This window comes from Schistocerca piceifrons, chromosome 4 (genome assembly GCF_021461385.2).
Source record: "Schistocerca piceifrons isolate TAMUIC-IGC-003096 chromosome 4, iqSchPice1.1, whole genome shotgun sequence".
In the NCBI taxonomy this organism is placed as follows: domain Eukaryota; kingdom Metazoa; phylum Arthropoda; class Insecta; order Orthoptera; family Acrididae; genus Schistocerca; species Schistocerca piceifrons.
In genome coordinates, this window is record NC_060141.1 from 756688224 (window position 1) to 756976581 (window position 288358).

General features: G+C 43.5%; 1 pseudogene; it reads left to right on the top strand.

The window, feature by feature from the left end:
- The first annotated feature begins 138088 nt into the window (after positions 1 to 138088).
- LOC124796988 lies at positions 138089 to 138206 on the top strand (annotated as a pseudogene).
- Positions 138207 to 288358: the final 150152 nt, after the last annotated feature.

Below are 288358 nucleotides of genomic sequence, written 5' to 3' on the forward strand. Positions count from 1 at the left end.
AATCTGAATGACACAGAAGAGTGCAAAAAAATTAGGAAATTCAAACAAAATCAGAATCAAATTAATACGCAACACCAAAGAGAAATCCGGGAAGTAGAAGATCAGCTTACACAGGTAATACACGAATTACGTATTTCAGAGGACACTCGCGCCCCGATACAGGAAGAGGGACATAGAAATACGGAACAGCCACAAAATAATAACATAGCACATTTCGGAAATTATGAAAGAAATTGGCAAGGTGCACCGAATTTTGAAATGGAACCGCCGAAACGACGTAACAATGACCGATATGCGACTCGCCGACATGATGACTTTGACTATAAGCTGTTCATTACTACACGTAAATTCAAAACATTTAAGAATTCTGGCAATGACATTCATCCACAAGCGTGGCTCCATCAATTCTCTCATTGTTTTCCTCCCAACTGGTCATTAGAGCACAGATTAGAATTTATGTGTGGCTACTTAGAGAATGAACCAGCTGTAAGAATGCGATCGGTCATTCACGATTGCCACAGTGAAGGAGAGTTTTACCATGCCTTCCTCTCAGCATATTGGTCTCAATCCACACAAGACCGAGTAAAACATGGCATCATAATGATGAAACATTTCAAACAATCTGAATTTTCCGGTCTTGCGAAATATTTTGAAGACATGTTGCACAAGAATCAGTACCTGTCAAACCCATGCAGCCCCTCAGAACTCATCCGCATTTGCTTAATCAAATTGCCTGAACATTTACGACATATTATTTTGGCAGGACGTTGCAAAGACGACATTGAAGCTTTTCAGGGACTGTTACAAGAATTAGAAGTTGACACAGACAGTCGCGGGATGCGAAAACAGGAAAACAATCACCACAGGTCACATCCGTCACAATTCCGTGACGACAGAAACAATAACTGGACATGACAAGTCTATTTTTACAACGCAAATAGTGACCAAAACAGACACCACCCATATGACAACCACTGGCAGAGTAATAATAGTTACAGAGAACGATCGCATTTCCGTAGTAATGACTATCACAGAGACAATCAGAGAAACAGACAATATGGGAACCAAAACAATTACCATCAAGGGAGGCAGAATAACTTCAGACGCAACAGTTCGGCGCACAGTTACGATTCAGGGAGAAATTCTCCACCACGTGACGGACAAGGAAGAAACTACGGAATCTACCAACATGACGACAGATGATATATTCGTAACGACAGACCTGAATTGCATCAGAACTGGCGGGATTCAAACAGGGCAGGGCCTTCTCGTCAGAGTGAATTTTTAGAAGTTAGGTCTCCTAATCCCAATAACGGCGCGCGCCAACAAAGATACAGACAATGACTCGCACAGCAGGCAGCCGCGTGCGCCCGCTGGCTCCGAGAAAAATAACATAAGACGTTAGCCTTGAGAAAAATTTTAGCATTCTTTACCGATGTATACAACATGATAATTGCTTTGAAGTTGAAACTCTGTGCACTAGGAAGAGTAAAGGACTGCACCACGTTTCTCATGTAAAACCGTTTATTGAAAGATAATCTGCTTTCTAACTTTGTCTTTGCCATAAAACTCTTAACTTCACATTTCTAGTATGCATTGTCAGACTTAGAAACTGTTACCATGCAACAATGTTTGAAGTTAAATATCCAATCAAGAACCTAGGGAACATTTTTAAACAGAAATTACGAATGCATTGTTATTGTGAAGAGACGACCCAGTGTTATTGTTTGTGTGCATTCTTGCTTGTTAGTTGCACGATTACGTAACGACTATAAGGCTCACATACTTAGAACATTTACCAGTACTGCTAATGAGATTTTAATGCAACATTTTGGTTTACTTGAAATTTGGTGTATCATGAGGTAAGTACATTGGCTTCTGCAGAACTTTGCTTACAGAGGACGTAACTACGACACTTCCACAGAATTATCTTACAGCAAGACGCACATTTAGCGCTACAGTACACGTATTTGAGTGATCAATTTTGTACTTAAACCATTTATTTTTCAAGATTTTTGAATTACAAAGAAAGTTTTCAGTGATACATTTCATTCCATTGCTGTAATCTGTAACACTTGAGGATATAATTACATTTATCCTCAGGGGGGTACACGCTTACTTTGTGTATCGTGTTTGGCAAGCACAAGGAGCCCTAGCTAATATGGTATTTGCTTACACAACTTTACACATCGGTACCATATTTCTCTAACACATAATTACACAACTATCTGATCATTTAACTGAAAGAGACAAACCTTTTTACTACGGCAGTGACAGATGTTTACGTAATTACACTGTTGTATAACTTCACACTTACAAAATTGTGTTTTGTCTGTACTTTGTGAACTGTTCATATTTTTTCAGACCCATTGTGATATTATAAGAACTTTGAATGATATATTTGGTATGGGATCACGATTTTTAAAGTACGTTTGAGGCAGATGACACTTTTGACATGAGCAGAGAATTTTTTTTTAATTATTGGAGGAAGCTACGACGATTTTGAGAGTTGACTGAGGTGTTATGATGTTATTATTACGATGACTATGTGTATTATGCTGTTGCGGTATGTTTATGATCAATAAGCTGATGCTATATGAGTTATTTGAGTATGCTACATATCTGTTATGATGAAATATTGAAGAAGTGTTGACGAATAAGGTAAGGAATAATGAGTAGTGGTTAGGGACTCTGGTTTGTGAAAAAGGTTGTTGGAAACCAAGAATCGTACTTTAAGAGTTATGAAATGTATGTAAATGCGTGAATGTATTACAATGCCACTGAAAATTTTTTGGACTCTGTTATATTTACAGGATTTTGTTTCTACAGATTTGTAACGCAAATTCTTGACCTGTGAAATATTTTTATATGAGACTGTAACTGTAGCGGAAACTGGTGTCGTAAATATTTCGGTAAGAGAGTTAAGTGATCACCTGCACTTAATGCGTCGTGGGCACCCAGCTGGGTGACAGTCGCCTGGAAAAAAGCCATTAGCATGTGCCCCTTTCAGAGGTACAGGTGGAGAAAAAGAAAGGGAGGCCATTATCCTCGCTATTGACGTTCCTTTGTAGAAAGCATCGCAAAAACGACATGGTCGAACTTGAAAACATATGATTACACTGTGGAGCTCTTAATTTATGATATTTAGTGAAATGCCTAATGAAATGACGAGAAATATTTTTATGTCTATACACCTGATTATGACTACTGTCTCTCTAATTGAGAAATTTTTCTACTAACTTATGAAATGCCTCATGACTACTGAATGATGTTCTTATGCTTTACTTTGTACATAGTTGCTTATTTCATTTGATATCTGGTTTCCAGCTGTGTTGCAGCATTGCTTTTATAAAATAAAATGCATTTGCTAATGTGAACACTTTCTGTCAACAGATCTATTAAATAATAATTTTGTAATCCACATTCTTAAAAAAAGGAGCACTTGGAAAGGAAAGAACAATAAGAAGGGACTAGTAACAGTAACTGGACACATAATTTTCTTTTCAAGTACATGGTAATATTTTTTTTTACAATAAGTTGTTGTGGTGCACCACTTTAATTACATAGTCATTAAGATGTGAATAGACATTTCCCTTATATGCATTGTTGTCTTTAGTGTACTATTTTTTCTGCTTGAGCTTTGTCATGTTTAGATATAAGTTATTTCATTTTTTGCTGCTGGTTGCCAGGCATAATGTTACTGAATTTGACTTTGTATTACGCTGTTAAGCCAGTTTTACTACGCATTTATTTTTCTAGTTTGCTGCTCATTGCCTTATATTAGTTGTAATTTATACTGCTTGTTTGCCTTTTGTATTTTTTATCATTGCTGTTTGTGTTAATTGTTTTGTGCTGCTGCATTGCCTCGTCCCTTAGTTTAGCATCTGAGCTCAGTAGATTTAAGTTAGCTTAAGAGGGGGTAGACTATATAAGAAATTAACTATGATGAATTGGAAGAAATGCATTGAGAAGATATAAGAAAATGGTTTGGCCAAAAAAAAAAAGTACTCTACAGTGGAGAAAAACTATTTTGAAAGAGGATGTGAACAGAATACAGAAAGCCGGCTTAGATAGTACTTTTTTGAATAACGATGAACAAAGGGAGATCTCCATGCAAAATACTGCAGTAAAACAAACCCTGTCCTTTCCTTTTGTGTCATCCCTCTATATGTTTGTGTACCCTTCTGTATTTGTGTTTTTCCTGTCTTTATGTGTTTAGCTGATGAGAGCTATGTTGTAGAATTTTCCTAATACTATGTTATTTACTTTGTAAAGATGTTGAGACATTATTTATTCTGTTTTGTTGCTCATATGTGAAGGTGATGTTTCAAAAGTTGTTCTGATCTTTTACGTATTTACTTATGTCATAATTCCTGTAACACTGATGTACATGTTTATTTCTATTCTTTTGTAAAGCCCCTATTACTACAAATGTTATCTGTATTGTTATGTTTTAATGATGTGTTTTGTACCTTTGTTATTGTGTTCTTATGTTATAAAATTGTACTTGACACCAGTTCATCAAATTAAGTAACTTGTAAGTTCCATTTCACTGGACACATTTCTGTTGGTCATAGTATATGGACAATATGTGAGAAGTAGGGACTGTTAGTGTTTGCAAGTATGTTAATAATTCAGCAAGGGACTGGATAACAGCATTGCTGGTTCTATGGACATATCAAACAAATTTTTTGTGAGTGGACAAGTGGTGGTTTATGGACTTGCTATATTCTCCGCAAGACTCTTCGATGGTGATTGTGCACCTGGACAGTCGCATCAGATGGCTGCTGGCCATCTCTACAAGGACTACAGTGCGTCTGCATCTTTGATGACCCACCAATACCATCATTTGTACAAGGACTACAGTGGGTCTACACCTTTGCTGACTCACCAGTACCATTATTTCTACAAAGAATGCAGTGGGTCTGCACCTCTGGTGGCCCACCAGTACCATACTCTCTACCAAGACTATAGTGGGTCTGCTCTGTGATGACCTACCTACCAATATTCTTCAAAACTTCGACTGACTTTGCTGTAAGTTTGCTCTGTTGTGGCGCATTACCTGTCTGTATGTCGAGAGTCAGCACTGTCTTTCCGTTGGAAGGACAACACTACTTCTTCAAGACTGCATGGAAATCCACTACTTCTGTGTGCATTTTCTTTTACTGCTCAGACTTTGACAAAAACACTACGATTTTACTGTGATGAATGATCAGGACTGTCTTTATGGACTGTGAAAAAATTTTAGCTTTTGACCAACATTGTACCAATAAGTGTGTGCATTTGATATCTTTGTTATTGTAATTATGAAAAATTTTATCAAATCATTATTGGCCACTGCGCAAAACAATTTGTAAAATTTTTTGTGGGGAGCATGGGGGCTATGTAAGTAGGCTGTTTAGGTTCTTATATTGGTAATGCCACATAGCGCTCTGAAAATCACTGACTGTGCTGTGTGCAGTCTGTGGCTAGTTTGCATTGTTGTCTGCCATTGTAGTGTTGGGCAGCTGGATGTGAACAGCGCGTAGCGTTGCACAGTTGGAGGTGAGCCGCCAGCAGTGGTGGATGTGGGGAGAGAGATGGCGGAGTTTTGTAATTTGTCATGAACTGCTATATATATTATGACTATTAAGGTAAATACATTGTTTGTTCTCTATTAAAATCTTTCATTTGCTAATTATGCCTATCAGTAGTTAGTGCCTTCCGCAGTTTGAATTTTTTATTTAGCTGGCAGTAGTGGCGCTCGCTGTATTGCAGTAGTTCCAGTAACGAAGATTTTTGTGAGGTAAGTGATTTGTGAAAGGTATAGGTTAATGTTAGTCAGGGCCATTCTTTCGTAGGGATTTTTTGAAAGTCAGATTGCGTTGCGCTAAAAATATTGTGTGTCCGTTTAAGCACAGTCTTGTATAATTGTTCAAAAGGGGACGTTCCACTATGTAGAGGCAAATGTAGATGTAGATGTGACTAGATGTTATCTTAATCACAGTAGCAAATACCCAAGTCTAAGATCACCCACCATTGATAATCTTCCAGTGTTGTCGGGGACAAATTTCCGCCAAAAAAAAATTGTAAGACTATTTCCTGTTTGCCTGCAGTCCAGCTCTATTGTAGTTACGAAAACATTTTCCGCAGGGGTTCTTAGCAGTTTTAGTTCTTTACAATCGCGATTTCTGTTACAAAAAAATACGATTAATAACTGAAACAGGCAAAAGTAATTTAGGGGATCAGTATTTCAGAGATTATTTTCTCTCTACTAATACAAGATTTCTCATGCTCATGAACTATGGGTCTCGCTATGGCGCGGTGGTTTATGATCCTCAACAACAGAGATAGTCACAGATAGTCAGCGATAATTTCGGTGGGGTATCTGCAAAGAGGCTAGATTAAAATATTGTTATTTAGAAGGGCAGTAGCCTTTTGAATAGTTGCAGGTGCAGTACTCTGGACAATCAGCTGATCTGACCTTGTAATGATAGCCAGTATGACCTTGCTACGTTGGTACTGAAAACAGATGAAAGTAGGGGGAAAGCAGAGTTGTTATATTCCCCATGAACATTTAGCTCACCTACATCGTGTAGTGATGGTGGCATCCTATTGAGTAAAAGATTGCAGAGGTAAAACAGTTTTCCCCCATTATCTCCAGGTAGGGGGATATATCATTCTGTAGGGCGGAATGTGGAATGACCGTTAGCTTAACCAGGTAGGCAGGTTAGAGAACTATAAAAGAGAAATGTGGACCCAGTAACTGGTCTAAATTTATAAGAGTCGAAGGAAATGACAGGGAAACAATAGTGGAGATGTGAGTGACACAAGGTTGTAGCTCATTCAGTCTGTAAATTGAGCAAGCTATAAAGCAAAGCAAAGAGAAATTTAAAAAGGGTATTAAAGTTCAGTAAGAAGAAGTGAAATCTTTATGGTGCATTGATGTCATCGTATTTTTGAGAGAGATGGTAAAGGAGATTAGTTGAGGGGAATTGATGGTGTCTAGCTGAAAAACGGTTGTTATAAGAACCGTCACAAAAGCGAAAGAATGGTAACAGAGTGTAATCGAATTAAACTGACTGATGCTGAGGGAGCTACGCTAGGCAGCGACACACAGAGTAGTAGATTATTCTTGCTATCTGAACAACTAAATTACATATAATAGCCAAAGTAAAGAGAACACAAAAAGCAGGCTTGCAACAGCTAAACAGATGTTCCCTGAAAGAGAGAAATATGGTAACATCTGATATGAATTTATGATTTAGAGATACTTTTCTGAAAATATATGTGTCTCGAGTGTAGCCTTATCTGGAAGTCAAACGTGAGAGATAATCAATACAGATGAGACGTGACTTCGTCCGAGACAACCAGAGCGCGCTGGACAGGGGCACCTGGGTTGATGCTCTGCTCTCTTTCCCAAGGAAGGCTTTTTAAAGATCTGCACTGTAGTTTTGACGACAAAATACAAGCTTAACGAGTATCGGACTTCATTTGTGACAACATTCAGGACTTCCCAAGAGATAGAAGTCAACACGACATGAAACCGAGAGATGGGATGGTAATTTGAGAAGAACCCCAAAGGACCTTTTTGTTTGCATTTTAAACAAATCTGCGTTATTAATGGTTAAAGCTCCAAAATAAAAACTGCGAGTGCCACCCACACGTCATTACGATAAATTGCTTTGCGTATTACTCAACATTCCGTTAGTAATTTGGCGACTGTGCACCACGGAACACCATCACGCTGAAACAACCGCTTAGTTGATTGCTGATTATATTTGTTAAACAGCGTTAGCCCAATCGTGGAAGAAGTTGTAGGAAGTCAATACCACAACTCTAAACATTTATTTAAATTCAAAACAAACGTGAAATCTCATTTCAATGTTGTCTTGAAATACAAAAACGCAGAAACTAACATGAAATACTGGGGTTAATTAGAGGGACATAGACATCATTAGGAAGACTGAAAGAAGAAAAAAGTTCCTCATCTGCACAATTCGCACTTTCAAACTGGAATAATAGATAATTGTGAAGATGGTTCAATGAACCCTCTGCCAGGCACTTAAATGTGATTTGCAGAGTATCGATGTAGGCGTAGATGTAGATGTAACAAGAGAAGGAAACCCATGAACTCCGAGTCCAAAATTCACAAACAGCCAGATAAATGGGAGCTTCTCAGAGTACGGACTCTGATATACAGGGTGAGGCAGTGAAACGGCACGATTTCGATAGTGGTTGTCGGGCGCGGAGGGGGGTTGCGAGAGTGGGGGAAGTGACCTTGGGCGTCTAGAGTGGTGGAAGTTTCAGTAGCCATGGAGCGTTGGTCGAGTGCGCAACGTGCATATGCCGTAAAGGCATATTACGAAAACGCGGATAGTGTGGTTGGTGCTCAACCCGCCTTTCGTCGTGAATTCAACCTGCCGCCACGGGCTCCCGTGCCATCAAGGAAAGCCATTCTCCTTTGGGTTAAAACCTTTGAAGCTACTGCTAGCACAACAAAGAAAAGAGGCGGCAGCACAAAAACAATCCGGACACCCGAGAACATTAATCGTGTGCGCGAAGCGTTGGGACGAAGTCCGCGAAAATCCGCGAGATGGCACATCGCAGAACTTGGTCTCAGCAATCGATCAGTATGACGGATTTTGAAGAGTGACCTTCACTATCATCCATACAAAATTCAGGTAGTGCTAGCCCTTAAACCTAATGACTACAATAACCGTATACGCTTTTGCCAGTCAATGCTTAACGTTATTGAACGAAATGAAGAAAGAGTGCATAACTTATGGATGAGTGATGAAGCCCACTTTCATCTTAGTGGGTACGTAAATAAGCAAAACTTCAGATATTGGTCCTCAGATAACCCGCACGAACTTCATGAAAAACCTCTCCATTCTGAAAAAGTAACAGTCTGGTGCGCAATGTCATCTCGTGGAATCGTGGGGCCCTATTTTCTTGAAGATGAAGATGGCAACACAGTGACGGTAAACTCTGGACGTTATGCTGACATGTTGACCATTTTTGGTCTGCCTGGAATTGATCGACATGATCCAGATGCTGAAACACTCTTCCAGCAAGATGGTGCAACAAGCCATATTGCTAATGTCTCAATGGAATTGCTCAGACTTGCATTTCCGCGACGTCTAATCAGCAGGAATGGCGATTTCCCCTGGCCTGCCCGTTCACCAGATCTGACGGCACCAGACTTTTTTCTTTGGGGCTACCTCAAGTGCAAAGTCTTCCAGGAAAATCCACCAAGAACAAAAGAAGACCTGAAGGAGCGAATTCGACAGGAAATTAACAACATTCCAGTACAGATGCTACGAAACGTCATGGGACAATTTCATCTCAGGCTTAGACAATGTGTGCAAAACCAAGGACGACACCTCACTGACACCATATTTAAAAAATGATTGTTTTTAAGTTAAATCTTTAATTTCCACTCTTGTACTTGAGATCCATGTTCAACTATTATGATTTTACTTGTAAATAAATCTTTGGTGGTTTTACAAAATCGTGCCGTTTCACTGCCTCACCCTGTACATGAAACTAACATCTCAAGCTACAGCAAAAAGCGGTACTTAACATCATGAGCGTGCACCGTTAGCACGGGACGACAGCCAGGAAGTGAACAATCAGAATGTCAGGAAGCGAAAGGTCAGAATTCAAGGTTCTCTGTTCTCAGGCCAAACTCTCTCCGCAGGGGCGGCATCGGACTTGAAGTCAATGTGACGAACGTAAATGAACATCGAAGCACGAAAACAGAAGGGAATGGTGCAAAGGTTTCCTTGATATGCCGTACAAATATGCTAATACAATTTCCAAGATTGGTACCGAGGTTCAGTGGTCTCTTGTAATTGATTGACGAAGTATACACAAGTGTCTACTAGGGGAGGCAATTCACAGCAGCTAAAAATACTTTTCAGAAGGCGCTAATTTTCTGATCTTACATGGGCACAGAAAGTCTGGATCTTTGTCGACGTCCATGCTCAACAGATTATTGATACTTTTCAAGTGGGCACTTGGCGACCAAGGCAACTCTGGGGCTTATCTTTTGGAAACCACTACTTCAGAATAGGCCATGGGAATCACCTCAGAACGCCACCCAGATCTCAAGCAAAATATTTATCTCACATACGACACGACCACAGGTGATCATGGAATCAGCTTGCTTTTGTGAGAACCGTTCAGCCACTACCCAATAGTTGCACCGCTTTAATTTGAGACATAAATGTAACAGAACTGATACAGAATCATGAAGCCATCTGTACTAGCCGTGTTACACAATTTATAAACGATCTAGTAGACAATGTTGAAAGCCTGATAGAGAGTTTTTGTTTGTAGGAATGTTACAATGTGATACGAATGCAGCAGAAGACGTGCTGAGGTTAGATGATTGGTGCAGAGACGCAGAATTGAACCTGAACGAAAATAAATGTGACTTACCGCCCTTAAATAAACCAGGATACCCATTATTGTTCGATTTCAATTCGGCGTAAGATAGCTAGCAGTTATCGTCTGGAAGGCCCTCCTACAGAATGGCCACATAAAATTAACAGTAAAGAAAGCAGCTGAGATTCACCAGAAGAATCTTAAACAGATGTTATTTATCTACGAAAGAAGTAACTCACAAATCAACTGCAAGACAAATTTTTGAGTTTTCCTTATTAGTCTCAGACACTTACCAGATTGATACGTGTCTCGTTTAATGATCCCGTGACGGTACAAGTGTAAAAGCGTTACGGCGATGCCCAGCGATGTCCACTGGCATAGTCCGCAGGAGAACCGTTGCATATCACGGTCAGGTTTGCTCTTGAAAATCCGAGAGCCTCCGTTCCACATAAGGAAGGAAGGTTGTGTTGAACGCCCCGTCGACATCGATGTCATTACAAAAGGAACACAAACTCGTATTGTGTCAAGGATGGGGAAGGAAATCGGAAATGCCGTTTCAGAGGAACCTGGAGCGATTTAGAGAAATCACAGAAAATCTAAATCTGAGAGCAAGACGAGGGTTCGACCCGTCGTCCTCCTCCGTTCGAAGAAGTGTCCAAAACATATCTCCTCCTCCCACATGCTTACTGCGAAATGACTGCGACGAGAAAATCGGCGAAATTAGATGATGATGACTTCTGATGATGATGATGATGTTTGGTTTGTGGCGCCCTCAACTGAGAGGTTATCAGCGCCCGTACAAATACCCAACATTTTCACTGTCCTATCGCGCAATCTTTCTGAATGATTATGAAATGACGGGAACAACACAAACACCCAGTCCCCAGGCGGAGAAAATGCCCTACCTGGCCGAGAATCGAACCCCAAAACCTGAAGACAGCAACGCTAACCATTAGACCACGAGCCGCGGATGAGGAATTTGAACCCCGGAAACATAACAGATAAGGGAAGAAGCGGGAAAGTGGTACGAAACTGTGCTCAGTTGCACACCGTAGGGTGTCTAGACTAGTGTGAATGTACATGTTTTGTAGAATATGAAGCTTTTGAAACGTGTGCACCAAGAGAACGTTAAATGGACTGGTGGACCAGAAAACTATTGAAGACATATTGAATCGATTTGGGAAGAAAATAGAGACTTGGCACAACTACACAAAAAGATGGTATCGGACGTTAGGCATATGGTGTCCTTAACCTGTGGGAACTCGCGCCTTTGAAAGTTACGCGATTGTCGAGCATTTTGCTCACACGCAACACGCAGTCTGAAATGTACCTAAAATATGTAAATTAGTATGTTTTTTGATATTTTTACAACAAAACACTCATATTTTAGTATTTAATACATTTATTTGCAGTACACAACAATGAGTTTATCTATATTGTTGGTAATTGTCTTAGGACAATTACAATCGCCAGTCTTCTGAGGCACTTATATAGAAAATTGAAAAAACAAATAAAACCAGTATTTGTTGTTATTTAACTTTTGTGACTTAGTCTTCGTTATATATCTGAGCTTTGCACGTATCACATAACATTACAGCATGTTCAATACACATAAATTTTTGACAATGGATACAAGTCTTTTTTATCTCCAGATTTTTGCGTCTTGGTCAGACTTGACACATACCGCTGGGTTTTTCAGCGCCTGAAACTTCATTTTCATTGGTAAATCGTTTTATCACTTGCTGCAGAGGATGAGATAGGAGTGCAATGCAAAACCTACGCACAATTTCTGGTTATGCTAGCTCTAATGTCTCCTAGGAATAATCACATTTGCATTCTCTTTATATATTATTTGACTGTTTATGGCAGTAATATTTAAAATCTAAAAAATAATTTGAGTGGCTACCTACATACTGCTCGAACCACGGGATATTCTTCTTTCAGTCGATTCACCACATAGATATCTTCTTTTTTCCGATTATAATAAGTGAGCTCGGATTTTGCGTGTTCCCCAGTTGTTGGATCAATCTGATTATTTTCATGGTGTGTACTTATCACAAGCACAACTATTTCCTTTTTTTGTTGGTATAGAGCCTATAGGAAATCAGAACCTTGTTTTCATTAAAGCCGAAGATACTGCTCGGTGTTGGTCTTATTTTAGTATCTAGGAACAAGGGAGGGATTTCTTTTATATTCTTCCTGAGAGTATCAACTAAAGTTGTTTGTTTGCTCATCAATTCATGAGCCAATGGGATCGAGGTTAAATAACTGTCAGTCGTTATATTTCTACCAGTGTATATATGTTGTGATAAACGATTACGACAGGAGATACTGTGTTATCGAATTTGTATAGACCATTTGGTTGCTTGTCTGGGTAAACTTCTACATTACTTGTGTAAAAAAAAAAATTGAGTCAAAAATTTGAGTCATACACCTTCATTCCACACTTGGACAGTTTATTTGCTATGTACATACGGGATTTACATCGGCTTCGATAGGTTTCTATCATTTGATCAAGTAAATAAATTATACACAACTGCAACCAGTCACTTTTTTCATTAATAATGTTTTATTACATTAACCGGTTTTCGAACCCTTTCACGTTCATCTTCAGATGATTTCGGGATATGTAACTTCCCGGATTCTCCCGAAATCATCTGAAGAAGAACCTGAAAGGGTTCGAAAACCGGTTAATGTAATAAAGCATTATTAATGAAAAAAGTGACTCGTTGCAGTTGTGTATAATTTATTTACATTAATATACAGTCACGGTTCTAAAATATCCGTAATGGATAAGCATAATTTGATCAAGTGTTACATTTTCTCCTACCTGATAATTCGATCGACACTTTGCGACAAACGAATCAAATATTTCACGAATTGGGGCGAGACTGCCATACTTAGACCTCTGGAGCAGGTTTGAATATCGTCAAATCTTACAGGTGTCGTCAGAAAAAGAAATCTAGTACTGCTCATAATGGCTTGAAAAATACCAGAAACTGTGCCGTCTTTGTCCCACATTTCCTGCACATTCTAATGACGCATTTTTTTAAACACCAGTCATGAATGAAATGCCAATAAACGCTTTCAGTTAAATAATATCAGTCGCATTACAAACTCTCTCTTGAAAATCGAGCCTTAATTTTTCTAATGTGAATAATCGTATACCTTACCATGTCAGTCAGCATTTCTTCACTTACAAAAAGAAGAAAACAGTCTACAATATCGTTGGCGTCTTTTGCCACAGCCTTTATCTCTTGTCTACCAATAAAAGAATTATGAGGAAACGCCCCACATTTGAACGTCCTGGGTTGTAACTGCACTTTGTTTGTCTTTGCCTAAGTAAAATAACTGACCTCATGCTTGTATGGAAGAGATTTCCACCTCTACTTCATCTGATAACTGTTCCGTTTCTGTACGACAGCAGCTGTGTTCACTGGCTAGGTTACTTTTTGCTACTATCGGCTCTAACAGATGCTACTGCAACATCTTCCGGCCACGTCAAAATTCTTTCTTCTAGTATATCCATCTGTAAAATACGCGATACTTAGCTATCGTAAATAATAAAAAAACACAATAAACAGAGATAAATGCACATAAAATGACATTTTAAGAAATATGAATAAAAAAATTTATACTTACGTCGACACTCGAACGATGAGCAAAATTACGCAAAGCGATGATCGGTTCAACCAAATGATATCTGCGAACGGCAACCACGTACAGGCGCAATGACAACAGTTTGCGCTGAAGGCATTGTTGACAAAAATGCCGATTGTTTTAAAATTTGTGTCAGCAAAATGTTCATAGCGCTAGTGCTCACTAGTTGAGAAGTGGTTAAGTTGGTAATGTAGAGAAATATTTAGGGTAATAATAGTAGAGGAACATCAAGACCAGACCACAGTAAGCAGGTTTAGCTTGGAGGTCAGTCTTCACACCGAAGGTCCAGACAACAACAACAACAACACCAAAAGGACTTACAAATGCAACAATACCCATACAGGCTGCTAAAAAAGTATTCCACATTTTGAGAGGTGTCAGTATGGATTAAAACAAAAGGAAACATCCAATAAACACGGGCTTTAGAATTCATATCTCAGGAACTATGAATACTACTGTGAAACACATCTCTTCTACTGGAAACTCTTTGTAATCACCAACTAAGTACAGAATGCAATAAACAAATGTAGACAGATTCCTCTGTTACATGGATACAGCATGCAGTAAACCTCTAAATCGTTTTGCGTTTTCTTTTGGTCATCTGAGGACCTTATAAGAAAGTAAACGAGGGCATCATCCGGAAAGAACCTAAGAGTTGTACTCAGACTGTCTCCTAAATGGTTTATATAGACCAGGAACAACAGATGCCCTAGAACACTTCCTTGGGGAACACCAGATATTACTTGTGTTTCACTTGATATCTTGCCGTCAGTTACTACGAACTGTGAAATATCTGACAGGAAATCACGAATCCAGTCGCACAACTTAGGCTGATAGCGCATAGGCACGCAATTTGGTTAGAAGTCTCTTGTGAGGTTACAGTGTCAATAGCCTTCTGGAGATCTAAAAGTACGGAATCCATTTGACATCCCCAGTCAATATCACTCATTACTTCGTGAGAATAAAGGGCTAGTTGTGTTTCGCAGGAACGATATTTTCTGAATCCGAGTTGGATGTTTGTCAATAAATCGTTTCCTTCGGAATAACTCAGAATGTTCGAATACAATATACGTTCCAAAACCCTACTGCAATGGTGTTCCACAGCAGACGACATCTTCCTATTCGCATATTTGACTTTATAATATCATCAACTACGATCGTAGTTGGCAAGATATCACCTTAACTGGACCGTATGTCACTGGAAACGTATTGCGTGGTCAGATGGATCACAATTCCAGCAGGTTGATGGTTGCATCCGGATACTACGTGAGCGAGTGGTCGAAACTTGCATTGTAGCCTCCAACACGGGACCGTGGGGACAGTAATATGTTATGGGAGACCCATAGTAGTATTCGAGGGGGTCGATGGCGGCTGTGACATCCATGAACATTATTTCTGAGCACCTTTACGTTCCTTCATGACTGATGTACTCTCCAACAGCGAAGGCATCTTCCAGCAAGATATCTGTCCTTAACTTATTTCAATAACAGAGTCGTGATCGCATTTATGTTGTTTAACTTCATTTTTAGATAACCAGTTGTGATCTTCTAAAGGTACCTTCACACAGAAAACCAACGCCAACCAACTCGGTTGACAACTGTTTCCAGCCCGAAGTGTGACTTAGTTTTCAGCTGTTGTCAACAGTTGTTTGAAATCGCTAGTGTGAACAACTAGTTGAGGGAAGTTTTGTCTCGAATTTGTAGTCTATGGTCAGTGAGCAAAAACACGGCAGAGTTTTGTGACTTGCGCATGCGCATTTGCCGTGTCGTCTCCTGTGTTTCTTTCGACAATGGCAACCCACCAGTGGTGAACAGATCCAAAATTTCAGCTTTTGTTTGAAATTAGAAAACCTCTGTAGGATCCTCCTGATTCTACATATAAAGACTGATATAAAAGGAAAGATTTGTTGAAAGAAGTTTTGGATAAAATTGGTGTACCGCTTGTGGAGTGTGAAAGGAAATGAACAAATATGAAAACACAGTACAATCGTGGGCATTATAAAATGGTCAAATCTAAAAGTGGGTCTGGGATAACTAAGATCTACGTCCCGAAATGGACATTTTACAAGCGTATGAAGTATTTGGAAAACGTTAAGAAGCAAGGGAGAAAAATATTTACAATCGTAAGTAAAATGTCATTCATTAGCGTAATTGAAGCTGTAAGACATTTCATCTTAAATTTTGTAATTACAACTGCATTTTCACCGGAAATTTATTTCTCTTTTCATATCATTTTGTCGACATCTGATACCAATTAGTTTACAAATTAATGGCTAACATTCTTAATGTCTAAAGCTACAAGAGTTTTGTTCGGAAGTTTTTAATTACATTGGCTTATTTATTTACTCATATTTCTCTTTCCATTTCACTTTACCAACATCCGATACAAAATACATTGCAAGTTCATCCCATATATTGTTTGTAGTTCTTCCTGCGTTGCCACCCTTCCTCTGAAGCCACTTATTTTGCTGAGACATCCTCCAACTGCCATCCGAAACCCTGCCTGTTTCTGGATCTTTCCATCAAAACTGTCACGTGGTGAGTAAACTGTTGCACCTTCTTTATTTCTTCTAAGGAAACTGTGCAAAGACACAGTGGCAGAAGTCAGTAATGTTGCATTTTCAGGACTTAAGTGCATAGTTGTTCTAAGAAACCATAAACTGCGTACAATAGTCCAAAAAAATTCTCCACAATTCTTCCAACGCGAGATATTCGGTAATTAAACATTCTTTCCTGGCTGCCTTTCTCTTGTCAGTCTGCGTATTGGTTTCATCATGAACTCTGAAAGAGCAAAAGCGTCATGTCCCAGCATAACAAATGGCAAATCTTTACAGTCAATATGCATTTCCGCTGCTTTTTTTGTAAAAAAAAAATGAAGACACCGAACGTGTGTTTACAAGAGTTTGGAACTGTTGTCAACATTTTTCAACGGTTGTAAGTTTGCCAAACTCACAACAGTTGCAAGTTTGTCAAACTCACAACAGTTGTATATTTTTGTTTTTTGGAGCTGGTTTTTGATGTAAAGGTACCTTAAGATATCATCTACAGGTCTTACATTACTTGTGGCCGTAGGAACCGTTGGCTTCGAACAGGTCCATCTACTCAGGCGTGGAGAACACTCCTGAAAATGATCTCGTAGAAGATCGAAACTAGTTATCTTAAAGTAATACAAAAAAACCTAAATGTGATCACGACTGTGTGTATTGAAATAAGTTCTAACATTATTCAAGTCGCTGTTTTTCCTGGAACAATGTCCCAAAAAATATCTGTCCTTGTCACAAGCCCCCAGTCATGCTACAGTCATTTGTGTATTGTGGTAGTGAACTCACACTGATGTCTTGCCCGACAAATACACGCAATGTGAACGCGATGTAACACACGCGAGACGCTGTCGGGCTCCAAATTCGGATCCAGAAACCACCGGCCCGTAATGTACGGGAATTATGTGACCTGTTCATACAAAGGACTTGCTGAATCAGTCCCACGTAGAATCTCTCCTGAATCTCATTGTAAATGTGAACTAACTTGGTGTTAAGCGGGTTGTCATGACGTCTTGGTTCATCAGCGTGTCTTTTTTTTCTTCCAGTCTTCTGACAGGTTTGATGCTGTCCGCCACCAATCCCTCTCCTGTGCTAACCTCTTCATTACACAGTAGCACTTGCAACCTACATCCTCAACTATTTGTTGGATGTATTCCAATCTCTGCCTTCCTCTACAGTTTGTGCCCTCTACAGCTCCCTCTAGTACCATGGAAGTCATCCCCTGGTGTCCTAACGGATGTCCTACCCTCCTGTCCCTTCAACTTCTCAGTATTTTCCACATATACTTTAATTCTCCGGTTCTGTGCGGAACCTTCTCATTTCTTACCCGAGCAGTCCACCGAAATTTCGACATTCGTCTGTTCTGGTTTTCCCACAGTCCACGTCTCACTACCATACTGCTGAATCATGCCTAGTCGTCGGATGTGGGGTATCTAGGAAACCTCGGATCGCTAGACAACAATTCAAGCAAATCGTATTAATCAGTTTTATTACGAAATAACAATGACAATACTTAACTTTGACTGGGCATGGATGTGTGTGACGTCCTTAGGTTAGTTAGGTTTAAGTAGTTCTAAGTTCTAGGGGACTGATGACCTCAAAAGTTAAGTCCCTTAGTGCTCAGAGCCATTTGAACGCAAGCAAAGGGTGACATGCAAATAACAAATCAGTATATACAATTCCTAAGTCGCTGGTCTTGAAGTGCCTAATCGTGATGCTCCCATAGAATTGGACCGCGACCAGTCGTCACAGCGCTTATGTGCTCTTCACATAGATGGCGCTGCCGTCGTGGTGTCGTCCTGGACAGGGATCGGTTATCGAGCAATTGGCTGACGTGTTCTTCACAACCCTCTCCGGTCTCTTGGTTCCGGCTGGTGATCCGACGCTTGACTTCACGCTGTAATACGAGTACATACAATGATGTGCTCCAAACGTACATTCTCAGAAATTTCTTCCTCAAACTAAGGCCTATGTTTGATACTAGTAGAATTATCTTGGTCAGCAATGCCCTTTTTGCGAGTGCTAGTCCGCTTTTTATGTCCTTGCTTCGTCCGTCATTGGTTATTTCGCTGCCTCTGTATCAGATTTCCTTAACTTCATCTACTTCATGACCATCAATTTATTTATTTATTTATTTATTTGTCCATATAAATCTCTTTTTCAGTACATATATTGTACACAGGATATTGAACAGAAAACCTTTTTAGCTATTGGTTTTTCAAACGTCAAACATACATTACTTAAATATTTGCAACAAATTGGATCTGTAAAATTAATAATCACAATTTTTTTGAAATACTGTATATTTATAACTTATTTCTACAATTAACGATACAAATTACATTTTTTTCTTGCGTAAGGTACTGTGAGATTGAATAGTAGCAGTTTATCAGAAGGTAGGCTGTCACAGACTTTTTAAAGCTTTGTAATTCAGGAAGAGATTTTATATATCTTGTAAACTGTTGTAAAGTTTTGTTCCTGAATGACATACACCCTTTTGGCATAATGAGGTTTTACAATGATTAACATGTATGTTACTGTCTGACCTGGTACTGTAATCATGGACACTTTTGTTTCGAGGAAAAAGGTTTTCTTTTCTCAGTATGCTTTTTTCATATGCATGACTACTTCCAGTATACAAATGCAGGGAAGGGGTAGTATCTTTAGATCTTTAAAGAAAGGTGTTCATGGTTTTCTACTGCTCACTTGTTTCATTATTCTTAATATTGCCTTTTGTTTCCTGAAAACTGTTATGGTCTGGTGTTCATTTCCCCAGAAAATGATACCGTCCTCCATTATTGAATGAACACAAGAAACGTATGCAGCCATAACTCTTTCTGCACTAGTATTGTTGCAAAGAATTCTTACTACATAGCTCATTTTTGCTATGTTTGAATTTAGGGATGTGATATGAGTGCTACATTTAACATTTTCCTGGATATGACTGCCAAGAAATTTAGTTTCATTGACAGCACTAATATTTTGGTTATCTACACATATTACAGGTTTTGCCGGATTTGTATTTTGATCAGTATATAAGACATCACATCTTTCATTATGACCCATTTGTCCAAAGTACTTTGGACTGCTTCTATATTATGCCTATTGTGACTCAAATTCACTAAACGACAGATTTCTTCAACCAAAAATTGTTTCCCACTGTGATTTAAATGAAGGCCATGGCTGGTGTGCATGGACCTGTCTAACACGCTTACATTTATTAAGTTCACATACAGAAACTTTTTGCATACAGCATCTGTCTCTTTGTTTACTCTTTCTATAAATTTATTAACACATGACCAAGGAGGTAGGTCGTATCTGTGTGGTTGATTTACAAAAGCTACATTTGTGTTGCCTAATTTGGGTAGCACACTTTCGAGAACAGTGATAATTTCACTACCTTTATCTCTGGCAACATCATTTGCACCTGCACAAATTACGACACAGTCTTTTGGGTTAAGGTTTTCATACGATTTTACCACCGTTTTTTCCAGTTCTGCAATGCCTGCTCCTGGACTGACAAAGACTTGGACGCTTGCGTTAGTTTGTGTATCTGCAGATTTTCTGCTATCTGACGTCCACGATTATTGGCAAAAATTAACACTTTTTGTTCTTTTTTGCACACTTGAGGCCAGTCTACTGATTTTTTAATCACATGTCCTTGTTTACGATGCCAAACGCGCGAAAAATTTACAGTGCACTGCTGTTGTTTGTTGTAATTATTATATGGACTCGTATCTTTCTGAATGACATTGTTTGTAGAATCACGTTTGTCATTATAACTATTTGATGCACTTACTTTATTATTTCCAAGTTTTGTGCTGGTTTCCACAGTCGTTCTTCCTTTGATTATGTCACTGGTAGATAAAATTTCTTCCATGTTCAGACGATGCTCTGTTGAGTTTTACGGCTAAGATGTTGCAGCTGCTTCTCCTATAAGGCTACAGTCCTTTAACGTTCACTGATTTCACTGTTTTTTTTGCAGTTAAAATGAGACGAAAACCATCGCAATGTTTGCATATCGATGTCACTAAATTTGCATTTCCCACGGTTTTTTTACTAGATTTTCATCTTGTAATCATTTCGTTTGCGCTTTTTGCTTTAACTTAGCAGTAGCAACATTTTCCAGGTCGAACCATGATACTTTTTTTGCACTGAATACATAAAGACCCTTTCTTTTTTACGTTTTCCACGGAACTCGATTTTCGTGAACCGTTTTTCACTGCCATCTTGCATACAACTAATCCTGATTTCTGCTGCTTCATCTCTCTTCGATTTACTCCGTCCATAATCTGTACTCGTTACATTGTTCATTCCATTCAGCAGATCATGTAATTATTAGTCACTTTCACTCAGGATAGCAATGTCATCAGCTAATCATATCATTGTTATCCTTTCACCTATAATTTTAATTCCACTCCTTAGCTTTTCTTTATTTCCATCATTGCTTTTTCGATGTACAGATTGAAAAGTAGGGGCGAAAGACTGCATGCCTGTCTTATACCCTTTTTAATCTGACAAGGGAACCTCCCCATCGCACCCCCCTCAGATTTAATTATAAGTTGGCACAGTGGATAGACCTTGAAAAACTGAACACAGATCAATCGAGAAAACAGGAAGAAATTGTGTGGAACTATGAAAAAAATAAGCAAAAAATACAAACTGAGTAGTCCACGCGCAAGCTAAGCAACATCAAGGATGGTATGAGCTTAGCAGCGCCGTGGTCTTGTGGTTAACGTGAGCAGCTGCCGAACGAGAGGTCCGTGGTTCAAGTCGTCGGTCGAGTGAAAAGTTTACTTTCTTTATTTTCGCAAAGTTCTGTCTGTTCGTTCATTGACATCTCTGTTCACTGTAATAAGTTTAGTGTCTGTGTTTTGCGACCACACCGCAAAACCGAGCGATTTAGTAGACGAAAGGACGTGCCTCTCCAATGGGAATCGAAAATATTTGATCGCAAGGTCATAGGTCAACCGATTCCTCCACAGGAAAACACGTCTAATATATTCTGTACGACACAGGTGACGACATGTACGTCACATGACAGGAATATGTTGGCGACCCACCTAGCTTGTACACTTGGCGAATGGGTAAAAAGATTCTTCTACCTTGCCCGATTTAGGTTTTCTTGTGAATGTGATAATTACTCCCAAAAAAGTGATGAAAACATAAGAGTTTGTCACATAAACTACAACGAATGAATGCAATAGTTTCACAGTCGCATCGGATGGACGGAGAGATAATAATTGTCTGAAAATAAACTTTTCACACGAGGGAAGACTTGAACCAAGGACCTCTGATTCCGCAGCTGCTCACGCTAACCACGGGAGCACGGCTCTCCTGAGCTCACGCTAGCCTTGATGTTGCACATCTTTCGTATGGACTACTCAGTTTGTATATTTTGCTTATTTTTTTCACAGTTCCACACAATTTCTTCCCGTTTTCTTGACTGATCTGTGTTCAGTTTCTCAAGGCCTATCCACTGTCCCAACTTATAACTACATCTGAGGGGGGTGCGACGTGGAGGTTCCCTTGTGAGCACTTCGTTCTTGGTTGTCCACTCTTATTATTCCCTCTTGGCTCTCGTACATATTCTCTATTACCCGTTTCTCTTATGGCGATAAAAGGACGTGATAGTGCTCCAACATCGGCAGAGCACAGCAAAAGCTGTACACGTGCCGTAGCCGATACATCGGCGGGCTACGAATTGAGCCCTGCGGTACGCTGGAGTATTTTCCGTCATTTCAAAAACTCGCTTTGACTGTGTAGAGCTGCGGTGGCGCCAGTGGGGACTGATCTCACAGTCATTAGTGGCGAGGCGGGCAGCGTCCTCTGTTGTGTGGGGAGGGACCGGCCGCGCCACTGGACCGCAAATCAGCACAGCCATTGAACGACCGCGCAGCTGCCGCGGCCTGCGCCGCTGACAGCCAGTCCGGGTCAGCGGAGTCAGCACCTGCGCTGCAGGCTGGGTCAGCGGAGCTGGGACGAGAGGCGTCTGACCTAGCTGGGTACTTTTTCTATATGTTTACCGTCAGAGACAGCAAAAGACCTGGAAGAACAGTTGAACGGAATGGACAGTGTCTTGAAAGGAGGATATAAGATGAACATCAACAAAAGCAAAACGAGCATAATGGAATGTAGTCGAATTAAATCGGGTGATCCAGAGGGAATTAGATTAGTAAATGAGACACTTAAAGTAGTAAATGAGTTTTGCTATTTGTGGAGCAAAATAACTGATGATGGTCGAAGTAGAGAGGATATAAAATGTAGACTGGCAATGGTAAGGAAAAAGTTTCTGAAGAAGAGAAATTTGTTAACATCGAGTATTTAAGTGTCAGGCAGTCTATTCTGGAAGTATTTGTATGGAGTGTAGCCATGTATGGAAGTGAAACATGGACGATAAATAGTTTAGACAAGAAGAGAATAGAAGCTTTCGAAATGTGGTGCTACAGAAGAATGCTGAAGATTAGATGGTTAGATCATGTAACTAATGAGGAGGTATTGAATAGAATTGGGGGGGGGGGGGGGGAAGAGAAACTTGTGGCACAACTTGACTACAAGAAGAGATCGGTTGGTAGGACATATTCTGAGGCATCAAGGGATCACCAATTTAGTATTGGAGGGCAGTGCGAAGAGCAAAAATCGTAGAGGGACACCAAGAGATGAATACACTAAACGGATTCAGAAGGATGTGGGTTGCAATAGGTATGGGGAGATGAAGGAGCTTGCTCAGAATAGAGTAGCGTGGAGAGCTGCTGTTGTGTACATAGTTCTGCTTAGTCAGCGCGTACAGAACTTTCCCACTAGAGCGTGCCCCGCTAAGCACAACAGCGCAGTCGCATCGCTTGTCCGTCTCCACACTACGAGATGGCGCTGCCATAGAGATTGACCAAATTCTGCTTCCGCCGATCCGCGTATTAATATGTTACACAGCCAATGAGATTGCTGCTAACGTAGAACCTTTTCTCCTCACGGATCACACTCGCGCAGTGATACATGAATGCTCGAGGTATTATAATGATTGTACAGACCTCCGATTAGTCAGTCTGTATGTCTCTGTACCAGTCTGTAGGAGTCTGCATTAGTCGTACCAGTCTATAGTCAAGTTTCATTCTGCGCCTAATAAAATTATCATATTCCTGTACATAGCCATGAAGATAAATGAATAGACACTTTGTCAAGTATCAGAGATATGTGAGAATAAGATTAACTACCAAGGCCAAAGGAACTTCAGATTGTCAATTGTAAACAGCATTCAGAATCAAGTTACGTAATGTCTATGCTTTTTATTATTTTAATAAATGTGTGTGAAAACTAACCAAGTTCTGTTTAAAGTTGGTCACCATCAATCTGATACTCTAAGTGTGCAAGTGGCATTTCTATCGTCTGACCTAGCGGCAGAAGATAAACACGCCACGATAAGACCGCCAGACATATTGCTGACACTCGGTCTCCTTTCATGCCCCTTTTCATGTGTGGAAATAAGAAAAAGTCTCACCCAGGCAGGTCAGGAGAGTAAGGTGTGAGAGGCAGTGGGACAATGCCATTTTTAGCCGAAAACTAACAGAAATGGCTGCAGGTGCGTTGTCGTGGTGGAAGAACCAGTCTTCTGTCCGCCACAAATCGGGTCTTTCTCGACGAACTCTGTTTTGCAGTCTTCATAAAACTTCCATATGAATAGTTTAATTGACTGTCTGATCTGGGGGACAATCTCTGAATGAACTACGCCCTTGGCATCAAAAAATCAAACAGCATTGTTTTGATGTTTGGTTTGATTTGAAGACGTTTTTGGAAGTTGAAGTCTGACGATGATATCTTAAGCCGAAAACCAATTAACTGAATAAATATATGGAATACACTGAGGCGACAGAAGTCGTCGGAGAGCGATATGTACATATACAGACAGTGGAAGTATCGCGTACATAAAGTATGAAAGGGCGGTAGTCAAGTAGTGCATGTGAAAAGGTTTGCGACGTGATTATGGCCGCACGAAACGAATTAAACTTTTAACGCCGACTTGTAGTAGGAGCTGGATACATGTGACATTCTATTTCAGAAATAGTGCGGGAATTCAATATTCCGGGATCCACAGTGTCAACAGTGGGCCTCCAATACCAGATTTCAAACGTTACCTCTCACCATGGGCAACGCAGAAGCCGACGACCTTTATATAACGACCAAGAGCAGCGTTGTTTGTGTAGGGTTGTCAGCGCTAACAGACAAGCAGCACTGCGTGAAATAACCCAGAAATCAATTTGGGATGTCCAGCTAACGTATCCGTTACGTCAGTGCAGCGAAATCTGGTGTTGAAAAACAACTGCTATCACTTAGTAGCGGAAAAGCATCCGGACCAGACGAGATACCCTTAAGATTCTACAGTGATTATGCTAAAGAACTTGCCCCCTTTCTATCAGCAATTTATCGTAGATCGCTGGAAGAACGTAAAGTACCTAGCGACTGGAAGAAAGCGCAGGTCGTTCCCATTTTCAAGAAGGGTCATAAATCAGATGCGAATAATTATAGGCCTATTTCGCTTACGTCAATCTGTTGTAGAATAATGGAACATGTTTTGTGTTCTCGTATTATGACGTTCTTAGATAATACAAATCTCCTTCATCATAACCAACATGGATTCCGCAAACAGATATCATGTGAAACTCAGCTCGCCCTATTTGCCCAAGAAATTCACAGTGCCTTAGACACTGGCGAGCAGATTGATGCCGTATTCCTGGACTTCAGGAAGGCATTTGATACGGTTCCGCACTTACGTTTAGTGAAAAAAATACGAGCTTACGGAATATCGGACCTGGTTTGTGATTGGATTCAGGATTTCCTAGAAGAAAGAACACAACATGTCATTCTTAACGGTTCAAAATCTGCAGATGTAGAGGTAATTTCGGGAGTACCGCAGGGAAGCGTGATAGGACCTTTATTGTTTACAATATACATAAATGACTTAGTTGACAACATCGGTAGCTCCGTGAGGCTATTTGCGGATGACACGGTTGTCTACAAGAAAGTAGCAACATCAGAAGACTCGTACGTACTCCAGGAGGACCTGCAGAGGATTAATGCATGGTGCGACAGCTGGCAGCTTTCCCTAAACGTAGATAAATGTAATATAATGCGCATACATAGGGGCAGAAATCCATTCCAGTACGATTATGCCATAGGTGGTAAATCATTGGAAGCGGTAACGACCGTAAAATACTTAGGAGTTACTATCCGGAGCGATCTGAAGTGGAATGATCACATAAAACAAATAGTGGGAAAAGCAGGCGCCAGGTTGAGATTCATAGGAAGAATTCTAAGAAAATGTGACTCATCGACGAAAGAAGTAGCTTACAAAACGCTTGTTCGTCCGATTCTTGAGTATTGCTCATCAGTATGGGACCCTTACCAGGTTGGATTAATAGAAGATATAGACATGATCCAGCGAAAAGCAGCGCGATTCGTCATGGGGACATTTAGTCAGCGCGAAAGCGTTACGGAGATGCTCAACAAGCTCCAGTGGCGGACACTTCAAGAAAGGCGTTACGCAATACGGAGAGGTTTATTATCGAAATTACGAGAGAGCACATTCCGGGAAGAGATGGGCAACATATTACTACCGCCCACATATATCTCGCGTAATGATCACAACGAAAAGATCCGAGAAATTAGAGCAAATACGGAGACTTACAAGCAGTCGTTCTTCCCACGCACAATTCGTGAATGGAACAGGGAAGGGGGGATCAGATAGTGGTACAATAAGTACCCTCCGCCACACACCGTAAGGTGGCTCGCGGAGTATAGATGTAGATGTAGATGTAGATGTAATGGACTAGGCAGTAGGCGACCGTCGCGTGTGTCATTGCTAACAGCACGAGAAAGCCTGCAACACCTCCTCTAAGGTCGTAACAATATCGTCTCTGAGAGTGGAAGTGTTTGGCATTGCTATGGGTGTAATACCTCCACCCTTGTATACATACCTCCATGTGATGAAGCTTCTAGTTTGTGAGTGGTGCTTGACATTATGTGCAGATATACACACAAAAAGTGCATTATACAGTTTTCACTGCTACAAGATGATAAGCAACCTGCACTGGAACATAATGGCGCGGATTCTTCATCGTAAGTAACCGAAACATCTTCCCTTAATAATAATTATTTGTGTACATCACTTAAAATCACTGTGAGGCACAATTACAGATAAAAAGACGTTGTTGTCTCACGTCCACCACCACCCCAAGGAAATTTCGTCATGTGGGGAAACAAAAGGCTAAATTAATGTAAAACGTGAACTAGCCGTCTGAAGATATCGGTTCGAAACCGGTAACGGCGCTATTTAAATAAATAAATATCATTATAAAAAGTGGGCGGTTGCTTTAATCTTCTGTATATGAGTCAACCTATATTTCGTACACAGCCACGGCTCAAAATGTCAATCTTACTCTTACAAACGATTAGTGGGTATGTAAATGAGTAAAGCTTAGACACTCTCCGACAGGTCTTATTCGTGTTTAGTGTCATTATCAGGCCAACTAGCGTAAGTGCAGGACGTGCAAAGTGTCAAATGTTGAGTGTCGCTGTGAAACAGCGTTAGTGGCATCTGTCAGAGTTTAATAGCGGCCTCATTTTGATCTCCATTCGGCCGGCTGGTCAAACCATGCAGTATCAAGACGTATGGAAGCATACGTAAGTCAGTGGTCCATTATTGGACAGAATGGGAACATGACGACGGGCGTACTAGTCGTTAAGGTCCCCGTTGAGCAAGTCTGATCTCCACAACTGAAGATCGACAAACTTTCACACCCGCGCCTCTTTTCCTAGTCGTGGACTGCCTGCAACATTCTGCGTCATCCCGCACACTAGCAGCAGACTCACTAGGGAATTGCTGTACCATGTGTAGGCTGTCGCCAACTCCACTACACAAACGGCTGTGTAGGCAGTGGTACCCTCACAAGGCAACGAGGACTTCTGATGAAAAGTGTTGCATTGTGTTCAGCAATGAATTACAGTTCTGCACTGCCCAGAATGCCCATCGTAGGCGTGAATGACGACCATCTGGGTAGAGGACCCATCTTGGAAAAGCACAGTGGAGTTCCTTCTAGTGTCATGTTGTGGGGAGACATCGGTTATAATTTCAGTTCAGACTGACGGGAACCTGACAGAACAGTGATACGTGGCTGACTTCCTGCATCCTCATGCGTTAAGCTTCGTATGACAATACCACAGCGACATTTCTCAACAGGACAGCGCATGTCCAAATACGGCACGTGTCTCTATGAACTGCCTGCGTGATGTTGACGTACTTCCGTGGTCAGCAATATCCCTAGCTCCGTCCTCAATAGAACATGCTTGGGAACAACTCGGATGTCCTTGTCACAGTGGTTGCAGGTCAACTTTCCTCAAGAGAGGATAAAGTGGCTTTACTTTGCCCTTCCCAATCGAATCAGTGCATGCAAAAAGTCCAAGACCTGTGGGATGGTCGACTGTCTTATTGATATCGGGGCTAATACTGCCAACTTATTTGCAAATTTGACTCCCATATTCGAGAATGAGATTTTCACTCTGCAGCGGAGAGTGCGCAGATATCAAACTTCCTGGCAGATTAAAATTGTGTCCCGGACCGAGACTCGGACTCGGGACCTTTCCCTTTCGCGCGCCAAGTGCTCTACCATCTGACCTACCCAAACACTACTCACGCGCCGTCCTCACAGTTTTAATTCCACCAGTACCTCGTCTCCTACCTTCCAAACTTCACAGAAGCTCTTCTGCTCTTCTGGCGCAATAAAAGCTGAAAGGATGCGTCGTGCGTCGTGATTGGGTAGCTCAGCTGCTAGAGCACTTGCCCACGAAAGGCAAAGGTCCCGAGTTCGAGTCTCGATCCGGCACATAGTTTTAAATTGCCAGGAAGTTTGACCCTCATATTGTAATCATTAAAATAATGTCAGATATCCTTTGATCCAGACCAGTTTCATTTCCTTTCCTCCTCCCAAGTGCTTCAATTTTATTGTCAGGCAGTGTACGTTTCCGGTGGAGGGTCGCATTACCGCTTGGTACCAGTTCTGCACAACCTTCACCCTTTGAAAGTGATCAATGTGCTCTTGCCAGGTAAGCTCATACTGCAGTCAGCACCACATTACCGTATTGTCACGTTCCACTTCAGAATAGTGCTCGTTGTTTCCTCACAGTGGGAGCACAGAAAGTGACCTCGGAGACTCGCTTCACAAGCAGCTAGGGCAGTATAATGACGTTATCAATAATTTTATTGACGATTACGAGGAGAAATGAATGAAACCCACTAACACACAAAGATGTGGCTCTCCACTCAATGATACACCGCTTCACATGTATTTCCGCAGCCAAATAAAATTTTGGATTTACACGTAATAAAATTTATTGCCTCAAGCAATGGCTGCAGTTCTATCCTGATTGACCACATCTTGCCTAGGGAACAAAAACTGAATATTATATCCCTCCTCTTCGTTCCCGCTGTTACCCCTTCCATTCTTTACAGGAAGTGGTGTACAGTGTCATATCTGGAACAGGTATCACAGACTGTATCAAAAACACTGAAATACTGCAACTACATGATTTCCTACTCTGTGAAGAACACCACAGCCCAGTGTATTTTCAGTAACAAACGTAAGATCCATTTACTAGACAACAAATACTGAGATACACAAAATTACTTGTCTTGACCTTGGAAAGTTTGATGTAGGTGAATCAGGCAGAGACACAGCGACTATGCTGGCTGAACATGAACGCAGTTGGAGGTTGCAGGATTCTAGACTCCGCATTTGCCAAGCACGTACTGAGTCATGGCCACACCCACCAGCCACAGTCCCATGTCCTTCATTTAGTAAATAAAAGTCAAAAAGTCACTGTGTTGGGATCCCTGGAAATCAACAAACATCTAGTGCACAGTGCTGATTTAATCGCAAATGGCTAAACACAGCTTAATACATCCCCTTTTCTAAACTTCATAATCCTGTCAGTTTTCCCTTTCTTCTCACACTATCTGTTCGTTCCTGTTCCTCCATTTTCCTGTCTTTCTTCATATGTATTTATTATATTGTGATTGCCTATGTACTCCATAAACTTTTTCGTTGTTTTTGTAATTGTTAATTATTTCTTTCAATCAGTCTCTGTATCATTTTCCACGTGTATTACCTCTTCAAATAGTCTCGTCAAGTACTACTTTTATTTCATTGAGACTGTGAACGTCAACTGATATAGGGGCACTATTCTTCGATTTTAGTTTTAATGTTTTTCTATGTTTGCTATCTTTATTTACATTTATTTTTCACCTTTTAAACTGCACGACCTCCTCGCTGTCAAATATGACGTTTGCTGTGTTTGCACCTCAGTCTAGATGAGTAACATATTTTCGAATGTTGTTTAAAAACATTGTAGCTTCTTTGAAGACAATATTCATTTGGTCTTATGATCATATCTTAAGCCGAAAGCCAATTAACTGAATAAATATATGGAATACACTGAGGCGACAGAACTCGCCGGAAAGCGATATGCACATTACAGACAGTAAACAAAATACACTACCGGCCATTAAAATTGCTACACCACGAACATGACGTGCTAAAGACGCGAAATTTAACCGACAGGAATAAGATGCTGTGATATGCAAATGATTAGCTTTTCATAGCATTCACACAAGGTTGGCGCCGGTGGCGACACCTACAACGTGCTGACATGAGGAAAGTTTCCAACCGATTTCTCACAAACAAACAGCAGTTGACCAGCGTTGCCTGGTGAAACGTTGTTGTGATGCCTCTTGTAAGGAGGAGAAATGCGCACCATCACGTTTCCGACTTTGACAAAGGTCGGATTATAGCCTATCGCGATCGCGGTTTATCGTATCGCGACATTGCTGCTCGTGTTGGTGGAGATCCAATGACTGTTAGCAGAATATGGAATCGGTGGGTTCAGGAGGGTAATACGGAACACCGTGCTGGATCCCAACGGCCTCGTATCACTAGCAGTTGTGATGACATGCATCTTATCCGCTGTAACAGATCGTGCAGCCACGTCTCGATCTCTGAGTCAACAAATGGGGACGTTTGCAAGTCAGAAACCATCTCCACCAACAGTTCGACGACGTTTGCAGCAGCATGGACTATCAGCTCGGAGACCATGGCTGCGGTTACCCTTGACGCTGCATCACAGACAGGAGCACCTGCGAGGGTGTACTCAACGACGAACCTCGGTGCACGAGTGGCTAAACGTCATTTTTTCGGATGAATCCATGTAATGTTTACAGCATCATGATGGTCGCATCCGTGTTTGGCTACATCGTGGTGAACGCACATTGGAAGAGTGTAGTTATCGCCATACTGGCGTATCACCCGGCGTGATGGTACGGGGTGCCATTGGTTACAAGTCTCGGTCACCTCTTGTTCGCACTGACGGCACGTTGATTAGTGGACGTTACATTTCAGATGTGTTACGACCCGTGGCTCCACCCTTTATTCGATCCCTACTTTTCAGCAGGATAATACACGACCGCATGTTGCAGGTCCTGTACAGGCCTTTCTGGATACAGAAAATGTTCGACTACTGCGCTGGCCACCACATTCTCCAGATCTCTCACCAACTGAAAACGTCTGGTCAATGGTGGCTGAGCAACTGGCTCGTCACAGTACGCCAGTCACTACTCTTGTTGAACTGTTGTATCGTGTTGAAGCTGCATGGGCAGCTGTACCTGTACAGCCATCCAAGCTCTGTTTGACTCAATGCCCAGGCGTATTAAGGCCGTTATTACGGCCAGAGGTGGTTGTTCTGGGTACTGATTTCTCAGAATCTATGCACTCAAATTGTGTGAAAATGTAATCACATGTCAGTTCTAGTATAATATATTTGTCCAATGAATACTCGTTTATCAATTGCAGTTCTTCTTGGTGTAGCAATTTTAATGGCCAGTAATGTATAAAAGGGCAGTGCATTGGCGGATCTGCCTTTTGTACTCAAGTAGTACATGTGAAAAGGTTTGCGACGTGATTATGGCCGCACGAAACGAATTAACAAACTTTTAACGCGAACTGATAGCAGGAGCTGGGCACATGTGACATTCCGTTTCAGAAATAGTTTGGGAATTCAATGCTCCGGGATCCACAGAGCCAACAGTGTGTGTAGAATACCAGATTTCGGACATTACCTCTCACCATGGACAATGCAGAAGCCGACGACCTTTATTTAACGACTGAGAGCAGCGGTGTTTGTGTAGGGTTGTCAGTGCTAACACAAAAGCAACACTGCGTGAAATAACTCAGAAATCAATGTGGGATATCTAGCTAATGTATCTCTTAGGTCAGTGCTGTGAAATCTGGCGTTAATGGGCTAGGCAGTAGACGACCGCGGCGTGTGCCTTTGTTAACAGCCTGCGACGCCTCCACTGCGCTCTTAACAGCATCGACCGTACTACACAGGGTGAGTCACCTAACGTTACCGCTGGATATATTTCGTATACCACATCAAATACTGACGAACCGATTCCACAGACCGAACGTGAGGAGAGGGGCTAGTGTAATTGTTTAATACAAACCATTAAAAAATGCACGGAAGTATGTTTTTTAACACAAACCTACGTTTTTTTAAATGCAACCCCGTTAGTTTTGTTAGCGCTTCTGAACATATAAACAAATACATAATCAGTGCCATTTGTTGCATTGTAAAATATTAATTACATCCGGAGATATTCTAACCTAAAGTTGACGCTTGAGTACCACTCCTCCGCTGTTCGATCGTGTGTATCGGAGAGCACCGAATTACGTAGGGATCCAAAGGGAACGGTGATGGACCTTAGGTACAGAAGAGACTGGAACAGCACATTACGTCCACATCCTAACACCTTTTTATTGGTCTTTTTCACTAACGCACGTGTACATTACCATGAGGGGTGAGGTACACGTACACACGTGGTTTCCGTTTTCAATTACGGAGTGGAATAGAGTGTGTCCCGACATGTCAGGCCTATAGGTGTTCAATGTGGTGGCCATCATTTGCTACACACAATTGCAATCTCTGGCGTAATGAATGTCGTACACGCCGCAGTACATCTGGTGTAATGTCGTCGCAGGCTGCCACAATACGTTGTTTCACATCCTCTGGGGTCGTAGGCACATCACGCTACACATTCTCCTTTAACGTACCCCACAGAAAGAAGTACAGAGGTGTAAGAACAGGAGAACGGGCTGGCCAATTTATGCGTCCTCCACGTCGTATGAACCGCCCGTCGAACATCCTGTCAAGGGTCAGCCTAGTGTTAATTGCGGAATGTGCAGGTGCACCATCATGCTGATACCACATGCGTCGACGCGTTTCCAGTGGGACATTTTCGAGCAACGTTGGCAGATCATTCTGTAGAAACGCGATGTATGTTGCAGTGCTCTCCGATACACACGATCGAACAGCGGAGAAGTGGTACTCAAGCGTCAACTTTAGGTTACAATATCTCCAGATGTAATTACCATTTTACAATGCAACAAACGGCATTGATTACGTATTTTTTTATATGTTCAGCTGTGCTAACAAAACTAACGTGGTTCCATTTAAAAAACGTAGGTTTGTGTTAAAAAGCATACTTCCGTGCACTTCTGTGTGGTTTGTATTAAACAATTACACTAGCCCCTCTCCTCACGTTCGGTCTGTGGAATCGGTTCGTCGGTATTTGATGTGGTATACGAAATGTATCCAGCGGTAACGTTATGTGACTCACCCTGTAGGCGATTGGAAAACCACAGACAGGTCGGATGAGTCCCGATTTCGGTTGGTAAGAGCTGATAGTAGGGTGCAAGTGTGACACAGGACCCACGTTGTCAACAAGGCATTGGGCAAGCTGGTAGATGCGCTATAATGGTGTAGGTTGTGTTTACATGGAACGGACTTAATTCTCTGATCCAACTGATCCCATTATTGGATGGAAATGGTTATGCTCGGACGCTTGGAGACCATTTGCAGCCATTGATGGACTTCACGTTCCCAAACAACGACCGAATTTTTATGGATGACAACGCGCCATATCACCGGCTACCAATTAGGTTAAACAACATTATCGGACAATTTGAGCAAATTATTTGGTCACACAGATTGCTTCCCAGACGTGAATCACATCGAACATTTGTGGGACGTAATCTAGAGGTCTTTTTGTGCAAAAAAACCAGCAACAGCAAGACTTTCGCAAATATGGATGGCTATAGCCGCAGCATGGCTAGATATTTCTGCTGTGGAGTTCCAACAATTTTTTTGAGTTCATGACACGTCGGGTTGCTGCACTACATCGGGCTAAAGGACGTTCGACATGATATTAGGAGGTATGACGTGATTTTGGTCACCTCGGTGTATTTATTATGAAAAGTTGATTGGGTCGATAGTGTACGAATTGCCGAAAGAGGCACACGATAGCGACGAAAATGGGATCAAGATCTCGACTTCAGAGAAAAACAGAACGGCATTGACCTCAAAGAAGAACGGAACAGATATCACATTGACCTTATAGCTGAATGGTTTTACTGGTTCATGTATGCTTAGAGAACTCCGCTGTTCCATATGCTGTTTGCTGAATTGATTTAGAGTAGCTCTAATTGCTGACAGCTGCTTTATTTTGCGCCAAGACCAGTTTCGAATTTTATACAAAAACAACTGTTAGATCCCACCAGAGAATGGTTTCAATTTAAAAGCCGCAACGGGTCCAGCATAAAATAAAGTATTAGAAACTTGCAAACGGCTTGCTCTGTTTGAAGTTTGGCTTACTAGTTCAAAGTGAACCCAACATCACCTGATCTGGTAATAACTATCGCTGTCATAGATTAGTTGTGACCCATATGCTAAATTAAGGAACGTAATCTAGCCTTCGTATCAGGAAAAGAATTTATTTGAGTAGAAACGCTTCTCAATAAGTTAAACACATTGACTGTATAATCTGGCAAGAAACACTACGAGTAGATGAGTTATTGCGTTTAAAACAGGTACGTGGCGGGCTTATTCATTTTAGTTTATAGCTCTACGATAAAGCGAGAAATGGCAGTTATATATCTAATTTAAGAGTCTCACTAACGGCGTCTTTTGTCAGGATGAGAGCATGTAAACCGTCTAAGTGCCTAAAACATGGCCTGTGGCGGTAGCAACGCCTGCGGTGTTCGTGCCAGAAAAATGTGTTTCAGGAAACATTTATACAGGTATGAGGACGATGTGGATGACAACGTTTTTGACGAACATCGTGAGTACGTTCCTTAACGCAAATACCATTCTAAATGGGCCTCTATCAGGCGCAAGAGCATCATCCTGAACGCGAGAGAGCAGCAGTACAGCCTGCCTGCAGGTGCGAGGGACTCTCGTCGCAGGTTCTGTCTGTAAAGTTACATTTTTAAAATTCTCAATTAAGGTGGGTAGATCCCACGGACGGTTTTTCCGAATTGGGAGATCTCAGAATGATGCTACGCAGTTTTACTCAAGCATGTGTCTCGCATGCCCCAAAGATCACGCCACAGGACACAAAGTAGGAACACTGTAAAAGCATAGGACCCTTTTCTGCTCTGTGTATCACTTTCAGATTTCTTCGAATGGTTTTGAACGGACCATAGTGGTTCCAGCCTGCATAAGAGAACAAACACAGCGGTCGCGGTGCGTTCCAAAGGGGTGCGATAAAGTTCGATGCGGATGCAGCCCCATAACGTCCTTTGGAGAAGACTTGAAATTCCAGAGCGTATCAGCAGTGTCGATGGTCGTGAAGAACGATTTCCCGTTGCTCGTCGCACTGCGACTTGTTCTTTTCGACTGCGAAATGTGTAGTAATCGACGCAACAAAGAAGGGAGTGGTCTCATTGATGCCCTTTGTGCCATCCGCTTTGGCCTTTTAGTGCCGATTCTGAGGGCTGTAGTGTCTGGAATGTTTTCCTCGGCCACTGATAAAGAAAGCACGTGATTTCAACGCCGGGCGTCGCGGTTTCTGACCGTCACCGTAGAGGCGTCAAAATAAGTGGTGAAATGTGCATATGAGGGGCTGTGACGACCTTCTGAGTGCCACGTCCACGGTGGCATTGTATCGAAATCTGGAGCCAGTGTGACATCATTAAACCACCTAGAACGTGAATTTCTGAGCTGTGACCCTCTTTCCGTGTCTGTCGACACCTTACTGTATGAAGCGTCGCAGAGGGCGAGGGTGACGTCACAATACGCCATGTTTTTTCACCATTACAGAGCAAGATTTGTGGCCAAGAAACAATTGAACTATTTCTTTAAAGCCAGTACCGCCATTTTACTGTTTTTTATTTACAGTGTTACATTTACACTATCATGATTTAGGCTTCAAAGTGCCATTATCAAGTGTTTAAAGGTTATACAGTGCCTAAGATGGCATACTGTCATATTTAAAATACACTATTAGACACATTGTCTAAGGGACAATACCCTTATTCGGTCTTTACATATTATATGCAGTATTTTCATTGCGTGATTACATCCGGTTACGTCATGGTTTACCGCTTTCAAGTGACAGAAAAAGGTGGAGGGAATTTTGTCACTCTTTCTGTCATGTGCTTGATAACCAATCAGAAATTTCGTTCTATTCGGCCTATATATCTGATTATATGTATGTAGTTTTGTTTTACTGGAATGGATTTGAGTTTTTATGTTGGGCATGGTTCGGTACACAAATCTCACTGCAGTGTTTTTTAATAGTGAATTTAATTTGTGTGATACATTTCTTGTGTATGTTTGTGGAACATATGTGATTTTCCATTTTGTTGATGTTTCTCATATTAGGTTTATCTCAGCTTGAATTTTGGTATGTGTAGGATATTTGTATTTCTAATACATTTTGCTGACTATACTTAGGATTAAAATTGTTCTGTTGTGCCATCTAATTGAAAGTTTCAAGTTTTTTTATATATAGCTGGTTGTTGTAAAGGTAGGTTATGTAATCTTCTAATAATTGTGTGACAATAAGCACACTTGCTTATTTTTGGATGACAAGAACTTCTGTTAATAATATTATCTGAGGTCTTAGGTTTTCTGTAAATGTGATATCCTTTGTTAATGGTTCTTTAATTTTTAGTTTTTTTTATTTTTTTAATCGAGGAAGTTGATAGATTTATCGTGTAAATGTTCTGTTGTGAATTTCATGTTAGGATGAAGTTCGCTTACTGCTAGATGTATCCTTGTATGTCATTGTTTGAACTGTCTGTTATTGGCAGAGTGCCATCTACATATCACAAATAGTATTTAGTTTTCCTAGAACATATGTGTTATTATTGCTGAAGAATTTTAGTTACTCAGCTGTTGAAAAATATGTTAGCTATTGTGCCACCAATGCTGTACCCATCGCTACTCCATCATTTTTGTTACATATTTTGTTATTAAACTTGAAGCAATTTTTGTATAACATTATCTTTAGTAGTTCAGTGATTCCTTGTATCCTTCAAATAAGTAGTTTTCTTTGTTGTAATAAGTTGTTTTCCATTATATCTGTTGTTTCTTATATGGGAATGTTGGTGCAGGTATTTGTGATACCAGAGGATACAGATTTTCAGTTTTCTGGGATATTAATGTTCACTATCAGGCGAAATGGGACTTTGATTTTGTGCAGCTTTGGTTTTCCTTATAATTTAAGGTTTTTGTGAGTTTATCAGTATATATTTACTTTTTTCAAAAAACTCAAAAATATGTTACTGCTATTTACTGCTTTTATGGTTAATGCTCCATATTTGTTGGTGAGTTACAATTAATTCTGGCAGTATATGCTTTGAAAAAATCATATACTTTATTTCTGTAGTCGTTGTTATACATTTCGAGTAGTCTGTTTACTTTGTCTGCTTTCGATTCAGTTGCATTGTTTGAGGTAATCTTTTGGTTTATGTTATTTAGTGTAGCATGTTCTACCTTTATTTTGTGGTCATATTTGGTATAAGCTAAAGTATTCTCTGTTATTTGTGAAGTTGTTATTGCTATTTCATTTTGTCATCTGATGTAGAATTTGTCATATCAGTAACAACATTAATTGTGGCTCAGAGGTTTCTTTACTCTTTTTATGTTGGCTTTTGGTTGTGTATTATATCTTGTGTTCTTATCTAGCAGTTTTTGTTCTTCTGGAGCAAAACTAACATCAATCAGGTTTACAGTTCTTGTATGAAATTGAATAATTGCAGCGTGTCCTTTTTGTTATCTACTTTTAGGGTACTGTGTATATAGCAGATGTTTAGCTTTTTGTTGATTGTTATTCATATTTGTTTGTTGGTGTAATATATGTATTTACCAATATGTATTTAGCTATAAATTTACCTACAAAATTGGTCTAAAATTAGAGGACTGGTATTATTGATAAGACACAAATTGGTGACTTACATGTCTTGATTTGAAACGTTTTTCCATGATAATTAGTCCTTAATTTCTTTTTCCATGCTTACTCTTGCTACATAGTTCATGATTCTTGTCTTGATTTTTGGTGTTGTTATTTCGATGGAAACATATGCTAGGATCACATTTTGTTGAATTTAACTCTTTCGACTAATTGTGTCATCTTTACACGTGGCTTTATACGTCACAGAAAATTCTCCATGAAATTGTATGACAATAGTGTCACCATTTTGTATTCCTCAGGGCCTGCAGCGTAGTAGTTGTCTTGTAAAGACATTTTCTGTATATTATACCAGGATTCTGCTAGTTTCTTAAGTTTTACTCAAGAGTTCTATGACTAGGTTATAGCCTTTTTCGACAATATTGCCACTTTTAATCGACCTGCAGCTATGTAGCGTTATTAGTATATACATTTTTACATTGTATATCTGATTGATTTTGTAATAATGTGTTGAGCAATTACTTTCATATTTCATTGTTGATGTTGTAGCTGTCATATATTTATGCATATTATATGTATAGCATGGATACAGTTGTTTTTGTTTAGATATATTTTTTCTCAACAGTGGATGCTGCTGATGAGCAACTTGACCTAAAATTTTCGATTTCTGCAAGTTTGACAACTTTAGTTGAGAAATGTCAACGATGTTGCGTTGTTACATACTTATCTTATTCATCTATAGAATTGCGTGGTGGTTAGAGATTCTTTGTATAGGTTTGTGTGGGTAGTCTTTGCTCATCATGTCATGTATTACTGCGTCCTAAAATTTCTACACCTTCAATGTCAATGATGAGATTGGAAGTAAACACACGAAACACTTTTATCAAATCAGCCAGATATATTACGTAGAAGTTGCATGTACTAGTAGTGCTATACAATTGTAGATAGCTTCAAAATCACCTAAATGTATGACTCTTGAATAACGCTTTAAAAAATGGCAACATCCTGGTACAACATACATCCTGTGTCTTTACAAGATTCTGTGACTTCCTTTAACAAACTGGCATGTTATTTCTTCTCCACAGTGAGAACTTGATGTCACCAATTTTATGAGTATGTGCACGACTGACGCTGATTTCTTCATCTGTCACAACCTGCAATTCCGTTTTTATTTGATTATATAGTATGTACTCGTTGTCCGGTCACTAACAAGGGTACCACACAGCAATCGGATTTTTGTAATTTTTTTAGCTTATGGTACGTGAAGTCGAGAACTCGAGTGTACCTCTCGCAAAGCAGTTCCATGCCAATCTCAAAAGTTCTCGAGAAAATCGACTTCGAAATTTTAATATCCCAAAGTAAGGACGACGAGTTTCGATGAACAGGGTGGTGCTGTGGCAGATTAGTCACTCACTGTGTGTGAGGGATGGATTTAGTTTCGGGGAGAATCAAATTTTTACGCAAAGGTCCCTGTTCCACAAGCATTTCCGTGAAGCGTAGAAGATAAAAAGCACCGCAGACTGGTAATCGCTATATCGTACTGTATCAATATACGGTACAAAATATTAAACGTACGATGACAAGTCAGACGTTCGCCCCTGGTAGCTGAGGGCTCAGCGCGACGTAATGTCATACCTAACGGCCCGGGTTCGATTCCCGGCTGGGTTGGAGATTTTCTCCGCTTAGGGACTGGGTGTTGTGTTGTCCTTATCATCATCATTTCATCCCCATCGACACGCAGGTCGCCGAAGTGGCGTCAACTCTTAAGATTTGCACCAGACGAACGGTCTACCCGACGGGAGGCCCTAGCCACACGACATTTCAGTTTTGCAAGTCAGACAAAAAACAAAGTAAAATCAAAATTGAAAAAAAAATCGGAAAATGCGCATGCAATTAGCTGTCATAACGGTAATTTATAATGAAGTAAAATAATAATGCCGGCCGGGATGGCCGAGCGGTTCTAGGCACTATAATCTGGAGCCGCGCGACCACTATGGTCGCAGGTTCGAATCCTGCCTCGGGCATGGATGTATGTGATGTCCTTAGGTTAGTAAGGTTTAAGTAGTTCTAAGTTCTAGGGGACTGATGACCTCAGAATTTAAGTCCCATAGTGCTCAGAGCATTGTTGCAGTTAATTGTTCTTTTACTCGCTGACGAAAGATACTAAAAAGAACAGCTTTATTATTCTCTCTCTTTTCTAGTGTCGAAGCTAAAGCACGCTGCAGCGGCCATTTCGCATTGTAATTTGTAAATTTTAAATAATATATGGTAATTTATGCTGATCGTGCATTTTTCTTTCATGTCCTTTGTGAACTTCATTGGGAAGTAAAAATACTATTTGTAAGGTTTTCAGCACGCGGGATAAACAACAAGAGCGATCGAACAATCGACCATTCTTGACAGACATCTTGCGTAGGAATAATTTCATTATAATTTCGTTGCGTTCTGTCATCAACGGACGCTATGAAAGACTTGCACCACAATTATTAAGGAAAAGAAAGTGAATATATTTATTTATGTCCCATTAAGGTGAAAACTAAGAATATTCAGTTAAGTTCAGATATTGGTCGCTTCTCGGGAAGACGAGGATTATAACGTTTAAGAAAGGGAAATACTTTCTTTCATTAAAAGATTTCTTTTAATTAAATTCCAGTACAGTAAAGATATCCTGCAGCAATATTGTAATGTAATAACATGAAAAAAAATCCCCGAGATTATGTTTACGTTTTTTTGTCAGTATGAACGCTCCACATAGACAAAAAAATTTGGTTCAAATGGCTCTGAGCACTATGGGACTTAACAGCTGTGGTCATCAGTCCCCTAGAACTTAGAACTACTTAAACCTAACCAACCTAAGGACATAGATCCATGCCCGAGGCAGGATTCGAACCTGCGACCGTAGCAGTCGCGCGGTTCCGTCCACGTAGACCAGTTTTAACAAATTCTAAAAGCGCCTCGAGCGCTGTTAAATAATCATAACTCAGAAAACTATTTTGCGAAAGTACAGATTCCGGTGCCCCATATTATCATGATTCTTCCTTGTGTCGCTTCGCCAAATAAGTGCTCTATTCACGCTCTTGCCGGGCGTAAATATCAATAAAGTTAGGCGATGAAAATTTCTTACTCTCCTTTCGTCACATTCGTTGTGTACACCATAAGTGTACCTGAGACGGTGTCCAGAATGAGGCGGTAGTGGTACGATATCTCGCTTCGGTCATTATTTTGTTCATTTTTTCCGTTCAGTTGGAATATCTGCATCAGGGCGTGCCATGACGTGCCATACTTCCCGCGTGCAACGAGTGCAGGCCCGCCCTGTCACTCGAATTTGCTCGGTCCTTCTCGGAAGTATCCGGAACAGCGCGACATTTCATGTAGCATATCGCGTGACATTTTTCGGGCAGCACAACACTCTGGCTCCGGCAAAATCGTGGTGTCATCGCTGTTTACCCTTCGATATTTGCGCGTGTTATGAAGTACGTTCACAGATCCGGTGGCTGTGTGCACAAAAAGAGTCAATCTAGCGATCAGTAGCAACAGTCGTGAAAAATAAATGGGAATAAAGAGAGGGAATAGGATTTTCAATTCGGTTAAGGGACAGGTACTGCATACCCACTATGAACGACATTACAATACCACACAGAAGGTGTGGTGTCACCGCCAGACACCACACTTGCTAAGTGGTAGCTTAAATCGGCCGCGGTCCATTTAGTACATGTCGGACCCGCGTGTCGCCACTGTGTGATCGCAGACAGAGCGCCACCACAAGGCAGGTCTCCAGATATGGACGAGCACTCGCCCCAGTTGTACGGACGTGTCGTGATTGAGCAATGAAACTGCAGCTCCGGTATCGAGCTGGAATGGTATGACCTTGCCATTAAAGTCCAAATCTACAAAAAGTTTATTGTCCTGCTGACGACAAGAGCGACTGTTTTGTGCAAGTAGAACAGACACTTGTACAGAATCACTTGCTATTTGACGTGATTTCCGGCGACGTCGACGCACACGTTGTGTGTGATGAACAGTCACTGTTAGAGAAAGTGGCACTGGACGAAGCGGAATTAACGACATGAATGTCCATGGGCGAAGGTCCATGAGCCTGAGTGTCCTTGGTTCGATTCCGGCGCGAAGCAAAGGGCCTGGAATGGTTGTGATTGTCTGATCTGAGCTTTTTCTGGCAAAGACTTTGAACATGTCCATTCCTATTGCAGAAAAAGCAAATAGCTTGGCGTCATGGGCAATGTTCACGCGAATGTCTAGTAGCACACCGCGGGCATGATTTCACTGCATTTGTGTGCTGGCGCGGCACACCTGGTTTAGAGTGCGGCGGCAGCTGCGTCGAAGTGCGCGAGGGCAGGTTAACGGGCCGCGCAGCGCGTCCAGCGGGCCGGTTAATGTTACACACGGCTGGCGAAGTTTCAAAAGATTCCTGAGCACAGTCAAGTGTGTCTTGTCTATCCAATATGTCTATCACTTGTTGAAGGGAGGGATTAACTAGTTTCAAAATTTGCTCCCGTATGCGAACATCAGAAACGTTCTGTGCAATTGCATCACGTACCATTGTGTCTGAATAAGAAAGGCCACAGTCACAGTCAAAGGCACAGTCCCTAGTAAGTCCTTGCAATGTTGCTACCCACTCCCTATTAGTTTGACCGGCCGTACGTTTTGTACGAAAGAAAGTATACCGTTTTGCAACTTCATTAACTGTTTCTTTGAAATAGGCATCTAAAGCAGACAAAATTTCTTCGTAGGACAGAGCTGCTACTTCGCGTCGGGGAAACAATTTCACTATCACACGGTAGGTGGACACACCGACACAAGAAAGCAAAAACGGCTGCCGCTCATTACCTTGAATTCTGTAGGCGGCTGGGTGAAAGCCAAACTGTCGGAACCATTCTGGCCACGATTCTTGCGCTGGATCATAGTGCCTAAAAGGCGGTGCAACTGCGAGTTGTGGCTGCGGTAGCGGTGAAGCGGCGGCTGCCGCATCGGTTTCAATGGCACGTTGACCCTGGACGAGCTATCCAAGGGCATCCAATAACGCCTGCGTCTGCTGATTCTGCAAGCGATAAAATTCGGACAGTACATCTGGCGAAGCCATGACACAAGTAAATGTAAGCAATCAGAAAGAACACTTCTCTCGTCCCCAATCTGTTGTGGCGTAACAAGCTAGTTACGCCACACTGAGAATGGAGCAGAAAGGCACGCCTACACACACGCCGACTGGCGTCAAGTCTGGAACAGGATACGTTATGACTGCTATCAAGAAAATACGTAGCTTTGGAATATACTTAACTTTATTCTTTGTTGGTTTACAATGTTCTTCTTGATACATTTATACGATAACTCTAAAACTAGGTAAGGCTAATGGCGCCTTGCTAGGTCGTAGCCATGGACTTAGCAGAAGGCTATTCTAACTGTCTCTCGGCAAATGAGAGGAACGCTTTGTCCGTATTGTCGCTAGCAATGTCGTCCGTACAACTGGGGCGAGTGCTCGTCCGTATCTCGAGACCTGCCTTGTGGTGGCGCTCGGTCTGCGATCACACAATGGCGACACGCGGGTCCGACATGTACTAAATGGACCGCGGCCGATTTAAGCTACCACCTAGCAAGTGTGGTGTCTGGCGGTGACACCACATTCCTCCCCCGCAAATCGGCGAACGGTCGTGTTATAAGGCTTCCGCCCGCCGTGGGGAGGACCCCATGTTGACGTATGCGATGAGGTGGGGAGCCTAACAACAGGCGAGGCTGTGCCACCCGCACCCAGCCATTCGGTCCGAGGGGAGCTAGGAAACGCCTGAAAACCTAGTCCAGGGTGCACGTCAACATGTGGTGTATGCGCCCGTAAAGAGACAGGAGGGGCCGAAGGGTCGACCTCCATTGCGTCGGGGTACCCGACGCGCGATGACGGCATGTGGTTCGGGGCGGGCAAGAGTTCCATGGCGGAGGACGGCTGGTCACGGGAAGCGATCGGCGGCGCGTGACCCAGGGAGGCGCTTGGCGGCTGCAGCGAAGCGTCGAATGCGGGCGGCGCCGGCTGGAGGACCGGCGGCGTCGGCGGCGGCGGAGGCTGCGGCGGCGCGTCGCCATGGGGCAAAATGGAAGGCATCGTCGGTAACACCTGGGGATGAGGCGAGCCAGTCGATGGGTCCCCAGGGCACTGACCGGACGGCACCGTCGCTGAAAGCAGACGGGGAGCGGCAGAATCCGTGCGACGACAGAGGCGCAGCTGATTGAGATGCCGACGCACCTCACCAGAGGCCCCCAAAACCAAATACATCGCGCGGCCGAGGCAGCGAAGAATGCGCCCTGCGAGCCAACGCCGTGAACCTCGATAGTTGCGAAAGAATACGACGTCGCCTGGAGCAAAAGCAGGAGTCTGCCGCTGCACAGGAACCTGATGCGGCGGATGCAGCAAAGACATCAAGGTTCGGTGAGGACGACCGTGGAGAAGGATTTTAAGTTTTAGTTGACAATGAAAGAGGAAAAAATTTGAACTCAAGAAGCACTTTCTGCTAAATTTGCAGGCAGGAAGTCGTGAAGAAATTGGTGGTACAAATAGTGAAATTTCTCAAGTCGCAAGCATTATCCCATTGTCAAATTGCAACAGTTTTCTACGGAATGGAACGAAGAGTACGGAGACTTCACATACTGGTGCGAAGTACGTTGGTTAAGTCATGAGGAATGCCTAGAAATATTTTTCGATTTAAAAGTCGCTCTTGTTGAATTTATGAAGGAAAAAAGGTCCAGTGACAAAAATTAGAACATCTGTAAAGGATTGCACTATTCGCATTTTAAGATATTGCTCATGACTACTGATTCGACGAGTATTCATATAAAAAGAACATCACATTATAGAATGGACACATCTAAGAACAAAGTCCAGCTCCCTAATCTCACTGGTGCTGAAGAAAGCACGAGCTCTCACGAATTCGTTGTGGCACGAAAGAATTACAAGAATAGTTTTATAAAGATTTTTAGAGAGCTGTCAGTCTTACATCTGTTTTCGGGCATCTCAATTGAAAGCACCCTGTGCACGTGGAGATGTAACTGACTGGCCTGCAAGGTTATTTCAGTCTTTATAGAAAGATATTTTCACTCTACAGCGGAGTGTGCGGTGATATGAAACTTCATGGCAGATTAAAACTGTGTGCCGGACCGAGACTCGAACTCCGGACCTTTGCATTTCGCGGGCAAGCGCTCTACGAACTGAGCTACCCAAGCACGACGCACGCCCCCTCCTCACAGCTTTACTTCCGCCAGTACCTTGCCTCCTACCTTCCAAACTTTACAGAAGCTCTCCTGCGAACCTTGCAGAACTAGCACGCCTGAAAGAAAGGATATTGCGGAGACATGGCTAGCCACAGCCTGGGGGATGTTTCTAGAATGAGATTTTCACTCTACAGCGGAGTGTGTGCTGATATGAATCTTCCTGGCAGATTAAAGTTTGGAAGGTAGGAGACGATGTACTGTCAGAAGTAAAGCTGTGAGGACGGGGCATGTCGTGCTTGGGTAGCTCAGATGGTAGAGCACTTGCTCGCGAAAGGCAAAGGTCCCGTGTTCGAGTCTCGGTCCGGCCCACAGTTTTAATCTGCCAGGAAGTTTCAATTTCAGTCTTTTTTACGTTAAAACTGTCCACTACGGTAGAGTTTCCAATTCTCCATAATGACATTGAAAAAGTGCTACAATGTTCGACATATTTATGTGAAATACCTTCTTCCGATTACGAAACAATGTAAGTCACGATTATGTGGCAACTTGGGTCTGAAACAATTTGTAATTTTCTGCGACAGTTTGTGCCTGATAAAAGTATGTGTTCAGTGCACCAAAAATAATTAAATAGTACTGAAAATATGTTTTGTTTGTGATCTGTGTTGTTAAGAAATGTGAAATATGAAACCAAGTCACATGCAGTGTGACTGTTCTCCCATTTAAATGCAGTGTCTTGCGAGTTTTCCCGTCTGCCCCCCTCCTTCCCCCTTTTCAGATAGCGTAGCGTGGCGGGGAGGTGGGGGGAGGTGATACGCATCGAGGCAGCGTGCTTCATTACTCGTGCCAAGGTATAGCCCGCAAGATTGGCCACCACTGACCTACATCATTAAATATACAATTCACCAAATGCATGCTAACAAACACATATAAGTATCATTGTTATGAAAAACACACACTGTCTTGTTCCTTATTATTCAGGGTGGCCAGACAGTCGAGTAAGATTGTACTGAGGACTAATTGTTAAGAAAGAAATTCGATACGTTGAGCCCTTTCGAAGCCACTTAGCACTGAAGTTAGCCAATCAGGTAGCTGTGAGCGCATATGCAAGAAGCCTGCGAGAAACAATTCCTGTCAGTTGTTCTCATAGCGTAGATGATAGCGCACAAGATTGCTCAGTCTTTGCCTTGCGTTCGATCTTTAGTACAAGGTGCATTCAAGTTCTAAGGCCTCCGATTTTTTTTCTCCGGACTGGAAAGAGATAGAAACATGCGCATTGTTTTAAAATGAGGCTGCGTTCATTGTCAATACGCCCCCGAGATGGCAGCACCGTACGGCAGATGGAATTTTACCACCACTGGCGAGAATGAGAACTGTTTTAAATACTTAAAATGGCGACGTTTTCCTTACTTGAACAGCGGGCAATCATTCGTTTTCTGAATTTGCGTCGTGTGAAACCAATTTAAATTCATCGGCAGTTGAAGGAGACATGTGGTGATGGAGTTATGGATGTGTCGAAAGTGCGTTCGTGGGTGCGACAGTTTAATGAAGGCAGAACATCGTGTGACAACAAACCGAAACAACCTCGGGCTCGCACAAGCCGGTCTGACGACATGATCGAGAAAGTGGAGAGAATTGTTTTGGGGGATCGCCGAATGACTGTTGAACAGATCGCCTCCAGAGTTGGCATTTCTGTGGGTTCTCTGCACACAATCCTGCATGACGACCTGAAAATGCGAAAAGTGTTATCCAGGTGGGTGCCACGAATGCTGACGGACGACCACATGGCTGCCCGTGTGGCATGTTGCCAAGCAATGTTGACGGGCAACGACAGCATGAATGGGAGTTTCTTTTCGTCGGTTGTGACAATGGATGAGACATGGACGCCATTTTTCAATCCAGAAACAAAGCGCCAGTCAGCTCAATGGAAGCACACAGATTCACCACCACCAAAAAAATTTCGGGTAACTGCCAGTGCTGAAAAAATGATGGTGTCCATGTTCTGGGACAGCGAGTGCGTAATCCTTACTCATTGCGTTCCAAAGGGCACTACGGTAACAGGTGCATCCTACGAAAATGTTTTGAAGAACAAATTTCTTCCTGCACTGCAACAAAAACGTCTGGGAAGGGCTGCACGTGTGCTGTTTCACCAAGACAACGCACCTGCACATCGAGCTAACGTTTCGCAACAGTTTCTTCGTGATAACAACTTTGAAGTGATTCCTCATGCTCCCTACTCACCTGACCTGGCTCCCAGTGACTTCCGGCTTTTTCCAACAATGAAAGACATTCTCCGTGGCCGCACATTCACCAGCCGTGCTGCTATTGCCTCATCGATTTTCCAGTGGGCAAAACAGACTCCTAAAGAAGCCTTCGACGCTGCCATGGAATCATGGCGTCAGCGTTGTGAAAAATGTGTACGTCTGCAGGGCGATTACGTCTAGAAGTAACGTCAGTTTCATCGATTTCGGGTGAGTAGTTAATTAGAAAAAAAATCGGAGGCCTTAGAACTTGAATGCAACTCGTATAGTCACATGTGTAATATTTGTATGGCTCTTTTGTTCGATTTTAGGAAACCAAACGAGGAACACCTTTGGTGACACCGTCTCTGGTGGGCCACTTTAGTTTTGTGTGCACAACTGCCTGATTGACTTACTTCAGTGCTAAATAACTCGGAAGCGGTACAAAGTATCGAATTTTTTTCTTGAAAATCCGTACAGACTTTTTAGGCTCTTTCTGAGCACCCTGTGTATTGCACACAAAAATTAATTTTCATTACAAACATATGATTAAAAAGTTATGATTAAAAAAAGATTTTTAACCACGATTTTATAATTAAGAAAATTATAAATAAAATTTTTATCTTTCTTTTTGTACTTTACGCATCACGTAGAAGCTCATACAGCATGCACATTTGTTTACAAATCTGTTTCGGCCAGTATTCGAACGCCAGTCCCCTACGCGTCAGGCGCACTCTTAGCATATCAGCACGCTGCTTCTAGGAAGAATGCTGAACTTAGTTTATAACTTCAAAGTCAACTTTCTCGAGAATTTTTGAGAGTTGCATCGAACTGCTTTGCGAGAGGTATGTTTGAGTTGTGAACTTCACGTTCTATAAATATAAAAATTACGAGGTCCAGTTGCCTTGTGGTGCCCTTGTAAGACACAGCCTCTCCCATTTATACACTGCATGCGGCCGACTGCTGTCATATACTGGCGTACTAGGTCCGTCTGTGTACAGAGTGGGAACATTAACTGTTTACAACGTATCTCAATGGTTTAGGGGAAGTCGAGAAGAACAGTTTGGTATGGGACACTCGTGGTCTTTCAAATCGGCATACAACCTCAATCTGGCCTGCGGAAGTCACCCACCAAGTTAAAGCGCATGCGTGCAGCGTGAGATTTCCAATATCTTCTCGTTCCCTTACGCCGCAGGCTTAGTCGGCTGTTTGGCTAATATTATGAATTTAAACTTTCTCGTGAGCGTAATGAAACGGGAAAGACTTTTGTAAACGTTATGCGGTGACTAATTACGTTTAGAATTCGACGTAACCCCTAACGTCCCAGGTGCAGTCTCACACCGCTAGCGATTTGTTTTTACCCTGTTGCTAATGCGTAGGGATGGGGTAGGAAATAACAGCTTTTTTCTAGTTGTTCTTTCCTGAAGCTGCGGTGATTTGTTTTGTCATTAGCCACTGGAATGTAACGTGGACTTATTACTCTTTCTTTCGTGCTAGTGGTCTCTGATACCTTATCTTACGGATTTTGTTCGTGTTATGGCCCTGATCTTGAGGATATGTTTTAAAATCTGTTGAGGACAGTTTATGAAGTGATGCTAGATCAGATAGTGATAACGAAACTGAAAGTGAACATAATTCAGAATAGGGACAGTGCGGAAGTGCAGAAGAATTTGTTTTGCCGAAGTGATGGAGACGGATGTGTACAGACTGAAATTTTAGTGAAAGGTTGTGCTGGAAATATATAAGGTCGCAACAAATATCGCTTGTCGTACAAGTTCTCTATCGAACAATCATCTTAGAATTTCCTTTCCGAATGAAAATGCGCTCCGTAAATGTTTCGACGAGTTCTTCGCCTCAAAACCATGCAATGACTATAGTCGCGGAATTGAAAATTTACCCCATCGTTGGCAGCCTGTTGTAAATAGTGAAGGAGAATCTATTATTAATAACGAAAGTCTCTATTATGTGTATCTGTTGTGTATGTTAAACTTTTGGACAAATGCTACGAACTTACCCACCAACCTAATAGAATGCAAGAGTCGGGAACTCGATAGCACATTCAGTACAGGTCGCAATACTAACCAATATGGTGCAGAACGATTTTACAAGGTAGGAAAATGAGTAAAATACTGGGTCCCAAAGGAGAAACCGGTACTGGGAGAAGATCTGTGGAAGATGTTTACCAGACGTCGACGACAGTGTCAGGAAAAAGGGTAACACTGGAAAGTGCAACATTTGCTGGGCGTGTGATCAGGACGAATACGGGCAGAACGACCAGAGGCAGGTGGCAGGACAAGAGGAAGGGCAGGAAGCGAACGGGTCATTGACCTCCGGATATATTGATCATCATATACGGGAGACATGTACACAGCTACCAGAGATCAACGAGAGACGAGGATACAGGGAAAGTCGACAGTGCAGCAACTAGTAGAAGAGGGTACTGAAGATTTCAAAAGAAAAGTTGTAGAGTGCACCGTAACGGATTAAGAAATCCTCGGAGGAGAAGAGGAAAATTCAATCTCGTGGAATTAGTCACGAAAGAAGGGCGAGAAAAAGAGTGCGGTCCATCCGAATGTTTCTGCAAATCGGTGTGGCTGTTTTCCCGCCTGTTGCGCCAGGCCAGACCACGTATCGACCGGGCTTCCAGTAATCCAGTTTCGCAGTTGATCCAGGTACGGCTTCTTTCCTCGTCCGGCAGGGCGAAATTAAATGTCCGAGCAGCGGTGACTTCATTCGGTGGTGTTTCGGCGGCTGTCTGCTCATCTGCAGCCACGTGACCAATACTGCAGCGCGTCTGTTGTAATCTCTCTGGTGTAATCTCAGAAAATACTCTTTATGACCAAATTATCCCATTTCCGTTACAGGGGATTTCTTACCAAAAATTTAATGCGTATTCACAAGATTACTTCTACATGAATGAACATAGAAACTTGAGGTGACTTTTAAATTACGTATAGGACCAGAAAGTCATGGTTTTCAATGCAGACTCTCTATTTTACACATATGGACACGCAAACATGAAGACTTTCTGTTTTCTTTTACAATGAAGTTGATGGTCAACGTCTTCATTTTCCTTTCATAACTGTTCAGCGTGCCTTCCGACGGTCGAATGACAAACATCCAGACGATAGTCAAACACGTCCAATACTTATGAGAGCTTGTCTAGATTTTTGAATTCAATGTTCATGCTATAAGGCTATAAGGTATGCTTATCAGCCTCGCTTTTTGAAAGGAACCTTCTACAAACATCTACAAGATAAAGAGACAGAGAGACACGAAGAAAGAGAGAGAGAGAAAGAAAGAGAAAGACTCACGTACTGCAATGATCAAAAGACCTCTGATGCAGTAGAGCAGTTCACAATATTTAAAGCCCCTTACGCTGAGGCTTATATTTAGCTGCCAGTGTGCTGCTGTAAAATAAAATTTTCAGCATGTTCTGTCGAAAAAACATCTCCAGGATGTCTAGATATTCGATTCCTGTAACTGTCTTTTCCGCAAGAAAGAATGAACACTAAATATTTTCTTGGTTAATGGGAAACTTATGGAGATGGTGCTCGGCTATGGTATGTGGCTGCAATGATCCGTGTATTCTTTACTAGTGGCTTCTCATTTTTGCACTTTTGTAGAACATAACCTGGTCGCTGAACACTTAACGTGTTAAGAAATTTTTACCTTCCATATCGATGCACAGAATCAGTTTAAAAATTTCTAGACATTGTTTCCTTTTTTAATAATACCATTTTGGGTGTTAAAAGCAAGTAAAATATCTATGTTCTGACCGACTTTCCAGCGTTCTTCTTCACGCATTATAAAATGTTAAAAGCAAGTAAAATATCAGTGTTCTAACGACTTTCCAGCGCTCTTCTTCACGGGGTCTAACTGTTGCATTCTGTTTCTCGTTTTTTTTTCTTTTTTTCCTTAGTGTTACTCCCGTCCTAACGAAGGAAAGGACTGGAAGCAGATAGAAGAGCTCTTCAGCCAAAGGTTCCACAGTTGGAAAGATGTTATGAAACACATAAAAACACTTAGTTGGGAATACTTAGTACATTTAAAAAACACATTGGTGGGCGGTACTGATGAGTTTTTAAAACTTATTGGGTGATTACGTATTACAATTAATATATAATCACTAATGATATGATATCACATGCGATTATGAAGTACTTACACTATAATTTTTTTTTAGTGCAGTCTAGTAAATCATTCTATAAAAATAAGCGTTTTTCACTAATTTAGCCTCAGTAATTAGTCTTTTTCAAAGTAAGGTAACCGTACTCAGTATGGCCTGTGACTCAATATGGCCTAGTGCCTTTTCTGTGGTAAGTATTACAGGAATCCGACAGATGGCACTTCATGCGCATTTGGAAAACTACGTTAACTATCTCTGCTTCTCACAGAGAGCGCAGTAACTATCAGTCATATAACAGGTGAGCTTTTGTTGTGGCTTCGATCCCGATACCGCATTCAATTACTTTTAAATGAAGAATATCAAAATGTTAAACTTGTTTTAGAGACAATTTCGTTTCATCAACATCAGTGGTCAGTGTGAGTAGATTTAAAAATGGTGAACTTTCTTATTGGGGCAGCAAATGGGTACACTAAATATAACTGTTTTCTTTGTTTTTGGGACAGTCATGCGAAAAATGGACACTTGAGCAGAATGAACCTTACTATACTTAAAGATAACATCGTTCATGAACCGTTCGTAAGTCGGGAAAAAATCGTTCTTCTCCCACTACATATTAGAATTGGACTTATAAAACAGTTTGTTAAAGCTTTAGACAGGAATGACAACTGCTTCAAATATATTTGTCAGCCGGCCGGTGTGGCCGTGCAGTTCTGGGCGCTTCAGTCTGGAACCGCGTGACCGCTACGGTCGCAGGTTCGAATCCTACCTCGGGCATGGATGTGTGTGATGTCCTTAGGTTAGTTGGGTTTAAGTAGTTCTAAGTTCTAGGGCACTGATGACCACAGATGTTAAGTCCCATAGTGCTCAGAGCCATTTGAATAATTTGAACAGATAGTTGTTGTTTGTCACATTCACGAAGAGCTTGCAGTAGCTGGATTTTCTACGCTTTCATGTGTAAACGTCGACGCACACACACTAGACGGACATCGGAGGCATGTTGAGTTGTCGAGCTGCACGGCAAACGGATTTCTGCGTACTCCTTGTGAAACTCTGGCGGATGCGTTCGACGTCTGTGTCAGACACTCAGGGACGGCCCGGCGATTTTCCTTTACACAATCAACCTGTTTCTTGGAACTGTTCATGCCATCGTCTAGTGCTCCGTGCCGTAGGAGGAACCAGACGATACCTAGTACGAAGGTCACGCTGAACGGTTCTTACTGACCCGCACTGCGCTAAACGTATAATACAAAACAGTTTCTGTTGTTCCGACACCATTTTTACTAGAACTGAAGTGGGCCCACACTCCCTCTACCTAGTGGGAACCATGTAAAACTTTTCTTTCCAAAAGTACGTTATTCGCGCACATATCTTAGGTAACGTAAAATGGTTCAAATGGCTCTGAGCACTAAGGTACATAACTTCTGAGGCCATCAGTCCCCTAGAACTTAGAACTACTTAAACCTAACTAACCTAACAACATCATACACATCCATCCCCGAGGCAGCATTCGAACCTGCGATCGTAGCGGTCGCGCGGTTCCATATTGTAGCGCCTAGAACCGCTCGGCCACTCCCGCCGGCTGAGATAACGTAAGTTATGATTTTTTAAAAGTGGGATGATTCTTTTTGATACCCCCTGTATACTGGTGCTATGTAATAGAGATGAGTAAAGGTAGTGCTGCTCCGAATAGTTCTAGTCTTACGTGGCATGGCTTAGTTCCCAGATGAAGTGCCACCCAAAGGTGGCTAGATTTCTGTTGGGAAAAGAATTTGTTGCAAAATGAGAAGCCGAGGACTTGTGTGGATTGCAATGAGCCGACTAGTGTGAGGCTAACTGAAAAAAGCGCTGACTCAGAATTCCCACGTCAGGTGTATTTCACAAAATGCCGGAAAAGATGTAGTATAAGGAGAAAAATATGTAGTTCGTAAACTGCAGAGCCATTTGAACCATTTTTTCCTGGTCTCAGTATGGAAAAGTTAAAGTCGGGAATTCTTGATTGCCCACAGATACGTATTCTTATAAACAACGATGACTTCACAAACCACATGACCCAAGTTGAACTGGATGCATGTATCAGTTGTCAAAATTTTTTTGCGGAACCACAAAGCTGAAGAATATTCCGACATAGTAGACAAAGCGCTCATAATTTCCAAAATCTAGGAGCTAATATGAGTGTCAAATTCCATTTTTTGCACAGTCATGTAGATAAATTTCCTGATGACTTGGGCAATTACAGTGCATAACAAGGGGAATGGTTCCACCAGGACATCAAGTGTATGGAGGCAAGATACCAAGACCGTTGGGATCGCCATATGTTGGCAGACTGCTGCTAGAACTTGCAGAGAGTCTGTTCAAACCAAAAACACCGAATAAAATGCCATGCGAAAAGTTTTTTTTTAAAACTTTGAACATAGCTGTTAAGGTTCAGTGACCGTATCAGAATTATATTGGAACAAATAAGCCCTCGGGTTTTTGACTTAAGATTTGTGACTGAGGGCTTATTTGTTCCAATATAACGCTTTTTTAGTTAGTATTGATATTTTTTGTTATAATGATTAATTTTATTCTTCTTTGTACCAGTCAGAGCACTTTGCTTGTTTTAAATAATCTGATTCGGCGTTAATCCCTCAGAGTGGTTGGTGGGTCACGTCGTCCATAAACAGCCCTTTTCAATCTATCCCGAGCATGTTCAATAGGGTTTGTGTGGAGAACATGCTGGCCACTCCAGTCCAGTGATGTCGTTATTCTGAAGGAAGTCATTCACAAGATGTGCAAGATGGGGGCGCGAATTGTCGTCCATGAAGACGAATGCCTCGCCAATATGCTGCCGATATGGTTGCACTATCGGTCGGAGGACGGCATTCACTTATCGTACAGCCGGTGGAGGTTCGAGTCCTCCCTCGTGCATGGGTGTGTGTTTTTGTCCTTTGGATAATTTAGGTTAAGTAGTGTGTAAGCTTAGGGACTGATGACCTTTGCAGTTAAGTCGCATAAGATTTCACACGCATTTGAATATTTATTTCGGAGGATGGTATTCACGTATCATACAGATTTTGCATTGCCTTCCATGACCAACAGCGGCGCACGTCGGCCCCACATAATGCTACCCCAAAACAGCAGGGAACCTCCTTCTTGCTGCACTCGCTCGACGGTGTGTCTAAGTCGTTGTGCCTGACTGGGTTGCCTCCAAACACGTCTCTGACGATTGTCAGGTTGAAGGCGTATGTGACACTCATAGGTGAAGAGAACGTGATGCCAATCCTCAACGGTCCATTCGGCATGTTGTTGGGCACATCTGCATCGGGCTGCATGGTGTCGTGGCTGCGAAGATGGACCTCGCCATGGACATCGTAAGTGAAGTTGTGCATCATGCAGCCTATTGCGCACAGTTTGTCGTAACACGACGTCCTGTGGCTCACGAAGAGCTTTACAATATGGTGGTGGTGGTGTTGTCAGGATACGTCCGAGCCATAATCCGCAGGTAGCGGTCATCCACTGCAGTAGTAGCCCTTGGGGGGCCCGAGCGAGGCATGAGATCAACAGTTCCTGTCTCTATGTATCTCCTCCATGCCCGCAGCTCGTGGTCGTGCGGTAGCGTTCTCGCTTCCCACGCCCGGGTTCCCGGGTTCGATTCCCGGCGGGGTCAGGGATTTTCTCTGCCTCGTGATAGCTGGGTGTTGTGTGATGTCCTTAGGTTAGTTAGGTTTAAGTAGTTCTAAGTTCTAGGGGACTGATGACCATAGATGTTAAGTCCCATAGTGCTCAGAGCCATTTGAACCATTTTTTATCTCCTCCATGTGCGAACATCATTGCTTTGGTTCACTCCGAGGTGCCAGGACACTTCCCCTGTTGAGAGCCCTTCCTGTCACAAAGTAACAATGTGGATGTGATCGAACCGCCGTGTTCACCGTCTAGGCATGGTTGAACTACAGACAACACGAGCTGTATACCTCCTTCCTGGTGGAATGACTGGAAAGGATCGGCTGTCGGGCCCCCACCATCTAATAGGCGCTGCTCATGCATGGTTGTTTAAATCTTTGCGTGGGTTTAGTGACATCACTGAACAGTCAGAGGGACTGTGTCTGTGATACAATATCCACAGTCAACGTCTGTCTTTAGGAGTTCTGGGAACTGGGTTCATGTAAAACTTTTTTTGTTGCCTGTATTATACCAGCTGCACTTGACCAGGAGTTCAAGTGGTGTTGGTTGGAGACATGGGAGAGTTGATGGGTGAGGTGAGTAGGTGGGTCCATTACAGCATCGTCAGCGGTACGTGTTGGCTGGTGGATTGGTTACAGGATGTAAAATTGGGTTGTAACAACAGAAGCTTGAGGCACACCTGCAGTGGGGTGAATTTTGTGGGAGCAGGTGTGGTTGTGAAGGTGGGTCAGGAAGTATGCTTAAGGCGAATAAAGTTAATTGGGGATGCATAGATTTGTAGCTTGAGACATCACCAAACTCTTTGCAATTGTCAGTTGATAGGAAATAAGGTGGGTAAAATAAAGCATCAGTGTTATAGTTGGGATAACAGCTACATTAGGTATTGTGCAAGGGTGGGTGGGTTGCAAGGTGGTAGGTGGGTTGTAAGGTGCTGATGGATCCTTGGATAAGAATGGTTTCCTGAGTTTCACTGGTAAGTGACGTAAAGAAAATAGGCGTATCAGATTTCAGGATAAGCAAGACTCTGGATATTTTCCACAGCATTGAGCAAAGACCTTTGTAGAGTATCGTGTCCTAGGTCATGCCAAAGGTTTTGCGGCAGTCTCAAGAGCATTCCTTGAGGTAGCAGTAGGTAACCACTGCCTCTGCTGCCACAGCCCTGCAGCTGCAGCCCCTGCCAACCCTGCCCATTGCCATAGCTGGGAGCAGATTCTTCAGTCCACTGTGTGCAAGCAGCTGTTGCCAGAGACGGCATCTACAGCCTGCCATGTGGCGCAGGAGTCCAGTGCTATCAATGCAGGCAAAAGGTATACGTACTCCAGTGGGCCACAGAACAAAGCAAGATAAACGACATCTTCCCGAACAAAGACGACCACATGTCGTTTGTCTAAAGACGCGATGCAGCCACCTATGTGACATGCTCCACACTGCCATCAGTGGCCCCCGCAAGCGCTAACGGCTCTGTGTGAGGAAACTTTAAACAATTTGTCATGCATATGGGTACTACAAACAATTCAGGCACGTGAAATAACATTACAGAAAAGAGTCATTCGTGCTATCTGTTCACATGTCAGATAACTTACAATCATTTTATGTTCTGCAGCAACAAACAATTATTGAAGAAGGCATTATTTTTTCGTGTATAATGGAAGGGATGAACACTATGGAATAGAGGGGATCAGCATCAATCTAGTCATTTATCACCAGAAGTAGGAGGGTACAACACCCACTACATTCCACTTTTCGTGAAGGAACAGAGTGAGTTGAATCTTTAACTACTGTTCAACAAAGATTGTATCACATTAGTCTTACTCGCGCCACTCAACGAAGTACAAGATCTCTTCAGCTGTGTGTTTGTCACAGAAGTTATCATTCCTTATCAGTGTATAGTAGACATTAAAGTGTTATGATAAACGTATGTTATGCATGATGTAACTCCAGAGGGAGGGAATTTGAAATATATTATGTAAATCAACTGTGCTATCAATTCTGTAGTATTATTCCAGTGTCTGGAGTCAATACCAAGAAGGTACTGGCAAGAGAGAAATGATCGTAGAACATAAACGCATACACTCGTAAGGCTACATGGCTCTGAACTTAAAAACGCTATAAAGATTAAGCCATATGGTTTCCAATGTATTAATCTTGTGGAATGCAACGCTCTTAGTACTCTACTGCAGGACATATATGTCCAACATCAGACATACAACCACACCGAAATACTCTACCACATTATCTATGGTGACAAACTTTAAGATGATAAAACTACTTCCTTCGCACACTATTAAGGGTCCTAGAAAGTGGCCGAGCTGTTCCTCTCTAGAAAGGTATTGTTGGTGTCCACCTCTCGAACTGCTTGAAAAACCAACTAAAATTAAGTCTGGAGACTCCTGTTCTATCTCTTAGGAAACAGATGGATATTACACATATTTTTCTTAAATCGAAAACATATGTACCCTTGATCACATTTTCTCATTAGGAAACAGACAGGAAAACAACATGAATATTTTCGTTAGTCGATACATTTAGTTACCACTCACGCCCTACTGCAAGAAAACGCACACGAAGAAACACTTCTTACGAGTGAAAAACATCACGATCAGTAGCTGAATGACATCTAATAGTCTTTTTGCTGTTTTACGATCAGTAGCTGAAGGAGATGTAATAGTCTTTTTGCTGTTTTACAATACCATCACCACGGCCCAGGTAGCCTTCCTATTCAACACACGAGTCATTGTCTGATGTTAAGTAGTTTTGCTCATGTGTAGGAAAATCCAGGAATTTCGTCTTGACACCACGTCAATAGAGCACCCCATCCTCACACTTTTAAGGCAGATATGTATGACATCAGTCCACTATCATACAGAGCGTGGTAGGCAGTGGCTTACGTCTGGAGACTTTTTCTTAATACTTACGGAATAACATTTCCACTGAGATCTTTATTCGACTGCGTGTGTGAGAACACTATCCTGGACTGGAATACATAAGTTTCGCCTGCTTCAGTGTATCGCTTTTGTATGGTACTTATTTGTCATCTCTTGAAGTATGTGTTACCAGCACTGAATTCAGATACAGCATAATTTTAAGCTTTTCTCGATCAGATTTCATGGTATTTTTTCCCTAACTTTATGTATTTTCAATCAATTTACGTAATTTTGCTAAGTTTTCGCGGTGTTACATATTTCGTCGTCCTTCCCTCAATTTTATATATTTCCAGGGCAGTGTTGTCCTATGAGCAGTCGAATATGGATACTACCAAATTATATTTCGGCTCTCACAAGCAACGCAGTCGAATATGGATACTACCAAATTATATTTCGGCTCTCACAAGCAACGTTATTCCATAAGTATTATGGAGAAGAATTAATGTGTTTAACAGACTTAAGCCATTCCCTAGCCTATAGGATAGTGAACTTATGCCACACATACCTGCCTTAAAAGTGTGAGGAGAGTAAACTCTAGAGATGTGATGTTATGATGAAATTCGTGTATTACCTTACACGTGAGCAAAACTACCTAACATCAGACCATGACTTCCATGTTCAAGAGGAAGGCTACCAGGACCATGGTGGTGATACTGTAAACAGAAATAAGACCGTTACATGTCCCTTGGCTATTGATTGAGGTTTTTGCTCCCATGTAAGAAATCACTGTTTCTTCACGTGCATTTTCATGCAGCAGATGAGAGTCTTAACTCAGTATACCAACTAACAAAGTTATTCATGTTGTGTTGCCACTCTCTGTTTCATTGTGAGGCATGGTCCCATCCATCAAAACTGCTACTATTACTGATAAGCACAACTGGCATGGGAAATGTGATTGAGGGTACGAACGTTTCCGTTTAAAAAAAAGACGTACAAATTCCGTCAGTTTCCTAAGAGACAGAACAACAGTCTCCTGACTTTATTCTAGTTGACTGCTAAGCAGTTTGAGTGACGGACATACACCGATGATACCTTTTAAGGGAGTAACAGCTCAGTTACTTCCCAGGACACCTGAATAGTGTAGAAGGAAGTGGTTTTATCACCTTAAATTTTGTCGCTGTAGTGATTGGGGTAGAGAACTTCAGGTTAGTTTTGTGTCTGATGTTGGACGTATATGTCCTGCAGTAGAGATAATACTGGATTGCACATGACTAATACTTCAGAAACCATATGGCTTTAGCGTTTTTAAGTACAGAATCATGTAGCCTTAAGAATGCATGTGTTATGTTCTATCATCAGTTTTCTCCTGCCTGTACCTTCTTGGTACTGACTCCAGACACTATAATAATATTCTGGAAATGATAGCACAGTTGATTTACGTAAAATGTTTGAACATCCATCTGCATTTCTATCGTGTATAAACCACATGTTTCTTCTTAATTATCTGTTATATAACCGCAACACACTCATGTCTAATATACACCGATAAGGAGTGCTTACTTCTTCGACGTGTGCACATCTGGAGAGATGTTGTGCACTCAAATGGGAGGCGTGAGTAATACTGGAGCGGAACAGTCGTCACTGAACAGCAGCTACGAACTCACCTCACTCTGTTCTTTCACGAGATGTGGAATGTAGAGGGTATAGTACCCTCCTATCTCTGGTCAGTTGTAAATTAAATCAGCGACAGTGCTGCAGTGTCGGTTGGTCAAGGACAATGACGGGAGGTCCTTCAGTCTCCAACTTTATCCTATTAGTGTGAGAATACCGTGTGTCTCCCATCCACATAAGGCACGATGGCCAGGTGTAACCGTATATTCCGCAGTGCGTTCGATATGCTAGTGTGCAGGTGTAACAAAGAGCACCAGTACGAAGGTGAAGACCGCAAGAGTAGAGAAGGCAGTGAGATGACGTCAGACAATAACTTGCTGATGAGGACTGCGCCACGACAGGAGTGGCAAGAAGAGAATATAAGCTCCACTCCCGCCAGCCTTAGTTGCACAGTACTATACCGGAACTAAGATAGCAGTTATCATTGATCCATATCAACTGCTTTCATGGACCTTGTATACAGCAAAGGACTGACATTTTGCCTGTCGTCCATCGCTTCCGGCACGTTCTTGTAACACAAAGATAAGTATTGTCTGTCTTCTTTATTGCAAATAAAAACTATTAATGTGATTTGCTTGAATTGTTGCATAGCTATTCGAGAAAGCAGCACCCTTTAGGCACCCTACAAGCGAAGAGTATTTAGGACCTCACAGCTTGAAATATGTAGATAACTTAAATGCATCAGTATAGGACGCTGTCTGGTACACTTCGATGTATATGACCGAATGGACGTACTGCACAGACATCTATCTGCATTTGCAGTCTATTACATGGTTCTCACAAAGTAGTGGATGGGTGGTTTAGCGATTATTCAGAAATTAGGAAGCATTCTGCTGGCTCATTGGCTAACGTTTAAATTATGGAAAAACTGGGAATATTGCTAAAATTGATCGTGCTTTCAACTGCAGTTTTTATTACAGTACTGCGATCCATATTGATGGTGTCTTTTCCATCGCATCCACCCACTAGTTCACTCTTTATTGCTTCATAATAACTGATGGAGAGAGCCTTGGTTTGTTTGTGGTTTTAGGGCGCAAAACTTCTATGGTCATTAGCGCAGAGAGCCTTGGTGCAACAATGTATATCTGCTACTTGTCACAATGGAACATGCGATTAAGTACAGAGATGATCACCTTTAGACAGTTGTTTGGAGTCGTTACTCAATGCTGTAGATTCGTCCTATTTCCATATGCTACGATGCTCAGCACGTCCTTTTTTTACCAATAAGATAACAGTGCCTCTCTTTTTCTTTCTATTGCCCTGCGTGTATAGTAAGCAGAACATTCTGCGGATGATCAGTAACAGAAATGTGATACGAGTAGGTAGAGGTCTTGGCCACTTCGAGATGAAACACCTGGATATCTGTTACCTCCCGCTGTAACACAAGAATCATCTATTGTGAGAGACAGTTACTGGATATGGTCTTCTTGCTAGCATGGGTGACAATGCTTTACACCCACATGTAGGTCCATAAAAGCGAGTTGTGGGGCAAATATGCTCCATGTCAGCACGCTGATGGTATACATTTTTGGATATATCTGAAGTGTGACATTGTAAAATATTATAGGGTGATGTTAGAAAGTTCTATTACAAGGAGTGGTACGGCACATTAAAGTCTGGAAGAAGATATTTTGTATTTTTTTTAACTACTCTGGATGTTACAAAATATAGAAGAGCAATGTTCTTCAACATAATGAATGACTTTCTAGCTGCTGATCTGTAACGGTATTTCATACATATTAAATGAATGCATTGCCCTTTGTTGTTGTTGTTGTGGTCTTCAGTCTTGAGACTGGTTTGATGCAGCTCTCCATGCCAATCTATCCTGTGCAAGCTCCTTCATCTCCCAGTACCTACTGCAACCTACATCCTTCTGAAACTGCTTAGTGTATTCATCTCTTGGTCTCCCTCTACGATTTTTACCCTCCACACTGCCCTCCAATGCTAAATTTGTGATCCCTTGATGCCTCAGGACATGTCCTACCAACCGATCCCTTCTTCTAGTCAAGTTGTGCCACCAACTCCTCTTCCCCCCAATCCTATTCAATACCTCCTCATTAGTTACGTGATCTACCCACCTAATCTTCAACATTTTTCTGTAGCACCACATTTCAAAAGCTTCTATTCTCTTCTTGTCCAAACTATTTATTGTCCATGTTTCACTTCCATACATGGCTACACTCCATACAAATACTTTCAGAAACGACTTCCTCACACTTAAATCTATACTCGATGATAACAAATTTCTCTTCTTCAGAAACGCTTCTGTGGCCATTACCAGTCTGCATTTTATATCCTCTCTACTTCGACCATCATCAGATATTTTGCTCCTCAAATAACAATACTCCTTTACTACTTTGTCTCATTTCCTAATCTAATTCCCTCAGCATCACCCTACTTCATTTGACTACATTCCATTATCCTCGTTTTTCTTTTGTTGATGTTCATCTTATATCCTCCTTTCGAGACACTGTCCATTCCGTTCAACTGCTCTTCCAAGTTCTTTGCTGTCTCTGACAGAATTACAATGTCATCAGCGAACCTCAAAGTTTTTATTTCTTTCTCCCTGGATTTTAATACCTACTCCAGATTTTTCTTTTGTTTCCTTTACTGCTTGCTCAATATACAGATTGAATAACATCGGGGAGCTGCTACAACCCTGTCTCACTCCCTTCCCAACCATTGATTCCCTTTCATGCCCCTCAACTCTTATAACTGCCATCTGGTTTCTGTACAAAATAGCCTTTCGCTCCCTGTATTTTATCCCTGCCACCTTTTGAATTTGTAAGAGAGTATTCCAGTCAACATTGTCAAAAGCTCTCTCTAAGTCTACAAATGCTAGAAACGTAGGTTAGCCATTCCTTAATCTGTCCTCTAAGATAAGTCGTAAGGTCAGTATTGCCTCATGTGTTCCAACATTTCTACAGAATGCAAACTGATCTTCCCCGAGGTCGGCTTCTACCAGTTTTTCCATTCGTCTGTAAGTAATTCGCGTTAGTATTTTGCAGCTGTGGCTTATTAAACTGATAGTTCGGTAATTTTCACATCTGTCAACACCTACTTTCTTTGCTCACCAGATGGTAGAGTTTTGTCAGGACTGGCTCTCCCAAAGCCGTCAGTAGTTCTAATGGAATGTTGTCTACTCCTGGGGCCTTGTTTCGACTCAGGTCTTTCAGTGATCTGTCAAACTCTTCACGCAGTATCGTATCTCCCATTTCATCTTCATCTACATCCTCTTCCATTTCCATAATATTGTCCTCAAGTACATCGCCCTTCTATAGACCCTCTATATACTCCTTCCAACTTTCTACTTTCCCTTCTTTGCTTAGAACTGGGTTTCCATCTGAGCTCTTGATATTCATACAAGAGGCTCTCTATTCTCCAAAGGTCTCTTTAATTTTCCTGTAGGCTGTATCTATCTTACCCCTAGTGAGATAAGCCTCTACATCCTTACATTTGTCATCTAGCCATGCCTGCTTAGCCATTTTGCACTTCCTGTCTATCTCATTTTTGAGACGTTTGTATTCCTTTTTGCCTGCTTCATTTACTGCATTTTTATATTTTCTCCTTTCATCAATTCAGTATTTCTTCTGTTACCCAAGGGTTTCTACTCGCCCTCGTCTTTTTACCTACTTGACCCTCTGCTGCCTTCACTACTTCGTCCCTCAGAGCTACCCATTCTTCTTCTACTGTATTTCTTTCCCCCATACCTCTCAATTGTTCCCTTAAGCTCTCCCTGAAACTCTGTACAACCTCTGGTTTAGTTTATCCAGGTCCCATCTCCTTAAAATCCCACCTTTTTCCAGTTTCTTCAGTTTTAAATTACAGTTCATAACCAATAGATTGTGGTCAGAGTCCACATCTGCCCCTGGAAATGTCCTACAATTTAAAAACTGGTTCCTAAATCTCTGTCTTACCATTATATAATCCATCTGATACCTTTTAGTATCTCCAGGATTCTTCCATGTATACGACCTTCTTTTATGATTCTTGAACCAAGTGTTAGCTATGATTAAGTTACGCTCTGTGCAAAATTCTACCAGGCGGCTTCCTCTTTCATTTCTAAGCCCCAATCCATATTCACCTACTATGTTTCCTTCTCTCCTTTTTCCTTCTGTCGAATTCCAGTCACCCATGACTATTAAATTTTCATCTCCCTTCACTACCTGAATAATTTCTTTTATCTCATCATACATTTCTTCAATTTCTTCGTCATCTGCAGAGCTAGTTGGCATATAAACTTAGACTACTGAAGTAGGCATTGGCTTCGTGTCTATCTTGGCCACTATAATACGTTCATTATGCTGTTTGTAGAAGCTTACCCGCACGCCTATTTTTTTATTCATTATTAAACCTACTCCTGCATTACCCCTATTTGATTTTGTATTTATAACCCTGTATTCACCTGACCAGAAGTCTTGTTTCTCCTGCCACCGAGCTTCACTAATTCCCACTATATCTAACTTTAACCTATCCATTTCACTTTTTAAATTTTCTAACCTACCTGCCCAATTAAGGGATCTGACATTCCACACTCCGATCCGTAGAATGCCAGTTTTCGTTATCCTGATAACGATGTCCTCTTGAGTAGTCCCCGCCCGGAGATCCGAATGGGGGACTATTTTACCTCCGGAATATTTTACCCAAGAGGACGCTATCATCATTTAACCATACAGTAAAGCTGCATGCCCTCGGGAAAAATTATGGCTGTAGTTTCCCCTTGCTTTCAGCCGTTCGCAGTGCCACAACAGCAAGGCGATTTTGGTTAGTGTTACAAGGCCAGAACAGTCAATCATCCAGACTGTTGCCCCTGAAACTACTGAAAAGGCTGCTGCCCCTCTTCAGGAACCACACGTTTGTCTGGCCTCTCTACAGATACCCCTCCGTTGTGGTTGCACCTACGGTACGGCTATCTGTATCGTTGAGTACGCAAGCCTCCGCACCAACAGCAAGGTCCATGCCCTTTTGTATCACAATTTGTAATTTGGATAGGAGGATGCTCTCAGACTATACCGATTTTGCTCAGAAAACTCATAGAAATCAGCTGTATCTATTTTCATCGAGTTGTGATTGTTTTTAGTATTATCATCACAACTGTGTATTTAAAAATATATATTACTGCAAGTCCTGTGTTATTTCATACTTCATAACTCCGTATTATAAAGTAGCCATCACTTGAGTAATAGCTCATTGTGGAACCTAGAAATGATATTGTTTCTGCCAACATGCTTCTAGTATGCATGGAACAGGCTGCTCTGCGATGGCGAAATTGCATGCAAAACTACAACACAAGAATCTGCTGCTACAGTGAATGATGGTCTGCTGGGTGTTGTCTTCTTGTTCTACCTCATATACAGGTCGCTGGAGGAAAGGTATGGAGGAAATATATCAGATGTCAGCACGCAGATGCTATCTGTTTTCAGTGTATCATTGGTATCTTATAGGGCTCTCTACTACATGACGTTATGAGCTTCTATTACAAGGCATCTTACATGACTTGCTTTTTATGTTTCGTAAATGCTAGCGCAATATATCATTGCATCGGTCAATGGGACCTGCCACAGTGTACGAAACGACAACGTCCTCTTCAATTATAACTTGTTGCTGCCGAAATTAAAATGATTGTGTTATTTCCTGACTTGTGAAGAGATAGCATGAAAGGCTATGCTGTATTGTTATTCCACGTGTCTAAAAACGTTTGTAATACCCATATGCCTGACAATTTGTTACAGACACTGATTATAACACCAGGGACACTCCCAAACAATGTAATTTTGTCTAAAAAACTGAAAAATCAGTTAACATAGATGATTACTTAAACTGTATGTTTGTTTTCTTTGGAGTTTAAAGTTCTCACTTTCTTTTTCCCTCGATGAGAGTTTCGAAATAACGACGACAGTCTGCAGTCATCAGTAGTTTTTACAGCAGTATAGTGGAAGATTTTGGATTTTACACAGGGTGACATAAATAGGAGATGTGAGATGAATTAATGCATCTCTTGGATGTATCGCAATAGAGCTCCAAACTTTGCAGTTTGCTCATCTGTAATCGGCAGCGGTGCTGTAATTATTGTCATATCGTTGATGTCACAAAATAATGGGAGGGAGGGGGAGAGGGGGAGAGAGAGAGAGAGAGAGAGAGAGAGAGAGAGAGAGAGAGAGAGAGAGAGATTTCAACTGTATCCCGATATCGAATGAAGAAACTACACTGATTGTGCTCATAAAACTAAAAGAAAACTGACTGCCACTATATTAGTGAAAAAAGGCTTTTATCATTATTGCGGTTGTGTGTTTTTAATAGATGATCTCTTATAAGAGATGCATTGATGTTAAATACGTTCGTTACAGTGAAATGTTTTCTCAGAATGGCTATTTCTTTCAGAGGCCACTTATGATGGTACGGAGCGTGTCTCATAGGCGGCCTCAGTTAGGGGAGACGTCATTTATCTTGCTTTGTTCTGTGGCCTGCTGGAGCCATGGCATATTGTGTACATGTAGCTTATACCTGCATCGATAGCGCTTGACTCTCGAACCACATGTTTGGCCAAAGATGTTGTCTCTGGATACGACTCCTTGCCTGCAGTGGAGTGAAGACTGTGCTGCCAGCTACGGCAGGGGCTGCAAAGGTAGGGCTTGTGGCAGCAGACGTGGCGGCAGCGAACTGTTTCCCAATCAGCAGACTTTTTAAAAAACCGTTCTGAAGAGTTTTACAGAATTTCGTAGTTGTTCCAGGAGGGGAAGTCTTCCTGAGAAATATGTTTAATGGCTTGCAGGAAGCATCCTGTTCCTGAGTCTTTTGTTTATGTGAGACTGATTTCCGCAGATCAATTACTGCCAGTGTTGGATGCGGTGGAGAAGAGGAGAATGGAGGGAGTGGATGGGAACGGGTTGGTGACCCCCGACTGGGGAATACCCGTGACATCTTCTGGGAGTAACAAATTGATCAATTAATTAAGTCACATAGTCAATTTGATGTCAATTTTACATCAAAACTGTGCTCAATACGGCTTTTCCCTATTACTTCCGACGTGAGGGTGTGTAACTGCGAACGGCAATGCTGGCAGACACAGTGGCCAGTAATTGTTGGGAAAGTTGCTGGTGGTGTCCAACATTACTGGCCGAGATATCTATCTATCGCTCATGGGTATAGCGGCAAACCGATCCCAAGTCGCAGGTGGAAATATCATAGACCACAACGCACCTAGATTATGAGGGTCTCCTCACTTGTAATCGCCGAATAATGCCAATACGGAATGGAACTCCAGGTACTATCGTGGCCAGCAGGTCGCAAACGGGAATGTTCTACTTGTCTAAGGCTATGCCAGGCCATCTTCACAGAAGTGATACAGAAATCTGAACACTGAATGTATAATCACCTGCGACCTAGTAGTTGTCAAACGTGCAGGATTTGGACGTTCCGCCACAGCTAAACCTGTGGTAACTAGTCGAGGCACTTGCAGGAAAATGCTTTTGAAAATTTAAGCACCAAGCACTCCCCCTCCCTGCTCCTCCATAATTTCTCTATGGAGGTCAATCTTAACTAGGGGAAGGAGTTAAGGAAAATGGGAAGGACCAGGTCCAAAAATCAACTGGTTATTTCATGCAAACAACAATTTATTCATAGGTCAAGATTTAACTCAAAATCAAAGAAATAAATATCGCAATTTAAATCTTAAGTTGTAACGCCGGAAATGCATATCCTCCTATTTCCATCTATTGTACTACAATTTTTTTTCCTTATTTTGTTACCTGAAGATATGACATTTCTGTGTCTTTATATATTGTAATTGTTTTACTATTTATGCATTTATGTCCATGTATAATTGGTTTGTTTTGTAAATATTATTTGTATTTTTACACTGGGTCTGGCCTAGGGAAAACTATGCTATCGAACGACTACATTGATAGGTCGTGTGGAGAACCAAAGTGTTTAGGATCTTTGGTAGTGTTAACTCTGCCGCATGGAGCGCGGGCAGAGAGGGTCTGGCTGGAGTAGGGCGGTGGAGCAGGTGTGTTGTGTGACGCTCCCGCGAGTTGCCGCGCTTTCGGAGTTTGGCAGCATGTAATTGCGCTCGACTTGCTATGATAGTTTCTGACACAGTGTTGCGGACTGGAAGCATAAGCTGGCGCACATGAAGAGCCCGTTTTGCCTGGTGACCGTGTCAAGAAGAAGGCGCGCCGACATCCAGCTTCTGCAACACCGACGGCCGACAATGAGTGACTGTCGCCACCTCCCCGATCGACGACTGCAAACCTTCAATCAGGCAACAAGGAAGACTGGAAGCACGTAAGGTTTTAGAACTGTATGGCAGACCTCAGCTTTTCAAACTGTTAAATTTTTCTCACTAAAATACAGCAACTTAGCATGAACCTTTGTTGCTCATTGTCCCAATTGCATTACCAAGCAGGATCCCTTCCTTTTCTGGAATGAACCCGAGTGTCGTTGAAATTCATATGCCAGCATTAAAGTAATATCATTCCATTTCACTGCTTTAATTTCAAAGTTCAGTGAAAGTATTCATAGCTGGCTACAATATTTGGATTACACAAGCACAAATTAAGAGTGCGAGTTTTGTTACCATATTTTAGCTTCCCTGTGACTGCAGCTCAGCTTGGTACGTACTAAATTTTACTATTGTTAATCGTTCAGAATCATTTAATTCGAGTTCAAAGTCTAATCTCTTATTTCTAAATTGCGTAGATTCAAGTAGCTATTGAAATGATTATGAGGTAGCCCAAGACTAACCTTATTTTAATGAATTTCGTAGTACTTCAGTAACAAAGTTCACCATTAATTTCAGTCACTAAATTAACTTTCATTTTTCCGATTTTATTAATTCTTTTGCTAAATTAAGTCAGAGTGTATCGAAATTTATTACTTCTGACAAACATTCAGTTTTCACACGACATGTCTCAACCTTCAGCTTCCACGCTTTTAGTGCTAATTATATGTGCATTAATCTTTCATTTCCAGTTATTATAGTAGTCCATAGGACTGGCGACCTTAATTTTCCCCAAATCTCAAATATCTAATTAACGCCAATTAATTGTTAATGTAACGACCGCACATTTACTTTCTTTATTAATTTTACCCTTTTCTCAAAATTAATTTCCACCAATTTCATTTGCATTTTTCCTTTCCTCCCTCTTTACCGACAAATTAACTTCGGTGACGATTGCTTTTCCCAAATTCCCATTACATCTACATCTACATCTACATCTACATTGATACTCCGCAAGCCACCCAGCGGTGTGTGGCGGAGGGCACTTTACGTGCCACTGTCATTACCTCCCTTTCCTGTTCCAGTCGCGTATGGTTCGCGGGAAGAACGACTGTCTGAAAGCCTCCGTGCGCGCTCTAATCTCTCTAATTTTACATTCGTGATCTCCTCGGGAAGTATAAGTAGGGGGAAGCAATATATTCGATACCTCATCCAGAAACGCACCCTCTCGAAACCTGGCGAGCAAGCTACACCGCGATGCAGAGCGCCTCTCTTGCAGAGTCTGCCACTTGAGTTTATTAAACATCTCCGTAACGCTATCACGGTTACCAAATAACCCAGTGACGAAACGCGCCGCTCTTCTTTGGATCTTCTCTATCTCCTCCGTCAACCCGACCTGGTACGGATCCCACACTAATGAGCAATACTCAAGTATAGGTCGAACGAGTGTTTTGTAAGCCACCTCCTTTGTTGATGGACTACATTTTCTAAGCACTCTCCCAATGAATCTCAACCTGGTACCCGCCTTACCAACAATTAATTTTATATGATCATTCCACTTCAAATCGTTCCGTACGCATACTCCCAGATATTTTACAGAAATAACTGCTACCAGTGTTTGTTCCGCTATCATATAATCATACAATAAAGGATCCTTCTTTCTATGTATTCGCAATACATTACATTTGTCTATGTTAAGGGTCAATTGCCACTCCCTGCACCAAGTGCCTATCCGCTGCAGATCTTCCTGTATTTCGCTACAATTTTCTAATGCAGCAACTTCTCTGTATACTACAGCATCATCCGCGAAAAGCCGCATGGAACTTCCGACACTATCTACTAAGTCATTTATATATATTGTGAAAAGCAATGGTCCCATAACACTCCCCTGTGGCACGCCAGAGGTTACTTTAACGTCTGTAGACGTCTCTCCATTGATAACAACATGCTGTGTTCTGTTTGCTAAAAACTCTTCAATCCAGCCACACAGCTGGTCTGATATTCCGTAGGCTCTTACTTTGTTTATCAGGCGACAGTGCGGAACTGTATCGAACGGCTTCCGGAAGTCAAGAAAAATAGCATCTACCTGGGAGCCTGTATCTAATATTTTCTGGGTCTCATGAACAAATAAGGCGAGTTGGGTCTCACACGATCGCTGTTTCCGGAATCCATATTGATTCCTACATAGTAGATTCTGGGTTTCCAGAAATGACATGATACGCGAGCAAAAAACATGTTCTAAAATTCTACAAGAGATCGACGTAAGAGATATAGGTCTATAGTTTTGCGCATCTGCTCGACGACCCTTCTTGAAGACTGGGACTATCTGTGCTCTTTTCCAATCATTTGGAACCCTCCGTTCCTCTAGAGACTTGCGGTACACGGCTGTTAGAAGGGGAGCAAGTTCTTTCGCGTACTCTGTGTAGAATCGAATTGGTATCCCGTCAGGTCCAGTGGACTTTCCTCTATTGAGTGATTCCAGTTGCTTTTCTATTCCTTGGACACTTATTTCGATGTCAGCCATTTTTTCGTTTGTGCGAGGATTTAGAGAAGGAACTGCAGTGCGGTCTTCCTCTGTGAAACAGCTTTGGAAAAAGGTGTTTAGTATTTCAGCTTTACGCGTGTCATCCTCTGTTTCAATGCCATCATCATCCCGTAGTGTCTGGATATGCTGTTTCGAGCCACTTACTGATTTAACGTAAGACCAGAACTTCCTAGGATTTTCTGTCAAGTCGGTACATAGAATTTTACTTTCGAATTCAATGAACGCTTCACGCATAGCCCTCCTTACGCTAACTTTGACATCGTTTAGCTTCTGTTTGTCTGAGAGGTTTTGGCTGCGTTTAAACTTGGAGTGGAGCTCTCTTTGCTTTCGCAGTAGTTTCCTAACTTTGTTGTTGTACCACGGTGGGTTTTTCCCGTCCCTCACAGTTTTACTCGGCACGTACCTGTCTAAAACGCATTTTACGATTGCCTTGAACTTTTTCCATAAACACTCAACATTGTCAGTGTCGGAACAGAAATTTTCGTTTTGATCTGTTAGATAGTCTGAAATCTGCCTTCTATTACTCTTGCTAAACAGATAAACCTTCCTCCCTTTTTTTATATTCCTATTAACTTCCATATTCAGGGATGCTGCAACGGCCTTATGATCACTGATTCCCTGTTCTGTACATACAGATTCGAAAAGTTCGGGTCTGTTTGTTATCAGTAGGTCCAATATGTTATCTCCACGAGTCGGTTCTCTGTTTAATTGCTCGAGGTAATTTTCGGATAGTGCACTCAGTATAATGTCACTCGATGCTCTGTCCCTACCACCCGTCCTAAACATCTGAGTGTCCCAGTCTATATCTGGTAAATTGAAATCTCCACCTAAGACTATAACATGCTGAGAAAATTTATGTGAAATGTATTCCAAATTGTCTCTCAGTTGTTCTGCCACTAATGCTGCTGAGTCGGGAGGTCGGTAAAAGGAGCCAATTATTAACCTAGTTCGGTTGTTTAGTGTAACCTCCACCCATAATAATTCACTTCTAGTTCACTTCTAGTTCACTACAGGATAAACTACTACTAACAACGATGAACACTCCACCACCGGTTGCATGCAATCTATCCTTTCTAAACACCATCTGTACCTTTGTAAAAATTTCGGCAGAATTTATCTCTGGCTTAAGCCAGCTTTCTGTACCTATAACGATTTCAGCTTCGGTGCTTTCTATCAGCGCTTGAAGTTCCGGTACTTTACCAACGCAGCTTCGACAGTTGACAATTACAATACCGATTGCTGCTTGGTCCCCGCATGTCCTGATTTTGCACCGCACCCGTTGAGGCTGTTGCCCTTTCTGTACTTGCCCAAGGCCATCTAACCTAAAAAACCGCCCAGCCCACGCCACACAACCCCTGCTACCCGTGTAGCCGCTTGTTGCGTGTAGTGGACTCCTGACCTATCCAGCGGAACCCGAAACCCCACCACCCTATGGCGCAAGTCGAGGAATCTGCAGCCCACACGGTCGCAGAACCGTCTCAGCCTCTGACTCAGACCCTCCACTCGGCTCTGTACCAAAGGTCCGCAGTCAGTCCTGTCGACGATGCTGCAGATGGTGAGCTCTGCTTTCATCCCGCTAGCGAGACTGGCAGTCTTCACCAAATCAGATAGCCGCCGGAAGCCAGAGAGGATTTCCTCCGATCCATAGCGACACACATCATTGGTGCCGACATGAGCGACCACCTGCAGATGGGTGCACCCTGTACCCTTCATGGCATCCGGAAGGACCCTTTCCACATCTGGAATGACTCCCCCCGGTATGCACACGGAGTGCACATTGGTTTTCTTCCCCTCTCTTGCTGCCATTTCCCTAAGGGGCCCCATTACGCGCCTGACGTTGGAGCTCCCAACTACCAGTAAGCCCACCCTCTGCGACTGCCCGGATCTTGCAGACTGAGGGGCAACCTCTGGAACAGGACAAGCAGCCATGTCAGGCCGAAGATCAGTATCAGCCTGAGACAGAGCCTGAAACCGGTTCGTCAGACAAACTGGAGAGGCTTTCCGTTCAGCCCTCCGGAATGTCTTTCGCCCCCTGCCACACCTTGAAACGACCTCCCACTCTACCACAGGTGAGGGATCAGCCTCAATGCGGGCAGTATCCCGGGCAACCACAGTCGTAGTCCGATCAGGGGATGCGTGGGACGAGCTGGCCGTCCCCGACAAACCCCCATCCCGACCCCCACAGTGATGCCCATTGGCAACAGCCTCAAGCTGTGTGACCGAAGCCAACACTGCCTGAAGCTGGGAGCGAAGGTATGCCAACTCAGCCTGCATCCGAACACAGCAGTTGCAGTCCCTATCCATGCTAAAAACTGTTTTGCAAAGAACGTCTGAACTAATCTACAGAGAGCGCAAACAAATCGACAAAATTTAAACGGTTATTAAAATACAAGATTGCCTAGTAAATGCAGTAATGCTGCTACTTGCGCACTGCTGACACTGCTCGGCGGCGGAAGGAGACTAAGCGAAATTACACTATTCAGGTACTAAAACACGATGCTACACTCTCAAATACTATATTACGCCAGAAATTTATGAATTAAACAATGCAAGAACCAAAAACACGCTAAGAAATTAAGAATTACACTATGTAACAAATGAGTGAGCTAGGAGTATACGACTTGCTGCTCAGCTGCTTATCCAACGGCGGCAGGGAGCACACTGACTGCGACCAACCGACACTGGCCGTTCAAAACAAAACAGTAGACAAACGACTACGCGAATTTACACTATTCAGGTACTAAAACGCGATGCTACAACTCTCAAATACTATAATACGCCAGAAATTTATGAATTAAACAATGCAAGTACCAAAAACACGCAAAGAAATTAAGAATTAAACTATGTAACAAATGAGTGAGCTGGGAGTATACGACTTGCTGCTGCAGCTGCTTATCCAACGGCGGCAGGGAGCACACGGTTTAATTTTTCACTGTCATTAAGGTCGATAAGTGAGGGGGAGGTTACAAAGTCTACATTTTAAAACAAAAATATCATACTTTTAATAATAATAGTAAAAGAGCCAGCTATGCAAAAGTTCAGGTGAAATTTGCAATTTAAATGTTAAGGCCACAGTTTGTAGATATATGACTACAAGTTTACTCTTTTCGCACAACTGTAGTCAAACGAAGCCATACGTAATGCTCATCTTGTGTAATATGTCGGCGCTGCATGGATGCAAGAGGTGCGCTGAGATGGTAATTTTTAAACCAACAGTCAATGGCGTAACTGGCAGATCGGTACAGGGTGAAGCGGACGAACCAGGTTGCAAGCAACGTGAAGCGTCAGACCATACGAGCCGATGAGTTGCGGTGTCACTAACCAACGACCAGATGGCAACGAAGTTGCCCCTTGCCACCGCCAGAGGCCCGCACTAGCTGGCGGACGCGGCGAAAGCAGACCCCACCAATCGACTGACACGCCCCACACACCATCCGCCCAACAGCCAATTTCCTGTGTCAGACGGGTGCGGCTTTCACAGACTATCTTGGCTCAAACAGACACGTAGGAACCCGATGTCACAAAAGAAATTGGCTCTAACCGTGCGGTTTCAGGCCAACTGCTTTGCGATCCAGAGACACACCACACAGCCAGCACCCCCTCCTAGGCCGACTTCGACCAAAGATGTTTACTGAATAAGTAGTAAATCGATAGCAAACTCGAGCCAGTGGCGACAGACAAAACCCAAACGAAGTGAAATATGGCGCTACGGCTCACCATACAAGAACTAATTTACATTAACGCCTGTGATTTGCTGCATACAGTCTTACTAACAAAGACAGCATTATTTAGTAGAAATACACTCCATACTTGTACTAGTTATAACGATGTGAGCATATGTTGGATGTTAAGATTATACCAAGATTATACCAAGAATGTTATCTATGACAAGTCACACATCAGGTAACATTGGAGACTAACATTTTAAGAGTAACTGTTGGAGAGTACATCAGCAGAAAGATATTTTATAAAGTTGATTGTTTTAGGAGAAAAACGTTCTTGGCCAGCCGGTGTGGACGAGCGGTTCTAGGCGCAATCTGGAGCCGCGTGACCGCTATGGTCGCAGGTTCGAATCCTGCCTCGGGCATGGATGTGTGTGATGTCCTTAGGTTAGTTAGGTTTAAGTAGTTCTAAGTTCTAGGGGACTGATGACCTCAGCAGTTAAGTCCCATAGTGCTCAGAGCCATTTGAACCATTTTTTTTTAAAAACGTTCTTATAGAAATCTGCAGGAACTTGGGTCATGTTTGCACATCGCGATGAGACTCATTAAAAACAAGGTGTTCTGACAACGTGTGTAGTGTTAAATTACGGTCGATGTGGCTCTGAGCACTATGGGACTTAATATCTGAGGTCATCAGACATCACACACAACCATGCCCAAGGCTGGATTCGAACCTGCGACCGTAGCTGCTCGGTCACAACGACCGGCCCTACGATCGATGTATCACAGGACAGACTCATACTTTGTTCTCTACAGATAAGATGCAAGAGCTGTCATCAAACGTTGTGTTTTATGAGGTTGCTGACGAACATCGCGGCAGTGACTCTACTCTCAGTATAATACTTTTTTTATAAAGCATTTTAGGTCGTTATTGTCTTCTTATTACGTAGAGTATCAAGATATTGCATCCTACGATTACCGAATAATTCACTAAAACTACAGTCTTTCTCAAAATGTACACATCCAAGGAAAAATATAAGATTTTATCGAATTTTAATCAGAAAACACGTCATTGTCAGTACAATCTGAGCTAGTGTTACCTTCAGCAGACAATCTGTGGAACGATCTCGGTAGTTTTAACAGATCTTCTCAACAAACAGTGTCTCGTATTTACATCAGGACTGCATAATTTGATCTATATTACTACCAACTAGTGACTCTAGAACAGATGCATAGCTGTTTTTTGCATTCTCAGTTTTACTCTCACTAGAATTTTCCATACCGATTTGCTTACGACAAATAGTCATCTGAATGTACAACATAGAATACCACAAAGATATAGACCACAATGTTAATGTCATTACCTCTTTGGAATTTTGTGTAACCTTCTATCAGCCCAGTGCAGGAAGGGGGCAGTGGACGTGCTTCCGTTCAGTCATATCTACATTAATTCTCCGTACGGTAGTGAGTTTTTCTTATGTCTGTGCATCTACCTTCGCAATTATATAAGCACGTCACTTCGCATTTATTGCGTAGCTCAACCCCCGCAAAACATATTTTCACCTTCAATGACTAAAACTATAGAAATACAACTCTGTAACCGATTACTCGATCTGAATGTCAGAAATATGAGTGGCTCTTCACACGTCATCCATATCTCGACATGTCTTATTATTTGCCACCTCTCTCTCTCAGGCATCACCTTTTGTACGTGTATGGTAGACACAAAATAATGATTATTCGTACCGATGACAGAAAACAACGTCTGAGCAAAAATACAAGCACTTTGGTCATAAAGTGTCTGCTCGACATACTACATCCTTTAGAGGACTACTTAGCCACCAGTTAGGCCTCTCCTTTGCATTATTACAATTACCCTCACTGGATTACCCCCACCCCCTTCCGCTTATTCTTAACACACTGGTAAAAACCTCGGGGAAAGGTGGCGCTTGATTCAGTAGCGTGTAGCAGACCCCCAGCTTTGACAAGTCTGACGAACAGACGATCATCCCGGAGTTTCTGCATTGGGAGACGGCGGGAAAAATCTCTTTGTACGGCATACTAATTTACATACGAGGAATATCCAGCAGTGCTTGGAAAAAAATTGATTTATGAGTAATAATTTCACAAATATTTTTACAACCGTTCGATGAGCTTTCGGGATTGCAGCCGGATCACGTTGACTCCTTGCCACGATATTTCGGCTGACAATCGACCAGCCATCTTCAGGTGAGTGTACGTCACTGGAGACTGCAAGTTCTACCCGGCGTCAGCTTTACAGAAAAAAATTGGTGCGAAAACGCATGCGCATTGGCAGCCGTCACAGGAGCGTCCGCTATCGAAATCCACGCCCTCTGGAAATACTATTTTATCTGTGACGCGCAGGCGCATGCGTAAAGGTGAAAACTACATGTCCGCCCTCTGTCGGAAAGCGCGCCAGATGCGTCATTATGAACAGACTGTCTTCTCTCACAAGAAATTAGAGATATCACCGGGTCCCAAGCCTAGTCCAGTTGAAAACCGCCGTCACGATTCATATTTTCTGCTCAACGTATCTCCTCGATTCTTTAATTACTAAATCCCAGAAAGTTTTCGCTGGGGCCAAGATTTTCGTGGCATAAAAATCCATAGCGTGTCCTGTGATAATACAATGCTCAGTGGCGGCCGACTAACTGGGCTGCGAAAGGCGAATGGGGCGCTCGTGTTCAACTCACCTTTCATGTACTGTGCGTGTCGTCTGACCGACGTAAGCTTTGCCAGATTGGCAAGGAATTTTGTAAATCTCGGCCTTCCACAGACCCAGATCGTCCTTTACCAAACCGAGAAGGGCACTAATCTTTGCCAGTGGCTGGAAGATTACTATAACTTGATGTTTCCTTTACTTTAGATGAGAGGTTGACGACGTATGGAAGGAACGCCCTGGACTTCAGCAGCTCCTTATTTTCTCTATGCTGTGAGTAGTCGGTCACGTTTCTTCCTTCTTAGTGCTGTTCTAATCTGATGTGGAGATTAACCGTTACCACTGAATTCCGACTTTAGATTTTCCAGCTCCTTTGTAAGTCTGTCTCCATCAGAAACAACATGAGCCTGGTGCACCAGCGTTCTAAGGACGCCGGTAGTTTGTGAAGGGTGATGTCAACTCAACGCTTGCACGCAATGGTTCATATGTGTGGGCTTACAGTAGACATATCGCGGCAAGAAGTCAAGGTGATCCGGCTGTAATCCCAAAACCTCATCGAACTTTCGGCATGCCGGGAAAACTTCAAGAACCACATTTTTGCAACCAATGGACTATGACGGGAGGAGCTCGCAGGATGGCAGTTGGAATAGTCTGTTTGAATTGAATGACCTCCTATTGTTTATTAGACATATATTATAGATTTATATGTAAAATCACAAGCTTAGGGGTGAACAAAGCTACAGATAACCAACTCATAAATTCTGCAAAATGTTCAGACTTGCAACTATGAGGAGCTTCTACGACTCCTTGCGTACAGGCCACTGTGTTACCAGGCTGGTGGCTTGTGTTTGACATAGTGTACGACTGCTTGTTTCTCATCAATAACAGACAGCATTTACAATGTGCTCCACTGTTCTTTGCGCCACTTACATCCATGTTCGGTCAGCAAAAAGATAACTTGCAGAATAGCCCCAGTTTGTCAACTGGAGATAGTAAGAATACTCGGAAATTGACGTAAACTGTCTCGCGAATGAATACTGAGGAATGTTTATTAATTATGTAGTGTCTACATATCATTTTAATTATCTACTACATGGAGATTCGTAACACTGATTCCAACAAAGTTGACGTAAATATTACTCAGAAGGGCTGTATTAAAACATGAGAAACATATTTCCCTCAATCCAGAACATTGTTCTTCACAATACTGTCGGATAAGGATATCGCCTAATTGAGATGTAACTAAATATCAGATTCGCCGCGATCCTGCTCCACCCACCAGGCCGTATCTCATTGCTACTGGAGTTTATAGTTCATGCCTATATCTGCTGAATCATCAACGGCCGACTACCGCTCTATCTATCATCCTCCCGCCATAGTCCACCGGATGTAAAAATATTTGCGAAATTATTGCTTATAAATTAGATTTCTTTTTCCGTGCACTGGTTGATATTCCTTGTAAGAAATTAGTCTGATGTAGAAGCGTATTTTTTTTCCCTCCTCAGTGCAAAAGGTATGGGATGATCATCTGTCCAGACATGTTATAACCCTAGGTCTGCTGCATGCTACTGAATCAAGCCTTGGGGACATGGTTGTTATTTAGGGTTTCTAAAATCGTCAAAAGCGTCATGTCAGGTTTCCAAGAGTTTTTACTAATGAGTTAAAAATGTGGGCAGGGGGATGGAGATAGATCTAGTGAGAGCAATTCTGATAATGCAAAAAAGAGGCCTAATTGGTGGTTGTTCAGATGTCTAAAGGATGTAATCTGGCGAGCAGAAGCCATTAGGTAATTGAAAGCATAGTGACATTATATGACGGAAGTGTTTGCCCTTTTACTCAGATGCTTTCTGTTATCGCCACCCTGTGTCTACCATATGCATACAAAAGGTGATACTTGAGAGAGAGCTAGGTAAATGCAAAGACATGTGAGACCTAACACAGCATTCTGGGGAGTTAAAGTGCATGCTGGCGTAAGCTGTCACTGGCACAGAAGATCTATAGTAAGCGCTGTCAATAGTGCGCCTCTCATGAGAGTGGTCAGAGCCACACCGACAAGCAGCTAGCTACCAACGCCCTCTCGACAGCATGTATTTATGCCGCCGCCGCTAAACGGAGGACTGGACTGACTCACTCATCCAGTTTGGCATCTGTCATTTACCCGAAGAGCGTGTAGTTTATCATAGACTACGACAGTACATAGCGACCAGGTAAGTGACCATAGCAGGACTACCAGTGCGACTAACGTTTGTCATAGCAAGATTACCGATATTGTCTGCAAGAGGGCTATTACCGATGAGCTTATACCACAACACATTGACTCTATTCAAGTTAAGTAGCAACTTCGTGTTCATGTTCATGTAAATAAAGAACCGTATTAATCCACGAGAGTATTTGTGTTGTAGAGTATCATCTCTCTTGCTTGCTCACGGTACAACTCTACAGGGGCGAAGAGGATGGGATACTACAGTCGCGAACAAGGACAATTCAGTGGCGATCGAAATTGATCAACTTGGCCCAAGATTTTATGTGCTTCTCTTGTATTTTAACTTGTAGCGGTGACTGTGTTCAAGTGTTTCTGTTTACTAACTTGTTGTTGTTTTCTTGCGTGTATTCCAGGAGGGGAGCTGCAGAACTAATCAAATTTTTACTTACAGAGGGTTTGCTTGGTTTTTGATCTAGCGTATTTGTGTAAGCCATGAATTGCCCGCCCCTCCACCCCTTCCCTCGCGCCTCAGCCGCAAACGGTGAATGTGATGGATATAACACAGGTTTTTCAGGTTCTGAACCAACAAATTGCTACCTTACTGACGACGGTACAACAACTACTGGCTGCACAAGCTGCGTCCGACGCACAACCACAACCAACCAACCAACCAACCAGCCGAACAACTACCGCCGACTAGTATAACAACGTTCCCGCAATTCAAGGAAACAGAGGAGTTATGGCGGGAATACTTGACTCAGATCCAAGCACATTGTCAAGTTCAATCGTGTTCAAGTTACTGTAAAGTTATGATACTTACTTTCGGTTGCGAGGTCCCGAGTGCTAAGGTTAATACAAAAACTATTCCCAACCGCGTCTCCTGACGAACTCGTCTATGACCAAGTTATTGTTGCATTAGCTCAATGCCATGACCAGCAAGTCCATGTAGCTGCAGCTAGATATCAGTTCCTTCGTTTGCAGAAAAAGCAGGAACAGACGTGCCGTCAGTGGTACACAGAATCAACGGGCAGGACTAGGAAGTGTAAATTTAAGTGTAGTTTTGGCAACTTTTACATTGTTTTAATGATATGTGATGCAATAACATTCAGTGTCCCAGATATTAGACTACGGGAACAGATCTTAAAGTACTTTGATCCATCACTTCCCCAAGTATTGCAAATTTTAGAGCAATACGATTCGGGCGCCATAGCGGCCCATAATATTAATCAGGCCCCGATGCAATCATGCATGGGATAAGTAATCAGGGCACATGGCAAACTCTTAGCCTACCAGGCAGAAGTGACATCCGTCTAAAAGTGTGCAGGTAAAACACAGTAAATTAGTTCTAGAAACGATTCGTATTGTAGTTCTAAATTGTCGTAGCTGTGTTGGGAAAGAACCAGAGCTCCAAGTCCTAATAGAAAGCACTGAAGCTCAAATAGTTGTAGGTACAGAGAGCTGGCTAAAGCCGGAAATAAGTTCAGCCAAAATTTTTTCAAACTATCTACCAGTATTCAGTAAGGATAGATTACATACAATTGGTGGTGGAGTATTTATTTATGCCAGAGGTAATTTGCCTTGTAGTGAAATTGAAGTAGATTGTTCGTGTGAAATAGTATGGGTAGAGGTTATACACGACAATTGGTCTAAACCGACCCCCCCGCCTTAAATTGTTTGCAGGTGATGCTGTCATTTACCGTCTTGTTAAGTCATCAGATGATCAAAACGACTTGCAAAAAGATTTAGATAAGATATCTGTATGTCGCGAAAAGTGGCAATTGACCCTGGATAAGGAAAAGTGTGAAGTTATTCACATGAGTACTAAAAGAAATCAGCTAAATTTCGATTACGCGATAAGTCACACGAATCTGAAGGCTGTAAATTCAACTAAATACTTTGGGATTACAATTACATATATCCTAAATTGGAATGATCACATAGATAATATTGTGGGTAGATCAAACCAAAGACTGCGATTCATTGGCAGAACAATTAGAAGGTGCAACAGGTCTACTAAAGAGACTGCTTACACCAAGCTTGTCCGCCCTATTCTGGAGTATTGCTGTGGGGCGTGGGATCCGCTATCAGGTGGGACTGACGGATGACATCGAAAAAGTACAAAGAAGGGCAGCTCGTTTTGTATTATCGCGAAATAGGGAAGATAGTGTCACAGACATGATACGTGAATTGGAGTGGCAATCATTAAAACAAAGGCGTTTTTCGTAGCGACGGGATCTTCTCTTGAAATTTCAATCACCAATTTTCTCCTCCGATTGCTATGACATTCTGTTGGCACCCACCTACATAGGGAGGAATGATCATCACGATAAAATAAGAGAAATCAGGGCTCGAACAGAATAATTTAAGTGCTCGTTTTTCCCGCGTGCCACTCGAGAGTGGAACGGTCGAGAGACAGCTTGAAGGTGTTTCATTGAACCCTTTACCAGGCACTTTATAGTGAATAGCAGAGTAATCACGTAGATATAGATGTAGATGTAGGCAACAGGGCACATGCTGAACCCAGGTGACCGAAATGCTAACCATTTCTGCAGAACACACTAATGTACGTGTTCAGTGAATGTGAAAGTCCGATCTCTAGTCGTTGAAGGTGCTCTGTTCTTTTTTTTTTCTTTTTTTAGTTTCTTTTTTTTCTGAACGTGAGCGTATGTAGCAGACTTCACGGCCGAACCCATAGTAATCACATACAGTTTTTACAGATAGTCGTGTTTCTGAGGTTGTTTTCTCCAATATGTAGTCCTTAACCCAGCAAGCCACCAAGGTGGTTGCTGAATTGACAATCTGCAGTTTACGAACTATATACTTCTCCTTATACTACATCTTTTCCGGCATTTTGTGAAATACACCTGAAATGGGAATTCTGAGTCAGCGCTTTTTTCAGCTAGCCTCCCACTAGTCGGCTCATTGCAATCCATGCAAGTCCTCGGCTTCTAATTTTGCAACAAATGCTCTTCCCAACAGAAATCTAAGCAACTTTTGGTGGCACTTAATCTGGGAATTAAGTCATGCCACGTATGACTTGAACTATTCGAAGCACTGCTTCCTTTAATACGCTAGCACCAGTATGCAGGGGGTATCAAAAAGAATCATCCTACTTTTAAAAAATCATAACTTACGTTATCTGAGATATGAGCGCGAACAACGTACTGTTGGAAAGTAAACTCTCGAGTTTTACATGGGTCTCGTTAGGTAGCGGCACTGTGTGCCCACTTCAGTTCTAGTAAAAACGGTGCCGCGACAACAGAAAATGTTTTATATTATACGTTTTGCGCAGTGCGGGTCAGTAATAAGTGTTCAGCGTGACTTTCGTACTAGGTATCGTCTGGTTCCTCCTACAGCACGAAGCAGTGGACGATGGCATGAACAATTCCGAGAAACAGGTTGTTTGTGTAAAGGCAAATCGCCGGGTTGTCCCTGAGTGTCTGACACAGACGTCGAATGCATCCGCCATAGTTTCACAAGGAGTACGAAGAGATCCGTTCGCCGTGCAGCTCGACAACTCAACATGCATCCGATGTCCGCCTAGTGTGTGTGCATCGATGTTTACACATGAAACTATTCAGAATTCAGCTACTGCAAGCTCTTCGTGAATGTGACAAACAACAACTTTCTGTAATTTCGTACTTGGCAAGATGGACGATGACAAATTTCTTCCACGCTTTGTGTTTAGTGACGAGGCAACATTCCATTTAAATGGAAAGGTGAATCGTCATAGTGTGAGAGTATGTCTGGTACGTAACGACCACATGAAGTTGTACAACATGAGAGTGATTCTCCAAAATTTAATGTGTTTTGTGCAATTTCATAGGAAAAGGTGTATAGTCCATTTTTCTTGCCGAGAACACTGTTACAGGAAGAAAATATATCAATATGCTTGAGCACTTTCTTTTCCTACAGTTTGAGACTGATTCGCACCTCATTGTTTCCAATAGCAGAAACAATAAATATCATAGAACAAAACCTGAAGGACAACAGTCAGCTACCAGATGAACACATCAAAGAAATACACAACTTGCTGGAACTGATAACTGAACAGAACTACTTCCATTTCAGTAATGAATACTATTTACAGGAAGATGTTTTATCAGTGGGATCCCCAGTATCGGGTGCCCTAGCAAACATTTTCATAAACCATGTTGAAAACTTAATTTTCAAAAATATTATCAAAAAGAATTACAACATACATTATTGGGTCAGATACATGGATGGAATCCTTTGTTTAATAGATGAACCTCAGGCAAAAATTGACCAATTGCATACAGATATAAACACAATACACAGAAAGATAACATTCACAATGGAAAAAGAACAGAACAACCAAATAAACCTTTTAGATATAACCATTTAAAAAGAAAACAGTCAGCATAGCTTTGAAATCTACCATAAACCTACAACAACTGACACAATCCTACATCAGACGTCTAATCACCCACACTCACAGAAACAAACGGCACTCAGATACATGCTTCCTAGACTCAACACAGTACTACTCAGCACAGAAAATTACCAGAAAGAACTAGACATCATCACATAAATAGCAACAAACAATGGGTACAATAGGGAACTGGTCACCAAACTGAACAAAAAAATTAAGAAACAGTGAACACAGAACATAAACACCCACAAACAACAGTACAACAAAACACTACACAAACAGGCACAAGCAGTGACAGAACAATAACGACACAAAGAATACAGGAAAACAAGATGGTACACAATGACATACAAGTACAAACTCACACATAAAATAACAAACATCTTCAAAAGACAAGGGATAAACGTAGCATTCAAAACAGACAATTCAATCCAAAGGCACATTCCAAAAATAACAAAAAACACAGACATCTACCAAAAAGCAGGAATATGCCAACTACAGTGCAACACATGCGATGGAAGGTATATAGGACAAACCAGCAGAACATTTGACACCCGATGCAAAAAACATATCGGAGCATGGAAATAGGGAACGAGCCGCTCACCTTTTGCAGAACATTTGAGAGAAAACAACCACAAACCTACTACAAGAGAGATTGATATGAAAATAATTAAAATAAATAATGAAAGACATCTCCTAACATTACAGGAAAATTATCATACATACACAACAAAGGCTGAAAAGAAACAACTACTAAACGACTAAGCATGTACGACTAACAACTCACTGTTTACACTGATTGATCATATAATAGACAGAAATCTCTACAAATGATTACACATCTGATTCCTCTCATAAGTATATACAGGAAAATATAATAATTATTATTTTTAAGAATAAATAAATGAATAAAAAATATTAACAAAAATAAAATAAATAATTTTTATTTTATTACTAAAAAATAAGAAATTTCTCTCCCTCTCTAATACACACACACACACACACACACACACACACACACACACACACACAAATACAGAACAGTTGAATGCAGAAAACTGAGAATGTTGATAACACACTGTATTAAAAAGATGGCAGTTACAGTGATGTGTAACGTAAACAGTGAACTGGAAGTGAACTGTAAGATGTCCACCTGGTTGCCAGATGAGAAAAAGCAATTTGCTTAGATGTAGTGAATTAGAAGTTACCTGTAAGTACCTTTCCATTTCATAAAAAGCGTTAAGGAACTGTTTTTAAATCTATAACCTAGATGTGAAACCATAACCTATGTATAAAAAGGACATATGTAATATTTCAGGACACCCGCTAAAGATGCCTTTTAAAAAAGGCGAAACGCGTCTGGGTGCATAAATAAAAATGAAAATTTCGATGTGCATCATGCAAAAAAGGCATTCTCTTTGAAACAACTGCAGTTTTCGTGTTCTTTAATTTTCTTTTTCTTTTTTCGATTTATTTTGATAGTGTTCTCTCTTCGTTGACGTCTTTTAAAGTTTCTTTCTGCCCGATTCATTCTTCTCACAAGTCTCCCACCCCCATACCCCAGCAGCTTCAAGCCAATTTCTTTCCAATTTACTTTGAGTCCAACTTTAGCTTCTATAGGGAAGTGTACTCAGCTCAAAGGATTTGTTCATATGTTTGCTAATTAATTTTTTTAATTTCCCTTGAGCCACGAATGCCAATTTTGCAAATACACTTCCATTAAGCATCTACTGTCCTCTGTGTTTATACTATCGGCTAACAAAATTGTTTCACCTAATCGATTCTCACCACATCACTCTTTACATTGGTTTTAATTTCTTCCACGTTTTTCCGTTCTCTCATTACTTTCGTTTTCCGTGTGTTCACTTTTAATTTCCATAGCAACAGGTGTAAAGCCTTTAACGTCTAATCTCCACTCTCTTGTCGCAAAACCCGTGCTACTGCTTACACTTAGTGGCATTTACAATTCTAGAACTTACAGTGTACGTATTTTCGACTTGCAGCATTGTTGAAAATACCTTTTTCGCTTATCATTCATTTAAAGTCAAAAAGGGCCGACAAGTTTTCATGGCTTTAATGTCGAAATCTGGATGAAGAATCAAAATGAAATGACTATCACAGCAGTACACGCAAGTAACGAAGGTACTGACTTTACACCATAACGCCGGATTTGTAACGCACGCAACAAAACCGTTAGTATCAAGGATTCTCGACCACATCAGAAGTACAGATTAATAATCAACGATTTTACACAATTTGATTCAATGCATTTAAGGACTGATTCAAAGGAAAGCTTATTGCATCGCGAATGCATTAATACAGTGAAAATTAATTCAATTGATTCTCGCAGTTAATTATTGCGATGTATATGTAAAAACCACATCAAATGGGTAACGTGTTGTGTATAGTAATGGAAGAATATAACCGTAGTTAATAACTTAAAATCGTTTCGGTATAATAACGAAACATTGTACTGTGACAAAATTTGACGTAGTCATTTGTATGCTTACGTAAAATAAAACCAGATCCACAGAATATAACGAATCATATTCTACGGTTTCACCCAGAGCTCTGAGTTGCTTGTTTGCTATCGTTTATGTTGATTGGCTGGTTGATTTTGAGAGAGGGGACGAACAGTGAGATTATTGAATTAAGGAAGGAAGTCGGCCGTGTCCTTTCAAAGGAGCCATCCCGGCATTTCCCTGAAGCGATTTAGGTAAATCGCGGAAAACCTAAATCAGGATGGCCGGACGCTTGTCTGAACCGTCGTCCTCGCGAATGCGAGTACAGATCATTTTTGTACAGATTTCAGTTGGTATTCATCATCGGACACGTCCGAAGGCTTTATAATCTGACTGCAGTATGAGAGAGGTTGAAATAACAGATAGTGAAGCCATAAACAAACATGCTATGCGATATTGTACTCTGTGGTTACATTGTATCAGAACCAGGCGGTAAATTCAATTGATAATTTCACTAAAGTCTGAAGTCATCTTATCATCACCACAGGAATCAGTAAAATTTATTAATAATACATCGTAAATTGTTTTTACTTGAAAATCGGTTTAGTACCATAAGCTTACGAGGTAGCGTTAAGGTGTGTCCATTGCTTTTTTTCATTTCTTCTTTTTGTCTTTATTTATATGCAAATGGAATTTTATCAGTCATTCTGAAAGCTGTTAATGGCGATTGCGTATTGTATAGCTGATGAGAAAGTACAGTGGGGAAAGAGCTTTGTCTTTATTTGACATAATTTTTTTAATGATATTAATAATGGGACAATTGAAGCTAGTATGCAAAGAAGAGAAGTATGAGGTGTTCCCAAATTGAAAAGGAGACGTCAGTTACACGTGTAGAAATTGTAATAACAATATTGTAATTTCAGTTCATGTGGAACAGTACAAGTATACTTAATTGCCACTGACATTGATGAACCGATCCCATGGCGTAGGAAGGGAGAGGACGACTTCGTTTGCTGATGAATACAGTTCTCAACGGTGTCCCGCACTTGCTTGTCACAGGTGAACCTCTGACCTTTCGCAGATTGCTTTAAGGGGCTGAAGACGTGTGAGTCACATGAGGAGTTATCCGACCTGTAAAGAAGTAGAAGGTGTGCGGGACGTATGAACGAACATTAAAGTGCTATAGAACATAAAAAAATTATTGAAAATGTAATGATTTTTATAAACACACTAAGTAACTTCTTCCATTTACGTATGAAAAATTGTACCCTCCATATGACTAGCCAAGGCCGCGCGGCAACGAGCAGTACATTAATTGAAGTTCTCGATGACGCGCTCACAAACATCTGGTGGGACGCCATTTATAACGCTTTTAATTTCAACCTTCAATTGGTGTATTGTTTGTGATTTGTTCACGTACACTTTTGATTTCACAGATGTCCACAAAGAGAGTTCCAAAACGTAAGAGGGCATGATCTGGTAGGCCATTCCTGGTTGCCACGCAAAGAGATGATTTTTCGATGAAACTTTTCATTTCACGGGAGCTGTGACATCTCGCACGATCTTGCTGAAACCAAAAATCTTCATAGTTCTAGCAATAAGAGGAAAAAACCCATCAGAAAGCATGTTTCGGTAACGGTCGCCGTTCACAGTGACGACACCTCCCTCATCATTTTCACAAAAGTACGAGCCGATCACTCCTACTGCCCAGAACAAACACCGCACATTCGTGCGTTGTGGACGCATCTCATCTTCTACAGTCGCGCGCAGGTTTTCGTTACCCCAAATTCTGCAAAATGGTTCAAATGCCTCTGAGCACTATGGGACTTAACATCTGATGTCATCAGTCCTCTAGAACTTAGAACGACTTAAACCTAACTAACCTAAGGAAATCACACACATCCATGCCCGAGGCAGGATTCGAACTTGCGACCGTAGTGGTCACTCGGTTCCAGACTGAAGCGCTTAGAAGCTCTCGACCACTGCGGCCAGCCCAAATTCTGCAAAATCTGCTTATTGACGTACCCACTAAGTGGAAGTGCGCCTCATCTGAGAAAATTATTCCTTTTGTGAAGTTCTTCTCCGTTTATCGAGCCGAAACCCACTGAACAAATCGACGTGTCTTTCCATAATTTGCAGGATTCAGCTCTTGTATAAGTTTTGTACACATGCATTTTCAGATCTTTTGAAAGGATTGCATGCATTAAATTTGGTGAGAAATTCAATTGCTGTGCTCGTCGGCGAACCAGTATTCTGGGTCTTACGGTCACACTGTCACGCATGACAGCAATGTTTTCTTATGTTCGAATAGAACTCGGTCGTCCTGTTTTCTTATCATTTGAAACAGAACCCGTGGGCCCATACTTCCAGATCAGCTTGTTGGAGCAGCATTACGTCCGAGTATCACCGGCAATTCGCGAACGGTTGCCGTAGGAGTTCCAGTACTTTTGCAATAACGTTTAACACTTGGATACGTTGCTCAGTCGTCATCTGCTCCATGACGAAAATAAAGATCAAACAACAATGCTCACCACACACAAGGTATCATTCTATTAATGGCAAGGATCGCAGATAAGAAACATTAAAACCCCTCGGCTGCCAATCGCCATATGGCAAAATGGCGCAAAATCCAGGTTCTTCCTTACTTCCCGGAGACCTGTTGTATTGCAGCGCCTCCCATCTAAGTTTCTGACGGGGATCGACGTTTCTTTTGCCAACATGTGAAATAGCGTTGTCTTAGACAAGCACTGTTCCATTCGAGATCTTGCCCGTGAGCTTGTTCTTAATGACTTGTCTGAGCCTCAGCAACGCGTTGCAATAATGCTCAGCGTCAACTGTTGCCGATGAGCAGAGATCCTTCTTCGTCGAAAAAGAAAACTGGGCATCACTTTGCCGGTGCCCGGGGCAGAATGGGCTATTTTTGGACGAGGGGAGCAGTGATACCGCTATCCACGTTCATCCTTTTGGAGGAAAGGTCCAAGTGGTGACACCACGTTTCATCACATGTCGCAGGCTCAGCACTAAAACACGTTCCGTGCTTCACGAATCTCGACAGATGGTCGAAACACCGATACTCACTGTCTTCTGTTTCTCTGAAAGATGCTTCCGCACCCACTGTGGACCAACTTTGCCACAGCTATGTCACGTGTGGTGATCTGACGATTCGTCCATATGAGCTCCTCCACATCCGAAACTTTAGGTGACAACATGCGACTGACCAGGGCGCAAAAATCTCCCTGACGATTCAACGTCACGCTGACGCCAGCGGAGTATTGTGCGCTGTGCGAGACATTGCTCTCTGTACACCTCTTTCGTCCTGCGACAGACCTGTAAAGCACGCTTCCCCCATGCGAAACAAAAAAAAAATTGATAACCACTCTTTATCCTGATCGAGAGAAATCTATCATGTAGCGAACTGCGGAATCAACTCTCCAGAAGTGAGGAAACTGCTGCGAAGTTATTAACTCCACTTGTGCAACTGGGAATATCAACACTCCATCTCTCAGCAAACACTGGGATTACATGCAACGCGGTAACAGCGAAGGTCTCAGGTACAACTGAGCATACCTTATATATGTAAAAATGACTCTACTAAAGGCTAGGAGGTGGGAGAAGGGAACGAATGACATCTTAGTCAGGAGTGATGGATGCAACCATATTATACCCCGGTGTCAAATTGAGACGTTCACGGCTTGCAGCTTTTCAGACACGTGAAGTAACCACGTCGGAGTATGGGAAACTAATATGGACAGACTGCTGTCAGATTTGCACTGCAGACAGCGTAGTGAGCCGAACAAAATCTGTCACCCTCCGACTAATGTAGTACCGGCGACACGGAGACCGAACGACTGTCAATTACTACCCTCTACAATTTCCTCTAGTGACGTGGAAATTAGTGGTTTCCACATCTTCTTTCTTCGTCTATTCTGCCGATACCTTCTCATTCGTTATCCGTCCACATAATTTCCAATGTTCTTTTGTAAAACTATATCTCATACGGAATTTTCTACTATAACGGCATTCCCTCAGTCATGATTCACTCTCATACAATGCTGTACTCAAAAACTACATTATCGGAAATTTTTGGCTCAACTTAACATCATAACTAGGGATCACAAAGTAGACAAAATTTTGCTATATATACAACAAATTAACCTGAGGGTCGGAGCAAGGAGAACATATGAAGCAAACAAGTGGTGGTAAAAAGGGCAATCCTGGCCAAGAGAAGTCTACTGGTATCAAACATAGGCCTTAGTTTGAGGAAGAAAGTTCTGAGAATGTACATTTGAAGCACCGCACTGTATGACAGTGATACATGGAGTGTGGGAAAAACGGAACAGGAGAGAATAGAAGCATTTGAGATCTGGTGCTACAGAAGAATGTTAAAAATTTGGTGGACTCATTAGGTAAGGAATGTGGAGGTTGACCACAGAATAGGCGAGGAAAGGAACATGTGGAAACCACTGACAAGAAGTGGCACTGGATGACAGGACTGAGCTGTGCGTGGTTCACGTTCCCGCCATTATGTATTTTACACCCTGTTTTTAACGTACCCCCACGTCACTACGTTAGTTTGAATTACTACTGTCACTGAGTTGCTGCTTTGCTTGATCGTGAGCGGCGCTAGCATCGCGTATCGATATATCCCCTCTCGTAGTATCTTTGCTCGACTGCTATTACTTCCCGGTCGTTGTCTGTCATAAACCAGTTCGTCGGGAGTTCGGTCGCTAGTTCGGGTCTGCCAGTCAGTTGGAACGTGTCTGGAGTGCAGTCCGGACCTGCCAGTTGGGAGTTGCAATGCGGCACCAGTGCAGTCGGGCTGGAGCAGCAGTGTGGTCTGCGTCGGCATGGCTCGCCCGACCATTGCCGCCACGCATCACTTGAGCCGAGCCACGATCTGGCGGTTCCTGTGCAGTGTCAGAGCATGAGTGGAGCTGTCCAATCGCTACGAGCTTCGTGGTTCACCGACCCAGGACGTCAAAGTTGAGTAGTGGTTTCAGCTACCCAAGCCACATCCATACATATTGTCGTGGTTCGTTTCGGTGGTTCGCTGCTGGGGAGCTTCTCCTGTGATGCCAAGTGTTTCTATTGCTGAAATTTAGCCGCTATGCGGTGCAATTAACTATATTGGTTGACTACAATTCAAGTGCACCAGCAGAACTTTCTGTCTCGAAGCCGTTAGTGTTCCGGTTACCTGTCCTGGCCACTAACGTAGTTTCAGGCAGCGTCCTTTCCTCACCTGTTGTCATTCTCCAACATGGTGTGTAATTTTGACAGCTAATCTATATCTACATCTACATCTACATTGATACTCCGCAAGCCACCCAACGGTGTGTGGCGGAGGGCACTTTACGTGCCACTGTCATTACCTCCCTTTCCTGTTCCAGTCGCGTATGGTTCGCGGGAAGAACGACTGTCTGAAAGCCTCCGTGCGCGCTCTAATCTCTCTAATTTTACATTCGTGATCTCCTCGGGAAGTATAAGTAGGGGGAAGCAATATATTCGATACCTCATCCAGAAACGCACCCTCTCGAAACCTGGCGAGCAAGCTACACCGCGATGCAGAGCGCCTCTCTTGCAGAGTCTGCCACTTGAGTTTATTAAACATCTCCGTAACGCTATCACGGTTACCAAATAACCCAGTGACGAAACGCGCCGCTCTTCTTTGGATCTTCTCTATCTCCTCCGTCAACCCGACCTGGTACGGATCCCACACTGATGAGCAACACTCAAGTATAGGTCGAACGAGTGTTTTGTAAGCCACCTCCTTTGTTGATGGACTACATTTTCTAAGCACTCTCCCAATGAATCTCAACCTGGTACCCGCCTTACCAACAATTAGTTTTATATGATCATTCCACTTCAAATCGTTCCGTACGCATACTCCCAGATATTTTACAGAAGTAACTGCTACCAGTGTTTGTTCCGCTATCATATAATCATACAATAAAGGATCCTTCTTTCTATGTATTCGCAATATATTACATTTGTCTATGTTAAGGGTCAGTTGCCACTCCCTGCACCAAGTGCCTATCCGCTGCAGATCTTCCTGTATTTCGCTACAATTTTCTAATGCAGCAACTTCTCTGTATACTACAGCATCATCCGCGAAAAGCCGCATGGAACTTCCGACACTATATATTGTGAAAAGCAATGGTCCCATAACACTCCCCTGTGGCACGCCAGAGGTTACTTTAACGTCTGTAGACGTCTCTCCATTGATAACAACATGCTGTGTTCTGTTTGCTAAAAACTCTTCAATCCAGCCACACAGCTGGTCTGATATTCCGTAGGCTCTTACTTTGTTTATCAGGCGACAGTGCGGAACTGTATCGAACGCCTTCCGGAAGTCAAGAAAAATAGCATCTACCTGGGAGCCTGTATCTAATATTTTCTGGGTCTCTAATATTTTGGATTTTGTGGATTATCACGTTCGTAACTTTTTGTGTTTGAGTTCTCATGTACTGATTGATGGCAAGCAAGTCGTTGTGTCAGTCGGTCTGCGGTTGTCCCCTGATTGGGTTCCGATGGATAAATTGTAGTTGGGCTCACCACCTGTCTCACCTAAGTGATACAGGGCGGACTGACCTCCCTGGAGGCTTCTGAGTACCATTGTCTTTATTGTCTTTCCCACCGGTGCTTAATTGTTTTCAGATATCTAAAATTTAAGGCTTATGGCTATATTTTTATTTTATTTTGGAAAATTAATTGTGGGAATTTAGCCTTGCAACTTTATTCTTAAAAATATCTTTCAAGCTTAAACACTGCGGCATTCTGCCTGTAAAAGATTATGGTAATATATTTAATTGTGGCCTTCAGCCCTTTGTATTGCATCTTGCATATGTTTGCTCTATTTCCTTTGCCTTGAAGCTTTCCACCTAGCTGTGATATATGATTTTTTAATTATTTTATTTGCTATTATAACAGCATTTTTATCTTGTTGATTTTTAAGTTTTCTTGTTTGGAATGCTTCAGCCGTGAAAGAGTTGCATTTGGTAAAGGTTCGGCTATGTGCCGCTTTGGTTGTAAATGTGTTACTAAATTACAATAAATTAAAAGGTGAAACGAACCTCTACCTTACTTGGACCTTTCCACAATGCTAAATACCTGTTCTGCCCAGCGGGTTTAGTCTGTTAAGACATTGTGGAACGAACTCTATGATACTACAGAGAGCTACGGAGGGTAAAAACTCTAGAGGAAGACAGAGAATGAGATACATTCAGAAATAGTTGAGGACATAGGTTGCAAGTGCTACAATGAAATGGAAAGGTTGCACAGGAGCGGTATTAGTGACGAGCTGCATCAAACTAGTCTGAAGAGTGATGACTCAAAAGAAAAAAAAATTAAGGAACAGACACAGCAGCTACCTAAAGCCGTAGGAAATGAAAAACAAAATGTACTCGCATTTGCAAATGCGATTAGTCTTCAGCTGCACAGTTGATTAGTGTCACTGAAATTCTGTGCCGGGCCGCATTTCATGCTGTTCGCGAGCTCCTGTAACTAAATCCGCTTTCTGAGCATGTTTCATACACAGAACCAAACTCTGGTATGTCGCTTAGTGTCTACATCCTGCACTCGCACACTTGCTGTGATTCCGGCACAGGGAGTCACTTCCTTCATTACTGTCGCGGCCTTAACTGGGCATTAAATACTGTTTACAATCTGTCCCTTTGAGTATTTTGTTTGATGTCAGCTTCGTCCGCTTTTTTCATGTCCATGGTGTCCAGGATGAATCCTGATACAGGTACGGTCACTCTTGCGTTCCAAAGTCCACCCATAATGTGCGCTCAATTCCCCGTAAATTCGAGACTGTGAAAGGTGGCTACACTGAGCCACAGCGCCAGAGATTGCGCCAAAGAGTTTTATTCCGCCGCCTCCACTGGCAGTGCTTGTCGAGATGTGGCAGTACTGAGTGCTTGTTGAGAAGTAGTAGGAGTCAGTCGTTGTTGAGATGTCGTCGTAGTGAGTGGTTGTGCAGATCTTGCTGAGAGGATATTGATAGCTGTACTATTTGAGGCCATGTTTTATGCAGTTGTTTGATGGGCTAGACAGCAGATGTTGTTCGAATGGAGATATTGTAATGATCAGAGTGCTTTTCGTCAATATATATGAAGGTAAAAAAATTCCCATTTTTTATTATTTCAATGTCTTAAATAATGCGTCATTACAGGTTCAGTCAACAAAGCATCTGGCTCGTGTTCTTGTATTAGAGTGTAATTCTGGTTTTCTTGCGCAATTATAGTATTTCTATTTTTTTAATTACTTCAGTATAATTGGTATTTAAAATTTCTCCTCTTATTGAAGAAGAACCGTGCCAGATGTGTACGTTGAATCACACTTCCACACGCAGAACAGTTACACTTGTGCTTTGGTTTCGTACCTTTTATAGTTGCTGGGGACATAATTAATTAATTGTGTTAACGGAAATTTTCTTTCATTCTTTGTTGCGATTCTATGCAGTCAGATTGCGTACTAAAACTAGTCAGGGCCAACCGTTTACGACACTTCGTAATCGAACAGACAACTACTAAAAATTAAAAGTATTTGCATTTCATATTTATATAATTAAGCCCCTATGCACGTGGCGACCGCTGCTTCGGATCGTCCCTTGGAATTCTTCTGATTGTAAAAATAGTAGACAGTAGTATTGTTGTAGTAATTAGTAGTTTAGTAATTGTAGTCTATATTGCATGTGTAGATTTGGTAATTGTCATTCTTCTAATGGTATTTTTTTTTTTTTTGCAGAATTTAATTTTTGTTGTCTTGTCTACGAGTTTGACAATTTAGTGCAATTATTTCAATTGTTCATTGATCGTGTTTGAGGGAAGCATTTCGTGTGAATGGTATTGTTGGTCATAAAGTGTCATTGTGTGTAATTTTCGTATAGTGACGAGTTTTGTACATTTTGTTAATGATTACGCGATCAATGAAAAAGGCAAAAATGATGAATAGTGAGAATGACGAAATTGTTAACATGGCGAACTCGCCAACACAGGAGAACGGTATGATGAATGATGAAGTTGAAAACAATTTAATAAGTCGGGAAGATAGTCCGGGACCATTTCAAAATTTTTCTCAATCAGAAAATTCACAGAATACGAGATTAACGACAGAAGATTCTGGAATAGTATCGAACACAGATAGCTTTACAGCTATGACGAAGGAAGCCGGTTTTGTGGGAAATGTTAGGGGCGAAAGGAATTTTGAACCAGTTCATATGGAGCAGTTGATGGGTGCAATATTAAATTTGGGATCACGGTTAGACACACTGGGATCACAAATGGGAACAATGGAAACACGGTTAGACTCACAAATAGGAACAATTAGAACTGAGATGGGAACAATGGAAACACGGTTAGACTCACTGGGATCACAGTTAGGATCTGAATTAAAAACAGTGGGATCACAAATAGGAACAATTAAAACAGAGATGGAAACAATGGAAACACGGTTAGATTCACGAATAGGGACATGTTTCAAAAACATGAAAGATGAATTAAAGAAAGAAATTAGAGAAGAAGTACAACCGAGTTTGAATTCTCACAATAATAGATTAGTTGCAGTAGAGATTAGACAAAGGGAACAGGATAGAGAACAGGAAGAAAGAGATCGCGTGATAGTACAGAAATTTTCAGAGTTAAATTTACAACGTGCAAACGATAAGGAAGAAATATTTGAGAGAATCGAGGAATCCGTACCAAATGACAGATTAAATAACCTAACACAACAGTGTGAACAGTTAACTGCGAAATATGTTAATACTGAAACCCGAGTCGTGACACTTACGGAAGACGTAAATAAACAGAAAGAACAATTACGTGACTTATCGGAAAGAGTTGAGGACATTTCAGATAAATTGACAAGTCTTAGCTTAAATGGGGACAGAGATTCGGATGATACAGCTCCATTACCATTTGCAGAAACTGAAGAGTACCAGAACATAAATAAACATGTTGAAAATCAGGGAAAATTTAATGAACGCGTTAAAAGGGAAGTTGAGGCATTACGAAAGCAAGTCAAACAAATTGAAGGCGAAATCGTAGGAAAAGACAGCAGAAAAAATTTAGAATCACAGATAGCAGACGGCTTTGAAGAAAATAATTTGTTTCATTTACGGGGTGCAACAAGAGAGCGCCAGGCGCGCGAACTTGACAATAATCGACATTGGGACTGGGACAGACGCGGTAGGTCTTTGTCGCCACGAGGCGAAAACTTTGACTATAAACACTTCTTAACTGTTCGGAAAATTAAGATCTTTCGCAATTCTAAGAACGACATACATCCATGTTCATGGTTAGATCAATTGATGTACGCACTTCCACCAAACTGGGCACTAAGTCACAAACTGGAAATTATGTGCGGCTGTTAAGGTCCTCAGGGGATTCACTACACTAAGTGAATATGTGCCGTAGCGTGCATAGGGCCCCGAGCTGTAGTGGTGCTATTTCCCTTTTGGTTTTCTGCACCGCTGCCTACTCTTTTACTATTCTTTGCATCTGTCAAAACAACTCTTCGACTATCAATCTATCTAGAGAATCGATAAAGAATAACCGGATATGGCTATTTTACTTAAAAGTGATTTCGGAAATTACCATTTGGACTTACTGTATCTTCAGGAGCATTCATTCGTAGTTTAAACGAAATTTTACCTGTTTATCTTCGTGACAATATTACTTCATATGTTGCTGATATTCTTATTGCTAAACATTCTTGGAGTGAGCATAACAAAGTTTTGGATTCATTATTACGTATTTTTGCAAGAGTTGGCATTACAGTGAACTTGGAAAAATCTGAATTTGGTGGTTCTCAGGTGAAATTTCTTGGTCACATTATTTCTACAGAAGGTATTCTTCCTGATCCAGAGAAACTAGACGATATTCGTAATTATGCGGTTCCTACCACAAAACGTGATGTTCGTAGTTTCCTTGGTGTCTGTAATTTTCTTAGACGCTTTGTTAGATTGGACAATTTGGCCACACCTCGTTTATGTGAACTATCTGGAAAGAATTCTAATTGGTGTTGGGATGAGGAAGCTCAGTCAGAATTTGAACAACTTCGTGATGCTTTTGTTGCTGCTCCACTTCTTTCACATCTGGATTTATCTAAAGATTTTTGTTTGGCGACGGACTCATCATACAAAGGCCTAGGTGCACATTTATTTCAAGAGATAGAAGAAAACGGCGTTGTAGTACAGAAGACTATTGCATTTGGAAGTCGTGTTCTCTCTAAATCAGAAAAGAATTATTCGATTACGGAATTTGAAGTTTTGGTTGTTGTTTGGGCTTTCACAAAATTTCGGACATTTTTATTTGGCAGACATACTAAGGTTTACACCGATCATCGAGCTCTGGAATTTCATATGTCGGCAAAATTAACTCATGGCAGATTGTCACGATGGGCGTTGTATCTACAGGAATTTGATTTTAGTATTGTTTACATACAGGGTTCTTCAAATATTATTGCTGATGCTTTATCACGTGCACCTATGGGTTTGAAACAAAGTGCTGAGGAGGACTGCAAAGAAAACAAGTATTGTTTGATGTATATTCAAGGTGTTCCGTTTGAGAATTATATTTCGTCTTCGCTCCAGGACATCGCTAAGGAGCAAAATAAGGATCCAATCTGGAAGGACATTAAGGAGAAGTGGAGGAGAAAGGAAAGCGTAGCGATTAGACATTACTTACTTCGCAATGATATTCTTTTTAAATGAAAATCGTTTGACAACTCTTTTTGGTTAGTTTGTATTCCTGATGAGTGGGTTAATAAATTGATTTGGTACACACATTTCAGTTATGCGCACTTTGGTCCCAGAAAATGCTTTCATAAATTACGAGAAAATTGCTACTTCAGTAATATGGAAAAACGTATTCGACTGTTCTTGCCAAATGCAAATTATGTCAAAAGACTAAGCCGCCAACTATTTCTCACAGAGCACCGTTGTTTCCTATCATTCCAGCGAAATTAAAGGAGATGGTTGCAGTCGATTTGTTCGGTCCAGTGGTTCGTTCTACTAATGGTTTTGCGTACATTTTCGTAGCAGTGAAATTGACATCAAAATACGTGTGTTTTACACCTTTACGCAGAGCAACAGCTCGTTCAGTATCTAATGCTTTCATCAAACATTTTCTTAAAGAAGTGGGTCATATTGATAATGTTATATCAGATAATGGATCACAGTTTCAGTCTAAAATTTGGCTTCATACTCTAAGGTGTCGTAAGATTAAACCAATTTTCATTTCACTTTTTCACCCTGACTCTAACGCTTCAGAGAGATGGATGAAGGAAATCAATAAATTGTGTCGACTTTATTGTCATCAGAATCACAGAACTTGGGATCAGTATCTTCATATTTTTCAAAACATTCTGAATGAACTCCCTAATGATTCAACTCCTTTACCGCCTCTATTGATATTAAAAAATAAAGTACCGTCAAATCGCTTTTCTGAAATCGTTCCTTTTCCGCCTACAGGGAAACTGCGGAGTTCTGAAGTTGTGAATCTGGCTCTACAAAATATTGCATCTGCGGCTCCTAGAAGAGAGAAATCAGCTAAACGTCCTGGTCGTTTAAAAACCTTGTCAGTTGGTCAAAAGGTGTTAATTCTCATCGTTTGTCTCATACAGGGAAAGGCTTGTGTCGCAAATTTTTTCTGCTTTATAACGGTCCATATACACTCCTGGAAATGGAAAAAAAGAACACATTGACACCGGTGTGTCAGACCCACCATACTTGCTCCGGACACTGCGAGAGGGCTGTACAAGCAATGATCACACGCACGGCACAGCGGACACACCAGGAACCGCGGTGTTGGCCGTCGAATGGCGCTAGCTGCGCAGCATTTGTGCACCGCCGCCGTCAGTGTCAGCCAGTTTGCCGTGGCATACGGAGCTCCATCGCAGTCTTTAACACTGGTAGCATGCCGCGACAGCGTGGACGTGAACCGTATGTGCAGTTGACGGACTTTGAGCGAGGGCGTATAGTGGGCATGCGGGAGGCCGGGTGGACGTACCGCCGAATTGCTCAACACGTGGGGCGTGAGGTCTCCACAGTACATCGATGTTGTCCCCAGTGGTCGGCGGAAGGTGCACGTGCCCGTCGACCTGGGACCGGACCGCAGCGACGCATGGATGCACGCCAAGACCGTAGGATCCTACGCAGTGCCGTAGGGGACCGCACCGCCACTTCCCAGCAAATTAGGGACACTGTTGCTCCTGGGGTATCGGCGAGGACCATTCGCAACCGTCTCCATGAAGCTGGGCTACGGTCCCGCACACCGTTAGGCCGTCTTCCGCTCACGCCCCAACATCGTGCAGCCCGCCTCCAGTGGTGTCGCGACAGGCGTGAATGGAGGGACGAATGGACACGTGTCGTCTTCAGCGATGAGAGTCGCTTCTGCCTTGGTGCCAATGACGGTCGTATGCGTGTTTGGCGCCGTGCAGGTGAGCGCCACAATCAGGACTGCATACGACCGAGGCACACAGGGCCAACACCCGGCATCATGGTGTGGGGAGCGATCTCCTACACTGGCCGTACACTACTGGTGATCGTCGAGGGGACACTGAATAGTGCACGGTACATCCAAACCGTCATCGAACCCATCGTTCTACCATTCCTAGACCGGCAAGGGAACTTGCTGTTCCAACAGGACAATGCACGTCCGCATGTATCCCGTGCCACCCAACGTGCTCTAGAAGGTGTAAGTCAACTACCCTGGCCAGCAAGATCTCCGGATCTGTCCCCCATTGAGCATGTTTGGGACTGAAGCGTCGTCTCACGCGGTCTGCACGTCCAGCACGAACGCTGGTCCAACAGAGGCGCCAGGTGGAAATGGCATGGCAAGCCGTTCCACAGGACTACATCCAGCATCTCTACGATCGTCTCCATGGGAGAATAGCAGCCTGCATTGCTGCGAAAGGTGGATATACACTGTACTAGTGCCGACATTGTGCATGCTCTGTTGCCTGTGTCTATGTGCCTGTGGTTCCGTCAGTGTGATCATGTGATGTATCTGACCCCAGGAATGTGTCAATAAAGTTTCCCCTTCCTGGGACAATGAATTCACGGTGTTCTTATTTCAATTTCCAGGAGTGTAGAATTCGACAGTGTTATCATGAATAATTTTGCGAAGTAGAAACTCTTAAATCTCTGCGCTCTAAGGGAATACATCATATATCTAACATTAAAATTTTTGTGGAATGACATACTTTTGAGAAACTAACAGTTACATGTAAACATACGGAGAATGCAAGGATACCGCGCCGTGTTCCGGCGGCGGCACATACTCAAAGCAACAGTCAAGTCTGCGCGCCGAACAAGGCAGTCGTTGACCGCAAATAATTACTTCCTACGTCACGCGCCTACAGCTGATCGAGCACTCAGTGCGAATGCACTGACAGCCGTAAACAAATACACAGTCTAATTTCTCCGATTAAATTCAGTACAAGGCTATAGTGACTTGATGAATTATGTTATTAACGTTCAGTATTTTTCAGGATACGGTTGTATAAAATATTTAAGAACTTCAGGTAAATTCTGTGTGTGTCCGACGTTAAGAGGACTTGCTATCGACAAATTTACAGGAAGAATGTAATTTTGAAGAAGAAAGTAATAAACTAAAAAGGTAACTATTAATTGAGTTCATTTTTCAGGTAACATATTTCCACTTGGTACGTACTTTAGACGTAATTTGCTGCTCGCGATTACGTGATTTATACTTTGTGTTAACTGATTTTGACAATGATTGATTAATGAACAGGGTTGTTACTTATGTATATTATCCATCGCTTGGCTGCTATGCTTTTTCACTGATGTCACTTTTTTTATTATGTGCCTGCTGTGCTTATTTATTTAAATTATAATTGTCACATGATTAACTGTGCTGATATGGTCATGTATGTAGGTTACACTTTGTGATTTATCTGCTTGCGCCTTCATGTTCACTTATTAAGATTACATATGAACATTTATTTGCTTATGCTGATATGATGCTAATGACCTGTTTATTATGTAAGATAAATATTTGCTGCTTTGCGTATGGATTGCATATTTACACGTTTCTGTTTTGTTATAACTACTCTTTAATTTGTTATATAGAAATGCTGATATATGGTGTACGAACATGGAGTTTAGGTCACACTAAGGTATTAATTACAGATTGTTTGCTTGGTAGAGCTTCGTGGTAGGAATTGTGCTGCATCCAATTATTGACATTATGTTCTCTACTGGTATATTTACTCGCTATTGCATGTTTTGCTTAAGCTCAGTGTCTTATATTTTAAGATAAGAAAACTGCTATAATTCGACGAACGACATTAGTACAAGAAACTTCACAAAAGTCATATGAGCTGAAGGTTTTATGGAAGCTGTATAAATTTGTGCTAATAGAAAGGAAGCTAACGACATGACATACCAACACTAGGTTTAGACCATTGACAGTTATTACACTGCATTTTTCGTGAGCAGTTGAAATAGGAAGTGACACTTGTCACAAGAAATACTCCACATGTATGTTTCTGATTTGCCATGATTCTTGAAGTGGTGTACACACTGTGAAATATTACGATTTATTCACTCAAAGTCTTATGTGATCTTTCATACTACATACTCGTACTTACTTACTGAGAGTTATTCAAACTGAAGGCTGTTAGAAGTCATGTATGCATTTCTTTTGTTTAATGATGGACAAATTATATATTATATATTATAGGTTTACTGATATTTGTGTATTTGTAATAGTTAATATGACAATTATCTGATATCATTTGTGTGTTTATTATAATTTGTATGTTTAGTGAAAGAGCATTGATCATAATTTTGTAAAAGTAATTGTGTGTGCATTCAAACTGTTGTTCATACCTGCACTTGTTCTACATTGATGTGTGCCACTTAGAAATGTTTAATTTCTGCTGATGAACTGTGTGATTAGTGATAGTGAATTATATGGACTGTTACTTGCACTTTTTCTACATGATTGGTGCCACTAGGACATGTTTAATTTCTGCTGATTAACTCTGATGAACAGTGTGATTAGTGATAGTGAATATTATAGACTGCTGTCTGCACCTGCTCAACATTGCTGGGTGCCACTAGTGGAACTGCTTCTACTGAAATGAAGTCACTTGTGGGGTCTGCACCTACTCAACATTGCTGGGTGCCACTAATGGAACTGTTTCTGCTGAATGATGTCACTTGTTGCTGTCTGCACCTGTTCAACATTGCTGGGTGCCACTGATGGAACTGCTTCTACTGAAATGTCACTTGTTGGTCTCTACACCTGTTCAACAATGCTGGGTGCCACTGATGGACTGCTTCTACTGAATTGATGTCACTTGTTGCTGTCTGCACCTGCTCAACATTACTGGGTGCCACTGTTGGAACTGCTCAACCAATGATGAGATGTCACTTGCTGGTGTCTGCACCTGTTCAACATTGCTGGGTGCCACTAATGGAACTGCTTCTGCTGAAAGATGTCACTTGTTGGTGTCTGCACCTGTTCAACATTGCTGGGTGCCACTGATAGAACTGCTTCTACTAAAATGATGTCACTTGTTGGTATTTGCACCTGTTGACCATTGCTGGGTGCTACTGCTGGAACTATCAACTAGTTGTTTTTTTTTGAATCATTGAAAGCATTTTATGTGAACATTTGTATAAACTGATTTTTTGTGTATTGTGTAAACTATTATGTAAAGTCACATGTATGAAAGAATTTGTATTGCTTACTGTATTTTATATATTAGGTTATTGAAAGGTCAGTGCAAAGCCAAAATTTTATCTAATTATGTGATATTTACGTAATAATATTATCTTTTACTTTTGTCTGTATTTTTGTGGACGAATTTGGTGGTATTTTCACCACCAATGCTGGCAAAAATACCATCAAATTCTGGCCCGTGGAGGAAGGGCATATGAAAGGTGGCTACACTGAGCCACAGCGCCAGAGATTGCGCCAAAGAGTTTTATTCCGCCGCCTCCACTGGCAGTGCTTGTCGAGATGTGGCAGTAGTGAGTGCTTGTTGAGAAGTAGGAGTCAGTCGTTGTTGAGATGTCGTCGTAGTGAGTGGTTGTGCAGATCTTGCTGAGAGGATATTGATAGCTGTACTATTTGAGGCCATGTTTCATGCAGTTGTTTGATGGGCTAGACAGCAGATGTTGTTCGAATATTGTAATGATCAGAGTGCTTTTCGTCAATATATATGAAGGTAAAAAATTCCCTTTTTTTATTATTTCAGTGTCTTAAATAATGCGTCATTACAGGTTCAGTCAACAAAGCATCTGGCTCGTGTTCTTGTATTAGAGTGTAATTCTGGTTTTCTTGCGCAATTATAGTATTTCTATTTTTTTTATTACTTCAGTATAATTGGTATTTAAAATTTCTTGTCTTATTGAAGAAGAGCCATGCCAGATGTGTACGTTGAATCACACTTCCACACACAGAACAGTTACACTTGTGCTTTGATTTCGTACGTTTTATAGTTGCTGGGGACTTAATTAATTGTGTTAACGGAAATTTTCTTTCATTCTTTGTTGCTATTCTATGCAGCCAGATTGTGTACTAAAACTAGTCAGGGCCAACCGTTTACGACACTTCGTAATCGGACAGACAACTGCTAAAAAAAATTAAAAAGTATTTACATTGCTTTCATTAATATATAACTAAGCCCCCATGCAACTGGTTAGGGGATATGTTTGCTATAACTACGGGTCACGTTGACATAGTATGTATTGACACTGAGTTTCATGTCTTATTTGTAAAATTCATGAACCCCCTCCAAGCAGACAGATTGTTACTTAAAAATGGCAGACTGGTTCCTTACCGCCATAGGGACAGATCAGTTAGTGCTGTCCTCCTCGGCAGTGCTGATGTTGAGTATACCAATGTGCGGGTTTTCAACTTGCCGACGCAAGTAGATGATCAGTATCGTAAGGCTGTGCTCCTTACATTTGGCATTCGGGAGGACGACGGTTCAATCTCGTCTCCGGCCATCCTGATTTAGGTTTTCCGTGATTTCCCTAAATCGCTTCAGGCAAATGCCGGGATGGTTCCTTTGAAAGGGCACGGCCGATTTCCTTCCCCATCCTTCCCTCACCCGAGCTTGTGCTCCGTCTCTAATGACCTCGTTGTCGACGGGACGTTAAACACTAATCTCCTCCTCCTCCTCACATTTGGTGATGTTACGGGCATAGGCTGAGAACGCTGGTCGAGCCAACACCGCCTTCAATGTACAATACATTAAACGGAACATCCCATCACATATTCACATTGGTTGCTGTGGGGTCCCTGTTACTTGTAGTGTTCCAGTGGGGACATGCTTCTTATGTAACGAGAATGCTCATAACCGTCTCAGTTATCCAAAGCGGGTTTTTCTTCTTAAAATTTCTCCTTAACAGCGTTAAACTGAAGCTAGCAGATCTCTTTCCGCCAGGTGATGAAGTCTAGTGGCAATTCACAGCCTGATTTATCTGCGTGCAGTTTTCCCCCATCAAGACTGAAGACAGATTCTGTGCCAATTGCTCCCCGTGCCGAAGCTCAGGTGATGAACACAAGTGACGTCATACACAGGCTGCAGATGTTTCTGAAGTGTTACTTCCTTCAGCGTCAAATGTCTCTCTTGGCGATACAAGTTGCATAGTAGCCTTCCATCCTCCTCAGTTTACTTTCCCTGCTCCAGCACTGGCCGATTCAGATATTAAGGTTGATCCCTTTGCTCTTTTGGCTGCTGAGGCGATTTCACCTCGCATTTGGTGAACACAGGATGTCCTTCCGAGTCGAGCAGCCTAGCGCAAGAAATCATGGCGGAAGGATTCTGCAGAGGAGAGGACTAGTACACCTCCCTCGGTCGTTTCTACAGTCTCGGTAATGGACTGATGGTAGGAATGTGGCATAGATGGACTTTATTTCTGTTATGTACATAGTTCCGCGTATTCAGCGTGTACAGAACTTTCCCACTAGAGCGCGCCCCGCTAAGCACAACAGCGCAGGCGCAGCGCTCGTCCATCTCCCCACTATGAGATGGCGCTGCCTTAGAGACGGACCAAATTCTGCTTCCTCCGATCCGCATATTAATATGTAACGCAGCCAATGAGATTGCTGCTAACATAAAACCTTTTCTCCTTGCAGATCACACTCGCGCAGTGATACCTGAACGTGTGAGGTATTATAACAAGTGTACAGACCTCCAATTACTCAGTCAGCATTTGTCTGCACCAGTCTGTACCAGTCTGTACCAGTCTATATTAATCTGTATTAGTCTATAGTCAAGTTTCAGTCTGCACCTAAGAAGATTATCATATTCCTGTACATCGCCATGAAGATAAATGTATAGACACTTTGTCAAGTGCCGGCCGCGGTGGTCTCGTGGTTCTAGGCGTGCAGTCCAGAACCGCGCGACTGCTACGGTTGCAGGTTCGAATCCTGCCTTGGGCATGGATGTGTGTGATGTCCTTAGGTTAGTTAGGTTTGAGTAGTTCTAAGTTCTAGGGGACTGATGACCACAGCTGTTAAGTCCCATAGGGCTCAGAGCCATTTGAACCATTTTTTTAACTTTGTCAAGTATCAGAGATATGTGAGAATAAGATTAATGTACCAAGACCAAAGGAACTTCAGATCGTCAATTGTAAATAGCATCCAGAATCAAGTTACATAATGTTTATGCTTGTTATTATTTTAATAAATGTGTGTGAAAATTAATCAAGTTCTGTTTAAAATTGGTCACCGTCAGTCTGCTACTCTAAGCATGCAAGTGGCATTTCTATCTTCTGACCTAACGGCAGTAGATAAACACGCCACGATAAGACCACGAGACATATTGCTGAAACTCGCCTACTTCGTTAGAGCAACAAGTCAAATAATCTGATGGTGTGTGTACCGAAGGTCTTATAGTACGCACACCACAACTTCCGTCTCACTTTGCTAGATTATTCAGGCATACACCCTTGCTGCTTTGAACGTCGATCTCATTGACTCTGAGTTACACCAAGGTGCTCTCCATAAAGTTATTTATGATTCTAGTGCAGTTATTATATTCTTGCAAGAAGTATTGTTTCCCAACCTTTCTCTCCTCAAGTTTCAGACCTTTTTTAAGGTAGCGCCTGAAGAATCGTTGGATACTGCTGTAATCATGAAGTATTTCCGTCACTGACAATGGGGTTCTCCATTCCGGCTGCGGAATTGGTTGCCGTCTTTTTAATCTTACCTTGGTTGTGTTTTATGCGCCATACGGCATGGCTCAAACAGTGGCTCTCTCGAAAGTTTACAGATACGAGCACCCTTATCTTTTCTGCAAGGTTGTAACTCCAACTGCTTATTGTGTCACATTGATCAAAGCCCTCATTTTAATTTTAGTTGTGATCGCCATGAATTTGGTTCCTACAGTACGCTTCAGGGATGTTTGAGAACATAAATCTCCGACTTTGGTGATTTTCACGGTTTTTATTGTAGCCTCTGGTAGCAGGCTTGACAGTTTTTGTTTGTCTGATTTTTGTGTCATCAGATTCTTGCGGTCGACGTAATTCCTGCGTCTTTTAGTGACTCCGATTATCAACCCCGCTGGACAGCCTAGGAAATATTGTTGTGCCCAGCGGTTGCTCAAAGTTTTTGCATCTTGCTGAAGGGTCCGTTGATACTGCGATGAGTGCTGAGCAGGAGTATTGCCACCGCACGGTGACAGTACTCCTATGAGCATTCAAAGCCGCGAATCCGATAATCGCTGATACGTTAGAGTCTGCTGCAAATGCGAGAGACTTTTGGAACACGTACGAGGTTTATTATTATGTCCTTCGTGAATTATTTGCGTGGTGTTACCGCCAGACACCACACTTGCTAGGTGGTAGCCTTTAAATCGGCCGCGGTCCGGTAGTATACGTCAGACCCGCGTGTCGGCACTATCACTGATTGCTGACCGAGCGCCGCCACACGGCAGGTCTAGAGAGACGTCCTAGCACTCGCCCAGTTGTACAGCCGACTTTGCTAGTGATGGTTCACTGACAATTACGCTCTCATTAGCCGAGACGATAGTTAGCATAGCCTTCAGCTACGTCATTTGCTACGACCTAGCAAGGCGCCATTGTCAATTCCTATTTATCTTGTGATGCATGTACAGTCAGACCGATGTTCACCAATTATGGATTAAAGTTAAGTATTCCTGAAGCTACGTACTTTTCTTGATAGTATAATTACTTTACCTGTTCCAGACCTCACGCTAGCCTGCGTGAGCTTAAACACGTGTCTTTCGGCTTCCTCCAAACCCCGTGAATTGACTCCTGCCAATTCACAACAATTTGCACAATCAGGTGATGGCCCTCTGAGGATCGGTGGCGTTAGGCAAACCAAGGCTTTGTTGTTGCTGATTAAGAAGCAACAGATGGAAGGGTTGAGGGTGAAGTCTAAGTCTCTCGTTACAAGAAATTGACATCCAAGTATCATTTGATTCGGTATCGCACTCGTCGCCGCCGCTCTCTTGTTACCTCTCTCGCCGCACTTGACTGCTGTCAGTTGACTGCTCAAAGTGAGTTGACTCAAATTTTACATCAGTACTATGCACAGTTGTATGCGGCAGATGACACCGCGGGCTCCCTATCCGACGCTATTTTTGCAACCCTCACTGAGATGATTAAGCCTGAAAAGAATATTGAGCTTTTAGCGAATTTTCATGAGGATGAGGCGTTTGATTTTATTACTACTTTCCCCTCCCATAAATCCGCTGGTCCAGACGGCCTTCGGAAAGAATTTTGTTTACATTTTTGGCATCTCTTAGTTCTATTCTTACTTGCATTTTAAACGAGATTTTGTTGGGAAGATTCAAGGTGGAGAAAATTGTTCTCATTCCAAAGCAGAATGGACGTTTACCAGTGGCTGATTTCGTCCCCTCACACTACACAGTTTTGACTGCAGAACTGTTGCAAGGCCTGTCGACAGGGGATTGCCCTTATCATTAATGTTTCCTTCCAGGTTTTACGATTTTGTTTCCGATGGCAGATTGTTCATTGTGTTTGTGCCATCTTAGATTCTTCTTAGGCATTTCATGCCATTAGTCACGCGTATCTAGATCGCCTGTTGGAGATTTTTGCCTTTACCGTACCTGCACATGTCATGCTTTCTAACTCATCATTGCAGAGTCAGTGGTGGTCAATGGGGAGTGCCTCAGGGAATAGCTCTATTTGTCTTTTGTCCTGTCTCTTGTTCCGGAAATCTGTTACTGATAAAATTTCTGGATCATGAACGACTCTCGCTTACTATTTTACAGAAACTACGGATATTCGATATCTATATTTGAGAGGTTCCATGCCCTCTTTTGCATGTCGCCTCTCATTTTCATCAATGTTATTAATGTACACTGTCATTTCACGGTAGTAACAGGCCGAATAAGGTTATTGTTTGAGAGTATTTGTACTGAGAGCTCAGAAAAATACTTTTCACTTGATTCCTATACATGTTGGGTTAGTTCCCCGGGTGGCCTGCGCGAGGCAAGCATCGGAGGACGCGGCACACGGCATTCCCGGTTGGAGGCTGCACTTCCCAGAATTCTGAGTGGTTCGTATGATAGGCTTAATCGTCTGGTGGAACGACTGACATCGGTCGAATTTCGCCTACCGTACGCAGGGTGAAATGACCTGTGAGACATTGAGTGTCGCCGCAGTTTATGTGTTTGCCGTTCCGGCGTGTCCGGAACGAAGATTCCTGGCACCGACTGATTGCATTGTCCTCTTGATTCTGAGAATACTTGTGGACTGTGCCCTACTGGGTGCGACTCTCTGGCGCCAGATGGCCAGTGGTCTAGGCAGGTTGTTTCCGTAGTTGGTCAAACGGCAAGTTCAGTGCCCTCAGCTAAATAGCAGAGGCATGATTGGTCAACTTAAACTGAGGCTAGTTGACGTCATAAAGCCCTGCCCGAAGTTGGAGGGAACAGTCGCTATTGTGGCGAATGATGCTCTGAGGCAGTGTGGGGGAATTTTGGAATCAGAACTGAAAGCTGATTCGTCGTTTTCGAGGAGAGTAAGGAGTAGAGCAATGTTGGCTTCGCTCTTGGGTTGCCCGAGCAGCAGATTCAGGATCTGACCTTCCTCAGAGTCGGTCTTCCGACTTGATCGCTCGTTTTCGGAAGAACTTGGACTTCTCGGACAGCCTTCGCGGCCAGGGCCTGACACAGAGTTGCTGCACGGCAGAATCAGCGCCTACATAATCAGGACGCTGCCTACCGACGACGTGCTGCGGATTTCAGTACTGGTACAGTATTTTGCGGCTCTGGCATTGTAGGACTTTATCAATTTTATATGGAATCGCTCAGCAGCACGCGCGCTCGCTTTGTTGAAAGTCCACCTTGCTTGTTTCTCCATGTGATCGCATTTGAGCTCTCACTACTAACTGCGATACTGCTATATATTCAGGAGCTTAATATTCGATTCATTAGGACCTACAGTCATTATCGTCAATCTATTGCACCACAGAGAGCAGGAGCCCCTTGTTCTCGAGCGAACTCTTATTCTCATAATATTTCAGTATACCCTACCCTTTAACCTACTGTTTGTGTCGATAATCATGTGCATTTATGTTCTGATGTATAATAAATCTCATTGTAATATTTAATCCGCATATCAGTTTGTATATATAGGCATAATCCCATTTTCAGTTGTTTATTACGATAAAGTTCTCTTTTTTTGAGTAGATTACGATTTTTATTAAATTTTTGTGATTGTGCACTCCTTATTTCACCAAATAGCAGGGTCCACCACCATTTTGTTCTGTTACCGTTGTGTGCATAATTAATTAGCTGGTAGATAAGGAGGGTGGCAAGTGCATGTCTCGTTCTCATGCAAAATTCGTCTGAATTAAAGAGGTACAAACTCTTCTCCACCCCGGCACCTTGCATATTTTGTGTAGGGCATCTCATATCGCAGTGATCTTTCTCTTTCCCAAAGTGGTAGCGAAAAAAAAAACTGCAGCAACTGTCTGACCGATTTATGTGAAAAGGTCATATTTAAACTACGTTAGGAGATTTTGGCGCATCCGCGCACTGAAAGAGGCGTGTCTCTCTCTGAGGAACCAGCCGCAGCCGGCCGAAGTGGCCGTGCGGTTAAAGGCGCTGCAGTCTGGAACCGCAAGACCGCTACGGTCGCAGGTTCGAATCCTGCCTCGGGCATGGATGTTTGTGATGTCCTTAGGTTAGTTAGGTTTAACTAGTTCTAAGTTCTAGGGGACTAATGACCTCAGCAGTTGAGTCCCATAGTGCTCAGAGCCATTTGAACCATTTGAATTGAAAGTTGGCCTAACTGTGACACTAAGTATTCTCTACAAAATACAAAAATTATTTCCTTCAAACAGCATCCTATTCACCCCCTTGCAACCCTTTAAGTAAATGTGTCATTGTTCTTCCGACGTTGTTATCATAATTTAAGAAACACGACTAAAGAAGGTGTTTGGGAACAAAAGAAGTATATCTCTAAACCATAATTTTTTTGTTCACTCTTACAGTTTCATTGTTTTATTACCATTTTTATTATTTGCATCTTATAACTGACATAAAATAATGTAAGTGAAATAAAGTACTTCCAAATGCCATAAAAGCAACAAATTACATTTATGTGGAAAGAGAATCATAGAAGGCTTTGTAATATTTAGGAATGATGCTGCTGTTAACCAAATTGTTTAAATCTTGAATTTTGTTTCCTGAGAGGGTCAGTTTTGTAGTATAAGCAGGTTTCATATCCAAATCACTCCCATCTACATTCCCCGTTAAATGCCTATTTCTCCCTTTGAACTGGGTTTGTCCCCACACGGACTCTTTGTAACTGTTCTTAAACTGAAACACATCACTTCCCTTTTCACATTGAAATAATTTAAATCGGGCGCTTTGAAAATACTCCCGTCAACGTCCTTGTCCATGTAAAGAGCCATCTCATCATGCAAAACTTTAATGTCATTGAAATTCCTTTAAGATGTAGCGGACTTCCCTTCTTCTTGCATTTCTGATGTCAGATATATACTCATCGGTTACACAAATCGACTCTGACTTCTAAGCACTCTTAACTGCTCTTTCAATGATGTTGTGAACTTCGTCTCCCTCGTTCTGGGTGTGACCACGATCAAATACTTGCGCGTAATGGACCGAATATCCAGCCTTTGTACTGCACATCTGAGGTCATTAGTCCCCTAGAACGTAGAACTACTCAAACCTAACTAACCTAAGGACATCACATACATCCATGGCCGAGGCAGCATTGGAACCTGCGACCGTAGCGGTCGCGCAGTATCAGACTGAAGCGCCTAGAACCGCTCAGCTTTCCGGATCAGTCTTACGGTGTTTTCCATGCTGTCCCCTTTTGTCCACAGGTGCCATCCCAGTCCCAGTCCTTTTCGCTTCGATAACAGTATGGATTTGCCTTTCAGTCATTCCCAAAGTGTGCCGGCCGCGTTGGTCTAGCGGTTCTAGGCATTCAGTCCGGAACCGCGCGACTGATACGGTCGCGGGTTCGAATCCTGCCTCGGGCATGGATGTGTGTGATGTCCTTAGGTTAATTAGGTTTAAGTAGTTCTAAGTTCTAGGGGACTGATGACCACAGATGTTAAGTCCCATAGTGCCCAGAGCCATTTGAACCATTCCCAAAGTGTTTATCATAAATGTTTTGCACACAGGAATCTTATGCTCATCTTTCACCAAGTAGAAAACGCAATTCGGCTTTCTAGGTTCTTGGGCAGCAATGCGACGATATTTGAGAACGAGCGTTTCAGTGCAAGTTTATAAAATCCCATTGTTTTGTAACGATCCCAGTGCCCAGTAATTCGTCAACAGTTGACATCTATAGTCTTCTGTTACTTTCTTTGTACAGGAGAGGATACATTTATCAGTACACGGAGCACCCATTTTTCGAGCCTTGACAATTTTACCCGAATTTCCCACTGTTTTCAATGTTTTGGCATTTACTCTGTCCCAGTTGCTATAATTTCGGATTCTTTTTTGGTCTCTTTAATGGGAGATTTTTCCTCTTGAATTAGACTATTCATCGCTGCTTGATAGATGATAATTGTCACTTGAGCCAGAGGACAAATTTGAATTGCTATCGAAAGTGCTGCTCGGCAAAGGGGATGATATTGGTATCCTTTTCAGAAGTGATTTTGTCGCGCTTGCCCTTACAGCTACATACTCATTAGAAGCCTCCGGCAATTGTGTTACCTTGCATTTATGTTTTGATGGTGATGCCTGTGGCTCCACCTTGCTCACTTGCTTGTCTGTTATTTCACAGTGTGGGTTTGATAGTTGTTACTGTAGACTTCTCTCCCGTGCTGGTAGTTCACTTATCATGGAACAGTTTATTTCCCTTGTCCCTTCGTTATCCTCCGCTAGCCCTTGAAGAACAAGTCGCATAATCTTCTTTGCTCGGTCACTCACTTTTACCCCTATAAAACGGAAATGAAACTGACCTAAGTGTATTAAAAAGCCGTTCACATCAACAAAGATGAGAAGAACCGTTATAACAAAACAGTTATTTAAAAGTTGAGGAAACAATGACGCTATGAACCCTCACCAAACTGAAACACGCAACTGACAATTACGGCAATGTTCTTTCCAACCCAAGTCACAACAATCGATATTTCCACAAAGACGCAACTACCCTCTAGTGGCACAATGTATAACTACAGTTCTGACGATCTTTCACTGCATGCATTACCTTTTTCTGAGATGACAGGTGCAATAATCTCGATTTGGTGAATTTTGCAGTTGTGTCATTGTTCTTGCGAAACAGCGAAATGGTCACAGCACAATTTTTGGTTGCTTGCGCGGACTCGGTGGCCTGCTCCATTCCCATTTAACTGTTACTACCGCGTGTCCGTTGGAAGGTTGTATGGACCAACATCAGTCTCCCAATCCACGCGATGGAAGTGGCCTCCTCTAGTTACAGAGTCATTAATAACTTATTTTCTTACTATTAAACGTCTACACAAAATTTGATTTAGTGACACTGATAAATGTGTTCGATGTTCCTTGGACACCCTTCTGTATAGGTTTTCCTGCGGTGGTCACCTGTCGAACTATCTCTGGTTGTTGAATCAACTCGCTTTCTTCACAAGGATTTCCGTCGCTGCCCACACCAACGACATTAGCCTGTAGCCGGATTCTTCCTCCTTTCCGAAGTCTAACACTAGTTCCATGATGACGTTAATTGCTCATTTCGTACATTCTGTATTTGCTGGTGTGGGAGAGGATGACTTTCTGACGTTTCAGCAGTATGTGGTTATGTATGCTGAGACGCCTCACAATTATTGGACAGTTGTGCTAACATATCAAATTTCACGTTTTCCAGGCAGGTAGAGGTGGTTATCGGATGTGGCCCTCATCTCATAGACACGTTGAGTCGTCCTAACGAGGTGTATGACCCTTACCATTTCTCGTTTCTGTCTTTGATAAGCTGTTTCGCCGATTGCACTCTCTGTTAAAAGTTTGGAAAATACAATTTTAGGCACTTGTTTTGCCTTTTTAGCTGTTTGTTGTTGCAGTTTCGATAAGAAAGAAAAAAATGGTCGGGGTGAAAAATGTAGAATAGACGAATCTATCGCCTTTCCTCGATTTCAGTCTGACATACAAAGAAATTGTGACCAGAATAGAAAAGGCCAAAACTACATTTAATCGGAAAAGGAACTTACTCACCAGCAACAACATCAGACTGGAAATAAGGAAACTTATCATGAAGGGTTTTGTTTGGAGTGTGGCCCTATACGCATGTGAAACTTGGACAACTGGAAGAGAAGAGAGAAGACGGCTAGAGGCCCTGGAGATGTGGTGCTATAGAAGGATGATGAAGATCAGCTGGAGAGACAATGTAACAAATGAAGAGGTGCTTAGTACAGGAAGCCAGATCTCTGTGGGGCACATCCAAACAATAAGAGACAAACTTGTAGGGCACATCCTACGACACAACAACATCATTGGAACAATAGCAGAAGGAGCTATTGAGGGAAGGAATCGGCGGGGGCGACCATGGATGTCAGACATGCAACAGATCATGAATGACGTTGGATGTAACACATACGTGGAAATGAAGAGGAAGGCGGACAGAACAGAGGAATGGCACTCTTCTACAAACCAACCTCAATATTGAACACTAAAAGAAAGAAAGAAAGAAAGAAAGAAAGATAAAAAGAAAATAACCAAAGTGGTAAAAGGCAACCGCTCGCGTAAAGCGGGAAATTCGGGTTCTAATCCTGTTCTGGAACGGATTTCCATTGTCACAAATCAACTGTGCAGCTCAATTCTAATCGTATTCCCAAATGCGAATTCATTTCTTTCACATATTTGTCAACTCATAGGATTCGCAATACGCAGTGACGTTATTACAGTCCCCGAAAATTAAGTAATCAGTGTGAAGTTATACGTCAAAGGAGATTCAAATATAAAAACGAAAGTTTTTATATACCACCTGCCGCAGGAGCTAGAGTGGCAGAACGCTTCAGAGAATACTTCCAGAATACTGCTCCTTCATTCTCTCATCGCATTTTGCAAATAGTGGGAGGCTCAAACTTATCTACGGCAGACTTGGAAAGCGCGTTGTTAAAACCGGTTCCAGCAAAATGTATCTTACGTGATTATTCTAAACTCCTTTCTTTGCATATTACATTGAACAGTTGCTTAAGAACCGACTGGCGACAGCAGCTTCTCCGTAAGAAACAAACCCCAAATTCTCGATTCAGTTAGAGTGAAGGAGGGAATCAGGGAACACATAGCTGTTATAGTTTCAGTGACTTCTGGTGTTAAAGGAAATGTTGGTAATGATAGGAAGATAGTTTTGCTTAGCAAAATATATCTGTTTTGTCTGTAGAAAGGTCACAACGCCACAAAGTTGGGGCGATAACTAACGAATTACAGATTACCAGGGCAATCGGCATCAAAATTTGCTTCTGGGACTGAAAATATGGAATAAAAATCACTACGATTCAAGTCTACTGTACAATATGTTAAAGATAGACTCTGTAGAAGTTGGTTGTGAGAGATGTGAAAATTGAGCAATGGCTTAATACAAGTTTCTACGAAAGGAAGAAAAGATTTACATGAAGTCAAAGCCTTGTTGACAAATAGAAAATGAATGAAGCGAAATAAACATAAGGATAGCACTGCGAGTAACGCTCGATGAAATCGAAAGTTATTTCTCATGTCAGTCTAATGGAAAGTATGGAGATATCTTGGTTAATTATTACGATTATTCCTGAAGGACTGGTAGCTGATTTTTTAACATAAATGAATGTACCGAATTACACAAAACTTGTGACTACGCTATAGGCAGTTAGTCACTGAAAAAGGTGATAACTGTGAGTTTTATATGGACATACGTTTGGAGCGACTGCAAATGGAACGAATCTGAAACATAGTTTCACGAGGAGCGGATGCCAGAAAGATTCATTGGAAGATTTCTCGTTCGGCCAAAGTTTGAGGTTCCATTGCTTCAGATGAGGCCTGAGTCAGCCAGTTGGGATATCTGAACTCGCAGAAGATGCGCCATAATGAATCAGAAAGTCCCCATCAGCAGTATGAGGAGCCGTCGTATACTTTCAGTATTGGCGCACAGTGTCCGGGCTGACCATCGTAACGCGTTTCTTTCACCAAACTAACCGGAGTGTCAAAAAATGTGGGCTCTGAGCACTATGTGACTTAACTTCTGAGGTCATCAGTCCCTTACAACTTAGAACTACTTATACCTAACTAACCTAAGGACATCACACACATCCATGCCCGAGGCAGGATTCGAACCTGCGACCGTAGCGGTCGCGCGGTTCCAGACTGTAGCGCCTAGAACCGCTCTGCCACTAGGGGCAGCTAACGGGCGTCTCCAGGAACTATTTAATCGTTATGTGGTTCAGCTCACAGAAGACGAACAATTGGACGGATATTTTCAGCAAGTTGGAACAACAACTCACACCACTTGGCACCCTCGTGCAGTGTGCATGAGGTGTTCGGCGAGGAGACAGATAGCAGAGGCGGTGCAGTCTAATGGCCACATCTATCACCTCTTCGCCCTTCCTGTTCTCCTTACCTGCGGAGCAGAGTGAAGGATCAGTTGCACTCAAATAGTATTCACATACCGGAAGAAGTACAGCAGAAAACTGAAAACGCTGGTGCTGCTCCCTCTCAGACAGAGACTCTGTGTTCGATAAATCGAACACAGCGCTGAGTTGACGACAACGGTGACCATTTCCAGCACCTTCTGCGATGTTCATTAACAAGGCATCCGGGGCCAATAGCGTTCGCTTTCGTTTAGTTTATCTATTACTTTTTTTCTTTATATTTCCTGATGCTAGCAACTTGTGGTTCCTCACAAAACGTTTTAACAGTTCAGCTGTAAATTCATAGCCGCGGTGGCCGTGCGGTTCTAGGCGCTCCCGTCCGGAGCCGCGCTGCTGCTACGGTCGCAGGATCGAATCCTGGCTCGGGCATGGGTGTGTGTGATGTCCTTAGGTTAGTTAGGTTTAAGTAGTTCTAAGTTGACTGATGACCACAGCACTTGAGTCCCATAGTGCTCAGAGTCATTTTTTTGTAAATTCATATTTCATGTACTTTTGTCATGTGTAACAGCCCAAATGAGACGAGGTTCTCAGTAGCGGATATTTTTTCATTCTACATGATTTAGGCCGGACAATTAATAAGAAAAGAGACACTGATGTTGAAAAAAATGGAAACTTGTAGTGGAAGCAGAGACGAGAGATTGTTATGAGGGATCGACAGTTGACAGAATGTTAGTACATCATGATCAACGGAATAAGTAATACAACTAAAAAGAATACAGTGAGGTGCAACGAATAATGTTGTTAATAGACATCGATCTTTGAAGTTAAGGATAACGAATAATTATAGAAAACATATAGCTATCTTTGCTGATTAATAATTGATGTAAAAGGTTGACTCTCTCTCTCTCTCTCTCTCTCTCTCTCTCTCTCTCTCTCTCTCTCTCTCTCTCTCTTACTGTCTCACTGGTGTAACAATACAGGGTGGTCCATTGATAGTGACCGGGCCAAATATCTCACGAAATAAGCGTCCAACGAAAAAACTACAAAGAACGAAACTTGCCTAGCTTGAAGGGGGAAACCAGATGGCGCTATGGTTCGCCCGCGTAGATGGCGCTGTCCTAGGCCAAATGGATATCAACTGCATTTTGTAAATAGGAACCCTCATTTTTATTACATATTCGTGTAGTGCGTAAAGATATACAAATGTTATAGTTGGACCACTTTCTTCGATTTCTGATAGATGGCGCTGTAGTAGTCACAAACATATGGCTCACAATTTTAGACGAACAGTTGGTAACAGGTAGGTTTTATAAATTAAAATACAGAACGTAGTTATGTTTGAACATTTTATTTCGGTTGTTCCAATGTGATACATGTACCTTTGTGAACTAATCATTTCTGAGAACCCATGCTGTTACAGCGTGATAGGCCGGCCGCGGTGGTCTAGCGGTTCTAGGCGCTCAGTCCGGAACCGCGCGACTGCTACGGTCGCAGGTTCAAATCCTGCCTCGGGCATGGATGTGTGTGATGCCCTTAGGTTAGTTAGGTTTAACTAGTTCTAAGTTCTAGGGAACTAATGACCTCAGAAGTTGAGTCCCATAGTGCTCAGAGCCATTTGAACCATTTTTGAAAAGCCTGATTACCTGTAAATACCACATTAATGCAATAAGTGTTCAAAATGATGTCCGTCAACCTCAATGCATTTGGCAATATGTGTAACGACATTCCTCTCAACAGCGAGTAGTTCGCCTTTCATAATGTTCGCACATGCATTCACAATATGCCGACGCAAGTTGTCAGGTGTTGTTGGTGGATGATGATAGCAAATATCATTCAACTTTCTCCACAGAAAGAAATCCGAGGACATCATATCCGGTGAACGTGCAGGCCATGGTATGGTCTTTCGACAACCAAGCCATCTGTCATGAAATATGCTACTCAATACCGAGCTATGTGCTGAACATCCATCATGTAGGAAGTACATCGCCATTCTGTCATGCAGTGAAACATCTTGTAGTAACATCGGTAGGACATTACGTAGGAAATCAGCATACATTGCACCATTTAGATTGCTATCGATAAATTGGGGGCCAATTATCCTTCCTCCCATAAAGCCACGCCATACATTAACCCACTGAGGTCGCTGATGTTCCACTTGTCGTGGAATAGTAAATAGTTGGAAACATGGAATATTGTCAATGTTTCGTTGCCTATACCGAGAGCCAGAGGCAGTAGGTTAGCCAAGAGGTAAGAGGATTCCACATGTATTGGAATGTGTCGTCGCGCAGGGGAAATGGCCAGGTTACACACAACAGGCGAGAGAGAATTGCTTAGCATGCGGGTTTGTGTAAGATGGAGACTTTCGTAGAGTGTAAGTCAGAGGTATAGCGTCAGCTGTTCTGCATTTCACAAGTTCGCGTAGGTCACAAGAACACACAAGGGGCGAGTAGGACAGATAAGTCAGCAGTATAAGTGGAACGAATGCGTTCATTACAAACGAGCATGACGTCAGGACGTCGCTCGTGCTCGTGCTTCCTTTAAACACGCCAGCTTTGATAGCAACAAGGCACTCGCAGTTAGACTTGCAGTTAGATGTCTACTGGGTCGTTGCGTAGCGCTCATGTTGCAGTAAGGGCGGTCCATACAGCAGCAGAGGTGAGGGGACAGTACCAGCTCTGGTGCTCAGGATTAGCAGACATCGCGGCACACTCGCTCGCCGCCAATGCTGACCACATCAGTGAGCCGTCGTTGAGATCGTGCGGGGTCTAGGCCCTGTGCATCCGCCGTCACAACCGGGTGAGCGGACGACGCTGGGGGTCTGCAGCCCATTCCGCCCGTCCACCGCGGACGAGCCACCAGGAGGAACAGGGAAGAAGACGGGGTGGGATAGAGTACACTCCGCACTACAAGAACGCTTCTCGTGCCGGCAGCGCCAGGACTCCAACCCGGAACCTCCAAAGTGCAGCGGCCTGCTGTCCGCCGCCGAGCCGGCCGGCCAGCCGAGCGCCGCCAGCCACGCGCGGCCAAAGTAAGGGCGACGATGCGCTAGCAAGACTGGTGCGGCCCAGAGCTGGTGTCACTGCTACGAGTCAGCAAAGACTCGGGGAAGGTCACCAAACTCAGCCAGCCTGTGTTACGCAGGCCACATTGTACTCAGCAGGAATAAAGGTGTTGTGAATTAATAATGTTTCTTTGGCGTTTCTGACGCGTCCACAGTCATTTCCTAGCATCCTGACAACTGGAGAGGTCACCGCTTGGCTTCCAGTCCACCGTAGGCCACTGGGACCACTGGGTTGCCTATAGATTTGGTGTCAGAAGTCCTCACGCCCACCGCCTACGGATTTGGTATTAGAAGTGTTTGAACTGTCCACTACAGTACTGGCCTGCAGATCTGGTATCTGGAGTCGTCGACACTGCCACTGCCGGATTGACACCACAGAGTTGCGGTAATAACTGTCGACTCTACGCAGCCTTGTGGTAAGTGCATGCCAGCCGGGGTGGCCGAGCGGTTCTAGGCGCTACAGTCTGGAACCGCGCGACCGCTATGGTCGCAGGTTCGAATCTTGCCTCGGGCATGGATGTGTGTGATGTCCTTAGGTTAGTTAGGTTTAAGTAGTTTGCGAGATGCCGGGGCTAGTAGCGTATTTAACACTAAATTCTTCAAGAATCTTCATATATAAATGATGCTCTAAGCCCCCCCTATTCTAACTGCGACTTTTGCTATTGCACATGGATTAAAAAGAATTGCAAACTGACTGTAATCGACCCTGCAAGTGGAGTAGAAAAGAGTTTGGCACCTGCAATAATTTAATTTGATAAATAAGTTAAATAAAGGAAAGTTTCATTAACGTAGTGAGAAATGAAAGGGTTGCTCTACCGATTAGCAGAATGAAAGTTCTGTCCAAAATAAAAATATGATTTATTATTACTAAACTCAAAATAATAAACAAAACACATGAAACATTTACAATACATCAAATTGGCTCAAATTGGATACTCAAATAAATGCTGTGAAGGTGAAGTTGTCCCTAAACTAGATTGTGACATTTATGACGAAGTGGTATGTGGAGCCAATTCCTTGCAACTCAAATCTTAAGAGAAACATACAGCCAACCCAACATTAATTGCTGCTACAGTAGTGAGAACTCAGACAATGAACATCCAAGACAGAACAAATTCAGAAAAGACAAACAGGCGCGCTCTGCTGAGAACTGATTATCACCTAGCAAAATTGCCTGCTTTGCCGGTGCTGCAGACGTACATTACCAAGCTGTCTTCTTAACTGCAAGGACACGATATGGCGTAATGGAGGCGATGGCTGATTGCTTCGACATCCCGTCGTGGTGATGATTATGTCATGAGTATAGCCAGAAACAGATTATCCTGGTCTGGTTGTTCCAGACTAAAAACTTCCTAGCAATACAAATGCGCCTCTGAGGGAGGCGAAGAAAGCTCGCCACACAATCACTGACACAGTCAACTTTAACCAAAACTGCTCAAGACAGACAATATAGGCCTGTTGTACGCAGAACGCTCAATTGCCAACTGTACTCGGAAAGTTACGTTGAAGTCGAAACTTCAGCCACTTCGTCAAACAGTTACAATTAAATAAAAGTATATTAGACAGCCAACGGAAGGCAGGCTGTCCAGAGCAGCGAGAGCTCAGTCTTGTAACCTACTCCGATCAAAAGGCGAGGGCCGACTCCCACAAGAGCACCCATACAAACCGAACACAGAACATTCCCGTCCCCACGACAGTAGCCGTGGTTAAACGTTTCAATCAGCAACTCGAAAACCGGCGGAAAATTCCCCTCTATTGCCGAAGCACTACCATTGCACCAATGGAGATTCTTGGCGAAAATTTCTGCACCGATTTTGCTCAATCACGGAGCTGTGCCCAGAGCTAGCCAATCACACTTACGATTTGCAAAAAACGCGGGAATTTGCCCGCCAAGACTGCTTGGGAACACAAGTCATTCCCACTCCTCGCTGGTAGCCCGCCAGAAAGTGTTTTCGCTAAGTTTCTGCTAAGTAACGGAATCTCTAGCCCAGCCACTCCTTCAGGCCCCTGCGGGCGTGTCTCCGCCGCTATTATGACAATGTTGGCGTCTGGAAAGCATCCACTCGACTCCCTCACACCCGTCGGCTTAACACTTTCAAGATCAGCGGAGCCCACCTGACACTGGACCAACCAGGTGATGAGAGGCGCTGCGTGGGAAGTCCGCGTTTGAAGGAATAGCAACATTTCACCACATGCAATTAGAGAGGAAAATCAAATTACTCAAAGTAAGGTAGAAATATGAGAGGGTGCTTCTGCCACCCCTCAAGTTCTAAGTTCTAGGGGACTTATAACCATAGAAGTTAAGTCCCATAGTGCTCAGAGCTATTTGAACCATTTTTTTGGTAAGTGTACGAGGCGATTTTTGTTAATAACTATGGAAGCACGTTCTTTGTTGGGAGTGCACATTGTGAGACCTGTGGAAACAGCAGATTTATATTGGAACGTCCCCTTTTGAAAAATTGTACAATACTGTGCTTAAACTGACACACAATATTTTTAGCGCAACGCAATCTGACTTTCAAAAATCCCTACAAAAAAATAGCCCTGACTAAAATTAACCTATGCGTTTCACAAATCGCTTACCTCACAAAAATCTTGGTTACTCGAACTACTGCAATACAGCGAGCGCCACTACTGCCAGCTAAATAAAAGATTCAAACTACGGAAGGCACTAACTACTGATAGGCATAGTTTGCAAATGAAAGATTTTAATAGAGAACAAACAATGTATTTACCTTAATAGTGTTGAAAACTCATAATATACATAGCAATTCATGACATCCAGGCTTACAAATTTCAAAACTCCGCCATCTCTCTCCCCACATCCACCACTGCTGGCGGCTCACCCCTAACTGCGCAACTCTACGCGCTGTTAACATCCAGCTGCCCAACACTACAATGGCAGACAACAATGCAAACTAGCCACAGACTGCACACATCACAGCCAGTGATTTTTCACACAGAGCGCTACGTGGCGTTACCAATAAGAAAACATAAACAGCCTACTTACAATATGAGTTTAAGGGAAACAGTTGGGAAACGTACTTGGTACCAGTCAGATGTACTGTGTGTAATTTAATGGGGCATGGGGAGCCATTCACGAAGTTTGTACCAGTAGAATGTTCAATTTGTAGACGGTTTGATCACGCAGCGCACAATTGTGGAGAGTGTCGCTCGGCAATAAGAAGGCAGAAGGATTAATTTTGTGTAGTTGTGCCTTGTGAGTCTTGTTTGTCTTCTTGTGTGTAGTGCTCAACTGTGACAAAGGAGTTGAGTAGCTAGTGTTCTGAGGAGTAAATTCAGTATAGAGTAAGTCGTTGGTAATTTGCACAAATCATGCCGGAAACAAGATCTGTTAGTACTGAAGTGCGTATAGCTGCTCTGACGGAGCAACTCTCAAAATTGTTAGAAGAGGATGCGCAGGACAAGTTACGCCATGTAGAATTAGTGACGCAAATGGAGACCTTGCGTTCTGCGCAAGAGTCGCAAACGGGTTCAAGTCAGTAGCAATGTCCAACCTTGCAATATATCCTTCAGTAGCTAACCAGATCACGCCTTTCCCGGGTAAAACAGCAGAGGATGTCACAGCGTTCATTAACGATGTGTTGGCAACGGCTGCAATGAGCAATTGGTCGGACGTAACTACGTTACATATGGCAAATTTGCAACTTTCAGGGGAATCCAAGACGTTCGTGATGTACCATGAGACTCTTAGTAAGGCGAGCACGTCTGAAAAATTGGCAGATGGGTTACGACAAAGATATCGTAAGCAGAATAGTGCAAGATTTTTTAGGGAGAAGTTAGCTAATTTGACACGGAAGGTCAATGAGACAGTGGAGTCTTTTTCAGATAGGATACGGAAAATTAATTCGCAGACCTACGAATTATCGGGTAATCCTGATGCAGAATTTTCTCGTAGGGTTAGGCTGGAAAATCCTGGGGATTTAGCTGCAGCGTATTGCAACACATCTGCAGGAGATAGACATTGCAACAATGGTTCGCAATGATAAACGCATCTTTGCGTCGGAGAGAAATTGTTACCGTTGTGGGAGGAAAGGTCACGTGAAGGCTTAATGCAGACAGCCGCAGTGCTATGCTTGTAAACGCTACGGTCACAAGGTGAGTGAGTGTCTTAGTAAGCAGAATGGTAACTGGAGTAAGCAGGAAAAAGCGTTAAACGGGAACGGAAGTGTTTCGTCCATCGGAAGACATTCCTGGTAAGCAGAAGTACGGTGAAAACTAGTACAGAGACGGATTGTAAGGAATAACAGATGTAAGTTTTTGATTGATACAGGGGCACATGTATCTGTTGCTAGTCTAGACCTCGTGGGTAGGAGAAGACTAGGTACTCCTAGGTATACATTACGCGGAGTAGGGAATAATGAGTTGCAATCATTGGAACTGTAGAGTTCGGAGAGCAAATGGAAGTGTTGCCAACTGTGGGACAAGGGTATTCTGTGATTCTCAGACTGGACTTCCTCGATAAACACCATTCCAAAATTAGTATTTCACAGCGTACAGTTGAAATTAGTGGAAACTTGTTTTCGATGGGGACAACAGCTGTAAATGTTTCTACGTCGCGAGGTGCATCCGTTGCTAAGATGTCACCAATTGAACCGCATACAAGGGCATTAAAGATGATTACGCATGTCAAAGTGCCTTCGGTGCGGGGAAGTTAGTTTGGTTGTTAGTAGGTACCGATGTACCACAGCAGAGACTGTGTGTGGTGGAGCCACTGCAGAGCAATGAAGCATTGGATGAAACGCATTGTTTTATTAGGAGGAGCGTTGCGCGCGCAACGGATATAAATGGGGAACTGATGATTCCAGTCAGTGTAGATAATTTTGGGGCAGATGAAGTGGATCTCCCAAAGGGTTTAGTGGTAGCAAGTTTGGAAATACTCGACGATGAGGATATAGGTGAATCCCAAGGTGATTATAATGTCAAGCAAACCGTCAAGGCATCTGTTCTACGTGATAAGATTCGTCATTTGGAGAATGGTGATCGGAAAGCTATGGAAGCTTTGTTATTAGAGTATTTACATTTGTTTGATTCAGAAGGCCCATTACCAGCAACTCCTATTACACAGCACCGTATACCGACTGGCGACAGTCCGCCGGTCTATAGAAAACAATACAGGATAGCGAAACACCTACAACCACTAGTGGAAGAATTTATTAATCAACAGTTAAGGGACGGTATTATAGAGAACAGTGAAAGCCCGTGGTCTGCCAACATAGTGGTAGTTCCTAAGAAGTCATTGGACGGTACTAAAAAGTATAGATTTTGTTGTGACTATCGTTTTTTGAACGCACGAACTGTAACAGATGCGTATCCAATACCGAACATCACGGAAACATTGGACAACCTAGGTCGGTGTAAATATTTTTCGATACTAGAACTTAGGAGTGGGTACCATCAGATAGAAGTAAGTCCCGAGGATAGACCGAAGACGGCCCTTACAACAAGCCTTTGTCACTTTCAATATCGCAGAATGCCATTTGGGTTGAAAAACGCTCCTGCTACTTTCCAGCGTCTGCTAGATGGTGTGCTTCGGGGACTGAAACCGAAGATTGCTATAGTATACATCGATGATATTGTTACTTTTTCGCGTAATGGAACGACTGAACGAAGTATTTAGTAGGCTAACTTATTATATGCATAATTGTTGCAACTGATTGCCGGGAATTTATATATATATATATATATATATATATATATATATATATATATATATATATATATATATATTTGAATTACAAAAAACAAATACTAAAAAAAAAGTTGCATGGCGCGAGATTCGATCCGGCGACCTTCGGATTACGAACCCGAGCGCTTACCGCTGCGTCACGACGCGGTAGAAAATTATTAATCGTAGAGAGTATTTCACGGCAACGGTTTCTTTTAACTGTCGATTTTCTCGACAATGGCTGAGAAGTGCATCTTGGTGCTTTGCCACATTACACCTTTAGCCATGAGCTCTTATTATGCGCAGTATGAATCGAATCTGAATTTCACAATTGGCGGCCTCCCCTTGTAAGAGCGGCAAATCTTACGCTTAATGTCTAGAAATGTCAGTTTGCTCAGACGCAAGTGACTTATCTTGGACATATTATCAGTCAGGAAGGGGTAAGAACAGATCCTCGTCTAACGTCGGCTGTGCGTGGTTTTCTAGTACCACAGACCACTAAACAAGTTCAGCAATGTGTCGGTTTATGTAATTACTACAGACGATATGTAAAGGGATTCGCGGAAATTGCAAACCCATTAACGACATTGTTAAAGAAAGCTGTTAAGTTTGAATGGACAGCACAGTGTGAGGGGGCATTCGAGAAGCTCGAACAGATACTAACATCAGACCCAGTGTTGATACTTCCTGATTTCGAACAAGAGTTCATACTATCTTGTGATGCTAGTAATATTGCTGTAGGTTGTATTCTTTCTCAGGGGGTTAATGGATGGGAACATCCAGTGGCTTATGCTTCCAGGCAACTGAATAACGCAGAGAAGAATTATTCAACTACAGAGAAAAAAATGTTAGCAGTGATTTACGGTATCTCGAATTTTCGCTGTTATTTATATGGGCGTAAGTTCAAGGTGATTACAGATCACGCAACATTGAAGTGGTTGTTGGGGTTGAAAGATCCTTCGAGTCGTTTAACGAGATGGGCACAAACTACGAGGTAATTCACAAACCAGGGATAAAACATACTAATGCAGATGCGCTCAGTAGAAAAACAGCAGCTGTACAAGTTGTGGGCGTAAGTGAGAATCAGTGGATAAAGGCGCAAGCCTCTGACAGAGAGTGTCAATTGTTTTGAACGCAACCGCAGTTTGAAATGCAGGATGGGTTGCTTTGCAGGAAGACGAAGTGCGGACTACGCATCGTAGTACCGGAGTCGCTGAAGGAAGAAGTGTTGAAACAAGCGTACGACCGTGTATTGTCGGGTCATGGTGGTAAAAGGACGACTGATAGACGGGTAGCTGAAAGGTTTTGGTGGAAGACACGTTGCAGTGATGCAGAGCAGTATGTGCAAAATTGTATACCGTGTGCGCAGAGAGCAGATTTAAGTCATCAGAAAATTCAGTTACAGAGACTACCTGAAGTGGATCGTCCGTTCGCATTCATCAGATTAGATGTAATCGGGGCATTTAACAAGACTCAAGCGGGTAATTGATACGTATTAACAATATTAGATCATTTTTCCCGATACCTGGTAATGGTAGCTATTCCAGATCAGAAGGCAAGCACTGTTGCGCAAGCCTTAGTAAATAACTGGTTGCTGAAGTATGGTGTGCCTGATACTATAATTACAGATCAGGGTAGTAACTTTATGTCGGAGCTGATGAAGCAGTTATGCCGTTTATTGAAAGTTAAGAAATTGCGGACAAGCCCATTTCATCCTCAGTCGAATGGACGAACAGAACGGGTTCATAGGACGTTAGTTAAGATGATTAGTCATTACGTAAATTCAGAACACACGGATTGGGACGTGTATTTAAATTTGTTGACAAGCGCATATAACGCGAATGTTCATACAGGTTGGTTCAAATGGCTCTGAGCACTATGCGACTTAACTTCTGAGATCATCAGTCGCCTATAACTTAGAACTAATTAAACCTAACCTAAGGACATCACACACATCCATGCCCGAGGCAGGATTCGAACCTGCGACCGTAGCGTTCACGCGGTTCCAGACTGAAGCGCCTTTAACCGCACGGCCTCACCGGCTGGCAGTTCATACAGGAACGGGGCTCCCTCCGTATGAGGTAATTTATGGTCGGAAAATGCCATCACCATTTGATGTGCTCAAACCTCAGGTACGTTCACAGGATGAGTCAGTGAAGAATTTCGCCAAGAAACAGAGAGATTTGGCAAAGGGTACGGCGTGCTAATACTAAAGCTTTGGAGAAACAAGAGAGTATTGGGCAAAGAACAGGTAAACTGCCGCAATACAGAATTGGTCAATGGCTATTGTTGGCTAATCTTTATGTTCCGAAGGGTAAAACGAAGAAGTTTTTGACGAAATATTCTGGACTGTATCAGCTAAATGAAATAGTGTCTCCAGTGAACGTAAAGTTACAGTTACCAACCAAGTCGTCAGCAGTTCATGTGAGTAGGATTAAGCCATTTAAGGGCGCAGTGGATGCGTTATCGCAGATTCCTCCAGCAGTAACAAAGGGTGTGAGGGTACCGAAACTAAAAGAACAGCAGAGGAACGTTCCTTACGCACTTAGGTCTAGGGATAAGTAGATTAAGTGTCCTTGGGGAGGAATATGTATTTTTTGTTATTAGGTAATAGGGTATGTATAGTTTTTAATTGTCGTATGTGTGTTTTAGACGTGGTAAGGAAGGAAGCGATTGACATGGCTCCCTTTTCCTTCAGGTGCCGCACCAGGATGTGGCCCGGGAAACTTCTCGTCAGTCTGGTACTGCTACACTGTTGCAGAGGAGAGGTGGTGCAGGTGCAACCAATACACAAGGGAATTTTGTTCGCAAGACAATTAGATGTGGTATTGTCAAGATGCACGTGGACAATTGTGTTCACGTATACTATATGGGGAGTGAGGAATGATGTACGGACACTACAGGATGGGTTTACGGCGTTACAGCCGGCCACGGAGAAGGAGGGGTTGTTTCAAGACATACGAAACGAGTATCAGGAATTGAAGCTCTCATACGAAAAGCTGAGAAGGCAGCTGCAACAAGTAACGGAAGTGGTCATGTCGTGCCTCCGGCGAAGAGGAATTTACCGTTATTCTATCACATGTCTAAAGTAGAGTAATTAAGGATCAGGCGAGTATACACGTAGAAGTGCAAATATCAGTGATGGGTATCAATTCACAGTACCAGTGGTATACAGTACACTCGTATCAAATTAAATGGGATGCACTTGGGAAGTGGGTGCAAGTGCAAACTCGGGAAGTATTGTTAGTGTCAAGACGGAGGAGTGCTCATGTGGTAATGTCTACGGAAGATTTGACAGACTGTTTCAGGGGAAGTGTGTTTATTTGTCCAGCAAAGGTGGTGGCAACCCACAATAATTCGTATGAGATGCAGTTGTTCTTGGGGAATACGGGAGCCTTAGAATGCGAAAAGAAGGATTACTTCCGAGACCGAAACTTCAGAAAGTTGGGGAACATTGGATTTACTCTGTGTTCGAACTAGAGACCATAGTTGCCACTTGTTACAGAAATGGTATTTAGACAGATATATCAAAGCTTCAATTGCAGGGCAGTGGGTTATTTATTAATGGCACTGGATGTGAATAGTGGGGAAGCATTTTCACCTACCAGATATTTTCACGGGTACAACAATGATTAACGTGACACAGCCTATCTTGTATTATCCAGAGGAACCGCCACACATATTGCCTCGCCAGAACCTAAAGTTTATTAACGATTCCTTTGATCCCACTTAAACAGTATTAAGTGTACATAGATCATTAGCAGATAAGAAATGTTGACAGTGTTGAAGGAGTAGTTGTAAGATACCTGTAGAGTATAAGGAGGTACGGCATGCACAACCAGGAATCAAGAATTGTAAAATTCAGGACGAATTTTCTTAAAGGAGGGGGATGTGTAGTATCGCGGAATAGTAAAGAGTTGAAACGTGGAATATTGTCGAAGTTTCGTTGCCTATACCGAGAGCCAGAGGCAGTAGGTTAGCCAAGAGGTAAGAGGATTGCACATGTATTGGAATGTGTCGTCACGTAGGGGCAATGGCCTGGTTACGCACAACAGGCGAGAGAGAATTGCATAACATGCGGGTTTGTGTTAGATGGAGACTTTCGTAGAGTGTAAGACAGAGGTATAGCGTCAGCTGTTCTGCATTTCACAAGTTCGCGTAGGTCACAAGAAATGGGTTCAAATGGCTCTGAGCACTATGGGACTTAACATCTTAGGTCATCAGTCCCCTAGAACTTAGAACTACTTAAACCTAACTAACCTAAGGACATCACACACATCCATGCCCGAGGCAGGATACGAACCTGCGACAGTAGCAGTCCCGCGGTTCCGGACTGCAGCGCCTAGAAACGCACGGCCACCACGGCCGGCAGGTCACAAGAACACACAAGGGGCGAGTACGACAGATAAGTCAGCAGTATAAGTGGAACGAATGCGTTCATTACAAACGAACATGACGTCAGGACGGCGCTCGTGCTTCCTTTAAATACGCCAGCTTTGATAGCAAAAAGGTACTCGCAGTTAGACTTGCAGTTAGATGTGTACTGGGTCACTGCGTAGCGCTCAGCTCGGTGATCGACATGTTAATCTTTATTAAGGAAATGTTCCTGTAAGGGTGGCCCATACAGCTGCAGAGGTGAGGGGACAGTACCAGCTCTGGTGCTCTCTGCTGCCGCTGTCAATCATCAACCCAGGATTAGCAGACATCGCGGCAGACTCGCTCTCCACCAATGCTGACCACATCAGTGAGCCGTCGTCGAGATCGTGCGGGGCCTAGGCCCTGTGCATCCGCCGTCACAACCGGGTGAGCCGACGACGCTGGAGACTACAGCCCGTTCCGCCCGTCCACCGCAGACGAGCCACTCTGAGGAGCAGGGAAGAAGACGGGGTGGGATAGAGTACACTCCGCACTACGAGAACGCTTCTCGTGCCGACAGCGCCAGGGCTCCAACCCGGAACCCCCAACGTGCAGCGGCCTGCTGTCCGCCGCCGAGCCGGCCGGCCAGCCGAGCGCCGCCAGCCACGCGCGGCAAAAGTAAGGGCGACGATGCGCTAGCAAGACTGGTGCGGCCCAGAGCTGGTGTCACTGCTACGAGTCAGCAAAGACTCGGGGAAGGTCACCAAGCTCAGCCAGCCTGTGTTACGCAGGCCACATTGTACTCAGCAGGAATAAAGGTGTTGTGAATTAATAATGTTTCTTTGGCGTTTCTGACGCGTCCACAGTCATTTCCTAGCATCCTGACAACTGGAGAGGTCACCGCTCGGCTTCCAGTCCACCGTAGGCCACTGGGACCACTGGGGCGCCTACAATATTGTGCCGGTTTACGTTACCGCTGTACTTCGTCGCCAAATAGAACGTGTGCAAAAAATCTGTCATCATTCCGTGATTTCTCTTGTGGCCAGTGGCAGAACTGTACACGACGTTCAAAGTCATCACCGTACACTTATTGGCGCATATAAATATGGTACGGGTGAAATCAATGTTGATGTAGCATTTTCAACACCGACGTTTTCGAAATTCCCGATTCTCGCGCAATTTGTCTGCTACTGATGTGCGGATTAGCCGCGACAGCAGCTAAAACACCTACTTGGGCATCATCATTTATTGCAGGTCGTGGATGACGTTTAACATATGGCTGAACAGTTCCTGTTTCCTTAAATAACGTAACTATCCGTAAAATTGGATGATGTCGTCCAGAATACGGAGAAGCATACATAGCACACGCCAGTTGGTCATTTTGATCACAATATCCACACATCAACACGATATCGACCTTTTCCACAATTTGTAAACGGTCAATTTTAACACGGGTAATGTATGACGAGGCAAATACCGTCCGCACTGGTGTATTGTTACGTGATACCACGTACTTATACGTTTGTGACTATTACAGCACCATCTATCACTAAGCGAAAAAAGTGGTCCAACTAAAACATTCATATTTTTATGTACTACACGAGTATGTAATAAAAAATGAGTGTTTCTATTTTAGAAAATCGCAGTTGATATCCGTCTGATCTATGGAAGCGCCATCTAGCAGGCCAACCATAGCGCCATCTGGTATCCCCCTTCAAGCTAGAAGAGTTTCGTTCTTTGTAGTTTTTTTCGTTTGATGCTTATTTCGTGAGATATTTGGCCCGGTCACTATCAATGGGCCACCCTGTAAAATAAATAAAGTGCATAGCTATCCGTACTATTAATTTTTAGGGAAAATATAAAAGAAAGAATTGTCTGTGTAATCAAAAACAATCCTTCCTTGTAGTCTGTATTATGCATCAGCAGTGTGGAAGGTATTAATTTGTTTAAGAACGTGAATATAAATGAAGCTAAACAATTCTTTCACAAAAAAAAACGACATCCACTTGGTACCTGTCATAAAGATAAAATCAGTCAGATGAAAACCGTATTAAATAGCGGCAGTGCACAGTGTTCTTTTCTTTTGCAAATCACGTCTTTCGGTTTTATTAGCAAATAACATTTTTAGCAAATAAATAAAAGCATATAAGCCGTGGTAAAATTTGCTGTTTTGAAGAGCGCGCCGCAGCGCGTAGTGTGAAGCAGTCGCCCTCCGTTTCTGGTGGTGGCGCCGCTGTGGCAATCGCAGCTTTGGTGTCTTCCTGTGGTGTGAAAGGTAGTCTGTTCACTTGCATTCAAGGGGCGCTATGAGCTCGATAGGCGGCGAGTCTGGTCAGTTGGTCAATGGGTCAGTCGGAGTGAGTCTGGGTCAGTCACTCGTCACCAGTTGCTGGTCTGTTTCTTGTTCGCATTTGTGCAAGAGTGTCTGTCGTCCGGAGAGTTAGTATGTGTTAGGCCGCCAGTCTGCCCTCGTTTGTTCAGGCAATGGTCATTGGCGGTTGGATCGATCGGTTGGTCGGTCGCGCACTGAGACACAAAATGACTTTTCCGTCTTGAGCGCCGGCGCATGTGAGTTCGCTACGTCAGTCCAGTGGGCCGCGCCGTATAGCGAGGGGTAGTGGCTTCGCGGCCGACACGCGAACAACAGGAGTCAACCCACGACATCGGTCTGGCCTGTTCGAGCTGCGACGCCGTGAGACGGGAGATCGGCGCGCCTTCCTGTGTCCGTCGAAGCAGCTGGCAGCAGACTTTTCAGGAGAGCGTTTTCATCTACATCTACATCTACATCTACATCTACATTTATACTCCGCAAGCCACCCAACGGTGTGTGGCGGAGGGCACTTTACGTGCCACTGTCATTACCTCCCTTTGCTGTTCCAGTCGCGTATGGTTCGCAGGAAGAACGACTGTCTGAAAGTCTCCGTGCGCGCTCGAATATTTCTAATTTTACATTCGTGATCTCCTCGGGAGGTATAAGTAGGGGGAAGCAATATATTCGATACCTCATCCAGAAACGCACCCTCTCAAAACCTGGCGAGCAAGCTACACCGCCGGCCGTGGTGGCCGTGCGGTTCTAGGCGCTCCAGTCCGGAGCCGCGCTGCTGCTACGGTCGCAGGTTCGAATCCTGCCTCGGGTATGGATGTGTGTGATGTCCTTAGGTTAGTTAGGGTTAAGTAGTTCTAAGTTTAGGGGACTGATGACCATAGCTGTTAAGTCCCATAGTGCTTAGAGCCACTTGAACCATTTGAAGCAACACCGCGATTCAGAGCGCCTCTCTTGCAGAGTCTGCCACTTGAGTTTGCTAAACATCTCCGTAACGGTATCACGGTTACCAAATAACCCTGTGAAGAATCGCGCCGCTCTTCTTTGGATCTTCTCTATCTCCTCCGTCAACACGATCTGGTACCGATCCAACACTGATGAGCAATACTCAAGTATAGGTCGAACGAGTGTTTTGTAAGCAACCTCCTTTGTTGATGGACTACATTTTCTAAGGACTCTCCCGAATCTCAACCTGGTACCCGCCTTACCAACAATTAATTTTATGTGATCATTCCACTTCAAATCGTTCCGTAGGCATACTCCCAGTGTTTGTTCCGCTATCATATAATCATACAATAAAGGATCCTTCTTTCTATGTATTCGCAATACATTACATTTATCTATGTTAAGGGTCAGTTGCCACTCCCTGCACCAAGTGCCTATCCGCTGCAGATCTTCCTGCATTTCGCTACAATTTTCTAAATGCTGCAACTACTCTGTATACTACAGCAACATCCGCGAAAAGCCGCATGGAACTTCCGACACTATCTACTAGGTCATTTATATATACCGTGAAAAGCAGTGGTCCCAAAACACTCCCCTGTGACACGCCAGAGGTTACCTTAACGTCTGTAGACGTCTCTCCATTGATAACAACATGCTGTGTTTGCTAAAAACTCTTCAATCCAGCCACACAGCTGGTCTGATATTCCGTAGGCTCTTACTTCGTTTATCAGGCGACAGTGCGGAACTGTATCGAACGCCTTCCGGAAGTCAAGAAAAATAGCATCTACCTGGGAGCCTGTATCTAATATTTTCTGGGTCTCATGAACAAATAAAGCGAGTTGGGTCTCACACGATCGCTGTTTCCGGAATCCATGTTGATTCCTACATAGTAGATTCTGGGTTTCCAAAAACGACATGTTACTCGATCAAAAAACATGTTCTAAAATTCTACAACAGATCGACGTCAGAGATATAGGTCTATAGTTTTGCGCATCTGCTCGACGACCCTTCTTGAAGACTGGGACTACCTGTGCTCTTTTCCAATCATTTGGAACCTTCCGATCCTCTAGGGACTTGTGGTACACGGCTGTTAGAAGGGGGGCAAGTTCTTTCGCGAACTCTGTGTAGAATCGAATTGGTATCCCGTCAGGTCCAGTGGACTTTCCTCTGTTGAGTGATTTCAGTTGCTTTTCTATTCCTTGGACACTTATTTCGATGTCAGCCATTTTTTTGTTTGTGCGAGGATTTAGAGAAGGAACTGCAGTGCGGTCTTCCTCTGTGAAACAGCCTTGGAGAAAGGTGTTTAGTATTTCAGCTTTACGCGTGTCATCCTCTGTTTCAATGCCATCGTCATCCCGGAGTGTCTGGATATGCTGTTTCGAGCCACTTACTGATTTAACGTAAGACCAGAACTTCCTGGGATTTTCTGTCAAGTCTGTACATAGAATTTTACTTTCGAATTCACTGAACGCTTCACGCATAGCCCTCCTTACGCTAACTTTGACATCGTTTAGCTACTGTCTGTCTGAGAGGTTTTGGCTGCGTTTAAACTTGGAGTGAAGCTCTCTTTGCTTTCGCAGTAGTTTCCTAACTTTGTTGTTGAACCTCGGTGGGTTTTTCCCGTCCCTCACAGTTTTACTCGGCACGTACCTGTCTAAAACGCATTTTACGATTGCCTTGAACTTTTTCCATAAACACTCAACATTGTCAGTGTCGGAACAGAAATTTTCGTTTCGATCTGTTAGGTAGTCTGAAATCTGCCTTATTACTCTTGCTAAACAGATAAACCTTCCTCCATTTTTTTTATATTCCTATTAACTTCCATATTCAGGGATGCTGTAACGGCCTTATGATCACTGATTCCCTGTTCTGGACTTACAGAGTCGAAAAGTTCGGGTCTGTTTGTTATCAGTAGGTCCAAGATGTTATCTCCACGAGTCAGTTCTCTGTTTAATTGCTCGAGGTAATTTTCGGATAGTGCACTCAGTATAATGTCACTCGATGTGTCCCCACCACCTGCCCTAAACATCTGAGTGTCCCAGTCTATATCTGGTAAATTGAAATCTTCACCAAAGACTATAACACGCTGAGAAAAATTGTGTAAAATGTATTCCAAATTTTCTCTCAGTTGTTCTGCCACTAATGCTGCTGAGTCGGGAGGTCGGTAAAAGGAACTAACTATTAACCTAACTCGGTTGTTGAGTGTAACCTCCACCCACAATAATTCACAGGAACTATCCTACTTCACTACAGGATAAACTACTACTAACAGCGACAAACACGCCACCACCGGTTGCATGCAATCTATCCTTTCTAAACACCGTCTGTGCCTTTGTAAAAATTGCGGCAGAATTTATCTCTGGCTTCAGCCAGCTTTCTGTACCTATAACGATTTCAGTTCCAGTGCTTTCTAACAGCGCTTGAAGTTCTGGTACTTTACCAATGCAGCTTCGACAGTTTACAATTACAATACCGATTGCTCCTTGGTCCTCGCATGTCCTGACTTTGCCCCGCACCCTTTGAAGCTGTTGCCCTTTCTGTACTTGCCCGAGGCCATCTAACCTAAAAAACCGCGCAGTCCACACCACACAACCCTTGCTGCCCGTGTAGCCGCTTGCTGCGTGTAGTGGACTCCTGACCTATCCAGCGCAACCCGAATCCCCACCACCCTATGGCGCAAGTCGAGGAATCTGCAGCCCACACGGTCGCAGAACCGTCTCAGCCTCTGATTCAGACCCTCCACTCGGCTCTGTACCAAAGGTCCGCAGTCAGTCCTGTCGACGATGCTGCAGATGGTGAGCTCTGCTTTCATCCCGCTAGCGAGACTGGCAGTCTTCACCAAATCAGATAGCCGCCGGAAGCCAGAGAGGATTTCCTCCGATCCATAGCGACACACATCATTGGTGCCGACATAAGCGACCACCTACAGATGGGTGCACCCTGTACCCTTCGTGGCATCCGCAAGGACCCTTTACACATCTGGAAGGACTCCCCCCGGTATGCACACGGAGTGCACATTGGTTTTCTTCCCCTCTCTTGCTGCCATATCCCTAAGGGGCCCCATTACGTGCCTGACGTTGGAGCTCCCAACTACCAGTAAGCCCACCCTCTGAGACCGCCCGGATCTTGCAGACTGAAGGGCAACCTCTGGAACAGGACAAGCATCCATGTCCGGCCGAAGATCAGTATCTGCCTGAGACAGAGCCTGAAACCGGTTCGTCAGACAAACTGGCCTTCCGTTCAGCCTTCCGGAATGTCTTTCGCCCCTGCCACACCTTGAGACAACCTCCCACTCTACCACAGGTGAGGGATCAGCCTCAATGTGGGCAGTATCCCGGGCAGCCACAGTCTTAGTTCGATCGGGGGATGCGTGGAGCGAGCTGGCCGTCCCCGACAAACCTCCATCTAGACCCCCTCAGTGATGCCCATTGGCAACAGCCTCAAGCTGGGAGCGAAGGGATGCCATTCAGCCTGCATCCGAACACAGCAGTTGCAGTCCCTGTCCATGCTAAAAACTGTTGTGCAAAGAACGTCTGAACTAATCTACAGAGAGCACGAACAAATAGACACAAAATTTAAACGGTTATTAAAATACAAGATTGCCTAGTAAATGCAGTAATGCTGCTACTTGCGCACTGCTGAGACACTGCTCGGCGGCGGAAGGAGGCTACGCGATTTTACACTATTCAGGAACTAAAACGCGATGCTACACTGTCAGATACTATAATACGCCCGAAATTTATGAATTAAACAATGCAAGTACCAATAACACGCAAAGGGGGTGCTGCGCCAGGTCTTCGCCAGACATCGCAGTTTATTAGAAGTTAAGTGATTCGTGATATGTTGTTTCATTTACTTGTTACATTCTACTTGTTTTCTTGGTCAGTCTCTCGTCCCCAGCTTCCTCGCCTATCTCTCGTCCGCATTTGTTAGGCAGTTAGTGTCTGTCTGGCGGTCTGCTGTACGTTAATAGCTGCCTCTGTCATGTTTGTCGGATTCGGTGTCAGCGAATTTATTGCTTTAAGTGTAAAGGCCGAATTCCTGAAATATATTTTTATCTTGCCTTTCATCTTGAGAGGTGGTATTTGTGTAATGTAGAGCATGTTTGGCTAACCTTGTATATATTATGTAAGATTGCATTTCATGGATTTTTATTTAAATGGTCATTTTAGTATATAAAGTTGCCACCCTTCCACCGTAGGAGATTTATTTTATTTTTTTTTTTTTAAAAAATCAAGTTGCACCTTCGGTGGGAATTTATTTATACGGGGCGTCTAGTTTATGAGCTTGTGTGAGTTGTTAAAATTTTTAGTTTAAAGTAATTTGGTGTGTTGCAGATTTGTAGTCTTTCAGAGGTTGTTGTGAGCGGTCGTGACTATGGCTGTGTCAAAATGGAGCGGCAAGGCTCTCAGCCCGAAAGCTCATAATGCCAAAAATTTGTTCTTTCTGCCTCCGTATAAATTGTAACTTGATATTTAGAGGGTGCTTTCTGATTGTAATTTTAAATCTGTTTCTAAAAAAAAAAAAAGAAAAAAGCGCTTTTAGGAATAACATTTCCGTTTGTTGAAAGAAATTTGATTTCTTTTTATCAGTTACCCACTGGGAACTACTTCCACGCTCACATAGTGTGATTAAATGTGTCAATGTTTTTGATGAATCGCTAGTAAATAAAGTAAATTCTTAAGAAAAGTTTTGAAAGTAAATTCGCGGTTAAGCATAATTATTTATCCACATTGAAAATTGGTGGTAAGGGGTCCATTTCAATCACTTCACTGCAAAAGAAGGATGGAAAACAATTTTTTTAAAATTGGTGTTCATGCTGCTGGCCGTAGCTGCACACGAAACGAATAGGAGAGATTCATAAATTGGTTTTAACATTCAAGGGTGCACCCAGTAGGTGAAAATCGCGTCTGTTGTATTTTAAATCTTTTACTGGCCAGTTATGTTTTTGGCACCTTTTTTTAAAACGGTTACTATACTAGTGTGTTCGGTAAAGAGAACCTATTCTCCTTGTCCTATATTAGACAGAATGTCGCCTGCATGTACGAGAAACAGCAGTAGTACGTGTAGCGTGACAGTATGTGGACCGAGTGGCTTCCGGGCGCCGTTGCGTTCAAAGTCTTCAGGTGTGACGTTCCTGCTAAATGCCCTAATAACTCGGTACCTGCTGGAAGCCAGAACGAGGCCTGTGGACGCAGACGTTTCGCCGAGTCCAAAGCGACGCCGCGAGTTTCTGCCTGTGCTGCTTTCCGGCGCCCGCCTATTGCGGGCGAGGTTTTGTGGTGTTCGCTCCACAGCGCAGTCGGGCGGCGACTTTCGCCGGGGCTCTCAGTCCAGTGGCGGCACCGGCGTGGGCGGCAAATTAGCCGACACGCGTAGCGGGAAGTGCGTAGGTGCGTGGCAGCGCAGCGCGGGTATTGTACGCCGCTTGCGTGGGCGGTCCGGGCACGCGGCAACTCCGCTTCTGCCCGTAGGGGCGGACTGCAGCTCAGAACAGCGAAGCCAGCGAGGCAGACAATACACAGACAGACTGTGGCGCGACATCTAGCACTGCCGTATTGTCATTCTGCAGTTGTTCTGAAAGCGAGTAAGTTCGCACTTGGTTTTCTAAGCTACAAACATTTCCATTATGGTGGAGTAAAAGAAGACTGGGTCTAAAGTACATGCGTTATAGGGAAAGCAGCAGACATTCTTGTTAGCTTCGATGTGGCATCGTTATTTACTAACGTCCCAGTATCAGATACAATGGCGATCATAAGAGAGAATGTTGCTCCAGATGTTTGTGTCTTCGTTCGAGCTATTTCAAATACAATGGTGGATTCTATGAACAGACTGACGGCCTTGCTATGGGCTCACCCATTTCGCCAAGTTGCAGCTGACGTTTTTATGGAGTAACAAGCGTTAAGTAGTGCTCCTTTGAAGCCTTCTTGGCAACGGCCTAGCCGCAGTGGATACACCGGTTCCCGTGAGATCACCGAAGTTAAGCGCTGTCGGGCGTGGTCGGCACTTGGATGGGTGACCATCCAGGCCTCCATGCGCTGTTGCAATTTTTCGGGGTGTACTCAGCCTCGTGATGCCAATTGAGAAGCTACTCGACCAAATAGTAGCGACTTCCGTCAAGAATACCATCATAACGGCCGGGAGAGCGGTGTGCTGACCCCACGCCCCTCCTATCCGCATCATCCACCGAGGATGACGCGGCTGTCGGATGCTCCCGGTAGGCCACTCGTGGCTTCAAGACGGAGAGCTTTGAAGCCTTCTTGCTGGATCCGCTATGTAGACGATACATTTGTTATATGGCCAAACGGCGAAGAAGAACTTCATGCGTTCCACAATTTCTTAAATGGAATTCACCCCAAAATCAAATTCACCTTGGAGGTTGAGAGTGAGTTTGTTTGGTCTCCCCTTCCTAGATGAGTGGCGTACAGAACACTTGATAACACTCTAGGTCACAGAGTGCACAGAAAGCCGACTAATGCAAACAGGTATTTAGATGCCACTTCGCACCACCAACCAGCCCAGAAGCAAGCGGAACTCAACACTCTGTCTTCACGTGCCTCCAGCTGTGACGACAGCTTGGAATCGGAGTTGAATTTTTTAAAGAGGACATTGAAGGCAAATGGTTATGATAGTTATTCAATCGACAGGGCTTTTGGCGGAATATTTATACCGCTAATAAGAATGACGAGAAACCGCCTTCTCACTCCGTAAGGTTACCATTCGTTCTGGGGTCACTGAACGCACAAGCAGAATTTTACAGAAAAATGGTATTCAGAAATCTTTCTTTAGTTAATTAAAAATAACGAGAAACGGATGCACCTGATTACTTCCACAATGCAGGCGTCTATCAAGTGCCATGTGGCTGCGGCAAAATGTATACAGGGTGTTACAAAAAGGTACGGCCAAACTTTCAGGAAACATTCCTCACACACAAAGTAAGAAAATACGTTATGTGGACATGTGTCCGGAAACGCTTACTTTCCATGTTAGAGCTCATTTTATTACTTCTCTTCAAATCACATTAATCATGGAATGGAAACACACAGCAACGGAACGTACCAGCGTGACTTCAAACACTTTGTTACAGATAATGTTCAAAATGTCCTCTGTTAGCGAGGACACATGCATCCACCCTCCGTCGCATGAAATCCCTGATGCGCTGATGCAGCCCTGGAGAATGGCGCATTGTATCACAGCCGTTCACAATACGAGCACCAAGAATCTCTTCATTTGGCTGGTTCAAATGGCTCTGAGCACTACGGGACTTAACATCTGTGGTCATCAGTCCCCTAGAACTTAGAACTACTTAAACCTAACTAACCTAAGGACATCACACACACCCATGCCCGAGGCAGGATTCGAACCTGCGACCGTAGTTGTCGCGCGGTTCCAGACTGAAGCGCTTAGAACCGCTCGGCCACAACGGCCGGCAACCATTAATCCTACTCCAGAATAAGTGTGGAATAGTGCCTTTCTATCAATGACGATGGACCGCCAGTGGTATCCACGGGAGATGAGCTACCGACGCCCCTTCTCCTGCATCAGAGCTGGAATATTAGCCTATGATTATGGCCCACCAATGGTAGCCATATGAATTTTAACCAATACCATCACTTCTCCAGCACTAACGCCAGAAATCTCGCCCTTTATAAGTGGACGTGTCACTCGTCTCTGACAGTCTAGTCTACCAGTAGTGGACACCAAAAGATACTGAGGAAGATCCCAGCAGAGGGGTCTGTGGTGATTCATGTGGAAAGGTTTCTGACGTGATCATAACCGCACGACGGGATTTAACAGGCTTTGAAGCGAAATGGTAGTTCGAGCTAGTTACCGGGTTCGATTCCCGACGGGGTCAGGGATTTTCTCTGCCTCGTGATGACTGGGTGTTGTGTGATGTCCTTAGGTTAGTTAGGTTTAAGTAGTTCTGAGTTCTAGGGGACTGATGACCATGGATGTTAAGTCCCATGGTGCTCAGAGCCAAGTTCGAGCTAGACGCGTGGGACATTCCGTTTCGCAAGCCGTTAGGGAATTCAGTATTCCGAGATTCACGGTGCCAAGAGTACGCCGAGAATACCAAATTTCAGGCATTACCTCTTACCGCGGGCAAAGCAGTGATCGACGGCCTTCACTTGACAACCGAGGGCGGTGGGGTTTGTGTGCAGAAATAACCGCAGAAATCAATGTGAGACGTACGACGAACGTATCCATTAGGACATTCAGGCTAAATTTGTCATTAATGGGCTGTGGCAGAAGACGATTGACTCGAGTGCCTTTATTAAGAGCACGAAATGGGCAGCAGCGCTTCTCCTAGTTTTGTGACCATATGGGTTGGATTCTAGACGACTCGAGAACTGTGGCCTGATCAGAAGGGTTCCGGTTTCAGTTGGTAACAGCTGATGATAGGGCTCGTGAGTGGCGTAGACCCTACGCAGCCGTGAACCAAAGTTGTCAACAGGGCACTGTGCGAGCTAGTGCTGACCCCATAATGGTGCTGACTTTGTTTACATGGAAAGGAGTAAGTCCTCTGGTCCAGCAGGACCGATCTTCGACTGTGTAATAGGATGACCGGAGCAGGTGACGTGGTCGGGGTTGTAGGGCGTGGCTGGGTAGAAGAAGATGGCTGTTTTTAGCAATCTTCGTCTTTATTGTTGGTTCTTCCGATACATTTTCCGGTAGCTCAGCCCCACCGCTCGTGTCATGGTGGAGACGTACTGATGTGTGCAGCACAGGGAACGTCACGCCGTGCTCGGTCAGTGGCTGCGCAGGCGGTAGGAGGTTAGCAGCACAATGCCCGGACTTTCTCGCCTCCTGCAGACGCTGCGGCTCGGGAGTCGCCGGTGCAGCAGAGGGCAACGCCCTCCGCCGGCCAGTCCTCGGGGACAGCGTCACTAATGACGACGACATAACAGCGACTGAACGTCCAATCGGTCGAACCGAATGCCGATGCCCACCTCCGATGCCCTTAAATAGTGCAGGCCGCTGCTGAATCCTCCAGTTACGCGGCACCGTGTTTATTAGAAGGTTCTCGATTAGTTGGCTAACGCAACCGCGCCACACGCGGCCCTCGCCTGCTTAATTCTGCTAATGCTGCGTTCTGGCTGTTGATGGCTGCCACGCACGTACACACACACCGACGCTCGTTGCAAGACTGTGTCACCTGCATAACGCGCCGGCCAGCCTTCGTCCGCCGTGAGGCTGGCGCACCGCGCACTGAAACACACTAAATCACAATTTCGCACGATGTTTCCTAAAAGTAATCCTTTGTCCTCTACAACTGGAAATGGCTATATCCCGCTACTTGGAGACAATTTGCAGCCATTCATGCACTTCACGTGCCCAAACAACGATGTCACTGGGCCACCGTTATTCAGTACTGGTTTGCAGAATTTTCTGGATAATTCGAGAGAATGATTTCTTCACGTAGACCACCCGGCATGAATTCCGTCGAACATGTACAGGACATATTCGAGAGGTCAGTTCGTACACAAAATGCTGCACCGGCAACACTTTTGCAATTATGGGCTGCTATACACGGAGCATGTTTCAATATTTCTGCAGGGGACTCCCACCATCTTGTGGACTCCATGCCACGTTGAACTGGTGCACTTCGCTTGGCGAAAGGAGGTCCGAGGCGATATTAGGAGGCATCCAATGACTTTTTGCACCTGAGTGAAATTAGAAAAACTAAACGCAAAACCAAGAAGAAATGGATTACAGGAGATGTTTTTCAACTTACAGGAAAATAGAAGACTGTGTGAAAACGCTAATCATAAACACGGAACAGCTGAATACAGGAGGAAGAGCGTGGTCGATAGAGAAGCTATTAATGTAAAAGAAAGTTTTCTTGAGGAAATGTTCAGAGAAGTGGAAGACAATACGTGAAATGCAAAAACTCATATACTATACAAAACGGCAAACAAAATTTTAACAAACACAAAACAACTGTCTCGGGTACAGTCGAACGCCAAGAGGAAAAAATACTTTTTGGCGTAGACGTGGTGAACAGATGGAAAGAACATATTGAGGAATTGTTTAACCGAATAGCTTTACCAAAGAATGTCCTAGAAAAAAAAAGCACAGGAAAATGACAAAGGAGACGACATTGTGCAAGATTCCTTTGAAGAAAACCCTTTAAGATCTACTGGAGAGAAAAGCAGTGCAGAGTTAATTAAGAATGTTACTGTAACTGATTGGAACAACTATAACATAGCAAAAATACAAACTGATTTTCAGAAATGCATCGTGGTTCCCATACCGAAGAAGGCGGCTGCCACAAAACCCAAATATCGTATGTATCAAAAATTCTCAAAAAAATATTTCTCAGGAAAACTGAAGAGAAATTGAAGGATAGCAGAATGATTAGTTTGGACTCAGAAGGGGGTTAGCGACAAGAGATGCGATTCTGGGACTCAGGCTTCTTATCGATAAGAAATTACAGAAAAATAAACCAACCCATATTACCTGTGTAGATCTGGAAAGGGTATTTTATAATGAGCTATTCACAATGCTTAAGAAAGCTGATCTAAAATACAGATTATTTTGGTGATACGAGCTTCTGTTAGAAGAGGCAGTGATTAGGAATTTCCTACAGAAATGCCTATACTTTCATGGATGCAGATAGTTATTACTTTTAAACTTTAGCTTCCACATCTGTATCTACATACGTACTCCAAAAGCCATTATATGGTGCATGGCGGATTAGATTAGATTAGTACTTGTTCCCTAGATCATAAATACGACACTTCGTATTGATGTGGAACGTGTCAGGTTAATAAAATGTGTCTATACAAGATATTACATTACACAAAATATTACATGATACTTTTTTTTTGTGGGGTGTGGGGAAATTTTCCAATTACTAAATCCAAAAATTCATCTAATGAGTAAAAGGAGTTGCCATTCAGAAAGTCTTTTAATTTCCTTTTAAATGCTATATGGCTATCTGTCAGACTTTTGATGCTATTAGGTAAGTGACAGCATAATTTACCCTTTCTGAGCTAAAGTTAGATGTAACCTTGACTAGTGAAGTTTATCCTTTCTCCTAGTGTTGTAGCTATGTACACTGCTATTACTTCTGAATTCATTCGGATTCCTAATAACAAATTTCATAAGTGAATATATGAGGCTACAGTGAAGATCCCTAGCTCTTTAAATAAGTGTCTGCAGGATGATCTTGGATGAGCTCCAGCAATTATTCTGATTACACGCTTTTGTGCAATGAACCCTCTTTTACTCAATGATGAGTTACCCCAGAATATGATGTCATACGACAGCAGAGAATGAAAGTAGCCGTGGTAAGCTAACTTACTGAGATGTATATTGCAAAATCGGTGGGTATATAGTAACACTATTACTCATTTTCTTTCGCATAAGACTCGCACAATGCTCCTACGAGCACTAATTGCTAGTATCTTGTCTTCGTTGTCCCCACTCGAAATATCCACTGGTTGCAGCACAATCGTTCTACAGTCAACCACAAATGCTGATTCTCTAAATCTCCCCCTAGTGCTCCGTGAAAAGAACGCCGTCTACCCTCCATAGATTCCCCATTTGAATGTACAAAGAACATTCGTAATACTCGTGCGTTGTTCTAAACTACCGGTAATTTACAGTAAAGGCCGTTAGTACTGATAGCAAAAAGTGCAAATTCCAATTGTGTGAACCACTCTTCATATCCTTTCTTATAAGTAGAGTCAAATGAACACGAGACAGATGGAAAACAAGTAAGTAAATTGTTTATTTCAAAATTAATCGCCATAACTTTAATATATTTATCCCTCTGTGAAAGAAGGCGGTTGTCTGCTGAACCATGACTGACACCAGGCGCCCCCGTCTTCGACCAGCGCAAATCGACGACTGCGGACTTCTTTCTTCAGGACTCCAAAAATGTGGAAATGGCGTTGGGAGAGGTAAGGACTGTGTTGGAGACGTGTCAGCGCTTCCCCCGATACTTCCGCAGCGTACAGCCTTGGTCACAAGTGGGCCGTGAAGGAAGACTTCCGTGGCGTCGATTTGCTTTGGAGGAAGAAGTAGCGTCCTGCGTACAATGATGGTTCCACAGGCAACGGCAAATATTTTACCGTGAAGGCAATGACCGTTTGTCCCACAGAGGGATAATAAATTAACGGTTATGGTGATTACTACCCCCCCCCCCCCCCCCATGAACCATGGACCTTGCCGTTGGTGGGGAGGCTTGTGTGCCTCAGCGATACAGATAGCCGTACCGTAGGTGCAACCACAACGGAGGGGTATCTGTTGACAGGCCAGACAAACATGTGGTTCCTGAAGAGGGGCAGCAGCCTTTTCAGTAGTTGCAAGGGCAACAGTCTGGATGATTAACTGATCTGGCCTTGTAACAATAACCAAAACGGCCTTGCTGTGCTGGTACTGCGAACGGCTGAAAGCAAGGGGAAACTACAGCCGTAATTTTTCCCGAGGGCATGCAGCTTTACTGTACGATTCAATGATGGCGTCCTCTTGGGTAAAAATTCCGGAGGTAAAATAGTCCCCCATTCGGATCTCCGGGCGGGGACTACTCAAGAGGATGTCGTTATCAGGAGAAAGAAAACTGGCGTTCTACGGATCGCAGCGTGGATTGTCAGATCCCTTAATCGGGCAGGTAGGTTAGAAAATTTAAATAGGGAAATGGATAGGTTGAAGTTAGATATAGTGGGAATTAGTGAAGTTCGGTGGCAGGAGGAACAAGACTTTTGGTCAGGTGAATACAGGGTTATAAACACAAAATCAAATAGGGGTAATGCAGGAATAGGTTTAATAATGAATAGGAAAATAGGAATGCGGTAAGCTACTACAAACAGCATAGTGAACGTATTATTGTGGCCAAGATAGATAGAAGCCCACACCTACTACAGTAGTACAAGTTTATATGCCAACTAGCTCTGCAGATGACGAAGAAATTGAAGAAATGTATGATGAAATAAAAGAAATTATTCAGATTTTGAAGGGAGACGAAAATTTAATAGTCATGGGTGACTGGAATTCGAGTGTAGGAAAAGGGAGAGAAGGAAACATAGTAGGTGAATATGGATTGGGGCTAAGAAATCAAAGAGGAAGCCGCCTGGTAGAATTTTGCACAGAGCACAGCATAATCATAGCTAACACTTGGTTTAAGAATCATGAAAGAAGGTTGTATACATGGAAGAACCCTGGAGATACTAAAAGGTATCAGATTATATAATGGTAAGACAGATTTAGGAACCAGGTTTTAAATTTTAAGACATTTCCAGGGGCAGATGTGGACTCTGACCACAATCTATTGGTTATGACCTGTAGATTAAAACTGAAGAAACTGCAAAAAGGTGGGAATTTAAGGAGATGGGACCTGGATAAACTGAAAGAACCAGAGGTTGTACAGAGTTTCAGGGAGAGCATAAGGGAACACCTGACAGGAATGGGGGAAAGAAATACAGTAGAAGAAGAATGGGTAGCTGTAAGGGATGAAGTAGCGAAGGCAGCAGAGGATCAAGTAGGTAAAAAGACGAGGGCTAGTAGAAATCCTTGGGTAACAGAAGAAATATTGAATTTAATTGATGAAAGGAGAAAATATAAAAATGCAGTAAATGAAGCAGGCAAAAAGGAATACAAACGTCTCAAAAATGAGATCGACAGGAAGTGCAAAATGGCTAAGCAGGGATGGCTAGAGGACAAATGTAAGGATGTAGAGGCCTATCTCACTAGGGGTAAGATAGATACTGCCTACAGGAAAATTAGAGAGACCTTTGGAGATAAGAGAACGACTTGTATGAATATCAAGAGCTCAGATGGAAACCCAGTTCTAAGCAAAGAAGGGAAAGCAGAAAGGTGGAAGGAGTATATAGAGGGTCTATACAAGGGCGATGTACTTGAGGACAATACTATGGAAATGGAAGAGGATGTAGATGAAGACGAAATGGGAGATATGATACTGCGTGAAGAGTTTGACAGAGCATTGAAACACCTGAGTCGAAACAAGGCCCCCGGTGTAGACAACATTCCACTGGAACTACTGACGGTCTTGGGAGAGCCAGTCACGACAAAACTCTACCATCTGGTGAGCAAGATGTATGAAACAGGCGAAATGCCCTCAGACTTCAAGAAGGATATAATAATTCCAATCCCAAAGAAAGCAGGTGTTGACAGATGTGAAAATTACCGAACTATCAGTTTAATAAGTCACAGCTGCAAAATACTAACACGAATTCTTTACAGACGAATGGAAAAACTAGTAGAAGCCGAACTCGGGGAAGATCAGTTTGGATTCCGTAGAAACACTGGAACACGTGAGGCAATACTGACCTTACGACTTATCTTAGAAGAAAGATTAAGGAAAGGCAAACCTACGTTTCTAGCATTTGTAGACTTAGAGAAAGCTTTTGACAATGTTGACTGTAATACTCTCTTTCAAATTCTTAAGGTGGCAGGGGTAAAATACAGGGAGCGAAAGGCTATTTACAATTTGTACAGAAACCAGATGGCAGTTATAAGAGTCGAGGGACATGAAAGGGAAGCAGTGGTTGGGATGGGAGTAAGACAGGGTTGTAGCCTCTCCCCGACGTTGTTCAATCTGTATATTGAGCAAGCAGTAAAGGAAACAAAAGAAAAATTTGGAGTAGGTATTAAAATTCATGGAGAAGAAATAAAAACTTTGAGGTTCGCCGATGACATTGTAATTCTGTCAGAGACAGCAAAGGACTTGCAAGAGCAGTTGAATGGAATGGACAGTGTCTTAAAAGGAGGATATAAGATGAACATCAACAAAAGCAAAACAAGGATAATGGAATGTAATCTAATTAAGTCGGGTTATGCTGAGGGAATTAGATTAGGAAATGAGACACTTAAAGTAGTAAAGGAGTATTGCTATTTGGGGAGCAAAATAACTGATGATGGTCGAAGTAGAGAGGATATAAAATGTAGATTGGCAATGGCAACGAAAGCGTTTCTGAAGAAGAGAAATTTGTTAACATCGAGTATAGATTTAAGTGTCAGGAAGTCATTTCTGAAAGTATTTGTATGGAGTGTAGCCATGTATGGAAGTGAAACATGGACGATAAATAGTTTGGACAAGAAGAGAATAGAAGCTTTCGAAATGTGGTGCTACAGAAGAATGCTGAAGATTAGATGGGTAGATCACATAACTAATGAGGAAGTATTGAATAGGATTGGGGAGAAGAGAAGTTTGTGGCACAACTTGACCAGAAGAAGGGATCGGTTGGTAGGACATGTTCTGAGGCATCAAGGGATCACCAATTTAGTATTGGAGGGCAGCGTGGAGGGTAAAAATCGTAGAGGGAGACCAAGAGATGAATACACTAAGCAGATTCAGAAGGATGTAGGTTGCAGTAGGTACTGGGAGATGAAAAAGCTTGCACAGGATAGAGTAGCATGGAGAGCTGCATCAAACCAGTCTCAGGACTGAAGACCACAACAACAACAATATGGTGATTACATTTTAAAATGAAAAGTTTACTTCTTTTTTCGATCTGTCTCGTTTTCATTTGACTCCACCTTTAAATACAGCTAGTAATTATGCAAACTTTGGATCTATATTATGAGCAGATGGTAAACGGATTCATTATAAAGACCGTTTAGCTTGGTTGTATCTTAAGTCTTAATTTATAGTCAGGCATCAACTTCGACTAGCTGCCAGGGTTAGGTCATAAGGTACCTGATATGTGACTCGAAATTTTCGTATTTCTACGTCTGTATCCATACTCCGCAAGCCACCCGACGGTGTGCGTCGGAGGGTACCTTGAGTACCTCTATCGGTTCTCCCTTCTATTCCAGTCTAGTATTGTTCGTGGAAAGAAAGACTCTCGGTGTGGGCTCTAATATCTCTGATTTTTTCCTCATGGTCTCTTAGCGAGGTATACTGCTTGACTCCTCGGTGAAGGTATGTTCTCGAAACTTCAACAAAAGCCCGTACCGAGCTACTGAGCGTCTCTCTTGCAGAGTCTTCCACTGGAGTTTATCCATCATCTCCATAACGCTTTCGCGATTACTAAGTGATCCTGTGACGAAGCGCGCTGCTCTCCGTTGGATCTTCTCTATCTCTTCTATCAACCCTATCTGATACGGATCCCACACGGGTGAGCAGTATTCAAGCAGTGGGCGAACAAGTTTACTGTAACCTACTTCCTTTGTTTTCAGACTGCATTTCCTTAGGATTCTTCCAATGAATCTCAGTTGGCATCTGCTTTACCGACGATTGATTTTATGTGGTCATTCGATTTTAGATCACTCCTAATGCTTACTCCCATGTGACACAAAGTTTATTTCAAATTCAAATGAAAGCGAACCATATTGTACATACAATTCACGTAAAAGTAACCTGTTATTATTACGTTTCTCTCTGAACTCTTTCTTCTCAGAGTCTTGTGAATTATTCGCATCCATTTATCTTTTTTGTAGTACCGGCGAATTATGCGAATGAGGCGGAAATCGGTAGATATGATATACATGCAAACACATGATTACTGTTGTAACTGCGACGGAAACGGTCGCGGGGTTGAAGCGACGGAAAGCGCGGCGGGACCCGCGGAGTAGCCCGCGAACAACAACACAACGGGAGAGGACGGACACGACCAACGAAGGACATAACGAACAAAAACAAGATCGAAACAACGGAGTCACAAGGAAACCTAACAAACACGTCCACTCGTACACAGATCAAGAAAGTAAGTAAGCTGTCTAACGCGAGGCGATGTTTCCAGAGACGTGCGCAAGATTAAGCTGGCTGGCTGAGCAAGAGGCAGGCGCTTCAGTATATCAGGAGCGCCGCTATTGGCCGCTGGAACCACGTGTTCCACTGTGGCGCCCTCACACTAAAAGCGGGCCAGGAGGTGCGCGCCGCCACAGCTTACGGCGCGATGGTGCGGAGACCTCCAGGGCTCTTCGACGTCCATGACGTCTGGCGGGGATTCAAATTCTGCGGCGCGCGGTACGAGAATTACCGTTTCAGAAGAACTGAGTGATTTACTCAAGAGAAACAGCTTCACAAGTTGATGAAATCAATAACGCGTTGGTCCACCTCTGGTCCTTATCACAGGTTGTGTCCACCTGAGGGATATCATGCCAAATCCGGTCCAATTGGCGCGTTAGATCGTCAAAATCACGAGCTGGTTGGGGGACCCTGCCCATAACGCCCCAAACGTTGTCAGTTGGGGAGACATCCGGCGACCTTGTTGGCGGAGGTAGGGTTTGACAAGCACGAAAACAAGCGGTAGAAACTTTCGCCGGGTGCGGTTGGGCATTCTCTTGCTGAAGCGTAAGCCCAAGATGGTTTGCCGTGCAGGGCAATGAAACGGGCCACAGAATATCGTCGGCGTAACGCTGTGATGTAGATGTATCACAGATGACAACCAAAGGGTCATCATCATCATCATCATCATCATCATCATCATCATCATCCTCCTCCTCATCATCCTCCTCATCATCCTCATCATCCTCATCATCATCATCTAAGACTGATTATGCCTTTCAGCGTTCAGTCTGGAGCATAGCCCCCCTTATACAGTTCCTCCATGATCCCCTATTCAGTGCTAACATTGGTGCCTCTTCTGATGTTAAACCTATTACTTCAAAATCATTCTTAACCGAATCCAGGTACCTTCTCCTCGGTCTGCCCCGACTCCTCCTACGCTCTACTGCTGAATCCATGAGTCTCTTGGGTAACCTTGCTTCTCCCATGCGTGTAACATGACCCCACCATCTAAGCCTGTTCGCCCTGACTGCTACATCTATAGAGTTCATTCCCAGTTTTTCTTTGATTTCCTCATTGTGGACACCCTCCTGCCATTGTTCCCATCTACTAGTACCTGCAATCATCCTAGCTACTTTCATATCCGTAACCTCAACCTTGTTGATAAGGTAACCTGAATCCACCCAGCTTTCGCTCCCATACAACAAAGTTGGTCGAAAGATCGAACGGTGCACAGATAACTTAGTCTTGGTACTGACTTCCTTCTTGCAGAAGAGAGTAGATCGTAGCTGAGCGCTCACTGCATTAGCTTTGCTACACCTCGCTTCCAGTTCTTTCACTATGTTGCCATCCTATGAGAATATGCATCCTAAGTACTTGAAACCGTCCACCTGTTCTAACTTTGTTCCTCCTATTTGGCACTCAATCCGTTTATATTTCTTTCCCACTGACATTACTTTCGTTTTGGAGATGCTAATCTTCATACCATAGTCCTTACATTTCTGATCTAGCTCTGAAATATTACTTTGCAAACTTTCAATCGAATCTGCCATCACAACTAAGTCATCCGCATATGCAAGACTGCTTATTTTGTGTTTGCATATCTTAATCTCACCCAGCCAGTCTATTGTTTTCAACATATGATCCATAAATAATATGAACAACAGTGGAGACAGGTTGCAGCCTTGTCTTATCCCTGAAACTACTCTGAACCATGAACTCAATTTACCGTCAACTCTAACTGCTGCCTGACTATCCATGTAAAGACCTTTAATCGTTTGCAAAAGTTTGCCTCCTATTCCATAATCTTGTAGAACAGACAATAACTTCCTCCTAGGATCCCGGTCATATGCCTTTTCTAGATCTATAAAGCATAGATACAATTCCCTGTTCCACTCATAACACTTCTCCATTATTTGCCGTAAGCTAAAGATCTGGTCCTGACAACCTCTAAGAGGCCTAAACCCATACTGATTTTCATCCAATTGGTCCTCAACTAATACTCGCACTTTCCTTTCAACAATACCTGAGACGATTTTACCCACAACGCTGATTAAAGAGATACCTCTGTAGTTGTTACAATCTTTTCTGTTTCCATGTTTAAAGATTGGTGTGATTACTGCTACGAAAACAAATGGCACCCATCATTCCTTGTTGTCGACCCGTATAGAGGACGACATACAAGTCTGTAGTCCACTGGTCTCCAGGGCGTCTCCAGACGCATCTTCGGGGTAGTATTTAATTGACTGGGGTAGAATTGTCTTCAGTGATGAGTGCTATTTCAGAATGATACTCGTCGAGCAGCGAAGACCCCTGAAAGTGGTGGGATACCAACCTATCTGTCGCTCGCCGTACGGCCCGACAAAGACTGACGGTCTGGGGTGCCATTTGTTTTCATAGCAGGACCTTTCTGGTTGTTATCCGCCATACCGTTGCACCACAGCGGTACGTCGACGATGTTTTACACCCAGTTTTGTTATCCTTCATGGCCAGCCATTCTGGTCTTACATTTTAGCAAAATAATTCCCGCCCGCACGTGGCGAGAATTTCTACTGCTTGTCATCCTTTTTGCCAAACCCTAGCTTCATCGGTCAGATTGCCAGATCTCTCCGCAACTGAGATCATCTGGACCATATGGACAGGGGCCTCACTAGCTCGGGATTTTAACGATATTACCCGCCAACTATATTACCCAACAACTATCAGTTAATACAAAGCAGAATGACTGCTTGCATAAGAGACAGAGGCATGGCCAATGTTGTCGGAATCCTTGCTCATTGCCAAGGTGGAAGTACCTTATTACATTTAACTTCAGTATATGTTCTAAGATTCTGTAACTTACGGGTGTTAATGAGACACTGAAACACCACAACATGACACGTACTGTAACCCAGTAAATACCGTTGCGCAAGTCCGATTCTCTATCACTTGAAAATTCTTGTTCAAAAACGCGGTCAGATAGCTATTTATTGTTACAGGTTCGTTTGTTCCTGTAGTTTTTCATAATCAAATACGCGATCAGATAGCTTATCCAAATATTAGTTCAAAGTTTTTTATGAAACCATCTGTTGTGGGCTTAAATGACAGTGAAACTTGACACTCATACAACACACACACACAGTGTTTTGCAGGTTAGATTCCGATTACTGATTGCTCAGGTTGCTTATCGAGTCCATTTTTACAGACGAACATAGGCAATATTAGTTGCATTTACGTTACATATGGCGATCTCTGCTGCTAGACGACACCATTGGAAATTATAAAAACGCAGCCATATCAACATTACACACACAGTGGTTACAGCTGCGCTGCCTTGTTACTTTCTTTTGTAACAGTAATTGTGTATTATTTTCTATGTATGTTAATTATAAGCATTGCATGTGACATATTTCACGACTCATTGTCGAGGACTAAGAGTTACGCACATCATTTTTTTTCCCTCCATTTGACGTGACTGATGGTAAATGGCAGGCAATTTATACTGAGTTAGCAGATCTGTGTTTTGTAAATGATTTTGTAACGAGATAGATTCGTTGGTGTTAAGTTATTTTATGTCATACTTTTCTGATTATTACTAACGATGACTCACAACACGTGATCCGCTAATCACATTAGGGACCTCAGGGAACTTCCAAATGCAGACACCACTAATGACGAGATTATCTCTCCAGAACATTCCCAGCCTTCAGGGACTGAAGCGGAAAATTTTCGCACACACATAATGAGACTCAGGTTTCTACTGCCTCATTACAATGGTCAAACAATGTAACGGATGACTTCAGCGGCAATGCAGAAAGCACTGCCTGACTAACAAATAGTGAAGTATCACAGCACAGTGAGACATCACGACAAATCTTTTCAACGATAGTAAATTCAGGTTCCGTAAGTCACTCTGAGGAACAAACAGCACATCAGACGGCTCCACGTAGCAGCAATGTTCAGTTTGATACGAATGACTCATTGCAAACACTGTTAGAAGCCATATTTAACAAATTCCAACAAGGTATACAAAAGTCGCAACAAGTCATGGTTACAAAATTTCAAGAAGAGACACAAACCATGATAATCGAGTCCAAACAGGGCACACGAACAATGATAGAAGGCTAGAAAACTCAAATCGCGCAGTTTAATACGTCGCAAACAGAAAATAAAACAATTCTAAATGGACCAAAACACTGCATGAACAATTGATCCCTAAAGTGCGAACTTAAGAAACTAAAATTAAACCGTTGAGATTGTGCAAACTCAACGGACAGAAAGAATCTCAAGGATTGAGACAGGTTTCCAAAAGCTCAAACAGGATGTGTTAACGGCCGTTAAAGCAGCAATACTTAGCAATTTGATCGCGGATCTCAAACAGCACTGCGATCAAAATGCCTGTAAAATTACAGAAACTGTCACCAAAACAGATTCTGTAGAAGAAACTGTTCATTCTCTTGTAGAGCAGTTTGGAACTATTTCTCAGAAAACTGAGGACCCAACAACAACAGTTACAGACTTTTCCAACGACGCAGGCGCAAGCTCTGACGTCACTTCCCCTGTACACTTCTCTCAAACGGAAGGGTATTTAAAAATGAAACGTGTACAGGAAGGGCAAGTGCTCATCAACGTGAAAGTAAAAAAGGTAGATTAAATTCTTTAGAACGAAAAATTCTTAACGCTGAAAAACTACGATCGCAAACAGATTGTGATTTTACGCAGCAATCGGATTGCATCAGCAGTCAGATACCCGTCGATCGTGTGGGCCACAATATTAGAGGACAGCCTCATTCAGAACACATTTGCACTAGTGCCCATAAATCTGAATATTAGGAGAGACAACTACCAGAACAATCGATGAGATTCTGTCCCCACAATTTTGAACCAAGAAAGGACGATAGGATCGATTACAAACACTTCCTTCAGGTACGAAAATTTAAAACATTTCTTAATGCTAGTAAAGAAATACACCCAAAGGCCTAGTTTGATCAATTCCCTTAGTCTTTATCCCCTGAATGGCCGATTGCGAACAAGTTGTAATTCATGTGGTCTTATTTGCAAAATGAGCCGGCTTCTACAATGCGTTCAATAACGCAACAATGCCGATCATTGGCAGAATTTCAGAACGCCTTTTTGACGGCATACTGGTCTCCCACAACACATTCACGCGTAAAAACTAACATATTAAACCAGAAACCGTTCGAAAGATCGGAATTTACCACCTCAACATTGTACTTTGAGGGCATGGTGCCTAGAAGCCAGGAGTTAGACAATCAGCGCAGTCCAGCAGAACCTATCGGTACTTGCATAACAATACTGCCCTCTTACGTAAAACATGTCATTGTAGCTAGCAGATGCAAAGACGATATTGTCGAGTTCACAGGATTTTTGCAAGATGGTGACGACAATCACCTCAACAGGCAGGGATCTAATAATAACAACAGTAGAAATAATAGGCAAACGCAAGCTTCTGTGAACCAGTATGGTAATAATGGACACTCAAATCACCATTATAATTACGAAAGTCATGCACACCAACATCACTATTAGCAACACTCTCAAAGAACCCACAATCTGCGCAGAACAATCAGCCTATGCAAGGTTTTAACAGTAGTCCTAACAGAATGAGATTTTCACTCTGCAGCGAAGTGTGCGCTGATATGAAACTTCCTGGCAGATAAAACTGTGTGCCGGACCGAGACTCGAACTCGGGACCTTTGCCTTACGCAGGCAAGTGCTCTAGTAACTGAGCTATCCAAGCACGCGAAAGGCAAAGGTTCCGAGTTCGAGTCTCAGTCCAACAAGCAGTTTTAATCTGCCAGGAAGTTTCAGTAGTCCTAACAACTGCAACAATTACGACAAACAAAACCATTAACAAACGCATTGTGATCAAGGTAGTGTGCCCAATCAACAATTCAATGGTAGCTCTGGTAGTTTCCAAAGAAGGAATGGAAATTTCCAGAATGGACACTTTAATGGCAAGAAAAATTTTAGAAACAAGGGAAATAGAAGAAACAATTGTTATAGCAGCGACAGTTTCCAGGGAAACAAAGTTCACCGGAACATGCATTATAATAATGAAAATCAGTATAGTTTTGACAATGGAGGTAACCATCCACTAGGTAGCTACAACAATCAATGTGATTTTCCATCTCATAGTCATGGCAACTCAAATCAAGATCGGGCAATGTCTACTCAGAGTAACAGTCATAATAATTCTGCTCCCAATTTTCGCAAAAGACAACTGCAACCACCAGCAAGAGATTGGCAACCCAACGATGACGTAAAGCACAAAAATCAGCGTGAATTTGTTGAAATAAGATCACGAGATCCTCGAAACAATTCCCGTGATAAAGCAATGTGACTAGAACAACCAGTAGCAAAAGCACATTATAGTAGAAACGACAATGACACTACAACACTAAACTTAGTACACTTAGATGATTCAAAGGATTTCCTATTAAGGGAAAAGGAAGATAATAGGAACACTTTTTTCAGTCCAATTACATCAATTTCATTTGGGATACCAAGTTTTCAGCAGTTTTACATTCAGGGCTGTCCTGTTTCCTTTGTAAGTCGTGTCAAATGGTTCAAATGGCTCTGAGCACTATGGGACTCAACTGCTGAGGTCATTAGTCCCCTAGAACTTAGAACTAGTTAAACCTAACTAACCTAAGGACATCACAAACATCCATGCCCGAGGCAGGATTCGAACCTGCGACCGTAGCGGCCTTGCGGTTCCAGACTGCAGCGCCTTTAACCGCACGGCCACTTCGGCCTGTAAGTCGTGTCATGTTTAGTCAATGTTGTAAAATCACAGACTGTCCAGTTCTTCCCTTGCAAAAGACACGAATTATGGGTGCCATTGCCGGGAAGAGTGTGGATGTGAGGCAACAAGCGAACATCGATTTTAAGTGTCAGGGTCATAGTCTCTCAGCAAACTTCGTGATTGTGCCACACGTGTCCACTCAAATAATCTTAGGATGAGACTTCTTGAGTGCACATAAAGCGGTATCAAACTTCAACGAAGGAGAAGTAGAACTAAAAATAGAGGGTAAACTTATTTTTCTACAAATGGAGGAATGGATCTTTCCTGGAGAGGAAGATGATAATTTTCTATGTTTTCTCAGCCAACAAAATCCGCACACCTCACTGATTAGCATCTGTGACGAATTAAATTTAGAATATGATTCATGGCAGAACACTAATAAGATCATAGATATAGATAGTATACTCCATGACAAAGCAGAAAGCATACAACAGTTCCCAAAGGATGACAAACAAGACCTTGAAAACATATTGCATAATCATGCTGAAGCCTTCACCTATCGTCCTGGCACCACTAAAGGTTTTAATTATAAGTTCCAGGTCACACCCCACCATAAATTTAGACTGTCAACATATATCATTCCTGCACACTATAGAGAAAAGGTTAAAGCTGAAATTCAAATTGTTACAACACAGAATCATTGAGCCACCAGTAAGCTCTTATAATAGTCCGTTACACATTGTTAAGAAGAGAGATGGCTCGATCCGTTTGGTCTTGGATTCGAGACAAATTAATACCATTCTAGCACCAGAAACTGACAGGCCTCAAACTATTGAGGAACTCCTCCAAAATTTCTATCGAGTACAGGTCCTGCCCTCAGTTGACCTCTCATCAAGTTTTTCGCAAATTGAACTTCATCCAGAATACCGACAATATATGGCATTCTTGTGTTTCAGTTGCTTTTATCAATTCTGCAAGCTACCCTTTGTACTCAACATTTCTACAGCAGCGTTTATTCGTGGCTAAATACTATTCTACCTGATTACTTGAAAAAACGTATCATAGCTTATGTCCATAACATTCTCATAGCAGAAAAAAATTGGCAACAACATAATACAATCCTAAACTCTCTGATACGAGTCTTTCTTTATGCAGGCATTACTGTAAACCTAAAGAAATCCGCATTTGGAAAATCTAAGGTAAAATTTTTAGGCCATGTCATTTCAATGGCAGGTGTAGAACGGGATCCTGACAAATTTGAATGCATGAAGTAGATGTATTCACCGAATAATAAGTGAGAAGTTCGCAGTTTCCTCACATTAATCAACTTTTATCGTATATTTCTGAACTTAATAATTTTTACAATGCCAAGATTGTATGCTCTCACAGGGAAAAACGAACTGTGGGAATGGGATGAGCAGGCTGAAAAAGGAATTCCAATGCTTGAAGAAAGCACTGCTTGAAGCTAAAATATTAGGTCATTCAGAGTCATCCAAAGATATTTTCTTGTCCATAGACTCTTCCAACGTTGAGCTTGAGGCTCATCTTTTGCAATAGGTGGAGGAAAATGGTTTTATTGCACAAAGGAGCATAGCCTTCGGTAGTCGCGTTCTGACAAAGTAAGAACGGAACTACTCAACCATAGAACTGGAGCTATTAGCCATTGTATGGACTTTTACGAAATTTCGTTTTTTCCTTTATGTTAAAAACATGGTCTACGCAGATCATCATGCATTGCAATTTTCAATGTCTTCAAAATTGACACAAGAGTGCCTAATACGCTAGGCTCAGCATCTTCAAGAATTTCAAATGACCATTATCGACATCCCTGGTGAGGAGAATATTGTTGCAGATGCACTGTCTCGTGTACCAATTGGACTATCTAGAAGTAACCAGGAAGTTTACCATGACAATAATTTCCATCTTCTTTACATAAAGAAATTCATGTTTGAGAATTTCGTTTCGTCCTCATTACAGAACAGTGGGAAAGAGCAGGATAAGGATCCAGTATGGAATGACATTAAGGAGGAGTGGCAAGACGAAGCTAACACAGAAATTAGGCATTATTACCTGGTCAGGAACAATAGCTCTGGTAACAATTCTTTTGGGTGGTATGTATACCAGATGAGCTAGAGAACAAACTCATCTGGTACATTCACCTTAGTTATGCACATTATGGTGCATGCAAGTGCTTTCATAAACTTTGCGCAACATGCTATTTTAATAATATGGCGAAGACAATTAAAAATGTCCTCAGCAGATGTAAGCTTTGTCGGAAAGCAAAGCCACCCACTGTGTCACTTCAAGCCCCATTGTTTCGTATTAACTGGTAAAACTGAGGGATTTAGCAGCAGTTGATTTATTAGGACCTCTTGTGAGGTCAGAAAATGGGTGTGCTTGCATTTTTGTTGCAGTTAAATTGACCTCAAAAGACATTTATCTCACTCCCTTGAGAAAAGCTACTGCATGGATAGTTGCTGCAGCTTTCTTAAAAAATTTCCTAAAAGAAGTAGGCCACGTTGATAAGGTTACTATATCCGACAATAGCTCCTAGTTCCATTCACGTACTTGGGTATGCATGCTACATTGACAGAAAATAAAACCTGTTTTTATTTTCCTATACTGACCAGCATCTAATCCGGTAGAACATAGTATGAAAGAGATCAATAAATTGTGTAGACTGTACTGCCACAGTAAACACAGAACATGGGATACACATATTAAGATATTTCAGGACGTAATAAACGAGTTACCACAAGACCCTACGTCATTGCCTCTCATCCTAGTTCTCAAAAATGAACAATCACCGGATAGAATCATGGAAATGATACCCTTTCCGGCAACAAGGAAGTTAAGGCACAGAGATGTTGTAAATTTTGCACTCCACAAAATAAGAGAGATGGCAGAGTGAAGAATTGGATCTTTGTCTAGAAGGATCAGAGTAATAAAATTTACCATCAATCAGAAGGTATTTGTTAAGAGCCACCGTCTCTCTAATGAAGGTAAGAGTCTTAGTAAGAAATTTTTCCTGATATTCAATGGCCCATATTACATACATCGCATTGAGCACGACAATGCGGTCTTACTGGAAACTTAACGTACTCACCAGAGAAAAGGCCTACATCATGTTTCACACATAAAGCCATTCACTGAATAAGCTATGTATTTTCAAGCGCATTTTTCTATGTATATTTTCTATATTATGTTTTAGTTTTAAGACGTATTTTCTTCAATATGTTAACAACAATTGTCACCTCAAGGTAAGAAACTACGATGTCACAACAAGATTTCGAGAGACAGCGAGGCGAGAGTGAGCATTTTACTTTTTTTCCTTTAGCTTGACGCAGCTGGCCATAAGGTAGGACAAGACCAAAGGTATTAGCGGGAGTTCGTCACCCAGCTTAGGACGCTGTTACCAGTTCACCTTTTTTCGTGTGTAACTCCAACCGAGGGGTCGTAAATACGTCACAGCCCTCGCTGAAGCGTTCCTTTTAAGAGAGAAACAGATTCACTACCTTGTGAAAGTAAGTGGTTGCTGTTGTCTCCATGGGAAAAATTCCTCTGTCTTTCCACTTTTAAATAATAAACGATACTCACTGTTGTATCATTAGCTTCATAAAAGAAGCCAGCGCTTACTAAGTGATGAAATGATTATTCTCACAGATTACGACGGGACATGTTACATATAGAAACTTCCTCTTATTAAAGCATAATTTTAGTTTTCAGAATACTCCAGAAGTTGATGCATAATACCACATATCAATTGTATGAGCTGTCAGTAGGAACAGATGCGCAAAGCACAATTAAAACAAGATGGTACCACACCCAGAGAAGGATTACTGTTAAGTAATACAAGAGGATTCAAAGGAATTCCTCCATATTAAAATAAATGAAGGTAAGATGCCTTGAGGGTCCATTGTGGACCCCTCCAATTCTAAATATTTTGTTAGAATGTCTGTGGAAGACACTTCAATTATTATATTATTAATAAATTGACATTGTTACGATTATTCTAGGTTTAGCAAATTTTTCTAAAGAGTCAAACGATTGTCTCAGAAAAATAGTTCAAGGCATAGCTCGAAAAAAAAGGTGTAAATGCTAACAATGCAAATTATGGAGAAAGGTAAAACTAAAACTACGGAACAAGGAAACAATCAGATTTGTCTCATACAGTTCTTCACTGTCACAAGTAAACATAGACAAATACAGCGCTGTAAACTTTATAATGCATATATGTATGCCATTAATGAAATCTTTTCAGATAATAATGGAAATCAAATAAGATCGAAAAGGATCATAAATGGAAGTAAATCATAAAATGAAAGCAAGCGAACCACAAAGGGTTAACTAAAAAAACAAAAATATTTCATGTAATAATAATAATAATAATAATAATCTCTTGCAGGTGTCAGAGGAAACTGAACTTGGCAGCCACTCCAGAAAGAAGAAAACATGTTAATTGTTAGCTTAGATTGTTCCTTTAGAAACCAAATTGACAACAATAAACGTGCCAGGACCCACTGCAGTGTAAACCATGAATGTGAAAATAAGAATTTTACGTAACATTTATACTACCGTTAGTATAAGGACAAATCAATTTATTTTTCAGATAGAAAGACAAGACAGTACTTATATTGAACAGTATTCCATAGTGAAAACAACAATGAAAAAGCTAACTACCCCAATCCCCATTACTACAATCCACATCCTGTAGAAAGACGGATCCGATTTATGTGTAGTATAAGCCGCTGTGTGTTTTGTGGTAGCTAGGGCGATGGTAGCGTAGTACCTCCATTTCCCAGCAAAAGTGCACTTCTGATCATAAAAAATATTGTTAAGATTTTTATTCAATATGCGCAAAATACTGCATGCGCAGACGAATAATTTTTTTAGCATTCTTGCTTATAGCTGTCTCAAGCAGCATATCCTACGTCCATATACACACAAATCACTTGCTATGTAATGTAACATTTTTTGTGCCATTTTGTGTATGACAAAAAACATTTATTAGTCAATATACATTTTTTGTGTAATTTTTGTGTATAAAACTGTATAATGCAGCACACTTTGTTAGATGTTTATAAGGAACCACTGCCTGTGCAGAATTGCTTAATATTTTATATGTTCACTTTAATAAACTTCATGAGTAGATATCTTAATTAGTAATTAAACAGTTCTCATAATGCCACATGCATGAGTTCTATCTACAATAATGTTAGATTCTTGTTAATATATTTGTGCCTCTTATGAAACAATTTACAACCTCTTATTCATGTAAACTGCATGTGCATTCAATTACTTCACTATCTTCACTTATGTACAGGAATATGTAAAAAAATTTGGAAAGTTGTTACAATAAGTATTTTCTGTCCATAGAGTACCAAGCAACTGGGATCTGACAGGGCACAAACAAATTACAAAATGCACACTGCAACAATGATGTGACTTCCAATGATGGTAGCAACTAAGAGAAGTCTGTCATAATGAAGGATGTCTGCAGTAAATACCTGTTCTGGAGTGGCAATCAGCGACTAATGCTGAGCCTTCCCTTCGAGCGCCATAATTACGCAGTGCTGTCTCAGTGAAAGGACGCTGACAATACAAGCCTCAGTGTAACCAAAAATGCAGTTTCTCCAATGAAGTGTGTCTGTGAGAGAGACACTGGACACACAGATGCATGATTCTACTACACTCTACGTTTCTACATTGAGGTGTTAGTGATATAGAAAGAAAAACCCACTACGTAAAAAAATATTTCTCAATTAACACTACTCTTTTTGCAAGTATCGATAGTGACAATCTGGGGCGAAACATGGGAGCGCGATCTAAGCATTGTTATGAGACGAGGTCTGTCTGCAAGAGTGGAAGGGTAGTGTAGCCTGATTTAATTTATACAGCCAGGAGGGATATAAATGGTTTAACTACGCTTGAAGATGGAATACAAGGTAAAATTCGCAAGTATAGAGCAAAAGTATTTGCAGGGTTAGGCTCGTGATTGTTAGTCCGTGTTTGCAACAGTCCCATGTTTTGCTTGTCAATGAAAGAAGCCTCCTTATCCTCCAAATAATAATTATTATTATCCACATCTAAGTAATATTCCGTGGTTACTAAATTTTAATGTAACTTTGAAATGGAAATAATTTCTTAAACTGGCACTCAGCCATTATTGACAGAAATGTCATTCGTCATTGTCATTATTAATACTTGTTCATAATTAATGCAATCCATTCTCAGAAGTTATTTTGTAGTTAACAGTATCCAATCGGACTCCTTTTTATTAAATTCATTCTTTGTAACAATAAGCTTTAGCCGCTGCTGCTACGAATTGCTGTAAACCACATGGAAAAAGGCAGTCATCTAAAGAGGTGAGTGCAAAACTTAGGGCCAAAACAGAGGCACTGACACACCACAACATGTGATGTACGCAAGTCCGATTCTGTATCACTTCAAAATTCTTGTTCAAAAACGCACTCAGATAGCTTAGGTATTCACTGTTGGAGGTTCATTTGTTCCTGTAGTTTTTCATATCCAAATACGCAGTCAGACGCTTATCCAAACGTTAGTTTTAAGTTTTTCATGTAACTATCTGTTGAGGGCTTAAATGACACTGAAACTGACAATGATACAACATTCACACAGTGTTATGCAGGTTAGATTCCGTTTACCTATATCGTAGGTGGCTTATCGAGTTCTTTTTCACAGACGAACTTAGGCAATATTAGTTGCATTCACGTTACAAGACAAAACGCAGACAAACGAATGAGACAAGCCTGCAGCTATCTTCACGAATAACATTGACCACGTAGCGAAACTATTTTTAAGTGTTCCAAATAGCCATCCCCGTGTCTACTTTTAACTTTATCCATGTATGCTTTTTCTCTCATTTACCCCGGAAAGCTGTAGAATTACTTCATTCGAAACTTCCAAAAATACTTCTCGTATTCTCTGCTACATACGTAACGCGAAAGGCCAGTGTCGTGACAAACATCAGGTGACGGCGATCCAGCCAATCACGAACTGCTGACCGCGGCAAGAGGATGTGGAATGGACGCCCACACTCCCGCTACACAGAGCTTGCAGAATCTGTGTGTGCCAGAGGCGCAATGTCCTAACTTTGAACTCACTTGCACTCGATATATTTTGTGTACTTTCTGGCTAATTAGAAGCTGGAACCTGCTCACTTATGTCGATCTTATTGTTACACCATCTGGTCGTAAGTACTATGTATTGCGCAAGAGACCAGTAGAAGTCACGAATGGACACCAATATTAAAGAAAGCGGGAAATTATGCTGTCGGTAGAGAAGCAGTTACATGAGATACCAGTGAATTTGAATGTGGATGTCGCATGAGTAACAAAGCTATCAGGGACATTTCAACTCACGTCATGTCGACTCTAGTGCCATGGCAGCTGTGCTACTTTCCTCGGTTGACGAATCATGGAGCAAATAGCCAGATCGGGGTCGTTCCACACACTGTCGATTGGTTTTAAATCTGGTGACGCTGGTGGCTAGAGGAGTACGGTAAACGCATCCTGGTGCTTCTTCAAACGACTGACTTACATTGGGAGATGTGTGATACACTGCAGTGTCCTGCTGGTAGATATCGCGCAGAAATTAAACGAGTTGCATGTCGGGGTGGACCTGGTTCCCAAGAACAGATGCATACAAGCGTTGGTGCACTGTGCTTTCCAGAATGACGAAATCGGCCAGGGAATGCCAAGGCCTCGACCTTTACGACAATTATTGCAGGGCCATACACGCCAACGGCCATCTGTCCATTGGAGCATAAAACTTGATTCATCTGAAAACACCACTTGTTGCAACTCAACAGACGGTCAGTTGTGGCACTGGCGTACAAATCAGACCATTTGTCGCTGAAGAACAGCAGTCAGAATTGGTCCAAGAACCACGTATTTGTAGCGGAGGCCGACACGCGGCAAAAGTTTCCAGAAATTCGTTGAGGAAACGCCGTTGGTAGCTCCTTGGTTCATCTGGGTGGTCAGTTACTCCACAGCTGCACGTCTATTCACCCACACACATCTCCTCTGTCATCTATGGCCGCTGGTGCACCACAGTTGGAACAGAGCCGTTTTTGGATGGAGACATTTTGCCATATAGAGCGCAGCGAACATTAACAACTGTGGCACGCGAAGGGTTTACCAACTTAGCCGTTCCAGAAATTCTTCCACCCTTATCCCGAAAGCGAATTCTCATGCCCTTTAGGACATCAGATGAATCGCTTCGTTTCCGGCTTACGAGAGCGACTACACTGTTTTCCACATCCTCCGCCTCCCCCCCCCCCCAAAACGCTCTATACGCTCTCCACTTCTAACACTACCACCCTCGAGGTAGCTGGAACAATGGTGATGGTCACATTAATGTAGATGGACCGTTTTTTTTCTGTGATCAGTGCTGGCACTTGAGGTGGTATAAAGAGCGAGATTACTGGACACTGGACGACTGGAAACGATTGATATGGAGAGATGATCCGCGGTGTGCCCTATGGAAGGGTTTAGGTACTGTTAAAGCCTAGAAAACTTTACCAATCATCAAGTATAGTCCCAACAGTGAAGTTTTGAGAAGCCTTTGTTATAATCTGGGGGTGTTTTTCGTGTAGTCCCAGTATTGTGCTTAACGAAACGATAAATGCGGAAAGAAATGGACACATTTTGCAGAGTCGTGTACTGTGTATAGTAAAGGAACTGTTTGGTGATAAAGCAGCAACTGTGGAGCAGTAATTTGTGGACAACGAAGTTCCCCATATGGACTGGCGTGCACAGATTCCAGACCTGAACCAATTGGAAAACCTCTGTGATCAGTTAAAAAGTAGATTTCGGTCTAGATCCCAGTGTCCAACCTCACTACCTCCTCTATTTTCGGCTCTTGACGAAGCATGGGCTGCCATTCAGATACCACACCGATAGTGTCCCTAGCGGAGTTCATGCTGTTATATAGGCGAAGGCTGACACACCACTAATAGATGCGCGGACACTTTTGCTCAGACATTAAGTTCAGGGTTTATACATTCACAAACATATCTGCAATAAAAGACTAAAGACGTAGTTCATTCTTTTCCCGTTTAATTCACTGTGCTTCATAAATGATTTAAGTACTGTCTTTTGCGTTATGTGGAAATCAGTACCAGCTCTGCAGGCTCCGGTTCACATATATGCTCCATGCCGGTACTCGGACAGATTCTACCATCAAAAGCATCTCATAACACTGTCATAGGCGCATTGGCCATATACCCTTTTCCATCGTCCTGCAAGAAATAACCGTGTCTTCTCACTAGTTGTTAGTCATCTGGTGGAAGAAGAGCCGTACAAGGATTCATGAAGCACTACTTGCACGCTGTCTTTTCACATTGCTACGTCTCCCAGAAAATAAAGAGCACAACATACAGAAGAGCTCCAAGCTGACTATGACTCAGGCATGATACAGTTGAAATCAGACTCTCCAGATGGCACGCTATAGAGAGGTTATGTTATGTTTCCGCCTTACATCCCAACTAGATATCTGTTCGGCAAAAGTGAATACAAGCACACACACATCGGTCAGTTAGTCAGCACCTCAGGATAATACCTAGGTAAAGGCACCTTGGTACAAAACTGTGTCTAAATTAGTTTCACAATTAGTCGAAAATCGCGGTCAGAAAGAACCAAACTATACGTCATGAAAGTAATGCCAGTCATTGTTCACTGGACCTAGGACGAACCCAACGTTTGAAGGGAGCCCAGGGCAAATAGACATTGATCTATATTGCCTTGCGACAATAGTTATAATCAAGTGAAGTCTTGTTGGTTTCTTAGCTGATACGGGGGAGGGTACCAAACAGCTAGGTCATCATTCCCATTGCATTATGGAAGGACGGGGAATGAAGTCGGCCGTGCCCTTTCACAGGAAGTATCCTGGCATATAACTGAAGCGATTTAGGGAAATCTGCGAAAATCTGACTCAGGATGGCCGGACGCGGGTTTAAACCGTAGTCCTCCCGAACGCGAATATAGTGTGCTAATCACTGGGCCGACTCGCTTCGTAAAGCGGCTGCTTTAATCAAATCACTGTAAATTGTTGCTAACCTGTATTGTCACATAATCTTGCTATGCTGTCAGCTAACCCTATTTGGTTGCTGCGTATTGTGCTACGTGCAGACAGGTCACGTCATAACGACAACTACTCGACTGTAGAGGGGTTATCTTCCTGCAACATTTATATGTTTCACGCCAAGTGAATTTGGTGAATACAGCGGACTTCATCTACATGTTTTTGACTTTCGCAACTCCAGCACCGAATGTCCTCCGAGTGCATGCACCCTAACAAGTCTAACCATGTGTTACACACGGTCCAGTCACGTTAACGTGACCACCGTCCATGTTCGACGTCAACATCAAATAACTACACACAGGGGGCGGTTGGCAGCACTGTCAATGGAGGATATATAAAGTGTGCCAGTGGTATGCCGAAAACAGTTCATTCGTTGTTGTAATGAATCAATGGAATGATTTATCATCGGTTCTCGGATCAAGATGAAAGCATTTGTGAAATGGCTAAATTGGTTAAGCGTTGGCGTGCCGCCGCGGGTAAAGTACACCGTGCATGGCAAAATGGCGGAATCCAAAGTCAGCACCAAGGGTGCGCCAAGGCAGTAGATGACAACGGCGAACAACGGCTGCGGAGATGTGAATGGGCGAATAGACGCGCAACTGTTGAGCAGTTGACGTCCAAGATGAATCAAAGGATCCTCAACGACCGCTTAGCGAACAATGCTCTTTATGGGCCACTGCACCAGGCACTTTTTTCATCGGCGACGAAGGCTAGAATTTGAACGCCGGTATCAGTACTGTAAGAGTCCAGACTAGAAGAAGGATCGCTGTGGTCTTGCGGATGTTTTCGTGGGGTCCCCTGGGTGGTCTCGTCATACTGGAAGGCATAATGGATCAACGCAAGTACGCATCTATTCTTGGGGACCATGTCCACCACTATTCCTTCCTCCGCACGATGGCATGTTCCAGCATAAAAATGCAAAGTGTCACACAGCTCGCAGTGTACGTGTGTGGATCGAAGAGAACCAGGCTGGGCGTAAGAAGGGCAATGAGAGAAGCGTTCAATGACTTTCGAAGTAAGACGTTGTGATTCGATCTGAGTAAAAACCCTAAGAGATTTTGATCGTATGTAAAACCAGTAAGCGGGTCAAAATCATCTACCTACATCTACACCTACATCTATATCCATATTCCGCAAGCCACCTGACGGTGTGTGGCGGAGGGTACCTTGAGTACCTCTATCGGTTCTTCCTTCTATTCCAGTCTCGTATTGTTCGTGGAAAGAAGGATTGCCGGTATGCTTCTGTGTGGGCTCTAATCTCTCCGATTTTATCCTCATGGTCTCTTCGCGAGATATAGGTAGGAGGGAGCAATATACTGTGACTCTTTGGTGAAGGTATGTTCTCGAAACTTCAACAAAAGCCCGTACCGAGCTACTGAGCGTCTCTCCTGCAGAGTCTTCCACTTGAGTTTATCTATCATCTCCGTAACGCTTTCGCGATTACTAAATGATCCTGTTACGAAGCGCTCTGCTCTCCGTTGGATCTTCTCTATCTCTTCTATTAACCCTATCTGTTACGGATCCCACACTGCTGAGCAGCATTCAAGCAGTGGGCGAACAAGCGTACTGTAACCTACTTGCTTTGTTTTCGGATTGCATTTCCTTAGGATTCTTCCAATGAATCTCAGTCTGGCATCTACTTTACCAACGATCAACTTTATATGATCATTCCATCTTAAATCACTCCTAATGCGTACTCCCAGATAATTTATGGAATTAACTGCTTCCAGTTGATGACCTGCTATATTGTAGCTAAATGATAAGGGATCTATCTTTCTATGTATTCGCAGCACATTACACTTGTCTACATTGAAATTCAGTTGCCATTCCCTGCACCATGCGTCAATTCGCTGCAGATCCTCCTGCATTTCAGTACAATTTTCCAATGTTACAACCTCTCGATATACCACAGCATCATCCGCAAAAAGCCTCAGTGAACTTCCGATGTCATCCACAAGGTCATTTATGTATATTGTGAATAGCAACGGTCCTACGACACTCCCCTGCGGCACACCTGAAATCACTCTTACTTCGGAAGACTTCTCTCCATTGAGAGTGACATGCTGCGTTCTGTTATCTAGGAACTCTTCAATCCAATCACACAATTGGTCTGATAGTCCATATGCTCTTACTTTGTTCATTAAACGACTGTGGGGAACTGTATCGAAAGCCTTGCGGAAGTCAAGAAACACGGCATCTACCTGTGAACCCGTGTCTATGGCCCTGTGAGTCTCGTGGACAAATAGCGCGAGCTGGGTTTCACACGACCGTCTTTTTGAAACATGCTGATTCCTACATAGTAGATTTCTAGTCTCCAGAAAAGCCATTATAGTCGAACGTAATAAGTGTTCTAAAATTCTACAACTGATCGACGTTAGAGATATAGGTCTATAGTTCTGCACATCTGTTCGACGTCCCTTCTTGAAAACGGGGATGACCTGTGTCCTTTTCCAATCCTTTGGAACGCTACGCTCTTCTAGAGACCTACGGTACACCGCTGCAAGAAGGGGGGCAAGTTCCTTTGCGTACTCTGTGTAAAATCGAACTGGTATCCCATCAGGTCCAACGACCTTTCCTCTTTTGAGCGATTTTAATTGTTTCTCTATCCCTCTGTCGTCTATTTCGATATTTACCATTTTGTCATCTGTGCGACAATCTAGAGAAGGAACTACAGTGCAGTCTTCCTCTGTGAAACAGCTTTGGAAAAAGACATTTAGCATTTCGGCCTTTAGTCTGTCATCCTCTGTTTCAGTACCATTTTGGTCACAGAGTGTCTGGACATTTTGTTTTGATCCACCTTCTGCTTTGACATAAGACCAAAATTTCTTAGGATTTTCTGCAAAGTCAGTACATAGAACTTTACTTTCGAATTCATGGAACGCCTCTCGCATAGCCCTCCTCACACTACATTTCGCTTCGCGTAATTTTTGTTTGTCTGCAAGGCTTTGGCTAGATTTATGTTTGATGTGAAGTTCCCTTTGCTTCCGCAGCAGTTTTCTAACTCGGTTGTTGTGCCAGGGTGGCTGTTTTCCATCTCTTACGACCTTGCTTGGCACATACTCATCTAACGCATATTGTACGATGGTTTTGAACTTTGTCCACTGATCCACAACACTATCTGTACTTGAGACAAAACTTTTGTGTTGAGCCGTCAAGTACTCTGTAATCTGCTTTTTGTCACTTTTGCTAAACAGAAAAATATTCCTACCTTTTTTAATATTTCTTTTTACGGCTGAAATCATCGACGCAGTAACTGCTTTATGATCGTTGATTCCCTGTTCTGCGTTAACTGTTTCAAATAGTTCGGGTCTGTTTGTCACCAGAAGGTCTAATATGTTATCGCCACGAGTCGGTTCTCTGTTTAACTGCTCAAGGTAGTTTTCAGATAATGCACTTAAAAAATTTCAATGGATTCTTTGTCCCTGCCACCCGTTATAAACGTTTGAGTCTCCCAGTTTATATCCGGCAAATTAAAATCTCCACCCAAAACTATAACATGGTGGGGAAATCTGCTCGAAATATTTTCCAAATTATCCGTCAGGTGCTCAGCCACAACAGCTGCTGAGCCAGAGGGCCTATAGAGACATCCAGTTACCATGTCAGCCTGCTTTAACCGTGACCTTTACCCAAATTATTTCACATTTCGGATCTCCGTCAATTTCCTTCGATACAATTGCACTCCTAATCGCTATAAACACGCCTCCCCCTTCACTGTCCAGCCTGTCTCTGCGGTATACATTCCAATCGGAGTTTAGGATTTCATTACTATTTACGTCTGGTTTCAGCCAACTTTCTGTCCCTAGTACTATATGGGCATTGTGACCGTTTATTAATGAGAGCAATTCTGGGACCTTTCTATAGACGCTCCTGCAGTTTACTATTAGCATTGTTATTCCCTGTTGCATTTTGCCTACTCCTACCTTGCCGCGTGTCAGGAGGCGTCTTATCGGGCCTAGGGAGGGAATTCTCTAACCTAAAAAATCCATATGTGCACTCCACACGTACTCCGCTACCCTCGTAGCCGCTTCCTGCGTGTAGTGCACGCCTGACCTATGCTCTCAGCGACCACACCGGTACCGAAACGGAAGATTACAGAGAGAAGGCCGAAATACTGAAATCAGCCTTCCATAGTTGATTGACCACAGAAGATCGTAACACTGTCCCTCCTATCTATCGTCGTATTGTAAGTAGGCTGTTTAGGTTTTTTTATTGGTAACGCCACCTTTGTATAAAAATCACTGGCTGTGCTGTGTGCAGTCTGTGGCTAGTTTGCATTGTTGTCTGCCATTGTAGTGTTGGGAAGCGGCAGCTGGATGTGAACAGCGCATAGCGTTGCGCAGTTGGAGGTGAGCCACCAGCAGTGATGGATGTGGAGAGAGAAATGGCGGAGTTTTGATATTTGTAAGAATGGTTGTTATGAACTCCTATATATATTATGACTTTTGATGATATTAAGGTAAATACTTTGTTTGTTCTCTATTAATATCTTTCATTTGCTAACTATCGCTATCAGTAGTTAGTGCCTTCCGTAGTTTGAATCTTATCTTTAGCTGGCAGTAGTGGTGCTTGCTGTATTGCAGTAGTTCGAGTAACCAAGATTTTTGTGAGGTAAGTGATTTGTGAAAGGTATAGGTTAATGTTAGTCAGGGCCATTCTTTTGTAGGTATTTTCGAAAGTCAGATTGCGTTGCGCTAAAAATATTGTATGACGTTTCATATGGCGACCCTGCCAGGATACCACACTGGAATCTTCTGATTTTTTCTTGTAGTTTGTGTAATTAGTATAGCTTTTGTTTATTGCTAGTGCATAATTGTAGAGAAAATCTCCTTTGTAGTTGCAGTCTTTTATTGTTGTACAGTAAAACAGTTGTGGCATGCTATTTTCAGTCTTATGTTAATGTGTTCTCTTATTTTGCTCTTCAAATTGTGCTTTTCTGTGTTATCGTGTGAAATATTGTGACAATAATGGCGTGTGAAAAACGTAATACTAGGCTCCAAAGTAAACTGAGAAATGACAGTGAAAACGAAAGCAGTGTGTTAGCGCCACCGAGTAATGAATTAACTGATGTTCAAAGTAGTAATTTGGTAATTGTGCATAGTGAAATGGAGTGGGCTGCAAACAATGGTGTAGACAGTGAAACAATTAGTGAACACGGAAGGCACTAACTACTGATAGGGATAGTTAGCAAATGAAAGATATTAATAGAGAACAAACAATGTATTTACCTTAATATCATCAAAAGTCACAATATATATAGGAGTTCATAACATCCATTCTTACAAATATCAAAACTCCGCCATTTCTCTCCACATCCATCACTGCTGGCGGCTCACCTCCAACTGCACAATGCTACGCGCTGTTCACATCCAGCTGCCGCTGCCCAACACTACAATGGCAGACAACAATGCAAACTAGCCACAGACTGCACACAGCACAGCCAGTGATTTTTATACAAAGGTGGCGTTACCAATAAAAAAACCTAAACAGCCTACTTACAGTATGAACATCGAAATGACAAATATTGACACAACTGATCGCGGTACTGAAAAGCAGCTACAATCGCTTAGTAGTGGAATGGCTTCAGGACCTGAAGAGATACGTAGAAGATTCTGTAAAAGAACCCACTCCCCTTCTAGGAGTAATTTATCGTTGATCGCTTGAGCAACGAAATGAACCTAACGACTGGAAAAATCTCGGGTCATTCACGTTTTTAAGAAAGGCCGTAAGACAGATCCAGACAATTTTAAGCCTGTATCGTTGACGTCAATCTGTTGCAGAATTATGGAACATGTTTTATGCCCAAGAATTATGACGTTTTTCGAAAATCAACATCTCCTCTACAAAAATCAACATGGATTCCGCCAACAGAGAACCTGTGAAACTTAACTGGTTCTGTTCCTCCATGAGATCCACAGCGCAGTGGACAACGGCGCTCAGGTTGACGCCGTGTTCCTTGATTTGAGTAAGACATTCGACACCGTCCCGCACTGCCGTTTAATGAAAAAAAAAAAAAAATACGAGCTTACGGAGTATCGGAGCAGACCTGCGATTGGATTCAAGACTTTCTTGCAGATAAAGCTCAACACGTCAATCTTAACGGAACCATGTAGACAGATGTAAAGATAATAACCGGAGTACCAAAGGGAAGTGTGCTAGGACCGTTGCTCTTTAAAACATATACAAATGATCTAGTAGAAAGCGTCGGATGCCCTTTAAGACTATTGGTGCAGTTGTCTATACCAAAGTAGCAACCCCAGATGATGGTAAGAATTTGCAAAACAACCTGCAGAGAATTGATGAATGGTGCAGACCCTCGCAGTTGACCCTGAACGTAAATAAATGTAACATATTGCGCATACATAGGAAAAGAAATCCACTATTGTACAGCTACACTATTGATGAGAAACAGCTGGAGACAGCGTCTGCCGTAAGATATCTAGGAGTAATCATCCAAGTGGACCTTAAGTGGAGTGACCATTTAAAACAGTGGGAAAAGCAGACACCACACTCAGATCCATCGGAAGAATCTTAAAGAAATGTAACGGAGGAAGTGGCTTGTAAGGCGCTTGTTCGACCGATTCTCGAGTATTGTTCATCTATCTGGGATCCATATCACGTAGTACTGATAGAGGAGATAGAGAAGATCCTACGAAGAGCGCCACGTTTCGCCACGGGATCGTTTAGCTGGCGAGAGAGCGTTACGGAGACGCTAAACAAACTACACTGGCAGACTTACAAGAGAGACGCTGTGCATCACGGAGAGATTTACTATTGAAGTTTAGGGACAACAGTTTTCAGGAGGAGTCAGATAACATATTACTTCCCCCCCACATACATCTCACGTATTGACCACTAGGAGAAAATTCGAGAAATTAGAGCCAATACAGAGACTTACCGACAATCATTCTTTCCACGCGCTATTCGCGAGTGGAACAGGGTTGGAAGGATCAGATAGTGGTACCGAACGCACCCTCCGCCACACACAATTAGGTGGCTTGCGGAGTGTGATGAAGATGTAGATGATCGTCATTGCATGTTAACTGAGGAGGACTGAAAATTTGTAAGTCAGTCTGGTGATTCGACCTATTTTGTCCGCAGCTCGTGGTCGTGCGGTAGCGTTCTCGCTTCCCACGCCCGGGTTCCCGGGTTCGATTCCCGGCGGGGTCAGGGATTTTCTCTGCCTCGTGATGACTGGGTGTTGTGTGGTGTCCTTAGGTTAGTTACGTTTAAGTAGTTCTAAGTTCTAGGGGACTGATGACCATAGATGTTAAGTCCCATAGTGCTCAGAGCCATTTGAACCACTAGAGCCATCGACCTATTTTGCTGCCATTCAGGATCAGCAGTCCAGGAGTGTTTCCCAACAGGATAACGCTCGCCACATACCCCTGTTGTAGCGCAACATGCCCTGGAGTCTACCGACATGTTGCCTTGGCCTGCTCGAATCAGCAAATCTGTCTCCGGTCGACTACATAAGGGGCATCACTCGAAGGACAACTCCAGAGTCGTCCAGAAACAGCTTAACAGACCCTGTATTGATCAATCAAACGCAACAGAGACGGAACTCCATCCCACAAACTAACATCCGACTCCTGTACAACACAATGCATGCACGTTTGCATACTTGCATTCAACATTATGGCAGCTACACCGGTTATTAATGTACCACCATTTCACATCTGCAATGTCTTATCTTATACTTACATTAACCTGTGATCTTACGTTAATCACATATGTTACCTACACAAATGTAATCCCCAAATTCCATTACTCTACGTTAACTATTTTTTCGTGATGTGATTTTTTCCGTCAGTCTTTCTACTGTACTACAAATGCACAACAAGCAAAATTTTGTTATTTGCTATCCTTAGTGAACTTCCAATATTAATATCTAGGAGTGTATATTTTTGCGAAGCTACGAATATCGGCAATCATTTATGGAGTGGCAGAGCTCGTAAACTCTGCAACACGTAACTAAATAATTTTTCTTTTGACCATTCTGGGAAATTTTGTCCGGAAAACAATGCTCGTTGGAATAAAAGAAATTGTGTCTTCTAATCCACGCATCACATACAGTAGCATTTCAAGAGTTATACCGCCGGTCCTAAAAAAAAAATAAAAAAATTGTATCTAGTGAGTGCCATATCCGCCTCGAACTTAACTGAACGCATACTGGCTAGCTGCCGATGTCAAAGATGGCGTTAGCAGCCCTCGTCACGGGAGAGGCGTGTGTGAACAGTTTTCGTTGGATCAGATATATTCAGACGACGTATCCACTGGAGAAGCCTGTAATGTTAGCAGTGGTATGAAGGTCAGCTACCGTAAGTGAATTTATTTTCCAAGTTGGGAACAGTAACTGACAGTGAAGATGACGTGCTGTATCATTTTTTCCTAGAATGTAATGAAAGCATGCCTGAAGAAGTATCAAAGCATGTACATAGGATTTCTCAACCGGGATAAAGCATTTGGCAGTGTAAAATGGTGCAAGATGTTAAAAATCCTGTGAAAAAAAATAGGGTAAAATACATTATGTACAAGAACCAAGAAGGAGCATTGAGAGTGGAAGACCAAGAACGAAGTGTACGTATTAAGAACGATATAATGTCGTGTGACGAGGGCCTCCCGTCGGGTAGACAGTTCGCCTGATGCAAGTCTTTCGATCTGACACCACTTCGGCGACTTGCGCGTCGATGGGGATGAAATGATGATTAGGACAACACAATACCCAGTCCCTCAGCGTAGAAAATCTCCGACCCAGCCAGGAATCGAACCCGGGCCCTTAGGTTTGACATTCTGTCACGCTCATCACTCAACTACCGAGGACGGACATTAAAAACGATGTAAGACAGGGATTTACTCTATCGCCTATGCTGTCCTTTCTACACGTTGAAGAAGCAATGACGGAAATAAAATAAAGGTGCAAGAGTGAGATCAAAATTCAAGGTGAAAGGATATCGATTAACATTCTCTGATGACATTGCTATCCATAGTGGAAGTGAAGAAGAATTACAGGATCTATTTAATGGAGTGAATAGTCTAATGAACACGGAACACGGACCGGGGGTAAGCCAAAGAAGGACGACAGTAATGAGAGGTAGCAGAAATGGACAGCGAGAAACTTACCGTAGTTGGGTATCACGGCGTAGATGAAGTTTTCTAATTTTGGTACCTAGGTAGCAAAATAACCCATGAAGGACGGAGCAAGAAGGACGTAGAAAGACTATCACTGGCAAAATGTGCATTCCTCGTGATGAGAAGTCTACTAGTATCGAACAAATTTCAGGAGGAAATTTATGAGAACGTACGTTGGAGGACAGCCTTGTATGACAGTTAGGCATGGACTGCGGGAAAACGGGAACAGACGGGAACAGAAGCATCTGAAACGCGGTGCTACAGACGAATGTTAAAAACTGAATGGACTGATGAATCAGGAGAGTCTGCGCAGAATATTGCGACAAATGAAATATACGGAAACTGTGACAAGTGGAAGGAGAGGATGATAGGACATCTGTTAACAAATCAGGAATTACTTTCACGGTACGGGAGGAAGCTGTAGCAAATAATTGATGACGTAGGTTGCAAGTGCTACACAGAGATGAAGAGGTTGGCACACGAGAGGAATTCGTGGCGGGGCGCACAAACCAGTCAGAAGACTGATGACACTTCGTTGATCTAGTGGACGCAGCAGATCTGGACCTGTCTGGCTTATAATGCTCTGATCAGATGCATGAAAGTCAGTGATCAAAAGTGCCACTGGTAAAGAGCAAAGCTAAGCGAAGGCAGCAGCTAATTGCTATTTTCTAGTGGATCAAGCGCTTAAAAAATTGGACATTCGCATTGCTGCCGCTGCAGCCGCTCCTTACGCAGCAAAATAATACACTACTGGCCATAAAAATTGCTACACCACGAAGATGACGTGCTACAGACGCGAAATTTAACCGACGGGAAGAAGATGCTGTGATATGCAAATGATTAGCTTTTCAGAGCATTCACACATTGTTGGCGCCGGTGGCGACACCTACAACGTGCTGACATGAGGAAAGTTTCCAACCGATTTCTCATACACAAACAGCAGTTGACCGCCGTTGCAGCGTGAAACGTTATTGTGATGGCTCGTGTAAGGAGGAAAAATGCGTACCATCACGTTTCCGACTTTGATAAAGGTCGGATTGTAGCCTATCGTGATTGCGGTTTATCGTATCGCCACATTGCTGCTCGCGTTGGACGAGATCCAATGACTGTTAGCAGAATATGGAATCTGTGGGTTCAGGAGGGCAATACGGAACGCCCTGCCGGATCCCAACGGCCTCGTATCACTAGCAGTCGAGAAAACAGGCATCTTATCCGCATGGCTGTAACGGATCGTGCAGCCACGTCTCTATCCCTGAGTCAACAGATGGGGATGTTTGCAAGACAACAACCATCTGCAAGAACAGTTCGACGACATTTGCAGCAGCATGGACTATCAGCTGGGAGACCTTGGCTGCGGTTACCCTTGCCGCTGCGCCTGCGATGATGTACTCAATGACGAACCTGGGTGCACGAATGCTAAAACGCCATTTTTTCGGATGGATCCATTTTCTGCTTACAGCATCATGATGGTCGCATCCGTCTTTGGCAACATCGCGGTTAACGCACATTGGAATCGTGTACTCGACATCCCCATACTGGCGTATCACCCGGCGTGATGGTATGGGGTGCCATTCGTTACACGTCTCGGTCACCTCTTGTTCACATTCAAGGCACTTAACAGTGGACGTTACAGTTCAGATGTGTAACGACCCGTGGCTCTACCCTTTATTCGATCCCTGCGAAACCCTACATTTCAGCAGGATAATGCACGACCGCATGTTGCAGGTCCTGTACGGGCCTTTCTGGATACAGAAAATGTTCGACTACTGCCCTGGCCAGCACAATCTTCAGATCTCTCACCAATTGAAAACGTCCAGTGAATTGTGGCCGAGCAACTGGCTCGTCACAATACGCCTGTCACTACTCTCGATGAACTGTGGTATCGTGTTGAAGCTGCATGGGCAGCTGTCCTGTACACGCCATCCAAGCTCTGTTTGACTCAACGTCCAGGTGTATCAAGGCCGTTATTACGGCCGGAGGTGGTTGTTTTGGGTACTGTCAGTTCTAGTATAATATATTTGTCCAATGAATACCCGTTTATCATTTGCATTTCTTCTTGGTGTAGTAATTTTAATGGCCAGTAGTGTAGTTACCTTAACCAGCGCGCATCTCCTCGTAGACTGCAGGGGTTGATAGCGTAAGTGAAGGAAGGGGAGGAGGGGGTTGGAGCAAGTAGCACAGCCCCGCGAGCACAGAGAACGAGTAGGTCGGCTGCAAGCAGGGCTGTGAGCCGGGCCGCCTCCCAGGCACCTTCAAGTTAATTAAGCGGATAAAGGCCACCGCTGTCGTAATTAAGACCGCGGGAACACGCCGCAACTACCAGCTCCACCCACACCGCCCTCCCAAAGTCGGCTGCCGCGATCCACAAAGTGGGGTCCCCCTTCTGTGAAACTCTCGACAGGTCGAAAGAAGCTCGCTTGTAACGAATACTAGGGCCGGTGGTAAAATATACTCTCACAGTAAACGCGGATTTGACCTCCATAAGGTACACAGCGGGTGGTAGTAAATGAAACTGCCCAGAAACACAGTGTATTTTAGCAACAAAAGCCTGTGATCAGTGTCCCTAGCACAACTGGACGCAGCCTGTTTGTCTCACGTCTTCTAAAGGTGTCCGACAGCTGTTGTTTCGCTTGGTTTCTTCTCAGTGTGCGCCTGCTTAGCTCAGTGATAACGTGTTTGCCTACCATTCAGCGGGATCGGGTTCCATTCCCGCTGGTGTTGTTCTCAGTTCGTGGACTGTGTGTTGCTCTGTCCTCAGGGTTATCTCATCATCGCCGGCACGCAAGTCGCCCATTGTGGTGTCGCCAGAAGTAAGACTTGCAACCCGGCTGCCGAATTTCCCCGGATGGGGCCTCCTGGCCATCAATGCCACATGATCATTTCATTTGTTCTCCGTCGGTCGCCAGCTCTAACGCTTATGCCACAAACAGTGCATAACAATGCGACAGTGGGTAGGCTTAAATGTAAGCATAATGTTCTTGTTGTTGTGGTCTTCAGTCCTGAGACCGGTTTGATGCAGCTCTCCGTGCTAGTCTATCCTGTGCAAGCTTCTTCATCTCCCAGTACTGCATCCTACATCCTTCTGAATCTGCTTAGTGTATTCATCTCTTGGTCTCCCTCTACGATTTTTACCCTCCACGCTGCCCTCCAATACTAAATTGGTGATCCCTTGATGCCTCATAACCTGTCCTGCCAACCGATCCATTCTTCTAGTCATGTTGTGCCACAAACTTCTCTTCTCCCCAATTCTGTTCAATATCTTCTCATTAGTTATGTGATCTATCCATCTAATCTTCAGCATTCTTCTGTAGTACCACATTTAGGAAGCTTCTATTCTCTTCTTGTCCAGTCTATTTATCGTCCATGTTTCACTTCCATACATGGTTACATTCCATACAAATACTTACAGAAACGACTTCCTGACACTTGAATCTATACTCGACGTTAACAAATTTCTCTTTCTCAGAAACATTTTCCTTGCCACTGCCAGTCTACATTTTATATCCTCTTTACTTCGACCATCATCAGCTATTTTGCTCTCCACATAGCAAAACCCCTTTACTACTTTAAGTGTCTCATTTCCTAATCTAATTCCCTCAGCATCACCCGTCTTAATTCGACTACATTCCATTATCCTCGTTTTGCTTTTGTTGATGTTCATAAAATACCCTCCTTTCATGACACTGTCCATTCCGTTCAACTGCTCTTCCAAGTCGTTTGCTGTCTCTGACAGAATTACAATGTCATCGGCGAACCTCAAAGTTTTTTTTTTCTTCTCCGTGGATTTTAATATCTACTCCGATCTTTTCTTTTGTTTCCTTTACTGCTTGCTCAATATACAGATTGAATAACATCGGGGAGAGGCTGCAACCCTGTCTTACTCCCTTCCCAACCACTGCTTCCCTTTCATGCCCCTCGACTCTTATAACTGCCATCTGGTTTCTGTACAAATTGTAAATAGCCTTTCGCTCCCTGTATTTTACCCTGCCACCTTTACCGTTTGAAGAGTATTCCAGTCAACATTGTCAAAAGCTTTCTCTAAGTCTACAAATGCTAGAAACGTAGGTTTGCCTTTCCCTAAACTATCTTCTAAGATAGGTCGTGGGGTCAGTATTGCCCCACGTTTTCCAATATTTCTACGAAATCCAAGCTGATCTTCCCCGATGTCGGCTTCTACCAGTTTTTCAATTCGTCTGTAAACAATTCGCGTTATTATTTTGCAGCCGTGACTAAGCATAATAAGAATCGTAAAATGTTAGGTTTCCAATTAATTTTTTGTCATTAATCGCAAAACTAGTAAAACGATTTCTATAGCCAGATTATTGTTAATATTCATCATGAGATTCCCGGTCATTAATCATTTGTTCTAGAGCACCGCAAAACTCACAAAATGCCTCACACGATCTTAAAATCATCACGAGAGCACACAAATATGTTTTCCGAGGCCACTTTTGTTAATTGTATCTTTATGCGGAGTTGCACTTCACACACTAGCTCGGCAGTTTCCACCTGAAAAACCGATCGTAGACTGCCTTGGCTTTATACACAATCGAAAAGTGAGTTATCCGAGGCAAGTTTTCAACAAACTGTTCATCTTTACATGAGATCAGATTTTTGTAAATTTTTGGTAAGGTCCTATGGGACCAAACTTCTGAGGTCATCGGTCCCTAAGCTGACGCACTACTTAATGTAACTAACTTACACCAAGGACAACACACACACCCGTGCCCGAGAGAGGACTCTAAACTCCGAAGGGGAGAGCCATCCTCAGATTTTTTATAAACGGATTCGTGCCTTAGCTCTTCGGTAACCGATCGCAGACAAGTATTGAGCCATCTTAGCTGTTTGTCGGCCGCTCTTCCAGGACGCGCGTGTGATTGGTCCATCCTTTTCATAAATAAGAATCATGACAGTAATTAAAATTTGGAAACAGCGTTTTCTGATAAACCGAATGATACTGTAACTATCATTAACAAGTTCCCAATGCCGGTAACGTCGTCAGCACTTATTATCTGTATTTACTGTTCAAATATTATTATACAGGTGCAGCTGTCGATACTTGTGCACCCAGCGTTGTTGGTGAAGCACCACTGTTTTTCTCTGCTCCAGTACGATTCGTTTCTTGTTCGACCGGCCTTTCTCACGCTGTGTGATCATCTGGCGCTCGTTCGATGAGTTTGTCTTGTGATCCTACCTACTTGCTAGCCTCCCGTACCAAAATCTTCCTGTACTCTGCATTAAAATATAGCAACGAAATGTAACAAACGTGTGCAATAATGTGGCATGAGCGCCACAGCTTGCCTCTGAACGGCTGGAAAATACTAAGTATTTTCATAAAGTTCACACGGCTGTAGCTCACAAAGCTTGTCTCTTCGTAGGATCTATGGCAGTAGGAGAGTCTCTTGCTGAAAATTTTGATACATAATTAATGAAACTAGTACACTCATTGATTTTTCACAATATGTTTCTGAAGATCAATAAGTCGTTTTTATTTCTTGCAGATTCATTTTTAATGTTATGCATTTCTGTGAGACTGTGAAACCTCTTTAGTTACCTCAAGCGCACAAATTTTAGCTTCTGGCACTAACATAGAGTCAGTTGCCTCCAATGATTGTTTCATATTGAACCCAGGAGATACTCATAGCAATTCACCAATTCCACACCCACTTGCTGCCCCGTCATTAAATCAAATTAGAGTCCAACACACTTAATGTCATTGTGCTGAGACCAAGAAACGCCGCTTCCAGCAGGTGCGCCCTTATCAAATGGCAGATTTTTTTTTTTTTTTACATTTTGTGATTTTCCACTTAAGCATAATGACAACAGTTTATTGTCACATAGATGCACTTATATGTGCCTAACTGCTTCCAAAACTACAAATACCGGGGAGTGATGGTGAGTATAAACTTCACCATGTACAAGTACCTAAAATGTTCAAATGTGTGTGAAATCGTATGGGACTTAACTGCTAAGGTCATCAGTCCCTAAGCTTACACACTACTTGACCCAAATTATTCTCTGGACAAACACACACAACCATGCCCGAGGGAGGACTCGAACCTCCGCCAAGACCAGCCGCACAGTCTATGACTGCAGCGCCCTAGACCGCTCGGCTAATCCCACGCGGCTGTACAAGTACTACTCTGTATAGTGTTAAGGGAATAGGTGCAGACAGTGTGATCTTTGGTACCCTGCTACGTAGCCAATTCAGTGTCTTAGCTGTTTCTTCTGCGTCGAACAGCTTTCCCCTCAAACATGCCACATATTTTACAACCTTATGTTTTCTGCATGATATGACTGCGCCACTAAGTGGACTACGCCTGTCAGTGAAGACTATGCGTCTTGCGTCGATGTCTACACACTTCAATACCTGACCTGGAGAAAATAAGCATTTAATGACTGCTCAGGCAACACGCACCTGGAGCTACAAACCAACCTAAAACAACACTACTCCTAAAAGCTATAATGATTAGCCTGTAAATGAAGTCATCATTATAGTTATTAGGAGTAGTATTAGTCTGTAAATGAAGTAACCCCCCCCCCCATGAATCATGGACCTTGCCGTCGATGGGGAGGCTTGCTTGCCTCAGTGATACAGATAGCCGTACCGCAGATGTAACCACAACGGAGGGGTGTCTGTTGAGAGGCCAGATCAACGTGTGGTTCCTGAAGAAGGGTAGCGGTCTTTCCGGTAGTTGTAGGGGCAACAGTCTGGATGATTGACTGATCTGGCCTTGTAACACTAACCAAAACGGCCTTGCTGTGCTGGTACTGCGAACGGCTGAAAGCAAGGGGAAACAACAGCCGTAATTTTTCTCGAGGGCATGCATCATTACTATACGGTTAAATGAGGATAGCGTCCCCTTGGATAAAATATTCCGGAGATAAAATAGTTCCTCACTCGGATCTCCGGGTGGAAACTACTCAGGAGGACGTCGTTATCAGGAGAAACTAAACTGGCGTTCTACGGATCGGAGCTTCGAATGTCAGGTCCCTTAATCGGGCAGGTAAGTTAAAAAATTTAAAAAGACAAATGGATAGGTTAAAGTTAGATACAGCCGGAATTGGTGAATTTCGGTGGCAGAAGGAACAAGACTTCTGGTCAGGAGAATACGGGGTTATAAATACAGCATAAAGAAGGGGTAATGCAACAGTAGGTTGGATAAAAAATATAGAAGCGCGGGTAAGCTACTACGAACAGCATAGTGAACGCATTGTTGTAGCCAAGATAAACACGAAGCCCACGCCCACCACATCACAAGTTTATATGCCAACTAGTCCGCAGATGAAGAGATTGAAGAAATGTGTGAAGCGATAAAAGAAATTATTCAGAAAGTTAAGGGAGACGAAAATTTAATAGTCGTGGGGGACTGGAATCCGATAGTAGGAAAGGAAAGAGAATGAAATGTAGTAGGTGAATATGGAATGGGGGGTAAGGAGTGAAAGAAGAAGCCGCCTGGTAGAAATTTTGCACAGAGTAGAAGTTAGTCGTTGCTAACGTTTGGTTTAAGAATCGTGAAAGAAGGATGTATACGTGGAAGAGGCCTGGAGACACGCGAAGGTTTCAGACAGATTATATAATGGTAAGACAGACACTTAGGAACCAGGTTTTAATTTGTAAGACATTTCCAGGGACAGATGTGAACTCTGACCACAAGCTATTGGCTACTCAAGAAACTGCAAAAAGGTGGGAATTTAAGGAGGTAGACCTGGATGAAATAAAATGAAGAATCAGACGTTGTACAGAGTTTCAGCGAGAGCATTATGAACGATTGACAAGAACGGGGGAAAGAAATGCAGTAGAAGAAGAATGGGTAGCTTTGAGAGATGAAATAGTGAAAGCAGCAGAGGATCAAGTAGGTAAAAAGACGAGGGCTAGTAGAAATCGTTGGGTAACAGAAGAGATATTGAATTTAACTGATAAAAAGAGAAAATATAAAAATGCAGTAAATGAAGCAGGAAAAAGTAATACAAACGTCCCAAAAATGAGATCGACAAGGAGTGTAAAATGACTAAGCAGGGGTGGCTAGAGGACAAATACACTCCTGGAAATGGAAAAAAGAACACATTGACACCGGTGTGTCAGACCCACCATACTTGCTCCGGACACTGCGAGAGGGCTGTACAAGCAATGATCACACGCACGGCACAGCGGACACACCAGGAACCGCGGTGTTGGCCGTCGAATGGCGCTAGCTGCGCAGCATTTGTGCACCGCCGCCGTCAGTGTCAGCCAGTTTGCCGTGGCATACGGAGCTCCATCGCAGTCTTTAACACTGGTAGCATGCCGCGACAGCGTGGACGTGAACCGTATGTGCAGTTGACGGACTTTGAGCGAGGGCGTATGGTGGGCATGCGGGAGGCCGGGTGGACGTACCGCCGAATTGCTCAACACGTGGGGCGTGAGGTCTCCACAGTACATCGATGTTGTCGCCAGTGGTCGGCGGAAGGTGCACGTGCCCGTCGACCTGGGACCGGACCGCAGCGACGCACGGATGCACGCCAAGACCGTAGGATCCTACGCAGTGCCGTAGGGGACCGCACCGCCACTTCCCAGCAAATTAGGGGCACTGTTGCTCCTGGGGTATCGGCGAGGACCATTCGCAACCGTCTCCATGAAGCTGGGCTACGGTCCCGCACACAGTTAGGCCGTCTTCCGCTCACGCCCCAACATCGTGCAGCCCGCCTCCAGTGGTGTCGCGACAGGCGTGGATGGAGGGACCAATGGAGACGTGTCGTCTTCAGCGATGAGAGTCGCTTGTGCCTTGGTGCCAATGATGGTCGTATGCGTGTTTGGCGCCGTGCAGGTGAGCGCCACAATCAGGACTGCATACGACCGAGGCACACAGGGCCAACACCCGGCATCATGGTGTGGGGAGCGATCTCTTACACTGGCCGCACACCACTGGTGATCGTCGAGGGGACACTGAATAGTGCACGGTACATCCAAACCGTCATCGAACCCATCGTTCTACCATTCCTAGACCGGCAAGGGAACTTGCTGTTCCAACAGGACAATGCACGTCCGCATGTATCCCGTGCCACCCAACGTGCTCTAGAAGGTGTAAGTCAACTACCCTGGCCAGCAAGATCTCCTGATCTGTCCCCCATTGAGCATGTTTGGGACTGGATGAAGCGTCGTCTCACGCGGTCTGCACGTCCAGCACGAACGCTGGTCCAACTGAGGCGCCAGGTGGAAATGGCATGGCAAGCCGTTCCACAGGACTACATCCAGCATCTCTACGATCGTCTCCATGGGAGAATAGCAGCCTGCATTGCTGCGAAAGGTGGATATACACTGTACTAGTGCCGACATTGTGCATGCTCTGTTGCCTGTGTCTATGTGCCTGTGGTTCTGTCAGTGTGATCATGTGATGTATCTGACCCCAGGAATGTGTCAATAAAGTTTCCCCTCCCTGGGACAATGAATTCACGGTGTTCTTATTTCAATTTCCAGGAGTGTATAAGGATGTAGAGGCGTATATCACTAGGGGTAAGATAGATACTCCCTACAGGAAAATTAAAGAGACCTTTGGAGAAAAGAGAACCACCTCTATGGATATCTAGAGCTCAGATTGAAAACCAGTTCTAAGCAAAGAAGGGAAAGCAGAAAGGTGAAAGGAGTACATAGAGGGTCTATACAAGGGTGACGAGGGCAGTATTATGGAAATGGAAGAGGACGTAGATGAAGATGAAATGGGAGATATGACACTGAGTGAAGAGTTTGACATAGCACTGACAGGCCAAGTCGACTCAAGGCCCCGAGAGCAGACAACATTCTAGTAGAACTACTGATAGCCTTGGGAGGGCCAGCCTTGACACAAGTCTAAAATCTGGTGAGCAAGATGCATGAGACAGGCGAAATACCCTCAGACTTCAAGAAGAATATAATAATTCCAATCCCAAAGAAAGTAGGTGTTGACAGATGTGAAAATTGATGTGTCGGCAGCTGGGCCAACACCTTGTAGTTCGAGATGGCTGAAATTGCACGCTAGACTAACGCAGACGGGCGTGAAGTACTGGAACAGGCTACGTAACTAATGCTATGAAGAAAAGTACGTAGCTGGATTAATACTTATCTTCAATCAATCATTGTGGTACATCGCTCTTGACTATACACAGGAGACTTTAATTACAATCACTGTAAGGCTAATGGCGCCTTGCCAGTTCGCAGCCACAAACCCAGCTGAAGGCCATTCTGTCTCTCGGCTAATGAGAGAGAAAGGCTTCGTACATCTAGTCGCTAGCTAGGTCGTCCGTACAACTGGGGCGAGTGCTTGTTCGTATCACGAGACCTGCCTTGTGGTGGCGCTAGGTCTGCGATTACACAGTGGCGACACGCGGGTCCGACATGTACTAAATGGACCGCGGCCGATTTAATCTACCACCTAGCAAGTGTGGTGTCTGGCGGTGACACCACATTCCTCCCCCGCAAATCGGCGAACGGTCGTGAGATAAGGCTTCCGCCCGCCGTGGGGAGGACCCCATGTTGACGTATGCGATGAGGTGGGGAGCCTAACAACAGGCGAGGCTGTGCCACCTGCACCCGGCCATTCGGTCCGAGGGGAGCTAGGAAACGCCTGAAAACCTAGTCCAGGGTGCACGTCAACATGCGGTGTATGCGCCCGTAAAGAAACAGGAGGGGCCGAAGGGTCGACCTCCATTGCGTCGGGGTAGCCGACGCGCGATGACGTCATGTGGTCCGGAGCGGGCGGGAGTTCCATGGCGGAGGACAGCTGGTCACGGGAAGCGATCGGCGGCGCGTGACCCTGGGAGGCGCATGGCGGCTGCAGCGAAGCGTCGAATGCGGGCGGCGGCGGCGGCGGCTGCTGCGGCGGCGCGCCGCCATGGGGCAAAATGGAAGGCATCGTCGGCAGCACCTGGGGATGAGGCGAGCCAGTAGATGGGTCCGCAGGGCGCTGACCGGACGGCACCGTCGCTGAAAGCAGACGGGGAGCGGCAGAACCCGTGCGACGACAGAGGCGCAGCTGATTGAGATGCCGACGCACCTCACCAGAGGCCCCCAAAACCAAATACATCGCGCGGCCGAGGCAGCGAAGAATGCGCCCTGCGAGCCAACGCCGTGAACCGCGATAGTTGCGATAGAATACAACGTCGCCTGGAGCAAAAGCAGGAGTCTGCTGCTGCAAAGGAACCTGATGCGGCGGATGCAGCAAAGACATCAAGGTGCGATGAAGCGGAGCTGAAAGAGAAGAGGCATTGCGCACATTCACTCACATCTTGTGATTCTAAATTGTTCAATGTTCTTGCGACCTACGACGCAATGCGTGAGGAACATTGCGCGCTCTGAAAAAGTTCGGTTGCGCGTTTACTTTCAGTTCCAAATGTGCTTCACAGTTTTTAGCGCAACCTAAGCCCGGTGCAAAAATGTCTGCAAATTCGTCACATAAGCGAGAAACACTGTCCGAAGGCACAGTTTGAGTCACTGATAGGACCTGATTTACAATAGACATGTTAAACAACTGAAATAAATCTAAGCCAAACAAGTTCACTGCAGTAGAAGAACGAAGAACGTAAAATGACACAAGTTTTGATTGTCCCTTGTATGTGGCAAGAAGAGTGCACTGTCCTAACACAGGAATTGTCTGTCCAGAATAACTTTTTAACAGAACATTTGCGGCACGCAACGGAGGGGCGCCCAGTTGTTTGTACGTGTCGTGATTGAGCAATGAAACTGCAGCTCCGATATCGAGCTTGAATGGTATCACTTTGCCTTCAAAGTCTAAGTCCACAAAAAGTTTATTGTCCTGCTGACTACAAGAGCGACTGTTTTGTGCAATAGGAATAGACACTGGTACAGAATCACTTGCTAATTGACGTGATTTCCGGCGACGTCGACGCACAGTTTTTGTGGGACGAACACAGTCACTGTTAGAGAAAGTGTCACTGGACGAATCGGAATTAACTACATGAATGTCCATGGGCGAAGGTCCACGAGCCTGAGTGTCCTTGGGTCGATTCCGGCGCGAAGCAAAGGGCCTGGAATGATTGTGATTGTCGGATCGGAGCTTTTTCTGGCAAACACTTTGAACATGTCCTTTCCTATGACAGAAAAAGCAAATAGCTTGGCGTGACGGGCAATGTTCACGCGAATGTCTAGTAGCACACCGCGGGCATGATTTCACTGCATTTGTGGGCTGGCGCGGCACACCTGGTTTAAAGCGCGGCGGCAGCTGCGTTTGATTGCGCGAGGGCAGTTGACCGGGCCGCGCAGCCCGCCCGGCGGGCCGGTTTATGTTACACACTGCTGGCGAAGTTTCAAAAGATTCCTGAGCACAGTCAAGTGTGTCTTGTCTATCCAAAATGTCTATCACTTGTTGAAGGGAGGGATTAACGAGTTTCAAAATTTGCTCCCGGATGCGAACATCAGAAACGTTCTGTGTAATTGCATCACGTACCATTGTATCTGAATAAGAAAGACCACAGTCACAGTCAAAAGAACACTCCCTAGTAAGTCCTTGCAATGTTGCTACCCACTCCCTATTAGTTTGACTGGCCGTACGTTTTGTACGAAAAAACGTATACCGTTTTGCAACCACATTAACTGTTTCTTTGAAATAGGCATCTAAAGCAGACAAAATTTCCTCGTAGGACAGAGTTGCTACGTCGCGTCGGGGAAACAATTTCACGATCACACGGTAGGTGGACACACCGACACAAGAAAGCAAAAACGGCTGCCGCTCATTACCTTGAATTCTGTAGGCGGCGAGGTGGAAGGCAAACTGGCGGGACCATTCCTGCCAAGTCTCGTGGTTCAGGTCGTAGTGCCTAAAAGGCGGTGCAACTGCGAGTTGTGGCTGCGGTAGCGGTGAAGCGGCGGCGGCCGCATCGGTTTCAATGGCACGTTGACCCTGGACGAGCTGTCCAAGGGCATCCAATAACGCCTGCGTCTGCTGATTCTGCAAGCGATAAAATTCGGACAGTACATCTGGAGAATGTGGCGAAGCCATGACACAAGTAAATTAGGGCAAAGTAAAACACAAGATCCTTTGTAGACTCGTCGCCATGTGATGTGTCGGCAGCTGGGCCAACACCTTGTAGTTCGAGATGGCTGAAAATGCACGCTAGACTAACGCAGACGGGCGTGAAGTACTGGAACAGGCCACGTAACTAATGCTATGAAGAAAAGTACGTAGCTGGATTAATACTTATCTTCAATCAATCATTGTGGTACATCGCTCTTGACTATACACAGGAGACTTTAATTACAATCACTGTAAGGCTAATGGCGCCTTGCCAGTTCGCAGCCACTAACCCAGCTGAAGGCCATTCTGTCTCTCGGCTAATGAGAGAGAAAGGCTTCGTACATCTAGTCGCTAGCTAGGTCGTCCGTACAACTGGGGCGAGTGCTTGTTCGTATCACGAGACCTGCCTCGTGGTGGCGCTAGGTCTGCGATTACACAGTGGCGACACGTGGGTCCGACATGTACTAAATGGACCGCGGCCGATTTAATCTACCACCTAGCAAGTGTGGTGTCTGGCGGTGACACCACAAAAATCACCGAACTATCAGTTTAATAAGTCACGGCTGCAAAATACTAACGCGAATTCTTTACAAACGAATGGAAAAACTGGTAGAAGCCGACCTCGGGGAAGATCAGTTTGGATTCCGTAGAAATGTTGGAAGACGTGAGGCAATACTGACCCTACGACTTAGAAAATAGATTAAGGACAGGCAAACCTACGTTTCTCGCATTTTTAGATTTAGAGAAAGATTTTGACAATGTTGACTGGAATACTCTCTTTCAAATTCTGAAGGTGCCAGGGGTAAAATACAGGGAGCGAAAGTCTATTTACAATTTGTACAAAAACCAGATGGCAGTTATAAGAGTCGAGCGACATGAAAGGGAAGCAGTGGTTGGGAAGGGAGTGAGACAGCGTTGTAGCCTATCCCGACTGTATTCAATATGCAGATTGAGCAAGCAGTAAAGTAAACAAAAGAAAAATTCGGAGTAAGAAGTAAAATCCATAGAGAAGGAATGCCGATGACATTGTAATTCTGTCAGAGTCAGCAAAAGACCTGGAAGATCAGATGAACGGAATGGACAGAGTCTTGAAAGGAGAATATAAGATGAACATCAACAAAAGCAAAGGGCTAATCCATAGCGTTTATTTTACGAAAGTGTACAGCGAAACGTACTCTTTCTGGTCGCTCTGGAACTTTGCTGTTTTTTGTCACAGCAGTAACTCGCCTGCGAAAGTTGCCAAAGATTCGGAGTGCCGACAAGTAAACTCAAGATAAGGTGTTAAACCATCTGCTGGTTTTGTACATTTTCCCTACGTTGAAGCAATACTGTTCTTAGCTGAGAAGGAAGGCAGATAAACTCTCAGACACCACGGCACAATCCTGAGCGGGAGTCGTGCCCTGGCATAGGGTAGAGGGAAGACAGGCGGTTTAAGGTCAGTCTGCCATTTTCGAGCGGTGAGGAGCAAATGCAGGAGGACGAATTCCCAGTGAAGGCAGGCTGATGACTTCATCAGCGCCAAACACTGTCACAGGCCGTCTACGAGATATGTGGATTCTGGGACTCGACAGGGTGCTTGCAACAGGAGAATCATGAAGTTCAGATTAAAGCTATTTCTTCGCAATCAAATCAACCTATACACTGAAGGCTAATTAGAAACATTAGAAAAAGCCATGGAGGCAATTGGTTGCACAAGAGAAGTCAGTGTCTGTAGCCACGGGGGCAGGTGTTAAACAGAAGTGGCAGATACTAACAACACGTTAAGTACAAACTCCAGAGCAACACTCCAAGCGAGAAAAACAGACATTTCAGAGTATACAGAGGCTGTCGAAACGCGACACGGAGTCGGCGCCCCAGCGATCTGACTGACAACTCCCTCTGAATATAAAAACGTGGAAAAAGAATCGTGGCAGCGCACCACTTCTCTCTTCCTGTAGTCGAGCCACCAATCTACAGGCACTTCACAAGCTTCGGCCAATCTGGCGAGTCTTTCTGCACCGCCAGGGCGCATCTGGCCTGCCACATTTAGATTCCTCCCCTACTCCTACTCGGTTGGTAGGGATGGTTCTGGATTATACATTAACAAACTCCAAGTTTGTTATCAACAGTATTCAGCTTAAAGCTAAACGTCCCTGCCACTCCTATTATGGTCACCAACGACAGTGTTTTTGTCACTTGACCCCGCTCTTCGCCCTACTGTGTGTGGGGACCGCTTAGTAGCACCCTAACCTGTGTAATCCCACTGACACTGCCGTTCTCAGGAGCAAGTATCACGCTAGCTGCCTCTGCTAAGACGTGCCTTTTCGTGGCCTTCTACAGTTACGCCTAGCGACAGCGTCTAGGCGGTGGATGGACTTACCAGTTCATTCTCTGAAGTGGAGCTCCTCGCCTGGGACGGCTACACAGCGCGTCTGCAATTTGCACGGCTCTCTAGTTACTATTTATCTCCGGTAGCCTAAACGCCAAAACTTTTGCCTGCTGTCTGCATTGTGTCTCTGATTTCCTATCTTGGAGTGCCCTTGATGGCTTCAGGTAACCTGAAGCGCAACAACGTACAACTTATTATGTCTTCACTATATGACACGTGGCCTATCCAATCCTCTGCTCATAGACACGGGGAAAAACGCTGGCTCTCCAGAAAATGACAGTGTGACCCACTCAGGAAGAGGAATTCTTAAAGTTTAAACCGGGCGTTATTCCCAGACGTCATGACGACAATTCACACGGCCTGAGGAAAACGACATTTGGTTAGAGATATCTTGCTAAAAGCTTTCTGTGAAGAATTACGTTTCTTACAACAGAAAAAAGCGTGTCCCATGTTCCCCTTTGAGAGGGTGGTTGCGAGTGCCGGTCTGTTTACCTGAAACTGCAAAACAGCCCCGGGCTCAACATTTTTCTGGCAGCATATTCCTCTTAGAAGAGCTCCTATCTCGTGCAGCCAGCTTGTAGGTTTCCAACACTTCAGAACCTCCACCATACTATATAGGAAGTGCAAAGAAAGAAACAGTGAAATGAAAGCAGCTAATGGCGATGCTAATCCAATCTGCATTTACAGAGCCGTATAACTGAGCGACTTCTTGATCAAGGGAATTTGCGTGTCATCCTCAATAATATGACAGTGGAGATTTTCAGAGTAAAATGACCATGTTACAATGAGACATGAGAGACATGACCACATGGTATTCAATGATGTTGTCACATTGAATGTTTGAGGAAGAACTGCCGTGGCTATTAATGAAGCAAACATTCTGATCTATGACTTATGAACTTTTCTGGATACAGTGGTGGAATGGAATGAGAGAAAGTTCTCAATACCTTTAAAATATCAGTTGATAATTATGGTATGCAGTGCGCGAAGTACCTTGGCGATTCAAAAGGGTTTGCCAGTGGGTTGGAACATATATACCTTTGAGAAGATGTAGTGTGTTGGTCATGTGAAAAAGAAGCTGGGCAGACATTTACATAAACTGATAAGAGATATTGCGAGACAAAACTAACTGATGGCAAACCTAAACGTAGTTGTAACCGTCTCACCATGGACAAAGTGGACAAGCTGCAGCTCTTATGATTTAGCCATAGGAATGGACGTGAAACAGGGGCCATACTTCCATAAGGCTTCTACAGACGGCTATCCACAGCATGGATTTTGTTGTAGACTTGTGGTGTTGATACAGTGTGTTAGAAGTATAAAGGCAGATATCTTTACTGGTGAATGAGGCCCGTGTATCAATATTTACTTGTTCAAATAACTTACGGGAACGGAACGGGATGACGTCGCCGACAACCGCCGGTATTTCGACAGGAGCACACGTTGCTATTTTCAAGCCAAAACTGCAGCAAGTATGCGCCGTGCAGGCGAATTTAAATCATCGGTTCGGATAGTGTTGGGACAGTATTATTAAGGAAGCTGTTTAAATTAAATTAGCAAGTAACCTTATGAATAGAGATGGTGTTTTTACTAAAAAAAACGGGGAATCCTGCTCTCTTACTTGTCAAGAAACAAAGGAACAGAGTTTATGCTAGCAAACCAGTTGATTACTAACTTCACTGTCTATAACTTCTGACGTCGGTCACCTTTTGTATGTGACGGCTCTAGTGTTTAGAGCTTACGTATGTGTGTGCGTTATTTTACAGAGTTTCTCTGAAAATCTATTTTTTAAATTTTTAAATTCGCTTCACAGCCCTTAATTGCTGCAGTTTTGCCTTGAAAATAGCAACGTGTGCTCCTGTCGAAACATCGGCGGTTGTCGAAGACGTCGCCTGGCTGAATTCGCGTAAGTTATTTGAAGATTGTATACGACGGGATAAACTAAGGTCTCAGTGTTTACTTGTTGTTGTTGTTGTGGTCTTCAGTACAGAGTCTGGTTTGATGCAACTCTCCGTCCTACTCTATCCTGTGCAAGCCTCTTCATCTCCGAGTAACTACTGCAACCCACATCCTTTTGAATCTGCTTATTGTATTCATCTCTTGGTCTCCCTCTACGGTTTTTATCCCCTCCCCCCCCGGCTTCCCACCAGTAGTAAATCGATCCCTTCTACTAGTCAAGTTGTGCCATAAATTCCTCTTCTTTCCAATTCTATTCAGTACCTCCTCATTAGTTACGTGATCTGTCCATCTAATCTTCAGCATTCTTCTGTAGCAACACATTTCGAAAGCTTCTATTCTCTTCTTGTCTAAACTATGTATGGTCCATGTTTCACTTCCGTGCATGGCTACACTCCATACAAATACTTTCAGAAAAGATTTCCTGACGCTTAGATCTATATTCGATGTTAAATCTCTCTTTTTCCGAAACGCTTTCTTTGCCTTTCCCTCTCTATTTCGACCATCATCAGTTATTTTGCTCCCCAAATAGCAAAACTCATCTACTACTTTAAGTGTATCATTTCCTAATCTAATTCCCTCAGCATCATTGATTTGATTCGACTACAGAACTTCCAACGTAGTAGGGAAGCTAGAAAATTTGGAAAGGGATATGCTAAGGCTCAGTTTAGACATAGTGGGGGTCAATGAGGTGAAATGGAAAGAAGACAAGTATTTCTGGTCAGGTGAGTATAGGGTAACATGAACAGCAACAGAAAATGGTCTAACGGGAGTATGGTTCGCTGTGAATAGGAAGGCAGGGCAAAGAATGTGTTACTGTGAACAGTTTACTGATAGGGTAGTTGTTGTCATAATCGACAGGCAAACCAACGCCGACAACAACAGCTCAGGTATACATGCTGACGTCGCCAACAGAAGATGATAAGATAGTGGGAGTATATGGGTTACTGATTAGGTGATTCATCAAGTAAATGGAGATGAAAATCTGATTGTCGTGGCTGCCTGGAATGCATTGTAGAGGAATTAGAAAGGATTACGGAAGAACAAGTGCTCGGTAGCGAGAATGGGAGAGGAGAAAGATTAACTGGGTTCTGAAATGAATATCAGCTAGTAATGGCGAATACTCTGTCCAAGATACACAAGAAAAGGAAATATACTTGGAAACGGCCTGGAGGTAAGGAAGATTACAGATAAACGTCATCAGGGACATTTCCGAACTCAGATACTGAGTAGTAAGGCATACCTACGAGCAGATATAGACTCCGATCACATTTTACTAACGGTAAAGAGTAGGTTGAACCTTAAGACACTAGTTAGGAATAACCAATGTACAACGAAGAGGGATATGGAAGTACTAGGGAAGAAAAACGTACACATGGGCCGCTCGGGGTAGCCGTGCGGTCTCAGTCGCCTTGTCAAGGCCCGCGCGGTTGCCCCCATCGGAGGTTCGAGTCCTCCCTCGGGCATGGGTGCGTGTGTTGTCCTTGGCGTAAGTTAGTTTATCTTAGATTACGTAGTGCATAAGTTCAGGGACCAATGTCCTCAGCGATTTGGTCCCATAAGACCTCACCACAAAAAAATGGCTCTGAGCACTATGGGACTCAACTTCTGAGGTCATCAGTCCCCTAGAACTTAGAACTAGTTAAACCTAACTAACCTAAGGACATCACACACATCCATGCCAGAGGCAGGATTCGAACCTGCGACCGTAGCGGTCTCGCGGTTCCAGATTGCAGTGCCTAGAACCGCACGGCCACTTCGGCCGGCACCTTACCACAAATTTCCAAAAAACATACACATGTTCTCTGAGGCTATAGATACTGCACTATTGAATACCTCAGTAGTCAGTTCAGCTAAAGATGAATGTACATATCTAAAAAGAAAAATATAAGTACCAGGAAGGCTACTGCCAAGAAAACATGGGTAACAAAAGAAATACTTAAGTTGATCGACGAATGGAGGATGTACAGAAATGTTGAGGGACGTTCAGGAATACAGAAATACAAGTCTCTCAGGAATTAAATGTATAGAAACTGCGAAGAAGCTAAGGCAAAATGACTGTGTGGAAAGTATGAACAAATCGAAAAGATATGATTGTCGGAAGGACTGACTGAGCATGTAGAAAAGTCAAAACAACCTTCGGCGAAATTAAAAGTAGTGTAGGTAATATTAAGAGTGCAATGGAAATTCCACTGTCGAACGCTGTGGAGAGAGCGGTTGGGGGGAAGGGTACACTGAAGGCCTCTATGAGGGTAAGAGGTTGTCTGATGTGGCAGAAGAAGAAAGAAAAGTCTACAGGAGCAGACAGAGGCTCCAGCATTAGAATTAGAATTTAAAAGAGCTTTGATCGACTTAAGACCAAATAAGGCAGAAGGGATAGATAACATTAAACAGTAACTTCTACAATCATTGGGGGAAGTGGGACATAACGCCTATTCACGTTGGTGTATAGAATACATGAGACTGGCGATATACCATCAGACTTTCAGAAAAACTGCATCCACAGAATCCCGAGCATAGCAAAAGACAAGTGCGAGAATTATCACGCTATTCGCTTAATAGCCCATTCATCCAAGGAGCCGACAAGAATAATATGCACACCAATGGAAAAGAAAATTAACAATCTGTTCGAAGATATTTCGGGATTGAAACCGCTCGTGGTAAACATCACGATGTTTCAACTGGACACCTGCCACTCATATTCAGGTGAGCCATCGAAGACGTTCTCCGCTCCGCCCTATACTGCGCTTTCAGCTAGTGCCGCGCATTCGTCAGTCACGGTGACAGATGGACCACACCACCCAGCGGCAGCGCCGTCGGTGGTGGAATGCGAAGGTCAGCTGTCTTCGGCGTTGCGACTAACCACAGTCATCGGAGTATTCTGGTGTCTTAGTCTGAAGCAAATCCAGGAGATAAAGGGATTCCACGCATTATCCAGCTGGTAGCCGCTGCACGCTTCGTTAGTTTTTCCTTGATGCGTATTTCAATGGACTGTTTTATAATGGAGTCGCAAATGGATGTTTCTGTTGCCAAAATTAATGTTTTGTCCTGCTTCATTGAATGTCCATTGGAGACACGATGTTGCAGAGTCGCTAGGTTGCAAAGGCGAGTGCAACGTTTATGTTCTGTGCAGCGTTCTTCCCACTGTCGGTGTTGTTTATCCTATAGAGGTCATACCACACTGACAAGGCATTTTGTAAATTCCCGCCTTTCGCAATAACAAATTATCATTCACTGATACCAACAGGCCTGAAATCTTAGATGGTAGGTGGAAAATCACTTTCACTTCTCTCTCTCCTGTATCATGGAATTGGGTTGTTGGAATGGCTTCAGTCAACTTTGGTTGGATATACAAGGATGCAAGTTCTCGGCAGATATCAAAATTTGATCCTCTGGAGCCCAACAGCGATTATGACAGGGAATAACTGCAAGACGTTGCCGTTTCAACTTCAGGGAGAAGAATTTGGACGATGCGATGCTGTCTGTACTGCATAAAGGAGTCAGTTTTGCACCTACACCTACCTCTGATAAAATTTGGTAGTGGTGTCGAAAACCAGTATGACGCGTTCGTATGGATACTGCTGAAGAAACAAGAAGAGAAACTTGCTGTGCTCTTTTGAAAGCTCCTCCGCTCCTCATATGAAGAAAGAGTTGCACTACGAAATCTTTGATCTCTGAGAGGATCCAGACAAAGTGGTGCTGAAGGCTGATAAAAGTAACTCAGTTGTTTTGTTACTTTCGTACTTTGTATTTGGAGAAGACGTATAGCCTCCTTAGTGATACTATGTACAGAAAGATTGATCGCGACCCTACAGCACATGTGCAACGGAAGACGTGTACACTCCTGGATTCTTCCTCCAGAGACCACCAGGCGGTTAAGACCAGATGGCAGCATACCAGGATGACTGTATAGCCTTCCGAAGCTGCACAAAGACGGTCGTCCTCTAAGGCCTATAGTTCCAACGCAGCGTCCGCCGCTAACCGACCGCTTTCCATGAAGAGGGGCCGGGGCTGTTTCTCAGCTAAGTAACGTAGCTTGACATGGTACCACGGTACATGCCTTATTCTGCCATGTATTAGTTTTTTATGCTTCTGAAGAAGGCTAGATTACCTGAAACCTGGGTAAAGACCAGCGACTTTTCGCAACTGAGGCGGATCTTCGACGTATTAAAGACACTAGTGTTTAAATTAACTGCACAGTTGCAGCTATTGATCGTATTCCACATTATTTTTCAGAGGAACAGACAAGCGTGAATCTTGAATGTGGCACCGAATACAAATTTCGTACCTGTTGCTTTCAAGTAATGTATTCTCGTAACAGCGCCTTTTATGCAAGGCTTAACAACCAATTGAAATACTAACCCACCACACAGTTCTAATCTCTGCTTCTACAGCATTTGTTTCACAACGAGGAGTGTACCATTGCAACAAATAGCAAAAACATTATTTTTACAGATATCTTGAGAGGCACCCACGTGCCTTGCTCATACTGTGGCATCAAGCAGTCAGGCCTGCAAGATGAGTGGTCTGCCAAGCGAGTGGATTCATTCTTATTTAGCGAGTAATATGAACTCTCGTACTCTCAATTAAGTTACAAATTATCCTCCTGTATGAATAATACGCAACGGAAACGCAAACCTGACTATCAGTAATTTACAGGACTCTGACTGTTCACTACGCACTGGCAATACCACATTTTCTTTTTTTATTTAACGGCTTTTATCAACACGTGGCCACCGCACTGAATATGAGTGGCGCACACATTATAAATTCTGGATATCATGACAACATACAATTCGAAGGAAAAGGCCACCAATCTTTTTCTTTTCACTATCTTATTTATTCCGATAAATTCTATAACCTAAACACACAAATTCTATAACCTACAACAATTACACATGAGAAATTCCGCCCAGTGGGCATGGCTTTAAGTTGGTGATTACCTTATGGTCTCGTAATTATTTAACGCTACAGTGCACTTTCTGGATAGGATGGTGGATCTTGTAATATATCTCACACTTCGACCCTCACAATCATCATCACGAAATTTTCCTCCAGACCGAGCGGTACAGAAGGAACATGCATAACCCGCTACCTCTGAAACTACCTTGCTACTCTCCCATGCAAACCACACATACCCAAATTACATGACATACGACACACTACTACATGGAATACAACACAATAAATAGTCACAACACTATCACTTTCAGCTTTCCCACTTCAATCCCAGTTTCACACGACACTGCCCCACTTCGTAATTCTTCTTTCCTATTATGAACTCTGGAGATATATGCACGTCTTCCTGTGCAATGCAAGCCAAGTGGCGTTGCTGGATAGACGGCTGACTCACCTTGCTTCTCTCTCAGAGTATTATAGTTTGAATCAAGCGTCACACGGAAACATAACATGAAAAGTAATATTAAGAGCATATTCATCTCACACGCGAGTCCTCAACTGATACCATGGACGAGTACTTCTCTTTATCCTTTGTCTCATCTACAGATTGAGACTCACACAGTACTCACCACGTGGAAGTACTCGTCTCTAATTTCAAGTCCTGCACACGCCATTCCTTAAATACTTCAACTTATAGTACACACGCTAGTAATTCAGCTTAACTTAAGCACACAAAAGTATTTCAACTTATTGCTACACGTGGTTTCATTGTGACCGTTGGTCACTTCTGAAGATTACTACGATCCCATTAATATTACCTGCCTGACATTTAATTCTCCTCACAAAAGTTCCTGAAATAGAGAAATTATTGTTTCAAACTACTCTTAAGTATTTCACAGGCATACCATGTCTCCACTCTTTTGCCTTTACGGAGCACAACTAAGACAGGTCTTAACAGCACAAGATCCACCGGCAGAGTGCTGAAACATGGCCGTTCTTCAGGTCCTCTCGCACCTCTGTCGAAGTGGGGGAGCACCTTGCTACCGTATTGGTCAGCCACATTTCAGGCGCTCAAAGCTCAGGTAAATTTCATCTCTATGGTCCCACCAAAGGTGGCCAAAGGATCGTCTCAAAGATGATCATATATTCACATTCACTATGTGTGGTTAGCAGACGACCACACATTCATTCATTTCACAGATCTCACCAAACTGGATGTAGGGATTTATTTTGAGGGAGTGGACATGTGATCAATTAAATAAATAAATTGTCATTCTTTCCCACACTGGTATCCAGCTTCGCTGTATTAATTGAAATTGAGTTATTATTAGAAAAAATATGTTGTTCAGACAAGAATAATGAAGTATGTTGCACCTATTTTCAATGTCGGGCGGTACTGTACCCTTTCAATCTTACAGAAGAAAATACGTGTATTTAGCACAACAAGATAGCACACTCAATTTCGTTTCTATATTCTTAATGCTACGTTCGGAACAGACAGGGTACAATCAGAACCAGACAATTACCTTGGACGAGCCACCAAATCGGTACAACTATTAACACTGTACACAACGGTGTTAACATCCTACCAGCGCACAGCACGAGCTCGCTAGAAGGACAGATATGGAGCAGTGAATGGGGCTCGTCGTTTAATATCAATTCGAGCAGCGCAGGGATACAAGAACTCTGTCCCTTCCGCGACCAGCGATAGTGGGCGCAAACAAACACCGACAGCCCTCGGCAGCAACCACGTCTGCTTCACGCCTCTAGCCAAACACCAGGAAGCTATCAGGAAGGCGCCACGAAAGTTGACCAATAGAGCCGCGCTGCCAAACCAAACGCCCTGGTACTCGGTGCCCATTGCTCGATACCGACTGGCTCTCCCGCAAGCCGTCGCACCCTCTCTTTAGGCCGCCGCCAACCAACCGTAACGTTTGCCTGCAAACTGGAAGCCGAGTCGCATAGTAACCCTGGGTTCGGTGTGGGGCGGCGGTGGGGTGAGTGGACTGCTGTAGCTTGTTGTGAGGTTGTGAACCACTAAGGACTATGGCGGGGACGAAGACTCTCCGTCATTTCTAGGTTCCCAGTTCAATACCCACGATACAAAACGGACAAAAAAGGTATTAGCATACGTGCCTATCAACAGTGATTATGCATGTTTCAGTTTTGGTGCAGACTTTATTTTTTAGATTATGAAGATAAAAAAATAATCAGTTTTGCGAATTGTTACTGGAATTTCTCTCTCTCTCTCTCTCTCTCTCTCTCTCTCTCTTATTCTCTGTCTCCCTCTCTCTCTTTATCTCTGTCTCGCGAACAGAACTCGACTGTCTTTTCTGAATGGTGTTAATAGAGTTCCATTTTGCTGCATCTAGGAATCCTGCACACTCGGTTTGCTAGACAATTAATCAAACAACTCGTATTAATGAAGTTTATTACTATAAAACAAGATGCAATTGAAACGCCCTGCAAAACCTGCAAGACAGAACAGGTAGTTTAAATTGTGGAAATGGGCCAAAATAAGCGACTGTCAGTTACATTCGATCATACGACTTTATTTATTTGACGAAACTTTATAAGAGTCAAAAAAATTAAAAAAAGTCACACACACACACACACACACACACACACACACACACACACACACACACACACAGCATTAATTTACCGGCTAAATACGCCATAGAATCTCATGCCTTAAGGGGAAGACCACTTTAATTTAAAATCGGCTGAAAGCCCATAACATATGGCTTAAACCAAAATCAGAGCCGGCCTGTGTGGCCGAGCGTTTCTAGGCGCTACAGCCTGGAACCGCGTGACCGCTACAGTCGCAGGTTCGAATCCTGCCTCGGGTGTGGATGTCCTTAGGTTAGTTAGGTTTAAGTAGTTCTAAGTTCTAGGGGACTGATGACCTCAGAAGTTAAGTCCCATAGTGCCCAGAGCCATTTGAACTATTTTTGAACCAAAATCAGAAATTTAAAAGGCAGAAGGCCTTATCTTAAATCAGTTCTTTCAGTTAGGCTGAAGGCCCAAACGATCTCACACCTTAAGAGAACAACAACATTAATTTAAAAATCGGCTGAAGGCCCATCACTTAAGACTCAAACCTAAATAAATTTTAAAAGGTCAAAGGCAGGATCTTAAAACAATTCTTTAATTAGACTGAAGGGCCCAACAATCTGACACCTTAATATCAAAACAACATTAATTTAAAAATCGGCTGAAAGCCCACCACTTTATACTCAAACCAAAATAAATTTTTAAAAGGCCAAGGCCTTACCTTAAAGCAGTTCTTTAAATTACGCTGAAGGCCCAAACAATCTTACGCCTTAAGGGCGAAACAACCTTCATTAAAAAAAATCGGCTGGAAGCCATCTAAATACAAACAACAAGAACAAACAGGAACAGGCAGTACACCCAGCGGCTCTCAGAAGTTTCCAACGGTCGGCATTGAATTCAACCACGCTCGCTTAAGTGAGACAGGCAGTCGGCCCAACCATTCTCGATTCCACGACAATCCAACCGACAGACAGACAGTCAACGGACCCTCCAACAAGATAACTTCCGCTCCACCCGACCAGCACACAGTAGGTAGTTCAATCGAACATCGTGGTAGGTATTGGCGCCCACAATCAATTATACATTGAGCTGTCAAACTACACGCCGTGCTGGACAGCGACAACACGATGAGGAAAATACACTGCCTGAACTTACGCCGACGGCCAGGGCGGGTAACCGGAACGTTAACGGCCACAAGGCAGAAGATTCCGCTGTGCACTTCAGTTCAAAATAAACAAGTACAGTTAAACTCCACCGGAGAGTGACTAAAATTTGCCAACTTGAAAACACACGTTGTTGATCGCGGGAATGTCCCAACAGCCGACAACGAAATCCAAACGACACAATGTGAACAGTCGTGACTTGCTGGTAGATTAAGTCAAAACTCAACTTTCGTGTTCAGGATCGGTGAGCCACGAACCTCGTAGCAATGGGAACAGCAACACACACTCCGACCAACTGGTCACACACGGCACAGCCGAAAACTATAAGCGCGAGGCCAAAGATAGTACAAGGGTGCGAATATAGAAACACGCTGCTGCTGCCACTCACGGAGAGAGAGAGGATAACAGCATAACTGCGGGATACTAAACACAGAATAGCAATCGAGGTTTAATCCAACGCATAGCACGAGTCAGCCACGGCTCAGCAGTTACTTATCTTTGACAGATGTGTCGCAAGCAAAGGGCAACATACAAAGTAATCAGTCTTCATCAGAATAGACAAACTAGTCTGTGCAACGTAGAGCTAGCCAACGAAGTGGCTAACATTGAAGCTGCTATCAAAGTGGGCTGCCACCAGTCGGGCGCGGAGCTTATGTCGTCTTCACGTAGGAGCCGCTGCTGTCACGTTGTCGTTCTGGAGGCAGGTCGGTCAGCGTGCGATTGGCTGACCTCTTCTCTGTCTTCCCGACCGGCGTGCCGGAGCTGACCTTACGTCGTAACAGATTGGAATAGATACGAAAACATCCTCAGTATCTACTAATGTGAGGCAAACTGATATATCATGTGGATAGCGCCGTTGTTAACTTTATTACTTACTTGCAAGTAGTTGGTTGGTTTGCTGGTTGATTTGGTGTGATAGGAACAATCAGCGAGGTTCTCAGTCCCATTGGACTAGGGAAGGATGGAGAAGGAAGTCGGCCATACCCTTTCAATCTAACCATCCTGGCATATGCCTGAAGCGTTTTAGGGAAATGACTGAGAAGCTGAATCAGGATCGCCGAATGCGGGTTGGAACCGTCGTCATCCCGAATGCGTGTCCAGTATGGGAACAACTGCGTCACCTCGCTCGGTTTGCAAGTAGACCACAGAGTTATTATCTGTTAACATGCATTTATAAATGCAACTGCTTCTGTTAATAACTACATCTACATCTAAATCCACATGGATACTCTGCAAATCACATTTAAGTGCCTGGCAGAGGGTTCATCGAACCACCTTCACAATTCTCTATTATTCCAATCTCGTAGAGCTCTAATTTCTCTTATTTTATCGTGGTGATCGTTTCTTCCTATCTAGGTCGGTGTCAACAAAATATTTTCGCATTCGGAAGAGAAAGTTCGTGATTGGAATTTCGTGAGAACGCCTTTCTTTTAATGATTTCCACACTCTCGCCCATATTTCGCAATGATACAAAGCGTGCTGCCTTTCTTTGAACTTTCTCGATGTACTCCATCAGTCCTATCTGGTAAGGATCCTACACCGCGTTGCAGTACTCTAAAAGAGGACGGACAAGCGTAGTGTAGGCAGTCTCCTTAGTAGGTCTGTTACATTCTCTAAGTGTTCTATCAATAAAACGCAGCCTTTGGTTAGCCTTCCCCACAACATTTTCTAGGTGTTCTTTCCAATTTAAATTGTTCGTGATCGTAATACCTAGGTACTTAGTTGAATTTACGGCTTTTAGATTGGACTGATTTATCGTGTAACCGAAGTTTAACCAGTTCCTTTTAGCACGCATGTGGATGACCTCACACTTTTCGTTAATTAGTGTTAACTGCCACTTTTCGCACCATTCAGATATTTTTTCTAAATCGTTTTGCAGTTTGTTTCGATCTTCTGCTGACTTCATTAGTCGATAAACGACAGTGTCATAGGTAAAAAATTGAAGACGGCTGCTCGGATTGTCTCCCAAATCGTTTACATAGATAAGGAACAGCAAAGGGCCTATAACACTACCTTGGGAAAGGCCTGAGATCACTTCTGTTTTAATCGATGACTTTCCGTCAATTACTACGAACTGTGACCTATCTGACAGGAAATCGCAAATCCAGTCACATAACTGAGACGATGTTCCACAAGCACGCAATTTCACTACGAGCCGCTTGTGTGGTACAGTGTCAAAAGCCTTCCGTAAATCCAGGAATACGGAATCGATCTGAAATCCCTTGTCAATAGCACTCAGTACTTCATGTGAATAAAGAGCTAGTTGTGTTTCACAGGAACGATGTTTTCTAAACCCATGTTGACTGTGTGTCAATAGACCGTTTCCTTCGAGATAATTCATGATGTTCGAACACAATATATGTTCTAAAATCCTGCTGCATATCGACGTTTACGATATTGGCCTGTAATTTAGTGGATTACTCCTACTACCTTTCTTGAATATTGGTGTGACATGTGCAACTTTACAGTCCTGGGTCCTTATTTTACCTTACAGCTGGTGACGATTTTTGGCAATGTGTTCCACAGTGGGGAGATGTCGCTGATGTATTTATATTTCCTTATGTCACATATGTCATACCTTATCTCTTATATGAAGCAGAGAAATTATAGTATTACTGCAGTTTTGGAAATATAAGTTCCGGCACATAGTATCTGTAAACAATATTGTAAGGGTTTAGGAATTACACCGCTTCCAGTTCTAATTACACTACCTCGCAACAAAAGGAAATCTCCCAGAAAACACGGTCGGATGTCAGTGTAACACCGTCGGCGCGTATAGAGAGCGTTGCAGTGTGAATCGTCTGTGACAAATAGAACGCCCACCGGTGTGCTACAGTCTTGTTCGTCTTTAGTCTTGTCACCGGGCCTGGCTGAGTGTATACAGGGCGTGAACAGTGTCAGTTGTTGAGTGATCACTGTGGAGGACGTGGAGGTCGACATCGTGAAGGCAACATCCTCAGTACTGCGATCGACCACTGCTGAACACCACGAGGCAGGATGGATGGCCGCGTTGTGCACCAGGTACGCCGTAACACATTCACATTAGCGAATGCCGTCCGACAACAAGTAATTGACTCACAAAAGCTCGAAATTTAGCACGGACTTCAGTGCGAGATGCTTGCAATAGCTCCAGCAACGAAACTTGGACTCAAAACGTGTCCGAAACCCAAAGAGTTTGTCGTCGTATGTAAAACATGCTAGCGGCAAGACAAAGTTAACGCCCGCTTTGCGCGATAGCAACGAAAATACTGTCGATGAAAGTACTGCTAAAGCAGAGTTATTAAATACGGCCTTCCGAAATTCCTTCACCAAAGAAGACGAAGTAAATATTCCAGAAATTCCAATCAAGAATAGCTGCCAACATGAGTAACTTAGAAGCAGATATCCTCGGAGCAGTGAAGCAACTTGAATCAATAAAAGCAAGTCTTCTGGTCCAGTTTGTATACCAATTAGGTTCCTCTGAGATATGTTAATGCAGTAACTCCACACTTAACGATCATATTCAACCACTCGCTCGACGGAAGATCCGTACACAAAGACTGGAACGAACACAGGTCACATCAATATCCAAACAAGGTAGTACGAGTGATACACTAAATTAAAGGCCCATATCATTACACACATCATACTGCAGGATTTTGGAACATATACTGCGTTCGAACATTATGAATTATCTCCAAGATCTCTATTGACACACAGTTAACAAAGATGTAGAAAACATCGTACTTGTCAAACCTAACTACACTACTGCCCATTAAAGTTCCTACACCACGAAGATGACGTGCTACAGACGCGGAATTTAACCGACACGAAGAAGAAGCTGTGATATGCAAATGATTAGCTTTTCAGAGCATTCACACTAGGTTGGTGCCGGTGGCGACATCTACAACGTGCTGACATGAGGAAAGTTTCCAACCGATTTCTCGTACACAAACAGCAGCTGACCGGCGTTGCCTGGTGAAATGTTGTTGTGGTGCTTCGTGTAAGGAGGAGAAATGCGTACCATCACGTTTCCGACTTTGATAAACGCCGGATTGTAGGCTATCGCGGTTATGGTTTGTCGTATCACAACATTGCTGCTCGCGATCCAATGACTGTTAGCATATGGAATCGGTGGGTTCAGGACGGTAATACGCAACGCCCTGCCGGATCCCAACGGCCTCGTATCACTAGCAGTCGAGATGACAGGCATCTTATCCGCATGGCTCTAACGGATCGTGCAGCCACTTCTCGATCCCTGAGTCAACAGATGGGGACGTTTGGAAGACAACAACCATCTGCACGAACAGTTCGACGACGTTTGCAGCAGCATGGACTATCAGATCGGAGACTATGGCTGCGGTTACCCTTGACGCTGCGTCACAGACAGGAGATCCTGCGATGGTGTACTCAACGAATCCAGGTTCTTTTTACAGCATCATGATGTTTGCATCAGTGTTTGGCGACATCGCAGTGAACGCACATTAGAAGCGTGTATCCGTCATCGCCATACTGCCGTATCACCCGGGGTGATGGTATGGGGTGCCATTGGTTACACTTCTCGGTCACCTCTTATTCGCATTGACTGCACTTTGGACGTCAGATGTGTTACGACCCGCGCCTCTACCCTTCATTCTATCCCTGCGAAACCCCAGAATTCAGCAGGATAATGCACGACCGCGTGGGTTGCAGGCCCTGTACAGGCCTTTCTGAATACAGAAAATGTTCGACTGCTGCCCTGGCCAGCACATTCTCCAGATCTTCACCAACTGAAACCGTCTGGTCAAAGGTGGCCGAGCAACTGGCTCGTCACAATACGCCAGTCACTACTCTTGATGAACTGTGGTATCGTGTTGCAGCTGCATGGGCAGCTGTACCCGTACACGCCATCGAAGCTCTGTTTGACTCAATGCCCAGGCGTATCAAGACCGTTATTATGGCCACAGGTGGTTGTTCTGGGTACTGATAGGATCTATGCACCGAAATTGCGTGAAAATGTAATCACATGTCAGTTCTAGTATAATATATTTATCCATTGAATACCCGTTTATCATCTGCATTTTTTCTTGGCGTAGCAATTTTAATGGCCAGTAGTGTAGCTCTTCACGCACAGGAAGTGTTGAGTGCTATTGACAAGGGATTTCAAATTGATTCCGTATTTCTAGATTTCCAAGATGCATTCGACACTATACCACAAAAGCAGCTTGTAGCGAAATTGCGTGCTTATGAAATATCGCCTCGATTATGTGGCTGGATTTGTGATTTACTGTCAGAGAGGTCACAGTTCTTATTTAAAGATGGAAAGTCATCGAGTAAAACGGAAGTTACTTCTGGCATTCCCCAAGGTAGTGTTATTGGCCCTCTGTTGTTCCCTATCTATATAAACGATTTGGGAGACAATCTGAGAAGTCATCTTAGGTTGTTTGCAGATGATTCTGTCGTTTATCGACTCGTTAAGTCATCACAAAATCAACAGAAATTGCAAAACGATTTAGAAAAGATATCTGTTTGGTACGAAAATTGGCAATTGGCCCTAAATAACGAAAAGTGTGAGGTCATCCACATGAGTGCTAAAATCAATTCATTAAACTTCGGTTGCACGATAAATGAATCATTCTAAAGGTCGTAAATTCAACTAAATACCTAGGAATTGCAATTACGAATAACTTAAATGGGAAAGAACACATAGCAACCGTTGCGGCGAAGGGAATCAGAGACACCGTTTTGTTGACAGAACACTCAGAAGATGCAACAGATCTACTAAAGAGACTGACTATACTATGTTTGTCCATTCTGTTGTGGACTACCTACTGCAGCGTGATGTGGGATCCTTACCAGGCAGCATTAAGGGAGTACATCGACGAAGTTCAAAGAAGAGCAGCGTGTACACACATCAAAATAAGTTTTACATCACCCCATTTCCGAGAGTTCCGGAACCTGTACAGAAAATTGGATTAGAGATCAACATAAACATCATTAACTCCCTTTTTATTGCTCATGAAATCCACACATTGCATGCTGTACCACCATACAGCGAGAGATTCAAAGATGGTGGTCCAGACTGCCGTACACACCGGTACATCTCATGCCCAGCAGCATGTCCTCCTGCAGTGATGCATGCCTGTATTCGTAGCATACAATCCAAAAGTTCATCAAGGCGCTGTAGGTCCAGAATGTCCCACTCCTCAACGGCGATTCGGCGTAGATCCCTCAGAGTTGTTGGTGGGCCGCGTCTTTCATCAACAGCCCTTTTCAATCTATCCCAGGCATGTTCGATAGTGTTCATGTCTCCAGAACATGCTGGCCGCTCTAGTCGAGCGATGTCGTTGGCCTGAAGGAAGTCATTCACAAGATGTGCACGCTGGGGGCGCGGATTGTCGTCCAAGAAGACGAATGCCTAGCCAATATGCTGCCGATATGGTTGCACTATCGGTCGGAGGATGGCATTCACGTATCGTACAGCCGTTACGCCCCCTTCCTCGACCACCAGCGGCTTACGTCGGTCACAAATAATGCACCCCAATACAGCAGGGAACCTCCACCTAGCTGCACTCGCTGGACTGTGTTATAAGGCCTTATCGGGGGTTGCCTCCAAACACGTCTCCGACGATTGTCTGCTTGAAGACATACGCGACAATGTGAAAATGTGATGCAAATCCTGAGCAGTAGATTCGGCATGTTGCTGGGCCCATCTGTACCGCGCTGCATGGTGTCGTGGTCTCCATGGACGTCGAGAATGAAGTTGCGCATCATGCAGCCTATTGCGCACAGTTTGAGTCGTAACGCGACGTCCTGTGGCTGCACGAAAAGCATTATTCAACATGGTGGCGTTGATGTCATGGTTCCTCCGAGCCATAATCCGTAGCCAGCCGTCATCCACAGCAGTAGTAGACCTTGGGCGGCCTGGGCGAGGCATGTCACAGACAGTTCCTGTCTCTCTGTATTTCCGCCATGTCCGAACAACATCGCTTTGGTTCAGTCCGAGAAGCCTAGACAGTTCCCTTGTTGAGAGCCCTTCCTGGGACAAAGTAACAATTCGGACGCGATCGCATTGACCGTCTAGGTATGGTTAAACTACAGACAACAAGAGCCGTGTATCTCCTGAAACTGATCGGCTGTCGGATCCCCTCCGTCTAATAGGCGCTGCTCATGCATGGTTGTTTACGTCTTTGGGCAGGTTTAGTGACATCTCTGAACAGTCAAAGGGACTGTGTCTGTGATACAGTATTCACAGCAACGTCTATCTTCAAGAGTTCTGGGAACTGGGGTGATGCAAAACTTCTTTTTATGTGTGTACTGTCGAGAAACAAGGGAGAGAGTGTCACGGGCATGATACAGGATTTGGGGTGTAAATCATTTAAAGGAAGGCTTTTTTTGTTGCAGCGGGATGTTCTCACGAAATTTCAGTCACAAACTTTTTTTTCCGAATGCGAAAATATTTTGTTGACGCCGACATATATAGGAAGGAACGAATATCATAATAAATTAAGGGAAATCAGAGCTAGCACAAAAGTTAAAGGTGTTCGCTTTTTCAGCGGGGTGTCCGAGAGTGGAATAATAGAGAATTAGCGTAAAGTTGGTTCGACGATCCGTCTGCCAGGCACTTTTATTTGCAGAGTAACTTTGGAGATGTAGGTGTAGACGGACTCCCTGCAACATTGGGTGCCATCCATCGCCATTGGTGGGGGACCGGTAGCAGCCGTACTATATGGAACTGCCCACCCATGAGTACGCCGCCGTTAACAGCACGACGGAAACGGCTGCCTTTGAAGTGGCGCCAAAGCACGGGCTGCTGCTTAGTTACGCGCAGTCAGGTGAATGACTCTGCACTGACGTGGATGACCGTCGTCGATGAGTATGTTGGCGACCTGTGTGGGGTCCCAGTCTTGCAATATTTTGCAGAGGCACAACGGCGTTACTCCTGACATCGTCTTGTGGAGAGACATCAGGTATGACTTGAGGTCATGACTCGTAATGACTAAGGGAATTCTGACAGTGCAGCGGTATGTCGGAGGCAACGTCAGTCCTGATGAGTTTCCGGTCAAGTGACAATATCGTGATGTCATTTCCTGACCGCACAACGCTCGATCACGGATGGCACGCGTCTCGGTAGATTGCCTGAGTGATAGTGAGAAACTCACATGTCCAGCAAGTACGCATGAACTGCCCCTTTTAGAACATGTGTCGGAGTCCGTCCCAGTGCCAGCATCGAGGATATCAAGGGACCAGTTATAAAAGATGTGGGTTATTTTTTTCTCAGGATAGGGTATAATAGGACTGTTGTTATTGTTAATAATATTGGAAATATACTGATACGATAAAAAATATCTTTTCCGGCGTAACGACAGGCGGCGGCACGAAGCTCAAGAACAATACAGCAGAGAGGGCTGCGAGACGACGTCAGCCAATAGCAGCCTGACTAGGACGTCACGACGATAGGCGCGGCATCTGCACGAAGAGAATAAAAGCGACGCGGCGCCTAGCCTCGACACACTAGAAGACGGTCTAGCAGACGGGCACTGGGAGAGCCGTGACTTACGAACTTGTGTGATTAGCTTGCATGGAAATTGTATCTATCGAAGGACATCAATTATTTGCTTGCCGCCAATTGATTGCGACCCACCTTGTACAAACGCAATTTAAGGGGAGGTTTACTATCATTTGGTTCAAAAAATCGATTTTTTTAAATTGCGTTTTTGGATCTATAAAAATGTTTAGACTCCACCACGAAAAAGTTTTTCCGAATACGGAACGAAAATGTTTACTATTCGCGGTTGAACAAAAAATACACCTGCCTGAAATCAGCCTTTTTCACGCACCAGTTTGTTTCTTTCGGAGGACGACTTACTGTACCGGTACTAGGGAGGAAACACTAAAATTCAAATGAAATTTTGAACGCGTGTGTTTGGAAGTTAGCTCCCAAGCATTTGCATTCTGGTGCGACGACTGTTGAGATTGCGACTTTTCTGGCAGTGAGCAGCTTCAACGAAGGGTATAAAGCAATTGTGAAGACCATGACAACGGTGGACGTCACCCTGGGACGCAGTTCGCCAAGCATTTGGACGACCGCCCGATTCAAGCGGCCGAAAACCGCTTGTCACCGGCCGTACGAGCGGCTCTGGAGCAACGCAGGATGGCCCAGATCGAGCAGAACGCTCTCTATGAGGAAGAGGAAGGACTACCTTATGGACCCGGAATAGCAGATTGAACGTAAGTTGCATAATATTGCATTTATATGTAGACAAAACCTCAAACGCGTTTTTCTCGAAATGACTTTTTTCGATCGCGCCGTATTGTAACATCAAATCTGAACCGGTTGGCGTGATTCTTTGTTTACAGCGAAGCTAACTAAATTGTCTAGGAGTTTTACCACTTTAATTCCGATGCATCAACTACAAATACACTCCTGGAAATTGAAATAAGAACACCGTGAATTCATTGTCCCAGGAAGGGGAAACTTTATTGACACATTCCTGGGGTCAGATACATCACATGATCACACTGACAGAACCACAGGCACATAGACACAGGCAACAGAGCATGCACAATGTCGGCACTAGTACAGTGTATATCCACCTTTCGCAGCAGTGCAGGCTGCTATTCTCCCATGGAGACGATCGTAGAGATGCTGGATGTAGTCCTGTAGAACGGCTTGCCATGCCATTTCCACCTGGCGCCTCAGTTGGACCAGCGTTCGTGCTGGACGTGCAGACCGCGTGAGACGACGCTTCATCCAGTCCCAAACATGCTCAATGGGGGACAGATCCGGAGATCTTGCTGGCCAGGGTAGTTGACTTACACCTTCTAGAGCACGTTGGGTGGCACGGGATACATGCGGACGTGCATTGTCCTGTTGGAACAGCAAGTTCCCTTGCCGGTCTAGGAATGGTAGAACGATGGGTTCGATGACGGTTTGGATGTACCGTGCACTTGTCAGTGTCCCATTGACGATCACCAGTGGTGTACGGCCAGTGTAGGAGATCGCTCCCCACGCCATAATGCCGGGTGTTGGCCCTGTGTGCCTCGGTCGTATGCAGTCGTGATTGTGGCGCTCACCTGCACGGCGCCAAACACGCATACGACCATCATTGGCACCAAGGCAGAAGCGACTCTCATCGCTGAAGACGACACGTCTCCATTCGTCCCTCCATTCACGCCTGTCGCGACACCACTGGAGGCGGGCTGCACGATGTTGGGGCGTGAGCGGAAGACGGCCTAACGGTGTGCGGGACCGTAGCCCAGCTTCATGGAGACGGTTGCGAATGGTCCTCGCCGATACCCCAGGAGCAACAGTGTCCCTAATTTGCTGGGAAGTGGCGGTGCGGTCCCCTATGGCACTGCGTAGGATCCTACGGTCTTGGCGTGCATCCGTGCGTCGCTGCGGTCCGGTCCCAGGTCGACGGGCACGTGCACCTTCCGCCGACCGCTGGCGACAACATCGATGTACTGTGGAGACCTCACGCCCCACGTGTTGAGCAATTCGGCGGTACGTCCACCCGGCCTCCCGCATGCCCACTATACGCCCTCGCTCAAAGTCCGTCAACTGCACATACGGTTCACGTCCACGCTGTCAGGCATGCTACCAGTGTTAAAGACTGCGATGGAGCTCCGTATGCCACGGCAAACTGGCTGACACTGACGGCGGCGGTGCACAAATGCTGCGCAGCTAGCGCCATTCGACGGCCAACACCGCGGTTCCTGGTGTGTCCGCTGTGCCGTGCGTGTGATCATTGCTTGTACAGCCCTCTCGCAGTGTCCGGAGCAAGTATGGTGGGTCTGACACACCGGTGTCAATGTGTTCTTTTTTCCATTTCCAGGAGTGTATTTTTCTTTGTCCGACGAAGACGAAAAATCGATGGAGAAAACCTTATTTTTTTCAAATGGCCTCCATTTTGTTTCCTATAGTCCAAATAATTTAAGCGAGGTACAACTCCTAAAGAATCTTATATTCTTCGCTAACGTCAACTCAGTTTTGATTTCAGACGAGCCGGCTCACCTGTGACATACCGCGCGTGAAGGTCTACACCGAAATTTAGTTTCGTTCTGACGGCACATCTGCATTTGCTCCTCGACATTTCCGGTCGATTAAATTCCAGTTTGTAGAGGAAATATCAATAAACACTTTGACCAAATTTGACATTGTTATCTATAACACATACCAAGAAAAAAAATCCTGAAGGAACATGTTTTTTTCGGGCCAAAGGTAGTAAACCTCCCCTTCAGCATTGTCAATTAAATTACTGTAATATACTCCATTAATATAATTTGCTTGTATGTTGTCTAGCTATCTGAGAAAACAGCTTCCTAGGCACCTTATATTACACAAGTGGGCAGTATCCCACAATATAACTATCGGCCATCGATATATCGGAAAGACTATCGATATATCGAAGAAAAGGTACCGGCCTATAAAAATATTGGCTACACTTTATAAATATACTGCAGGTTTTAGATCTGTATATTTAAGTATTGATTTGTTGTTAGATATTCTGTACATCGATGAGCTAGTTGCCTGCTTATCTCCTTAGAGCAAGAATCGGAAGAAAAATGATGCACGTTCACGATTGGCGATAACCTCTTTGGTGGCAGTGGTAGCTGCACGTAAGTGGCACAGTAACAGGTGTCCAATGGGTCCGTCGTTCGGTTTCCTGACATACCGGATTTGTCTGCAACACTTCACGCCGACTTCCCTCTTTTTTTCATTTCTGCAACCGTCGGCTACCTAGCAGCTGTAGTGTCCAAATCGGGTGGTGAAGTTAGACATTGTAATTTTTGTTAGGATCTCCTAGCGCCGATTACGTGAGCATATACACAGACGTCTCCGTCCACCGCAAAAACCCAATCTTCTCATTTAGATTATGGTCATCTTTTTCAGCAAGTGTTTTCGAAAAATGTCAATATGAAGAAGTAGCACACTAGTTGCGCTGAAACCACGTTATTCCAGTCACACAACCCACCCACCTCCCACCCACCCAGTGCAATCGGACCCCTTTGTGCCATCTACATTTGCTTCACACAGTCAAAGAGTAAGACTTGACGTGATGGGAGATCAAAAAGTAGAGTGACTCCTTCACACAGTGAAAGTAAAATTATGTTTTACTACAATTTCAAAAGAACGACTTCAAATACTTGCCGAAAAATTCTGGAAAAATATAGTATAAAATAAAAATATTAGCTCTCGATATAGCCATTCCGATATCGATACATCGTGGCAAAACAAAACATCGATCTATATCGACAATTTTTGTAAAAAATATTGATATATAGATAGTTTGTTAACAGCCCTAGCATATAAATCTTTTGTGACACCCGCTCCAAGAGAATCGGTAGATTATATGCACGCAGATCAGATGGAGAATACAACGCAACACTGTTGCATCATGCTGCCAAGTACCGACAGTACCACATGGAAATGTATGCTGTTATCTGTGTGAAATAAAAGACACTATTGTAAATATATGTTTATATGGAAGTACATATCATCACTAATTGCACAATTACTTAATAGTTAATCCAAACGCCGCCATTATCGTTTAAACCTTGGCTCCTTTTTGGCATGCTTTTCACGAGATCTTCTGCATATTCGCTTGATAACGATCTCCATAGCGTCCTGATTTTATATGACAGCTGCTTCAAAGTATATATTGGCTTTCCTTTAAGCTTCATCTTAATATACAACCCAACATTTCCGATCGGATTTGCATCCGGAAACATTGCAGGCCACTCCATCGTGCACACCCCATTGTCTTGTTTCCACTCTGTACAGAGACGGCTGCGATATTTCGCATCATTATCCTCTTCAAGGGCCCAATTTGCCTCGTTCGAACCAAATCGCTTGTTAACGGGTTTCAGAAACCATTTTCGATCAATATTCCGCACTTCTTACAGCTTTTAAATTGGCCTTAAATAAGTGAAAATAGCCAAAACTGCAACCGAGAAAACAAAACATTAATCTCTCACACGGTTTATCTACACAGTGTGCAAAAGCGCGTTGGGTACAGATTCGAGACCACTACCAGAGATGTCGCTGCGAACGCTACATTTAAAATTATGGTGTACACTTTCTTGTGGAATTGACTGTACTTTGTGAATCTGACTTGACTTTTTTATCACTGAAATAGTATCACATTCCATCCCAACCCGTGAGATTTCATTTAGTTTACTCCCCCCCCCCCCCCCCCACCCCTGGTTGTTGGCCTTTTGTATCAGGCACTGCACTTCTTTTGAAACTCTTCAAATCAGAAGTATATGCGACACAAAGGGAGTCACCATTTTACACCTTGTGTGTAAAGGTGTACGCTAGATTGCGATCTGTGTCTTTAAGGACAGCTGCGTCATGTTCTGTAGATATTTGTCTCGCAGATATTAAGGATTTCATCGGTTAGCTGATGCCAGATATCGGGCCATTTGTGAAATGGTATTCTTTTACTTCCTGTTTTCCGAATTGTTCTCGAAACTGTCAAGTCGAAGTATGAGGCATATTCAGAACTGATATAACGAATGGGTGTGTCTGACACTGCATTCAAGTTCACTATAAAAGGAGGTACCAGAGTTCCTTTTGTTGTCCTAAATGGCTTAAGGCCAATGACGGGGCGGTCTCTTTGAAGAAGTGACTACGATATCCCTCGCCCCTCTCACGCTTGTTCAGCGTCTTCCCTAATGACCTCGTATTCGTCGGTACATTAAACTCCAACCTTCCTTGCTGCTGCGACTGCGGTCTTTGTGTGTTACGTAGAGCAGGGCTGAAATGATGTCTTTAAGCTGCGAACTTTCTCAAGGGACTTCAGTCTGGTCACAATAAAAAGTAAAAAGCAACAGACACTATGGGTCTCATTAGCGTTCTCTGTTATTTTCAAATCGCATGCATATTCGATCCAAGAACTCACCTTTTGCCACACAGACAATGGGGTAACTGGTATAATGCAGCTGTGCGATACCTGTTCGCATACGTGCGACAGCGAAGGAATAAAAAATAAATTGGGCAATGGAAGGAAGAGTATTGTTCATTACGCTTTAAAGTTCCATCAGCAGCGAGGTCAATAAAGATGTAGTACAAGCTGTGGTTGTGGAAGGAAAACGCTTGTGCCCTATCGCTGATTCCGTCCTGGAGTTAGTCTTGAAAAATTTAGGGAGATCACGGAAAGCCTAAGTGTGGATGGCTGAACTGTATTTGAACCAATGTCCACCCAAATACGGTTCCGGCGCCACCTCAGAGATCCTGTACCAAACAGAAGGATAGAAAGTCGGGTGAATTGGGAGGAGGCGAAGAAGGAGGGATGAATATCGTGAAATCAGGCATGGGGTGATTCGAAGTGGTCTCTATTGAGCAGCAGTTGCATAAGGCCTACCTAGCGCTGCTAAAGGAACGATTGTTTCTGTTTTCGGATACTAGGTTGAGTTAAGTTATGCCAACGCAATAAAAAATGTAAAGAGATCTTTTGCGTTTGTTGCTTGTCATGAAACAACGTTGATCGACAATTTGATGATGAAAGTGGAATCGCATTATTCTTGCAACCAATGCGGCTTTGGACTGTGTGATTTTCATGTTTTGAACTCTATCATTGAAATGAAAATTGAAATATGTAGTTTTTATTTCACTGTAAAGTAATATTGATCCCAACAAGCGAATAAACAAACTAAGCAGTGAAAAATGGTGAACGCTGATAGGCTGAGGGCTAAAGTTGAACCTATCTCTGGGCAGCAGTTGCCTGCAGGATGCAGACAGCTGGTACCCACCTGTAGGATATTGTGAGGAATCATGCATGTAGGGACATAACATGTGTTTGACATGTTCGAGTTAGTTGCTTTTAGTTTTGCTGTGTACGTGTAAAACACGTTATCGATTGCAGACTTGTAGCTCCGTCTTCAGAGATAAACATAACATTCCAGTTAATCGACCATGGACTCATGGAACACAAAGCAAATACAGAAAGCGGAAATTACACTCATATTTAACCTCTTTTATAGGTTTAATTTTCTTCCTTTCTTGGTGGTTTCAAGATCACTTGCTCGTGAATCCGCTTAAGAGAGATCAGTTTTTGTATTTAATCTGATATGAATGCTTAAAGTTTACTAAACACAATGGTACGTAAAAGACCGGAATTGGACATTTGGAAGTTGTTTGAAAACCAGTTTTATGATCTCGCTGCGTGCAGACACGCCCATTTCTTCCATTTTTTTTTTCTGCTACTTTTACGCATCAAATATTGCCATTATTGGCAATTTTTTTCCGAATTGGCAGCTGTGTGATAGGACACGACTTGCGATTGACTTCTGTTTCTCTTGTATACACTCAGCAACGTTGAAAGTAGCGCACCCAGAGGGCAGAAAAGTACAAACGCCAAACTTTCCAAGTAGGTACAGTGAGTTCCGAGTTCTGATGGTGCCAATGCGCATGTCCATAGACCCTGCAGCGGCGCTGCAATCAGGCAGTGGACCGTAGCTAAACGGCGGATGGTGGGCGAGGCATACACGATCACATTCCGATTCGAGGAGGACGTCAGAAGGAGCAGAGTGCCAAGAAGAAGTGTTAGACGACATTTCTCACAGTTAAGCCAGTTTGGGACGGCTCTAATCATCGGCATGAAAACCACAGGCTGCTCGACACACCGTGTGGCTCACGAGGTCGGTCCTCCGTAGTGTTCAGACCGACGATGTTGAGAGCAATGGAAGCGAGGTGGTGCCCACGGGGGTGGAGCAACCAGGATGACGACGAGGAGAGAGGATCGAAAAATCGTGCGACAGGCGATCAGGGAGCCTACGTAACTTGTTCTACGCTACAAGCAGACGTACGGGTGCCAGTTGTTCCACAAACCATTTTCAGATGCCTTACAATCCAAACGCAATTGTCGTGTACTGCCGTTAACACCGAGACATCGGCTGCTATTTCTGCAGTGGTGAGTGGAGTGCCACAGATTGTCACAGCGTTGAGTTTAGCGATGAATAACGATTAGTTTTGGGGACGTATGATAATTGCGCACGTCTGTGCAGGCAGCCTTGTGAACGGTACAGATCCATCCACACTGTCGTACGACACACCGCCAGCACAGTCAGAGTAATGGTCCGGGGGACCATACCCTACGATAGCCGGTCCACTCTTATTGCTGTACGTGGAAACTTAACTGGCCAGCTTTCCTACATGGTCTACAAGAGACACTTTTTGCTGTGGATTGGCAAGAGAGCCAACCCGGTATGCTAGAGGAAGCCGAAAGGCACGCGTTTTAGCTCACGCAGGCTGGCGTGAGGTCTGGAACAAGTCAAGGAAATTAGACTAGCAAAAAACGTACGTAGCTGCTGGAATACTTAACTTTAATCCATAAATAGTGAACATCGCTCTTGACGGTACATGTTTTACAGCATCAATAGTAACTGGTAATGGTGTCTTGCTAGGTCGTAGCAAATGACGTAGCTGAAGGCTATGCTAACTATCGTCTCGGCAAATGAGAGCGTATTTTGTCAGTGAACCATCGCTAGCAAAGTCGGCTGTACAACTGGAGCGAGTGCTAGGAAGTCTCTCTAGACCTGCCGTGTGGCGGCGCTCGGCCTACAATGCAAGAAGATCACATATTCGTAATCGCGGCATCGATTCCGAACCAAGTATAGTGCTGACGAGCAAGTTGTTTCGTCCTCACAATACCCCAATGTCCTTGGTGGAGAAGCTGTAAGACAGAGGACTGTAACCAACGTGGAACCACGACCTTGGACTGATCGTTATCAGAACGCAACAGCAAAACACCACGTCGTACAAAATGTCTCTCCTTGTGAGCAAAAAATCGCGAACCAACGGATCCCCGATCCGTGACTTTGACAAGGGCCATTGAGTAGCAACGAAACGCAGAACGGTAGCAAGGACAGGGTCGGCAGCTGTGGCTGTCGCTACACGACGAAAATCAATCGGAAACGATTCGACCACGTCATCGGTTTCCGAATCAATGAAAATGCAAGCACGTTCGGAGGAATCGAATGCTCTATCCCCAGCAACAGGCAAACGGGACAACGCATCGGCGTTTCCGTGCTTAGCAGTGGACCGATACAAGATATCGTAGCGGTACTGCGAGAGGAAAATAGACCAGCGAATGAATTTCTGCGCTGTACGTGGAGGTACTGGCTTGTTCGGATGAAAAAGCGATGTCAAAGGTTTGTGGTCTGTGATGATGGTAAAGTGACGACCATACAAGAAATCATGAAACTTAGTAACACCAAAGACGAGAGCCAAAGCTTCTTTCTCGATCTGTGAATAATTTCTTTGCGCAGACGAGAGCAATTTGGACGGAAAAGCAATCTTTGTGCGCAAGCACAGCACCGATCCAGAAATCCGATGCATCCACCATCAACAAAAGGGGCTTCCCGAGATCGAATGGCGTAAGGCAAGTATTGGAAATCAACGCCGATTTCGACTGGCGACAAGGCGCGTTCGCATTCCGTCGTCCAGACGAACGGAACACCTTTACGGCGTAAGCGATGAAGCGGAGCTGAAATGGAAGAGGCGTGTGGGATATAACGGTTATAATAATTTTTCCAAGCACACTCTGTAGCTGCTTCAAATACTGCGGCGAAGGCAAGTCTTGTATGGCACGGAGGTGCTCTGGACTGGGATGTATGCCTTGCGCATTGAGTACATGTCTCAGATAGGGTAAGTGACGAGCAAAAAACACACATTTGTCCTTCCGCAAGTGAAGACCATTTTGTCGCAAGACCTGAAATAATGTTCTGAGATTGGCTAAATGTTCTTCTTCCGTCTTTCCGGAGATCACAATATCGTCCAGATAGTTTGCTGCAGTAAGGACCGACGCACAAACAGTTTGTTTGCTGAAACAATGCAGGGGCGGATGCACACCCGAATGGCAGTCGTTTGAATCGATACAAACCAAGATACGTGTTAACCACCAAAACGCACTGAGATTCTTCGTCCACCGGTATTTGCAAGTACGCATCTGCTAGGTCCAACTTAGAAAAATATTTACCCGGGCACGGTTTGTCAAAAAGATCTTCCGGGCGGGGTAAAGGTAAAGTTGCAGTCACTAGTTGTGGATTCACTGTTGCCTTGAAGTCCACACAAAGTCTCAATTTTCCGGAAGGTTTTGGCAAAATTACTAAGGGTGATGCCCAGAGAGAAGCCTGCACACGTTCAATCACACCTTGTGATTCCTAATCGTGTAATGTTTTTGCGACCTCATCACGCAATGCGTGGGGAACATTGCACGCTCTGAAAAAATTAGGTTGCGCGTTTACTTTCAGTTCCAAATGTGCTTTATAGTTCTTAGCGCAACCGAGGCCCGATGCAAAAATGTCTGCATATTCTTCACATAGACGAGAAACTGGCTGAAGACACAGTCTGGTTCACTGATAGGAACTGATTTACTATAGACAAGTTAAACAACTGAAATAAATCGAAACCAAACAAGTTCACTGCAGCAGAAGAATGAAGGATGTAAAATGACAAGTTTTGTTCGTCCCTTGTATGTTGCAAGAATGCTGCACTGTCCTAACACAGGGATCACGTGACCTAAATAGGTACGCAACTTAACATTTGCGGCACGCAACAGAGGTGTGCCCAGCAGTTTGTAAGTGTCTTGATTGATCAGTGAAACTGAAGCCCCGGTATCGAGCCGGAACGGTATCACTTTGCCATTAATGTCCAAGTCTAGAAAAAGTTTATTGTCCTGCTGACGACAAGAGCGACTGTCTCGTGCAACGTGGACTGACACTGGTACAAAATCACTTGCGACTTGACGGGAGTGCTGGCGATGTCGACGCACACTAGTTGTGGGACAAGCACAGTCACTGTTAGAGAGAGTGGCACTGGGCGGAGTGGAATGAACTGCATGAATTTCCATCGGTGACGGTTCACGAGCCTGAGTATCCTTGGTTCGATTCCGATTCCGGCGCGAAGCAAAGCGCCTGGAATGGTTTGGAGTTTCCAACTGGAGCTTTTTCTGGCAAACACTCTGAACATGTCCTTTTTTATTACAGTAAAAGCAAATAGCTTGGCATGACGGGCAATTCTCACGCGAATGGATAGTAGCACACCGTGGGCATTATTTTAGCACTGCATTTGCTTGCTGGCGCGGCACACGTGGCAGAGAGCTTGGTGGAAGCAGTGCAGACGGGCGCGAGGGCTGTTTACTGTTCCGTGCAGCTCGCCCGGCGGGCCGGTTAACCTCACACATGGGTGGCGAAGTTTCAAATGATTCCTGAGCAAAGTCAAGTGTGTCCTGCCGATCCAATATGTCCATCACTTGTTGAAGGGAGGGCTTGACTAGTTTCAAAATCTGTTCCCGTATACGAACATCAGAAACGTTCTGTGCAATTGCATCAAGTACCATAGTATCTGAATAAGGGAGTCCACATTGACACAAGGTGCAAGGTTGCAACCCACTCGCGATTAGCCTGACCTGCCGTACGTTTTGTACGAAAGAAGGTATACCGTTTGGCAACTACATTGACTGATTCTTTGAAATAGGCATCTAATGCAGACAAAATTTCGTCGTAGGATAGAGTTGCTACGTCACGTCGGGGAAATAATTTGACTATCACACGGTACGTGGCGACCCCGACGGAAGATAATAAAAAAAGGCTGCCGCTCGTTACCTTGAATTCTGTAGGAGGCGAGAGGGAATCCAAATTGGCGTGACCACCCCGTCCAGCTTTCCAGTGCAGCATCAAAAGGACGAAAAGTTAATGCAACTCCGTGTTGTGGCTGCGTTAGCAGTGGAGAGCGGCTGCCGCATCGTTTTGCATTGCATGTTGACCCTGGATGAGCTGTCCAAGGGCATCCAGTAAGGCCTGCATCTGCTGATTCTGTAAGCGATAAAATTCTGACAGTACATCTGGAGGTGGTGGCGAAGCCATTAGACAAGTAAATCAGGGCAGTATAGTTACGAACGCGGTGTGGCCTCGTCGCCAAATGTTGTGAATTGGCAAGAGAGCCAACCCGGTATACTAGAGGAAGCCGAAAGGCACGCGTTTTAATTCACGGAGGCTGGCGTGAGGTCTGGAACAGGTCAAGGAAATTAGACTAGCAAAATACATACGTAGCTGCTGCAATACTTAACTTTAATCCATAAATGGTGAACATCGCTCTTGACGGTACATGATTCACAGTATCAATAGTAACTGGTAATAGCGCCTTGCTAGGTCGTAGCAAATGACGTAGCTGAAGGCTATGCTAAACTATCGTCTCGGCAAATGAGAACGTAAGTAGGCAGTGAACCATAGCTAGCAAAGTCGGCTGTACAACTGGGGCGAGTGCTAGGAAGTCTCTCTAGACCTGCCGTGTGGCGGCGCTCGGTCTGGAATCACTGATAGTGGCGACACGCAGGTCCGACGTATACTAACGGACCGCGGCCGATTTAAAGGCTACCACCTAGCAAGTGTGGTGTCTGGCGGTGGCACCACACTTTTCTAGCAAGATAATGGTCGTTCGTATACAGCTCGAGTTCTTAAAATATTCTATGTCATGTTCCGACTCTCCCAAGGTCAGACTGCTCCCTGGACTTTTACATTATAGGGCATGTGTGTGATCAGCTGAGGCGCCGGATGCCACCGTGTCACGCTGTACATGATCTGGAGGCGTCTGTTCGAGATTTACGGGCCAATCTGCCTCGGCAGAACGTCAGACGTCTAATAAACTCGACATCGCACCGTGTCACAACCTGTATTGCAAGAAAAGGTGACCCAATGCGTTATTATGTTGAACTGTATTTGTCTGCTTGTGCACACTGTATTTGTTTATTTGTCTAGATTTTGGTTCAAATGGCTCCAAGCACTATTGGAGGCCACCAGTACCCTAGACTTAAACCTAACCAAGCTAAGGACATCACACACATCCATGCCCGAAGCAGGATTCGAACCTGCGACCGCAGCAGCAGCGCGGTTCCGGTCTGAAGCGCCTAGATTTTGGGAACAAGTGAATGTCTCATGTGCATCATTATGACTAATACGTTTCATTTCGGTCCGTCTCTACGCTTTCTGGGCGGTAATTTCAGTGTCCCTGAGAATTTTTTTTTCGAGGGTGTTTTTCTTTCAAACATTTCTATAGTTGATCCCTAGGCTTTGTCGAAAGTAGCTACGCCTCAGGAAGTGTATTTTTGTACCGGAAAATGTAAGTTTTTCGGCAGTCGATTTATTCCTTCCCGAAGTAGAGAGCGTATGAACGCCGAGTACCTCAACAATGAGACAGTATGGTTAAATGGATTCGTCAACAGCCTCAACACAGAGGCTCAAACATTTTGAGACTCAGAGAGACACATCATAGGGAATTGACCCCAAGATTAGGTAACTGAATGTGTTTCCATAATTAGTGACATGAGTAGGCTTCTGAGGAACATAGCTTTGTGTGTATTGTGTGGAAAAGGTGGTGTAGTAGTTATAGAAGATGTAATCCGCCTTCCGTGACTTCCTGTACCTTCAAATTTATATCCTATGATTTTGAGAGTTACCCTTTGCGTGATAATTCTGTTAGCGTTTCATTCCCTATTGTTTTGTTGTCTTTGATTTGATATCTTAAATATGTTAAATTCATTCCTAAGGTCACCTCATTTTACAGCTTTGAGAAATCTCATTTCTATTACACGAATTTTACTCTCTCATTGTTATTGTGAGACAAATGACTCACCTTTAGAAGTTATGTAAGAGTAGTAATGATCCTATATAATTCGAATCGTCTCTCTCATCGTGATTTGTTTTTGATTTACGTACTTGATGTTCTACAAGTGTAACAATTCTGCTAATTCCTTCTCTGTTGTTTATTTATTTATTTATTTATTTACGCGTCAAGTTCCGTAGGACCAAACTGAGGAGCTAATATCCAAGGTCATGGAACGTGTCAGTACATGAACTTACAACATAAAAGTAACACATAAAAATAAATGTTCATGGACCTGAAAAAAGTCTGTCCATAAGTTTAAGTAAACGCTATCAGCAATACAATAAGAATCAGCTTAATTTTTCAAGGAACTCCTCGACAGAATAAGAGTGACCCATGAGGAAACTCTTCAGTTTCGATTTGAAAGACCATAGATTACTGCTAAGATTTTTGAATTCGAGTGGCAGCTTATTGAAAATGGGTACAGCAGTATACTGCACACCTTTTTGTACAAGAGTTAAGGAAGTCCGATCCAAATGCAGGTTTGATTTCTGCCGAGTATTAACCGAGTGAAAGCTGCTTATTCTTGGGAATAAGCAAGTTACAAGAAACGACAATAAGGAGTATACATATTGAGAGGCCAATGTCAAAATACCCAGACTCGTGAACATAGGTCGACAGGAGGTTCGTGAACTCACACCACCTGTTGCCCGAACCCCCCGTTTCTGAGCCAAGAATATCCTTCTAGAATGGGAAGAGTTACCCCATAACATAATACCATACGACTTAAGTGGATGAAAGTGAGCAAAGTAGGCTAATTTAGGTGTCGAAGTATCACTCACATTTGATACCGTTCGATTGTAAAAATGGCAGTATTAAGTCCTTGAACAAGATCCTCAACGTGGGTTTTCCACGACAGCTTACTATCAATTTGAACACCTAGAAATTTGAACTGTTCAGTTTCACTAATCATACGCACGTTCTGTGAGATTAAAACGTCAGGTTTTGTTGAATTGTGTGTTAGAAACTGTAAAAACTGAGTAGTACTGTGATTTAATGTTAGTTTATTTTCTACAAGCCATGAACTGAGGTCATGTACTGCACTATTTGAAACTGAGTCAATGTTGCACACAACATCCTTTACTACCAAGCCAGTGTGATCAGCAAACAGAAATATTTTAGAGTTACCCATAATACTAGAGGGAATGTCATTTATATAAATAAGGAACACTGATCCCTGGGGCACCCCCCACTTGACAGTACCCCACTCACATCCCATATCACAGCCGTTATCAACATGGTGAATAATGACCTTTTGCTGCCTATTGCTTAAGTAAGGGGTGAACCAGTTGTGAACTACTCCCCTTATTCCGTTATCTGAATCTGTATTATATTCACAAAATACTTCACATCCTATGTACAAAGCTATGCTGGAAAGTAATGCCTCCATATTTTTTATGTGAAAACTGTTAAGGCTTTTTAAATGAAACAAACGTTATTAACATTAAAAATACATCTGCATTCTTCATTTTTATATATTTGCAGACCTCCGCCGCTATAGGGCTCAGAACTGTATCGTGTAAAATTGAGGTGTGTGAAGTAACTATGTCGGTGCGTGAGAAACATCGCGCTGTAATCGAGTTTAAAATTCTAAGAGTTCGGCCACATATGTAGCACCCTCTCCTTCAGCATGACAATACCAGACCACACGCGAGCATTGCGATATCTGCAACAAACCGACGCCTTGGATTCACGGCCGGCCGAAGTGGCAGCGCGGTTCTGGCGCTGCAGTCTGGAACCGCGAGACCGTTACGGTCGCAGGTTCGAATCCTGCCTCGGGCATGGATGTGTGTGATGTCCTTAGGTTAGTTAGGTTTAAGTAGTTCTAAGTTCTAGGGGACTAATGACCTCAGCAGTTGAGTCCCATAGGGCTCAGAGCCATTTGAACCATTTGAACCTTGGATTCACTGTCATCAGTCATCCTGCTTACAGTCCGGACTTGGCCCCAGCCGTTTCTCATTTGTTTCCTGCAAGCAGAAGTGGGGTAGTCGCGCCGTCAACAAAATCAAATATTCTATACTGACGGCATCAACAAACAGGTCAGTCTTTGGGCTAAATATATTTGTCGACAGGGTGACTATGTTGAAAAATAAATTCGTATACTTGAAGAATGAAGATGTATAATGCTAGTAACATTTGTTTTATTTCAAAAAGCCTTGAGAGTTGTGACATGAAGAATTCAGAGGAATTAGTTTTCAGCATTCCCTCGTTAACTTCTTCTCATTCTTTATATCAGTTGAATTCTTTTATTTATGGTGTCTTTTCCCTTAAAAGTCATTTTTTTATTTGTCAACAGTAATTACTTCAACAGAAGCCAGAAAATTAAAGGAAACTGCATGCAGTGGACATTTGGAGTTGAGCACCGCACAGAGGGCCATTGCTGACAGCGGATAGTATGTAGTGGGCTCCTATGACTCACGATTTTGCATCTTTTCAAATTTTGCAAACAGTCGAATGCATGGAAGGCGGTGTGCGGTTGTGACGGTACAAACCCCCGTTACTAGATTAACAGGTCTAGTATGCCAGGATTGCTTTGTGGAGGGCGAGCGCCCGACATGGCGCGCCATTCTCGGAAGCGCGTGGCGCGCCCGAGCGAGATTTGCAACGTGTTGGTGGGATGCCTCCGACGCCAGACGGCCACGTGACCCGCAGCTTGGGGCATTGTTTGGTTCTTCGCGCATTACGCGAAAAGCATGTAACTTACGGTGAAGCGCGATGCGGCAGTGTATTGTGGTCAGCAATATGCACCTTGTGAAAGATCGATCTTCCTTTTAGGTCACGAAATCCTAAAGTTATAGTAACTTGAAAATTGTTTAATATCACACTGAAAAATTAATAAAAATTGCAAATAACTTAACAGATGTGAGAGGGCTCATTAAAAACGTCTCGTCATAGCGTATCGAGTGCCGTAGTCATATGTTAAGATTCATAAATAATTCAGCTCGTAAAAAGAAATAAACAAAGTATGATACGAAATTGTTTATAAAATTCAATAGAAAATACATGACGTTAAGAACGGCACTATATAATATTTTGGGTGGCATCACACGTATTTTGAACTAGTTCAGTTATACTATACACTTAATCTGCAATTTTTTTCATTGTTTGCAAATTGTTATTAACATTTATCGTCCATAATTAATTAATTATTATTATTATAGATATGAAGATTTTGAGCAGCGTAATGTGTAGATCGCTATAGATTACGTCTCAAAACAATGCTATATACAGTTCTACGTCAAAATTTTGCAGCACAGATGTAAACAAACAAATTTGGACTTAGTAGCGAAATTTTGCAAAAAACTAAAACTTGATTTACGGGCGATAGAATAATCACAGAAATTAATGTAAGCTAGTAATTCAGATGTACTTTTTTGCACGGTTCCGATGGTACTTATTTCTGTGAGGGATGTATGTGGCAAAATTTTTAACCTTAACTGGTAAGAATGGTACTTGCATAGCCAGGGGGTTTGACATCTGAGCCTATATAAGCGAGCGGCCATTTGACCGGTGGGGGAGGGTCAGTGGTTCGGCAGTCGGTGAGCTTGTGTTTGGCAGAGTTGGTTCGTGCTGATTTATATCGATAAACAGTATTGTTTAATAGTGCAATTGGGCAACCATATATTTGGTGAACTGGAAGTGCTACGATTATTTGTGTGAGCACGAATTACGAGTTATACATCGGCGTAAGTGAACATGTGACGATCTGTGATCTCGCACCAAAACTGCTAGAACAAAGACGACAGTGGGACTTGGGGTTATGTTCGAGTTGATTGAGTAATTCTAGATATAGCAGCCTACATTACTGCTATTGGGGGCTCAGAGTCAAATTATTATTAAAGTAAAGCTATAAACTGTCTCACCAGTGCTAATTTCATTGTGTGAAAGAAAAGGACGACGCCAATAAATAGTGACGATAAATAAAACTTAATTGAACTGTGTCGTGAAAAATGATTTCGCTATAATAATCACCTATTTTTGTTCCCTAGCATAAACTGTACTCATGACTGAGTGAATATTAATTCACAAACTATAACTAATGTGTGGGTGTGAAACAGTGTACTAGTGCACCAAGTGTGGAAATCATCCCCTGAGACTTACGTAAGAGCCAAAATTCGTACTAACATTTTTAACGAACATTTGTATATGCACATTCGTGTGAACTCCTCAACCGCAATTATTCTGCGCTCCGTCGCAAGGTGTTAATTCACAGTGTGTAGAGCGTGCCGTTCAAACCTAATGTGATGCTGTGATATTTTGGGGTGTTTGTTGTACCACGAGTTGGACCCACAGCATTCTCGGTGACGTGGCGCACCCTTCCTTCTACATCTTCATGCAGAATATGCTGTGGACACTCTCTTCTTCCAAGATGAGAACAGCCGTGTTACAGATCGACATGCATATGCTCCTGGTTTGAGGAACACTGTCGTACGCTATCCTACCTCAAATGTTCTGCTAAATTTTCCGATCTTATGCCCAAAGACAATGTCTGAGTCAAATTGGAACAGTGAGTGAAGCGCACCAATCAGGAGCCTCGGAATATGGTTGCTGTAGAGTCCACGGGATCATATCGACAGTGAGTAGCTTCAGCTGGGTACGACACATGTGAAGAAATAAGTGAACTCTCTTCCTTGCGAAAATGACACCATAATCAAGGCTAGTGGGTTTTCGCGTGAGGTTTCGTGGAGATTACTTATTTGTCCAAGGTGTTTATTTACCTAATCTCATAGATGACGCGCAGTTATTAAAATATACAGGGCGGTCAGAAACAGTCTGAAAAGCTTGTAAGAGTGATGCAGGATGGGCTGTACTGCGAAATAACTGTTAGGGAAAAATTCGATACGTTGTACCATATCCGCTTTAATTAGCAGAGAAATTAGCCAGTCAGGTCATTGTGTGGGCAAATTCAAGCAGCCTGCCAAGGACTGAGTTGTAAAACGTGTTCCTCGTTTATTTTCATGAAGCTGAACAAAATAGCGATACAGAAATTGGGTACTGGACGGTAGAAAGTATCGAACTCTGTACTGTCCAAAGATACTAACACGAATGCCATACAGAGGAATGGGAAAACCGGTAGAAGTCGACCTCGAGGAAGATCATTTTGGATACCGCAGAAATGTAGGAACACGATAGACAATACTAACCCTACGACTTATCTTAGAAGATAGGTTAAGTAAAATGTGTGAGTACTTAAGGGACCAAACTGCTGAGGTCATCGGTCCCTAGACTAACACACTACTTTAACTTATGCTAAGAAAAGCACACACGCCCATGCTCGAGGGAGGACTCGAACCTCTGGCGAGGATAGGTTAAGAAAAGGCAAACCTACGTTTATAGCATTTGTGGACTTGGAAAGAGATTTTGACATTGTTGACTGGAAGACTGTCTTCGTAATTTTGAGGGTAGCATGGATGAAACACAGCGAGTGAAGGGCTATTTACATCTTGTACTGAAACCTGACGGCAGTGATAAGACTCGTAGGGCATGAAAGGGATGCAGTGGTTGAGAAGGAAGTGAGACACGGTTGTACCTTATTCCCTATGTCATTCTATCTGTATGTTGAGCAAGTAATAAAAGAAACACAAGAAAAAATTGAAATTCAGGGAGAATAAATAAAAACTTTGAGGTTGCCGATGACTTTATAGTTGTCAGAGACAGTAAAGGAAGAGCAGCTGAACGGAATGGACAATGTCTTGGTAGGAAGATGTAAGATGAACATCAACAAAAGCCAAATACGGATAGTAGAATGTAGTCGAATTAAATCAAATGATGCTGAGGGAAATAGATTAGGAAACAAGAAACTTAAAGTAGTATACAGGGTTTGCTATTTGGGAAACAAAATGACTGATTATCGTCTAAGTAGGGAGGATGCAGAATGGAGACTGACAATGGCAAGAAAAGCGTTTCTCAAAAAGAGAAATTTGTTAACATCCAGAATAGATTTAAGTGTCAGTTGGAGTGTACCATGTGTGGAAGTGAAACATAGAAAACAGAGTTTAGAATAGAAGCTATCGAAATGTAGTGCTACAGAAGAATGCTGAACATCGGGTGGATAGATAACGTGACTAATGAATGAGTACTGAACAGAATAGGGGAGGAAAGAAATTTGTGACACAACCTGACTAGATGAAGGTATCGTTAGTAGGACACATTCTGAGACATCAAGGAGTCACCAGTTTGGTATTGGGGGGTGTTGTGTCTAGACAAGACAGCCTAGACACAATGAGAGGAAGCCGAAAGGCACACGTTTAAACTCACGCAGGCTGGCGTGAGGTCTGGAAAATGACAAGGAATTATAGTAGCCAAAAATAGTACATAGCTTCTGGAATACTTAACTTTAATTCATAATTGTAGAACATCGCTCTTGATGATACAGGCTTTATAAGATAACCAGCAAAAGATAAATGGCGCCTTGCTAGGTCGTAGCAATTGACGTAGCTGAAGGCTATGCTAACTATAGTCTCGGCAAATGACAGCGTAATTGTCAGTGAACCATGGCTAGCAACGTCGGCTGTACAACTGGGGCGAGTGCTAGTAAGTCTCTCTAGACCTGCCGAGTGGTGGCGCTCGGTCTGCTATCACTGACAGTGGCGACACGCGGGTCCGACGTATACTAACGGACCGCGGCTGATTTAAAGGCTACCACCTAGCAAGTGTGGTGTCTGGCGGTGACACCACATTCCTCCCCCGCAAATCGGCGAACGGTTGTGTTATAAGGCTTCTGCCCGCCGTGGGGAGGACCCCATGTTGACGTATGCGACGAGGTGGGGAGCCTAACAACAGGCGAGGCTGTGCCACCGCACCCGGCCATTCGGTCCGAGGGGAGCTAGGAAACGCCTGAAAACCTAGTCCAGGGTGCACGCCAACATGCGGTGTATGCGCCCGTAAAGAGACAGGAGGGGCCGAAGGGTCGACCTCCATCGCGTCCGGGTACCCGACGGGCGAAGACGACAGCTGGTCTGGAGCGGGCAAGAGTTCCATGTCGGAGGACAGCTGGTCACGGGAAGCGATCGGCGGCGCGTGACCCAGGGAGGCGCTTGGCGGCTGCAGCGACGCGTCCTCTGCGGGCGTCGCCGGCGGGAGCACAGGCGGCGGCGGCGGCGGCGGCAGCGCCATGAGGCAAAATGGAAGGCAGCGTCGGTAACACCTGGGGATGAGGCGAGCCAGTAGATGGGCCCCAGGGCGCCGACCGGACGGCACCTTCGCTGAAAGCAGACGGGGAGCGGCAGAACCCATGCGACGACAGAGGCGCAGCTGATTGAGATGCCGACGCACCTCACCAGAGGCCCCCAAAACCAGATACATAGCGCGGCCGAGGCAGCGAAGAATGCCCCTGCGAGCCAACGCCGTGAACCTCGATAGTATACAACGTCGCCTGGAACAAAAGCAGGTGGCTGCCGCTGCACAGGAACCTGATGCAGCGGATGTAGCAAAGACATCAAGGTTCGATGACGACGACCGTGGAGCAACTCAGCCGGCGAGCGACCATCTCGGGGCTGAGAGCGATATGAAGACAAGAAGAGCAATAACGCGTCCTCCCGAGAATGCGACTCTTTCAACTTCAACATCTGTGACTTGAAAGTCCGGACCAATCGTTCAGCGGCACCGTTGGACTGAGGCGAAAACGGCGCGGATGGCAGATGTTAAATACCATTGGCCTTGCAGAATGACTGAAATTCTGCGGACATGAGTTGTGGGCCATTGTCGGAAACAATAGTCTGTGGAAGACCTTCAATACAAAAGATAGCAGATAATGCTTGGATGGTGGCAGATGACGTCGTGGAAGACATCTTGACAACAAAAGGAAAATTACTGAACGAATCTACCACAACCAACCATCGAGCATTCCAAAATGGACCAGCAAAATCTATGTGCAAGCGTTGCCAAGGGGAAGTGGCTTTTGGCCATGCAAAGAATTTCCGCGGTGGTGCGGATTGTTGTTCGGCACACGCCATGCAAGAAGAGCACATATTCGTAATCGCAGCATCGATTCCGAACCAAGTACAGTGCTGACGGGCAAGTTGTTTCGTTCGCACTATACCCCAATGTCGTTGGTGGAGAAGCCGTAAGACAGAGGACTGTAACGAATGTGGGACCACGACCCTGGACTGATCATTATCAGAACGCAACAGCAAAACACCACGTCGAACGAAAAGTCTCTCCTCGAGAGCAAAAAATCGGCGAACCAACGGATGCTCGATACGTGACTTTGACAAGGGCCATTGCGTAGCAACAAAAGGCAAAACGGTAGCAAGGTCAGGGTCAGCAGCTGTGGCTGTAGCTACACGACGAAAATCAATCGGAAACGATTCGACCACATCATCGGTTTCCGCATCAATGAACATGCAAGCAAGTTCGGAAGAATCAAATGCTCTATCCTCAGCAACAGGCAAACGAGACAACGCATTGGCGTTTCCATGCTTAGCAGTGGACCGATACAAGATATCGTAGCGGTACTGCGAGAGGAAAATAGACCAGTGAATGAATTTCTGCGCTGTACGTGGAGGTACAGGCTTGTTCGGATGAAAAAGCGATATCAAAGGTTTGCGGTCTGTGATGATGGTAAAGTGACGACCATACAAGAAATCATGAAACTTAGCAACACCAAAGACGACAGTCAAAGCTTCTTTCTCGATCTGGGAATAATTTCTTTGCGCAGACGAGAGCAATTTGGACGTAAAGGCAATAGGGCGATCATGTGGACCATCTTTGTGCGCAAGCACAGCACCAATCCCGAAATCCGATGCATCTACCATCAACAAAAGTGGTTTCTGGGGATCGAATGGCGTAAGGCAAGTATTAGAAAGCAACGCCGATTTCAACTGACGAAAGGCGAGTTCGTATTCCGTCGTCCAGACGAACGGAACACCTTTACGGCGTAAGCGATGAAGCGGAGCTGAAATGGAAGAGTCATGGGGGATATATTTATGATAATAATTTATTTTACCCGGCACACTCTGTAGCTGCGTCAAATTCTGCGGCGAAGGCAAGTCTTGTATGACACGAAGGTGCTCTGGAGTCGGATGTATGCCTTGGGCATTGATTACATGTCCAAAATATGGTATGTCACGAGCAAAAAACACACATTTGTCCTTCCGCAAGCGAAGACCATTTTGGCGCAAGACCTGAAATAATGTTCTGAGATTGGCTACATGTTCTTCTGTCTGTCCGGAGACCACAATATCGTCCAGATAGTTTGCTGCAGTAGGGACCGACGCGCAAATAGTTTGCAGCTATTGCTGAAACAATGCAGGGGCGGATGCACACCCGAATGGCAGTCTGTTGAAGCGATACAAACCGAGATGCGTGTTAACCACCAAAACGCGCTTGGATTTGTCGTCCACTGGTATTTGCAAGTACGCATCTGCTAGGTCCAACTTCGAAAAATGTTTACCGGGGCACAGTTTGTCAAAAAGATCTTCCGGGTGGGGTAAAGGAAAAGTTGCAATCACTAGTTGTGGATTCACTGTAGCTTTGAATTCCACACAAAGTCTCAATTTTCCGGAAGGTTTTGGCAAAATGACTAAGGGTGATGCCCAGAGAGATGCCTGCACACGTTCAATCAGACCTTGTGATTCCAAATCGTGTAATGTTCTGGCGACCTCATCACGCAATGCATGGGGAACATTGCGCGCTCTGAAAAATTTCGGTGGCGCGTTTACTTTCAGTTCCAAATGTGCTTCATAGTTCTTAGCGCAACCAAGGCCCGGTGCAAAAATGTCTGCAAATTCTTCACATAGACGAGAAACACTGCCTGAAGGCACAGTCTGATTCACTGATAGGACCTGATGTACTATAGACAAGTTAAACAACTGAAATAAATCTGAACCAAACAAGTTCACTGCAGAAGAAGAACGAAAAACGTAAAATGACACAAGTTTTGTTTGTCCCTTGTATGTTGCAAGAAGGCTGCACTGTCCTAACACAGGGATATGCTGACCGGAATAGCTACTGAGCTTAACATTTGCAGCACACAACGGAGGTGTGCCCAGTTGTTTGTACGTGTCTCTATTGATCAATGAAACTGCTGCTCCGGTATCGAGCTGGAATGGTATGACGTGGCCATGAATGTCCAAATCTACAAAAAGTTTGTCCTGCTGACGACAAGAGCGACTGTCTCGTGCAATTTGAACAGACACTGGTACAGAATCACTTGCTAATTGACGTGATTTCCGGCGACGTCGACGCACACTTTTTGTGGGACGAACACTGTCACTGTTAGAGTGGCACTAGGCGGAGTGGAATTAACTACATGAATGTCCATGGGCGAAGGTTCACGAGCCTGAGTATTCTTGGTTCGATTCCGGCGTGAAGCAAAGGGCCTGGAATGGTCGCGTGTGTCCGTTCTGAGCTTTTTCTGGCAAACACTCTGAACATGTCCTTTTTTATTACAGAAAAAGCAAATAGCCTGGCGTGACGGGCAATTCTCACGCGAATGTCTAGTAGCATACTGCGGGCATGACTTCACTGCATTTGCATGCTTGCGCGGCACACGTGGCTGCGCGGACGTGCGCGAGGGCTGTTTACCGTTCCGTGCAGCTCACTCGGCGGGCCGGTTAATGTGACACACGGCTAACGAAGTTTCAAATGATTCCTGAGCAAAGTCAAGTGTGTCCTGCCTATCCAATATGTCCAACACTTGTTGAAGGGACGGATTGACTAGTTTCAAAATTTGCTCCCGTATACGAACATCAGAAACGTTCTGTGCAATTGCATCACGCACCATAGTATCTGAATAAGGGAGTCCACATTCACACTCAAAAGCACAATCCCTTGTAAGGCCTTGCAAAGTTGCAACCCACTCCCGATTAGTCTGACCGGCCGTACGTTTTGTACGAAAGAACGTATACCATTTTGCAACTACATTGACTGATTCCTTGAAATATGCATCTCATGCAGACAAAATTTCGTCGTAGGACAGAGTTGCTACGTCGCGTCAGGGAAACAATTTCACTATCACACGGTACGTCTGCACCCCTACACACGCCAGTAAGTGAGGCTGCCGCTCGTTACCTTGAATTCTGTAGGCGGCGAGATGTAATCCAAATTGGCGTGACCACTTCGTCCAGCTTTCCATTGCCGCATCAAATTGACGACAAGGTGGTGCAACTGCGTGTTGTGGCTGCGTTAGCGGTGGAGCGGCGGCGGCCGCATCGTTTTGCATTGCACATTGACCCTGGACGAGCTGTCCAAGGGCATCCAATAAGGCCTGCGTCTGCTGATTCTGCAAGCGATAAAATTCGGACAGTACATCTGGAGATTGTGGCGAAGCCATGACACAAGTAATCTAAGCAAGTATAATGAACAAGACCCTGTTTTTACTCGTCGCCAAAAATGTTGTGTCTAGACAAGACAGCCTAGACACAATGAGAGGAAGCCGAAAGGCACACGTTTAAACTCACGCAGGCTGGCGTGAGGTCTGGAAAATGACAAGGAATTATAGTAGCCAAAAATAGTACATAGCTTCTGGAATACTTAACTTTAATTCATAATTGTAGAACATCGCTCTTGATGATACAGGCTTTATAAGATAACCAGCAAAAGATAAATGGCGCCTTGCTAGGTCGTAGCAATTGACGTAGCTGAAGGCTATGCTAACTATAGTCTCGGCAAATGAGAGCGTAATTGTCAGTGAACCATGGCTAGCAACGTCGGCTGTACAACTGGGGCGAGTGCTAGTAAGTCTCTCTAGACCTGCCGAGTGGTGGCGCTCGGTCTGCTATCACTGACAGTGGCGACACGCGGGTCCGACGTATACTAACGGACCGCGGCTGATTTAAAGGCTACCACCTAGCAAGTGTGGTGTCTGGCGGTGATACCACAGGGGGAAGTGTAGGTTAAAAATTGTAGGGGGACGCGAAGATATAAATTAAGTAAGCACTTTCAAAAGGATGCATTTGCAGTAGTTATACGGAGACAAAAAGGCTTGCACAGGGTACTGTAGCATGGAGAGTTGCAACGAACCAGTCTTCGGACTGAAGACCACAACAACAAGACATGACTTCGTAACCAGAATCTACTAACTTCCATTGGCCTTAGCTTCCCTGCTGCTCTGTCTTTGTGTAATTCATCCAATATTAGGTGACGAAATACCTGTTAAAGGAGCAGGTGGGTGATCTGTTAGCGAACAGTGACAGTTAATACATCTCCTAAGGCCTCTTATTTCATCATTTTCTAGTCAGCGAATAATAGACAATTTACAGGTTCATCAGGATAATCTTTCTTATATATAGGCATATAATTAGTTTTCCTTTCATGTAATGGATTTCGTTAAGGAAGATCTACTGTTGGTCTGATCTTACCGATACGACAAACAGGACAGATTTTGTGACTGTTAATCATCTCTCTATAGACGTCAGTTCAGCCTAAGATAATATTCACAGAAAGGAGCTATATATGGGGAATTCAGCGTACAAGGGAGTCTAGTCACAATAAGAGAGATCTGGGAGGAACGGACATGAAGTTTTTGGTGAATAATTAATTATTTTTTATTATTTTGAGCTTTTCCTTATTAGAGGCTTATCTCCAACATAATAATTTACTTGGAAATTACAATACAAACAATAAACGCTCTTAAACTATATTCTCAAAATATTTCTCCAGGTGTTTCGATCTTGTGTGTCCTCTTCCTCTGCGCCCATTCTCCTCATTGTGTGCTGTACATTCTGGAGCCAGGTGGTCAGAGGTCGTCTTCTTCTTCTCCCCTCTGGTTCCCACTCCAGTATCAGTTTTGTTATTCTGGCTTCCTCCATTCGTCGTACGTGCCAGTACCACTGTAGTTTCTTCCCATCCATTACGTCATATATTCTTTCTTTTATTTCCATTCTCCTTATTACTTCGGTGTTTCTTATCTTTTCTTTCCTGGAGATTCCTGCCGATCTTCTCCAAAAGTCCATCTCTAGAGCTTGTAATTTTTTAATGTGCTTCATGTTAATTGTCCAGGTCTCCTTTCCATACAGAACCACACTCTCTAATATGGATTTGTATATTAATTTTTTAGTTCTGCTCATTACATTCCTGCTCCATAAGACTGAGTTAAGCATCCCAATGACCCTCCGTCCGCTACTAATTCTTTTATTGATTTCTGACTCCGATTTTCCCTCGATTTCTAAAATGGATCCCAAATAACAGAAAGTGTCTTTTTGATTTTCTTTCCTTCAATGTATAGCTCATCTGAATCATTAGTCAAGCACTCTGTTTTTTGGTAATTAATCTTCAAACCCCAAGTTTTGTATGCTGCTGCTAGTTGATTGCACATATAGTTAGCATCCTCCCCATCTTGTGCTACGACTACTTGATCATCAGCAAATAATAAATGATGTAGGTAAACTCCATCTCTTATTTCTAATCCCATACTATTACATTTACGAGACCATATTCTAAGGATAATATCTATATATATTTTAAATAATGATGGTGACATGGGACACCCCTGTAAAAGGCCTTTGCTTGTTCTAAATTTCTGTGAAAGTTTATTACCAACTTTCACTTGGGAAATGTTATCTTTATACATCTGTTGTATTATTTTAATAAAGGAAGGGTTTATGTTTGCCATATCTAGTGCTCTCCAAAGTAATTTTCTTGGAACAGTATCATACGCTTTTTCTAGATCTATGAAAATTAATCCTATATTTTTTTTATTTTTCCCTATGTTTCTCCAAAATCTGTCGTAATGTGAAAATATGGTCTACACATGATCTGCCAGGCGTGAATCCACACTGTTCTTCTTGGGTTCTAAAATTTTTTTCCAGTTTGTTTTTAATTACTTTCGCAAAAATTCTCATTAATGTGTTTGTAACACAAATTCCTCGATAGTTTGAACAAATTTTGCCATCCCCTTTCTTAAATATTGTATTAACGTAACCTAGCTTCATCTCCTTGGGTACTGAATCTCCATGTATCATTTTGTTGAAGAGCTGTGTTATCAGTTTCACAATTTTGTCACCACCATATTTCAGACACTCCAGATTGATATTGTCTGGTCCTGGTGATTTACCATTCTTTCCTGTTCTCAAAGCCTGAAGTACTTCACTTTCTAAAATCTGGATCTCATCATCTTCATGTCCTTTATCTTCCCCTGTTCCTTCTTCTAGATATTCTTCTCTGTCCTCATTTAATAATTTTTGGAAATACTCTTTCCATTCCTTTTGTGTTATCAGTTGGAGATTAGTTTTGGTCTTTGTATCCTGTCGAAGCCCTTTCAATACTGACCATGCTTCTTTTGCTCTCCCAAATCCTAATTTGCTATTCACCTTGGCACATGTTCTTTCCCATGCTTCATTTTTTGCCAACCTTATTTTTTTCATCGCTTCATTCTTCTTTTCCTTGTATAATTAATTACTGGATAAATTTTACACCATTTTGAAATGTATGAATGACAGAAGACATTTTTACACTGTTTTCTCATAGTGAATACGGGAAATTTAAATTATATTAAATGCTACCTTGAAGTGAAAAGTAAAATTTGGGACTTGATCCTCTTGTGGACTGTATTCTAATTTACAGGTTTTATTAAGGAAACAGTACTGCAAACAGATTTGTTGAAGATATAATTTTATTCACTGTGTCCGCATGTATCTAATATTTCCTAAAAGGAAGTTATGAAGTTGAAATTCAAAGAAGAAGTATTCATGTTCGTCTGCTTGCTATTGCAAAGCTCAGAAGGCTATTGGGGTAATCGACATGGTAGGTTCTCGAAGAAATTGTGAATCACAGGTGGAACACAAGCAGTAAATCCTCTGTGTCGGTTCCCTTCACTTTTGCTACTGGTCGATGTTTGGTATCAAGACGGCTCTGCTGGATGGCACAAAAGTAAGTCATGCGACAGCCGAATTTCTTTCGTAAGACAACTTCGTCAAACTGCACACCATGGTTCAGAGCCTGTTTAAACATCAATATAAAAGGAGATTCTGTTTTATAAAGCAACCAGCTCATAATTCTCCAATTGATCCCATAACCAGCAACGTTTATTTAAAAAAAATTATTATTGTTATTACTTAAGTCTCCAAGTTTCCTGTGGATAAGTCTGAGAATGACTTTTCAATGTCCTCATATCTCGGGGACGTTTTACTTGCTCTTCTACGTCCATCCAATCATTTTTTGTGTAATGTGCGATAATTTCCTACTGGCTTTCTGCACAAACTCAGAATCGCCATCCTTAGGTAAATAATAACGTTCTGATGCCACGAATTTGTGAGCAACAGCTAGGATCTTCACATAACTTCTTGAGAGACAATGATAGTTTAGTGTCGCCGTTTCGGCCGGTACAACACTCTGAATATAAGATTATTTCATTACATGTAAAACCTACACAAAATTAAAGATCTCAGTCCAGTCCTCAGTTTCAGCTAACGCCTTTACCATTTGAGGAATCAACTCTTTTTTGAGACCTCTTAATCGGATCCCACTGAACAGATTCCGAAGATACACATTTTGCCGACTACATTGACAAAATTTCCAAAAGATTTAAAATATATTTTCCGCCTCTATTTCTTTGAGTTGATTGTGGCGTTGCAACGTTCAGTGGGAAGGGGAAGGGGGGGTGGGGGTGGGGTCGTTGGCGGGGTCCTTCCGTCTAGCATACTCCTCCTCGCATTTCCGCTACCTTTGCCTAATGCTCCTCTTTCGGGATGTCGTGAACGTCATTTTCCTTTGGGCTCTGCTGCAGCTTCTTGCAGACGTCGCTGTGAGATGCTGCAGAAGCACCATCGTCGTCAACAGCTATTTCCTCTCCTGCGTTAAAGGAACAATATACTAACATGAACGTGAAAGTGACAAAGTGTGATATGATACGATTAGGCTCAAGAGCCAACCCTACTTTTTAACCCGTCAATTAAGTCCCACTTATCAAATTTAAAAATTAATTATTAGCTTATCTGAGCTAGAATGCTGATTTTTCTATGCGTTGTCTCCCTTATCCGTAGACGACAATTCACTGATAATCATCAGTCTGCTTCAATCAGACCTCACACAGGGACCAAACAAACCTTGCGAACTGTGACAATGGACATGTTCCAATCGTGCTCATAACAAAAGACTGCTTCCCTCCATACTCAAAGGAGTTACCAGTCCTGTAAAAGCTATTTACAACATCTTGACATGAATCTTTTATGCTGCTTCATAAGCAATAAGTTAAAAGTGGACTACTTCGAAAATGGCCAAAACTGGTCTTCCTCCCTTGTGCTGTGAACGCCCCGTACGCAGGAATGAAGAAGTCGCAGATTGTTAATAAACAGATCATCAGAATGTTAGCACCTTAACAGGACTCACTTCTATACTCATTTGACGACTTGTTAATATGCTCCTTTTGTATTCACTTATCGAGCTTGACTCGAAATTTGACATTCACGTGGCGTGCTTGTCCCTCTGCAACAGCGAAAACACTGCTGGGCTCCGTAAAACAAAGACTATTGTGAATCCAGATCGCTGTTAGCAATAACTTGGCTCATGTTGCTTCTTCATTCAGTCGCCTTATAGCTTTCGCACTGACTCAGATTCGCTCTTCCATTTCGTATCTCATAATTAGGAAACACTTCTTGAAACGTATGAGTACAGTGTTGTGGCATCACCACTGCTAGACTGCGATGTTGCTCCTCCTTTCCAAACACTCTTCTCGATATTAATTCCCTAATCAATCCATCATAATTACTACATTCAATCAATTGATTAAGTCTAGTAATAGTTTACTAGTTCCTTCATCAGCGGCTACAAGTAACACTCTCCACTACCTCGTGAGTGTTTAAAGAACCGAACGACCCTGCATAAAACAGCTTGTTGGAAGTTCAAAGTGCTCCCATTTTCAACAACTGGATGAGTATACAGGGTGAGTCCCTAACTATTGCCACCAAGAATAACTCCGAAAGTATGACAGGAGCTGAAAAGTTTGTCGAACAAAACTTGCATGGGACAATGGGGGCCATAATATGACGTTGGTTTTTTGTTGCTAGGTGGGGTCGCGTCACAGAGGTTAACTTTGTTTTTTCAAATGGTGTAGTATAGTTTCGTACTTATTTTCTGATAGCGGCTGTCCAGACGGATCCAATGATGTGGAGGAGGAGGAGATTAGTGTTTAACGTCCCGTCGACAACGAGGTCATTAGAGACGGAGCGCAAGCTCGGTTGAGGGAAGGATGGGGAATGAAATCGGCCGTGCCCTTTCAAAGGAACCATCCCGGCATTTGCCTGAAGCGATTAGGGAAATCACGGAAAACCTAAATCAGGATGGCCGGAGACGGGATTGAACCGTCGCCCTCCAATGATGTGTAACATTTAGATCTTGGAAGGTCAACGAACGTCACAAAGGTGGCATGAACGTCCATTTACAGAAGGTGTTCGAAGTGATAACCATTGGTATCAATGCAGTGCTGCGATCTTCTTATGATGGATTGAGTGTGTATTCCTTATCACCTCGGCACTTAACGAAGCACATGCTCTGACAATTCTGTCTCGCATATCTTCAGGTGTAGTTGGAACATCTTTATAAACAATGTCTTTTACGAATCCCAACAAGGAAAAATCGAGAGGCGTCAAGACTAGCGAACGAGCCGGCCACGACATCTCTTCCACGTCCAATCCAACGATTTGGGAATTGTCTCTGCAACTCGTTTCTAGCCATCAACGAAAACTGTGACGGACACTTATCGTGCTGATACTACATTTTGTTCCTTGTTCCTAAAGGTATTTTTTCCAATAATAGACCTATTGTTTCTTCCAAGAATGTGATGTGCTTCCTACCATTAAGATTTCCTTCGATGAAATAGGGGCCCATAATTCTGTCCTCCAGAATCCCACACCATACAATTACCGAACACGGTCTTTGAGTTGCAACGTGCCGCAATAAACATGGATTTTCAGTTGCCCAACAATACATCTTATGCAAATTAACATTCCATGGTGCGGGAATGTAGCCTCGTCAGTAAATAAAATCAAATTAATAAATGTGTCATCCCTCTGAATCGGAATTTGAACCCATCGACAGAATTAAATGCGACGCATACAATCCGTACCAGTTAATTCTTGGTGGAGACTGATATGGTAAGGATGATATTTATGGCGATGCAGAACACTGGCTCATGCAGATTCCCTTGCGATTTGACGCGAACTAACACCAGGATGCCGAACCACATTGGCAAAAGTACCAATTTCCGTTTCCTCGTTAGTAGCTTTCCTTTGCCGGATATGATCCCGATACGTTAAAGATCCACTTGTTCTCAATTTATCGTATACGTATTTAAATGTACAACGTGTAGGGTGAGTACACTGAGGATATTTTTCAACGTATAAGTTTCTAGTACTCACTGAATTTCGTTCGCATTCTCCGTAAATGAGAAGCATATCGACTTGTTCTTCGAAGGAATACTTCATTCACATTCGCTTGATTCGACAATACTGGTCTTACTATTCCTGTTAGTGTTGTATTGTGAAACCGTCGAATGGTGTTTACATATCAATGGCACGTTAGAGTGATACGCCTTATCGGTAAATATTTACTATTTGCACGATATACGAGAGAGAATTGTCAGAGCATGTGCTTCGATAAGTACCAAAGTGATAAGGAATACCACTCAATCCATGATAGAAAGATTGCAGCACTGCATTGATACCAATGGTCATCACTTCGAACACCTTCTGTAAATGGACGTTCATGCCACCTTTTTTACCTTCGTTGACGTTGAAATACCTTACTGTTATACATCATTGGATTCGTCTCTATAGCCGCTATCAGAAAATAAGTACCAAAATATAGCATCACATTTAAAGAAAACAAAGTTGACCATATCTCCCCACCTAGCAACAAAAAACCAACGTCATATTATGGCCCCCATTGTCCCATGCAAGATTTGTCCCACAAACGTTTCAGCTAGTATCATAATTTCAGATTCTCACCCTGTATAGTCTTGCTAGTTATCACTCATCACAGTGTTTATGACGTCGCATCTCCTGACCTATTTATTGTACTACGATATTATATTCCACGGACATCGAGTCACATTTGTAAATACTGTCTGCAAAATGTATTGTAAATAGAATTATTAGTACAGAAGTAATAAATCAAAAAGGCACATTTGATGTCGAAGTTTTACTGCACGAACAGCGTAATGTACTAAGCGATAAAGTTTTTCCGTTCATTATGCTGCGGGCGGTGTCAGCGTGACAGTATCTCGATAAGGTTTGAAAATACGTATAAAATTTGTTGCAAGCCACTAACTGCTTCACATTCTCAAATACTCGATGATGGTTGGTAATTTGCGAACCGTGAATTACTCTACCTCGAGACGTACTAACCGTTTCTACCTTTAATACGTCACCTACTTTATTAAACCTTTAATGCAAGGTTGTTCCTCTTAACGAGTAGTTATAAATTTTTCAGTTCGCTCAAAAATTATACTTATTATACTTATAGTACAATTCTGTTCTCAACCCCAAATATTTGTTTTACTTCCTTCATCCTTACGCGTTTCGGAATTACTCTATTTTCTAAGGAAAAAAAATGGCATAATGCCTAATGGCGAAGGATGAAAGAAATAAAACGAGTACTTGTGGTCAAAACGAGAATTTAATTTTGAATTCAGAATATAGCTGCTACGTCTCAAAGCTTTTTTGCAATGTACATACAATACTTACATGAAACAGGTACGAAAAATTAAATTTTTGCTATCCCTTGAAGACTTACATAGGCAACCTGATAGTGGGACTGTGTGACTGTTTTCGCAGTTTAGATACACAAACGATACAGACAATAAAAGCTTTTGCTGACAACAACTAATTACGATCACAGGATATGTTGTTTATTGTTCTAGTTATTCTTTCTGCAAAACATTCAAGCTACATTTGGTTCAGAAAAATCACGAATTCCACGAGACGTGATGAAATTCTTCGTATAATCTTGAGATAATCCAAGTTGTATCGAAACATGCACCTCGGCCCATCTTCATGTCACTGCTTTACAACTGTTGTGATTTAAATATTACTCCCAGCGCACGAACATGACGAACAACAATGACAATTCACAAAACAAAAACGTCAGCCGGCAAAGATTATATTTATTGCTGTATCCAGTTTAAGCAACGGCTGATGTGTGGCTATCAATATTATGTGGCTCAACACGCGGCCACTGTAAAGAATAAACCGAAAATGGTAAATAATATCAAAAAATTATTTGATTTTTTTCTGTTCCGCCATTTACAAAAAACCATTTGCTTTACAGGGACTTATGTGAACCTTTGTCCATTAATAACGAGTTCTAAAATTTTTGTTACATCTGAGTACAGATTGAGCCGCGGTAATATTTGCTGTTTTGAAAAGCGCTCCGCAGCGCGTAGTGTGAAGCAGTCGCCCTCCGTTTCTGGCGATGGCGCCGCTGTGGCAATCGCCGCTTTGGTGTCTCCCTCTGGTGGAAAAGGGAAAAGGTTGCCTCTTCACGTGCATTTTAAGGGGCGCTATAAGCTCGCCAAGGGGAGTCTGCCAGTGTCGGCGAGCCTAGTAGGTCGGTCAGTCGGAGTGAGGCTAGGTCAGTCGCGCCGCACCAGTTGCTGGTCTGGCTCTCGTTTGCATTTGTGCGGCAGTTAGTGTCTGTCGGTCGTCGGAGTGCTAGTATGGCTCTCGTTTGGATCAAACCTTAAAGCCCGAAAATGAGAGTCTTGCCACTCCGCCAGGAACAGAACTCAGCTAGTGGTCGCCCGGTCGGGGCTGAGTTCCTGCATCTGAGTCTGCGCGTTAGGCCGGTAGTCTGCTCGAGTTGCTCGGGCAACGATCATTGGCGATTGGATTGTTCGTTGGTCGGTCGCACACTGGGACACCAGATGACTTGCCCGTCTTGAGCGTCGGCGCATGTGAGGTCGCCACGTGAGTCCAGTGGACCGCGGCGTATAGCGAGCCGTAGTGGGTTCGCGGTCGACACGAGAGCAACGGGAGTCAAACCACGACATCGGGCTAGCCAGCGCAAGCTGAGACGCCGTGAGACGGGAGATCGGCGCGCCTTCCTCCGTCTGTTGAAGCGGCTGCCAGCGTACGGTTCGGGAGAGCGTTGGGGGTGCTGCGCCAGGTCTTCGCCAGAAATCGCTGTTATTAGAAGCTGAGTGATTAGTGGTATGTTGTTTCAGTTAATTGTTAAATTCTACTTGTGTTGTTGGTCAGTCCCTCGCCCCAGCTTGCTCGTTTGTCCTGCGTCCGCATTTGTTAGGCAGTTAGTGTCGGTCTGTCTGTCTGTCGGTCGGTCTGCCATACGTCCATAGCTGCCTCTGTCATGTTTGTCGGATTCGGTGTTAACGAATTTATAGAATTAAGGTAAAGGCCGAATTCCTGAAATATGTTTTTATCTTGCCTATCATCTTGCGAGGCGGTATATGTGTAATGCAGAGCATGTTGTACACTTTATGTAAGTCTGAATTTCATGGGTTTTATTTAGTCAGTTTTATAAAGTTGCCACCCTTCCACCGTAAGAGCCCTTTTAAAAACAAATTGCACTTTTAGTGGAAAATAATTTCTTAGTGTGAGTGTTTGTACCATTTCCATCCCTCTTACAGGGTGCATAGTTAATGTGTTTGTGTGAGTTGTTAAAACTTTTAGTTTAAGGTAATCTGGTGTGTTGCAGATTTGCACAAGTGTAGTCTTTCAAAGGTCGTTGTGAGCGGTCGTGACTACGGCCGTGTTGAAAGGGAGCGAAAGCTTCTCAGCCCGAAGGCTCGTACTGTAACAAAAATAAATAAATAAAAAATAAATAAATTATTCTGCCTCTGAATAATTGTTAATTGATATTTCGATGGTGCTTTTCTGCTTATAATTTTAAATCTGTTTTGAAAAATCTTTTAGAAATATAATTTACATTGGTTAAATTGTATCTTGATATTGCGAGGGTGCTTTTCTGCTTATAAATTTTAAATCTGTTTTTGAAAAGGCTTTTATGAATAAAATTTCCATTGGTTGAAATTTAATTTGTTTCCATCAATTACTCCTTGGCAACTACTTCCACGCTCTCATAGTGTATTAATGTTCTTGATGAATAGCTAGTAAATAAAGTAAATTCTTTAAGAAAAGATTTTGAAAGTAATAAATTTACGGTTCACAGATTTCTCGAAATTTGCAGTCCCAAAACTGGGCGTTTAAAAATAACATGTTCCTTATTTTTACAGGAGATAATTCTCATAGAAACTAGAATAAGGAATTGTATTAACGTATCTATGTCTACATAGACACTTCGCAACCCATCGAGTGGTGCGCGAAGGTGGGTACCTTCTGCCACTACTAGGCACTTCTTTTTCCTGTTCTACTCGCAAAAAAAGAGGGTAAAAAGACTTTCTATATGCCTCCTTGTAAGTCCTAATTTCTCTTACCGTCTCTTACTCAATTTGTAAGTTGGCGGCAATGTAATCGTTCTGCAGGCATCTGCCGCTACTTTAAATTTCTCGATAGCTCGTAACGTCTCGTGTATAACAACTGAGCATCCAGGTGTGTGGTTTATGCCTTGAGCAACTCTTACTTTTCGCAAAATCGTTTCAGGGTCATCTCCTACTCCTTACAACACTCGACATCCATATTCAGCCAGCGAACTATGTGACGGCTACAGCAATCAGCTGCCATTTTTACAAATGATGCCGTGTCTGCAACTCGCTCGAACAACTCGTTGACATTTTTTAAACTTTATGTGGCGCTGAGGATATTAAGCGTACAGCACACGGCTTGCAGATTAACGCGATGTACAGCATTTCCAACGTGAAATAACAGCACTCCGTTTCATTGTTTACATTATCAACACTCCGCAGAACCACTCATCTGGTTCTAATGCTAATATAATTATACTCGGAGGACTAAATGAACTGAAATTGGTGATGTAAGGTGCCCCTTATTTGCAGACAAGAGCGCATTTTTCTTTTATTTACAGTTTTGCTATTCCAGATGCGTGAAGTGAATGTATCAGTGCTGCAGTAACTATGGAGTACGGAGCAAGTGGGAGGTTCCCAAGTTGACTAGCAGAGGCGGTTGGCCATCGGGAGCTTTCAGAGCCAGTGGGATGAGATGTCGTCGCAGAAATTGCTCGTGATGTAAGCAAAGAGATATGTGAGGAAATTACATTTATTCTGAGGCGAATCAAGTAACTATAATTAATAAATATTTGCTAACAAAAGTTAGCCTTTTGCCACTGAGATATTAGACTATGTTTCATTAATTTTAAGATGCTAGGAAACGTAGATATTAATGAATAAATTAATAATTTTGGAAAAACAGAAGATGTATGATCTTGTACGAACCATACCGATTGTGTGCTCAGGTTACAAACTGTGCGCATAGTAGGTACTCGTCGATTTCATGCCTTCCGATCTATATATTGTAGACCACGCTCTCGTACCGTTAATAGTTAGCATATTATCTGTTGTGTCTAGACAAGACAGCCTAGACACAATGAGAGGAAGCCGAAAGGCACTCGCTAAGTTAAAGCAGGGTGCGTGAGGTCTGAAACAGGATACGTAATGAATGCTATAAAGAAAAGTACGTAGCTTCTGGAATACTTAACTTTAATCCATCCTTTTGGTACATCTGGAGATTGTGGCGATACAAGTGAGACTCTTTAGATACATGCAATGTTACTAATGGCACCTTGCTAGGTCGTAGCCATTGACCTAGCTGAAGGCTATTCTAACCATCTGCTCGGCAAAGGAGCGAGGCTTCGTCAGTGTAGTCGCTAGCTACGTCGTCCGTACAACTGGGCGAGTGTTAGTCCGTATCTCGAGACCTGCCTTGTGGTGGCGCTCGGTCTGTGATCACACAGTGGCGACACGCGGGTCCGACATGTACTAATGGACCGCGGCCTATTTAAAGCTACCACCTAGCAAGTGTGGTGTCTGGCGGTGACACCACATTATCAATGTGAACAAGTTCAGTTTACGGTGTTTCTTAAATATATGCGCCATAATGGCATCTCGTGTACAAATTATTTGCGTAGAAAACTTCTTCCCGATTCATTACGTAAAACATAGATAATAGTGTTGCACTTTCAGAATCCGACGGAGCTGCTACGGCTCTGCAAGGGGACATAAAACTAGGAGAACATCTCCAGATAATAGGTAGGAAGAATTCCTATGCGGCGGCTCTCTCAGTCAACTGAAGGACGGACTGGCGTAATTATCGGAAACTCGTGTTGAAACCTGGCCAGTTATACTGTACGCCCCTAATACCACCACCTGCTAACTCACCGGCTAAACTGAGACGTTTCTGGAGGTTTAGTACGAGTGGAGAGTTTTGACAGTGAAGTACTTTCAGCTGCAAGTGTTGCTATCGTTGAAATCATTAGCCGATAAGGGAGAGAACTGTACTACCTACAGATGTTGATCCTTATTATTTATTACTTCTCGTGGTTCAATAGTTAAGCTCCACAAGATTACACATAGTTGATACGTGAATGAGGGAAAACACACAGTCATTGATCCAGGGGATTACTGGCACAACACATCCAAACCTCACTTGTGGGGGCTGTAAGGAAGAACAAATGAGGGAAAAGAATCACTTCCAATAAGCGGAGTCACAAGCCTTATACCATTCCAGCGCTACCGTAAGGAACAGCGTCGATCTACAAATTAGTGGTGAAAAACGTGTTAATCATGCATGCAGATGGAGCCAATACCACCCAATCGGCAGTTGCTTTAACAGTTCTTTCAAAATCAGTCCATGCACATGAACAACTGATATGTAGACCATTCACGAACCGAAGGGGAAGAACTTAGTAAATTTGCTGAAGGTAAAATTGAAAAAAAAAATTTCCCTCCAGACTGCTCTCTCAGAAGGAACAATATTTAACTGTATATGGTATCTCCCTTCGCAAAGCAGCACATGCCCTCTGAATTGCCGAAACCGCGTGTAAAATCAGCGTCATCTCCCATCAGAAACTGATTTCCTCCTACAGCAACTGCAGATGACTTCTGACACCAGCGTAATCAGGTCAGCTTCCATCACAGTCATAACACCAGAGATGAATGCCGCTTCTGCTTCCTTCCGAATCTGCTACTAGAATGCGTTTTTGGACGAAACGTCTGTTTTCCTTCCGCGAGTAACACCTTTCACTTTTCTTTTGAGCTCCACTTCGTCTCTGAGTAAGGAAACACGTAAGCTAGTTTGTTAGTCAACCATGTACAGACAGCAACTGGTCCACCAATCAGACGAGAGGCTATTTTCAATTCATATCCCCTCTATATTAAATTTCGGAGACTCGCTGATAGGCCAGAGAGACACCATCTTCTTGTCATCCCCACCTAACAAAATGAAGTGGAAAGTTTCCACCAAAGACTAGAGAAACAAAGAGACAAGGATCGGGAGAGACTTTTCTCCCTCGTGCCAACTCGTCGGAGAATATGAAACCTTTAGGGAAAATATCCTATTGTTAAACTTCTCCTTCCAGTCTACGACCTGAGACGAGTACGAGTGTCTACCGTGAAGAGTTATCACCTGGACCCGACATCTGTAGGTGCCAGAAGTGCCCATTATTAGACAACAGGGAGGTGCGAAACTGCAGCTTGGCGTCTTGGATCTCTTATCCATGGCAGTAATCTGCGGTTGGAAGCTCGGGTAGCGAAGTTCTGATTTTCTGCAGTAATTTTTGCTATATGCTAATCTCTTGCTCACTCCCACCCTATTACAAGCGGCAGAAATTAAGAAATAAGAAGAGGTAAACATTGATTTTAATGAAACGACCCAGCCAGCAATTGGTCGGCGCAGTTTCACCGGCATAACCTCGAAACGTTGTTGGGTCGAATGGCTTTTATAGGGGGCAACTATCTGTGACAACAACATCACAGTATAAGATCTAAACCCATAAGCAATAATAGATGTGTAATTAATACGACCTGGAGCACTCCAGTGACCGTACTCGACACAAAGAAAGCGGCCCATGTCTCAACAAGTATTTGTTTCCAGACAATCTGAATAGCCTGTTCAGATTTCTTGTAGATTATACTATCCTTTATTATCTAGTCAAGTCCTCTCAAGACCAAAATGAATTGCAAGATGTTTCAGGCAAGGCACCTATATCGTACAAAAAGTGGGAATTGACCCTGAATAATAAAAAGTATGATGGCGTCCGCATGAATGCTAATAAAATTTGGTAACATTAATGGTACAAGATTCATCACAAATTTTAATATTGTCGATTTATTTAAACACGAAAGGATTACAGTAACGAACAACTTAAATTGGTATGATCAACTACAAAATGCTGTGGGGAAGATGAACCAATTACTCCATTTAATTAGCAGAACTATTACGAGGTGCCATAAATGTACTATGCTGGTCGGTCGTCTTCTGGAGTGTTGCTGCTCAGTAAACGGCCTTTACCAGACAGGGTAGAAGTAGGCCACCGAAAAAGTTCAAAGAAGGACAGCTCATTTCGTATCATCGCCTATGTTGCAGGAGATTTACTTATATATGATAAGCGACTTGGGGTGGCTGTCATTCAAGCAAAGGCGTTTTTCGTTCCGGCGAAATATTTTGACGAAATGTGCATCACCAAATATCTCTTCGAACGCCAAATTATTTCGTTGACTCCCACCTACACAGGAAGAAATGACCGTCGTAATAAAATAAGAGAAATCGGAGGTCAGAGGGAAAGGCTGACCCGTAAATTTCTTACGTGTGCAATTCGGGAATGGCACAGTCGAGAAATAGACTGAAAATAGTTCTATGAACTCCCTACTCAAGTTTTAATTTCAGAGAAATCATGTAGATATAGATTCACATCCTGATATTGTGTACTGAAATACATACAGATCGATTATTTCTTTTCAGTTAGTTTGACTACTCTTCCCGTTTTACGTTAAACATTGGTCTTTCCATTCACTCAAAACAGGGCATTACTTCGCTATCTCGCTGCAATATTAATCACTCTTTGCTGGCGTAAGCTGTATAGGCTGTTGTTCTTGTGTCAAGGGAACATAGTTCTGCTAGTGTAGCATGTATATTGCCTCATCATAATTTTGTTAACCACAGGGACTTATTCAAAGAGACTACAGTACGCACATAACGAGCATACTAGAGCGGAATTAAAGTATACATTCACTCGCCCCCACACACCCTCTACATGGATGTGTCGTACATGTGGAACGTAAGGAACAGCTTAGCGCAGGAATGGCAAAAGTAGAGTTAAGTAATATCACATAGTTCCAAAGATAACAAAGATATACCTACTCGAATGCACAAGCTTCCTGGCTGACGACAAGATCGTCTCAAAAACTTCCGTTATCTGGCATACAGGAGGAGTCATAAAGCTTTATCGCCAGTACAGTCTAATGCCGATTCTGCATCAAATATGATCTCTGACCGTTGGATTACCTGCATGAGAGGACCAGGGAAAACGCGTGATGTCATCATGCCGCTGGCCGAGTGATTCTAGGCGCTACAGTCAGGAACCGCGTAACCGCTACGGTCGCAGGTTCGAATCCTGCCTCGGGCATGGATGTGTGTGATGTCCTTAGGTTAGTTCGGTTTAAGTAGTTCTAAGTACTAAGGTACTGATGACCTCAGAAGTTAAGTCCCATAGTGCTCGGAGCCATTTGAACGATTTTTGGATCATCATGCCGCACCCGTCTCCTAAGGCCTCCCCCCATTATGCATTTATTTATTTATTTATTTATTGCATACGTAAAATCTTCCCTCTTGTCTGTCTGAATCAAATAGTACAGTACATCCCAGAACACTGAAAATTTTTACGTAATATTGTACATTTTTGTAACTCTAATAATGTAATATTAAGACACTAATTTATGCAGTAAAACTCTATAGTAAATATATATATATATATATATATATATTTTATATAGTTAAATATGGTACTGCGATACGTTTTCGCTGGCGGCCATGTTTTTCGTGTTATTCAAAAAAATATACAAAAGCGACCGTGAAACGAACCGAAACCACCACGCTAATCGTTCCCCAGTCAGAATTTCTAGTATGTTGTTCGTGGCACTCCTCGCCCCCCCCCCCCACCCCTTCTACTGTACAAAAATATCCGACCACACGAACTACTCCCGATATTCGACCTTTTTTTGGTCTGTATTGATTGGACTGTTACGCTACCAGCATAGTCAGCTGTTTCGTTAACATTACCAATCTAAAGGTGTCCGTGTCGGCAATGAAAGAAAAAACGACTTTTGTGAACGTTACGCTAAAACAGATTATGTTGACAATTCCATGCAAACTTAACGCTTACAAGCACAGTAGTTTCGTAGTCAAAAGTCCCGAAGAATAAAACGACGCTATTGTTTATTTTAGGATGTTAAAGTACAAAAAATTGTTAGGAAAATTGACACAAACGTCAATTTTACAATTTCTAAGTGGTCAACTATGCCGGTGGCGTAATAGGGCCAGTCAGTGGAAACCAAGAAAGGTCGAATGTGGGAAACAATTCATGCAGTCGCAAATTTTTCTACAGTGCTAGGTGGGAGTGCCATGGACAACGTACTGGAAATCCCGACCAATGAGGGCTCAACGTGGGAATGTGAGGTGGATTTTAGGTCACTTCTGTACCTTTTTATTGAATAACTTGAATACGAGGGCAGTTCAATAAGCAATGCAACACATTTTTTTTCTCGGCCAATTTTGCTTGAAAAAACCGGAAATTTCTTGAAGAATATTTTCAAACATTCCTGCTTCGTCTCGTATAGTTTCATTGACTTCCGACAGGTGGCAGCGCTGTACGGAGCTGTTAAAATGGCGTCTGTAACGGATGTGCGTTGCAAACAACGGGCAGTGATCGAGTTTCTTTTGGCGGAAAACCAGGGCATCTCAGATATTCATAGGCGCTTGCAGAATGTCTACGGTGATCTGGCAGTGGACAAAAGCACGGTGAGTCGTTGGGCAAAGCATGTGTCATCATCGCCGCAAGGTCAAGCAAGAATGTCTGATCTCCCGCGTGCGGGCCGGCCGTGCACAGCTGTGACTCCTGCAATGGCGGAGCGTGCGAACACACTCGTTCGAGATGATCGACGGATCACCATCAAACAACTCAGTGCTCAACTTGACATCTCTGTTGGTAGTGCTGTCACAATTGTTCACCAGTTGGGATATTCAAAGGTTTGTTCCCGCTGGGTCCCTCGTTGTCTAACCGAACACCATAAAGAGCAAAGGAGAACCATCTGTGCAGAATTGCTTGCTCGTCATGTGGCTGAGGGTGACAATTTCTTGTCGAAGATTGTTACAGGTGATGAAACATGGGTTCATCACTTCGAACCTGAAACAAAACGGCAATCCATGGAGTGGCGCCACACCCACTCCCCTACCAAGAAAAAGTTTAAAGCCATACCTCAGCCGGTAAAGTCATGGTTATAGTCTTCTGGGACGCTGAAGGGGTTATTCTGTTCGATGTCCTTCCCCATGGTCAAACGATCAACTCTGAAGTGTATTGTGCTACTCTTCAGAAATTGAAGAAACGACTTCAGCGTGTTCGTAGGCACAAAAATCTGAACGAACTTCTCCTTCTTCATGACAACGCAAGACCTCACACAAGTCTTCGCACCCGAGAGGAGCTCACAAAACTTCAGTGGACTGTTCTTCCTCATGCACCCTACAGCCCCGATCTCGCACCGTCGGATTTCCATATGTTTGGCCCAATGAAGGACGCAATCCGTGGGAGGCACTACGCGGAAGATGAAGTTATTGATGCAGTACGACGTTGGCTCCGACATCGACCAATGGAATGGTACCGTGCAGGCATACAGGCCCTCATTTCAAGGTGGCGTAAGGCCGTAGCATTGAATGGAGATTACGTTGAAAAATAGTGTTGTGTAGCTAAAAGATTGGGGAATAACCTGGTGTATTTCAATGCTGAATAAAACAACCCCTGTTTCAGAAAAAAAATGTGTTGCATTACTTATTGAACTGTCCTCGTACTATGACCTCTAGCGAGAACTTAGTACAAAATTTAACTAACAATAAATTTCCTATAAAAGGGTCCTTTTCACTTTTTTTCTGTAGAACTTATAATTTCCGCGTAGCGGGCGAGAGAATATGAGAATCTCACGCGTGATTTTTGAAAGCGGGAGATGTTATTGCGGGCTGCAAAAAACGGCATCGTTAGGAGTTGCTGAATGACCATGTATCTATACAGATAACATGAAACATTGAAACTTTTGTAATAATATTTAATTACCCCAGCAAAAGTATTAAGTCACGACAATTATATGCAACTTACAGTATCATATTACGGCTAATAACTGATGTATTCATTTTGAAACTAAATTACAGTATCACATTCTCGTGTTGACAGACACCACACAACTGATCGCGCAGTGTTTCTCATTTCCTCACGACCGGCACTACCGCCGTCCTTTGATACCTCCCGCTTCCTAAACTACTCCACCCATCTCCATCCCTTCTTCCTCCCTCCCTTCCCCCCCTCCCCCCAACTTAAGCCACGACCACCTCTCATGGAAATACCCCACTCGGAGAGCTCGTAAGTCTGAACACGGATACTCTACCCTTTGAAGTACTGACCGTTTACGCGCCTTCAGTTGTTTTCCCAGCTCTTCCCCTTTTAGACTAAACTTTACATTGCCTACTTCGCTGCAGCCTTAACGACTCTTAGCTGGCATAAATCCTCCAGCTTTGGCTTCGTTCCTTCAGGGTGCTGCAATTTTCACAAATGCGATTTTAATAAAAGTGGCCTTAACGCTGAACTGGTTTCACGAGCAAATCTAGGAACTTCGGCAGTAGAGTTCTCCCTGCCACTGGGGCGCACGCACTTTAATCCCAGATCGCGGCCGACGCCGCAGTAAGCCGTGTAATAGCCATTCAGCAGGCGACAACTTTCCATTTGCAAAGCAAATGGCGTCCAGCCCGGCTGACTCACGGCCCTGCGGCAAGTCCCGGCTTTTAATGATTGAACGCAGCCCACTGCGGGCCGTCAGCTGAAGCACGAGGTGGAAGAGGAACGCAAGTCTCCTCCGTGAGACTGGCAGGAGTCAAGACACGTCGCTCGTAAATGAGTTCTTCTGAAGGTAAAATAGCATTGAATACTCGACGAAAGAACAGAATTTCAGCTTCTGAATGCGTCTTTCATATATTTTTTAAGATGCAGGGTGACCAAAAAGTCCGTTAACATTTCAAAATTCAGTACTTAAAGCAATAAATGTAGGTAAAGAGGTAAAAATTGACACGTATTTGAAATGACATGGCTGCTACTGAAATAAAAAAACTGCGTATGGCAGTTCATGTCATAATAAGTCATAACATAACACTTGACTTTTAGCAAAGAGGGTGTTCTTTATAAGAAAAAGGCTCAACATGTTGTCCGTCATTCATCAACATTTTCTGTATTCGAGGGACAAAGTTTTGAAAAACACTGTACAGCATATCAAAAAGTATGGTCAGAAACTTGTGTAGGAAGTTGCTTTTTAACATCACTAACGTCTGGCGATGGCGGTGCACTTGGGACCTCAGGTAATCCCACAACCAATGATCACACAGGCAGAGATCTGTGGACCTGGGAAGCCAATAAAAACAGAAGTGGCGGATCAGCACCCCAACCTCACCAAACAAACTGCGTAAAACGTAGCATAAAAGTCTATACCATTTTTTCCCTTTTCGTCATCAGTCTTCTGACATGTTTGATGAGTCCCGCCACGTATTCCTGGATGTGCCAACCTCTTTATCTCAGAGTACCACCGACAACCTACGCTCTCAATTATTTGCCGGATGTTTTCCAATCTCCATCTTCCTCTGAAGCTTTTGCCCTCTACAGCTCCCTATAGTTCCTTGGAAGTCATTCCCTGATGTCTGAACAGATGTACTCTCATCTTGTTCCTTCTCCTTCTCAGTATTTTCCACATACTGTATTCCTTTCATCTCCGATTGTGCGGACAACCTCCTCAATCCTTAACATTGCTAGTCACATTTTGATGTCCTCCTTGTGGCCGAGCGGTTCTAGGCGCTACAGTCTGGAACCGCGCGACCGATACGGTCGCAGGTTCGAATTCTGCCTCGTGCATGGATATGTGTGATGTCCTTAGGTTAGTTAGGTTTACGTAGTTCTAAGTTCCTGGGGGCTGATGACCTCAGAAGTTAAGTCCCATAGTGCTCAGAGCCATTTTTTGGTCCTCCTTGCTCCGTCCGTCATTCATTATTTTGCTGCCCAGATATTAGAATTCCTTAACTTCGTCCACTTTTCGAACATCAGTTTCGATGTATAGTTCCTCGTTGTTCTCATTTCTGCTACTTCTCATTACTTTCGTCTTTCTTCGACTTACTCTCAAACCACACTGTGTACTCCTTAGACTGTTCATTCCATTCAGCAGACCATTTTCACTCAAGATAGCAATATCATCAGCAACTCGAGTCATTAATATCCTTTCACCTTGAATTTTAATTCTACTTCTGAACCTTTCTTTTATTTCTATCATTGCTTCTTCGATGTACCGATTTAATAATAGGGAAGGAAGACTACATCCCCGTCTTACACCCTTTTCAGTCCGAGCAGTTCGTTCTTGGTCGTTCAGTCTTATTATCTTCGCTCTTGCACATATTGTACATTACCCACTTCTCCCTACAGCTTACGGCTATTTTTCTCAGAATTTCTAATATGTTGCACCATTTTACACTGTCGAACCCCTTTTCGAGGTCGGCAAAACCTATAAACGTGTCTTGATTTCTCTTAAATCTAGCTTCCATTACAAACCGCAACGTCAGAACTGCCTCTCTGGTGCCTTTGCCTTTCCTAAAAGCCAAACTGATCGTCCTCTAACATATCCTGAATTTTCTGTTCCATTTTTCTGTATGTTATTCTTCTCAGAAATTTGGATCTATGAGCCGCACAGCTGATTGTGCGATAATTCTCGCACTTTTCAGCTCTTGCAGTCTTGGGAATTGTGTGAATGGTATTTTTCCGAAAGTCAGATGGTACATCGCCCGACTCATACATCCTAAACATCATCGTTAATTGTCGTTTTGTTGCCACTTCCCCCAATGTTTTTAGACATGCTGATGGAATGTTATGTATCCCTTCTGCCTTTTTTGATTCTAAGTCCTCCAAAGCATTCTTCCTTTTTGATTCTAATACTGGATCTATCTCTTCTAAATCGAGTCCTGCTTCTTCTTCCATCACATCAGACAAACCGTCCCGCTCATAGAGGACTTCTATGTACTCTTTGCACCTATCCACACTCTTCTCAAAAAAATGTTCAGATGTGTGTGAAATCTTATGGGAGTTAACTGCTAAGGTCATCAGTCCATAAGCTTACACACTACTTAATCTAAGTCACCCTACGGACAAACACACACACACACACACACACACACACACCCGAGGGAGGACTCGAACCTCCGCCGGGACCGACCGCACAGTCCATGACTGCAGCGCCTTAGACCGCTTGTCTAATCCACTCTCTTCTCAGTATGTAACAGAGGAATCAACATTGCACCCTTAATGTTATTACCCTGGCTTTCTATGTGCTGAATCAGTCCTTCCGACAACTATTTATTTTTCGATTTCTCCACATTTTTGATGCAACCATATCGTCCTAGCTTCCCTGCATTCCTATTCTTTCATTGATCAGCGACTTGTATATCTGTATTCCTGAATTTCGCTGAACATTTTTGCACTTCCTGTTTTCATCGGTCAGCTGAATTATTTCTTCTAATACCTATGGTTCCTTTGTAGTTACCTTCTTTATACCTATGTTTTTCTTTCCAACTTCTGTGGTTACCCTTTTTAGAGGTGTCCATCTCTCTTCAACTGTACTGCCTACTTAGATGTTCCTTACTGCTGTGTCTATAGCCTTATAGAACTACAAGCGTATCGTCATTCCTTAGTATTTCCGTATCGCTCTTCTTTGCGTATTGATTATTTCTGACTAATCTCTTGAAGTTCAACCTACTCTACTTTCTCATGTGATATGAGTCTGTATCTGCTCCTGGTTACACCTTACGATCCCGTATCTGATTTCGGAATCTCTGTCTGTCTGTGTCGTAATCTAACTGAAATCTTCCGGTATCACCTGGCCTTTTCCAATTATACCTCTTCTTCTTGTGATTCTTGTAGAAATTTTTCGCTGTTACTAGCTGAAATTTATTACAGGGCTCATTTAGTCTTTCTCATGTCTCATTTCTTGTCCCAAGCCCATATTCTGCCGTAACCTTTTGTTCTACCCCTTCCCATACAACTGCATTCCAGTACACATAACTATTAGATTTTCATATCCCTTTACCCTTTCAATATCTTCACATACTTTCTCCATCTCTTCATCTTCAGTTTGCGACGTCGGCATATATAACTGAACTATCGAACTATCATTTCAGTGTTTATTTGCTGACGATTCTGATTAGAACAATCCTATCACTGAACTGTTCATAGTAACACACTCTCTGACCTACCTTCTTATTCATAACGAATTCTATTGCCGTTATACCATTTTCCACTGCTGTTCATATTACCTTACACTCATCTGACCAGAAATCCATGTCTTCTTTCCACTCCACTTCACTGACCCCAACTATATCTAGTTTAGCCTCTGCATTTAGCTTTTCAGATTTTGTAGCTTCCATACCATGTTCAAGCTTTTGACGCTCCCTCCCCGACTCATAGAACGTTATTCTTTTGTTGGTTATACAATATTTTCCTCTTGGTAGCAGGTGTTTCTCAACTAGGCTATGGATGATGCCATTCTGTAGCATATCGGCGTACCTCGCACAAGTCATCTTGACAGTTTGAAAAGCAGCATCCTGGATTTTCTTGAAGAAAAAGGCTCCGAACACGATTTATATGGAAAGTCCACACCACTCCGTGACTTTCTCGTCATGCAATAAGGGTTTCGTGACAGTTGCAGGATTTTCGGAAGCCAAATTTCTGCAACTGTGAATGGTGAGATGCTCCGAGTGTCAAATGGGCTTCATCAGTTCTCAACACGCTAGACACCCAATCGTCTTCCTCCATCATTTTCTGAATCGCCCACACCTCGAATGCTCTCTGCGTCACAAAATCGGTGCCTAACAGTTCACGATGAAGCTAGATTTTGTGTAGATAACATTGCATGGTACGTCTTAACGTTCTCCGAACAGTAGTCAGTGGAATGCTGGCGAGACGTGCGAATTCACGAGCTCTGACTTCACCAAGCGGACATGAAGCCACTAAAGTCTCCATTTCCTTCTGAGCTGTCCGAACAGCAGTAGCACATGGCTCTGCTCACCCGTTATGGGACCTATGTCTAAACAACCCGTGCGTTCTAACTTCGTAATTTTTTTATTTATTTATTTATTTACTTTTTTTTTTTTGCAGATACACTTTTCAAAGACCATACCAGTTCCATCATTCTTCTTATGCTATTGGGTCGGGAAGCTGCAGTGAGAGATTCTCGAGTCTGATAGTAAAACTTCACTAACAGTAACTTTTCTGGTAAAGTCAAAACGCCGCGGTTTTTGGCGGATCTGATTCCCTGTCTCACCACAGCTCATTTTATACAGGGTGTTGAAACAAGTGTGTCGAATACCTTGAGCGGTAGTAAAACTCATCTACCACTAGGTAGGCTGCAGTCAGTTGTGTGGTTCGAGTCATGTTGCTGGCTAAGTTTTCGTCGTGTGTGTGCTTTATTCTACACTACTGTCACCACTGAGTACGTATCGTGGTATTCTGTCTCCTTCCATCGACGCGCAAGTCGCCGAAGTGGCGTGAAATCGAAAGACTTGCACCGGCGGACGGTCTACCCTACGGGAGGTTCAAATGGCTCTGAGCACTATGGGACTTAACATCCGTGGCCATCAGTCCCCTAGAACTTAGAACTACTTAAACCTAACTAACCTAAGGACATCACACACATCCATGCCCGAGGCAGGATTCGAACCTGCGACCGTAGCAGTCGCGCGGTTCCGGACTGAGCGCCTAGAACCGCGAGACCACCGCGGCCGGCCCGACGGGAGGCCCTAGTCACACGACATCTCTATATCTCCTTCCAAACATGGATTCACTTACCTGCTTACTGTTACTGCAGTGTTATTATGTACAAATTGTGTAATAAATTTACATTTTCTCTCTTCCATCACCCGTGATCAATGGTAACCTACTACTCGATAACTTAAGTTGTGGATATGATAATCTGCTACGATTTCCCAATTGGACGTAGCCAGCACCCTCTACGCTGAAAAACATCCACTGAGCAGAGTGCCCTCTCATGAGTTGTTCGACAGACTTTTCCAGCTCTAAGGCACAAAGGTACTTTTGCACCTCGGAAGACTGACAGTGGAAGTCCCCGTACAATCCGCACGTCTGTCATGAAGGAGCGTGTGCTACATCTATGGAAGAAGCCCCTGGGGCCAGTGTCCGACAGTTATCAGTAGCACAAGGCGTGTCTCACTCTCTTATCTGGAGGGGGTGGGGGCACTTCATGAACAATTGCTGTACTCATATCATATATAGCGCGTTAAGGCCCTAAGGCCACAGGATCATCAATGCAGACGGCGATTCTGTCAATGACTGTTGCAGAACTGTGCCTGAGAGTCACTATTCACATCGAAGATTTAAATTGCCAACGAGGCAGGGTTCGCAAATTATTGTGTTGTGAATTTCCATAACCAGCATGTGTGGGTAGATGTAGTATATCCCCAAAAAATTCAGGAAGGAGGGCATCAACACACATGGGCAGGCGTACTTGTCGATAAATTAGGACCACATGTGCTGCCACAAAGGTTAACTGGGGCGCATTATCTGGACTTTCTCGTTAATGTGTTGCCTGTGCGTTTGCAGCAACGAATACAAATGCGGTTCATGCATGATGGCGCTCCAGCACACAATGTGCGCGAACATCCGACGCAGACATTTCAGAACCGCTGGATTGATCTGCTCGTTCCCCAAACCTCAATCCCCCATACTTTTGGTTATTGGGACACTTGAAGGAATTGGTCTATGCTACGCCAATCAACGATATGCGGACACTGAAGGGTCGCGTCTTCAATGCGTGCCAGCAGGTACAATAACGACCTGATATACTTCAAAGGATGCGTCATTCCTTACGCCGGAGGGCAGAAGGGTGCATTGTTATGAACGGACGCCACTTTGAACACCTCCTGCAAACGCGTGTTTATCGCAGGAAGTATGCATTTCCGGCACAAGTTGTTTGACTTACCTCAGAAAGTATGCAATTTCGAGCCCATGTTTATTTGACTTTATTGTTTCGATGAGAACCATCACCTCTCAAAATATTCGGCACTTTTTTTGAACGCCCTGCATATAATTCTTAGATATGTCACTTATGTGCAGCTGTCCAGCGCCTTCTGTTCTCCTGTTTTTTTCCCACTCGTTTTTGCTTTCAGTAAAACCTCATGTCATCTCAGTCATAGGTGCTAAGGTTTACGTCTGTACCTACAATAGACCTTGAATCACTGCGTTTTCAAATGTTAATGGACTTCTTGGTCACCCTGTACAGCTCTATATCCAAATTAGCTTGTTCACATTCCTGTTACCGAGCGAGGTGGCGCAGTGGTTAGCACACTGGACTCGCATTCGGGAGGACGACGGTTCAATCCCGTCTCCGGCCATCCTGATTTAGGTTTTCCGTGATTTCCCTAAATCGCTTCAGGCAAATGCCGGGATGGTTCCTGTGAAAGGGCACGGCCGATTTCCTTCCCCATCCTTTCCTCACCCGACCTTGCGCTCCGTCTCTAATGACCTCGTTGTCGACGGGACGTTAAACACTAATCTCCTCCTCCTCCTCACATTCCTGTTTATCATTATCATCTTCATGACAGTAATATATGATCTTGGAAGGTCTGGACCAAATTATTCGAATAAATACAGCAAGAGGCCACATTTTATTAAACTTCACTTATGATACGACCCGTCTCGATCTTTGTATTTCCGTGTAGTTTACAGCTAGGTTCAGATAATGGCATAGTCTTCCAAAAGGGCTGCAGGAACATTTTAGGCAACCATAGGGCAGAGAAAGTCACAGTATTGTACAAAATAATACAGTTTTACACGACGCATAGAATGACACTTGAAACAGAACTCGGGAATGGTCACTTTTTCTCGGATAACCGTGGCGCCGTTAGTGACGATCTTTGGGAACGTTTGACTGGAAAAGCGTTGTCTAGGCAAATGGCTTAGTGTTTTCCAACAATTGTTGGTCCTTACGAAGCGACATTCCCGAGGTAAAGTAGCGCAGGAAATCCAGAAGTAAATCTTTCTAGGCATGAATCTTTACCTTTTTTCCTGAGTTCCTCATTACTTCGATTCTTTGTGCGGCGACAGATGTTTTGCTGTTTACATTTGTAATCGTTTCATGACCTTGGAACCGCTACTAATCGGTCGAGTAACTCCACGGTTGGCCTCACGAGCCTGAGCGCATCCTCGCACCAAAGAAAAATGCTTTCCAGTACCGGGAACAGAACCCGGGTCCTTTGCATGGTATTCAATAGCACTGACCACTCAGATACGGAGGCGGAGATGTTTTCACATTATTACAGCAGCAATAAGTCTACTTAACGTTGGTATAAACACAACGTAACGGTTCATACACCGTGCTTAGCTGTTCTTAATTTTTCTCTGAAATGCGTATATCCATACTGCAAACTGTGGTGTGTACAGTCTGTTCAAAGAGAGGGCCTGCAGGTTCTGCTACGTACTCGTATGAGATGAGCAACCAAATAAATAAGAAAATATGTAAAACAGATAAAAAATTTTTAAAATGAAAACTTTCGCTGCGGGAAATTTCACTTTTATTGGAGTGCTCTAGATTATTGTTCAGTGGCTGAATGAATTTCTCGTCGAAACCAAGCATTTTGTCCCTGTCTGCAGAGGACATTTTGAAGGGGGTTGTAGCTTTTCGCAGGTCTGACGCACAGCCCGGCTTTCTGCTGACTGAAGTAAAATTTCAGTTCCGAGAGCTCCCGCACATGTTTTGAAAATTCTAACATTATTAGCCGTTGTGAGTTATTGTCCGCTATTAACGTCACACAGTCGTAGAAGACTGCTATCTCTTTCTGTACTAATGTTTAAAGACGACTCATTGTTTAACGTTGTTACCACAGATCTCCAAAGGCTCTTGACCGATTTACGGCGGACATACGCGATCAATTTGTTAGTAAAAATCTTTAAAAGTTGAGCGATTTACTTTTTTACACGATACAAACAAATACTTGGACGGGCACAAGGGAGATTATATATGAAGGGAAAAACACTGCTAGCATTAATCTCGGAAACTCCTAGACCGACTTACTTGAAATTTTTACACAATATTGTAATAAATATTGACACACGTAGGCTACAATACACAGATTTTCTGTTAAAACAAACAGCGAGTAAAAAAAAATGGTGTGCTACGCTGTAAAAGCGGGCAGTTTTTTTTTCTCGCATTTAGTTTTTTGCAACTATAGTAGAGCATTTAAATTGCTATTACCGAATACACACAGACCAAAAAGTGATTTGCATCATTCGGGTTCCCAGAACTCCTGAAGGTACACGTTGACTGTAGATATATATTATCACCGTCCATCCAATTACCCACCCCTGTTGTAGGAAGACAAGAAGGGACAAGAAAAACTTGGTTTTCAATATTTTTCTTATGATTGACTGCATTTACAGATTTACAATGCTGTCATAGTTCACTCGTTAAGAGCTATAATCTTACTTTAATGTCTTAAAACAAAAAAGTCATGTATTAAAACTATAAACTGTATACATGTCTTGAGGCAGTGTAAGTCACGTTCAAATTACCTACACTACATTCATCCAGTATCTGAGATGAAAACACTGTGCGACTTCCAGCAAACTTTACACGTAATTTCAAACTTTCTCGAGACATTTTCTCATTGGCAACTCTCACAAAATAATGAAAGAAAAAAATTAATGGCTTACTGCATTTTGGCTACCCTTGCATTAAAAGTTCAGCGTCAGACAAGAAATTTTAATTTATTACTTTTTAGTACTTACTCTATTCGTAACACATTTTGCAGTGTGTATACGCAAAAGCCACTTAACATACTTGCAATATTATATCACTGTGCGATACGTAATTCAGGAAATATGACGTCCCGCACACTGAGATGGGTGAGAAGCTAGCTCTTCTTGAAACAGGGGGGCAGATTACCTAGACTACACTCTTCCAGGGTTCGACAGCAAGGGCACTTTGGGACTTCCAACAAACTTCAAACATAATTTCAAACTTTTTCTAAACATTTTCTCAATTGCAGCCCAGTTTTGGGCTTAACCTATACATTATTCTTTGGCTGAATAATCCGAAAATAGCAAAACCACCCTAATTAGTGTCGTGAGTATGATTTGATCCATTATAAATGGTTTTTGAAAACCTGAGACTGTAGAAACAATAGGTTTGTTTATAAATAAATAAGTAAATCTTCTGCTACCAGTCACGATTTTTCTTTATTTTATTATTTGCACGACGCGTTTCGAGAAATTCCGATTTTCAGTTGCGTTTTTTGTGTGTGTTAAGCCATTTCTTTTGATGTCAGTGTGTGTGAGTCTGCTTCATTTTGTTGACTTTTACTGTAATACATAAGAAACACGCGATTTTTTAGTTGGGTATCAATTAGTTTTTCGAGGTTAGTGGCTAAAATTTAGAAGAATTTTTACTTACAGTTTTCTAATGGTCCATTTGTGTAGAGTCTCACACACACTTAACATCACACACAACAACCGTTGTTGCCGAATGATGGTGGTGTCTGGCGCCATCGACCATACTTCCGAGCCATATGGGATAACTGGAAGTAAGAGTTTGCGCCAGAGAAGCGCTTTGCAGCCCAATAGTCCTTCAGCCTTCAGAAGTGGGTACAGTTGAGCCAAGAGAGGGTAACCTTTATTTGCTGCTTTGGTGATGTGCTTTTGCCATGTAAAGCGCCTGTCGATCTCGAGGCCAAGGTAAGTAATACAGTTACGCTAGGCTAGGTCCCCACCACCAATTGTTAGTTGCTGGTCTGCGAGCTTCAGTCTGGTCGTAAAGTATATTGCCTGACGCTTGGTGGAGGTGTGCCCTGCCGGGCCGAGACGACGCGACTTAATAAAGTGGTGCTGCATCCTGACAGACTCCGTCGACTCCAGCGGTATGACTGCTGCGCCTCCTGTGGCGCCCCCACTGTGAGCACTTTGCCGCGCTGCTGCCACGGGAGCTTTGGGACACGTTGCTCGAGAAGGCGGTGGCCGCGTCTTACGTGAGGCAACCGCGCTGTATGAACGCACGGCACAACAGGAGAGAGGGCTACTGGCAGTTTTCTGACTCCTGTGTGTACTTAAAACCGTATTCTATCACTGCACTCTGACCATTGTGACAATGTCTAAGATGCACGACTGTAGAGGTAGCATTAACATTTTATTGTTTCTATACACTGACAGAAAAAAGTGGCACCACGAAGAAATAATGTTGAGTAATGAAATTTCAGGGAGACATTCGACGTGTGACATATTTAAGTGATTAACATTGCAAGATCACAGATTAATGAATGTGCGAGATAAACCACTGCAAATGTGAGATGCAGGTACATCAATAACGGGTGTAACCGCCAGAATGTTGAATGCAGGCATAAACATGAATGCATTTTCTTGTACAGGTGCCAGATGTCAGTTTGTGTGATGGAGCTCCACACCTGTTCCACTTGGTCAATCAATACAGGGACACTTAATGCCGATTGTGGATGACGCTGATGTTTTTTTTTTGTTTTTTTTTTTTTGGTGGGGTTTAAGGGCGCTCAACTACTGAGGTCATTAGCTCCCAGTCACAGTTATTAGAGCACATGGAATCTAGTAAAACTCAAGGGGAGGGGGAGGACACCAGAAAGGCTTGACAAAGATGCAGATAAAATAAGTAAAAAAGTTAGATGTCTTCGGACAAGCCAGTCAAAGTTATAAAACGCAGAACACGAGCAGCTGCTCGAGCGTCATCAGCTAAAATATCCGGTAAAGTAGATGGCAGGGACAGTACAACACGAGATTGACTAAAGCGGGGACACGACAATAAAACATGGTGCATTGCTAATGCATGACCACAAGGGCACTGCGAGGCCGGGTCACCGGAGAGCAGGTAGCGGTTGCTAAACCGGCAATGCCCAATCCGCAACCTGGTCAGAAGGACCTCCTCTCGCCGAGATAGTCGGGAGGAGGTTGTCCAAGCAGTTGGGAGCGGTTTTACTGCCCGGAGCTTGTTTCCTTGGAGGGACGACCAAGCATCCCACCACAACGACACAAGCCTCTTACAAACATCCCCACGAACGTCAGATAACAGGACACAATGGGAGGCTGGCCGAGGCAGGACTGCAGCCTTGGCGGCAGCATCCGCAGCCTCATTCCCAGGCACTCCTACATGTCCGGGAACCCACAGAAAGCTGACAGGAGAACCATTATCAGCGAAAGAATGGAGGGACTGCTGTATCCGTTGAACCAAGGGATGGACCGGATAGGGAGCTCCAAGGCTCTGAAGAGCACTGATCAGAGCAGAGTACATACGATGAATGGCAGTGACGGCAGGCATACTGAACGGCCTGATGGAGAGCAAAAAGCTCGTCCGTAAAGCTGGAACATTGGTCGAGGAGCTGGTATTTAAAGGTGGCGGCCCCGACGACAAAGGCACAGCCGACACCATCGTCAGTTTTGGAGCCATCGGTGTAAATAAAGGTGTGACCGGCAAGTCGAGCACGAAGTTCGACAAACCGTGATCAATACACTGCAGCCGGAGTACCCTCCTTCGGGAATGAGCTGAGGTCGAGATAAATATGAACCGGAGCCTGGAGCCAAGGTGGTGTCGGCCTCTCCCTCTCTCTGAAGGTGGTAGGGAGGGCAAAATCCGACTGTCGAAGCAGGCGACGAAAGCGGACTCCAGGGGGCAGCAGGGCAGACACATACAACCCGTACTGACGGTCGAGAGAATCGGCGAAGAAGGATGGTAAGAGGGGTGGGTGGGCATAGACAACAGCCGTCAGGCATACCGACACAGCAGTACGTTGCGCCAGTAGGTCAATGGTAATTCGGCAGCTTCAGCATAAAGACTCTCGACAGGACTAGTGTAGAAGGCTCCGGTCGCAAGACGTAACCCCCGATGGTGGATGGAGTTGAGACGGCGTAAGAGGGATGGCCGAGCAGATGAGTAGACGAAGCTCCCATAATCCAGCTTCGATCGGACTATGGACCGATACAAGTGAAGCAGGACAGTGCGATCCGCTCCCTAAGATGAACCACTAAGAACTCTGAGGACATTAAGGGAATGTGTACAACGGGCCGCCTAATAAGAGACATGCAGAGACCAACACAGTTTCCTGTCCAAATTGAGCCCTAGAAACTTAGTTGTTTCCACGAATGGGAGAACAACGGGACCGAGATGTAAGGATGGCGGAAGGAACGCTTTATATCGCCAAAAGTTGATGCAAACCGTCTTCTCTTCAGAGAACCGGAAGCCATTTGCCACGCTCCATGAGTATAGGCTTTCTAGACAACGCTGAAGGCAGCGCTCCAGGAGGCATGTTCTCTGGGCACTGCAGTAGATCGCGAAGTCATCGACAAAGACAGAGCCTGAGACATTAGGTGGAATGCAATCCATAATTGGATTGATCGCGATGGCACAAAGGGCTACGCTCAAGACGGAGCCCTGAGGCACTCCGTTCTCCTGGAGGAAGACGTCGGACAATACGGAACCCACACGTACCCTAAACTTTCGATCCGTTAAAAAGGAATCAATAAGAAGGGGCAGGCGACCGCGTAGGCCCCACCTGTGCATAGTGTGGAGGATGCCTCCTCTCCAACAGGTATCATAAGCCTTCTCGAAATCGAAGAACATGGCTACCGTTTGGCGCCTTCGCAAAAAGTTGTTCATGATGAATGTCGACAAGGTCACAAGGTGGTCAACAGCGGAGCGGCGGCGACGAAAGCCGCATTGGACATTGGTAAGTAGCTGTCGAGATTCAAGAATCCAAACTAACCAAGTGTGAACCATGCGCTCCATCACCTTACAGACACAGCTTGTAAGAGAAATGGGGCGGTAACTAGAAGGAAGGTGTCTATCCTTCCCAGGTTTGGGTATAGGAACAACGACGGCGTCACGCCAACGCATGGAGACCTGACCTTTGGTCCAGACGCGATTGTAGGTACGAAGAAGGAAGCTTTTGCCCATCGGAGAAAGGTGTGCCAGCATCTGAACGTGAATGGCATCTGGCCCCGGAGCAGAGGACCGGGACAGTGCAAGCGCACGTTCGAGTTCCCGCGTAGTAAAGGGGGCATTCTAAGTTTCCAGATTCAGCGAGTGGAAGGAAGGTCGCCGAGTCTCTTCTGCCTCTTTCCTGGGAAGGAAGGCAGGGTGGTAATGGGCGGAGCTTGAAACTGCCGCGAAAAACCGGCCGAAGGCGTTGGAGACAGCCACAGGATCAACGAGGACCTAATTACCTGAGGTCAGGCCAGGTACCGAGGAGGGGGCCTTAATGCCCGACAGCCAGCGCAGGCCACCCCATACGACAGAAGAGGGAGTAAAACTGTTAAAGGAGCTGGTGAAAGAGGCCCAACAAGCTTTTTTGCTGTCTTTGATGACTCTACGGCATTGCGCTCGGAGTCGTTTGTATCCAATAAAATTCGCCAACGTAGGATGGCGGCGAAAGGTGCGTAAAGCACGTCGTCGAGCACGGATAGCGACTCTACAAGCCTCGTTCCACCAGGGGACGGAAACGCGACGTGAAGAAGAGGTAGTACGAGGAATGGAACGTTCGGCAGCATTGTTGATAACAGCCGTGAGGTATTCGACCTGACTGTCACAACTGAGAAAATCGTGGTCCAGAAAGGTCGCCAGGGAGGAGTAAAGTCTCCAGTCAGCTTTCAGTATGTTCCAGCTCGAAGGACGTGGGGATGGGGTGTGGTGCAGGAGACGAACGACACAGGGGAAGTGGTCGCTCGAATAGGTGTCAGAAAGGACATACCACTCGAACCAATGGGCAAGAGTGGTAGAACAGATCGAGAGGTCCAAGTGGGAGTAGGTATGAGTAGAGTCCGAGAGGAAAGTCGGGGCGCCAGTATTGAGGCAGACAAGATTGAGATGGTTGAAGACACCCGCCAAGAGTGAGCCTCTTTGACAGGATGCAGGAGAGCCCCAAAGGGGATGATGGGCATTGAAGTCGCCAAACAATAAAAACGGCGGGGGAAGTTGAACAATCAGTTGCATCATGTCAGCCCGACTAACAGCGGATGACGATGGAGTGTAGATGATACAAACTGAGAAAGTAAAAGCAGAAAGAGTAATACGGACAGCCATTGCTTGGAGTGGGGTGGTCAATGGGATGGGATGGTAATAGACATCGTCCCGAACGAGCAACATGACCCCACCATGAGCTGGGATACCGTCCACAGGGGTGAGGTCATACCGCTCCGAAGTATAGTGGGTAAAGTCAATACAGTCAGTCGGGCGCAACTTGGTTTCCTGGAGACCAAGGACGAGCGGACAATGCAGGCAGAGGAGCAGTTGTAATTCCTCCTGATTAGATCGAATACCTCTTATGTTCCAATGTAACAAGGCCATCGCTAGTCAAAAAAGAGGGGGAACGAGACGGGGGAAGAGCTGGTCACCTCGACGGCCGCGGAGGGCCAGGTTTCGAGGGAACAACGCTACAACCAGCGGGAGGCGGATCCTGTTCCATCGAGTCGTCGCCAGCTGCGGCCACTGTCCCTGGTTGTGTAGGAGGGGCAGCATCATTTGCCGACTAGAGGCAAGCTGAGCGCCTGGCAGCAGAGCATCCCAGCGAAACTGAGGACGGCTGGGAGCAGCGACTCACGGATGGAGCGTCAGACGAAACGCGCTGGGGTGGAGAGGGGGATAGAGACTTCTTCTTGGAGGCCTTCTTGGAAGTCTGAGGAGACACAGGGATGTTGGGCTGGACCCGAAGAAGGTCCTCACGCGCAGGGTCCGTTTTGGAACGCCGGACCTCGGAAGCTGGGGTCCGGAACGTTTCCCCGATGGACGCCTGAGAAGAGGATCGCTTCTCAGGCGGCGGGGGGGGGGAGGAGGAGGAGGAGGAGGAGGAGGAGGAGGAGGAGGAGGAGGAGGAGGAGGAGGAGGAGGAAGGCTGGCCCCTGGGGCAGAGGGGGCGGGGGCCATGGGGGAGGAGGATTTGGAAGGGAGGGATTTGGGAAGTGGAGGCAGAGACCCCGGATGGGGGGAGGAGGTGGAGGGGGGACAGGATAGGGGTGAGGATACCACGGAAGGAGTGGACACAACTGAGGCAAACGAAGTGGTCAACGGCACAGGATGGAGGTGGTCATACTTCTTCCTGGCCTCAGAATAAGAGAGACGATCCAAAGTTTTGAGTTCTTGTCTCTTCTTCTCCTTCTGATATGCGGGGCAGTCTGAGGATCTAGGCGAGTGGATGCCAGGACAATTAACACACCGAGGTGGTGGGGCACACGTATGTTCCTCACGAAGAGGACGTCCACAATCGCCACAATGGGGCTCAGCCTCACACCGTGACGACATGTGCCCAAAGCGCAAACACCGAAAACAGCGCATAGGAGGCGGGACGTAAGGTCGCACGTCGCACCGGTAGCACATCACCTTTACCTTCTCTGGGAGAACGTCCCCCTCGAAGGCGAGGGTAAAGACCCCAGTGTCGATGCGACGGTCTTTGGGGCCGCGCTAGACTCGCCGGACGAAATGCACGCCTCGGCGCTCTAGGTTGGCCCTGAGCTCCTCATCAGATTGCAGCAGGAGGTCCTGATGAAAAAAAAAAACCCCCTGCGTCCTATTTAGTGCCAGATGCGGGACAATGGACACTGGTATGTCCCCTAGGCGGTCGCACGCCTGGAGCGCCGCCGACTGTGTGGCGGAGGTGGTCTTTATAAGAATGGACCCTGAACGCATCTTAGTAAGAGCCTCGACTTCCCCAAAGATGCCCTCAATGTGCTGAACAAAGAACATGGGCTTGGATGTGGCGAACGTCCCCCCATCGGTTCGATAACAGACCAAATAGCGGGGGAAGTACTTCGCCCCAAGCCGGCGGGCCTGTCCCTCCTCCCAGGGAGTGGCGAAGGGGGAAAGGGCAGGAGAACCAGAACCAGAGACAGTACCTTTCCTTTTGAGAGACTCGGCCGCAGAGAGACCCGATACGTGTTGACGTTTCATCTGCGAAACGTCCACCCCGATACCATCCACTCCGACCAGGGGCTCTCCCCACGGACGCCACCCAGCCTCAGCAAGGGCCACCTGGCAGGATGACCGTTGCCCGGAGTCTTTTTTTTTTTGTGGTTTTCGGGCGCACAACTTCAGTGGTCATTAGCGCCCTGACTACTCTAAGAATGCACCGCGAGGCACAAGTTGACAACAACAACTAAGCCGGGAGTCCTGATGCCCCAAGGAGACGGGCATTTACTCCTTGGCCGATGTGGGGAGGGTGCAGCTCAGGTATCGGCAGTACGATCCCTGTGTTGTCAGGGGGCTACAACCTAGAGGGTACATGACGACCCCACCACAACGGGCTGGCTATCGTGCTGGATTTCTGGTGCCATTCAAAGTCCATCATGATCGTAGGTGCAGATGGGGACGCACTATGGGCGTAACTTGTACAACCCATTAGGCGTTTAGGCCCAATTTGAGGAATAGTGGGTATGGTTACAACGCCAGTACAATGCTGAGTGCCAAGGTCTCAGTGCACTGAGGACCAGTGGTACACCACGTAAGGCATCCTTCCCCAAAAGGCTTGTACTTCTGTAGAATTTTGAAAAATGGAGGTCAAACCCCAAGGGGGACCATCACATGGACGGCCGAAACAGTTGAAACGCCTTTTAGTCACCTCTTACAACAGGCAGGAATACCTCGGGCCTATTCTTACCCCGGACCCGCAGGGGGTACGCTGAAGTTGTCTTCTGATGATGACCTGCAGGTGTCGATTGGAGACGTATATGTTGGTCGGTCATTCCAAACAAACATGTCAGTATTCTGCACAGTATGTAGGGTTACAACAACGGTATGTGGGCGAGCGTTATCCTGTTGGAAAACACCCACTAGATGCTGTTCATGAATAGCAGCACAACAGGCCGAATCACCAGACTGATGTACAAACAAACAGTCTGGGCGCACGAGAGTGCTCCTGCTGTAATACTAAATCGCACCCCAGACCATAATTCCAGGTGTATGTCCAGTGTGTGTGTAGCACGCAGACAAGTAGCTTGCAGGCTCCCAGCTGGCCTCCGCCTAGTCAACCCACGGGCATCGTTGGCACCGAGGCAGACCCAGATTTCCTCAGAACACACAGAAGACCTCCGACCAGCCGTCTAATGAGCCCTCGCCTGGCACCACTATAGTCGCAAACGGTTGTGGTTCGGGGTCAATAGAATTCACGATACAGGACGTCTGGGTCGGAGCTGTCCTTGAGGCAACGGGTTTGTAGCAGTTCGTTGTGTCACTGTGGTGACAACTGCTGCTTAGTTTGCCGCTCCATATGCAGTACGATGCGCCAGAACCACACACCCGGTGCGTCAGACGTCGTATCAATGCCCTTTAGTACGGTAATTAATTATTTGCACCGTGGGTTCCCTTTGCGTGACGTTCGTCATAATATTCGGGGCAATTAATTGGAATTTGAGAGCGAACGGAAAACTAAGTTTAATTGAAACATTCGGCGATGGGAAACAGGTTTTAATTAACGATTAAGCGGCAGATACCTGCAGCAAACTAAATCCGCCTCAGATACGAGAGCACGGCTCAATCTTGTTAACGCTTTCTGAAGCCTCCCACTCTTTGTTTGTCGATTTCGACAAGGAACCAATTATAACTCAAATTGCAGGTAAATCAGTTATAAGTTTTGATGAGATACTCTCTGTGGAAAATACATATTGCAGAGTTTTTACTGAGTAATCAGAGAGATCTGTTTTCTGCTCGACTGAAATTCAGTCTGTAATCCGACGGACTAAATATTGCGCGATATGGACAACGAAGTAGCGTCAGTGCCCACTATAGGAGTCTGCCTTATGAAGGCAAACGCTTCTCCATTTTTCCAGCTTTATTTTCTCCTCCAGCATCTCAGGTAGGGAGATAGCACGTTGGGTAAGACGTTAGAGAGACGTTGTATTCGGAAGTGTGGGGGGGCTTAGTATCCACAGACAACTATCCCAATTTAGGTTCCGCATAGTTTCGTAGTAAAGCAGGTGTGGGAGTGTATCTCTGAAAAGGACACGGAAAATTTACCTCGCCGTTAGACATCTGCATCAGCCTCTGATGACACCGCCGTAGACAAGACGATAAAACCTAATTTATCTATATTTCCCGACTTCCATCAGCTCCATCTCTAGAACCATGGCTATTGTGTTTGTTTATCTTGAAATTAGTTACTATAATTACGGAACCTTCTTTTAGTTTCTATGTGAGTATGAGGACCTATACCTGAGACACTCGTGGCTTTCTGATAACTGAAACGCATAAAGAAATGGGACTGGGATGGTGAAGTACAGTAGGTCAGCTACACGGTTTCAATTGTCGCCTCAAAAATAAATTGTGGTGATATTTCTTTACTGCATATTCACTCCAATGCGACATTTTTTCCACTGATGGATAGCTTTATTGGGGCTTTAGTTGTATAAGTTTGTATTTTCTGTGTTCAGGAACACTGAGCCTTAAAACTTACCTCATTGTCATATTGGAAATGCCTGCCGAGGAGAGAGAGAAGTCAGTGGTTTCCACGTCAGCAGAATACAGCCTGTTAAGCGAAATTTGATAGTTCAAAGAAGCAGCATGCGTGACTGTTTGTGAAGAAAAACTGTAGCATTGTCGAGTATCAAAAACACACCTGTGGACAGCTTCCTGTGATGCTAACCCATAACCCTTTGGCGTTTCAGTGGCATCCTCCTGTTATGGTTTGCCCCTTTCTAGTTTACACTGTTAGCACCAACCAACGGCACGCCACCATTACATGTGTGATGCCGGTGTCACTTGATCGTTTTTCTAGAAACAGCCACGTACCGTATGCAAATTCATATTGAAAGGCTCATTTGTCGTAATGTTTAATTGACGCCGAGGGATACAGCAAACATAAGTACTAGTGATTATCAGTAACTGACTAATCCACTCATTTTCTCCTTTTACTCTTGACTCAGATTTGCATGTCTTGTGGAGGTGAGAGGCCGTTTGGAGCATTCTGAGTGGTGGAAAAAGCACGTGGATAGCCAGGGACAGAAGAGGCGGTCGCCACACCAGAGCTAATTCACAGAAGGCCTGCCTAGGGATGGGTAAGGTCAGTAGCCCTCCGGCCAGTGGCTACGCTTTTGATGTGCCGTGCTGGGACGTCCGCTCTGTTCTGCTGGACCTAGAAACGTAGGATCCCCCGAGTCGCATACTTCTGGTGAAAACATCTTACAACCTGGGAGTGGAGTGACAACGCTCGCATTTTAGCAGCAGGCACTATTGTGCTCAAGTGCAGAAACTTAGCTGTTTTTCCAGATGGCACTGAACACCAAACATCTTGGAGGTAGGTCGACATCTACATGATTACTCTGCAATTCACATTTAAGTGCTTGGCAGAGGGTTCATCGAACCACAGTCATACTACACTCCTGGAAATGGAAAAAAGAACACATTGACACCGGTGTGTCAGACCCACCATACTTGCTCCGGACACTGCGAGAGGGCTGTACAAGCAATGATCACACGCACGGCACAGCGGACACACCAGGAACCGCGGTGTTGGCCGTCGAATGGCGCTAGCTGCGCAGCATTTGTGCACCGCCGCCGTTAGTGTCAGCCAGTTTGCCGTGGCATACGGAGCTCCATCGCAGTCTTTAACACTGGTAGCATGCCGCGACAGCGTGGACGTGAACCGTATGTGCAGTTGACGGACTTTGAGCGAGGGCGTATAGTGGGCATGCGGGAGGCCGGGTGGACGTACCGCCGAATTGCTCAACACGTGGGGCGTGATGTCTCCACAGTACTTCGATGTTGCCGCCAGTGGTCGGAGTAAGGTGCACGTGCCCGTCGACCTGGGACCAGACCGCAGCGACGCACGGATGCACGCCAAGACCGTAGGATCCTACGCAGTGCCGTAGGGGACCACACCGCCACTTCCCAGCAAATTAGGGACACTGTTGCTCCTGGGGTATCGGCGAGGACCATTCGCAACCGTCTCCATGAAGCTGGGCTACGGTCCCGCACACCGTTAGGCCGTCTTCCGCTCACGCCCCAACATCGTGCAGCCCGCCTCCAGTGGTGTCGCGACAGGCGTGAATGGAGGGACGAATGGAGACGTGTCGTATTCAGCGATGAGAGTCGCTTCTGCCTTGGAGCCAATGATGGTCGTATGCGTGTTTGGCGCCGTGCAGGTGAGCGCCACAATCAGGACTGCATACGACCGAGGCACACAGGGCCAAAACCCGGCATCATGGTGTGGGGAGCGATCTCCTACACTGGCCGTACACCACTGGTGATCGTCGAGGGGACACTGAATAGTGCACGGTACATCCAAACCGTCATCGAACCCATCGTTCTACCATTCCTAGACCGGCAAGGTAACTTGCTGTTCCAACAGGACAATGCACGTCCGCATGTATCCTGTGCCACCCAACGTGCTCTAGAAGGTGTAAGTCAACTACCCTGGCCAGCAAGATCTCCGGATCTGTCCCCCATTGAGCATGTTTGGGACTGGATGAAGCGTCGTCTCACGCGGTCTGCACGTCCAGCACGAACGCTGGTCCAACTGAGGCGCCAGGTGGAAATGGCATGGCAAGCCGTTCCACAGGACTACATCCAGCATCTCTACGATCGTCTCCATGGGAGAATAGCAGCCTGCATTGCTGCGAAAGGTGGATATACACTGTACTAGTGCCGACATTGTGCATGCTCTGTTGCCTGTATCTATGTGCCTGTGGTTCTGTCAGTGTGATCGTGTGATGTATCTGACCCCAGGAATGTGTCAAAGTTTCCCCTTCCTGGGACAATGAATTCACGGTGTTCTTATTTCAATTTCCAGGAGTGTATCTCCCTACCATTCCACTCCCGAACAGCGCGCGGGAAAAACGAACACCTAAACCTTTCTGTTCGAGCTCTGATTTCTTTTATTTTATTTTGCTGATCATTCCTACCTATGTAGGTTGGGCTCAACAAAATATTTTCGCATTCGGAAGAGAAGGTTGGTGACTGAAATTTCGTAAATAGATCTCGCCGCGACGAAAAACGTCTTTGCTTTAATGACTTCCATCCCAACTCGCGTATCATATCTGCCACACTCTCTCCCCTATTACGTGATAATACAAAACGAGCTGCCCTTTTTTTTTTGCACCCTTTCGATGTCCTCCGTCAATCCCACCTGGTAAGGATCCCACACCGCGCAGCAATATTCTAACTGAGGACGAACGAGTGTAGTGCAAGCTGTCTCTTTAGCGGACTTGTTGCATCTTCTAAGTGTCCTGCCAATGAAACGCAACCTTTGGCTGGCCTTCCCCCACAATATTATCTATGTGGTCTTTCCAACTGAAGTTGTTCGTAATTTTTACACCCAGGTACTTAGTTGAATTGACAGCCTTGGGAATTGTACTATTTATCGAGTAATCGAATTCCAACGGATTTCTTTTGGAACTCATGTGGATCACCTCACACTTTAGCGTCAACTGCCAACTGCCACCTGTCACACCATACAGCAATCTTTTATAAATCGCTTTGCAACTGATACTGGTCTTCGGGTGACCTTACTAAACGGTAAATTACAGCATCTGCGAACAACTTAAGAGAACTGCTCAGATTGTCATCCAGGTCATTTATATAGATCAAGAACAGCAGAGGTCCCAGGACGCTTCCCTGGGGAACACCTGATATCACTTCAGTTTTACTCGATGATTTGCCGTCTATTACTACGAACTGCGACCTTCCCGACAGGAAATCACGAATCCAGTCGCACAACTGAGACGTCTCTGAAAATTTGGGACGCCACGGAAAGTATTGACGCTTAAAACACACAAATGTTTATGCGATGTAAGAACCGCCAGCACTGAGTAATGTAAATAAACTACAGGTCAAAGAAGGAAACTCGACAGTGAACATGAAGACCACCTCAACGGCCGCTGAGACAGAGAGAGAGAGAAAGCGACTGTTCGCTGTGCAATATGGAAGGAATGAATGTTAGTTAAACAGTTAGAGGAAGGGTTTTAGTGTTTCTAAGAAGCATTACTATCGGACAACATTCAGAAGATCCGTAGCCCACCCAATCTGTATTTAGTAAGAGACACAGAACGTGGTAGTGCGAAATTTTCTTAGAGTAAACTTTGGGTCAGAAACCACTTCTACATCTTCAGGAGCCTCTGTTACCAGACTTCCATGCTGGGAGCCACCGTCGTATCCGCCGGCGTGTCTCTCTGCCTGATCCGATGTATTGGGGACTTAAAAAGATTTTGCACTATTCTACACTTAGCCGCTGGCAGTGTTTATTGGTTCCCCAGTGAGTCTACAGCCAATTCAGCCTCCACCTGTAGTGTTAAGGTGAGTTCGAGTGGAAACCATGAGACAATGTGTAGGGACACTAAAGTAATTTTATACTGATTCGGTTTTCTTCAGCCTTCAGTCTGATGACGTGCATTTTAATGTCAATGCACGAACTGCTTTCAACTCCAACCACGTGTGACATACCACTCTGTAGTACTATCTGTTTTCAGTTAATATGAGAGTTGGACGTTCATATTCTTTTTTTCGGAAAGTTGGCTACTGATTTTGCTGTTGCGTGCGTACACAAGCTGTGAGTCTGAGATATTATTATCCCGAGTAGTAGCGAGCGAACAGTTGTTGGCAGTTGTGGGTCGCAGAGTGGCATGGAGAGAAGCAGCATTAGCCCTGACCTTGCTAGCAGCGCCAGAGGAGATTTTGGTATTAATCAAGGGTTTGTGGTAGTTTGCCTTTTTCGCTGCACGTAGTTGTTCCTTGCTGGCGCACTCGAGGGATTTTGTCAGATTTGTGTATGCGTACAGTCAGTTCCAAAGAAAATTTTACATCGTTATCTGTATGAAATAAAAGACACTATTATAAATATACGTTTACATGAAAATACCTATTACAAATTGCTCAGTTACCTAATAGTTAATCCAATCGCCGTCATTATCGATTATAGCTTGGCACCTTTTGGCATGCTTTTCATGAGATTTTCTGCATATTCACTCGGTAACGATATCCGTATCGTTCTGATTTTATATAACAGTTACTTCAAAGTATGTATTGCCTTTATTTTGAGCTTCATCTTAATATACGGCTAAAAATTTGCGATCGGATTTTTATCCGGAGAGATTACACGCCAGTCCATCGTGGACACCCGATTGTCTTGTTTCCACGCTCTACAGAGACAGTCGCGAAGTTTCGGATCATTATCCTCTTGAAGCACCCAGCTTGCCTCGTTCGAACCAAATAGCTTATTAACGGACCTGTTTTGATGAATACTGCACATTTTTGCACTGCCTCCTAACGCTACAGACATTTTCACTCATTTTAAACTGCAACCGGCAAAAACCGTTCAGCTCTCACACTGTTTATCTATACACTGTGCAAAAGCGCACTGAGTTACGAGTCCACACTACTACCAGAGATGTAGCTGCGAACGTTGCATTTAGCAATATGGTTTAGACTTTATTGTGGAAGTGACTGTACATTGAAAGTAATACCTAAATCTTTGTGGTGACCAGATACGTGATTATTGATTATAGACATTGTGGAATAAGTAAAGTTTCTCCTAATTAAACTGTGCAAAGGAAAGTAAGGTCTCTGTAACGTTTTTCGGTGTATGAATCTTAATCTTCAGAATATAGTAAATTAAAATTTTATTTGTTCCTTTTTTTTTACACTGCTTAATGCTTGTTGACTACGTCTCTCCTGTTCATTTACTGTCCGTAAAAATAAAACAAAGGAATAGTTGCATCAGTGGTTGTGACCATACATTGCACTCCGCGTGGATCGCAGTATTTTTAAAAATTATTTTAGCACTCTCCTGGATACAACACATTTATGCAGTTGGAGCGGCAAAATGAGGTAAGTTGCCTGCTGCGTGCGGGGGCATTGCAGTATAATTGTTAGGAGACGTTAGAGAATGTTTTTAAAAAATAGCAGTAAGATATTGGAGAACTGATATTTTATTATTTATAGGAAGAGTAATTAATTTCTGTTTTTGTTCTCTATGAGAATACTGATACGTCCGATAGGAGCAGGTTCGAGAAAACATTTGAATATCGCCATGTCGGACTAAGGCTTCTCATAATACATGTTGTACGGCTGCACATGAGATTTTATAATAACAATTATAGAGTTTTACTAGACTGCCTTGCAGTCTTTAGAGAAAAAGACAGAGCTCTACACATTTCGGCCGTCTTTCAACAGGCTAACAATAATTACAATTTTTCATAAACAAGCTTTCAAATATCACGTCTGTCACTGGGCACTTTGCGATTACAATTAATTTACTTGCGTAATTATTACCATCTTCCCCACCACCACCACCACCACCACCACCACCACGCCACCCCACCCCCTCCCCACCCTATCCTATCCGCTTTGTCAGGCGACGTCCTTATTAAGTTAATGTTGCAAGTGTTCGCCATTAGTTTCGTCAATATATTACCGGAATAAATCAAAACAATTGTGATTCAACCTGGTTTAGTAGTCTCAAGTTTCCCCACTCACATTTTTGTTGGGTACACTGATATTATTGCAACACGTGCTGGGCTTACCCTGCGGTTTTTACACCAAACCACATTGGAATTTTTGGGCCTTTGCTTTTTCGACGGTGATGGCTCCACAGCTTCCGCTCCTTGCTTTAGTTCTTAGTTTCCGGGTCGTAGTCATACATCCAGAAGTCGTCCATGGTGGTTAGGCTGTTAAAATGGTTCAAATGGCTCTGAGCACTATGCGACTTAACTTCTGAGGTCATCAGTCGCCTAGAACTTAGAACTAATTAAACCTAACTAACCTAAGGACATCACATACATCCATGCCCGAGGCAGGATTCGAACCTGCTTCCGTAGCGGTCGCTCGATTCCAGACTGTAGCGCCTAGAACCGCACGGCCATTCCGGCCGGCGGTTAGGCGGTTAAGATGTTCTCATAGTCTCCAACTGTCGACTATGTATGTATTTGTACATTCGTACAACCTTGTATGTTTCCAAGATAGGTTGAGAGTAGAACATCACAGGCAAGCACCCTGGCGCACAAAACATCAGTAAATTTTGCATAACATACCTCGAGGAAACTTGGTCCATAAATATAAAAGACTGCTACAATATGTACAGAAGACGACAAAGAAAAACTCAATGAGGCGAGCAGAAATGACACTGTAATTTCAAGACAATCATTGTGGATAAGTCACCACAATCCCTGATCTTCCCCCAAACATTACAAAAGGTGGAACAAGATTCGCAGTAGGCTGTGCGGTCACTACAGATGGCACTGAATTCTCCATAAAGTGCTCCCATACTGATCACAAGACTGGTGATGGAGCTCTTCTAACAGGGCGTTCCATTCCTTTTCTAGCACCACTGACAACTGTTGGATGCTCGCTGGTGCACGTGGGCGATCTCCAACACTTGTCCCCGATTCATTCCTCACGTGTTCGATAGGATCACGCCTAACCATTCGAGGAATATCCTCTTTTTCCAAGAGCTCCTGCAGCTGCCAGGTCAATGCTGTCGCGTATTTACATATAGAACAATGAACTCTTGGCCAAATTTACCGTTGAGAAGCCGCCAATAGGGAAATAGTGTAGTGCCACTATAACGTGGACCAGTAAAAATATTGTGTTCATACATTTTGAGTTCGTGCGGCCACGCAACATTACGACACCCGAAACCACAACACTTGGATCGCTAAAACAATTGTATTCAACAATGCTCCTTGGTTCACTATGTGCTGCCACCTCCCTCATGGCATGTCCAGAACTGTCAAACATGACAGTTTTGGTGGTCGAGGTGTGTGGGGAATGAAAACGTAGCATGGGCGCATTGCTCTACAAACCTGTGAACACAGCACACTCAGTGTTCATCGTTGTTGTGACGCTGTACTCCTTTCCCCGTGTACGTATGTCCAGGGGTGGATTCGGTCATCACCTCACGTTTAGAGCTCCGTACTCAGTAAGAAAGGAACACATATAGGATCACGTTGTCGTCCGTCTCTCTGTCTGTATGTCCGACTGTTCAAAATCCTATTTCTCAGGAACAGGTAGACATTCAAATGGCTGAAATGGCTCTAAGCACTATGGGACTTAACATGTGAGGTCATCAGTCCCCTAGACTACTTAAACCTAACTAACCTAAGGACATCACACACATCCATGCCCAAGGCAGGATTCGAACCTGCGACCGTGGCACCAGCGCGATTCCGGCCGGAAGTGCCTAGAACCGCTCGGCCACAACGGCCGGCAGATGAATCAACTTGAAATTTATATGACATATTGTGGTGTAGGGTCCCCTGGTGATGAAAAATGTGAAGCTTCTAACTCAATGCAATCAAAAGATACGGCCATTTATGTCACATATTTTGATACAAATTCATTCATCAAAACCTACCGTGTACTTCCGCTCGATTTAGAGTAACGAAACTTGCGAAGAAGCAAGGTATCACACTACAACCGAAGGAAAAATCCGAAATGAGTCACTTTGTAATTATAGCATACGAAAAAAATATTTTGTCATTTGTTATCAGGCTGTATGTCTCTTCATCCGTATGTGAACTCTTTCTGGCAGGAAAGCTGAAATTTGTGTTACATATTAAGGTCTACAGTCCCTTGGCAATGTAAAGTATGAAGTTTCTAAGTTAATGAAATCACAATATACGGCCATTTACATAACATATTTCGATACTCGTAAAATCACTCATCAAAACTTACAGTGTACTTTCCGTTGGTCTAGAATCATGTGCTTTGCAAGAAACAAGGTTCCACACTACAAACAAAGGAAAAAATTACATCATGTGAAAAAAATTGTAACTTGTTATCAGACTGTCTCTCTGACCAACCGTCTGTTTAAACCCTTTTTCCTTAGAAAAGGTATGAACTTGAAATTTATATCATGTACTAAGATGTATGATCGTTTGGCGGTGTAATGGCCGTTAAATTCTAAGCCAATGTATTCAAAAGATACTGCTATTTATGTAAGATATTTCGATATTCGCAAACTCACTCACCAAAGCCTAATTCGTATTGAGCTAGAATAATAACATTTATCAAGAAGCAAGGTTTGACAGTAAAAATAAAGGTAAAAAATAGCAAAAATGGTTAGTAATATCACATGAAACCGTTTTGTCGTTAGTTATCCGATATCTAACTTGCAATTAAAATATCCCTGTCAGTCTTGAAATCCCTGGGACTGACATCTTGCCAGAATCAGTGTCGATAACAGGCTTGAGAGGAATTCTTATAATGGACCAGCCTGACCGTTTCTCCGACTTAAATCCTATGTAGCAAGTGTGGGATGCACCAACGACCATAGAGCACGTGTAAACCGTACTGATGAAGGAACAGATTGGCCTGCAACAATAACTCCTTAGCAACCGTGTGACCGGCACTGAAGTACGTACCAAAGTACGCATCACCACCTGTGATGATGACACACCCTATTAAGTACGATATCGCGACATTTGTGGTATCCAAGTAGCCATCACAAATCACGGTGATTATTGTCTTTGAATAACAGTATCATTTCGGTTGGTCTCAATGCGTATTTACTTTCAGCATTTCTTTGTATGATTGGTCCAAGTTTCGTCGAGCTATTTGGCAGTGACCCGGCATTAACACGTAACTTTCTCTGCAAAGTTTGCACACCAGTATACTTTATTAGTATAGAAATAGAATCCATTATTTGTTCCATTAATACATAAACCATTTTTAGGGCAAATAATTTTAAAACTGGGGCAACAACTAGAATAGTTATACATGCCTGATAGTTTAAACAACTGGTTACTACATGATTTGCCTATCATATCGTAAAACTGAATGAAAAGCCCAATAGCTCATTGCAGCTGTATTTATTTAAGTCTATTAGACACCCACACAACCGATTTTGCTATTTTAAGATGCATCTTGTGGCATTTATCTGTACAAATATTTTTATTAATGCTTTGATAATGTGTAATTGAAGTTAGCTGAGATATCTTCAAGTACAGAAAGAATAGAGTTAAACATGTGAGAAAATTTCACGCCTTTTCTTAGGGAACTAGATGAGCATCACATACGCCCCACAAAGGACGGGTCTCTACGTATTCAATAAATGAAGTCTGTAATTTCATACCATAAGAAGGTTACTTACAAATGCTATGTCATATGGCGTAGGAAGTAGTTAAAGAATGGCGCCGAGCTGGCGTGCGTGGGAAGATTCTCAGCCCTCCTCAACTGATAAAATCCATCATCAGTTATGTATGCCAAGTCTAAAAAACGGAAGAAAAGGATTAGGGATCAGAAACTGATCCTTGATTAAAAAAAAACAGTGAAGCAGTACAAATGAAAAGGAGATGGAGACCGTCAACGTGTAGTGTGGTACAACTATGAAAAACTGGACTGACCTGTGTTGAATTCAAGAACTGTCTTCAGTTTATTGATTAAAATGTGTTCTAGTCGACCTATGTCAAGCAACAGAGAATGGCTATCATAAACATTATCCAGAAAGCTTCGACAACACACTGGATTCTTGTAGCTTGTACTGTCAGCTACCCTTTGGTGACACACACACACACACACACACACACACACACACACACACACACACACACACACACACATTCGCTATCGGTAAGTTTTATGGACAGCATAAGCTTCATCCTTTTGGTCATTTGTGCCCCCAAAAAAGTTAAAATAATTTTAAGTGCATTTCAGTACATTAATTTTATTAGTTTTCCATCACTAATTTTATTTCATTCTTCTATCGCTACTGGACCCAAGCCTTTCTGCAGGGCCATTCTCTGTTGCTTGACATTGAACCGTGATTTATTTTCAAAGAATATTCTTAAGTATATATTTTATTTACTAGAGATTCATCCAGATCGTTAACACATTTAATCACACTATGTAAGCATGGAAGTATTTGCCAGGGAATAACTAATGAAATCATAAACAAATTCGTTTTAACAAATGGGAGTTTTATGCTCTATTATAGAGCCTAAAAGCATTTTTTAAAAGAAACAGATTTAAATTATAATCAGAAAGCATCCTCTAAATATCAAGTTACAATTTATTCAGAGGCAGAAAGAAACAAGTTTTTGACCGTAAGAGCTTTTGGGCGGAGAACCTTGCCGCTCCCTTTCGACACGGCCGTAGTTACGACCGCTCACAACAGCCTCTGAAAGACTACACGGGTGCAAATCTGCAACACACCAGATTACTTTAAACTAAAAGTTTAACAATTCACACAAGCGCACAAACTATGCACCCCGCGAGGAGGGATGGAAATGGTACAGAACACTAAAAATTGAAATATTAACTTTTCCACCGAAGGTGCAACTTCATTTTAACTTCTAAGAAAAGTCTTACGGTGAAAGGGTGGTAACTTTCTATACTAAAATGATCATTTAAATAAAAGCCCATAAAATACAATCTTATATAAAATTCTACAAGTTTGGCTAAACAAAATAAGACGCACTACAGTACACAGATACCGGCTCTCAAGATGATAGGCAAGATCATAACATATTTCAGGAATTAGGCCGTTACACTCCAAGCAATAAATTCGTTAACACACGGAATCCGACAAACATGACAGAGGCAGCTACTAACGTACGGTAGATTGATAGGGAGATTACCGGACATCCCGAACTGCAGGTTGCTCTAACCCGCCCCTACCCCACAAGGTAAAACGGACCACCCAATTTATAAACAACCACCTTCCCTCGGGTGGGCAAACGGAGAAGAATGGTGGGACGACCCCAAAGCTAAATGGTTGGTGACCTCACCAACAAGTAGAATTTAACAAGAGTAAATCAAACAACATATCACAATCACTTAACTTCTAATAAACTGCGATTTCTCGAGAAGACCTGGCGCAGCACCCCCAAATCGTTCTCCCGAACCGTCAGCTGCCAGGCGCTTCAACGGACGCAGGAAGGCGCGCCGATCTCCCGTCTCACGGCGTCGCAGCTCGCACCGGCCAGACCGATATCGTGGGTTGGCTCCTGTTGATCTCTCGTGTCGACCGCGAAGTCACTACCCGCTATACGCCGCGGCCCACTGGACTCACATGGCGACCTCACATGCGCCGACGCTCAAGACGGACAAGTCATCTTGTGTCTCAGTGCACGACCGACCAACCGATCGATCCAACCGCCAATGACCATTGCCTGAGCAAACTCGAGCAGACTGGCGGCCTAAGGCGCAGACTCAGATGCAGGAACTAAGGCCCGAACGGGCGTCCACTCGTTGTTCGTTACTGGCGGAGTGGAAAGACTCTCATTTCGCCGGCTTTAAAGGTTGACCCAAACGACAGACATACTAGTACTCCGAACGACAGACAGACTCTAACTGCCTAACAAATGCGGACGAGGGACAGACCCCAGACTGACCGACTGGCGAGTTTTTTTTTTTTTCTTTATTGATTTTCAATTCCCCCCGAAGGGGGCGGTCTGGCAGCAGCTTACTAGGCTGCTCTACAGCCTACAGACTTTTTTTAAATAAAGGAAGAAGAAAGAAACAAGGAAAAACAGGCGATGAAATGTTGATTTAAAGTGTAAAATGGCGTAAAATTGCGGAAAGTTGAAACAGAAAGCAAAAGGGGTTGGCAATGTAGATAAAATACACAGGAATCAGACGAGTAACATAGTAGACACACAATTAAAAAACATGGCGACAGTCTGGTTTCTGTTCGCAAGAGATGAAAGGCACACCCAGCGACAGTATGATGGCCATTCGCAACCAGTCCCAAAAAACACAACACGGAACACTCACTGTAAAACATGCACTGTAGAACACTCACTGTAGAACACTGCACGAAAGTGGCAGCACAAAGACGACACTCACGAGCCAAAGGCAGATGGGGGGGGGGGGGGGACCTGCAGGAGGGGGAAAAACAAGGAGGGAGGAGAGGAAAAAACGAAAAGGGGGGGAACCAAGGAGGGAGAGGACTAATAAAGGGGGAGAAGGGCAGACGCGAGAGGGAATGAGAGGAGGCAGTGGAGGGAAATGGAAAAGGACGCAGGGGAGAGAAGGGGGCAAAGAGAGGGGAGGTGGGGAGGAAAGAGGATGGAAGGGGCAGAGAGGGAGCCCTGGAAAAGGACAGAGGAAAGGAGGGGGAGTGAGGATCAGAGTTGATAGGAGGGGTAAATGGAGGGAGAGAGGGCATCATCCGGGAGGGGGAGTTGATGGAAGCCACCTTGGGAAAGGAGATGTAGGGTGTAGAGATGGAGGGTAGGGGGGACACAACAGGGGGTGGGGATACTGGCGAGCTCATAGCGCCCCTTAAATGCACGTAAACAGGCCACCTTTCCCCTTTCCCACCAGAGGGAGACATGAAAGCTGCGATTGCCACAGCGGCGCCACCGCCAGAAACGGAGGGCGACTGATTCACACTACGCGCTGCCACGCGCTCTTCAAAACAGCAATTTTTAGCACGTCTCAGACATCGGCCGACAGGACCGTATTTTAATCGCCAAAGTGATGCCACTTCGTGGTTTTAACACAGGTCAGTCCCGTGCACATAACTGTACAGTATCATCAAATCAGTGGAAATTATAACTGAAATATATTGTTTGTAATTATAAATTATTGATGAATACTTCCATCGAAATTCTGCTTACAAAACCAAATTTTGCGTACAACAAATTGAGCCATGAGTGTTATTTACAAGTACTCATCCGTTACGGTTTCCTGTGCGTTATGATGAACTTGTACCAAAATATTTTCGACAGGTATTATTCAAATTGCATTATTAAGAAATCCCTTAAAAAGACTTTTACTGATATAGCTTTGCACTCGCACTGAATGATATGAGTCTCTCGGCGAAACAGTTGTAGTATTAGGATGTCGTCGAGTGGCAATCTGACTTACTTTGCGCTGTTGCACCGCAGATAATTTACTGGGTACGGCTGAGCAAAATAGATATAGTCCACTGCTACTGCAAGAGACCACGAAAACAGTCCAGTTCAGGCTTGACAGGTAAAGTTACATCAGGGGCTGTTTGTTGATGCGACAAGTGATATCTCTGAAATGATGTGACTGGTACCACATGCTAAGGCCAAGCAATGGGACCAGAGGTATAATAGCACTGATGCAGCAGAAAGGCAGAGACACTGCTGCTTTGATGATACGACTGCTTCAAGTGTGAGCCATGGATGCGTTATGGCTTAGATGATAGAAACAGGTGCTTTCTATCGTAGGTACTGCCGACAGCTCAGCGTGGGGGCTTACGATTGTCTACAAGTGTACATGGATCAACCAGTCTCCACTTCTGGACGCTGCAGCTGATAGCTGTGACCCGGGCGCCCATGCTGGGACCAGTGCTGTAGTCTTAACATCCTCCAACTGGGGAGAGGGGGGGGTATCCGGTGGCCTACAGTTCGAGTCCTTGGACGTGCAGCAGCCGAGCTGCCTTCGCTTCCTTGGGCAAACTCGTTGCAGTCTGGCTCTGCTCGTGTGGATCTGCTGTGAGCCGACTCATCCATGCTGGTTCCGTGGCATGGTTCAGCAGGCCTCAGTGGGTCCAGTCCTGTGCAGTTGCACAGTCTCTCGCCTGCACCGTGGGCCACTGCCCGCTTCTGAGGTTAGCCCCTTGCCGGTTCTGTGCTGTCATCCCTCCACTGGGTGCACAACGCTGTTCGGAGCCAGGCCGCCCTGTGATGGCGGCACCTCTTCACAGGTCACATACCGCTTACATCCGTGGGACGTTGGTCTCTCCAAGTACCGAAAAGTGTGTGTATATAATGTTATATATAATTTCCTTGTTTTTGGAAGTCTTAGGACACACATGTAATATTTGTACCGTTTAGTTGTGCATGTGCAGCCCCGTCAGAGATGCTAGGGTGCCCGGAGACTACTTAGGTCATTCTTGCTCTGCGAAGATGCTCTGGTGTTAAGTGTTGATCGCGAGGAGAGGAGATAAGGAATTGTAGCGGGGGTTGAGAGCTTGTACAGGACAGCTCAGAACATGGTGCTCTTAGAAATTATTTTATTGATATGATGAAAGATATTATTATTGCAAAAGGAGTAATATCAGTATTCATGAACTGAAACGGATTGCCAAAATAGATTCTATTTTGAGAACATCGGGATTTAACGTAGTGAATAAAATAATTAACTTTATTGTGGCAACACTTATTAAGCATTTCTGGTTCAACACAGACATCCAAATCAGGAATTTATTGCTATTTTTATAAAGTTTTGTCATAGTCGGGTTTAGTGGATTTGAAACGACGAAAAGAATTTAACAATCAATAAAAGGACATTTGTGTGAGAATGAACTTCCATATTGAGTTACGTTTTCAATGTCTCCAGTGGTGACCTTCCTTAACTGTAGTTTGTTATGAAATAGATTTTTATTGCTTGCTAAACCCTTAACGGTGAAATTTTGTAAATAGGATAGTGCAAAGAAATTTTTTAAGAGGATTTTTTTAATGCAGTTTCTTGGGAAGATACTCTGCCTAGAGAGTAACACAGATCATCATACGTCATTATCTCGCTCCAGTTACCTGATATACATTCTTTTCTATGACAGGTTTTACGAGAAGCAAGTATGCATTTAATTTTAGAGATCACTTTGCCTTACCGCGATTTACTACAGATTGTAGCAGCTCAGAAACTGAGACGCCCTTTTTCTTCTTTTTCTATGACAGCAGTTGCACGGCATTTTCCAATGTGACTGAGGTAAGCCACTGACAGGAGGTACGAGTTTCCAGTTTCACAGCGTCAGCTAATGGAGTTGAGTTTTATTATTTTCATTAAAGTTCAGAGCCTTTATTTATCTTGTTATTATTATTACTTTTATTTATCTATTTGTATACAGGCAGTTTTGGTTGAGACAGTGCATATTTCATTTACATTCTCGCTCTCTGCATCTAATTTCCGCCGGCAGATTTAGTTCTTAACTGTGAAGTTGAGGTTAGCTTATGCACGTATTTATTTTCTAAAAATGAATTTTTCCGGTATGCAACAGCTTACGTTCGTAAAGAGATTATATATTCAGAAAGAGACAATTCAGAAGTAAAGCAAACAGGTTTCGGGGTGGTGTGTAAAATAAATAATGTTCTTCGGCATTATCAAGAGTCTGAAAACTATTTTTGTGGTCAGCCAGAAGGCGACAGAGAACACACTGACCGTAATTCCCATTCTTCTAGTCCACATTACACTTTGTATTCATTGAAAGAAAATGTTCCTACTTGCTGTTTACTCAGTGGGACACGAACATAAAAAGATTCCTGATAATAATAATAATGTACCTATCGGAAACAGCACTATTAGCAGTTTATAGGCGACATCTACGGCAAGTTCCAAGTAAAATGGTTTGTCACCGTGACTTATAATTATCAACATTAATTGCTCAATTTAAAAGTGCAAAATAATCTCGCTACTTGCCATGCGGTTTTGTGAACATTATAGGCGACACACAAATAGTTACTTCCATGAAATGTAACTGATTCAGGACGGTGTACAGTCCTCGCGTATTCAGTTGCCACTTTTATACTGAAAACGCGTTTCGTAACTGACTCGCTGTGACGTCATCTGAGGCACAGCAACACACAGGCGTTTGACTGACACGGACAGATTGATATCTCGGTGCAAAGAGCCTCTTTTCACTGTCTCTCTGGCCGTATTTCCATGCAGGCGCAGCAGATCGCCGAATGGAACATCTGCTGCCAGCTGGTCTAGGCACAGGTTCCAGCATCTACATGGCTCCTTTCTTGGACACGTATTAATTAATATCTCTGTCGTTTAACTATTTACAATCTTCTTGACTTTTATATGAATAGAGTTAAGTTGGCTTTAATGAATGAAAAAGTTTTAGCTCGACTGCATTTAAACTTTGCCGGCTAGAATTTTTAGAATGGAAACAACAGTAGAATATGGTCTCTAAACTGCCTCTTATAGATTTCTCGTAATGATTGTTATTTACACTAAAGTCTTG